The sequence below is a fragment of the Enhydra lutris genome, unplaced genomic scaffold (genome assembly GCF_002288905.1).
Source record: "Enhydra lutris kenyoni isolate GAN:26980312 unplaced genomic scaffold, ASM228890v2 scaffoldscaffold60, whole genome shotgun sequence".
Lineage (NCBI taxonomy): Eukaryota > Metazoa > Chordata > Mammalia > Carnivora > Mustelidae > Enhydra > Enhydra lutris.
In genome coordinates this window covers 10,713,090-11,001,447 of record NW_019154144.1, presented here as the reverse complement: position 1 = coordinate 11,001,447, position 288,358 = coordinate 10,713,090, and the positions used below count along the sequence as shown (strand labels likewise).

General features: G+C 40.2%; 2 protein-coding genes across 3 annotated transcripts in view; one reads left to right on the top strand and one right to left on the bottom strand.

The window, feature by feature from the left end:
- LOC111158582 (component of oligomeric golgi complex 6) overlaps window positions 1-11,778 on the bottom strand; it is a 93,138-nt gene extending 81,360 nt beyond the window's left edge. The window contains exons 1-4 of the mRNA XM_022520704.1: window positions 11,553-11,778; window positions 8,630-8,773; window positions 4,350-4,421; window positions 299-357 (exon numbers count right to left, since the gene is read on the bottom strand). Coding sequence (XP_022376412.1) covers window positions 299-357; window positions 4,350-4,421; window positions 8,630-8,773; window positions 11,553-11,705 — 428 coding nt within the window. The 5' untranslated portion in view covers window positions 11,706-11,778. The remainder of the gene's footprint in view (window positions 1-298; window positions 358-4,349; window positions 4,422-8,629; window positions 8,774-11,552) is intronic.
- Window positions 11,779-48,632: 36,854 nt separating this feature from the next.
- LOC111158556 (LHFPL tetraspan subfamily member 6) lies at window positions 48,633-285,727 on the top strand. Of its 2 annotated transcripts, none has more exons than XM_022520658.1 (4): window positions 48,633-48,733; window positions 50,250-50,818; window positions 254,201-254,299; window positions 284,597-285,727. In XM_022520658.1, the coding sequence occupies exons 2-4, from the start codon at window positions 50,434-50,436 to the stop codon at window positions 284,713-284,715; spliced, it is 603 nt and encodes a 200-aa protein (XP_022376366.1). In that variant the 5' UTR covers window positions 48,633-48,733; window positions 50,250-50,433; the 3' UTR covers window positions 284,716-285,727. The 2 variants fall into 2 exon arrangements, with proteins under 2 accessions (XP_022376366.1, XP_022376365.1); XM_022520657.1 differs by having other exon boundaries at window positions 48,633-48,737; window positions 284,597-285,717.
- The last annotated feature ends 2,631 nt before the right edge of the window (window positions 285,728-288,358 follow it).

Here is a 288,358-nt window from a genome sequence, read left to right as displayed (position 1 = left end):
ATTACTAAAACTCCAAAATCATCTACATTTTAAAAAGCAATCTTTTTTAATTCCACAGCAAACAATAAACAACACACTGTCACCTCCAAGAATGAATAATCCCTCAACCCCAACATAAGTTTGATACTCCCAAATTATTATTTTATGTTTATTTTCCTCTTGGATAATAGCTCAGAATCTTTCATGTTATATGAATTTTGAATTAAGTTTTTTATTTTAAGTCTGTTTTAGAGTTACCTATAATTTTCTTTCTATTTAATCTCCAAGTTAATGAAGAGGTAGTTAAAGTAAAACTTACCTTTCAGCTTGAAGCTTAGTGGTTTTTACTATTAAATCTTGCGTCTGTTCTTTTGCTGCCTAAAATTACAAATACATCTAAATTCAGTATTTTATAACTTCAATAAATATATCTTTAATATTTTTATACTTCAGAAAACTAATAGTACCACTTACTGAAGTTCAAGCTCACAGCGTGAGAGATCCAGAACTCAGAAGTGTAAAAAAGGCCAAAAAATAAATAAAATATAAATAAATAAATAAAAATTTAAAAGGCCAAGTAATTGACACAGATGTTTCAAGGCTCATATATTACCTTTACTAAGAGGAACCCAGGCAGAGTTCTCAATAGACACATAATGCTAAGGCTTACAAGGAAAAAGGTATCAGGGCGCTAAGGGATTTAACCGTTCATGATGTTTTTATAGCAAAGCAGGAGTACTGGAAATGCAGGCAAAGAATGAAAAACGTGACTTCTGTTATGCACATGTGACTTGAGATACCATGAGACCTCTAAATGGAGTTGTAAGGTAAGTTACTAAAATGCTAGTGTGGAACTTAACAAAAATGGCCAAGATGGAGATAAGCATTGGAGAGTCAGAACATACAAATTACCCCTTATACAGGGTTTGGGGAAGATCAGAGACAGCCCTAACTAAAGGTCAAGTTCCTGACCAAGTTTTATATTAAGTAATCTTTCCTCCTCCAAGCCAGAGCTAAAAGGATCAGGAATGAAAACCTGATGAAAAGCTATTCTATCCTAAGATTAGGCAAGTATTTTAAAATGGATTGAAACAAAAGACAAATGTAGCTACTCAGATTCTCAAAGAACTAACATAAGGCAGTTAGAAAAGAGAGGAGAAACAAATGGGTGTATGGCAGCTAGAGACATGGGGTCCATGTCCTGAAGGGACACAGAGTGAGCCAGAATTATGTATAAATAAAGCCACTAGTAAGTGGAAATTACAGTTGAAACATTTTAACTATGTGGGTCTACTTACACAAGAACTACAGTTCTATAAATCGAACTACAGTTCTATAAATCTCTTTTCTCTTCCTTAATGATTTTCTTAATAACATTTTCTTGTCTCTAGCTTACTTTATTGTTAGAATATAGTATATAATACAAATAACATATAAAATATGTATTAACTGGCTGTTCATGTTAACAGCTTCTAGTCAAGAGCAGGCTAGTAGTTAAATATTGGGGAGAAAAAGTTATATGCAGATTTTTGCCTGTGTGTGGGTCAATGCCCGTAACCTCTGGCATTGTTCAAGGGTCAATGGTATAAAGTAGACCACACATACTGTGGAGGATCAGTCGTTAAAGATAGGGTACCAGAGCAAATATGTGAAGATATAGCTCATTTTCGTGCTGGACACTACCATAAAGAACAAAGCTTCTGCTGCTAATGTTTCCAGAGCTGCATTAGATCTACACAGAAATCCCTACCCTATGGTAACTTCTGGGTTCTTAGAGGACTAATCATCCTACAGTCTTTCCAATTGTCAATGAAATTTTCTGCCTCATTGCTTCAAATGGGCATCCAGTCCCACCCTCATCTCCAGTTGAGTCTGTGTTCCTTGCAACCAAATTATGTACCTAGCAAATAGTAATTAAAGAAAAAAAATAGATTTGAACCTATGTAATTCAGCAGATCAATAACATTTAAGGAATGGAGTTGAACACAATGGCTCCCATGGTACTATTCTAAAATTATTACTCTTTAAACCCACTAATTTATTCAAATTCTTCTTTATCTTTCCTAATGTTGCTTTGCTTTCAAGATCATTGTCACCTTATTCTTGACTAATATAATTGTTTAAAATGTAGTATTCTCTCAATTCTAAAATATATTTACATTTTAGTATTTGTGAAAAAAGAATGCTTCATAAAATCAATTATTAAAAATGTTTACTAGCTTCTTTGTTTAGTCTGAGTCATCATTAAATTGAAGGTAGATCTTACAAAAAACACCATCTATTAATCACCTAACTATGATACTTGCTTACAATGGTATACAATAAGAATTACTCATATATCCTGACTTTTCATTTATAAATTGCAGTGATGATTCAAAAATTAAGTTTAATAATAGCAGTGAAGATCATTATCCTAAAGCAATTTCCAATTTATCTTAAATGTTAAGAATGATTGTTTCTCATTAAATAATAAACATATGCCTCTAAATGTTATTTATCCAAGCAAGTCCACAAAGGGATAAACCACGGCATATAAGCAATTATTGACTGCATTTCTAAAAGTATCTTGTAATAATAATTTCTAAAATGTCCTAAATCTAAAGTACTTTGGAAAATATGAGCTAATTTAATTAGTCCTGTGTATAACATCCTAAAATGAAAAATAATACTTTTCTCTATAAATGAATTAAAAACATTATTCTAGAGTTGACAGTCTGAGTGGGTACTACCAAGATCACAAAAACACTATATGCAATAAATCAGTGCCAATGGATGAACAAAACTTTCAAAATCACGGATCTAATCCCTACTAATCTTAGATTCAAAATTGAATGTAAATAACAAGTAATATAAAATATTTTTAAATATTCAGTTTAAAAAGCTATGAAAGAATCTTTTGCAAGTGATGAAAATGTGCATCTTCATTATGGTAGCTATTTCATGGGTACGGAATTGTCAAAATGCATTGTTTTGTATATAACAAGTGGATGCAGTTTATTATTGTACATCATTTTTCCCCAATAAAATTGATTAAAAAAAGAAAGAAGGGCTCATGCCATTATATGGAAAAAATAGGATTGGGGGGTGCAAAGAAAATACAAAGGACAAAACTAAAGAGGATACTTTGTGATTTAAAATACTTATAATCTGTTTTGAAAACAGCATGAAGAATAAAAATACTTTGATCTTTTTATATCTACAAATGGCTATGATAAAAGGATAAAAATACAATTAAAGATAAAAATTTGAAAACAAGAGATACTGTCCCCCAAAAGAAGAACTTGAGTAATCCCATAAACCGAATTATAAAAATAATACTACAAAATAAATGCACGGGTATATAATACAGAAAACCTTATAGAGTGTAATTTGAGAAAAGGTATAAAAATCATGGAAGCCAGAAAATGAGAAAAGGAAGTAAAGAAAAAAAGGAACAGAACAGTCAAGCAAAATTACTAAGCAACAAAAATAATATTGCAAAAAATATAAAATGACAATAATTAGCAAAGATTTTATGACTATTTAAATATTATGTAATTCATAAAGACCTAAGGTTGAACAACAGATATGCCAATAGTATCTGATACATTAGCAAGAGTACTGAAATTTAGTTAAGAGTAGGAGAGCTAAAAGTTTAGAGAAACGGGAAACTGGTTCTAGAGATAGGTCATGGAAGTAGCTAAGTAGCTTAGCTTAGGACTGATTTGTGGAGTATGCAAAGATTAAGGAATCTTCCTAGAATCACTGTAGCTCTCTCTATAGTTCCAGGAGAATCTTAAAGGTCTAAGTTTGAAATAAATGTGAAGGTCGTAAACATAATCATGACTGACTCTTAGGAGGAATCCTATTTTCTTCACTATTCCAAAATTACATAAATGAGGATAATTAGGCTAAATCTTAACTCTGCAATCAAACTAGAAGTTTCAAACTGCTTTAATAAACCGATGTAGAATTACAGATATTTTCCTGAGATTATTTCTTTTCTTTTGTGGGGAGGCTGAGCACAAAACATAATTAAGGTTGGTCTGTATTAGGCATAGCTTTAGCCTGGACTTATTCCTAAGACTTTCTACTAAGGCAATCATTTTTGCTGGATTTATGGGATATTGTGGGATTGAAAGGTTTGTCAAAATTCTATGCAGTTAGCTTTACACTGACAAGATCAAAATATAAAGGCATATGGAGTTAAATGAATAATATCAGTAAACCATCACCCCAAAATACTCATTTTTAGTTAAAAAAACAAGCATAATATTTACATTGGAACTTCCTACAGGACATGATATTTTAGATATCCATACATCTTATAGATCTAGGTCACAATTTTTGAAAGCTTACTTTGAACCAGGAACTACAGTAAAATCCAGTACCTGTAGGCGACTTGTCATGTCTTGACAACAACTGCTCATTGCTTGAACATCTTTATTTATGCTTTCAAGTTCCTGAAAAGGAAAAAAGTAACAGCAAACATTACCTATGTTGTTACAGAAATTCTCTTCTCTTAGCCAAATCCTATTTTCATCTCATGAATTTTTTTTGTCAAAGTATGACAAAAGATACTATATTTAAAATTGGAAATAATTAAAAAGAGTAACATCTAGTGTTAGAAAATATGTAAAGAAATTAGTATAAGCTTTTTAAAGGGGGTGACAATAGGAAATGACAAATGCTTAACATTAATACCTCTTCATTCAGGAGTACTAAAACAGAGATTTATCCTACGGAATTAATCAGATAAGTGTGCAACAATATATGTAAGAAGATGATCAACACAGAGTTGCCCAAAACAAAAGGAAAATGTGAAACATTTTCTATACAATGGAACTCTGTGTGTATATTAACAATGACTATATATGTGTGTATATGCGTGCGTATGTGCATGCATGTGTGTGTGTGTGTGTGTGTGTGTACATGGATAGAAAGAGGTCTATATAAGATTTTTAAAAAAGCATTATGAAACTATATATATATGTATGTATATACATACATACACACAAACACACACACAGGGAAGTACACAGGAAAAGCCAGATAATACTGACAAAAGTTATTTCTGGGTGATAGGATTATAAGCAATTGTTTTGACTTCTGATTTTATCTAACTCTTCTGTAATGAATTATTTGTTAACTTTTAATTAATAAAAATAAGCAAATATGAAAACCCAATAAACTAAAAATCGTGCCTTCTCTACCTTGTGGAAGGTCATCACATTGTACATCATGCCACAAAGCTGGCAATTTTCTCAGTAACATTCTCTCCCCATGTACTTCCTCCTCTAGCTTCCTCCAGGTACATGGGAATGTAACTGGTCCTTAAGATCTATCATTTATACCCTTACTGTATATCCATTTCTTTTTTACTACTCTAATAGCTACTACTTCAGTTCACATCAATTAGTATTTCTTATGTGAAGTGACTTAAAAAAAAAAGTTTTCCAACAGGTCTCCCAGGCTCCACACCTTTCATGAAACCATTCTCTAGTCCTTATTGAATCAATGAAAAATATTATATGAGAAAATGATATCACAAAATCACACCTAGCTTCATACTGCACTACTATCTTCTTTTTCCCAATAATTTCAATTTGGTGTCACACAACAGAAAGATACACAAAGAAGTTTCAGTGGTAGACAATGGACAATCCCTTTCAACACAAGACCCAGACCTTCAAATAGAAACATGACAGTCTTATGAAGGATGGGCCAATCAGAGGGTAAGAGATAAGAAAGCTGCCCAGTGAGGCTATTAACAAAATGTGAGGATAAACCAGTTGAAAAATCACTTATCAGAATATGAACATAAATCTAAGTTCTAGATGCAAGATTTTTATCCCTTCTTTCTATAAAGTACTTTAAATTTTAAGTATCATAGCACCCAGTATTTTCAAATGTTACTTTCTATACTTCATTACAAATAGCATATACACCAAATCATTAAAGGAAGTGCTAAATTGCTTTCAGGTGAACAGTAAAAAAAAAAAAAAAAGCACAATTTCAAAATATCAATTAATATTAGCAATAGCAGAAGCCTGAGTAAACTAATCTCACTATTCCCTTAAATCTCACTGTGTAACCTAATATGAATAGCACTACGATATTATCAGCCAGCTAGGTCAAGAATAACTACTCCTAATACTTTAGCCACCATAATATACCAAATGGACCTGATCTGTCAAATAATAAAAACTACATCTCTGAATATATGACTTCAATGCAGAGTTTTGATGACTGTAATTCAATGGCCTGTATGTTACTTTAAAAGTCTTTATTTGAACTTAGGACAAAGTATCTCTCCCCGCCCCCCAAATAAAATTATAGGCTGGGAAGTACAACTAGTGTATGATAAACTTTTTAAAATCTTTTTATTATGGAATATTTTCAAAAATATCCTAAAGTTCCAAGAATATGAATGCCCACGTACCTATCACCCGGCTTCGACCACTCTTGTTTCATCTATTTCTCTACCCACTTTCTACCTCTCCTCCATCCCCTTCTCCCTCCTCCACAAACTGAATTATTTTATATTCATAATATTTTATTATTTCATTCATAATCATCACTGTATGCTTCTAAGAAGACTCAAAAAACATGCCATTTTCACATCTAAATATTTAACAATAATTTCTTAATATCAAGTATCTAGTCAGTGTTCCAATCTCCCCAGCTGTTTCAATCTTTAAATAATTACTGCAAGTCAGGAACCAACTAAGATTCATAAATAGCAACTGGTTGCTATTTCTCCTTTTTTTTTTTTTAATCTATACAGTCTCACTTCTCCCTATTTTTCTTTTATTTTTCTTACAACTTATTTGTTGAAGAAACCAGCTCAGGGGCACCTGGGTGGCTCAGTGGGTTAAAGCCTCTGACTTCGGCTCAGGTCATGATCCCGGGGTCCTGGGATTGAGCCCCGCATCAGGCTCTCTGCTCAGCAAGCAGCCTGTTTCCTACTCTCTGCCTGCCTCTCTGCCTATGATCGCTGTCAAATAAATAAGTAAAATCTTAAAAAAAAAAGAAACCAACCCATTTGTCTCTACAGTTCCCCACATTCTATATTTGCTGACTGCATATTTGTGGTGTTAATATAGTCCTCTGACCCCAGTAATTCCTATAAACAGGCAGTTAGATCTAGAAGCTTGGTTATATTTTGGTTCAGTTTTCTGGCAAGAATTTTTCAACAGGTGGTGTTGTATACCTTTATTAGGAGTGACAGATACGAGGTTAACTGCTTCTTGTGAGGTTAGCTGCTAGTGATGACCAATGGCTACATCGATGGTGATCAGCTAGGCAATTCTGTCCCCCAATGGGGCATTCGGCAGTGTTTGTAGACATTTTGGGGAGAAACGACTAAAGGAAAAGTGGTACTACTGGCATTTAGCAGCTGGAAGCCAGGGATGCTGCTCAACAACCCAAACAGCAGAGGGCAGTCCCCACTTGTCTGATCCAAAATGTAAAATACTGCCAAGCTGAGAAGTCTTGAGCTAGATCCATAAATTTAACAGTAGTGGCAAAAATCTTCTCATCTTCTGTCACTCTTCCTTCATTTACTAGAATAAAGCTATAAAGAGAAGCCACCCCTCAACAACCGAATGTAGTTGGAACAAAAGACAGGATAAAGGCTTGACTCCTTCCTTTTATTTAGCACTTTTCAAAAGAAGCTGGTTCCCTTATATCCATCAAATATAACCAATGAGGGTTCTCTTTGGTTCTTAGATCTGTATGAATTTGTGGGTTTAAACATGTTTAATGAGTTTTGTCCACTGAGTTATTCTTATTGAGGCTCTAATCATCCTATCCCTGGCCAACAGAAGCCTCATCAAATTAGCTCTAGAGTTCTTCTGCCACTTTCCCAAAGGTCTCAGGTAGCTTCCCTGCTTTCTGATATTTGTAAGATTGTTCCTTTCAGAGGGAAACAGTATTCAGAGACCACAATTTGCATGCGCTCTTGGAGACCCTTTCTATTCTTACGAACACTACCAAACTGTCCTTCCAACCTTCCAGATTTTTAGCATCAGTCAATGAAATCTCCCTAAACATTTAAACATCCCGTTTATTAGTCACTGAAACTCTATATACACTTTCATACAACACATACAGAATATGTGATATTAATAAAAGTAACAAAATATTGCATAAGTAAAATATAACAACATAATAAATAAAATTCATTTTTACCCTATGGTGAGTAGTCTGCTCACTCAAGTATGATAAAAATATTACTTATGCTGAAAGTAACTGATCTTAATGAATCTGAAAATTTCATAATTTATGGCACACTAAAGTAACTCAATTCTAATTAATCTTCAATGGAGAAATAGTTATCCAAAGGAGGTTTATTCAGTAAGGAAAAACTTCTACTGGAAAACATTTAAAGAATTGTTTTTTTCTTATTGTTAAAAAAAACAAAAATTTCTAAGAGAATATCCTAGAAAAAATGTTTGAACGTTCTAAGAAGCAGCATTAGTGGAGGTCACAGATTCAGAAATCCCACTAACTGAAGGATCTGGACGCTTCTGGCATAAGTAGTTAAGTTTTCTATTTGAACATGATATGTGAACAGCAAACATATCAACCTAATTCATAAAAATACTTAGAACAGAGTTAGGCATACAGTCAGTCCTCAATAAATGCTAAAGGAAAAGAATTTACGTACTTCCTTCACCTCCTTGAAAATGCTGACAAATTCTTCATTGATGGCTAAACTTCTGCGTTCAATATCTCCACGTAAATTTCTTCGAGTCCGCAAACTGTTTTCAACAAAAAAGGTTGAAAGTGCCTTGAGAGCTTCCAACATCTCCTACACAATTGATGATAAAAGACAATTACTGGGACTGATTTTCACATGTTTTCCTAATCTTAAGTCAAATTTTAATGAAATCATTTTCAAATGTTTCCATTAAATAATCAAAAAATACCAGGCCACCTTCGCATTACTGAATATTAAACTTATTTCCAAAATACTATAAGCTACTTACTTGTACATTGCAGCATGTATACAAGACCACTCACTGCAGAATAGTCTGGAATTGTAAAGATTAGAAATACCCTTAATGTCCACCTAAAGCGGATTGGTTAAAGAAATTATGACATAACGATTTTAACAAAGATGAAAATTCTTTATGTACTTACATAATACAAACTTCAAGACACAGCAAGTGAAATAGCAAAATATAGAAACAGTTATAATACCAACTGTTAAAAAAGAAAGAGGACTATATACATACATACTTACTGGTGAATGTATAAACTATCTCTGGAAGGATATATATAAGAAGTACGAACCACCTGTAGCCTCTAGGCTAGGAACTGAGTAACTGGGAGGAGAAATGAGAGGAAGGCCTCTCTGAGGTGACTTCTGAAATGAGGCCTAAGTAACAGGAAAAGGATCCATGGAGATAAAGCCGTTCACAGACAGAAAAAAAAAAAAAAAAAAAAAAGCCGTGAGTACAAAGACATGAAAGCAGCAGAAACGCCGTATGACTGAAGCTGTGGGACACTACTAAAGGCTTTAGGGAAAGGAGTAATGTAATGTGTTCTGTAAGTTCAAAAGTTTATTCTAACTTTGTGAGGAAAGCAGATGGGGGGGAAGGCAAGAAAGGAAGAAAATAGGAAGAAACTAAAATAATCCAACAAAGATTTGATAGTGACTTAGAACAAGCAGCAGTGCAGATGAAAAGGAGATATTCCAAAACTATTTTTTTCAAGGTAAAGCCTATAGGATTTGTTAACGAATTCAATGCACGAAGTGAAAAAAATGACAAGAATCAAAAATTATATATATATTTTTGCTTGTCTGGGTAAGTGATGTTCTTTCCTAACAGGGGAAAGTAGAAACAGTTTGGAGAAAAACCAAGAGTCTGGCTATGTTAAGTTTTTATGATGTTGATCAGGTATTGACATTGGAAGTGTCATATAAGCAACGAACTAGACGCATCTGGAGCTCAGTAGAGATGTCAAGAACAGGGTTATAAATTTGAGAATCATCACCCTTTTTGTTGTTTAAAACCATGAAAGTGAGAGAGTTTTCCTACAGAGAAAATATGCATTAAAGGAGAGATGGGAGAAGACCAAGCCCAGGATTTCTAACTCCAAATACAAATTCCTACACCTGAACTAACATATATTCTAAAAGCCTTACCCATCTGTTTCAGTTAAAATGTTATTTTGCAATATTGGCTGGATTGACAAAAATAGTAAAGCTATTTAAATTCAATTTAATACTTAAGAAAACACTACAAAGATTTATGTACAAAAAAAAAAAAAGAAAAAAAGAAAGAAAAAGAAAAACCAAAAAATGAAGCCATTTCTTTTGACTATAACCTTGAAATGTCCTAGGCCTGGTTCAAAGAAGTAATCCCTAAAGGATGAATGAACAAAATCACATAGACAGGTGCAAATTACAGCTCCAGCAGTTATCAGTTATATGATTTAACCTTGTTACACTCTCTTGATACCTTACTTTTCTCTTGGGTAAAAAGGAGATAATGTTATCTATATCACAGCTGTATTAAATAAGATAATAAATGTCAGTATTAGTCACATTAAACAATAAGCTGTATGATAAAATTAACATTTAAAAAGAAATGGTAAGTGTAGGGCACTGTGCTGAGCACTTCAGATTCTCTTGTTGAATCCTCACAACAACCCTGAGGTAAAAGTTACTAGCAGTATTCACAACTTAGAAATGATGAAAAATAAGCTTAGAGAAATTAAGGGGCTTACTCAAATCATAATGCTTCAGTTTGATGTTATATCTGATAAGTGGTGGCCCCAGAGCCGCGTCTTTCTTACATTTCTTACAAACAAATTCTTACTGACAGCTTATTTTCAGTTACCTACAAATTTATCTGTAAAGTTCTCTCACTTCTACTTATATTTTTTCTTTAGGGCATAACCAATTTACCCAAAGACTCAATGATACAGAAGAGATAACCAGCTACAGCTACAATAGAAGCTGGAAGGATGCGTTTCGGGAGGTACTTGGGTGAGGATGTGGACGGTTTTATCTTGTGAAGAAATAACAGCATGAGCCCACATGTCACAGGCGGAGCTTAGCTAACAACAACAAAAACTAGTAGCACCCAGTATTTCATCTGAGCCCCGAGCAAGCAGTTCTTTCCCGGGGCAAATTATTTCAGTTGTTCTTACCCGTGGGTGGAAATGCTCAATTATGCCTACCCCGGTTCTCCAGCTCCTCCTAACCCCGATTCACGTTGCCCAGTCTTGTAATTTACTCTTGCATGGTTTCTAATCCTGCCCCTAATCTCTCCCCCTGTTCGGACCCACGAACACCTCCCCGGTAGAAGACTCCACCGTTGCCTCCCGGAGCCAGAGCCTTCCAGGAACAGTGTTTTCCCAATAGGGGGTGACACCCAAGACACCTCTTCGCTTTTCCAGGGTCTCCTCGGCCTCCCCCTTCTTACCCGTCCCACTTCGGATCCCGCAGGTTTGCAGTCCCCTCCACGGAGGGACGGAGAAACACTGGGATGAGGGAGTGGGTGCCGAACAGACACCGCCCCCGGCCAGGCTCAGCCCGCAGGCAACGCGGGACCCCAGGCCCTGCCAGTTCCGGTTACCTTGTCGTTGTCCAGCCGCGTCTCCAGGATCTTATTCAGCTTCCGCGACAGAGGGTTGCTGGTCTGCGCCGGGACCCCGCCTGCTCCATTGCTGAGGCCGTTGGCAGCCCCGGACGCGGGTACCGCCACTACTTCCCCGCTGCCCTCTGCCATAGTGTCGCAGGCCCCGCCCCCAGCTCCGTGGCGGCCACCTCAGCCTTAGGCTGGGACCCACGCCAGCTGCGCGAATACTGCGCATGTGCGCACCGTGCCGCACATGCGCCCCGGGTCCCGGAAGGCTCTGCCGGGACAGCCCAGCTCAGCCAGGTTGTTGGGAGGGGCAGGGAACTGAAGAAGTTAGGGGTAAGCGGGTGGATCCTTATGGTGGGAAGGGGAGACTGGTGGGAGAATTCGCGAAATGGTCTGAAATTTTAAATTATATTTAAAACTTGGGGATTAAGATTTAAGGGATTAAAAGGATTTCAGAATCCCGAATCTATGAACGTCTAACCTTAGCATGAGTAACATATACTGACACCTGTTCCTGGCAGATACATTCAGTAAAAGTTAATTCTACAGTAATTAAGTTCACTTTACCTGAATTCTTTTTTTTTTTTTCTTCAAGTATTTATTGAAGCATATTACATGCTAGGTACTTAGGTGGGTATTGGGGGATCTACAATATATGTCTGAGACAAAGGAGTTAAATGTTAAAAGACTGTGATGAGCAGTCTGAAGGTGCTGAAATGCAGTGAAAGAGAAAGGGGAGGGAGGGTCCTCCTTTACCCAGGAAAGTCTGGTAAGGAGTTGACATTTAAACTGAGATTTGAGGGAAAATCTGAAACATGGGGGTGAAATTATTCTGAGGTAGGAGAAAGTGTAAATGCAAAGGTCCAAAAAGACAAGAAGAAACTTGGTTTTTCCAAGAATTGGCCAAAGCCAGTGTAGTTGTAGAGTAATGGAGGACGAAGTGAATAGTAAGATGAAAAATGAAATCTCAGGAGAGTCTAGATAACACATATCATGATTTTTAAAATTTCTTTTCTCACTTTCAAAAATCTGGATCAGAGTAAAATTCCGAACTACTTGTTTAGTATTTTTCTGAAATACTAACCATTTAGCTTTTGTCCTTAATTCACCTTTTGCCATATTGTATGTATAGATATAGATATATATCTAACAAAATCACTTATCCCAATTCTGGCAAGTAAAGAAGAAATGGCTCAAATAGCAAAAAGAAAACGTGCTAAAGACCCTGTGAATTCAATAAATACATAGGACCTAGATGAAGGAAACTTTAAAGTGCTACTGGGAGAAAATAAAGAAGAGGGAGGGAGCTAGAGAAAGAGAAACTGGAAACAATCAGTGTCCATCAGTAAAGTACTGAACAAATAAATTATGGTCCGTTCACTAAGTACAGTGCTATGCAACTTATCTGCTGTGAAGGAGATTTAAATGCTAATGTGGAAAGAATTCCAAATTACAGTATGTGAAAAAAGCGTGGTACATTATAGTGCATATAGTGTGGTCCCATATAAATACATGTAGATTAAAGTTTTTTCATTTTTTTCAGGATGGCATTCCTGTGGAAGGGAGGCTTTCACTTTTTATTTGTACCTTTCCAAATGGATTGACAATTTCTAATCTTACCCATCTGCTGCTGAATATATTAACAGAGATTATCAAGGTAGGGCAATTATGGCCTCCTCTTCTTTGCTCACTTGTTTTTCTCTGAATTTGCAATTGTAAAAACAAGAAACAAAATTATTTGAAAATTAGAATAATATGTGGTAATATGAAGATGAAAATTGTTGTACAATTTAAACATTTAAATCCATTTGTATGGGGCGCCTGGATGGCTCAGTGGGTTAAAGCCTCTGCCTTCGGCTCGGGTCATGATCTCAGGGTCCTGGGATCGAGCCCCGCATCGGGCTTTCTGCTCAGTGGGGAGCCTGCTTCCCCCTATCTCTCTGCTCAGCAGGGAGCCTGCTTCCCCCTCTCTCTCTTACTGCCTCTTTGCCTACTTGTGATCTCTGTCTGATAAATAAATAAAATCTTTAAAAAATTTTTAAAAATCCATTTGTATGTTTTTAATGTTTCCTTAATTATCTATAAATTAACTATAAATTATAAGTTAAGTGCTTAAAATCATTCAAAAGTTAAAGTAAATATTAGGGTGAGCCTCATCAGAAGCCTATGTTATATATGTATATTTATGAGTGTGTGTATAAATATATAATTAAAGGTTTTCTTTTCATGAAGATATGAAAGATAATTTCATATACTGAGCTCCTTAATATACTACAGCACTAAAAGAATGAAAAACAGGCTCTGATTTAAATATTCTAATTTCATGGGAAAATAAATACATGCATGGGGAAGAGTGAAGCATTCTTACAGAGGAACCATGATGTAGCATAAAACATGGAGATTCTTACCTTCCAAGTAATGGTTGAAAGGAGGGCCTCCCCAAAATCCCCCTCTTCTCCTTTGGATTATTATTTAAGCTTTCTCGTTCTTTGGCTTCTGAAATAAGTGGAAATAACAGTGGTCACTGTGGCTTCATCAAAATATAATATGATTTATTAAGCCATGTCTGGTGCCAGTGCCATCTCTGGAGACCATGTTGCTTAAAACTTTACCATTCCTAAAGAATTATCCACTGTCTCTGCTTTCTGTGCAGCTTTCTGTTGTTTCAGAGTCTAGGACAGGTGCTTCTCATTGGCAGAGCTGAGGGAACAGATTTGTGCCCATTGTCAGGGGAACTGAGAAAGTTATTCACCAATAGAAAGAATATTCACAGACTGTGTCACCCCCTGTCGCACACATACACACCTACATATGTGGCAAATGTCCACCCAGTTGATCCCTTTAGGTGGATAATATTAACACACACTCTTCTTCTCATACTTATCCTTAAAAAATATTTTTGCCTAATTTAATGCAATTGATTTACCCCCTAACCAAAATCTCACTTACTTCATCCCCTAAGGAACAACCTAAAATTGAATCTTTTTTCTTTTTAGCTCAAAGTCAAATTTCTCTCTGGCTTCATTATGGTCTTTCCCCAATATCATGTAACTTATGGATTAAACTGTAAATTAACCACAAAGACCCATCTTTTAAAAAGTGTTATTCAAAGAATATGACATAATAGAAAACAGGGTTAAATGTCAGTTTTTACTTCTGCAACTGTCACAGACCTGTACCAGCATATATGATTTCTATTCTTTCCATGATCCTTTGTCTTCAGCCAACACATCCCCTGACCAAAGTCCTTTATCCATTGAGGGACCCAAAGTGCTTCTGAAAATAGCAGGACATCTGATGGATCTGGCTGTATTAAGTTACTGTACTTTCCTTGTAATTTTGCCCCAGGACATGGGGTCCTAGGAAGTACTCAGGGAATTCTTCAAGTTCTGTCCCTATTTCTTTCTAGCTGTATTATATAGCCAAACCCAACTTCCCCTGTATGGTCAGGATTGGTTACTCTGCACAAACCATATGGTTGTTTCACCCAGTGCCCCTGGGAGTCCCATCATCCAGTTCAACTAGGACAACTCTTACTACCCCTCATATGTGTAAGATCCCTTGGGCCCTGACACTTTGAATCACAAGATCTAAGCTCTGCAATAATGTGCCTCTATTCTCATACTTTCAGAAGCCAGTAGATGTTCAAGCAACACAGAATCACAGAATCCCAGAGTCAGTATCAGCAGCAGTGCCAGGCTTGGAGACAAAGAAGAACATTTTTTGCGAGTGGGTAATAAATGTAATAAGAGATGCCATTCCTACCTACCTCCTTTATCCTTCATCATCTATTCTGACTAAGGGAGAAACAGGACAAATACTGACCTCCAGGTTAGAGGAGAGCATGTACCCTAAACTTACGAGACGTTGTCTTCTGGCTGTTGTGGTTATAAATCATAAGTAGCTTCTATCACTATTTTGTAGTTGCTTCTTTATAATGGAATATATCATAAGACTAATGAATTTCATAGGCATTACATTATTTCTTTCATTATAAAGCAATTTCCTAGGTGAGAAACAATGTTGCATGTGAAATCATGGTGGTAAATAAGGCATTCAGTAAGTCAATGGATGGTAGAAAAAGGAGGCAAATTGTAGTTCAGTAGAACAAAATATTTCTCCCTACATGAGGGAAGGAATCTAATTACACAAAGATGGCTAGTTCTTCTGGGGTATGTTAATATCCCAGAGATTCAGATTTGGTTGCAGCTGGCAAATTTGGGCACTCGGCAAAAGTGATGGGCAGGTGAAAGGAAATTCACATTGTTGCAACTGCCATTGTCACCATTTTTCTTTGTTCATGGGCCCAAGTGAACAAACATGTGGGTGGTTAGGAAGGAGGATGACTGACATCCATAGAGTTGGCCATTTTGTTCACCTGATCATGAAGAACTTACTTTGCAGTGGAGGACACATGGCATATTATTCCAGAGTGACCACAGGGGATAATTTGATTAACTTAGTCATTGCATGCCATAGGCTCCCCAAATTCCATCCCTTAATATTAGCGAGTTTTTTTTTTTTTTCTAGAACCAAAAACCAGGTATAAAATACTAGATTTCCCCATCTTTTCCTTAAGGATTAGTTACTGTTGGATGAATCAAAGAATCCTCGTGAAAACTGGAGAATCAAGCTCAGAAAACAGGCAGAAACAGAGGGGAGCCATGTAGCCAGACGTATGGTTGAAATTACTCCAAGACCAATTTATTGAAATTGTCACTAGCCCCCAAGCTGAACCCTAGATTCTTTGGTTGATTCCATACATCTCACCTACCACTGGCCACATTGGCTCTGCTGCCATTAGAAACAGCTGTGCCACCTCTGGGAAGAATTTTCCACAGTGCCAGTACCTTTGTATCCTTGGATTGTGTTTCTATGTTTGTGTGTCTGCTTAGTTGAACCTAAAGCATGTGCCCATGCTCTAGTTTATGGAAAAGCTGAGAAATCAAGTATGAGAGGTTTAGTTTTCATTTTTAGTTAAATCAGTTTCTCTGTGGAAGTCCTACTCCTAACATGTTCTGTCTTTGCTGCATATTTTTCTCAGGGACTTTGAAGTAATGATCACACATTTCCTATGCATCTTTAATAAGGACTTCCTGGCCCTTTCTTCATACCTCTTAATATTTTTTTTAGATTTTATTTATTTATTTGAGACAGAGAGGGTGAGAGAGAAAGAGAGAGAGAAGATACGAATGGCGAATGATGGGGGTGGTGCAGAGGAAGAGGGAGACACAGACTCCCCGCTGAGCAGGGAGCCCAATTCACCGCTCAATCCCAGGACCCTGAGATCATGACCTGAACTGAAGGCAGACATTTAACCAACTTAGTCACCCAGGCACCCCATTCATACCTTTTATTATTTGACCTTATTGCTCAGTCCTCAATTTTTAGGCATTGAGTCTTCTCACATTGAAATATATCCTGATTTCTCTATCCTCTTTGATGCACCATGAATTTTGAAAGCTGCCTCAAGTTTCTCATTTTCTGTTTTATTCTGGCATAAGTCCTTTAGTACTTCTTATCCTTCAGTTTGTCCTTAAAATTCTCTGGACCTTAGCAGTCATGGGTGTAATAATCTCACACCTTGGTAGCAATACAGTGATTTAAAACCTTCTTCAAATGAAATTGACAGGACGCATAACAGTGTGGCTGATCTGACTGAGACATGGGTCAGGACTCCTGCCCTTTCTCCCCTAAGTACAGCCCCTTCTTCATCAGTACAGCATCCTCTAGGCTGCTTGGGTCACTTGGAGTTTGGTGTTGCAAAATAACCGACTGTGTAACTTATTGGGAGGATCTGAAGTCTCAAAGGACTCAAGGGAAGGCTGGAGACTCAACTGGGAACCAGTAGCAGTAGATCTCAGTGGCTGGAACCACTTCTTGTTTAGGGCACTCCTGCTAGTTGTGTGTGTGTGTGTGTGTGTGTGTGTGTGTGTGTGTGTGTGTGTTTTCATTTTTTTGTTGTTTTTAATTTGCCTTTGCTCAACATTAAAAGTCCTGAAGCAAGTCCACTTTGGCCACATGCCCATCCACTGGTCAGAACATCATGATTTATGATCCCAACCCAATAGCACGCAACACCAGAAAGGTAATTCTGGCCAACCGAACAGCAATAAATCTGTGATCTGGAAAACAGATAAGGAAGCAATCTATATAAGAAAGGTGCAAAATCAACTAGGTAGTAAAGATATTAGTTATAACCATAGCACAGGTGAGAGGTGGGCACTGTCCTGAAGATTTCATTAACTTTGAGCTGACAACAGAGGTTAATTGCAACTGGGTAGGGTAAGGCTTATAATTAGGTAATTATATTTAGGAAGGAATTACAGTAAGATTTGTGTCAGAGTCTGGTAAAAATAAAATGGCTTCAAATGGCCAGATGAAACCATTTGTGAGAAAATGTGAGGATTCGAAAAGCCTCTTTTCTATATGAACAGGTGGGGTATATTAACAGGCAGCTCAGGTAGTTATTCTGGAATTACCAGTAGGTTCCAGGTCCCTGTCCAGAATCTCTGATCATCACCTGAAATTTTTTGAGTAAAGAGATGATAAAAGACTTAGTAACACCAGAAAGATGTAAAAATAACCAGAGAAAAAAGAATGATAAAATCAAATCCTTGGAATCAGTGTATCTATAACAAATTTAAAACATTAAGGGGAAATCCAGGTGACCACAGCTGTGGAAAATAAATGAAAAAGAAAATGGAAAATTTGAGCAGTATATAATCATCTGAAAAATGTGTGTTGCCTTCTTTTTAAATCTATTAAATCTGGCATATTAAACTTATAATTTTAATTTAAAGGGATTTTTGTGATTTTTAAATTTAATAGGTATAATATTTGATAAATTTTTACCAGTTTTTGTCAATTTAAATAAATCTGAATCATCAAATCTTTATTATTAGATTTCTAAGAATCATTTAAGTACTTAAGAAAATGTTGTGTATTAGATTTATAATTCCACTTATCTGTTTAAAGTACTTTAGAAAACCAGATATATTAAATATTTGAAGTTGAAAAGTTTCAGATAATTAAAGCAATCACATTTACAAAGACCTTAAATTATTTAGAAGAACATACAATTTACATGACTTTAATGTGAAATGTTTAACATAATATATGACTTAAATTTGTAAGCTGTACTTAAGATCTTGGGGAAATTTAATATCTTACATTCAAAAATGAACTGAGTACTGATTAGCAACCACTAGGTTTATAAGTGGATTTACTTTATATATAAGTTGTATCTACAACTACAAAATTTTTTTATGTTGACTGTTAGTGAAAATGAATGCAGATGTGAGAATTTCTTTCTGCATACAAAAGCTATCCATACACACTTAAGCAAAAAAAAAAAAAAAGAAAGAAAGAAAGGAAAAAAAAAAAAAACCTCAATTATCAAAAGATAATTCTCCAAAACAATTGATGGAATGTTACCGCAGGAAGGGGTAATGGTGCTTGATGGCCCACAAGTTACAGAAGTCCTCCACACTGTCCCTGACGCCGAAATGCAAGACCCTTAGACCTCCATGGAGCCCATTCGAAAACCACTAGTGAGGTGGTACGTGCTTGGTCTGGGCGTCAGAAAACCCAATCTGAGTCTCACCTTGCCACAGCATGACATCGGGCAGCCCACCTTTTGCCTGCAAGTCTTAGTCTCACCTGCAAACTATGGCAGCACCACCCGACTTAACGAGGAGGGGGGATCTGAGGACATAAAATGTACGCAGGGTGTCGCATATCATCCGTGAAGTGACACATACTCGCCACGTTTATTCTGAGCGATTGCACACCACCATCGGCGGAACTAAACAATCATCTTTCCTTTTTGCCCATCTCATGCAACGGTTTCACATTTTCAGGCAGAGCACCTATAGTTTCGCACATCTACCTCAAGTTTCATCTGGCGCATATGTAAATACACGCTTTAATAGTACGCTGTAAGCATCCCCGAACTTTCTGGAGCTCTGGTTGTGGCCTCTGTCCCTATATGGATGCGTGTGTTCTCTAGAAACAAACTTCTAATTGTGTTTGTCTGTTCCCGTGGGCCTCATCTGCAGGGGTGCCTGCTAGCCTCTCTCATTTCACACTGACCACATTTAATAACTGGATGGTAATGTCTCCAATTTCAATAGCCGCAGTTAAAATTTTCATTGTTCACCTTCTATGCTGAAGCTTTAGGATAGAAACCATATCTTTTTCCTTCATTTTAGGTTTTCGTTCTGCATAGACCTGATAGCCTTCCACTTTTCATTGATCGCTATTGATTTTCTTTTCAGAATAGAGGAGCCCATGACCTCTTAGCAGAATTAAGCAGTCCACCTGTCACAAGGAATCTGATTTCTGTTGAACTCCTTCTGCTTGAGTGTCTCACATACCTGCACCGTGCCTTGGCTACTCTATCCCCTCTGCTAGCTACCAGCAGGTAGTCATTCTTTTACTCTTCTCCAGAGCCTCATCTTCCAAAAATGTTCCCAGCCAGGCCAGGTGGCCCTTCCATGTGCTTGCAAACCCCTGTACAGATGGTTCTGTAATTGCACGTCTCCCATTATATATCATTATCGATACATTTTTATTATTCCTACTAATCTGTGAGTTCCCTGAGGCTAAACAATCTCGTTTATCTTTGGATACTTGACTCTTTATGCAGTTTCTGAAATATAATGGGAGTTGATTAAGCGTTTTTGGAGCAAATTAAAAATTAATATGAATAAATGGATAGACGGATTTATTTAAATAAACTGTGACCCAAATTGGAGAAAATCTATTGTCTTCTAAACCAGACTGAAAGCATAGCATTTCTATTTTTGTCGGAAGGTCCTCATCCTGCGTTCAGTTATCTGAAGGAGAAACTCACGGCTACCTTTGGTTTTCCTCTGTGACTCTTTCTCCCTTTCTCTAGTAACAAATCACTTACTGGAATCCTGCAGATCTTACCTCCACAGTACCTGTGGCCTTTAGCTTCTCCTTCCAGTTTCCACTGCTTTCTCCTTTATTCAAGCCCTGAATTATCTCAACAAATTTATCAGTCACCTCCCTTCTTTCTCCTTTACAGTTCATTATCAAATCGTCTCTTTTTTTTAGTACATCGGTACCATGTTTTCCCCTACAGTTCTTGATATTTCTCAATGTACTAATGTATCACTTCCTGGATCAAAACCTCTAATGAATCCCTCATCCAAAATGTAGAGTGGTGGTTTCTCAAAATTTAAAAAACTATCACCCCCCTCTCAGGTAAAACATTTTGAGAATGTGCTTTGTACAGACACGCATGTATTTATAAGTGTATATTGAAGTTAAGACTGTTCAAAAATATTAGATACGTTCTTAAACAGACATAAAAATGTAAAAAGTCGAGTTAAGAGATAATAAAAAATATTTGAATAATTACTTTATTAATGTTTCAGAGAACATGCTAGCTCTCTAAATTTTTATCATTAATATTATATATGATTATTTAGATAGCATATAATGTATCATTCATGCTTAACTGTTCTATATGAGTAGATTTTATGTACATTTATTCATATTTATGACATATACATGACTCATTATTTCTGAAATTTTGGTTAATACTTCGTGGTACAGTAACAGACGTTGCTGTTCCTGTTCCAAGTTCATTTTATTTAAATACCTACTTTAAGGGCTGCCCTGGCAAAAAGAAAAAAAAATGCCTCAAGATTTCACAAAGGCATCATGTATCTCATACCATTTGTGGGAGGGTTCATTGTAAATAAAATCAGATCTATACCCATATGTCAAGTATCGTTTTTTGGAACAGTTATTTCTTGTGGGATCTGTGTTTTATAATGTGGCTGCCGAACACCTTGCCATTAGTGTAAAAGGAACACTGCTGGGCACCTGGGTGGCTCAGTGGGTTAAGCCGCTGCCTTCGGCTCAGGTCATGATCCCAGTGTCCTGGGATCGAGTCCCACATCGGGCTCCTTGCTCAGCGGGGAGCCTGCTTCTCTCTCTACCTCTCCCTGCCACTTCGCCTACTTGTGCACTCTCTCTCTTTCTCTGACAAATAAATAAAATTAAAAAAAAAAAGGAACACTGCTTTTTATTTATCTGTGATTATATCATTAGTCTTGTCTTCAATCTGTGGGTTCTTGGAAGGAATTCTTTAAAACTGTGTGCCATTTTGTGAGCACACATTTAGTTAAAATTAGATGCCATAGTCTATAAATCCACCTGGGACCCCAAATCTGCAAACTCCCTGAAGGGCAGATAGCGTATGTCGCAGTGAGCAACTCAGCAAAAACTAGCAAACTGCTCAGCATTCTGGGACACTCTTGGGACACTCTTCCCAAGAGATTAAATTTTAGTAATGCATTTTTTTTTAAGATTAAAAATGAAAACTCGCTGGAGTTTCGATGTCTCTTCACACCCTAGTGCATTCCCATGTACCTCACAGAGCTGACACCCCACCTTGGAGAACGCTGGTGTAGAGGATCAAATCCATACGGCTATCTCTGACTCCCAGGTACTCTGTGATTGGATCCCAAGCCATCTGAGAAAGAAAGCCTTTTATTTCACTCACATCTTTATTTTATGCTGCATCCCAAGTGTTCTACTCCTTCTTTCTAAACATACCCAATATTTTTGTCCTCATGATGCACACGCCCTCCCTTCTGCCTCGAATGTTCTCCCCACTTGACCTCAGTATCTCCACCTATCAGGCTTCTTCTCCATGCAACCTCTTTCCATTTGGGTATAGTTCCTTTTTAACCTCATCTGAACAAAAGTTCATAGAACTTGAAGATTCTCTTTGGCACATGAATTAGAAATAAATATGCGCATGTACTATTTCTCCTATGAGCAGATGATAAACACCTTAAGTAAAGGCACTGGGTGTTTCTGTTCCTAACAATTATTCTACAAATTTCTTGGAATGCAATATGCATGCTTTAGGATGCATTGTGATACCAGAGAACAATGTGAAACTGGAAATCACACAGACCTGACTCACAGAAGAATTAGCATTTCTGTGAAAAATTTGGAAACAAAATTACCTTCCATCATTTAGCGCTGCCCAATAAGAGAATGGTTATACATAAATTCATTCTCACTGGGAGTGGTAAAGCAGGAGCCAGCTGACAATCCCTCGGGGAGATGCAGAAGAGACTTCCCATTTGGTGGAACATCAAATTGAAGTTCCCTTCCATGGCCTGACTCTATGATTTGGAGGAGAAAGAGATACCAAATCTCTAAAGGCCATTTCCAAGGGACATGTTGTGCTGTTTTGAAGTCATCTGGCATATCTCAATTACGTTGATCATTTCCGTTCTTATTTATTGACTAACACTTATAGAAGATACTGTTTTAAAAACAAAAAGGGATGTCAGATTTTGATAGGTAGGTTTGGCCCTATGACATAATACAAGCTGATTGTAGAGGACTGGCTGTCTTGTTGATAACAAGAATTATTAAGTTGATTAATTCGGTGTGATGTCATCTAGCCATGGTCTGTTGACACAGACAATGAAGGCAATTTAGGTAATGGAAGTTACATCATTTTTTTGCAGGGCTGACTTTGTCATCTTCCACACTAAGTTTTGACTATGTAGCAATCAGAAGAACTAGTTGCAAACATGGTTTTAAGACTAAGACTGTTACTAACCTACCAGCATGAAAGTCTAAAATACACACACACACAAACACACACACACACACACACACACACCCCTATGGTGCTTGAAATACATCAGAGTCTTTTCCTAGAGATAATGTAGCAGTGCACTTTTTAATTAAAGCTGATGCTGGGGCACCTGGGTGGCTCAGTCAGTGAAGCATCTGCCTTAGGCTCAGGTCATGATCCCAGGGTCCTGGGATCGAATCCCACATCACATCAGGCTCCTTGCTCAGCAGGGAGCCTGCTTCTTCCTCTGCTTGCTGCTCCCCTGCCTGTGCTCTTTCTCTCTCTCTCTGAATCTGACAAATAAATAAATAATCTTAAAAAAAAGAAAATTGGAAAATATTTGCTAATAACTAACATACTATAAAAAGTACATTACATGTTATTACTGAGATATGATGGATTTTGAATATGCTAAGACCAAAAATCAAACACAGATGGTCAAGAGCAATTTTTTTCATGATCACAGATTTATGGCCCAGTTAATCAATATTTGAATTACATGTGTGTAGCTCCATTGTTAAACCGTTTCCCTACAAACTGCAAATTAATATTAACGAGAAATCCAATAGCATTCAGCAGCAGCATTCTGTCACTGTGCTAGAGTAATCATCGATTTTAATTTTAAATATTAATGCAATGCAATTTTAAACTAAATTGCATTAAAACACTAAATGCACAGAAACACTAAATGCACAGAAACAGCGAGACCTAAATCAGGTGAGATTCTAGTGTGGGAGATTTGATAGCAAAGCTGTCAACAGTACCTGGTTAGCAGAATTTGAATTGTGCTCTCCAGCAATTGACACATGATTATGAATGATTACATCCCTCGTATTGAATAGCTGACCCCTGGGGTTATTCAGTTGGCGTTCTACAGCCCGTCTGTTTAAAGAACTGCCTGGTGGCAGGGCTGGAGTGCTTCCTTCCCAACGAGAAATTTGATCATGAGACTAAGGAACTAAGCGACCCAAAGAGCTGGTGCTTGGTACCTGAAGAGAGAAGTGCACAGCAAAGATGGAGAGGAGTGACTACAGGTGAACAGCGACCTTTGTGAAGTCCCAGCATCATAGTGAGAGAGGCCTGATAAAATATGGACCCCATATTATTGAGCCCAGCCATATTCCTTATGTCTGAAAGAGGAAAACCAGTGTGTTTTAATAATCTCAGGGTTAGAGAAAACAGATTTCTCTTTCATCAGGATGAGATGATCCCAAAGCCTGATTAATAAATTACAGAACAAAAAGCAACCAGATCTTGTCACCTTGGGGCAGGGCCTCCTAGCCTGACCCATCTCTCTTTGGGACCTCAGCCCTAGAAAACATTATTGGATGGTTGGTGATACACAAAGAGAAATCCCCTGTTTCTCCTGTGTAACTCTAGGCTGGCTCTTCAGAGTCCTGTTTCTAAAGTCCATCTCCTTTCTATTTTTCAGGGTAAAGTATAGGCAATATCATTATTCCTGTTACTAACAATGAAAAGCTTATAAATCCCTAGCCTCTGATAGGAAATTGATGTCAAGACAAAAACTAACTCATGAAGTATATGTCTACATATTTTCCATACATGGCACAGATTTATGATGGAATTTTAAGCTGAGAATATCTCTTAAACTTACTGAATTGATGTTCATCTCCATTTAACTTTCTGAAGCAACATAAAATTTTTGTAAACTCCCATGAAGTTAATATCAGCCTTTTTAAATTTTTAAATTTTATTTATTTTTATTAACATATAATGTATTATTAGCCCCAGGGGTACAGGTCTGTGAATCGCCAGGTTTATACACTTCACAGCACTCACCATAGCACATGAATTTGTTTTAATTCCATATGTTAATTAGCCCTTATTTCTAAAGAAATACATATCAATTCACAGGGTAATTTTCTTGAAAAATATAAATTAACCTTATTTTTGAAATTATATCTTTCAAAAGGTACGAAATAATTTAAATTAAGTATTATGAAAGAACATCTTGGTAACTACCTGTAACTCCTTAGCAATAACATTAATGATTTAATAAGGAAGCTCTTTCCCACCAGAGAGAGGAGAACAGAATACAGATATTGGACAGAAAAATTAATGCATATTATTGAGCCTAATAGTTCCATTTGTTAGCTGTATGAGGCAAACAGTATACTTTGATAAAGCCTTGTGTTTAATTGAAAGAAAGTATTTTTCCCCAATTCCTCATATTATATTTGAATTGTGATGAGAAATAAACCTACCCACACTATTTCTACCTTTAAAATGCTATAATGGGGGGCACCTGGGTGGCTCAGTGGGTTAAAGCCTCTGCCTTCCGCTCAGGTCATGATTTCAGGGTCCTGGGATCGAGCCCCGAATTGGGCTCTCCGCTCAGCGGGGAGCCTGCTTCCTCCTCCTCTCTCTGCCTGCCTCTCTGCCTACTTGTGATCTCTGTCTGTCAAATAAATAAATAAATCTTTTAAAAAAGAATAAAATGCTATAATGGTTGGGTGTATTTATATATTTTGAATTTCGGTCTACTATATGGAGCTTTGATTATTCAGTGAGTGAATGGTTCATTAAATGTTTTTGGGAAAGAGATAGAGTAGAAATATTAAATATAAGTTATAAATTATGAAAATATTAATGGGAACATATTTTATATATTATATATAAATTTTTGTTTGCCATACATAAATGATTATATATATATTATGTATTTATAAATGATAATATAAGCAGGGGGGAAAATAGCAGGTTGTTTGAGAAGTGGGAGAGATTGTGTGGGGAAAGGGAGAATGCATAGAAAAAAAAAGTCTTCATTAAAAATAAACAACAGTGTATCTTCTTATTTCTGTAAAACTATGAATGTGTAGGTGGACAAATTAGAGATAAAAGTTCCAGCTATAGCTATCAACTTACAGAAAATCCCATGACAAATTACCAAATAAAAATCAGATTTTAAAGTTGATAGAGTGTGTCACATAACAGTAAACACAAATAATGAAACAAAAGAGAGAAGCCAGAGATATGTATGTATAAATGCCTGTTTAAATAGAAGAAAATAGGAAAGGGTGCCTACTGTTCTATTAAAAATGGATCACCCTGGAGACTAGGAAGATGGGAAAGTTATTAGTGTTTCCTGTAAACATCGGTGTATTATTTCACTTATATACTATATATATATATATACATACTGCGTTGTTTTCACCTGTAAATCTTCTGCTAAAATACAACCGAGGAAATGGCTCATATCTTAAGTATTCAGCCCAACGAATTATGACAAAGTGGATGCAACCATGTAACCACCACCCAGATTGGGGAAAAAAAATAAATAAAAATTGGTATCTCAGAAGCCTTCCTCGTGTTCCTACCAGTCACTACTGCCAGAAGCGCTCTCTCTTTCATCCTTCCTCTATCTCCGTCTGCTTTTCAATTTTATATAAATGAAACAGTACACTATGTATACGGTCTGTATGTGCAAGTGGTCATTTCACCTTATGTTTGTAAGATTCAGTCATGTCACTTTATGTACCAGGAGTTCATTCCTTTTCATTCAGACAGCAATACACCATAATTCACTTTGATTCTGTACTGTGATACTCACTTTGATTCACTGTCTTCTCTAGTGATGGACACTGAAGTGGCTTACAATCTTGAGATAGTAGGAATAATATGAATACTGCCACGAAAAGTCTGGTACATTTTAATAGATACACATTCTATCCCTTCTATCCCTTTATATATTCCCAGGTTCCGTTGGCAGCGAGCAAGCCTGAGGGATGAGGTAATGTTCTGGGCAAAAATCAGTCTTGTTAAGGTTTGCCATGTAACAGCAGGTACCCCAAGTTCAATGTTGCTCTCTGTATCATCATCCACTGTGCAGGTGCCGTCTAGACTCTCTGTGTTGCCCCCATGGGACTTGGGGGGAAAGGGGAGCAGACACAAATGATGTTCATGCTGCTTCCTGTGCCGTGAGTAGCAGATTACTTTGTCTCTGACCCAGAGGTCTTATGTCTTCTGCGAGCATCAGTGAAATAGCAACAAGTTAACCCGTTAGCTTGTAGTAAAGAAACATCAAATCCCAAACAGATACCCACCACACCAAATATTCCAGGGTATATTCCCCACAAACATAACCACAATAAAAACATCAGAATCAGGAAAATGACATTAAAAATTGACTGGCTGTGGATATTTGCTGACTGCGTTCTCGCCATCCAAGCACCACATCCTGGTGGAGGATATCTGCCGGTGCAGGGAGCAGATGAAGTGGCTGAAGAATTTGGAGGACTTGCCCGAGTGCTGATAGGGAATAAGGGTGGCCTGGCCGTGGGCACCACGGTACAGCGTTCTCTACATGGAGACTTAGGTATGCCAGGACAGCCCCTCTGGCTCTGGTTCTGGCTCCAGCTCCGCGACATTCTGGGATCCTCAGGACAGGTATGACCCAGTAACCCCCAGAGCTGGCATCGAGGACCACACGCCTTCTACTCACCAAGTATGAGATGGGGCAGCACAAGGTGTGCGAGCTGAGCCTGTCCGTCTGAGCAGTGGCAGTGCCTCCTCTCCTGAGGTTGTGCTGGCCCTCTGCAGTCCTGCTGGACCTTCATGTCCCACCCGACCTGGGCTGACAAAAGGGGGCCAGATGCAGGGAGGAGGCACAGATGGAGGAAGAAGGAGGGTAGGAAAGGAAGGAAATGCATTGGAGTCAGACCAGCCCAGGGACTACAGACAGAGGTGACCACAGACCCTTCAACGGATGCCTTGCTCAGGCTATTACGAATTGTCCCAGATGCCACCAGCCCTCCAAGCCAGTTACTCTTCTCTCAGCCCTCTCCTAGCCCTTCAAGCATAGGCTGAATCGCAGTACATTATCTGATAGGCTTGAAAAAAGACCCTTAGATCCCACTCAAGTTTCCCTGAAGACATAGTTCAGAACAGCATGATGTCTTCATTTCTCAAGTCTCTTTATTCTCCTCCAGTCTGGGACAGTTTCTCCACCTTTTCTAACTTTTATGACTTAGACATTTTTGAAGCGTATAGGCCAGTTATTTTATAGAATGTCCCTCAGTTTCACTGTCTCCGTTTCCCCCTTCAGTATGCATTAGTGGTAGGACCATCACTGTAGTTGATGCCACAGAATTTTAATTTGTCCAATTGACTGATGCTGTGCATGTTGATCATTTGATTAATGTGTCATCAGGCAGTATTCTTCACTGTAATAGTATGCTTTTCCCGTTTCTATTTAATAAATGTTTCATGGGAAGTAATTTGAAACTATGTAAATACCCCATTTTCCACCAACTTTAAATTTATTTGTTTAGGACTTAGAGGTTTTTTTATTTTATTCAACGAGTCATAATCCGTTGCTATTATTATTTATTTTTATGCTCAAATGGTCTCAGCCTTGGACAGTGGGGGGGCATTCAAATTGGTTTCTGTGTCTTTTGGATACAATACATCTGAGTTTTTGCTTGCTTCCTATCATAATAATATATTCCAGGCTCATCTCATACTTTCCCTGCCAACATCGATATCTACATATCCATTTACATATGTTGAAAACCGTAAGCTCACATCAGTCGTTCTATTTCCATCAACACCACAGGGATCATTCTAGCTTTCTACCTTTCTGTGATTATAACTCCCTCCTCAAACAGTAAGAAACTTGGCATCTACAATCCCTAATATTACTTATTTGTTCAATCTGTCCTATGTAATCTAACAGAAACTGGGCAAAGGGCTTAGACAGGCAATTCACAGAAGAGAATATCTACTTACCAAGAAGCATTTAAAAAAAAAAAAAGGCACTCAACATCACTATTAACTAGAAAATGCAAATTCAAATCACAGTGAAATTTCATTACACACCCAACTGGGTGAGGATGGAGAGCACAATATCACTTTACGCTAGTCAGGTATATTTTTTATTTTATTTTTTATTTTCTTTTCTTTAAGTAGGGTCCACACACCCAGTGTGGAGCCTGACATGGGCCTTGAATTTATGACCTTGAGATGAAGGCCTGAGCTGAGTTTGAGAGCCAGAAGCTTAACTGACTGAGCCACCCAGGTGTCCCTATGCTAGTCAAGTATAAATTAGCAATCAATTTTGGAAAAGATTTTGGAATTCATTATAAAGCTTGATAGAACAATTCCACTATTAAAGTACATTCAAAGAGTAATGCATCTTCGTAATGAATCAAACTGAAACTACCTGAAAGTCCATCGACATCTGAATCCATGAATAAATCGTGGTATATTCATACAAAGAAACATTATATGGTGATAAAAAGGAACAAACCCCAAGAGATGTCCAACAACACAGACTAATTTCACAAACATTGAGCAAAAGAAGGATGACCTTAAATGATAGTATCATATGAGGTTTTACAGAACCCGACAGAACCGAATGTTGACAGAGGTGGTAAAAGATAGTTTGAATAGTGCTTGCTTGCAGAGCTGAAGGTAAGAACTGTATTCAAGGAAGGGAGGAGGGCATTTCTGGAATGCCAAAATGTTCTATTTCTTGCAATTTCCTATAGACATATTACATTTTATAGTTTAAAGATGTTCAAATTGACTGGCCCTTCCTCAATGTAAATAATTGATATAAGGTCTTATTGTGTAATATACCAAATTCAAACTGTCAGTCAGGCTTTTAAGCCCTCTTAAATCAGACCTAATTTATTCACCCAGTGTCAGCCCTTAGTTCACTATGATACGTATTCTATAAACAACCAAATCACTGCCAAAGAAAAATTGGGAAAAAGTCAAGAAAAGGCAATTCACAAAGAAGAAATAAGATAAAAACCACTTTAAAAAAATCAGTCTCATTGTTAATAAAAATGCAAATGCTCAACACATATTCCTTACTTATCAGATTGGCAAAATGATGATAATATCCAGTGTGGTAAATAGGAATTCCCATTTAAATCTAGATAAGAAGAATAATTAGAGGAAAATGGAATATAATGGGATGATCAAGAAATCAGCTGAGGGGCACCTGGGTGGTTCAGTTGGTTAAGCCTCTGCCTTCAGCTCAGGTCATGATCCCAGGGTCCTGGGATTGGGCCCTGCATTAGATTCCCTGGTCAGTGGAGAGCCTGCTTCTCCCTCTGCCTGCTGTTCCCCCTGTGTGTGCTCTCTCTCTCTCTTTGCCAAATAAATGAATACATTTTTTTTTTCAATCAGCTGAAAGCAATGAAGTGATGTTGGTTGAAAAATACACCTAAAACACAAAGGGGAGAAACCAAATTCAGTCAATACTGAAAAAAAAAATAAAAATCGCTTGAGAGAAATACCCAGATCATGAAATCTGAACTATATATAAACGTCTATTTTTTTTCTCTAAAGTCATCATCCTTTTCCCAAAGTGCTTTGACAATGGTCACTTCCCTCCTTGTCTGTCTCTAAAATTCTTTACCAGGGGACAGGGATTCCATAAAAGAAATTCAGAACAGAAAAATGTTCTGATGATGAAATTAATCCTTGAATAACTTGAGATGAAATTATAGATGACCCTCCTGAAAGATGCAAATATTGCCTTGATTATTTCTTAAATTAACAAGTAGAAGCAACTAGCAATCCATTCAAGCTCTGAGATGTCCAGAGAAGCAGCTAGGTAAGAGTAGGTGGGAGAACAGAGGAGGAGACTTCCAGAGAAGGAAATAACTCTGTAGTATCTACTCACAAAACTAAATACAGGCAAAATAATGACAAAGATTGTACCTTCTAGCCTTTTCAATTTCCAATGTCTAGTCTAGAGATCCCTTCTTTTTAAAAGTTAAAAAAGTTAAATAAATAAGTTAATATAAATAAATAAGTTCCATTTGTGAACTTCATCTACAAGTAATCCTTGCCTCTTCCTCAACATCTTGACATCTGGGAACGGGAAACTAATCAAGGAGAACAACATTCCATCAAAGTGAGACAGTTTCCATGTTTTTGTCTCAAGATTTAGGAAAGGAATAATGATTGCCCACTTGAAGTATCATTAGATGTCACAGTCAAGGGCTACTCAAAATCAAGTCATGAAGTAGAAGCTTTAATTTCAGAACCCAACACAACTTTTGGTTCATTCTTATCCCAGATTAGTTCCTCTAATCTGATATGCTCTACTCAGTTTCTTCCTATCCTCGCAACTTACCTACCCAACAATTTCAAAGGATCCAGTGTTGGGGTGCCTGGGTGGCTCAGTCAGTTAAGCGGGTGGCTCAGTTGGTTAAGCATCTGCCCTCAGCTTGGGTCATGATCTTAGGGTCCTCGGATCGAGCCCCACATTGGGCTCCCTGCTCATCAGTGAGCCTGCTTCTCTCTCTGCCTGCCACTGCTCCCCTTGCTGTGTGTGTTCTCTCTGTCAAATAAATAAATAAATAAAACCTTTTTTAGAAAAAGGATCCAATGTGCTCACTTCGGCAGCACATATACTAAAATTAGAAAAAGGATCCAATGCTATCATTTACATTAAGTTTACTCACTAATGATAACCTAGTGTGTTGCTTTCTAAGAGATATTTGCATTTTGAATAGAGAGAATTTTTTAATTCAGAAGAGGAAGGTTCAGCACTGAAATTGCTGAGATCAGCTCCATATTGGAGGACAAGTGTCTCTTCTCAAAAATTCTCCAAGTAGGTTTATTTTTATATTAGTCTTGACATTATTGAAGTCAGAGGCTGTGAAGTGGCACACTGGGCCAAATTTGGGCCACATACATCTTTACATAGCCAGCATAGAATTTGAACTAAATCTAGGCCAAAACCTAAAGCCTAAAAATTTAAATGAATTTCCATCTTCTCTTGAAGAAGAGGAAGAGGAAGAAGGAGAAGGAGGAGGAGAAGAAGAAGGGGAGGGGAGGAGAAGAGAAAAAGTAAAAAGGATGTTGGTAAATACTGACATTGAATTTACACAAGACAACAGTTATTTGGAACAAAATAATTCTGCCCCTTTAAAGGGGCCTTTCCAGCTTGCTGCAATTCACATCACACCCTTCCTTGTTCCCATGAAAATACTGAGGTCAAATGTCATCAAGCACCATTCTGTTTATAGTAGAAAAACATCAGTTTCTTTGGGAAAGTAGAAAGTAGAAAAATAAGAGACAGTGAGGGCCTCTGGACTTTTCCTTTGCTCAGGCCTACTTTACCCATTTATATTCATTTGCTGGTCTCTATAGATATTTGAGATTGAGATTTTTTAACTGAAGTATTTTAACATGTCTATCCACATTGAGCCATTCAACCAAGGGAAAAAAAAATAAAGTTTGAGGATTAAACAGATTGGATAGAAAAATTTGTAAGAAAACAAGAGGTGGGAGAGTCATTTTATATATAGCAAAAATATGTATGTATAGTTCTAATATTTATTCCCCTCCCAAAAAAAAGAGAAAAGAAAAGAAAAAAACAGCATGACAAGTGCTATGAAAGAGCAGAGGTGGAGGAATGTGGTCCCTTGATGCAGAGGGGAGGCTGGAGGAAGGACTGACAGTGTAATTCTTAAGCCAAGCCTTAAAGGATGAGAAAGATTTTTCTTGGCAGAGAGAATTTTATTACTTCATGATGAAGTCTGGGCGTAAATGTTGGAACTTTGAGTTATTCTTTCCCATTTCCATTTTTTTCTTCTTGTGGTATCCATTACAATTTTCCACACTTAAGTCCTCATACAGAGGGGACAGCATCACGTGGATATGTGGAATCCAGCAATATCGGGTCAATCAGTCAGGCCCAGTAGAATCATTTCCATTAGAATTTAAAGCTGATGAACTTGTGGGTGTAGAAAGAGCCCTGTGGTTGGGCTGTGGCACTGCTTCCTCCTCCCTTTGCTGACTTTGAGTGGGATGAAACTTCTCGGAGTCTCAGCTTCCTCTTCTGTATGTTGTAGATGGAAAAAGTTCATCTCTCCTGTCTCACAGAGCTGCTAGGGGAGTTTAAAGGAAAAGTATATGAAAATCCATTTTCGTCTGTGACATGTTCTTCAAATATGAGGTGTGATCCTGAAAAGCGTCCAGCATAGAAACGGACACACAGAAGGTCCTTGAGGTGTTTTTTTAAAAATACATTTTTTGTTTGTTTCGGAATACTTGGAATTTTACAGAAAATTTGCAAAGAGATTTCAGAGTATTCCCCCTATACCCCTCATCCAATATCAGGTTTCTGCTAATGTTTTCATCTTACGTACTGTGGTACATTTGTCAAACTAAGAAATCAACATTGGCACCTCAGCATTAACTAAACCCCAGATTTATTCGGATTTCTGCTTATGTGCCTTTTCTGTTCAGGATCCCTTCCAGGAGACCATATTGACTTAGTCATGTGTCTCCTTCATCTTCTCTGGTCTTTGACAATTGCTCAGTCTTCCTCATTTTTTTTTTATAACCTTGGCAGTTTTGAGGAGCATTAATCAGCTATTTTGTAGAATTTTCCCCAATCTGAGTTGGTCTGTGGTGATTAGAGTGGGGTTATGTGTTTGGGGGAAGACTACACAGAGGTGAAGTACCCTTTCCTCACATCATATCAGGGGTATCTGGTATCCACTCGTCACTGGTGATGTTCACCTTGGTCACCTGAATAAAGTGATGTAGGCCATCCCTCTCCCACTGCAAATTACTGTTTTTTTCCCATTCCATACTCTATTCAAGTCACTGAGTCTAGCCTGCCCTCAAAGGAGTGAGAGAAGGGATAAATTCCACCTCTCGGATAGGGGTGGGAGTGTATCTACGTATATGATTTGGAGTTCTTGAGGAAACTTCCTATTTTTTGAATCAAATAATAGAAACAATGTGAGATTAATTTTTTATTCCTTTTATCCTTGTTACTGAACCTCTGGTATGAACGCTAAGATTAGACTTTTAGGCAATCGGCAGACACTGGGTGAACGAAGAGGCACTAAAAACCTACAAAATCCACAAACGAGAAAATAAGCCTCTTTATGCCTGAGCATTAACTATAATTCCAGCCACTTCAGTGCCAAGGAGCCAAGCTTCCTAGTGTGGTAAAAGCCATACTCCTGGGTCACCAGCAGATGGCACGATTGAGTAAGAGCCAGGAGGGTTCCCCTGCTACTGTGCCTTTGCCTCAACAGTAAACTCCCTGTAGACCAAAGAAACAGTGTGCTTGCTACACCCACTATTTTATTTTGCCCTGGAAGGATTTTAATTTTAATAATAAATTTTAATTTTATTAATTAAATTTTAATAACAAAAATAGCATTATTTTTGAAATAATTTTTGAAATATTTTTGAAAACTTATCCAGATAAAATGGTATCTATGGTTTCTACAGCTATTCTAAAGTCTGAAGTCTATTTTCGTGGGAACAATCTCTTCATGTGTTTGTAGTCAGATGTCAAGCCCTAGTCTCACAGTGGTCAACAATGTGAAGAATGAGAAGGTCATAAATGTTTTTGCAGACTCGTATGCTTTGTATTTTATCCATTAATTATTATTAATTAATTATTTTTATCCATTAATTATTATTTTATCCATTAATATTTTATTAATTTTAATTTATTATTTATATATTTAATTATATAAAATATATTATATAATATATATAATTTATTATTAATTGTTAATAATTAATATCCATTAATTATTATTAATGGATAAAATATTAGGTCATTAATTGTTATTAGCTAGGACTTACATAAATCAGGAAGCGCTATACCACTTAGAAGCTGATGCTATTTAATAAGGATTTGGAGATGTTATTGACATGCCTTCCCTATAGAACCCAAATATATATGTCCCCACTAAGCCAGCTTGTCATGATAGACTCAGAGGTGGGGAAGGAAAAAGGAAAGAGAGAAGGAGGGGCATGGTGTAGAATCGGACTTGATTAGAGGTAAGAAAATAGACACACAGAATCTTGCTTTGGGGGGCTTCAGCCTCAGATTTCCTGAGTTGAGAGAAAAATGTGTATTTCTACAACATCCCCAGTGTTCAATTTTCATTAATTTAATGTGTTAAAGTACCAAAGATTTTTTTCCATTGGAAAACTTTTGAGGGCTGCCATTTTGTGCTATTTTATATTGCACACTGGTTGAATTTTATAGAGTATCAAAGTCGGGATACATTTTGACAAGTTTATTTATATGAAAACTTGGTCAGAATCTGTCTTCTCTTTTGAAAGAAAGCCTGGAAAACATAACAGATTGCGTATTGAAAATCCTATTTAAAAAGAAATCTCACTGAAATTTTTATATAGCAATCCATCTTAAACAGGCAGACCTTTTTCTTGTAGATTCGAATGTGTTGGATTATTTGTTACTGAGAGAATTCTAAGAGTAGAAAAGAAGTCTCACTAAAATAATAGCTTTGATCACTTCTATTTATTGAGCAGGGACTATGTGCTTGGCACTGTGGTCAGTACTTTACATATATTATCTCATTTAGTCTTTAGAGTAACACTATGGGAAGATATTATTATTTCCATTTTACAGATGAGCAAATTGAGTTTTAGATGGACTAAATAACCTATTTATCCAAGAGAAGAGACCAGTAGTAGCTGAGCCCAGAATCTGCCTGTTCTAAACTGTAACAGGCCTTCCTCCCCATAGGAGGTATTTCTTTTCTTTTCTTTTCTTTTCTTTCCTTTTCTTTTCTTCTCTTTTCCTTTTTTAAGATTTTATTTATCTATCTGAGAGAGAGAGAGAGAGCACGAGAAAAAGGGCAGAGGGAAAGGGACAGAATCTCAAGCAGACTCCCTGCCGAGTGTAGAGCCCAATGCAGGGCTTGATCTCATGACCCTGAGATGATGATCTGAGCCAAAATCAGGAGTCTGACACTTAACTGACTGAGCCACCAGGCGCCACCCCCCGCCCCCACAGAACGTATTTCTATGGCTAAATCAAATTCAGATCAGTCCTGCCTTGGTAGCAGCAAGTCATTATGCTATACTTCATATTTCTATTTAACTTTATTATACATCAACATTTAAGCCAAGACACTCTGGAAAACATCTAGACCAAAATCAATATCAAAACAAAAACAAAAACAAAACCCTTTTCTCTTTACTATTAACAGAAGAAAGGCAGTTGGATTTAGGTCCGTTGTCCTTCGTTAGGACCTCAAAAAGGGTCTTGTCCTGATCTTTGCATGCTCCTTGGCAAACGCATGTATCCTGAAATTCATCTTAAAAGGGTAGGTCAGACTTTTATTGTAGGTTTGAACATGTTGGATTTTTTTTTTTTGTTACTTAATGAATTCTAAGATGGCAGAAGAGAAATTCTACAGAATCTGTTTAGGGAAGGAAATGATTCAAAACTGATGGCTTAGATTGACTGACCACATTGGAAGGCTTGACATCAGGATGTTCTGACATTACCCAGACCTGGTGAGTGCAACTGAATGGCTATTAAGACTTCAGGGTGTTATATTTAAGTGTATATTTAAGTGTATACAAGTAAGTGTAGGAACAAGAATGAGGAAAAAGTTAATCCCTTGGCAGAGCGGTGCAACTTTTCACCTATATAGCTGCGGGGAACTTTGAGAAGTTTACCTCGTATAGTTCCGGCTAACAAGTTACAGCAGAACATTTCCAGATGCTGGCCTGATAGACTACTGATAGTCCTGTTTCTCGGTCTCATTCCAAAACCGTAACGATGTGGCCTTTTTTTTTTTTTTTTTAACCCTGAGGAGAAAACAACAGGATGATCAGCTCTCCCATTTATACTGTAACTTCCTCAAGACCAAGGGCCAATTTAACAGCTAAACCGAACCCAGAACTGTGTGTTCCTGACTTCGACCCCTGTGTTTAGATCTCCTTCTGGAGTCTATGCCTCTCCCTTTTCTGCCTCTTCACAGACCAAAATGAAGGTGAGAAGCATCCATCAAAACCCGGATGTTTATTCTCTGTCTCTTCTGTTTAACGCAAAGTCTCCTCTGAATCCAGGAAGCCCCATCTTTCCTTTCTTCACTGCACCGTGATTGTTTCCTAAGCAACACTCAGGGTCAAACAAGGCTGTTGGATCAAAAGAAGGTGGTAAGTGAAGACTTAAAGTTTAGCAGTGAGTACATTATACATAATTTCTTTTCTTTTAAGATTTATTTATTCGTTAGAGAGAGAGAGAGAATGAGAAGGGGGAGGGAGCCCCATGCGGGACTTGATCTCAGGACTCCAGGATCATGACTTGAGCTGAAGGCAGTCACTTAACCAACTTAGCCACCCAGGTGCCCCCATTATACATAATTCCAGATTAGGCATGATGGCAAGGAGGGAAACCATGGCTATGTATGAAAAAAACCAAAGAAGAAAAAGAATTGCCTTGTCAGGGAGTTGATAGCCAAGAGAGAATTTGGGCTACTCCTGGCTTAATGCCATTTTCAATATACCTATAACCGAACCATGTCTAATCCCACGTTAATGTGTGAGGAGTGGAGACACTGGGATGCTAATCAATTTCTAGCAGAAAAGTCATACAAGCTTGGGGGACAATCTAATTCACCCATACGTATTCTAGAAGAAAAATTGCTGAAGATCCAATCTCTGGTTTGCTGTCTTTCTGCCACTAGGAGGCCTCTGGTATAAAGAAATAAAACCTAACATTCAGGAAAATCACATTCTAACACAGGCATGACCATTAATTCAAGATCTACCCCTGACTAAAATGAATAAGTTAATTGATTCATTTCACCTCAGGCAAGTGGTCAGAGGACAGAGAAGGGCCTGATGAGGCAAAGCCATGGCCTTGGTAAATGGGCCATGACAGAGCTGACATCTGAGACCCAGTCACTCAAAATTCAGACCCTGAATTTGAACCCAGGTCTTTGACTCCTTATGGAGTGCTCTTTACACAGCTGGACACTCTGGGTTTTGATTTTGATAGAAGCTGGCTCTGATTCTTCTTGGAAAAGATACATTTTTTTTTTTTAAAGGCAACAGTGTGGTGTATCCTGTATATTTTTCCTGAAACCACTCATGTGGGCTTTTAATTTTAATATTTTGGCTCAAAGTGTCTCTAAGAAGATATGGAGCTCATGGTAAATCAGTGAAAAGTTGTTTTTAAGACAATGTCTTTTGGAACATGGTCTAATAATATACTTTAAATAAGCTTGTCTTATTTTTTAAAAAGCAGACTGAGGGGCACCTCGGTGGCTCAGTGGGTTAAGCCTCTGCTTTCGGCTCAGGTCATGATCCCAGGGTTCTGGGATCGAGCCCCACATCGGGCTCACATGCTCAGTGGAGAGTCTGCTTCTCCTTCTCCCTCCACCTGCCAGCTCTGCCTACTTGTGCTCTCTCTCTGTCAAATAAATAAATAAAATATATATATATATATTTTTTTTTTTAAAAAGCAGACTGAGGTTTGAACCAGTGAACACCAGAGGAAGGTGAAAATCTAAGTCCCTGAAAAAGAAAAATTTTTTTTAATTGGGTCTCAAGGAGGGGGGATTATCACAGTGCCTCTGGCCATGCTCTCCCCCAGAGAATGAACACCAGTAGGACAATGGAGAAAGCCGAAATACTCAAACAATAAAGAGAAGAGACTTAAGTTTCCAAGGGCAAGCTGGAAAAGAGGAGCTATGGGGTTCAGAAAAAGTTTGGGGAGCAGGAAGGGGCAAATGAAGAGGGTGTCCAGGAAGAGGGACCCAACTATCTATAGCCAAGATGGCGGTAGATAGTAAGGAGGTAGTAACCCCTGGGAAGCTCCCCACTGCAGGGGGCTTTGGGATTAGGAGGCCCAATATTTCATTTGTTTGCAGGGCTAAAATGCAACCCCATCCCTGGTTGTCCTCAGAGCCTTTAAAAACACTGTCACCTAATGGAGATAAAGATGAAGAGGTCTTTCACCACTTGGGGCTACACACACTTGGGGTGAGACAGGTGTGTGACCCACCGCTTAGCAAGAAGAAACGAGAGGGTCCCCAAGCAATCTGCAGAAATAGGTAGAGCCCTCACCAGATATGGCTTTCAGCTATTACAGAAGGGTTCGAGAAAAGGTTGGTCCCAGGACACTGAAAGGGAATAGAAAAGAATCTAGTAGAACTTCAGAGCAGATCTGGACTATTTTCTACAACATTCCTGACTCATGGATATGCTCTTTGAGTGGACACCTATTATGTTGCAGTTCTCGAGGTTTTGAAATGTATGTTCCCTTCAGGGACAACTTGGACCCTTCCCTACTCTGATCTGAACTATGCTTCTCCATAAGCTTTTCTGTCCAATGGGTTGGATTTAGTCATTCTGTGTTTCAGAGACCTCATTCGATTGATAACTGCCTTTTGCTTCTATTAAGCATTTTAATTCCGGAAGTGATCTGGGTTATTTGAGGCAGATCAGGGGTGCACAGATAAGCCCAATGAAAAAAGTCCCTCAGTCATACTATTAATAATTGCTTATCTGTTACATCAGTAAAAACTTTACCTGCAATAAACAAGGAGTGGCTGATGTGGTTAATATATTTGTAGATATCGAAGGATTTCACATTCTGAAATTTCGGTTGTTGTAGAATGGAAATGTTTCCAAAGCACATCCTAAAATTTAGTACCTTTTAAAAAAACAAAAGATGGGGGCGCCTGGGTGGCTCAGTGGGTTAAGCCTCTGCCTTTGGCTCAGGTCATGATCTCAGGGTCCTGGGATTGAGCCCCGCATCGGGCTGTCTGCTCAGCGGGGAGCCTGCTTCCCTTCCTCTCTCTGCCTGCCTCTCTGTCTACTTGTGATCTCTCTCTCTATCAAATAAATAAATAAAATCTTTTTAAAAAAAAGATGTATAATGTAGTCTTTTTTTTAAAGATTTATTTATTTGAGAGAGAGAGAGCACGAGTGGGAAGGGCAAAGGGAGAGGGAGAGAGAGAATCTCAAGCAGACTCCATGCTGAGCAGGAAGACTGATGTGCCACCTGGTCCCACGACCCCTGAGGTCATGACCTGAGCCGAAACCAAGGGTCAGATGCTTAACCGACTGAGCCACCCAGGCGCCCCTATCATCTTTTTTGATGATATGATGGTATCCCATCAATCATGGTATCAGGTATTTTTTTTCAAGTGTTTATTCAGCACTTTCTGATCATCTCATTGATGAGTAGGGTCCCTCACCGTAAGTAGCATGAGATGGTGAACACCTAACACCTGGCACCGGCTGGATGAGATGACAGAAGTTTATTGGTCAATCAACACACAGGCTGGGGGAGGAGGATCCTACCAGGCGGGGTGTGGGCCACACTTGGGCTGTACCTGGGAGCAGACTGAACCAGCAGGGGCAGTGGGAGGCAAGGCTTGGAGTAAGGAGAGGGGGAAGTGCCCTGGGTTCCTGCAGGAGGATGCGATTAACTTGTTTGAATAATTCTGTGGGCTGGAAGGGGGCTGAGAGCCCTTAGGTTGAGGACCCCATGAGGTGCAGCTGGTTTAGCTAACAGAGAAGCTGGTCAGGAGAGCAACTTCTCCTTCTGGGTGTGAGGCACATCTGGCAAGAGTATGGGACTCACAGGGGCACCTGGGTGGCTCAGTGGGTTAAAACCTCTGCCTTCAGCTCAGGTCATGATCCCGGGTCCTGACATTGAACCCCGCATCAGGCTTTCTGCTCAGCGGGGAGCCTTCTTCCTCCTCTCGCTCTCTCTGCCTGCCTCTCTGCCTACTTGTGATCTGTCTGTCAAATAAATAAATACAATCTTAAAAAAAAAAAAAAGGAGTACAGGACTCACAGCCAGGCCTTTGGGGCCTACCGAGGCTCCATGATATCAATGCAGCCTATGAAATTTTAGGCCCGACACTGTAAGCACCTGCTATGTGCTTGAAAGGCTGAGTAAGGCAGGCCTTGAGGAGCTCACGATTAGGTCTGGGGTACACATTCACAACCAAATAATGATAATGCATTGTTGTAAGCTCTGTAGTAGAAGAGGTATACATTGGTCGGAAGCATGGAGGAAGGACTGGCTGATTGGGCACTTGGAAAAGGCATCATATCAAATATCAGTTACGATAGCGGGTTGTTACTATAGGAGCTGACAGAGGGCTGGGAAACACAGCCCTCCTTTCCCTGCATGGAGCGAAGGCCCTTTGACTGCTAGTGCTTCCTAGCTGACATGTCCTTTTCCTGGCACACAACTCCTCACGGAGTAATGATTGAGCCGTCGGGTCTATATTTTCCCAGCCCTCACCAGACATGGCAAGAACCCCATGCCTGTGCCTTCAAGGTAGAGGACACAGAAGTCCTATTCACGCCTCTCTCCCTGGAAACGAAGCAAAACAAATAAAACCAGAACAGAGCCATTGTCTTCATTTCTCTCTGCCTTTCCCTATCTCTGTTGCTCTCCTCCCCACTCCCTCTCCTGCCCTCTTCCTCCTTCCTCTCTCTCCTCCCTCCCCACTGCTGTTAGTACCCCCACCAACACTTCTAATGTCTGTCTGCTGAAATGGTTGATGTTGTAGACTGCTCTTAATTCTATTTTTATTCTTGTGTCTTCTGCTGCTTGTCACCTCGCCCACGTTCTTCAGCTTTTAACCCACAGGGACATTGATCTTTGGAAGGCGTAAGTAGCCAAACAGCATTCTTCCTTCATCCACACGTGTACAAGTACTCGAGCTCGCAAGTCAACCAGACACCATCTTTGACAGTTCAGCTCACGGCTGACTGCTGAAGTCAGCTCCTGTCTTTTCTCCTGACCCCGTTAGTACAGACCCGGTGTTGCTGCTGTTACTGGTCACAGAATAGTCATATTTAATTAGTATTTCAACATGGTTATGTTCAGTTTGTGATGTTCCTATTAGGATCTCTGACAGGGGCCAATAAATAGTCCATCTCTTCCCCAATGCAATCTGGACAAATGAAGGGGAAAAAGTGGTAGATGGAGACCAAAAGATCATGGCTATTACTAATGGAGGCTAAAGTGAAGGATGTAGCTTAGTGAGGGGCAAACGGGCCTGCTAAGTGGGCCCCAGAGCTCAGCAGATTTGCCAGCTCTCCCAGGCTCTGCCTTTCTCGAGTCTTGCCCTGTGTGGGACATTCACCCATGAGGTAAGGGCGGCCCTAACCGAGCACACAAAGGGGGTTCCCCCCGAGCCTCCAATTATTGCAGCTGCTTGGATGAGTGAAGAGAGACCAGGTGCATTTAAGAAAAATTTCTCCTGAGGAAAAAAACTAGAAAAATGGGGGAAAAGCATGTCTCCTCTACCAGTTCACAACGGCTGTAATGTGAAATTATGTACTTTAGGAAAACCAGAGTTTGTTAACTTCTCTGTGTTATAATACTAAGTTAACTGTTTAAGTTTTGGTTTTCTTCTCTTAGATCACTCTATTAGTATATTTAATACTTGCATCTTATTTTGATGAAGGGAGGATTTACAAATTTAAAATGCTGCAGAAACACATCTTTGTGAATTTTCTCAGAAGGTATCAGTGATTGGCAGCAAATATTATTACAAAAAAATTCTTACCTCTCTCTATAGAACTCATTATACTCCTCTTTCTACATGTTCTGGGAAAATTTTAAAAACCCATCAGACATAGTCATAACACTGAAAAAGCCCGAGATGATTTTTGATACAAAAAGAAAAAAAGAAGAATTTAAAAGTAGCAAACGCATGACACTGATTCAATATTAAACATAATCATGTACTACTTGAAAGTGCTTACTGGGTCATTTAGCAAAAAATATATATATAATGTATTATGGACATTTTCCATTTTGATGGCTTAATGTGAAATATTTGCTACGTAAAGTGCGATTTAACACTTCACATTTTTTGCTTCTTATGAATAAGTTATTGATTTAAAATTTGTATGCTGCTTTAATTCATAAAAGAATAATATAGAGAAATTATATGGCACTTCAGATTGCCAAAGTAGTTTGCAAACTTTAAATGAATAATGCAGACAGCACCCCTGGGAGCAGACCATGGACTCTATGCACCTTATTTCCGTGAGAGTTCTTGAGGAATACCGTCATACAAATCACTATGTTTAGAATTGTACATAACTAGACACAATTTCTACAGAAGACAGGCCTTGAGTCTATCAAACACATGACAGAAAGCTCATAGAAAATGAAATAGGCAACCTCTTTTAATAGGATGTCAGGGCAGCTATGGCAAATATATGCATAACCATGTACGCAGAGAGAAAAAGTATTCTAAAAGCAATCCATGATCTCACTCCGAGACTACTTGAAATGGAGACCAGGAAACCTGAGAGTTCACTTGTCTTGTGAGATGGTTTTGTTTTGTTTTTCCCCCTCTATACAAGATGGACACAATGCAGTAAAATACCATAATAATACCCATTTAAATTTGTCTTGAGAAGAGATTCATGGGGCATTGGGTGGCTTAGCCGGTAAAGTGTCTGCCTTTGGCTCAGGTCATGATCCTGGGGCCCTGGGATGGAGCCCCGCCTTGGGCTTCCTGCTCAGCGGGGAGTCTGCTTCTCCCTCTGCCCCTCCAACCCTTATGCGTGTGTGTGCACACACGCGCTCTCTCTCTAATAAAGAAACAAACTCTTAAAAAAGAGAGAGAAGAGATTCATGAGGGGCAAGGGTAGTTCAGGAATGAACAGAGGAAAGAAGTGGCCAAAAGAATGAACTTACCATGCTCTCCAATTGTTTACTTTACATCCTCTGTTCTGAGCACTGTGATGAGTTTTCAGCTAGTGGAGCCTCTCTTCAGTGCCTCTGTGGAGGAACAAATGACGTATTCTGATAAAGAACTGATCAGCTCTAGACCAGGAGCAGTTAAAGAAATCTCTCTTCCCAGGCTCTATTTAGTATTTAGAGCCTGGCTTTCGTTATGCCCTAATTCTCTTTTACATACTATACCTTCCTGCATCTCTCTCTTGCTGGCCTGTATTCAGAGGTCTTTCTCGTGGAAGGTCATTTGATAATGCTGAGAATTTCGGTCTTTCTTAAATTTCTCAAGGTTAGGACTTTAAGGGGAGCTATTTTGTAAACTGTGTTCATGGCTATTCCTATTTCTCTCGCCAGACTTTAAGAAGGGTCCACACCTTTTCCAATACATGCCGTAGACAATGCATGCCAACTGTAGCCACCATTTGCCAGAGAAAGAATGGTGCCCCAGCACTCTTTCTTTCTTCTGCTTAGTGGCCCCTCACCCTTTGTCTAATCCACCTTCCCATGGTGCTGGCTTCTGGACTGCAAGAGAACAGGTCATTTCAGTAGTCTAGTGGGTGCCTGTTTGTTGCCAGCTAAACAGGTAAGGGTGCCTGGGGATAACAGAGCGGCCTAGTGAAAAGACCAAGCATCCAGACTCTTGGCGCCATTTTACTCCATCGTTCTTAGTGTGTTGGCTTTTGTCATCATCCTTCTCACCTCATGGCTGAAGAATGGCTTCTGTGCTTCTAGGTGCCATCACATCTGTTTTCAAGGCTGGAAGAAAGAGGAAGAGGATGGGGCGGCGGGGAGGGGGCGAGGAGAGGAGTGCGGCACCACTCCACTTTCACCGATGGCCAGCACCATCACATGGCCACTCAGACATCAAGGGAGGCTGGGGAATGGAGATTTTAGCCTTCATTGCTTCTGTTGCAGAGAAAGAGAAAGAAGAAGAGGGTTGGAAATGGGCATTGTATGAGCCGAACTGTAGCTTTTATCACAAACATCAACTGAAGAGGTCCCTTTCCGACCTCTCCCATATAGTCAGAAGTGATTGATTCCATGGCGTTTCCTCTATCCTGCTATCCTACTTCTTCTTTAATTTTACATAGCACACCCTATTTGTTTAAAAATTAAATACGCGCTCTGTAGGCTGCACTGGAACAAGGATCATAATCACAATGATATTGATTTGTTCATTAATTCTCCCAGTTAATGTTCAATTATTGAGTATTTATCTTTAACTGCGAAGCACTCAGATACCATGCTGGGTTTCCTGTCATTGAGCATATGTCTTATCTGTATGGCACTTCATCGATTAGGAATGCTTTCAGCTACTACAAGCAGAAGATTCAAATAACAGTGATTTAAACCGTATTAACAATCTATAATTTACTTTTAAAAATTTCAAAAGGAGGTGTGTAGTTCCACCTGGGATTCTGTCTCTGATTCTCCTCATGGTTGTGAGAAGGCTGCCACAGATTCAAACACCTCATCCTTCAAGAATGTGTCCGAAGACAGCTGTTCTCCTTTATCAGAGAATACAATCTTCCCTGAGGCTTCCTCAGTAGACTCATTAGCTAAAAAGATCATGTGATCACCACTAGCTTTAAGGATGTTGGAAGGGAGGTATTTACCTACAAGGACAAGGAGTTGGGACTTAATCTTGGATCGCCAACCAAGAGCGTTGTCAGATGCTCTACAGCTTCCTGATCTCATCTTGTGACTCAACAAGACGACTATCCAAATGTACTAGAAACTCAAACCTGGAGTAAGAGGTACAAGCCGCCTCTGCTATGTGGGAACTTCCGGCTGGGAGATAATTTAAAGATCCTTTGAAGGTGCAAATTTAATACAAGGGTTTTAAAGATATTACAATGCATTTTGCCTATAAAGTATACACACAAGAACCCAAGGAGTAATTCAGAAGATTTTATAGTTTGGGAACATAATTACATGGTGGAATGAGAAGGGAAATCAGGATACATGGATTCTAGGCTCAGCTTTGGTTAACACACCAGAAGGATTCTGAGCCCCCGCTTCCTCATCTGTTAAATGTACTTAAGCAAAATCAGATGACTCTCAGACTCCTTCTCAAATATATGAATACTTCTATGATCATGATGCTAGAAGTCATGAGCTAGGACAATGTTAAATTATAGTCTATTATAGGCGCACCTAGGTGGCTCAGTCAGCTGAATATTGCTCAGCACAGAGTCTGCTTGAGAGTCTCGCTCTCCCTCTGCCCTTCCCCTGCCCCCTCCTTCACTAAATTAAAATTTATAAAACCATCTATTACAGTCTCTTTTTACAAATGAGAGAACTCCGGCTCAGAAAGGTCACCATTTGTCCAAATGCATTCATCTAGTTTAGAAATTTGAGTCCTGGGGCACCTGGGTGGCTCAGTGGGTTAAAGCCTCTGCCTTCAGCTCAGGTCATGATCCCAGGGTTCTGGGATAGAGCCCCGCATCGGGCTCTCTGCTCAGCAGGGAGCCTGCTTCCCTTCTTTCTCTCTCTGCCTGTCTCTCTGCCTGCTTGTTATCTCTGTCAAATAAATAAATAAAAATCTTAAAAAAAAAAGAAATTTGAGTCCTACTATATAACATACTATGCTTTCACAAATAATTGATACATGCATCCTAATAAATCTTTTAAAAATTCAACCTCTTCCTCTATCTTCTTTTTCATTTTAGGCGGAATCTCTCCAGTAGCATTTTGTTCTATTTAATAGGATGCAGATAATGAGTTGTTTTATTTTATTTTATTTTATTTTATTTTATTTTATTTTATTTTAAAGATTTTATGTATTTATTTGACAGAGAGAGAGCACACAAGCAGGGGGGAGTGGCAGGCAGAGGGAGGAGAAGCAGGCTCCCCGTAGAGCAGGGGGAGCTCGATGTGGGACTCAAACCCAGGACCCCAGGACCACAACCAGAACCGAAGGTAGTTGCTCAACCAACTGAGCCACCCAGGCGCCCATGAGTTATTTTAAAGCCCGCATTTTAGCTGTAAGTTCTCGGACAAAGTACATAACCTCTCTGTAAAATAATAATTACACCTTCTTCATAGTTTTTTTTCATCTTCTTTTTTGAGGACAAGATAAAGTAGTCTAATAAGAAAAGTTAGTATAGGGATTGACACAGCAAGGATGTGATCCCAGCCATCCACCTCAGTGCTTAAAACTCTTCCCGACGTGAGAAATGTCCTGGACCAGTTTCCCCAGCAGGTTGTGTGGAGGGTGAGGCCAAATTTCATGACTGTAATTTTGTCTTTATAAGGTTCTATCTTCTACCTTCACATTATATATCTGAAAACTCTGGGTAATAGCTATGGGCGTGGCACTAACTGGAAGTCAGACCCATCATTTGAGCCATCCCGGAGCTAAGTAACCAGTGATTTGTATGAGGCAATTTAAATCACTTGAATCAGGGATTCTGAACCTGGGATTTCAGGGATGAGCTACAGGGGAACAGGGAACCACCTGACATTTCACTGAAACAGGTTTTCTTAACCTTAGCACTATTTACCTTTTGGTCTGAGTAATTCTGAGAGGTTGTCCTGTGCATTGCAAGGTGTTTAGCAGCACCCCTGGCCTCTAACCACTAGATGCTAGTAGCATCTCCCTCCTCATGATAATCAGAACCCAACAGATTACTCAAGTCCTTTCAATATCATAATGAGAGAACATGTATCTCCAGCTGTAGTTGCGGGAAGAATGTCCACCATTATGGCTAACTAAAATGACGCAGTTTGAAAATGTACTATGAAATATTATATATACCTACCCATTTATTACTTCTAACTCCTTTGAAAAAGCACTTCACAGACTATCCCGGAAAGTATCTGCTTCACATACTGCTATTCCTACACGGCGGGGTTCTTCAAATATGGTCTTCAACAGAGACTCCCACAGTCCTCTACTGAATGTAGCTCTCAACTTCCAAAGAGGTGAGCGAGAAGGACAAGCTAAGACAGAAATCTAATGGTATTGATTCCAAGAGTGATTGGATGGAGAGATGGAAGGGAAGGGAAGGAGGGGAGGAGGGCGGAGAGGGAAAGGGAAAGAGAGGCAGAAAGAGAAAGAGAAAAAAGGAAAGAGAGAGGGAGGGAGAGATACAGAGGGAGAGAATACAATGACTTGAAAGAGGTTCCCAGAAAGGGTATCTCTGGGGAGAGGCTTGCTCGCTGGAAGTCTCCCCCTGCCTTCTCCCTGGCCTGTCTGGAAAGACGCTTGCCAGACAGAATCCCTGAGCTTAGGCTTCCCGTTCTTATCTCTCAGTCCACACTGGCTTTTCTCACTCCTTCCAAAGTGACCCATCCCAAGGACCTCCTCAAAGCTCCAAAGGGTCACTTTGCCCAGTGTTGAGACGTTCCTTTTCATCTGCATCTCCGGTAGGAAACGGGCGCTTAAGCCGAAAACCCCATCCCCAGAAAGGCAACCAGGGAACGTGTCTGGTCTTCGCAGCCCCTCGGGAGCACCGACAAGACCGGCAACTTTCTCCCCTACTTCTGGGTCTGCGTGCCTCCCCGTCCTCCCCTTGGCAGGAGCCGCCAAGAGGGGCGGGCGGCGGGGGGCTCGGGCTGGGGGAGCCGCCAGAGCTGCCCCCCCGGGACGGGCGGGGACTCCCGGGTCCCGGTCGGCCGCGCCGCGTCCCCATTCCGCCGGCCGTGGGTCCCCGGGCGCGAGGGGAGGGGACAAGAGAAAGAGGAGGGCCGGGCCGCCGAGGGGAGGAGGCGGTGCGTGCCTCGCCTGCCAAAGGGAGCTCTGTTCCTCTGCGTGAGAGCCCGGGCGCCCCGCGCGTGGCCACCGCGCTCCGCCCGAGCCACCGCCGGAGAGCGCGGGCAGCGGGGGCTGCGCGGGTGGCGACGCAGCCCGTCCTTGGGGAGACCCTCCGCCTCCGGCCGGACGCCGCTCTCCGCCCCGGGGTGGCCGCGGCTGTGAGGGACAGCGGCGAGGAGGAAGCACGCGCTGGGCGCCGTGGATGTTCCGCCCGCGGAAGACAGCAAGTTGAGCGCGCGCCCCGGCCGCCGCCCGCCAGCCGTGTGAGTGAGTAGAGCGCTGGCTGCCCGGCGCCGCGGACTCCGTTCTCTCCCCGCGCACCCTGGCCCCCCGCCGACCGAGTCGGGCTGCTCCCGGCTCCGCACTTCCTGAGCCCCGCGGCGCGGTCGGCTCTCCTGGCCGCCGCGTCCGCTGTTGGCGGCTGCCTCCGGGGGGTGCTGCCTTCCCGTGCTTTCCCCTCCCTGCGCGCGGGCCGGCCGGAAAATGCCCCTCTCCCCACTCGGGGCTCCGGGAGCACAGGGTGTCGTCCGGGGTGGGGCCACTGCGAGGGGCCCACTGTGGGCTTGCCCTCCCCTCGGGGCGCCAAACCCTAGCTGCAGACGAGGGCCTTCCAACCCCCAGACCGCCCCCCGCAACCTCCCCCAGCCTCATGGCCCAGGCAGACCAAGTTCAGCGGCTAACGCTGACGCTGACTGCAGTTGACAAGATTAAAAAAAAAAAAAAAAAAAAAAAAGTAGTTGAAGCTCCCCCGCAGTGACACACTGGGCTGGAACTGGGGCGGCGGGTGGAGAGGACACGGTAGGGGCGAGGGCTGGGTACGGGAGAGGCGAGGGAGAAGGAATTTGCTGTGGATACTGAAAAACTGGAGTTATAGGTTCTGGGAATGGAAGCGTGGGGTGCATGGGCTGCTTCTGTATTCCTTTCTTTATGGAAAGTGTGAGAAATGGTTCAAGAACTCCTTTTGAGAGAAGGGAGGGCTGGAAGTCAAGGCGCATTGAACTCTTTGAATGACTGGGGTTCCATGTGGAGTACTAGAAAGTGCGGATTACTTTTCAGATTAGACACTGACAATCGTTCTGCGGGAGAGATAGTCCTACTAATTTTTAAGTAGAACCCATGAATCAGAAGGAAGCCCTACACTGGCTTTCTTTCATTTCCACTAGGAGAAAGGGAGTTAAAACTGAAGGAATTCACAAATACTACTGAAGGAGTACAGGGAGTGCCTAATAGTTCCATCCATTCTGTGTGCCTAGACAGACTATAGTACTTGTTGAATTTATGGTGCTCTGTCGCTGTGAAAATTATCCTAATTATTTTGTTTGGGCTCGTACAGAGTTAATGCACCTAAAGGGACACGGAAAAGTTGCTACAAATTATCAGCATGAACTTGCAAGCCAAATAAACAAACCATGGTATGATTCACTTTATTTTAATATTTGGAATCATGTTTACTGCCAGTAAAAATGCTACATTACTTTTCCTTGTGAGCATGTGAAATGAATTCACTGACTTGGCAAATAGAAGCCATGCATTTCTTTAAGTAAATAGCTGTCAGAGTTAATTTGGGAGCATTTAGGAGATAAAGACATGAAAAACCTTTGAGCTAGTTTGACAAAACTTGAATGGTAGAGAAGTTTCTAGAGAGAACGAGTTCTTCGCACTTTTGAAGTGTTGGGGCAAGTTTGAATGTTTATTCATTAAGAGTTGCAGCCCAACTACACCGGTGTTATCGCTGCTCTAAAAACATTTCACTTTTAACATTTATTATTGTTTTGCCAGGGACCATCGTCCTTACTACAGAGAATGGGAAGTTGATGGTCAGGAAGACTGAAGATCCATTCTGTCGCTAGACATCCCCCATTACAGAAGTGTGGACTGCCAGCCCTTGCCTGGTGGTTTCACGCCATCCCTGGCTCCTGACGTCCTAAACAGTTACTGCGGGTCCCCGTTGCCCTGTTGAAAGATGGCATCCAGCCTGACTTGTACCGGGGTGATCTGGGCTTTGCTCTCCTTTCTTTGTGCTGCCACCTCCTGTGTTGGGTTCTTCATGCCTTACTGGCTCTGGGGATCACAGCTGGGCAAGTCTGTGTCCTTTGGTACTTTCCGGAGGTGCTCCTATCCTGTCCATGATGAGAGCCGGCAGATGATGGTGATGGTGGAAGAGTGTGGGCGCTACGCCTCCTTCCAGGGCATCCCCAGTGCGGAATGGAGGATCTGTACCATTGTCACAGGCCTGGGCTGTGGCCTCCTCCTCCTGGTGGCCCTCACCGCCCTCATGGGTTGCTGTGTGTCGGAGCTCATCTCCAGGACAGTGGGAAGAGTGGCTGGAGGAATTCAGTTTCTGGGGGGTAAGTGACTTGTTCAGTTTGACTTGTTTACTGGAATCCCAAAGCAGTATTGAAAATTATGTTCCTTTTGTCTGCCGAAATCCTTATAACTGGCACTTGGAATGCTCTGGAGAAATAGACATGGGGTGGCTTTGGTGATAGACTGCCAAAGTCAAAGTTTGTTTTTGTTTTTGTTTTTTTTAATCAGAATTGCTTTATAACTTGAAGAGATCTTAATTTCTGTACATCTTTAGGCATATATATGTCACTGGCCTGCCAAGTACAACCCGAATGAGGTGGCAACCTGGAGATTGTTTATAATGTAGTAGGGGAGATAGTTTAGATTTTATAACTTCCTGCTCTCCTTGTTCGACGGTAAGCAATTAGATTATCTGTGTCTTACTGGCATCTTTAGGTCTTTAGAGATAAAAAGTTGAAAAGCTTTTTGAATCAACATTGCTGTCATAAGCCTTTAATACTCTTTGGCAGGCATAAAATTGACCCTTGATGAATCTTAAACTATATTTCTAAATAAATGATTATGGTTTTAAATGAGAGATCAGTTTTACATGAACAACTATGGATTACATTCCGCTACAAATACAGCCATAGGCTTAATTATCTTGTTAGGATTTAACTTCCCTGGATGCTCTTGCTGTGAAGAAAAAAAAAAAAGCAAATACTGAGTACTTGTCCCAAATGGACTGGAGAGTCTCACTAACACCAGAAAAGGTTTGATTTTTACTTGGGTTTCCTCCAACAAGTATTACTTCAGTATCTCTGGTCATATGGTTTTAATTATACTTTATATATTTTCCACTGCGCTTTTCACCTCCGTTCTTCAAACTGACAGGCTGAACTAGCCTGATTTATAATCCATCCTGGTAAAATATGACAACCTGTAGATAGCACAGAATGAAGGGAAATAGGAAGCCAGGAAAACATATAAAATGTATTTGTAACTTCATTACAAAGTAAAAGTCTATTCCTCTTCCATGTGGGGTTTTCTTACAGTCTCTTTTGTTAAGAATTCAGAAGAATCCAGAAGAAGAAAAAGAAATTAAAATGGATAGTTCTCAGATAGACCCTGTTGGAGAAATCCCAACGGATGATTGCGGGTTATTTAATAGAACACTTTCAAGTAACATTTTGGATAAGAAAATCCTTGCGCTAAAACACGGGGCAAAAAAGATTTGTGTTTTAAAACAAATAACAATGTTGCTTGCAGGTCTTTATTCCTCTGCTGGATTAATATTGTTCTCATCTGTGTTTTTCCCTGAAGGTTTGCATCGCACTCTGCCCTGGGAGGCGGTCTGGGGGACTTAGCTGTCCTTTCTTTGGTGTTTCAGTGTTCAACATTGAGCTGAAGTCATGTGTATGAGATACATATATATGTGTGTGTTTGTGTATATGTGAAAAAAATATATATATTTATATTCATATAGAAATGTACTAAAACGATTAGAGAACACAAGAAAGTAGTTGAAAGCCAAGATATAAATCCAGAACTTGAAAACTTTTTGATACCACAGATTTCAGAAATAGAATTAGTGCTGGGAGTATTTAAAATTTGTTTTTCTTTAAGAGTAAACTTGATTTGCTTAGCTCAGGAAAAATGCTTAGGCAGTTTCTTTTTCTCCTCTTATGATGAATATTACTTTCCATTTTTCCTTCATTTTAGGGTGGGGACTGCCATTATTTCTGGCAGAATAGAAAAATGCTTACAAAGAGAAATCAGTTTTTATTGATTATCTTTAAATGTATCATGAAGGAAGGCAACAGGAAGTGAATCTGAGACCCATGAGATTTATGCTCCCCTCCCTAAGATACATATAGATTATTTTGAGTGATACAGAGCTAAATGTTCTATTTTACAGAAAAGGGGAAAGATCACTGGGGAAGTTAGGTGTGTTTTTAAAAGGACCTTTTCCCCCCTTTGTACATGCTTTTCATGAACTCTGCTTGGTGAGAGTCACTGACCTTAAGCTAAAGATACAGTTTATTATCAGCAGTTGATATCCTCTCCTTTCTCATATGTATTTCTCCTACCTGGAAAAAAATAATGATGAACGTTAAACCTAAAATAGTTTTTTTCTGAATCAAACCTCTTGAGGGCACAAGTAAGTAAATCCATCCTGTTAATCAAGATTTAGAGTAAATTTAGAATGAAAAAACGACCCGAGTTCTGGAAAAGGCTTTGAAAAATCTGTCTCCCGTCACTATTGCTTAATGGTAGACAAGTTGGGGGAAGAGGAAACTTCAAAAAGAATTCTTCCTGTTACTCACTCCATAATTATTTGGGGTCTTATGCATAAAAACTTCAATGGTCAGTAATTTTGTTCTATGAAATTTTTCATAAACGGGACGGGTTTCATAAAGACTGCAAAATATCAAACCAATGAGTTCTTAAGCCTTCCGTAGATGGCCCTGCTTCCGAAATACAGACTGCATACAGCGAGCTCTGCTATAAGGCGGATTCTCTTACTAAAAATGATTCACCCAGAAGGGTTATGTTTAGCTAAAGTTAGGGCTGCTCCAAAAACAACAGGAAGCAGGAGAATGGCAGAGTGCAGAGGCGTCCTGCTTACCCCTGCCCGCTGTGTCTAGAGTTTGCACATGCGGTGTAACATCAGGCAGTAAAGCCCCTGCAGTACTTTGGAACTAGTTAAAGGACAAAGTGTCAACCTTAATTTTGAGTTGTCTTGCTGGGGTCGGTTAGAGGTTAAAATGTCACCTGTCAGCTGGCAGAGCAAGGCAAGACAGGACGGTCGCGTATTACATTTTCGCCCCGTAGAGGAGTACTTCAAGGAATCAGTGACTCGTGCTCTTCTTGGGGCAACTTGTACAGAAACTTTAATTGCCACTTCACCGTCTTACGTTGGAAGTCATGTTTCTGTCGGAATTTTTACAGACTGGCCTTGGTTGAGTTTTTCAAACGCCCTCGGAGAGACAGAGTGTATGATAAAAGCGCGTCCATGCGTATCTGATAGTGATGGCGCTAGGAGAAAGCAGGTTTCCGTGTTGGGTGCGTTTGCTAAGTACACAATTATGTGCTTTCAGGTACTGCTTGTTGTCATGAAGTCCTTCCACAAAATTTTTAAGTGTCAGTATCACACTTCTAATGCATGTGTTAGGAAATGCCTTATTTGCGTGCTCTGTAAATATAACAGGGGGCGACATGGTGAAGACAGAACGGGTCTGTCTGTAAGTTCTCTGGCTGGTGCTTGTGAATGTCAGAGTCTGTGTGTCTCTCGGCCTAAGAAGCCACTGCTGCTGCTGGGATAAAGGGGCACGGAAGGGAGTCCCAGATTTCTACTGTTCCACATTTAGCTTGAACCTGCATCACGTATACGTATAAAATGGGTAGAGAGTGCTAATTAGTAGCCAACAGCGACCCTTGCAGTTTGGAAGGTGTTCTGTTAAGGAAGCCAGGGGAGACCATGTTCTCAACTAATTGATTGTTAGTTACGTGCTCCTGAAGACAGTAACGATGACGGAGCGTTTCTTTGAGCATTCCTTGCTCTGTGTGTGGAAAGCCTTTCCAGATCTCTTCACGGTAGGGTCCCACCTGGACCTGTCTGTCATCCCTCTAGGATGAGGGCTCGAAACTCTCCTTCCCTCGCTCCCCTTTAAACCTGACTTGTCATGTGATATGCCATCGTGTGCTTCCCCTCCTTTCTGGCTATCTGTCAAGTGACAGCTAAGGAATAAGATAAAGGAGGAGTGCTGGCATATTCATGGGCCTAGTGGCTTTTTAGTGACCATGATGAATGGAAAGGAGCTGCTCTGATTTTTAAGAAATCCAGAGACTTCTGAGGCCAGCTGGGAGAGCAGGCAGGGGTCTTTTTGCTCCTCTTTAAGCTACACCTTGTGCATTGCTTCCTACTGTACTCCTGCTCCGTTCAGCTCCCCTCCAACGAAGAAAGTAAAGACCAGGGAAGTTGTCTTGAGTTCTGAGCCTATGGTTCCCAAACTTTACCCTGCATCAGGACCACTCAGGGCTTTTAAGACACAGACTCCTGGGGCCCACCCAGGGACTCTGATTCCATCGGCTTGGGAGGGGCCTCATACTTTGCATTTCTAACTAGTTTCCAGATGATGCTGGTTCTGAGCCCCCAGCTCGAGAACCCTGTTCTAAGTTAACCATTTCGTGTTTTAGAAACATATGACTTCTTGGAGATTGTTTACTTTCAGAAGTTAGTTAATGTTTGTTTACTTGTGTTATAATCCAATATAAAGTTCTGTAATTGGGCTGTGGAAAGATACGTAGTGTCATGTTGGCTAAGGACATCCTTGTTCTATCTCTCCCTGTTTTTGTCACAGGAAATCATTTTCCTTAAGTTCTCTATCTTAGTACGTACTATATACAGAATTGTATTATGTAAATTATATATATATTTATATATATTTAAAATATATATATATAAAATGTATATTTATATACATATATTTATATATATGTATGTGTGTGTGTATACATATATTCTTTTATTTGCCACTGCCCTATGACCAAAACAAGATTTTATAGATGTGGAACTCAAAATAAGACCTTCATATACCCTCTGGATTTTCAGTCATGAATTGCTCACTGAAAGACATGAAAACCATATTGCAGACTGGAGAGATGGGCGAAGACAGCCCTTGACTGACTCCAGAAAGCCACGTGTGTCTTGTAAAAGTGGAATGACTAGGCCAGGAGGACACTCCGGAACCAGCCGGTCAGAGCTTCTGCTGGGCGGCGAGATGGCACTTTAGTGGGCTCTAAGGAAAGGGTCTCCTGATCTTAGACATCTCTAGGGGAAAAGATGATGCACTCTTGAAGAGTGGTGCTTTCTAGAGCCACAGACACTCCTTTCCACACAGTCATATGTCCCACATACATTGCTCATCACGAGGAATGGGCTGCGGATGGAAGCTAGGCAGTGTGGCCACGAAAGCCAGCCTTTGGCAGCCAGGGAGGGGCGAGAGGGAGCAGCAGTGGGGCCAACCCACAGCAAACGCCTCAGGTACCAGTCGCTTTGAGCTCTGGACTCCTTAAAGGCAGGGATGTCAATGAATTAGCTGATCTTTCATAAAACCTAAATACCAAATTTTATATTTGTATTTAATATGTTAAAATTATATTTTCAAACAGCCATGGTCACCAGTTTTCTTCTTCTTCTTCTTCAAGATTTTATTTATTTATTTGAGAGAGTGAGAGTGAGATTTGAGAGAGTGAGAATGAGAACACAAGCAGGGGGAGTGGCAGAGGGAGAGGGAGGCAGGGATCCAGATACAGGACTCAATCCCAGAACCCTGGGATCATGTCCTGAGCTGAAGGCAGACGCTTGACTGACTGAGCCACCCAGGAGTCCCACCAGTTTTCTTCTACCTACTTTTTTTTTTCTTTTTGCCCAGAAATACTTGTACTTCTAAGGCTTCCTTTGGAAAGTTTTTGATGGTTTTCAAACTTTTGTAGAAAGCTTTCAAGTTCTCCATATCAATCACTGACATCAAAATTCAATACCATATTCTTTTAATACTCTAGTAGACCTAAAAGTGCCCTAGGAGTTCATTTCTCAAGGAGACTCCCGCTCTGTCCCAGAGAATGATTCGTAGGCAGGTCTGGGTGGGGCCCAGGTGAAGCTGTTTCAACAGCTTCCCCTCGAGGTTCTAGAACGCAGATGGCCCTCAGGCTGCATTTTGGGAAACAGGAACGAATTTTGTTCACTTCAAATCTCGTATGATCCCGGTATTGGGGGCCTCATAACCTAAGTATGACTATCAATCTCTTTCTATCCATAGTTATTTTGGGGATCATATGACAGAAGCAGCAAGATATCACAACCATTGTCGGAGCGGACCAGTTTCTAGCTGTGTTCTCCCTGATCTTAGAGATTTGGGGCATTCCTGATGGATAGTCAGCTCTGTGTATACACTCAGAAAGCAGAAGGACCAAATCTTTTCCACACTGTGCTTAGATAAAGACTATTTTGATTTGTGATTCCACCTGCAAATTACATACCTGCTGTCATTTTCTGTGCCCTGTTTTCCTCCTTCAGCTGGAGAGTGCATTGTTGCTGGTTTATGTTCTCTGCCAGTGTACTGGGCTCTCTGGTGTCTTCACTGCCAAGTGTACTCCGTTTTTACCTATTTTGGATGATAGGTTTTTTAATTCCCAAGTTTGTATTTGTGAAAAAAAATGCTAATGATAATAATTGGTTAAAATGATGGAGGAAATGGTTATCCGCCGCACGTGGCCTATCATGTCTGCTAGGCAAGACTTTTAACCTAGAATTATGTAGATTGATGGTTTTGACAGGGTCTAAGTCTTCATTTACTTTATGCAGAGTAAAGTCTTTCCAAGCGAGTCACTTGGTTTTTAGTCTACTTCCCTTTGTCACCGCCAGCTAGCATAGAGCTATGCTATGATACCGCTGAGGCCAGGGTTAGTTAGCATGGGTTAGTTAGCCTCCCTAATGCAGAGATTGTCCACTGGTTCACTGTCAGGTGAAAATGTGTGTCGTTCACAAAGAAAGCAAACTGAGGAATGCGATTCATAACCGTTCCTATTTTTTTAATCATTTATTTTTTCTTAAAGATTTTATTAATTTGACAGAGATCACAAGTAGGCAGAGAGGCAGGCAGAGAGAGAGAGAGAGAGAGAGAGGAGGAAGCAGGCTCCCTGCTGAGCAGAGAGCCCGATGTGGGGCTCGATCCCAGGACCCTGGAATCATGACCTGAGCCGAAGGCGAGGCTTTAACCGACTGAGCCACCCAGGCGCCCCCCCGTTCCTATTTTTTAAAAAAACCTCAAAACACGCACTTAGGAGAGCTTTGCATCTTCCTCTGTGGTATTAGGAGATGATGAAATTTGCCCTTGGGACACAGTCATCATTGGTGCCTGTGAGTACTTGACCTCTCCAGCTACCTCCCGCTTGGCGAGACTGTCTTACGGTGTGTGCTGGTTGTAGTCAGAAAGAATACCAGCATCAGGTTCAAAACTTGTTCGTGGATGTTTATCTTTTCTTCTGAAGGTATCACCCTCCGTGCATTCTGAGGAACATGGATTGCCAGGTGTACCAGTATACGTTAACAGGAAAGATCAAGCAGGAACAAACTGATTTGAGAAACACTGGGTTATGGAAAGTTAATCCATTTCATGACAGCAAATCTCACAGAGCATTCAGTACGTTTTCTATGACTAGTCTCCCGGGACAAATGGGGAGGGTATGGTATTAAGTGTTTAATTTATTTGGGCTCAGCACCCCGAAGGGACCAGTCATCTGCTGAACTGATTCCGTTCTCATTTTAGTCCATTGAGGCAGGTAATTTATTCTTCTCCACAGCTGAGAGCACTGAAATTTAGAGAGTGACGCCCAGAGTTATCCCGTTAGTTATTGTTTGTGCTGTGAACGCTGTTAACCCACAGTAAAGTGTGAACTGAAGTTCTACCTTGTAGCATATGGAGAATTCAGAATATCTTGCCATTGTGGATAATATGTCTCTTAACATAGGTAATTATTTTTTATTGTTCCTTGGTCCTCTGTTTATACTTGTATTGTAGAACGATAAAACCTCTGGTAGGAACGTGATCTAGCAACTTTTGCCAAATCTCAAAAAAGGCATTCAGGGGTGCCTGGGTGGCTCAGTCGGTGAAGTGTCTGCTTTGGCTCAGGTCATTGATCCCAGGATCCTGGAATCCAGCCCCATTTTGGGGTCCCTGCTCTGCCCAGTGGGGAGTCTGCTTTTCCCTCTGCCTCTGCACTTTCCCCCTCTGGCTTGCACACACTCTCTCACTTTCTCAAATAAATAAATAAATAAATAAAATCTTTTAAAAAATGCATTGCAGGTTAATGTTAATAATGTAATATGCATATAGAGCCATTAGGGGAGGATGCCAAAACATCTGACCACAGTCTTTTAACAATTATTTAAGAGAAGAATGTTATCTTTCATTATTACCTACTGGCAAAGTTTTCTAGTGTAAGTGCCCTATTCTTAAGGGTAAAGATAATGTTAATTCCAGAGGACATACTTCTTAGATAATGAAACCAAGGACCTTGTATCTTTTATAGAAAAGAAGGACAATGTTTGACCTTGTCAATCTTCATCATTAAAACGTTTGTGATGGAAACAAATAGAGTTCACTGGGGAGGGGTCTAGGGATTTCCCAGGGACTTCTAAATGGTTATGTTGAGAAGATCATGTGGTTGGATTCAACATTGGTCTGGTTCTGGTGCATTGATATTGCTGTCTAATTATTGGAGGATCTAGTTATCTTCTCTTTATATGGTAGATGTCATAGTAGCTGATGTTTTGGTTTTACAGCTCGTAAAGCTCAAAAGTAATGTAAACTCCAGAACCAACCTGCTTATAACTCTAGTAAATAACTTCCCTTTCATGTGTCTCATGTTTTCAATAATCAGGCAATATCAGCTACTTAGATGTACTGAAACATGTTTAAAAATATTGTTGGATAAAAGGAAAGTTCCATGTTATAGTTCTCTGTTTTTCTTGTATGTCTTATGTCTTCAAATAGAGCATTTTCTTTTAGTCCCACAGTGACTAGAATAGCAAATACCATCTTATATGTTCAGTTAAATCTTGATGATGTATTATTTCATTTTCATTATTTATTAGCAACATTTTTATCTATAAGGTGTGACCGTGTTCTTTCCTACCTCACAGAACTATTTCAGAGGTGAAATAAATAATGCTGCGAATCTGAGGACATTTAAAGCAGTGTCTCCTTATGATGTCCCTGTGTGACATTAGTCCTTTGAGAAAAAAGTGTTTTGTGGACATCTGTGTGGAAATCATGCTGCATAGTACAAGTCTTTCCTCAAGCACACTTTAAAAGCTCTGAGTGAGCTTTGTTGATTTTCTGCAATAAAGAAACCAGTTGCTATGGTCTGAAAAATGTTGTCCCCCTTAACCCCAATTCATTTGTTGAGGTCCTGATTGCCATTTTGCTGGTAGTAAGAGGTGGGGCTTTGGGGACAGTGATGAAGTCATGAGGGTGGAGCCCTCATGAAGGAGATTACTGCCCCTGTAACGGAAGACAGGCAGCTTCCTTGTTCCTTCTCCCTCTGAGGGCCCCCACCCAGCCACACTGGCGCTGTCATCTTGGACTTCCAGCCGCACGACTGTGGGAAATAAATTTCTGGGGTTTATAAGCCACTCAGCCTGTGATATTCTGTTATTGCAGCCCCAGTGGACTAAGATACTATCTGCTTAACACTGTGATTCACGGAGTTATTTGGGAATGGCAGAGTTCTATGTACCTGTCATAGGCAATGAGATCTCTTTGAATTAATGGTTAACAGAATAAGCTTTGGGAAATGCTGAGTTAAAATACATTGTAAATCAAGGGGATTAGTGTTTATGGACATTTAACAGTGCTAGCTGTTGAGATACAAATGGAGATAAGGTCCCTGCTATTAAGGAACCCACAGTCTATTTTTTAATAGTTTTTTTTTAATTGAAGTATAATTAACATACAGAGTTATATTAATTTTAAATATACAACATAGTGATTTGTCAATTCTGTATATTAACCGGTGCTCACCATAAGTGTAGTTATCTGTCACCAAACAACGTTACTACAATATTATTGATTGTATTCTCTATGCCGTACTTTTCTTTCTCTTGACTTATTATTTTATAATGGAAGTTTGTACTTCTTAAACTTTTTTATCTGTTGCACCTCTCCCCACCCATCCATCTCCCCTCTGGCAACCACCAGTTTGTTCTCTGTATTTATGAGTCTGATTTTTTTTGTTTTGTTTTGGCTTGTTTATTTGTTTTTTCCTATTCCATATGTATATGAAATGTATATGAAATATGTATATTTCACTTAGCATAATGCCCCCTAGGTCTGTTCACATTGTCACACATGGCAAGATTTCATTCTTTTTTTATGGCTCAGTGATATTCCATTGTATATATTCACCACATCTTCTTTATTTGTTCATCTGTCAGTGGACACTTGGGGCGCTTCCATATGTTGGCTATTGTAAATGATGCTGCAGCAAACTTAGCAAACTTAGATCTTTTCAAATTAGTGTTCTTGTTTTCTTTGGGTAAATACTCAAATTACTGGGTCGTGTGGTATTTCTAGTTGTAATTTTTTGAGGAACCGAGGAGCTCACAGTCTTATGGAGGAAACCAACACGTAAGGTATAATTACCATCTAAAGGACTTGTGATACCTCCCCGTTCTGTTGAATATAGCAACTAGCTGGTGAGGTTCACTCAGCAGCCAAGAGAGGTGCTTGCCAGTTATTTCCCATCCTGCCCTTCTCCTGCTTGGCTCTCTGTTGCAGAAGTCCACATTTCCCAGAAGCCTCGGCACCTGGCATCTGCCTTGCTTCAGCCAATGGGAGGCCCTTAGGGAAGACGGGAAGCACAGGCAAGCCAGGGTATTCCTTCCTCTCTAGCTCTTCCTTGGGAATTATCTTTGGCAGCAGCTGTCTCTTTTCCTGGAACGCCCTAACTTCTGTGGCCCCAGCTTCCGCCAGGAAGCCACTGTGATGATCCTATCCCAGCACAGTTCTTCCAGTCCTTGGTAATGCCATCACTCCAGTCAAATGGATGGCAGCAGTGTACTATCGCCAGTTTCTGGGTCACCTCTTTATCTCCTGTTTGGCTTTTTAGCTCTTCCGTCCCCCGCATGACCAATTTCCTGTGCTATATTAAATTGTCTGTGTTTGAAATACCTGAGGATAGTTTTTGCCTCCTTAGTTGGACCCTTGCTAAAATACAATACATAATTCAAATTCCTACCTCCGGCAAGTGGACGATCATGTCATACTGTGAACTTTTGGGATTTGTGGTGAATAGACAAAAATCACACATGTTTAGTCAAGAATTGCCATAGTCCATTGACTTGTGAACAAAATGCTGGAGGGGCAATGCTGAGGGAATGACCTTCTGTCGGAAGGGATCTGCAAAGGCTTCACAGCAGAAGTGCTATTTGAGTTGGGTCTAGCGGGGGAGCAGAAGACTCCCTGGGCCTTCAGTCAGGGGGAGCACCAAGTTCTCAAAGCCAAGGAGTTGTGACAAAGATCTGATGAGAGTTTAGGGAATGGCACTGTACTATAAGGAATGGGGCAGGTATGATGTGACAGAGTATAGAAGTGGAGAGGACAGAGTCAGGTTGTGGAAGTCCTTGTTTCTCTTCCATGGTGAGGATTCCATACTTAACCAAACTGAAGCTTTTGAGTGGTTATGGGTAGGATTGACTTAGGAACTCTATCATCTGTAATCTGTAGCCATGAGGAGTAACATTGATTTGGGGAATAACCAAAACCAAGGAAGGGGAGCCAGAAGCCTGTAAGCAGTCTTAGCCAGAGGTGGTGAGAGCCTCACTGAATACAGAGAACAAAAATTTGAAGACGTTTCTGAGATAGAGGTAAACAGGTTTTGCTGTTCCCATTTTTAGAAGAATAGATGAGTTGACTGAATGGATGTCTCAGTAATTTTAAATTTCTATAATGTAAGAAACCAGGCATTTTCAAAACATTTTAAAAAGTAATAAATATTGTGGTTGCCATCAAAGGTAGATATAATTTACTATGTAACCACACAATGTAGATATTTCTGCTTTGGGATTGTTTGCACGTTCATCTGTGTGTAAATGAAGGTTGCTGACCCTGCTCGGCACATTTGGGGGTTTCAAAGAAGAGCGTTTTGATGACAGCTAAAGTAACTGTCAGCGTCATGAACTTTGCTAGCTTCTCACAAGCAGACATTTTCTTTGTCCATAAAAGTGCAGGAAATAACAAATGGGTAAATACATGAACAGTAAATAGGTGTCACATTGGTTTTATACATCTTATTTTCATAAAAGTTATTGACATTTTCAATTGTACTTTTATTTTACTTATAAAGAAATAAATGAATGTTACTGTCACCTGGCTTAGCTAGTTGTGTCACAGCTGCGTATTAAGGCAGAGCAAGAAGGGAAACTAGGCATCCCTTGGTTATTGCCTATAAGTTAATATTATCTGCGATTACTGTCTACATTCCCTGAGTCAACTGCATTGAAGGCCATGAAACACGAAATGTAGTTTTGTCATTCCAGTGTAATTAATAATTCTCACATAATTAGAATTTATAATTCAAAGAAATAGCCCTTACACTCCAAAATAGTCTAATTCTGTGATTAAATCTAATCCTCATCTGTAGAATGCTTGGTGTGAATCACTGTGTAAGACACATATCTCTACCTCTCTGCTCTAGAGTTTCATTAAGACACATGCCCCTTACGTTATCTTATGATGACATTATACAGATCATCTGTGCAGCCATCCACAAATGTGTCTTCTGTATGGGCAGCAGATAGCAGTCAATGATGAGACTGGGCATGCACAGTAAACACCGATTCCCTCTGGGACCATGGCTTTCCAGCGTATGTGTGACTGGAAAGGGCAAGTGTTCATGGTCAGACTTGGTATAACTTATCCTCATACCTGGCTACCATTGGCTCCCCATAACAGTCCAAGCTCCCCATATTATTTCTCCTTCCCTACTGTGTGAACATAGTTGTCTCGGATACGAACATAAGATTTTCCATGTTCTCTTCATGTCCAGAAGGGACCTACCATGGGGTCATTATTTTCTGCGATGTGATGTCTGGATAGCATGTCATTTTTGTTGCTGTTTGTTTTGTGTTGTTTCTCCCATTTGATGTTACATAACCTAATTTAAATGGAAAATTGTAATCCTTAGGTAAAGCCAATTCCTTTCTAGTCTCTATAGTCACTTCTATGTAAGAATTAATTCTCCTAAAAGTATTTGGAGGAAGAATATCAATTTTAGCCTCAAGGGAAGTTACCCTGGTATTTTTTTTTTTTAAGATTTTATATATCAGTTTATTTGACACAGGAAGAGAGAGCATGCACAAGCACAAAGTAGGGGGAGTGGCAGGCAGAGGAAGAAGCATGCTCCCAGCTGAACAGGGAGCCTGATGCAGGACTTGATACCACGACCCTGGGATCATGACTTGAGCTGAAGGCAGATGCTTAACCAACTGAGCCACCCAGGTGCCCCAAAAGGTTGCTCTTTATTTATTTTTTTTTGTAATTTTATTTATTTATCTTTTCAGTGTTGCAAGATTCATTGTTTATGCACCACACCCAGTGCTCCATGCAATATGTGCCCTCCTTAATACCTACCACCAGGCTCACCCATCCCCCTAACCCCCTTACCTTGGTATTGACAAAGCTTTAAAGTGTAGACATACTGGATATGACAACATGAAGATATATTTACTATATTGTGGTGCTTTTCTCATTTATTCAATAAATGATTTCTAACTGCTTACTGTGTGTCGGGCTCTGTTCTAGCTGGAGATAGAATGCGAATATGGTAACGTACGGTTCTTGTCTACTTAGAATTTTAGTAAGAGAGCTGAACATCCATCAAATACTCCCTCAAATGACTGTAAAGCTACAAACTTGATAAATGTTAGGAGGAAAAGGTATATCATAGACAATCACTATTGATATGAGGTGCCCAGGAAGGCTTTCTGAAGGAGAGCAGGTTTGAGTTGAGACTTGAAACACAGAATTGGAGGAGGGGAAAGCATGCCTGTGAGGGGACCGCAGGGATGAAGGCCACCAAGTGAGCCTGCAAGTTGCCACAAGGGAAGGTGGGAAGATGAGGCTGGAAAGGAAGGGGCTGGAAGGATTCTTTGTGCTAAGGATCCAGTACTCGAGACACTCCTGAAATCAGAAGCCAATGAAAAGGTAAGATGTTTGTGCACGGAGATGCTGTTTATCCCTGTACTTGTTTCTATGAGAACTGTGTTCATTTAAGGCAAGTTACTGGAGACTTAAGTTGAGAGGAGCTGGTTCGAAAGCTCCTGGATTCTTTCCACTCACACCCATCCTTTTGACATAGAAGTAATCATTAGTGTATTTTGAAGAAAGAAAAAGTCATTGTGGAATTTCTCTGTGTATTGTTTGAATATATAAGTGCAACCAATGTCTAGGTATTTACTTAAGAGACACAACTATTAAAATTGTGCACCCTTTAAAGGAATGGAATGGAAAGAAAAAAGAGTGGGAAAAGGTACCAATATGCAATCATTATTTTTTTTTCATGTTGCTGTATCTATTATGTTTACACTTTTCCTTCATGGCATTTGGTACACTTGTGGTTCCTGAATCTTTACGGTTATGTGTATAATGTCTTTTCTAATAGGTTGTCATACCCCAAGGGCAGGGGCCTCCTCTATTTTATTTACCACACTATCCCTAGAGCCTAGCAAAGTGCCTGAGAGAAAACAGGCAATGAGAATTTCCTGCCTGCCTGATACTTAATATAATATCTGTTTGGAAAACTACTGTATATGTATTTTTAATCTAGTTCAATTCGCAGATAATGGTCAAGTTCTTACTTTGCAGAATGGCATAGTGCTAGGCCTGGGTTGGGTACTGACTTGAATCTGACAGTATCTAAAGTCAAGAGTCACAAGCTGTAACATGAGGAATTGCACTGACAAATGTGAAAAGGGTGCTGAGAGGATGCAGAGAGATGTTATTTCGTCGATGTCCTCAGGATCTTGAAAGAAATACATGTGGGGCAGATGAGCTTCTGCGAGCCTTCGCTAACCTTGGCTACAGACCCTGAGCCTTCTCTCCTGAGTCTTCATCACTGCCTGTTGAAAAAGTCGAAAAGGGCCAAGCAAGGGTGCAATGGGTACTCTGACATATTTTGCTACTGACCCAATTCCTCTGTAAAATGCTTTCCCATTTGTGGGGGGTCAGCCTAAGTGGCCACGTGATCACTGAATTGCGAACTTCTCCTACCTTGCTTTAGGGATTGGCTCTGCCCTGATTTCTTGTTTCCCTACCCTCCACATCCTTCAGGAAGATAAAGTCTCACCAGACTACACTTCATTTGCGTGGGCCTCAGGGATCTACTCAGGGAGGCTCTGAACTCCAGGAAATATAAGATGTAAAAGATAGGATGAAATATCTTCAACATGATTTGGCAACTGACTATTGTTGGTGAGAATGACCTTCCTTGGTGGCTCTCTGTGTTCATATCTTTGTGCGACTTGGAACCAGCCTGCCGTTACAAAGAGTGGGACGTCCATAGGAGGCATGTTTTGTGAGGCAAGGTGCTGAGTTTAGTTCTGGACAGATTGTGCTTCAGGTTCTGATGGGACTTCAAGGTGGAAGGTCAAGAGGGCGGCCAGAACGATCAGGGTTCAATGTATAGATTCATGAAAATATGTCTTTGAAAACCTTCATATGAGAGAGTCCTACTTCATTTACTTTTCATAAGGCATGGCTTTAAATCCTGACACTCTTTTGCCCTGTGGCTGTCCTAGTTAGAAGGCAGGCTTCTAGCTATGTCCAATTTAGTCATCGATTCTAAACCACTGCTTGGACAGTGCCGGCTGCTTAACAGCTGCTCTGCTGGTGAGATGATAGAGAAGTGTGCCCTTGGTAAGACTAGATTTTATTTTTCTGGGAAAAAAAAAATCACAAGAAAAACGAAGGTAAGAAGAAAAAAATTATTCTACATGATGCTCATTAACACAAAGGTGACTTGGGGAAGGAGGAGTCTAGAAATGACCATGTAGTTTAAAAAAAAAAAAAAAAAGCAAAGGTGGAAAAGGGTGATACTTTTAATTTTTTTTTTTTTTTTTTTTTTTTTTTTTTTTTTTGGTCTCGTGCATAAAGATGGCATTCTATTTTGATTGCCTGGTGGAAGAAAGTCAGTTCGTTTATCTCATCCACCCACTGGTGGCTATCCTGATTATAGCCTCCTGGTAAGCACCATTTAAAATTCAATTTGGCTGCCTGTGCCCTTGGTGCTCGCTCAGTAGGTTTCATGAAATTACACAACAGCGAGGCTCTCCTTCCCTGTGTGGCACCGTTTTATGTACATTGGACTTCAGTGTAATTTCAGACAATTATGCTTTGTGTGGAGTGGTTTTTACCATAATCGTCTTACCGTCCAGTTCGGGCCGATCTGAAACTCTGAATCTGATGAGATTTTAAGACGGTAGAAAATATTGGATGAGGGAAATGTTTTTATTTCTCCAGACTTGCTCTATTTAGCTTGTTAGGCTTGTAAATTGTGGCAGATTGTTTTCGTAGCATCACTTACAGCATAAGATTAGAATAACAACAGTTTTGCCCACATGGGATGCTTCAGAATTTTACATGCCATCAGATCCTGGAAACAACTGTGTCTGTGGGAAGGAAACGTTCGTACTTCTTTCTTGTATTAGCAAATCTTCAAGTGCTGCCTTCTGTTCGTGCGTTCACATTGCTCTCCGGCCATGTGTTGTGTGAAGACAGGATCCGCAAGGACAGGGTTGAATTCCACCACTCATGAGCTCTCAGCCCCAGTTCCTTCACGTAAGACTGGTAGTAACCCCAATGAGTGGACTTTGTGGAGTTTAAATATGCATAATTCCGAGAGCTTGGGTGGCTCAGTGGGTTAAAGCCTCTGCCTGCGGCTCAGGTCATGATCCCAGGGTCTAGAATCGAGCCCTGTGTCCGGCTCTCTGCTCAGCAAGGGAGCCCGCTTCCCCCTCTCTCTGTTTCTCACTGCCTCTCTGCCTACTTGGGATCTCTGTCTGTCAAATAAATAAAATCTTTAAAAAATATGCGTGAGTCATGTAATACCATGATAAAGTAGATGCTCACTAACTGGGGGCTATTACTCACAGCTCATTTGATTTAAAATTTCAGACTTTAACTTAAAAAGCTAATATGCTTCATTCATTGCACATATATTTATTGACTCCTGCTCTGTGCTAGGAAATCATCCAGCTATTGGGGATAAAGTAATGAGTAGAAGCAGATTAAGAAAGAACTATAAAGTGTGAACATTGGTATACTTTGATCTACTTTTACTTGGCTGTTGCCCTCCTGCATTTCTCCAACCAAGTTTTGGACTAATAATCTTACCTGCAGGTGACTTAACCATTCAGGACCTTGTAAACAGACTTTGTAACTGGCTGTATTTGACAGGTCATTATGTGAAGTGAAATAGACATCTGTATAGGTATTCTCAACAACTGGACAAATGGATTCCTTCCCTCTTTCCCTCCTTCCTCCCTTCCTCCCTCCATCCCTCCCTCCTCTCTCCTTCCCTTCCTCCTCTCTCCTTCCGTTTCTTCTTTCCTTCCTTCCTTCTAAAGCATATGCCCCCATATTGTGGGTTTTCTCCATCACAGTGGTATTTTTTTAATATCATCTGTAGGTTCTGTGATGTTTCTTCCTTTAACCCTTCGTGTCTTCTCTGATAAACCTCTGTGTATTTGTAGCCTGATTACGACTGTTTATATTTTTATCTCTTTGAGTAACCACCAAGACCAACTGAAAGCAAAATTAGTTCTTTAGAGTTCAACTAATATCAGCTACTTTTAATATGGCATTTTGTAATATACAGACACTTTTGTGTGCATTTTTTCATTTAGTCTTAAAATCCTGCTGCAGCTTTGTTCTGGAAACTGTGATCTCTCTTATGGGAAACAAAGGAGTGACCTCAAGGAGTTTATAAATTCGTGGCTTTGGTCACTCGACTCTCCTTCAGAAAGATGTCATTGTTATTCTATCAACAGCAAGCTTCAGTACCGTGTTATATAGCTAGATCATTATTTTATCTTCACACAATGAGCCCTGCTACTGATATTTGCAGGTGTGTGTTGAAGTGATGTTCTCTGAGATTAGAGCTCAATACAGGGGTTTTGGAGTTTGATCCTCAGGGGAATTGAATTGAGCAAACTAAAAAGAAAATATCTTTGATGATTGTATATAATTCCTTAAAAACTACCAAGTATATTATAAGAGGAAGATGAAATGTATTTTGAAATTGAAGATAGAGATGGGGCCAAGAATATGGTGTAACACAGTAAATTATTTTGACATCAGAGGCTGAATCCTATAGAATGATGAGAAATGTTACTGTCTTGAATATACTATGAGAAAGTTAGTGGTATATGTAACTATATGTAACTGAAACATGCTCCCACCACAGTCATGATCTCTGAATGATCACTTACAAAGTCATTTGTCATTAAATACCATTCTCATTCAGTGTCATGGTACACCGTCACATTATTTCAAATGATTCGGAGGACCTATGCCAGTGATGAATGTCTGTCATTCTGGGCTCCCTTTCTGCACACCTGCCTTCCTTCTGTTCATCCTCACATGGCCTCCACAGCAGTCCTCTTGGCTGTGATCATCATGGGCCTTCATTCTCTAAATACCTCGGTTGCTCCCTGTAGGTTAAGGACCTCCTACGGTGTGTTCTCAAGCTCCATTTGTCATGTTACCACTCACTGACATCTTTCCTGTGAGTCCCAGTTTTGACCAAACTGGATTTTATTGTGTTCCCTGTGCACTTTCTAGATAATTCCACTTTTGTGCCTTTGCTGACCTTGTTTCCCTCACCTTCTTCCCTCTTTTTCCCAGACCCAGAATCTCTCTGTCTTTCAAAGCCTAATTGAAATGTTGACTTCTTCATACAGTCTTCGCTGGTTGTACAGTTTGAAAGAAACCTGCCTTTCTTGAACTTCTTTGGAACTTATCTTTTTTTTCCCTCCTAGTGGAGGCTTGTGGGGAGCATTCTCTACCATGTATGATTACCAGACCCCCCTGGCTGTCGTCTCTCAGCACACCCTGTACCTATCACCACTTTCAGATTCATTTGGTTGATGATTTGCTTAAAATCATTCTGGACAATTTTAAAACTAGGTATTCAATTTAGGGTCAATGACATGTTTGACCTGTGTTCTCTATGTGACACTGTTATGAATTACCCCCTTTCTTTTGGGTAGGTCACTTCTTGTGTCCCGTACTCGCACACCTCATTGCAAAAGACAGATGCTGTGGAGTTTTCTGTTTTGGATGCCAATAGCACTATGTTGAAAATAAAGATCTGTTTAAATGTAAATCTTCCTGATTAGATTAATTTCAAAAGATGCTCTCATGGGGCAACGGGGTGGCTCAGTCTGTTAAGTGTCTGATTATTGATCTCAGCTCAGGCCTTGATCTCAGGGTGATGAGTTCAAGCCCTGCATGGAGTCTGTTAAAAAAAAAAAAAAAAAAAAAAAAAGATGATCTTGTTTTACCTGTTCCTGTTTTAGTTAGTTTCAAACCAGCAGATAGCGCTAAAAAGCGAGCAATAGAAAATGTTACTGTGAGATAGTCCACAGCCATGACTCCATGTTGACATGTTGATGTAGGCATTTTTGCCAGAGATCTTTAGTGGATTACTTTTGTCCTGCCCCTCCATGATGACTGATTCAGCCATTTACTTTAGATAAAAACTAACTTGTTTGCTCTTCTCCTGAAAAGGAAAAAGAGAAACTGTCCGTGATATGGGTTGGGACATGCTGCTAGTGTGTATTTTAAAGGTGGTGAGTATAGTACTAAGAAATCTTCTCTTTATTTCAGTCTCTGTTGATGAAGAGCATGTCTAATCTGGCAGGCTTCCAGGGCATTCTTTCTTCTGTGTTGGTGAACATTTGTATTTTAAAATATCCTCAAATGTAACCGTCAGTATTGAGGTTTTTTTTGAAGGAAACTCATAAGCCATTAATTAATGTGGATAATGTGGTATTCATTGGGGCCGCCCTGCCAGAGAGTCTGATAGGTGATCACGATATACCTAAAGGGACAGTAGCTCTTGGGGGGACGTGGGACTTGGCTCTTTGGAAACAAGAGAACACTTGAGTGTGTTTGTGCCCATTGAGATTCTTTCCTTGAACTTGTATCTGGAAGTACTTTGTGCTCCTTTCCGAAATGCCAACTTTTCGAATGTACAAAATGATTTTCTGTAAGTGTGAGCAACAGTTGGGCCTCCAGTGTTGCCACGTTCTGCTTGGAGAGGCCACACTTCGTCATGCAGTGTGTAGCATGAAAGGGTGAAGGAGAAGGCGCTTCAGAAAACTAAAAGGAGCAGCAAAGTTGGGTATATTCAATTCAGCTTAGAACTAGGTCCTCTTGAACTGCCACGTGGAATTTTTATGCAAGTTTTAAATGTCAGTTTAGTATTTACATATTTTTTCCTATTAAAATGTTCTTCTTTTCCATAGTTCCGTTTTTTTCTTTTTCCTGTTAACTCCATGGGGAGAATGACTATAACTGTCTTATTAGAGTTTCTCACATCTTTAGCACATAGTATGTCTCCCAACAAATAGCCACGGAATGGATGAATTCTGTTCTGTTAGTAGGGAGGGAAGGACAACAGATTAATAGTGTTCACACCTCTCGTGCAGGACTGGTGATGTAATTTGCAGGGTCCAGAGCAAAAGGAGAACACAGGGCCCCTTGTTCAGAAGTTATTAGGAATTTCAAGATGGCGGTAGCAGAGCACTGAGACCAGGAGTGGCCCCATGCAGTTCCACAGGCTGTGTACCATGAAGCTGCCCCACTCTAACATAGAGAGGAGCCAGAGGTTTGAAGTTCTGCATCTTGTTTTTGCTAATGAATTAAACATATTTTATCCTCTCATTTCTGGTTAATAGTATGAAAGCTTTGCTTCTTTGATTCCTAATGAAATAGGAAGAACAAGTGCTTAATACTAGGACCTGTCACAGCACAAATATGAACTAATGCTTAATTTACCATCTTTGAAGTCAGCCCCTGCCAGTGTTCTTAGCACAAAATTTAAAGCAGCAAACTCCACCAACCTGAGCAATCTGTTCTCATCCACGGCACTAGGATTTTACTGACTTCAACTGTGTTGCACTAGTAAATCATTCTGACCCAAATCTAGTCCTTGTGAACTCTGATAAAATGATTATAAATTACAACAGTGAAAAATGAGCTTATTTCCTCTGTAGCTTTGGAGACAGAGGGACAAGTTCAAAATGGGATTGCCGAAGAGTCACTTGTCCCGCGAAGAGGCAAGGGAAACCTTTACATTTAAAAAATCTCCTGGGGTAGGTTTAGTTTACAAGCGAAATTGTATTGTAATAAAGCAGAGGAAGAGAGATCTCCTCCAAGCCTACTTGTATACTACGTAAACCTGAATGGAAAGTAAATGCTGGCCCCTGGGCAGTATCTGCAGATGGACAAGTAAATTTGTGACTTCTAATCTGACTTGTCAGCACAGATTATCCTTCAGCTGCTGAGAGCTCATCTCAAGATCAGGAACTGCCCGTAGCCTGCACCAGGCTGCCCCATGGCTAGAGGTGAGCCACCAGGAGAAACTGTGTGCAGCTGGGCAGAGAGAGCCCAACCTGCAGAGGAAGGTGCACGCGCCCTCCAGAGTGGTCCCTCTGGTCCTCCGCACCTCCGTACTTGACCTTGTGGAAGGTCAAATTGCTACTAGTCCTTTAGTTGACTGCCTTTATGGCATGTCGCTTCTTACCAAAAAGATAAACCTTTGGGGGCACCTGGGTGGCTCAGTGGGTGAAGCATCCAGCTCTTGGCTTCTGCTCAGGTCGTGATCTCAGGGTTGTAGATCAAGTGTCCCCCTCACCCCACCCCCCCCACCTGTGGGGTTCTGTGCACAGTGGGGAGTCTGCTTGTGATTCTCTCTCCTTCTCCTCTGCTCCTTCTGCTTGTCTGCTCTTTCTCTTCCTCTCTCTCAAAATAAATAAATAAATGAATCTTAAAAAAAAAAAAAAAGACAGACTTTTTGGAATTAAAGTGAGGCTAAAAATAAATCTGGCCCCCTATGCTTCTTGAATCCTGGGTGTAGAGAATTAGTCGTGAAGGAGGAAGATGTGACCACAATGAACGTCATGAGTATCTGTGGATTTTCATTATACTAGTCTTTAATTTATATATTTGATGAAGTGCTAGTAGACTGGGAAAAATATGTTTGAAAAATCATTCACCGTATGCTGAAGTGTGAAATGCAGGTAAGCATACCAGCAGCTTCTGAAATGATTGTCCTGTGGGCATTAGCTGCATCACAATCTGGGTTTATATTAGCACATTATCTTTCCGCCTTTGATTCTATGCTGTGTGCTCTGCTACTTCTGGGAGAGCTAATAGAGCTCTGGTCACCCAGCTATGTGATCATGATTGTATTTTCATTTGTGAAACAGAGTAGGGAGGAGGGAATAGAAGTAAAACTTGTTCGACCCACCTCCTTGCCTGAGAAAAGAAGGCACCATGTCCTGAGTCCTGTTCCCCCCCCCCCCCCCCCCCAATGCTTGTGAAGCAGTCTCAGTTACCAGCGACCTCAGCTGGCCATCATCCAACTAAATATTGATGCTAGAACCTTGCTGTGCAGTGGAGCTGGGAGGACAAGATTTAAGCACGAAAACATAGATCTAAATAAAATGAAATATCTATTATGTACCCACTGTAGACTGGACATTTTCATTTGTAATCTCTATCACATTTCTGTAAGGGGAGGTTGGCCCTATGTCACAGATGGGTAAGCTGAGGTTTCGAGACGTCTAGAGCATGGAGCAAGTTAGTGGCCAAAATGGAATTGAAACAAAAGTCCAGTGAGCCCCAAACTGTTCCTCTCCTCTTCCCATTATAGCATTTCCTTCCCTCTCTGTGACACAGATGAATTGTGGTAAGACTGTTTCTGTTCTGTTCAGGGGACACCTGAACAGAGACACCTCAGTTTTCCCTGGGTTGATCAGAGAAGGTGCCATGGACCACCTGCAGGTTTGAATGCGGCCCGGAAACATCAATGACTTGAATAATTAGGAAAATGAAGAAAAACATTTCAAGCGTCTTATTTAATAGTTTATATGTATTTCCTACCAAGTATCAAAAAGATTAACTATTCGCCAACTCATAAATATTAGTATTAGAAAGGATTTGCTAGATTTAAAATTATTACCGATATTTTCTTATGGGGCAAAGTCGACTAAAGGTACACTGTCCTTTAAAAACGTGTAGACTTAAAAGTATTTTATAAGAGGTTATATAAACATAGACTTAAAAGTTTTGACCCTCAAGCCTGGCAATTTTCTGTTCATGACTGCGGTTGCTTTTCCTTAGATGCAGATATTCCTTCTTAAAACAGTCTCCTTTGTATTTTATTAAGACCTCCCAAATATTTCTTAGTCTTAAAGCAAACTATGTGTGAGCCGTTCTTTTTAAAAACACATCAAAAAAGATTTATTTTTATCTTTATCTTGAAGGCTAAGATCTCTGGTATATATACTCATGTTTAAACCGTAAAAGAATCTATTCCAGGAAGTAACTTGTTTCACCTACTTGTTTTTGTTTTTTTTTTTTTCCCCTTAATAGAGACAGGAGTAATAAGAAGAAATAATGAATCTTTGGTCTTCATTTTCTGCTATTTTGACAAGGAAAAAATCTATCTATCCCAAATACTATTGCATTTAAGATTGTATACTGTACATTTTTAGAAATCTCCAAAAACAGTAGATACGGCTTTGGTTAGATGAAAACAATCTGCGTAATACACTTAGTTTCAACCCTGGTTGTTTTTTCTTTTATGAGAGTGTAAGCTAGGAATTTTGCCATTGTCAGACTTTAGATCCTGTCCTTTCCCTTTAATCTCAGTTACATCATTCATTACTCTTCCTGTGGATCCTGATCCCCTGGCCCTAGTTTTATGACCCGGTGGCTGAAAGAGCAGGTACACTTGGAGGAGTAGACACTAATGGTCACTAACTGACATCTTCCCCTAATCCTGTGATTTAGGAGAAAGATAGCTTTTTCCACCAATGTTTGATGGCTCAGGCATGAAAACTCAGAGGGTTAAGGTCTGGCAATTTGCACAGTAGCTGAAGCTTAGAGTGGAAGGTGACAGTTGCAGCCAAAAGAACGTGGATAGGACAGGAAAACAGAAAGGTGGAGACACAAGAGAGTCAATATACTATCAAATAAGCAAAAGGATGGCAAATGACCCAGACCACTCTCTGTAGAAAATCAGACGGTGGTGTGTTGGCCTTTTCAAAAGCCATAAAATCTAGGTATAGAGCTTTTGCCTCTTAGAAAGAGGTTTTTGAATAACAGATGATGCACATACTGTATCATACTGTTTACTCAGCATTGGCCTGGCTCCTCTAAATTAGGGCTCCTTATTTCTCACATTTATAGATTTTATGTCTGTGCCTTGCATATGCACATGTGCACGTGTTGCTGGAAAGAGGTCTCAGATTTTCATTGGATTCCCAGCGGGGACTGGTACATACATACAAAGTTTAAAAAAAAACTCTGTGCTACAACTGTGAGCCTTAAGAGAGTAACTCTCCACACTGCTGTGTGCCTCAAATGTTTTATTTTATGTTTGATTGTATACAACTTTCAGTGACTTTCAAGTATTTCTCTGAGAGCATACTGTCTTGCTGTCTGATTATGACTTATGTAGGACACAATACTACTTGACTCGGGATTTCTTTGTCCTGTAGTATAATATGATGCTCTAGTTCCTTTCCCCCCAATTTATTTTTTTATTTAATAATATATTATGTTTAAGCAACATATCTAAAATAGTATCATTCTACCATGTAATAAATACAAAAATTATTAAGGATATGCTTACATTCTTTACTTCATACTGAGTCTAGGCAATTCAGTGGTCATGAAAACTGCAAAATAACCCCTAAAAGTGCGGAGATACAATTTTAAGGAAAAAGCTAGACACAGATGTGAAGGTGGATTATGAACATCATCATGCCATCCTGTGTATTCATCGGGTTAAGAACTAGAGTAGAAAATGGAAAAAGGAAACAGTGATTTCTTAGGGTGCTAGAATTGTGAGGAATTGCCACTCCTCATTTTTTAATGTGTTAAAAAACACATAATGTAAAATTTAACATCTTTTTTTAAAGAAAGACTTATTTATTTGTTTTAGAGGGAGAGAGCAGGGGAGGGGCAGAGAGAGAGGGAGAGGATCTCCAGCAGACTCCCTGCTGCGTGTGGAGCCCAGCATGGGGCTTGATCTCAAGACCCTGAGATCATGACCTGAGCTGAAATCAAGAGTCAGATGTTTAACCGACTGAGCCACCCATGCGCCCATCAAATTTACCGTCTTAACAGGTCAGCTGTATTAACTACAGCACCCTATTTTGTAACTGATCTTTGGAACTTTTCTCATCTCACAAAACGAGGATTCCATACGCATCGAACAACAGTGCCCCTCTCCTCCTTCCCAGGCCCTACAACCACCGTTTCTATTTTCTCTCTCTGTGATTTCGATTACTCTAGGTGCCTCCTATAAGTAGAATCATGCAGTGTTTGTCTTTTGTTTTCACTTAGCCTGACATCCCCAAGTTTCATTCACGTTGTGGCATTTGCCAAGATTTCCTTCATTTTTAAGAATGGATATTATTCTGTTGTGTGTATATGCCAGATTTTCTTTGTTCAACTGTTGATGGGTATTTAGATTGATTCCTCCTCTTGGTTACTGTGACTGATGTGCACACGGATGTGCACATATGCCTTTGAGATCATAATCCCTTTGGAGATGTACTCAGAAATGGGACTACTGGATCATGTGGTCATTCTGTTTATAATATTTTAAGAAAACTCCATCCTGTTTTGCATAGCAGCTGCATTATATTTCATTACCACCAGTACTGCACAAAGATTCCCATTTATCCACATTGTTGGCACACACACATACACAGTTGTTACGAGACTAATATTTGCTATGATTTAAAAATGAAGCCATCTTACATCTGCCATAGTCTGTTTAAACTGTGGTTATCACAAACACTAATTGTGTGGTTATTTTCCTGCTTAGTTCTTGGATTATCATTCTATCATATAAGGTTCACCTCCTCTTTTCTTGACTTGGTTTTATGAATCCTGCTGGGTATTTAAAAATTATATAAGTCTTCTCAGGCATGAAGTAAAATTTCAGTTCTTTAGATTTTGTGAATCTGTGGTTTGGAATGTAGAAGAAATCATTGTGGTAAGTATTAGTTTTCCTTGTTTCAAGTCCCCAGAGCCTTCCAAGAGCATGACTAGGGAATGGGAGATGTAAAACGAAGACTGGTTTGCTTGCATTTACTGCTGATAGGTCCTGGTACAACTTTGGGTCCCTGTGTTCTGTTCCTGAAGAAAAGTTGGCAAACAGTGTAGCAGTGTGGAATTTTGGTTGAAGAGGGCTTTGGGTTCAAAGTGCTTTTAGGTTGTAGCTCTTACTCTTTACTATATAACCTTGTGAGCTTCACTCTGCAGTCAAGGTCCTCCATAAGGCTGCTTTGAGGAACTTGATGGAGAGATATGGAAGGGTTTGAGAAGTGTAAAGTTATTGTTACGTGTGTGTTTTAGGTAGACCACCTTCTGTAGAGTGGATTTATAAAGAGATATGATTCGGGGTAGAGGTTCATTAGGAAACTAATGGGAGAAAAGATGAAGGTCTGAATTAAAGCAGCACTAGAAGTTGAGAAGAGGACTTGGATTTGAATCTGTTGAGGACATGAAATGATCAGGACCTGGTACTGGGAATGAGTCTATGGTTGTGTCACCAACTAGAATAAAGAGTTCGGGGGATAAAGGTGTACTGAGGGATATTGGTGATTTCAGTTTTGAACACTGTTGTGTTTGCAGTGGGGAGGTCTCTCAGGCAGTTGGACATGCGATGGTCATCTGCAAAGGAGACATTATGGCAAGACAAGAATTTTGTACTTGCTAATATCTAGTGATGTTAAAGCTTGCGAGAGTGAATGAGATCGTTAAGAAAGCAGATAGAAGCCTATGGACCACTAAGCATAGTATATGCTAACTAAGATATGCCTTGTAAGACTTAAAAACATGACATTACAAGAGTCCAGGTATGGTCAAGGTAAAAAAAAAAATTTTCTTTGGGTGGATGGGAAGAAGAAAAGTTTAAAAGATAGCTTATGTATGGGCCTTTGGCCATGCGGTGAATTTTAATAATGGAAGAGAACTAAAATATTAATATAATTAATATAAAATATTAAAGATATCCTCCAGGAAAAAAGAGAAGACTCTGTGGAGGTGGGAAATTGTAGAATGTGTTTGGGAACTCAGACACAGTATCATTTTGCTGGTTGATAAATACAAAGGGAGTAAAGAAAGATTACACTTCAAAAGCTAAACTGGAGACAACCTTTATGTACGGTTTCCCATTATGTCATTGTTCCCCTTCCGTATATAGTCTATGTTCATAGACTTACGGAATTTTAAAGGGAAAGACACCCAAGAATGGATTTTTCTCTGGCCATTCTGAGTCATCACTTCTAGACAGAGCCACCTTGTACTCGAACAAGTGGGAAGACTTCTGAAAGTTCTTTCACTCAGTTTACAGTCTTTCTGGCTAGTGTTTTCGGTAGTGTTTTCATTATTTCATTATTTAAACTTGTGCTTTCCTCTCATTTCTGTTGTTTCTAGTTGGACCTCTGTACACACAAGAAGATTAAGATACTAATTAATAGCACTCTTTAGTAATCATTTTTCAATCAGTTTGAATCCACTTTATTGTCTTGCCATCCAATGTAGACTTCTCCATCTTGACCATAAAGAGTATTAAGTTGTCAAAGACCCTGCAAAAATGGAGACACATTATGTCTGTAGCATTTTCTTAACTCATCAAGACTAAAAATGAGGTGAATTTAATATTCTTAGTGATGTGGTGTTACTTTCTTAGTGATATGGTGATATGATGATATTCTTAGTGATATGGTGTTACTTTCTGATAATCTTATTTCTCTGGAGTAGACAATTTGGTTAATAGTTAAATCTGCAGTTTTCTGAGGAGTTCGCAATATAAAATCATTGATCAACATTTCCAAAAACTTAAGTTTTTCCCTTTTGAAAATGAGAGCAGTCATTTGAAGGGTTCCAAAGATCTAGCCATCTAGATTATGCTTGTTGACATCCTTGTCATCAGTTTATTGGTAATAGAGTCCTTATAATTATAAACTCCTCAATCACCATTATTCAAAAAAAAGTTCATAAAAACCCTTGTGGATAACACTGCATAGTTTGAAAAACCAGCACTATTCTAATGCTTGCAGTTTGCATCATTCATCCATTCATTTCCCACCAGCCATATTTACTTTATTTACAGTTTCTGTATGCCAGGCACGGAGCTAAAGGCTAAGGATCTTGGTGAGCAAAGCAGGCATGATCTCTGCTCTCACCTGTTCTACTTAGCCGAGGTTTTCAGTTTTCAAGCAGTAATGAAAACCAGTATGGAAAATGGTTTCAAGCACCAGTGAAAATGGTTATCTCTTCATGTTGAGGAGAATGGGTAAGGGCTCAACAGAAAACCCTTTCTGCCTGGTGAATCCTCTGTCACTAGATTATTAAAATCACTGGATTAAGTCAACTCAGATTCTGAGTTGAGCAGCAAAGCTGTTGGGCAGCAAAGCAGGAGTCCTTCCTTGGAGGTTGTGTTGGCCTCCACCTTCTCTAGACAGGGCAGACTGTGGCGGAAGGAGTGGGGGAAGAGCTAGCCAGAGCTTGGAGTTTCTGAGATGGGCCAGAAGGCGTTTGGACTTCATGCCATCATACGGACAGAAAGTGAAATACAAGATATGAAAACAATTTCATAGGGCTTTCCAAATTTAATTTCTAGGATAGAATATTCTGTTTATAGAATTGAGATAAAACTGGCTAGTTGGTATATGTAGCTTTTGGAAATGATTTGATTTGGATTCGATTTTTGTATTCATATAGGCAGTATGTATGTGTGGTGCTTTGCTTTATTGACATAGGTTTACACTTTTTTCCAAGGCTTAATTGAAATGGAAGCAACATTTTCAGAACTGACCAGGTCATTGTCCTGAGTCCGCTGAGCCAACTGCATTCTAAACACTATGCAAGTTCACCCAACATTCATGTACCACAAAAGGGTGTTTTTCTTGCCTAAGTTTATGTTGTATATCCTATTCTGGGCTTTTGGACGGGCTATTTCAGTATTGCTTTCTTTCAACATTTCATAAGAGGCAGTATTTCCTATTCTCTATTGTTACAAAAACACGAAAATACATGCCACCCGTTTAAAGCAACAAATGGATATCTGGAAATTTTCTCTACCCAATACTCGTTTCATGTATAAAATTTAGTATGTTTTGGCTTTTATGAAATTTAACGATGGGGAGAAAAATGTCTCAACAAAGTGACTAAGGCCATTTGTTCTAGTTCTTCCCATAATGGAAAGGAAGAGTGAAAAGTTCTATAAATGAAGCAATCTCATTACTCTAGAACAGAGATTAGCAAACATTTTTCTGTGAAGGGTCAGAATATAAATATATTTGGCTTGTGGGCCTCTACTATCTCTGTTAAAACTACTCAAGTCTGTCTTTGGAGTGGGAAAACATCCTATAAGCAATTTGAATGGCAGTAATCATGTTCCAATAAAACTTTATTTAGAAAAGCAGGCTGTAGGCAGGATTTGGCCTTTCTGTTGTTTTCCTGATTCCTGCTCTATAACTAGAGTTGGAAATAGCATGTCAGCCAAATCTGGCCTGAGGTCTGTTTTTTGTATTGCCTTAGAGACCAGAATGGTTTTCACATTTTTATAAAAAGTTGTTAAGCACTGAAGGAGGAGGATGGGGGAGAAGGGGAGAGAAAGAGAAGGAGAGGAGGAAGGGAGAGGAGGAGAAGTGAAAGACCTTTTGTGGCCCACAAAACCTAAAATACTCACTGTTCGGATTCTTATGAAAATCGTCTATTGATCCTTACTCTAAAAGACTGTACTTTTTCCTTGATAATTTCAAGTTACGGATTGGATTTTTTGCTCATTTTCTATTTTCCTATGGTTAAAGTCTTAGTAATATGGAGTAAAAAAGTTTGTTAGATACAAATGTGGAACTTAAGATTTTGACAATACATTGATGAAAAAATAACACTGATGAGAAAATAACTTTCTCTGGTCACTTCTTTCTTCTAAAATTTAAGATTTTACAGGGAATTTAAAAAAATGTAAAGTATTCTCTTATCCTAAAAACGTTTTTAAGTGGGCATATAGAACACCATTATTGCGCCTGAAATTTGGAGGTTTCTAACGTTTATTTGGGACCAAGCATGCTCTCTCAATGCCAAGACCTTTTCAGTAATTGAAATGTTCTCTGATGAAGACAAAAAATAACACCAGTTAACATTTATTCAGTGCTTACTGTGTGAAAGGCACCTTGCTAAGTGCTTTACATACATTTTCTCACAAAGGTTCTGGGAGATGAGTGTGATTAACCCCACTTTTGAGCCTAAAGCAATCAAGACACAGAGAAGTTAAGCACCTTTTCCAGGATAACACACCAGCTAATGTCAGATATTGGACTTGAACCTAGGTTTTGGATAACTTCCCCAAGTAGAGGTCACTTTCAGTTTTCCTTCAATGCCCTTCATTATTTATTACTTTACTACTTCATCAGTCTTTCATAAAGCCTTCACATGTGATGCCACGATAGGTAATATATATTGGGAGTTATTGAGAAAGTACTTCTGCTTTCTAAGGATTTATTATCTCAAAATGATGTTTGAGGGATAGCAAGTGGAAAACCTGGTTGCCTTAATAAAATAAAAGGAAAAGGAGGAGCTAGCCAATTAACAATCAAATGTTCCTTTGTTCCTCTCTCCAGCTAAATATAATTTCCTCCCTTTAAAAGAGACGGTGCACACTTCCATCTGAAGATTTCCTCCTCTTCCTTTCTCCTCTTTCCAATGGGATAAAATCATGCATTGACACTTTGAACCTGAGAGACATATAGTTGCTATAAAATTATTCACAGTTTCTTGAGTTTCCAGAAGCTCTTTCTTGCATTTGTCTGAATTTGTGTTTCAGATCTATTTTGGGGTGGAATAGTTTAAAAATTGAGTTAAAATATCAACAAAATGGCCTTCTGGCTTTTCTTTGATTTGGCCTTTTTTTTTCCTTCTTCTTCTCCTTTTTTACTTGGCAACAAGCTTTCTCATTGCGTTTCTTTTGCCACAGAGAACTCTGAGCTGGTTTGAGCTTGGAATCCCCCCGTACAGTGGGCTGGAACTCTCTGGCCGGGGAGCCCCAGTGTAGGTGGCAGAGAGGCCCTGAGTCAATGGGACTGGAATTTGGTCACTTCAGAGTGATAATTCTCATGCAAATAGTTCTCAGATTTTCAAAAGAAGGGCTTGTCAGCCTTATACTTTCAGATTGACTCTGCCAGGAATTTACAGTTTTACTAGATTATAGGGACTGTTCTTTTATAATAATCACATGTTCATTCAGAAATAAGCCAGTAATGCAGACTGAAAAAAAGAAACCTCACTGTTCCCACTAGAATCCCTCTGAAACTGTCCGTCACTTCCCTGCTCTATTTCATTTGTCACTTTCTCCTCCTTCGGTAGCTTGTTTTCCGCTCTCTGTCATAGTTGTGCCAGCATCTCATTTTATTTTAACAACTACACAAATATAAAACCACAACACCAAAATTACAGTTGGAGCTCCCTTTTGCACTTTTTAAGAACTGTACTGTCCTATAAACTCGAACTCAAAAACAAACAGAAAACGACCCCCCCCAAAACAAAAAGTGACTCTTTCTTTTTGACCTCAGTATTTAGAAATGACACCCGCTATGACACAAACTGGATTGTTTTCTTAAAAGAACACTTTTTACTCTATGATGGGCTCTGTTATAGTTTAATTTAATGGCTTCTCTAGCTCTTGTTTCTCAGTTTATCTTCTTCTGTGTATAGGATGAGCTGGATGGCTTACTTATTTCCGGACAGTTTGTTTTTTCTTCTAAGTAAATGGTATCTTTTTTTTTTTTTTTTAAGATTTTATTTATTTGACAGAGATCACAAGTAGGCAGAGAGAGGAGGAAACAGGCTCCCTGCTGAGCAGAGAGCCTGATGCAGGGCTCAATCCCAGGACCCTGGGATCATGACCTGAGCCGAAGGCAGAGGCTTTAACCCACTGAGCCACCCAGGCGCCCCATAAATGGCATCTTTCAAACGGCATTGGTCGTTTTGATCTTTGGAGTATTTTTAGAACCTGGGAATGTGGAAGAGAGCAGAGTATGGAAGTGGTATTATTAACCCATTGTACACAAAGGCTTTATGTTTTTTTAATTTATTTTTTTTAAGATTTTATTTATTTGACAGACAGAGATCCCAAGTAGGCAGAGAGGCAGGCAGAGAGAGAGCGAGGAGGAAGCAGGCTCCCCGCTGAGCAGAGAGCCCGATGCGGGGCTGGATCCCAGAGTCCTGGGATCACGACCTGAGCCAAAGGTAGAGTGAGCCACCCAGGCGCCCCTAGGCTTTATGTTTAAATAAGCAAATTTAATCTTTATCAGTGCTTCTCTTTCCCGAGGTCCAAATTCAATTCACTGGCCAGTGGTTAGATGCTTTAAACTTGTATATTTCCCAAATGCCGCCTAAGTAGTATACCATAACAATGTACTTTATGGGCATCTCATTTGGTGCCACAGAAATTCTTTTCAGTACGCAGTTCACTTCTAGGTGGGGTGGTTACCGGTGATGTATTACAGGTGCAATCAAGGTCATTACTCGGTGCTGTTAAGTTTGTACTGCATGGTTCTCTTACCACTGTTGAGACATTTGAAAAGGCATGGATATCTGTCGCTCTGGGCCAGTCTGGATGACACCGTCTAGATATATAGACAGATAGATATTTAATATTCATTTTTCCCTTTACTGCCTCTGTTTGGAGGGAGTCCAAACAGGTCACCTCATTTAACCCTGGCAGTAGACTTTACCATTTTTATCAAATACTCCTCATTAAGCACTCTATATTTATAATGGTGTGTTAGGTGCCCTATTCAGTGTGCTAAATAGAGTTTATCCCTGGACTTGGCAATTTATCTACTGATTTGGCTAAACCTCTACTGTATTTCTTAAAACAAAACAAAACAAAACAAAACCAAAACAAACAAACAAAAAAACCTCTCCAGAGGAAAACAGCTCAGAATTTCCTGTTTTTAATGACTCTTGATGGCAGGAAGCTTTCCAAAGCAAGAATAGCAGTCCATGTTTACTGAGGGCTCACAATGGGCCTCGCCTGGTTCTAGGAGACTCACATCTATATCACATAGTTTTGGTTGTCCGTGGGGAATATACAACGAGTGTGTGTTCTCTTACTGGATAGCCCTAGGGGATGATGCCTATTAACCTCGTTTTATAGGGAAGGAAGCAGAGGCTCAGAGAAGTAAAGGAACATGGCATTCTTTATTCTGAATTTGGTTTCCAGTCCCCTGAGTTAGCTTTTACACTTTATGACCTGAGATCGTGGCTATGATCTGTTACCCTGGTAGGAATAATAAAATACAGAGACATGACGGTGGATTAATAAGGATCTGATGAGGAACAAAAACCTCCCAATCGTCTAAAGAAATGCTGCTCCCAGGAAAGTAAAAATGATGTTCCAAGTCCCATACCTCTCCTTTTCCTCTTGTTTTATTCTGATGAGCCAAGAAGACATTAAAATATACAACGATGCTGCCCTTGAGAATGCTTCCATCCTGCTGACTTGCAGGCTTCTACCCTCCAAGAACATTTTTGGTCCCTTGTCTAATCATCTAACACCTATTTGGAACTGTGGAAGTCACTTATCAACCTGCCAGACTCATTTATTCTAGTCAGTTCAGAACGTGTTTGCTTTTTCCTCTGCACAAAGGTACCTTCCTATATTTTGTTACTGTCTTCAGCAGATTTAGTGACTTTGGGAGAGTCGAGCCTCCCAGAAGGGGTTTTCTTATATGATCCATCTTTGTACCTTTCTGGGTTTTTTTTCTTTTTTAATCTTTATAATTTAAAGTTATTGGAATTTCTGCTCCCTTTTATTTTCATTTCATCCTGATGTTTAGTTTCACTTTATTTAGCCCTGTACTTAAAAAAGCCATTTTTGGGGGGGTCATTATTGTTTTGCTGGAGAGTTTAGAGATTGTGTGTGTGTGTGTGTGTGTGTGTGTTTCTAGTATTGTTGCCCTGTGACCTTTATGACTCATTTAATGAGGAATTTAAAAAATTGTTATTACTCCTACTGCATTCATTATCAGCTAGCAGTCATCAGCCTTCTGCATAAAATAGCTTTTTTCTTTGAATACCCTCTATTTCCCCTCTGTGAGGAATTTATTCTTCCCTTGGTGCGTGGGGACAAATTACGTTCATAACAGCCATTAATGATAATGGGAAGAGTGTGTAAATCTTTGATGCATTGAAAACTGAACGGCGCCCTGGTGGGTCTTTTGCTCTACCTCACCTTACCAGGTTTGGTTTGGTAGCATGTGCTGTTGGCTGTTTAAAACGCCTTTCCCCGTGTTTTCCCTTTGCTCTATGCACATGGCGTGTACACACACACACACACACACACACACATGCACACGCACATGCACGCCCAAGTGTCATTTTGGAAAATCAAGAGATAAATGAAATAAACGAAGTTTTTTAACACAGTATTTTTTTTTTCCCCCATAGACAGCCCGACCCTACGTCTGACTTCTGGGTCTTTCCCTTCACGCTTGCCCAGCATCCTGGACTCCAGCAAGGCACTTCTCACAGCAGGCGAGGAGTGCTCTTTATTTGTGGCTATCCCCATGAGGGCACAGACTGATCTGGCTAGTCCTTTCATTCTGACTATACTGCATGGCCCACGGCGGCTGCTCAGTAAGACTTTACCGCACAGAGGAATGAATGCGTGCATGACCATTGAAAGCAAAGTGTCTGCTAATCTCACCTGGGCAATAGCCCAATACTGAAATAAGTGTCACGTGAAATATTAGATAAATCCTGGTTCTTATTTATAATGCATGGGTTATAGTAGTATAGGGAGAGGAAAGTAAATAAGAAAATTTGGATCTCATCCTGCTAATTACTGGCTGCATAAGTTTTAGGAAATTTTCTTTTTCTTTTTAAAAAATATTTATTTATTTACTAGAGAGAGAAGGAGAGAGAATGAGCGCAGGGGCAGAGGGAGGGGGCAGTGGGAGAGATGAAGAAGCAGACTCCCTGCTGAGCAAAGGGTCTGCCTGGGTCTTGATCTCAGGACCCTGAGATCATGACCTGAGCCAAAGTCAGATGCTTAACTGGCGGACCTGCCCAGGCGCCTCTACTTGTAGGAATTGTTCTTAAAACCTCTAGCCTCAGTTTTCGTACCCGTAACATAGAGTAGTTCCTATCTTAGAAGGTTGTTGTGAGAATCAAATGAGATCACATATTCACTCTGATTCAACAAACATTTACAGAGTATTCACTCAGTGCTGGGTCCTGTGCTGAGTTCTGAGTCCTATTTTACCCTGGAATCCATAGACTGTGAGTGAAGTTCTTTTCCAGGTCTAAAGTGCATCAGAGTCAAAGAGACCTTGTTGGCAATGTTGACTCTGATGCTGCGGGTTTGCAGAGCCCGGGCGATCCCTAGGAGATGTCCACCCCGCAGGTGCATGGGCCACGGCTTGATTAGTAAGGCTTTAGGGAGAGGTTGGCAGACAAATATTGAGGCAAGGCGGTTAAGTGTCGCTATGCTAGCATTCTAAAGGCATGATGGAGGGAGCAGTCAGTGCTGGGGAGTGAGGAGGAGGCTGGTGAAGCTTCTAGATGTGGATCATCTGGGTCCTGAAGAGCTGAGGCTATTGGTGAGGCAGAAAACTGGGAAAGGCCTTTGGTCAGAGGAAGCCACATGGGTGTGGACAAGGGCTGGGTCCAACATAAGACTTAAGAAAGCAGAAGGAGGGGAAGGACGGCAAGAGAGGAGGCCAGCATTTCACTGGGGGCCAGTAGGTCAAGTGTCGGTCTAGTTTGCCAAGCTCAATTCCGAAGCCAACACAGAGTCATGGGGTTTAATGTAACCGTTACATGATGTGTGTAAAACTGCTTCGAGAACAGCCAAATGCTCTATGTTAGGTAAGTTCCAAAACTTAGAGTAGATTGTGCTGGTATATTCCCAGGTAGTAAATGAAAAGAAGAAATCTGTAGATGAGAGGCAGGCTTGTAGACTTCCACAGTTTGGAGACAAGCAGCAAGAATTAAATTCTAGGTCCACTAGAAGGATTTTACCTTCTAGTTATATAACCTTGTGAAAATTTATTTACTTTCTGGATCTTAGTTTGCCCATCTATAAGGTGGAGGTAATAACTATCTCAGAACTATCTCAATGGAGATGAATCATTTATTCACCGAAGCACCCTTTAGACAAAGCGTGCGATTCGGTGCTAACAGGAGGTGTTTGCTAACTTATGATTATTAATAATGTTGATTTTGAGCTCATACTGACTCTTGCCCATGAAATAACCCAGAGGATCTGCACAGCCGCCATGTTGATAGACTTCCAAGCGCCTGTTCTCTGAGTGGCAGAGTGATGACTCTGTAGACCAGAAACTTGGTCCGTCTTTGTGGCAGAGATCAGGAGTTGAATGATTCAACAGTGCTCTGAGAAACTTTAGAGGGTGTTTTATAAAGAATGGGGAGGATTTTCTTAAATGTTTAACATAAGAAAGTCAAAGAAATATTTTCTCCCAAGGGGAGGGAAGAGAAAGGATGGAAGATAGAGGACTGCCGTAGTAATGCCCGAGGATTTAGTTCAACAAAGCATATTGAATGTATTAGGGGAGATTTTCCTGACTTAACCAGCTCCGGGTTAGCTGGCTTTTTCTGTGTCTTGCAGCATGCGGTGACCATCTGTAGCAGAGTACCTGTCACATCGTGTCTCTTCCACTGGTCTCTGAGCTTCTTAAGGCAGGGACAGTTGTCCTCCTCATTTTTAATTTCCCACGGCCTGGAGCAGGGGCACAACTTTGGTTTTCAGTAAATGGCTTTCATCTTCACAATTATTCTGCGGTGTATGTTGTGCTTGCTAGAAAGGAATGACGCTGGAGGAGGTGGGGCTTAAGGAACTCCATCCCATTTGCTTTGGGGAATCTGCAGTGTCCTCTTCAATTAGTCTACCCTGTGCCCTCTTTTAGGTGTTGTTCCTGAGATCCAAGTGCCTATCTTGAAACTATCTACATCCACATCTTGTTTCATGCTCATTAGACTAGTCATGTTGCAAAAAAACCTTGTCTCCTCCATAAATTCTGTGCCCAGAAGAAACCAGAGGCTGTCTCTGAATCCCATTCTAGGGAACGGGGTCAGTGGGTCTATGTTGTGTGTAGCTTTCCTGGGAAGGCATCTCTACCTGCCCCTAGAGGAGAGGCACTGGGTGCTCTGCTCCCTTGGCCTTGAAGCTGATATCACCCTTGCCACAACCCATCACTGAGACTTCTACCATTCCCTTGAATGCTGTGTTTGGTCAGATAGATGGGCCTCATCTAAGAACTTGAGTGACACCTCTCCAACGGAAGCTCTGGTTCCAGGCTCTGCCCCTCTTTGTTTTGTCGGATTAAACTTAGTGGACCAAGATCAAAGCATGATTACATTAAATTAACAGGAATTTCATTGAAAGGAATGCTTTCTAGAACATTCCTCCGTTTCAAATAAGGATTTTAAAAGCGCAGCTCCGCTTAATATATGCAAAGACAGTGGCATTTAGAGATCAGAAAACATCGTTAAGGAAATGGTAGATTCTTCCTTTCCTAAATTAGGATATCCTGCCTAGTACTGGGGAGAGTTAGGAAGATCAAGGGTTTCTACTCTCCATGATATTTCTACTAACCAGAGTTATCAGGTATAACTTGATTTCATGTGACAGCATATGACTGAAGCCCAAACTTTTGTCAGATTATATGAGTAAATTTATTGTGGCTCTTTTTATGGCATCATCAACCTACCATCTATTAAACAGGGGAGATTAGTGACTTTGAAGCAAGTGTTATCTGCGAAAATAAAATATTTTAGCATGTGAGCATGTTGAGTAATGAAAAACAATAAGAACATTATACAGCGGGGAGGAAACTTCTAATTGTGCACTGTTGAAGTTCTCTTGAATTTTCTTGAGGTTGGTGGAGAAAGGGAAATTAACATTTATTTGGTATATGCTATATTCTGGTCATTGCATGGACATGATCTCATCCGATCTTTACAACCTCCAACGAGGCAGGAATTATTCTCCCTATTTTTCAGATAATGAAATGGAGATTAGATAACTTGTCTAAGGTCCCACAGCTCATCTGCAAGGCTGCGGTTGCTCCATTCTGCATAAGACCAGTGTTTTAATATTTACAGTAGTACTTGGATTAACTTGACTGTGTGGTAGAAATGGATTGTTCTTATTAATTGAATTTTCTTTTCTTTCTTTTTTTTTTTTTAAAAAGACTTTATTTATTCATTTGAGACAGAAAGATACAGAGAGAGAGCATGAGCAGGGAGTGAGGCAGAAGGAGAGGGAATAACAGACTCTCCACTGAACCACGGGCTTGATCCCAGGACCTGGAGATCATGACCTGAGCCGAAGGCAGACGCTCAACCATCTGAGCCACGCAGATGCCTCCGAAATTTCTAACAAATTGAAGGCCATGAAAATACTCTATTTTTCACCTTTAAAAAGATATTTTAAAATTATAGAGGTGTGTTTTGCTATCTCTTAAAGTATATATGCATAATTTAATACTTGAAATTTTTATTATTGAAAATCTTTCATTCCTTTATATTCATTATTGTGAACATTAGTTTCAATAATCTTGTGCTTAAAAAATTCCCTGAGGGGGCGCCTCGGTGGCTGAATGGTTTAAACATCTGCCTTCAGCTCAGGTCATGATCCCAGCATCCTGGGAAGGAGCCCAGCATTGGGCTCCCTGCTCAGCAGGGAGCCTGCTTTTCCTTCTCTCTCTGCCTGATGCTCCCCACGTGTGCGTTCTCTCTTTGTCAAATAAATAAATAAAATGTTAGGAATGTTAAAAAATATAAATGTAAAAATGTTAAAAAAAAAAAAAAAAACTCAGTGAAAGGGTGCCAGGATGGTGCACTTGGGTAAGCGTCCAAGTCTTGGTTTCCGCTCTGGTGGTGCTCTCAGGGTCCTGGGATCAATCAGCCCATGGGCCCATGTAGAGCTCTGTGCTCAGCGTGGAATCTGCTTGAGATTCTTTCTCCCTCTTCTTCTGCCCCTGCCCCTGCTTGTTTTCTTTCTGTCTCTCTAAGATAGATAAGTAAATCTTAAAAAAACAAAACAAAACTCACTGAAGTTTAGTTTCAGTCATTCATTTAACAGATGAACAAACAGGGACATAGAGGAGTGAAGACTTTGCTCAGGGTCCCTGTGTTTCTTTTTAGAAGGGAAATGTGCATGTGATTATAGAATTCTCTTCTGAAGATAACATATGCCTGACAGTAGCTAGTACATGAGTCTTGATATCAACTTATTTTCCTTCTTCTCTTCACAGCAGCATTTAAAAATAAATGGTTTGCTTAACAGAGAGCTCTGTTTTTCAAGGTTTTGCTATATTCAGAAATTACCCTTCACTTATCTGATTCTGCCAAATATGCCAGACAGACAAGGGTGAGAACAGATAGAGATTATAACACTTGTGGGTCCTCATTCTGAATGGATTCAACATAGTCTATAGTTGTTAGTTTCCTGAATAGGAGCAAAGTAGCTGTTAGTGTATCGTGATATTTAAGTTTAGAATTTGGTAAGAGTCAAAAATTAACTTTCTGCTATGCATAACTTTCTATTTCTGATCGGGGAGCGAAGGAATTTGTTTGCCCCACATCTAGATTTGTCTGTTGGCCAGAAAACGGAATTTGCTCTGAACAGCTCCCCTCCCTTCTGAGACCCGAGGATCCCTAGCACATGACACTTGACATATTAAGCATTGTGCTGGGCACATGAGGGGTGCAAAAACTCACATGCCATGCTGTCAAAGAATGTATAACCTTCAAGTCTTCAACTAAGCATAGATTAAACCGTAAGGAAAAAATGACTGTAATAGGGGCATGTGCGGGATGTTCAGGAGGAGGACAAATCCACCCGAGGCCTTGGGTTGGAGGTGTGAGTGGAGGGAACCGCAGAAGAGGGTCAGAGAGCAGTCAGAGAGACTGCTACTACAGAGAGCAGTAGTGGAATTGGTTGGGAGTTGGATAGGGAAGAGGGGCTGAAAATAACATCGCAAAGGCACAGAGATGTAAACGGGTCTGGGTAATAATTCCAGCTTGATGGTACTGAAGAAGTGTAGAAGGAGGCAGTGGGGAGTGATGAAGAGGGAAGATTGGGATCAGAAGATGGAGCATCTCAAATCCCATGCTAAGCTGTTCAGAACATTCTAAAAGCAATTGCCAGCTGTTAGCGTATCTAAGATGGGGACTATGTTTTGACATGCGTCTTACTAAAGTAATGATTTCTACTTAGTAAGAAAATAACTGCCTTAGCGACTGAAAAATGTATTCAAGAAACAAAGGAATAAGAAAAGGAAAGCTTTGAGAAGACAAAGAACCTTTACCAGTGGAATGCTGAAAGGCTAGAGAAAAGCAGATAGATTTGAGACCTGCCTCTATACAGAATCTATAAGACTAAGGGACTGATCCCAGGAAATATGAGAGGCCAAGGTCAAAGTACATTGAATAATCAGGAGTCATAGGACTAGCGATGGTGGTAGTGGTAACTGAGAAATACAAGGGCAGGAGAAAAGAAAGCTACAGAATGAAATTGAAGTTTCTTACTACACTTGGAAAGGTGGGTGATTGTATCAGCGAGCTCATACTGCATAACTAACCATCCCCAAATTTCCTGACAAAACAAGAACTATGTATTAATTACCCTCACGAGTTTACGTGTTGGCGGGGTAGTGCGTCAGGTATCACCTGTTCTCACTCATGGGTCTGCCATCTGCAGACAAGTTGCCTGGTGCCAGGTTCGTATGGGATAGTCTCAGCTGAGATGGCTCTTCTTTATCTGTTTTCCATCATCCAGCAGGTCAGCTCAGGCTAATTTTCATGACAGCAAGGCAGAATTCCCAGACGTGCGTGGCCTCTTGAGATCTAGTCTCATGACTGCGTTCTTCTGGCCAAAGCAAGTCACGAGGCTAGTCCAACTTCAAGGGTCAAGCTGCAGATTTTCATTTCACGGAGGGTAGATATAGGGATGAGTGAAGAATGGGGCTCTTTTTTTTTTTTTTAAGATTTTATTTATTTATTTGACAGAGAGAGAGATCACAAGCAGGCAGAGAGGCAGGCAGAGAGAGAGAGAGAGAGAGAAGGAAGCAGGCTCCCTGCTGAGCAGAGATCACGATGTGGGGCTCAATCCCAGGACCCTGGGATCATGACCCGAGCCAAAGGCAGAGGCTTTGACCCACTGAGCCACCCAGGCGCTCCAAGAATGGGGCTTTTATTTTAACCCACTTGCCGCAGTGATTCTGACCATCATGATGATTAAGCAGTTATCACAGGAATTTAAAATTGCATTCCATTAATTATATTCATTGGTTCCCGATGAAGATTAAAATGAAAACTTTTGCCATGTAAACATTAAAATGTTGGTATTTATTGAAACTTCTCTTTTTTTATTTTTTTTGAGTTATGGAAATACTATTCTGGCTTCTTTTTGCTTGGTTCATGTGGCTTCCTTTTTCTGCATTTAACTCCATTCAAAGGCATTGGTAGAGTTTTCCCCTTTTATTTAAAATTACCCACAGAAACACAGTAGGTAAGTATACCACCAAGACTGCAAGCGTCAACTCCATCCTTGGTCACCACGTCCCCCAAAGCACCGGTGAAACAAAAAGAATGCTACTAAATGAATAAGTGTGCGCTCATTATCTCCAGAAGCCCTTCGTTTCACGTGCCTTCAAAACTGCATGGGCTGCTTTCTAAGATGTCACTGTTGGCAAAGGTGTGCTTGTCTCTGTAACTCTTCTGTATCCTTCTTATTAATGATGTTTTACTAGCCCCATGCAGAGCCTTTGAATAATTTTCCCAGAAAGGACCACCCACAGTGAAAATATTAAGCCTATCCAGTGGACTTGAATGTGTGCCTTATGAGGGGGAATCTTTATGTAAAATAGACACTTGGGAAGCAATTATTATTAATTACAGGCCCTTTCATCACAGCTTTTGATCTTTTGCAGGCACCAATACTCACCACTGCTGGTCCTGTTGGTGACAGTGGGATAGCCCAGCAATGGTGTCAACGCCATTAAGAACAAAGGGACTTTTTGAAAAATATTCAGTTTACCAATTACTGTCATTAAACATAGTCTTTGAATGTGATGGTGTGTGTTCCTCTTGGTTTGTAGATTTCTCCTTATTTGACTGCTGGCCCCTGGATCTGACAAGCTTCAGGGGTCCATGTGTAAGCTGGCTTGTTGACATTGGGGTTAAGTTACCCATGTGTATAATTTATTTTGATCAAAAAACTTTGTGAAGGAGATAATCTCATGCTGTTTCTGACCCATGAAGGGAACTGAGACCGGCACAGAGGGTACTGGTTTTTAAAATTTTATCTTCTCATGATTTTTTTCTGATGTTTGAAGAGTTGCCCTGTCTTGCAGAAAGCCCAGGTCAACTATAATTAGCCAATTCACAGATATTAAGGACGTTAACCAAGATATTCTGAGTCATTATTAGGTGGAAACTTCTAAGTACAGGAGGATCTCATTACATTAGTAGCTGAAAATTTAAAAATAAAAAAATATTACTTTTTATCCATGTCTTAAGCATATTCTTTAATGTGTCAAAACTTGACTTTGGGGAACAGAGTCAGGGATAGGCAGTGATGGAAAAGAAAATGCCAGAAATAGAAACTGAATTTCCCTTTAGAAAAAAATAAATCAAAGACCTGCATAAAGGGAGAGACAAAATATGCCCTTGGTTGTTGGAAGAGTCAGTATTGTTAAGATGTCTGTTCTCCCCCAGTTGACCTATAGATCCAGTGCATTCCTAATCAAATTCCCAGCTGGAATTCTTGTAGATTTGGGGGAGTTGATTCAAAAATCTAAATGGGAAGGTAATGGTACTAGATAGCCAAAATAACTTGAGAAGAAAGACCAAAGTTGGAAGACTCACACTGTTTGATTTCCAGCTTTAGTAGAAAGCAGCATCAATTAAGTCAGTGTGATCGGATTGGTCAGAAGATACCACATAGGTGAATGCAACAGTCCAAACAGCTCAGAACTAAACGCATATATATGAGAGAACAGACGACAACCACCAGGGTAATAGGTTAGTGTTAGGTAAATCTGGGTAAGTGGTATGTAGATGTTGTATGTACTCATCTTATTCTTGCACATTTTCCCTGGGTTTGACACTTTTCAAGATTAAAAAAAAATTCCATTTTGCTATTAGAAAAATCTAACATGCTTTAAGAAAGTTTACAAGAATAAAATGATTTGGTTTTGGAACATTTCTCTTAAATAGGCAATTAAACTTCCCTCTGCATGTGCCTTTTAAGATTATAAAGCCTGTCGTTAACATAATAAGCACATGTAAACTGAATTTATCTTATTCCTAAAATGATAATAAATAGACCCAGAGGTAGTTAACAGCTTTATAAATTGTGTCTGGAAATACATATTACTGCATTACCTCTTACATTTATTCAAAAATGTTTAAAAAGTGGAATAACACCACTTCAGTTTTGAAAAATGCTCAAGAAATGTCTGTATTCACTGTTTCACTAGTTTAGCTAATTTGAGCTTAGTAGGAATGAATTTAAGACCAGTTCCTTGGACAGACTCTCTACACAGAGAAGTACCTGGCCACAGACCGCACCACCCATCTTCGTTAACTACGGAATAAATGCTTATTGGTGGATTAAATGGTTCAGCAAGTCGATTTTGATCTCTTTTTGTGCTCAAGCACTGGGCTAGGTATTGGGGACAGAAAGATGAATGGAGCACTTGGTGGGTAAAACAGATATAAGAAGATAGGCAGACAAAGACACAGAGGCAATGTGTTGGACACCATGGTATGAAATATAACTCAGCCTTGGGAGAAGGGTAAAGAGCTCTTGGAAATGTTTCCCAGAAAACAAGGAAATTAGAAGTAGAAGAACTAGTTGGAATTAGCTAGGGCAGTGGGATGGGGAGAGCAGAACGTGGGGAAGGAGCAGCAGGAATTGAAGCTTAGAGGTGGAAAAATCACAGAATTTGTGGAGGAATCTACCACGTGGCTTCATGCTTATAGGCAGAAAGAGGCAGGAGATGGTGTTGTATACAGCTGGAATGGCGGGCAGAGTCAGAGTACAGAAGAATTCATAAGCCACGGTAAAGATGTTTAGCACCAAAGGCTATAGAAAACCACAGAAAGGTGCCTGGTAGGGAAGCGACATGGTTGGATTTGCAGTTTTAGGGACAGCTCTGGATTGGAAAGTAACAAGATTTAAAGCCCAGTAATTTGGTGGGAGGTTTTTATAGGAAGTCAAGGAGCCGGAGGACAAGACTTGGAATAGAGAAGTGGAGGGAGAGAGAGAGGACAGAATGAAATAAAGGAGAGATAGACTGGAGTCAAAAGAGGCTGTATCTGGATGAAAAGGTGTAGATTAGTGTAGCAATCTTGGGAACCACTGGATTATTGGTTCTCAAATTAGGAATCTTTTTGAGTGCTCATTAAAAATGCCAGTTCCTGGGGCATCTGGGTAGCTCAGTCACATCCCACTCTCGTTTCCGCTCAGGTCCTAATTTCAGGGTTCTAGGATTAAACCCCTCATTGGGCTCCCCACTGGGCAGGAAGTCTGCTAGAGAGTCTCTCCCTCTGCTCCTCCCCTCACTTGCTTGCAAGCATGTGCTCTCTCCCTCCCTGTCTCTTAAATAAATAAATAAATATATAAATAAACTTTTTAAAAATGCAGATTCTTATGCCCTAAGATTAACTGAGTTTCAGTTTCTAGAGGTCAGCTCAGGAATCTACATTTTTGATAAAGACTAGAAGTGATTTCTAATGCTGGTGAGACCATAGACCACGTTAAAAAAAAAAAAACAAAATAAAACCCTGGTCTGGATTAAGGGTGATCTCTAGAGGCAGCCAGACATGTATTACCAGCTCGTCATCTGGTTTCCATTTTCTTATCGGTAATCTCATCATAAGATTTCATAGTCGAATAGCTAATATTTATTGTGGGCTTACTATGGGCTAGGCTGTGTCTAATCAGGTTTTCCATACACTGTCCCTGACCTGTGTGACATTTATGTCATCAGTTATGCAGAAATGCTAATGCTAATCATATTTACAGTATATTTTTTTATTAAATATTTTCCAGACTTTAGGGGCTCCTGGGTGACTCAGTGGGTTAAAGCCTCTGCCTTCCGCTCAGATCATGATCCCAGTGTCCTGGGATCGAGCCCCACATCGGGATCTCTGCTCAGCGGGGAGCCTGCTTCCTTCTCTCTCTGCCTGCCTCTCTGCTACTTGTGATCTCTCTCTGTCAAATAAATAAATAAAATCTTAAAAAAAAAAAGATTTACCAGACTTTATAAAGTAGGTACTATTATTATTCTCGTTGTCAAAGTGATGGAACTGAGAGAGGGTAGTAACTTGCCCAAGATCCCAGAGATAATAAATAGATTCATGCCTATCTATAATTACACCGTTCATAGTCACTGAGCGTCTGCATGGTGGGCAGTTCTGGAGGGGTGTGAGGTCTGGCATCCTGACACTGGAGTGCTGGAGCCTTTTTGGAAGATGTAGGCTGGTGGCGGGTGCCGAGGAAGCACTAGGAAGTGACAGTCCAAGCAGAAATGACACGTTGCGCTGTGTGTGTGTCCATTGTTGCCCTGTGTTTAGAAGAAAGCTTTGTATATTTTTTGCTGCTAGTTCATTTATTCATTTCACCCACTATATATATATTTACAGCTCAATAAATTTTTATTGTGTAAATACCACATATCATATACCCTCCAGGTGAAGATAAAGAATATTTCCAGCACCCCTGGAGGCTCCCTGATCTCTTCTTCCATTCAATATTCCCTCCACTCCCTGCCCATGGTAACCTGTTCCCTGCATTTTAAATGGGTATCTACTATGTGTCCAGTGCTATCCTAGACATTGGAGCAGATACAAAGATGAATAAGGTGATCCGTGCTCTCTAGTAGATCCAAGCCCAGATGGAGATAAACAGATAAATGGGAGCACTACTCCAATTCATGTATGTAGCAGGGACAGTGAGAGAGACGATGATCCACACAAGCTGGCGTAGTTAGAAAAGGCTGTGCATGACACCTGGGTGGCTCAGTCGGTTAGGCATCTGCCTTCAGCTCAGGTCATGATCTCAGGGTCCTGGGATCGAGTCCCATCAGGCTACCTGCTCGGCAGGGGGTCTGTCTGCTTCTCCCTCTACCCCTCTTCTGCTCCTGATCTCTCTCTCTCTCATGCTTTCTCTCAAAATAAAAAAATAAAATATTTGTTAAAAAAAAAAAAAAAGAAATGAAAAGGCTGTGCATTAGAGGTGAGAATTTAGCTGGACTTTGAAAGATTATCAATAGGATTTGGAGAGGCAGAGTTAGATCCTGAAGCCTCCAGATAAGAACACCAGGAGGTAAGGCTCAGAGGCAGGAGCATTGTGGCAGTGGGTTGTAGAGGGTATAAAATCCTCGTGACTGTATAGCTGATGACATAAATGTCTCACCGGTCGGGGACAGCGTGTGGAGAGCCTTGAATACCAGAATGATGAAACATCAAAATTTAATTTGTTAATTTTTTTTCTGTCCAGAATTTTCTGTCAGGGCCGAACGTCAAAGAATGGCAGGATTTGGTTTGTGTTCAAGCTGTGTCTCGTGCAGCCACCAAACCAAACTCCCCCAGCATGCTTGTCCATGTGACCCCTCTCCTCTGCAATGGCCCAGCTGGAGAGGGGAGACGGAGGGTACTCTTAGGAGCGGTATCTGGTTGCCCAGAGATAGCTTGGTTTCCTGCGCTGTGAACCTTGATGGTCACCATTAACACAACCTGCTAACCTGCTAACTTACTGCAGAAATAAACCTTTACTAATTTTGGCCGATTGGCTCAATTTGTAGAGAAAGCATACATCCAGGGTAACTGGGCAACAGTGTTTGCTAAGTATTAGCCATTCTTGTTTCACTTTAATCTTTTATTCAACATTGAAATGCTAAATTGTGTATTTAATGTCCTTCCCTGTTCACTTGTGTTCTAATGTTTGGTTGAAAAAAATTGTAAATGCTTTTGTTTACTTTCTGGTAGGCTGTCCTTTATCTGAGTTAATGAAAAAGATAATCTCAGATTAGCTAAACAGAGATGGGGCAATTTAAAATACTTTGAAAGGAGTGTAACTTGATTATTTCTCCATTAAAAGATTGTTTTACAACTTTTAAGTAAATATTGACCAGTGGAAGCCAATTTTGCAGAAGGACGCAATTGCTTTACATTGATGATATTAATTGTTAACCCAAAACACTCCCTATGGGTGAAAACTTACTTTATTAAGTAGATTATATATATCCCCAATGATTTTATTTCTCATCAAAAAACCCTTTATACTGGGTTAGAGCCAAAATAAACCTCCCCTCCTCTCCATACATTTACATAAATTTTAGGGCACAGATTATTGTGAAAATACAATAGTATTTCTAATAATATATGTATTATATGTTCTGGGTAAATACCATGCTTAGAAGCAGATATTTTAAAGGCAAATAATATGTTTCTATAAACAACTTTCTCATAAGACTTAGCAGTAGTAATTTCATTCTTCTGTCTTTCCTTATGTCAGTCAATTTAAATGAAGAATGCCCAAATAATACATAGAATTAATTAGAAGACTGTAATGCATTTTTTCACAAGTCTCCTCTTTAACTGCCCAATTTGAACCATAAAGTATATTCTCATGAAAAATGTGGTCCTATATATAGCTTCGTATTTTATTTCAACTACTTTTATGACCTTGAAACTTGGCAGGGATTCTACTCCTCCACCCCTGCCCGCCCCCATTTCCAAAGAATTTATAGGCTATCTTAACTCTGTAGGTTTTTCCCCCTAAATATTGGAACCATGATTTAGGTTTCTTTTTATTAATAGAGAATCTATATAACATGAATTTTTCTCTCAGTTTTTACTCATCAGCCCTATGAAACTCCTTTAGGAACTAAATCTATTCAAACTTCATGACATGCCATATTCTATAAAAGTTTATTACATGCAGTTTTAAGGGCAGAGCACAAAGGTGGACAGACTAAAGCTTTCCATTATAGGTAAACTTTTAAGAGGCAGCAGTCTGAACCAATGGTGTAACTTAATTAATTCTCTCAATATTTTATCCTGGCTTCTGTATTTCTAATGTTGTCTCAAAAAGATATCTGAGTCTGTGGGGATCATTCTTTCTTGAAGGATTGCTCATTTATGAGCATCTTAACAGACCGGCCCATCTATTGTATTTGAACCTGTACCTACTTGGGGAGAGATACTGATCTCACCTGTGCTGTGTACAGGTAGTTTATCCACTGATGGTTTACCCAGACTCACCGGGAAACCATGTTTACTCTCCCACACCACTGGGCCCACGCAGCATATTGTACGGGGAAATTCAGATTTGCTGTGTAAGCCAGTGTACCAAGGACTTGAAAAAGTGAATTTGGTTTCACTGGTGTGATGAAGTGAAGGGTCCAGTGACCATTCCACTTGTCTTCTGAAGCTGGTCAAGGATTAATCAGTTCCACAGCCAGAGATCCCTGGTTGAGTTTGGCCCATAGATTAAGGAGAACCTTCTCAGAGTTGAATTTTCTTCTGATATGATTATTTTACTTTATAGGAACACTGATTTGTTTTGTTTTGTTTTGTTTTTAATGAGGTCTCTGAGTCACACGATAGAGAAAAGACTAGCTGTGTAGGAAACCATTTGCCAGATATATTGGATCTCAAAGGAAAAATATATATACAGCTGCTGGTCCACATGCAAAGGAAGAAAGAACTAAAAGGCCAAGGTAATGTCGTGTTGTATATTGTGGCCAAGGATTGTATTGCTTATGAGCCCAGCATCTGTTTAAAAGAATGGGGTGGATCGGGGTCAGCAAACTACAGCCTGTAGGCTCCTGTGTTTGTGAATGAGAGTGTTGAAACATAGCCACACACACTTATTTATGTGTTGTCCGTGTTTACCTTTGTGCTACCACAGTAAAGTTGAGTAACAGCAACCATGTCTGTATGGTCTGTGAAACCTAAAATATTAACTCTTTTGCTCTTTGCAGAAGTTTTCCAGTCCTTGGGGTCTATGAATAACAGTGTGGCAGATGGCTAGATCACATTTTATGTACAGATATTTTAAAGTAAATTGCAGATATCCTCACATTCTTCCTCTAATTTCTTCAGTGGATACCTCAAAAAAATTTTTCTATGTAGTCAATTTAAAATTATCATGCCTCACAAAGTTAATAGTAATTCCTTAATGTAATTTGATACCAGTTCATATAAAAAATTTCTGAATTATTTCTAAAATATTGTTTACAACTTCTTTCCCAAGCTGGGAGCCAGTTGGAACTATACCTTGCATCTGATGTTTGTGTCTCTCAAGTCCCTTTCACTCAGGATATGTCCCTTTTTTCATGACCCTGACTTTCTGAAAGGGCCATGTTAGTGTCCAGTAGGATAGATGTCTCACCTTCTGCAACATATCTGATTGCTTTTGAGGGCTATCAACTATTATGTTCCTGTCTGCCCTGGATTTACTGTCAACTGAAAGTTAGCTCTCTGCTGAATTCAAGTTAAACATGGTTGTCCAGGAATCATAAGAAGTGATCACGGGCGCCTGGGTGGCTCAGTGGGTTAAGCCTCTGCCTTCAGCTTAGCTCATGCTTAGAAGCAGATATTTTAAAGGCAAATAATATGTTTCTATTCTATGTCTCAGGGTCCTGGGATTGAGCCCCGCATTGGGCTCTCTGCTCAGTGGGGAGCCTGCTTCCCCATCTCTCTCTGCCTACTTGTGATTTCTCTCTCTGTCAAATAAATAAATAAATAATTCTTTTTTTTTTTTTTAAAGAAGAAGTGATCTCAAATCTGCATTGGATCTGAAAACTTGTGCCATTAGTCACACTGAAGTTGACCATCAGTTTAGTCAACAAGTTATTTTAAAAATAAGAAAATGGTGTCTAACAAGTCAAAAACATAGTACAAGAAGCAAAGAGTTAGAAGTGGACCTTGCAACCCACCACTGATTTCCTGCCCTCTGTATTGTTCTGGGCTGACTCTCAGTATGGTCACCTAACCTTGACTCTCCATTGCCTTTTTTTTTAAATTCAGTTTTTAATTTTACTTCCAATAGAGTTAACATATTCATTGCTTTTCAGAGTGGTTTTGTCCCTGGATCCCTTTCTGAATCAGTGAAATACTTTGGTGATGGTTTAGTAAAGTGGGCATCACCCTATTTTCTTGGTAGTTGTATTTTGTTTGGGTTCTGAGTTGTTGAGGATTTTGCTTTTGTGCCATTTCTTCCTTTGTTTTTAAGTGAAGTGATATGAGAGAAAAACAACAAAATGAATAAAGATTGTAAAGACTGGTAATGAGATATGAAGGAAGTTGAAAGGAGTTGTGATTGAGAAGATTTAAATAGATAAAGAGGGAAACCCAAGTTCTATGTTAACGATTGCTTTTAAGTAATTATAACTATTTAAAAATTTCAATGCAGTTTCAAGGCATTGAAATTTCATAATGTGGAAAATGGTAGAAGCTCCTTCTCTGGCACGAAATAAACTGGACGTGTAAGGATAAAGCTGTCTGAGGCTGATACGAGCTAGAAACTGAGAACCTTTGATGCTGGACTTGCATTGTGTCAGTCCAAGTTTTCCATTTTGCCTTATAACTCATATTTCTTGGGTTCATGGACTTTTTATAGCCCAGGTCTGGTATTTTATGCATCTTAGCTAAAATCATGTAATATTGTTTGGTGTGTATGTTTTGAAACTTGGAGCTCCAGTGACTTAATCTATCCCATTATTTTTAGGCAGGAATGCGTTTATGGGTCTTGCAAGAGGAGGGATAGAGTGTGAGGTAGAAAGACACTGCAGAGAACAGTGAATGAACTTTGAAAGTCCCCAAGGGGCTCCCATCAGCAGGAAGACAGTTAATCAAAATGAGAGATGCAGAGATATAAGCCTGTCAGAGGGAACATGCTGAATAGCCTTATAATGACCTCAAGGAAGTATCTGAGCTTCTCTTGGATATTGGATGTATTAGAATAGGTGTGAAGAGGAGATGGCTAAAGATAAGGAGTTGAAAAATAACCATGCTTCATTGTTTCAGGACAAGTGACTGCCGAAAAAGAAACCGTCTATCACCTGCCCATGAAGTCCTAAGTAGACAAAAAGTAAATCAGAACTGGTTCATTACTGATTGATTCACTACTGTACTAGTTTAAGTAGAATGTGAACTTCACTCTGTTGGTCGAGCCTGCAAGACAGCTGAGTTGGTAGGGGGAGGGAGAGAAATGCTGGTGAAGGTTGGAGAGAAATGCTGGTGAAGGTTAAAGAGAGAGATCGGGAGAAGGTGGAAACAGCTACCGGACTGGGCCTAGGTCTGATGCCTGTGAAAGAGAAGAGGAAGGAAGAAGGGTTAGATGGGGGAGAGCTTCAGACTTCAGTGTAGTTCTGAGAAGACCTCATTGAGGCCAGGGGGGAATTGTCCATTAGATGAGTACTGAACTGGACAAGAATGCGTAGACTTAGTATTATCCTCACAGTGCTCAGTCATTGGCTAGGAGAACCTTGGGGAGCCACGGCTCTGGCATTAGGTCAGAGGGCCCGAGGATGGCAGTTGGAATCCTCTGTTCACCTTGCTCTCCTGGGAGAGTTTCAACCTCGTGGCTGTCACAGACAGGATTGTCCACAAAAGCTACCTCTGTCACTCCTTCCTCTCTTCACTCGTGATTTCTGTGTTCTTGTAGGATTGCTTTAACAAAGAGAATGACACTTTGAGATGCATGTTTCTTTAGCATTTTAGAGATTCCTTCTGTTTTGATAATGCAAGTGCTTGTGAACGTAGGGCTGTGACCTGACAAACCAGTAGATCTTGGGCTAACTGGATAATCTATAAAGAGAGCAGCGAGATTACTGTGTCTCATTTTTCCTTTCCTACATAGTGTTAAGGAGGGCTGATGTAGGTCATCAATTAATGCTTTGTGAATGGCTGAGTAAATTTATTCTGACCTCTACTTACTTGAGTTATTTATTTAGAATGTTAATGGTCTCTGTCTTACCTCATGCCCCTTCTTTCTTGCATCCTGACCTTAATTGTTTATTCAGTGTAATGACTGAGAACAGGTGATTGTGACTCAAAGGAAGAGATGAAATCACAGCAGAAGAAGGTATCTATCTATCTATCTATCTATCTATCTATCTATCTATCTATCTAGCGTACCTATCTGTGTAGGTCGACTTCAACCAGGTAAAAATTGATAGCCAGTAACACAGAGTGTGTGTACTACCCCTGAATTCATACAGTGACCTGATCAAGTGCCTGATACTCCCATTTAGTGGTATTTAATGACCTTCTTTCCCTATTAACATAGCTGAAACATATCTCCTTTTCTGTTCTTCGAAGTTTTTGCTTAAATTTCTTCCACCAAAAGATGCATTTTTATTTTTACAGTGCCAGCTAAATCTTGAGAGGAGGACAGGTGATCACTGGAGTCACCCAGCCACTCTGCTGTGTTGGGCTCTGACCCAAGAGAAGGGGCCGAGAAAGGTCTATAGAATGTAGTGGGTGATGATGCAGATTATAATAGTGTTATGAGCTGATTATGTCCCTCAGAAAGATCTGTTGAGGTCACCCCAGGGCCTGTGAATGTGACCTTGTTTGGAAATGGGATCTTTACACATGTAACCATACATCTGTAAAGTTAAGATGAGGTCATCCTGGACTAAAGTGGATCCTAATCCAAATATGACTGATGTCCGTATAAGAAAAGGGAAATTTGGGTAGGTACATGCCCAGAAAATGCCATGTGACCACGGAGACAGATATTACAGTTATGCCGCCACAAGCCAAGGAGTGCCTGGGGCTACCAGAACCTGGAAGAGGAAAAGAAAGAAACCCTCCACTAGAGGTTTGGTAGAGAGCGTGGTCCTGCCAGCATCTTGATTTCAGATTTCTAGCTTCCAGAACTATGAGAGACCATATTCCTGTTGTTTAAGACACTCAGTTTGCAGTATTTGTTATGTGAAATTGACGCATGAATATGATTCACAGTTATAAGTGAGGTGGGAGATCTAGGCTTCCAGGTATGAAATGAATAAGTCACAGGGATAAAAGGTGGAACCTGGGAATACAGTCAGTGGTACTGTAGTAGTGATGTGTGGTGACAGATGCAACTACACTTGTGGGGAGCACAACAGAATGCATAGAATTGTCATATCACTACGTTGTATAACCTGAAACTAATGGAATGTGTGTCAGCTGAACTCAAATACAAAAAAAAAAAAAAAAGAAAGAAAGAAAGTTTTAAAGAAGCAATCAGAAAGGAAAGGAAAGTGAATCTGTCATTAAATGAATTTTTAAGACGGTTTAAAAAAACCATCAAGAGCTTCTCTTGCTGTATTTTCCCCCACCTACCCAGGTCTCCTCTAAAGGACATCCACTCTTACCACTTTCTTGGGCATCATTCTGAAAGTGTGTAATGCATTTATATGCATATAAGAATATCTATTTTCCTTTCCCATCTCCTTTCAAAAAAGGACAGCATGCTCTTTACACATTTTGAACCCTGTTTATTATTTATAACTTTGAGATCTTTATATCTCAACACTTACAGATCTACTTTGTTATAAGAAAATTTAAATTTGACTTACTATATGGAATTCTTTATGAAACCCAATAATTATTTCTGTTACTATTCCTTGTTAGTGCAGCACACAGTCATATGTGAAATGCTCAATACAATCTGTTTTGAAAGTTATCATGTGCTACGCACTGTACAAGGTGATTTAATATTTTTTTTAACTTGAGTGGAGGTAGGATTAACAAGAAAGCTTCTATTTCCTTGGCCTAAAGCACATCAAGTAAATGTTTACTATTAGAACAGGATCAAGTTCCATTTGAACTGTAGGCTCCTGAGAAGAATTTTTAAAAAATGGAAATTTTTATGGTTAGTCACGATTTCTGCCAAACTGCCTCAAGGTTAGTTATATGTTAGAAGTCTTATCTCCTGTCTTTTACTTGTCATTACTGAAAAAACATTACTTTGGTGCCATAAATCTGAGTTTTCTTTGTACAGAATTTATGCTCAGAGCCTGGTTTTGATTTTTCTGGAAGTTCTTAACTAGGATCAAAGCAAGGTTACATATATATTTTATACTGAGATTGTGAGTCAATTTTTTAAAAAAATATTTTATTTATTTATTTGAGAGAGAAACAGAGAGACATTGAGAGCATGATTTGTGGGGGGTCAGAGGGAGAGGGAGAAGCAAGCTTCCCACTGAGCAGGGAACCCAATGTGGGGCTCGATCCCAGGACTCTAAGATCATGACCTGAACCAAAGGTAGACACCCAGGTGCCCTGTCAGCCAGTTATACATACAACCCACTGTGCCATCCTAAAATTACTATGACGATAACTACTATCCTCAGTTCGAATATGAATTCTTCACTGGAAACTTGACAGCCAGGAATTGGAAGAATGTGGAATGTTGCCTGTGACTTCAAAGAAGTGAGGAGGTATCTGTCGCATTATTGTCCTCCTTCATACATGGAAATGAAAGACCATATGTCTTCCACTCTGTTGTAGACATCGGGTGAATAGACAAATACTTCTGAAAGCACACCCAAACATCCCCATTCTTGGTAGAAACTCCAACAATTGAGAGGAGTCCTTCTGCTTTAACCTGTGATATCTCTGCCAGAGCTATGTGGTGGCCCAGATTGATAGTTTTCCAACAGCACCATAGCAGGGAGCAAAGTTCTGGCTGGTCAATGGATGTAGGTAGAAGTGATGTGGGGTACTTCCAGGCCCTTGAAAGGAATGGGTGTATATGCCTTTCCTGTGTCATTCGCTCTGCTCAGATATGCAAGTGATGGTGGGATCTGGAGGAGTCACCCTCCCACCGTAGAATATTCCTCAAGGGAGAAATAAACCACTATCTTGTTTCAGTTATGTATTTTGGAGGTCCTCTTTGTTTCAGCACCTTAGATTGTTCCCTAATTAGTACACCCATATTCCCAGTTATTGGTAAAACAAAAACAAGAACAAAACCTAGGCTGCCTACATCTCTTACCTATCTTCTGTGTATTGAACGTTCAAATTACCCGTGTTAGAGCAGCCTAGATTCCAAGAGAACAAGTCTCATTTCCTTTTAATTTTGTGTCTTAGAAGTGTCTGCGACATGAAATGAGACTAGTTAGTATTGAGTTAATTATAGTGATATTTTCCAAGCTGCTTTTCAGGAAACCTGCATGAATGGGTTATGGATTCAGTACCAAATTCCGCTGTGCAGGACGGGTTCCCCCACACCGACAAGCAATTCTCCAACACCTGAGTGTTGGAGAGTGTTGCTGAGTGTCCTACAGTTCATTTGCATTCTGACACTATTTACCCAGAGATAGCATCGGTTTCCATAGGTAAAAGGCTCAGTCCTGCAAGCCCGCCCTCCACTGCAGATGCCAATCACAAGCTTCAGTTGTTCCCCGTGCTTCTGACTGACCTCATAGAAATCAGATGTGCCCATTACCCCTTCCTCGAATTTGATTAATTTGCCAGAGAAGCTCTCACAAAACTCAGGAAACCCAATTACTCGCTAGCTTACCAGTTTTACCACAAAGGATATTAAAAGATTTGAATCAATAGCCCAGTTAAGAGACACCTAGGGCGAGGTCTTGAATGAGGAACAACTGTCCTGCTGGAGTTTGGGGCTCAGAATGGAAGCTCATGGAAGCCTTCCGCTTCTGCAACTTGGAAGCTCTCAGAAGCCCATCCTTTAGGGTTTTATGGAGGCTTCATTATAGAGACATGATTGATTATATCACTGACCACTGTCAACCTCCAGCCCCTCTCCCTCCAGAGAAATCAGGAGGTGGGACTGGAACTTCCACCTGGCTATTCATGGTTGGGTCCCCTGGCAACTAGCCCCCATCCTTAGGTGCCTTCCCAAAGTCACCTCATTAACAGAGACTCAGTTGTGGTGGTGCAAATGGTCTGGTTAGGAATAAGGAGACACCCGCTTCACCTTTATGGCTTGGACACAATTTCAGAAGTGAGGACATGAGGCCAAATATTTTAACAAAAGATGTTCCCATTGTTCCCGTTGCTCTGGAAATCTCAAGGCTTTGGGGATCTTGTGAGCCAGGAACCTTGAGTGGAAACCAAGATTTATATTTATCATAAATCACAATATCACTTGAGTGTTCTTCAAAAGAAGGAGTAGGGGATGATTTGGAGACACTAAGTGTGAAAAGTAGTGGGTCAAATAACTCTAACCAGTTTCTATAATGAGAAAGTAATACTGTTGATCTGCCAGCAGGATGATATAGCATGCAGTGTTCTCCAGTGTGTTTAATTGTGGATCTCTTTCTTTGGAACATGTGTTAACGTTTTGTAGAACCAGTGTTCTTCGGACATATAGCTTGGAATTCTAGTGTCACACAGTTTCCAACTGTCTTTATTTTACTGGGCAATAAACCTGTCTCTTTTTTTTTAATTTTTAAAATTTTTAATTAACATATAATGTAGTATTAGCCCCAGGGGTACAGGTCTATGAATCTCCAGGTTTACACACTTCATAGCACATACCTTCCAAACCTGCTTCTTTTAAAGATGACTATGTATTTGGGTTGATTAGCACTTTAACTCACGGGGGTGTGCGGTGGAGGGATGACTTCACACTTAACTTGCCTAGGCACTTGGGAGCCACTGCAGGTGTCTGATCTGGGCAGGAGCGTAATTAGTGTTGTTGTTTAAGAATAACAATCTGACATGAGAACAAAAAATGGTTCCGGTTGTCAAATACTGTAGGGAGGCCAGATTATCAAGCAGGAAGCCGCTGCAATCGTCTGGGGCCGAGGGATGGAAGGGAATTTTCAGAATTTCCATGTTCTGCAATCCTTCCGTTGATATTACATTTTTTATAGAGCTGACGTGTGGGCTTTCAGAAACGTAAAGTAATAATAAAAGATCGAAAGTTAGAAGCACAGGACTACACCTGAGACTGTAAGAGCCACATCTGTTATGTGGTTGCCTTTGGACAGCTGCTGATAAAGTCCCTTCCGCGTGGCCCTCAACAGTCTCAGCTCCTGTCCTGTGATTTTTGTCCCTAACCTTCCTTTCTTGGGTGCACTGGTGGCAGAGGGGGTTGAGTTATGAAGTCATGTTCTGCCAAGTGCGATTTGTTCAGCACAAGTTATTTACTCTTTGGTTGAATTTCTCTTGCTCTTAATGTGATTTGAACTTCTCTTAGGAGATTTGCAAAGCCTCCAGGCCACGCATAGCCCTTGTTTGGCCGTTGATGGAGGACCGTGGTACGGACAAGGAATCTACAACAAGTCCAGCTAGCTTCTCCGCCTAAAGCTCAGGCTTTGTAAATTTCTGCTTTGAATGTGGTACTTCTGCGTGGTACATTTTTATTTCCAAATGTATGTGCTTGCTTCGGCCCCACAGCAGTGTTTTGATTTGAGTTGTCTGGAATCTTACCAGAGCTTCCAAGTACATTTTGTTAATTTAAAATAACCTTTTCCATTTTATTTAGGTGTGCCCTAATTTTTTTCTTTGTTTTTAAAAGGTGGCATGTCCAAAGAGAAACGGAATGTGAGCACAGCTCTCTACGCAGAGATGATGAGATTCATTCATTCTCATCTGCTTGAAAAACACTGCGACCAGTGTAGCCTCTTCTATGACAAACCAGATGCAATTTATCCGGAAAGAAAAGGATGTTTCCTAATAGTATGGTTCGTGTCTAGATTGTTTTTAATACTGGCTTTTAAAGTTAGGCCAATAAACTTTCCTCATAGAGATCATTGGAAAAAGCCGTAGTATGTTCATTAGCTATAACACACGACCCTGGCATGAGTTAACGTGCAGATAATTTGGGCAAAGTGGAGGCAGTTCATTGTTGTTCGCTTGCAATACCGTAGGTGTCTCATGAATGCCACCCTTATGACAATTTTTTTAATTAACCGAATGTCTTCCTATCTGTAGCAAGCAGGAGCCAGTGGTTTCAGGTGGAGTTTCTGCTTGAGTCTATCACCAGCACTATAGTTTTAACAGTGAATGTCATTTGAGGAACCTTCTTTGTCTCTGATGTTATGTAGTTAGAAATTTGGACTCTCGCTGCAACTTTCAGGCTCTTTTCCATATGCTGTTTCCTTAGGTGCGGTCGGAGGTGTGTGGTATCATTCATTCATTCCTTTCCCTTGCCAGGACTTCCATTTGCCCAATGCACTAGTCCTATAAATATGAAAAGGGTGATGTGCTTTGGATTTGTGGGATGGGATGATGCTGATCTTGATTCCCTGTACTGTGAACTTCACAGTGATGGAGTGTCTTCTCATCCCCAGTGAGTTTCTGTTCAAGTTCTTCAGCACAGGCAGATGCGTGCTCCGTGGTCTACCCTTGCCCATCCCTCCAGTCCCTTCTCTTCCCACTGTCCTCCTCACCTTCTCCCAGCTTCCGAAGAGGAGCTGGGATTTTCTGAGGTCTGCCTATCCATACCTAGCTTCGTTTTCCTGAAGCTTCTTCCACTTTGTTCCCCTAAAGAAATCCTACCTATTCATTCAATAATTCAACATTATTTACTGAGGACATACTGTGTGCCGTGCATTACGTGAAGCGCATAGACAGGGCTCAATTGTAGTCTTGAACTGGGTAAATTAATTAATCCTTGGAGAAACCTCCACATAAAATTACCTCTTCTTCTGGGCCCTTTGTTCAAAACTTCTTTTAAATTATCACCCTGTTTTCATTTATGTTGTATTGTGGTTGCTCAGTTTATCTGTATATACTTTTCTCTCTAGACCATAAGTACTCTGAGTACAAGATATTGTTTTTTATTTATTTTGCAACAAATAGCTCAGTGAATTGGAAAGAACAAAAATTAGAGTAGAACAGACCATTTGAATTCCAGCTCCATCTCTTACTAGCTGGGCAAGTTAATTAACTTCTCTAAATCCTGGATTCCCCCATTTGTGTATTGGAGATAAGAACATCAAATTAAATCAATTCAACAAAGTTTATTTGTTTTTACTGTGTCCTTAGACTTTAAATGAGAACATGTTCGTCCATGCCTGCTTCAGCCCTTACCCAGTAAATATGAACATACCAGGTGTCTCCCATTAATAATTCTCTTCTTCCGGAACCCTTGTGAGGAATATAGTAGGAACTCATGAACGCTTATTGAATAAATGGACAAAACACACGGGGTATCTATCACTAAATATGTTTACATAGAAATTAGGGAATAGGCATGAATTTTATGTATTATTTTTGGGCTGTTGCTTCTCTGCTAATTGGGTATGGGCAGATAATGACCTTGCCCTCCAACTGTCCTAAGCAGAAACTAACTGGTGCTGTCTTGAGCCATCTTTCTCTCTCTTGATAAAAGAGAGCAATTATTTGAAAGTCTAATCATATACATTTTTTCCTTTCCAAAGAATGTAAGCAACAAAATACATTTATTATTCATTCAGTGTTAATTCTTGTTGTCAAAGAAGAAAAATAAAGGGAATTCCTGGAAGAATACCTGGGGACCTAAAAATAAAAACCATGGTTTTATTTTAAGCTTGTCAACAGGGGTGACAAGTGCAAGAATTGTAGCTCAGATGTGCGGGAAGCAGCTCGTAAATTCCATTTCTCACTGTGTTTTATCTTGCCTGCCACTTTCCCTAAAATGGAACTAATTTTTAATATCAGAGAGAGAGAGATGAGAAAAATTCCACTTTTATTTGTAAAGGTGACACTACAGTGAATGAAAATGTACAGGGATACTTGTTTATTTTAGTGTCTGGCTTCTGGGACAGAGGGATGCCCTACAGTCCGGCACTCAAGCCCTTCAGGATGCTACCGGGCCTGTCATCACTGTTCTTCTTGGGCCTCTCCAAGCTGCTGTTAAGGACACTAGCAGGTGATGTGGGACCTGATTAGAAGTCATTTAGTTTCCCTTGCTAAATTGGCTTGTACAAAATTCAGAAGGCTCATTCTTTTCAACCAGAGGGGAGAGGAAGGATTTGTAAGTTGAGGAATAGCAGTAAGTATCCCCTTTGAGAAGCAGATTCAACCGGTTGGGGGGATAGGACAGGACTAGAGTGAATCAGTGAGTATAGAGATGGCTTGGACACTGAGGCACAGAATGGAGAAGGGGCCACATAGAGCTTCTGTTTGTGTTCTGGCTTGAGTCATGGGGTGGGCCACTTGGCCCTTTTCCTTACCCTCAACAAAAGCTTTTTTGTAGGGTCGTCTCAAGTGGAAAGAGGTGGGAGTCTGTATGATTTAGAAATAGAGCACAAGCTAGTGAATCTGTACAGAATAGGAGACAGATCAGATACAAATTTTCTAGCTTAAATTTATTTTCTAGCTTAAATTTTTATGACTACAAATCTTATTTCTAATAGAAGTAACTGGAAGTTCCTAAGTCTAGAATTCTGACAAGAGGGTCAAACCCTTGGCGTGTGCAGTAAAGTGTCTAGGATGTAAATAAACACAACTATGAGAGTATGTCCTGTCCTACTGATTTTATAATCAGTTTGGGAAGGCTCAAAGCAACTGTTAAAGCTAAGTATAGAGGACACGGGAAAAGAACAACTCTAAAACTAGAAGCATGCCTCAGTTTGAAATCAGTATGGGGAAGCTCTTGGGTCCAGTGCAAAACTTGAAACCTGACATAATCTATATATACTTTTTTCTTTTAATAACAGATGGAGCCATGTTTTCTGTAGTTTGAAGGTGAACAAGAGAAATTTCTTATTACTATGAAATTAGGCATAATTGAAACCATTTATTTTCTCTTCCCTAAGTACTATCCTCGTGCCATATGAAGTTGTCATTACTTACTGCATGATGTTTATTACATGTGGGTGTGGTTGAAAGCAGACCACTTTGGGCAATAGCATGAAGGTCAAAGCCTTCTTTGCTAGGAATGTCAGAGCAAATGCTAGGTGTCAGAGCATAGTGGGTTAGGGATTAGTTGAGAGAAGGACAACACCAGGGAGGATGCATATAGCCACCATTTTGGAAGAAATGATTGGACAAAGGAAAATATAAAAGCTTTTAATCCAGAATGCTAATTTCTAGATAGTTATGCTTTTTAGTATATCAAAAGTCATTGAACTGTATAAGTACTAGCACTTAGTAGAATTTATTGAGCACCATTATGTAGTAGTCCTTGTACTAAGGACTCGGGATATGATTGTAGCTAAGCTCCTGCGGCTTCCATCAATCAATGTAGGTGTGGTGTCTGTAGAACAAGATTATAGTTAGAGTTCTGTATGTTTGATGTTATGATAATGCATGTGTTTATTCCTGAGCAATACAAAGATAACATAATGAAACAATGTTAGTAGAGGAAGGGAGAGTCTTCATTTAACTGGATGAACTTGGTTTTATCCAGGATGCTGCCATTTGTTAAGGGTTGACACCTGGTTAGATCAAATTCTATTTCTGTGACTGATCAGAAGTATTTCTTTCAACTTTTCTATAGCATATGCTGAGTTTTAAGCAAAGTGAGAAAAGGTTATTACAAATTAAAAACCTTGAGACTTTTTATGAGGATGATGCTTTTACTGTGTTGGTGATCATAAAGCCTTTTGCATGAGTGGCACACTTGTTTCTCTCCTACAATTATGAGGGTTTCCTAACGGATCAGCTTAAAAAGAGATAAAGCTTCTTGAATACATAATATGACTTCGTGATACATTTTGTTAGCTTGGCCATCCTTATTTTACATCATCATTGTTCTTCAGTGTCCAAGTGTGTTAAGAAGAAGATGCAAGGTGATGTAGGCACTGAAGTGGGCATTTGCCCATCACCCTCCCTTTCCAGTGGCTCGCTGCTTTTTAAATCACCCCTTGAACAGCTCATCTGGAATTAGTGCATAACAGTAAACTTACTATGGCTGACATGAAGGCTTAAGATAATATGAAATGCAGAGAAACTCATTACCGCATTGGATAATATCCTTCCAGAAATATAATAGTATGACAAAAGACATTCTTAGGGAAATGAGTTATTTTATTACCTCCTTTAATATAAAAATGAAGTCAGAAGGAGAACTATGTCCCAGTGCTTTTCAGTTTTGAAATCCAAATTTAAAAAGACAATATCCTTTCTTAGGCAGTGACCCCAGAAATAAACTCATGAGGAGGGTATGTAATGAAAATGACTGAGAGGCAGAACTATGATTCATGTCTGGGGGGGAAAAAAAAGGAAACAGGCCACTCAAAGGTTTATATCAGGACTGAAAAGAAAGCAAATGACAGCTCCTTTGGTTTGGCCACCTTCTGCCCATGGCCCGTGGCTCTTCTCCAGCTCCTGTGCAGAACTCAAATGCCCTGAGCATTTACCAGAGGTCGTCCGCAAATGCATTTTTCTTTTGCTGCCAGTCATGTTCTCTTGCATTTCTGTCAACTGGGCTTATTTTTTAGCCACAGTTTTATCAGCAGGGTAGCAAAGTTGCCACATATGGTAGATAATAGAATTTTATTCAAGAAGTTTTCTTTCCTTTGCTGATTTTCTCCTCATTCCATGTATTGCAGACTGGACAGAACCCCTAGTTATACACTATGTTAGCATCCCTTTCTCCTTATTTGTGACATTTCCCATGAAAGTAGTTCACTTTTTCTGTACTTGTGTTAAGGTCCACCTCTCCTGATGGCCATGAGAACAAGGGACCCATGGTCTCATTTCCCACTAAACCCACTATTGTATAGCAGGTGTGGAGAAAGGCAGTCAAGACAGCTGATATTTTATTTTATGCCCTTCCTTCCAAGTGCTCTTAACTCAAGGAAGACAGGTTTTCTAAAAGTCAAGGTACCGTTCTCCCCTCATACAAAGGTAATAGTAAATACAGAATGTTCTGGAGGGTTGAATCCAGGTCTTGTTCTTGTTCCTCTCAGTGAACCTCTGAGTCAGGCAATGGTACCGTCTCCAAATAGGCTCAGTTCCTGCAAATTACATGACCTAAATTGTAATGAATTTTGAAAGGCGTCTTAGTAAATGTGGTTCCTATGGAGCCACTTAGAATCCAAGCCCCCCCCCCCCGCTTTTCCAGCCCCTGTTTGTGATTTGCATCTTTCCTAAAAAAAAAAAAAACCTGCTGATTGAACTATACTTATTTGGAGGAAAATTCAGTCTATATAAAATCAGTATAGACTGGATTTTCTTTTATATAACACTAAAGAGACATGTGCTGAATATTTAATTCTCAAGGATGAAGTGGCATTCCTTAGGCACAATCCCTTAGCTGCTTTCTTTTCTAATCTAAGCTTGTGGGACACCTGGGTGGCTCAGTCGTGTGTCTGCCTTGGGCTCAGGTCAGTCTTAGTGTCCTGGGATCAAGCCCCACCTCGGGCACCCTGCTCAGCAGAGACCCTGCTTCTCCCTCTCCCTCTGCCACTCCCCCTGCTTTCGAGCTCTCTCTCCCTCTCAAATAAATAAATAAAATCTTTTAAAAAATAATCTAAGCCTGTGTTTCATATTTCATGCCACCAGTATGTTCTTTACATCTTTAAAGTATGACCTGTTTGTATTTCGACCATCCCATCATCAGCCTTAACTTTTGATTATCTTTTATTTGGACATGTGACATCTTTGCCTATTGTTCCCTAATATGACTGTTCAAACATCCTTTCTTTTCAGTGTAATGATAATGTTGACGTTCCTTTAAAGTCTATCCAGCATATTTATAGAGTTTCTCTTTGTTCTCAAGACTCAACTCCAGAAAGCTCTTTTCCATCCTTCTCTCGTTTTTTTTCTAATACCTGCCTGAATTCTAGAATTTTTTACTTGCTTTTTCATCTTTTGTGAACTAAATGGGCTCTATATTGTTCTACCTACTTGAGAGCAGAGCTGCTGTGGTAGCAAATGATGAAAAAGTAAATTCTATACCTAGAATTTCTCTCTTAGGCCTTTTATGTTTTCTTTTTGACATTCCTGTCAAATGTTCTCCAGAGTCCAGTCCCACAGCCGTGTTGTGTTCTCTGACTGGTGAGGAGTCCAATTGGCTCATTCTTCTTGTGCTTTGGATCGTCATATCTGTTAATGCAGCTAAAGCCTGCACTAACTTTTTAGTAATCATGTCACATCATTGGCTGGTGTTGAGTTTTCCGAAACCTAAATCCCTTGTGATATAATGACAATCATAGTAAAGAGAAAAACTGCATATCTTCTTTAACTTTAACATATATCAGTTCCAAAGCACAAGATTATATAGAGGATTAAATAAAGGCTCAAAATGATTATGTAAATTGTCCAAGGTGATGCAATTAGTATGAATCAAGGCAGGTTTTTTCTTCTTTTTCTTCTTTGGAAAGACTCATGAGGTTGTATTTCTCTCAACCTACATTTTAAAGCTGCTGACTCCTGGTCTTTATACTTACTCATATGATATCCCAGTTATGTTAGTTTCAACCTATTCTTTGAGGTTGATTTTGTCATGTTATTGATTTTTTATTCCTCTCCTATTTTTGCATCATCCAGTTATCTGATAAATATTCCTTCTTTTTCTGCCTACAAGTTATCAATAGGATGGAGTCAAGACAGGACCAAAAACATAAGAAAGTTGTCCACCACCAGAATCTTCCTAACAGAGTGAGCATCCATTAATGGACACATTTGGGTTAAAAAATGACCAACTGTTTGTGATTTCACTTAACTATACTGTCATTCAGCCCATATTTCTACATTGTTTATAAGAACTTACGCAACTGAAATCAAGAAGCATGAGGAACTACATTAGATCCTGTAAAAAGGACACACAGAGAAAACCGTCTTTTTGTAGTTGGAGGGGAAGAGGTAACAGACATGTACACAGGTAATTATTAAGTAAAACATGATTGATTTCCTTTCACCTGAAGACCTAGTGAGATTTGAAATGGGAGAGAGTAGATCTTGTTTGGGGGAAGAGAGAAGACTACCTCTAGATGGGGATATGCCAGCTGAATCTTAAAGGTGATGTAGAAGGCTGTGTGGGCTGAGAAAATATCACCTGTACATGTGGAGATGGACTGGTGCAGGCCATGTGTATGGAACAGTAAGTCATCTGCTTCCACTTGGGAAGCCTGGGGTGCATGTTGGGGTGGCGTGTGTAATAATGTTGGAGAGGTGGGTCAGGGACTCTGTGGGAGTCCATGGGGAGAGAAAAAAATTTTACTCTACTTTTTGAGATTCTTTTGGCTGACGTAAGAATTAAATTGACATGAGACAAATTATAGGAGAAAATCTAACATAATTACATATGAGGGCTCCATAAGAATATGAGTCCCACAGGCATTTGAGGCAATGTGCTGTCCAGAGGTAAGGAGAAGGAAGTAGAGGTAAGGAGAAGGAAGACCTGGAGCAGGTCCCCTATCTAAATTCTTTTAGGCAATTGAGGGGAAAGTCAAAGTTTTTTCTTAATCTGTCTGTTTCTTAAAAATAACCAACCTAAAATAATCTACATTACAAAGAGACACAGTGACCATGGACTCTAAAGCCAGACTGCCTGACCTTGAATCCTAGCTGTGTAACCTTAGGTAACTTATTAACACCTGTTGTGCCTTGGTTTACCTATCTGCAAAATGAAGTTAAAATGTCAACTACCTTTTCAAGTTTTTGTAGGATTAAATGAGTTAATATTTGTTAAGCACTTACACAATGCCTGCCAAATGGTAGATGCTAAGTGCTTGTTAAAGAAAAAGATTTTGGTCTTTGTAGGAGGAAAGTGACATGACAAAAGTTGGATGGCAAAATGCTCACTCTGATCGTGGTGAGAGTGGGTTAGTGGGTTAGTGAGAGACTGTGTGTGTGTCCAGGAGGTGGGGTAAGGGAGAGGTTACAGTGAAAACAATTAGAAAATCAGTGGAATGGGCAAGAAATAATGAGGGAAGATTTCAAAGAGAATAGTGAGAGGACCACTTCATTCAGTATTCCATTCATTCCCCTTCACTAATTGTTGCTTGGTCAGATTTAAATCTCAGTGAACAAGCCCTCTTCCTTCACCTTCTGAGAAAAGAAGTTATCAGCAAAATCAGTCAACAGTCAAGAATCCTTTGACTGCTCTGCAGTAGGCACAGTAAGACATGTCAATATTTGGAGAGATGATGACTCTATCATGACTACATTTTACTTCTGTACTTCAAGGAAAGCATCCAGTTCACTGCTCTCTCTGTAAACATGATTAATAAACAACAACACACACAAAAACTCCAGCACACAGCATATCTTAGCAGCAGTCCCATTGCTGTGTAAAATCTTGTGTCTGCTACTGACCAGATGATGTGAACTGATAATCAAGCCAGAAATACCTCAAATATAGTAGAGAAATTTGTGATTCTCGTTTTTCAGCTTCTAAATACTTCTTCATTGCATGAGATGTACATGAAACAGACATCCAGCAAGTGGTAGGTTAACAGTAGAATCTGGCTGTACATAATGAGGATATTTCAGGACATTTGAAGTTCTGCTTTCTGAGATTCAATTCAAGATAAAAGGAGCACAAAAGTATTGTAACATGCAGCCCTGAGTAGTGAGATAGTTTGAAAAGAGGGAGTCTTCAAACTTGGAAGAAGTATTGATCGAAGCTCTGAGCGAGGGCTTTTGTTTCTGGTTCTGATTGTGTAATGACCTGTCTAAAAGGCTGCAGGCACCTCAGGCTACCTCAGACCTTTGAAGGTAAGACGGTTGTTAGAGGAGTGGGACCGGTGTCTGTGTAGACACAGTTTTAGGATTATGTAGAATCTGAATACGGGCCTCTGGTTTCAGATTCTGCCTGGGGTCCCAACATTTTGGGTCCAGTTGCCTTTTCTCTATGGCTTGCATGGCACATGCCCTGCCAGGGCTCCTTCCCAATACGTGCAGTCATTCTTAGCCCTGGCTGCACAGGAAAAATCACCTTGAATGCCAATAAATACCAATGTTCATGCTCCATATCCAGAGAGTCTGGTGTGATTAGATTGGGAGGGGGTCCTGCTGTTAGTGATTCTAATGGGCAGAGATGGTTGAGAATCTCTGCTTTAGAGACCATCTAAAGCTCAGGCAAGAGGAATCGAAGAACAGTGAGGTGAGCACTCTGACTCAGCACTGCCCCCTTTATTGTTATTGTCTGGCCTTGATGGGGCTACATTTTCAAAGCTGGTTTCTCTTCCAGCATTAAAGACCCAAATCCCCTTTGACCCTATTTTTAATAACTAGAGTCCTGCTTTCTCTCCCTGGGGTTTAGTTCACACATTGTTAACCTGCCCAGTTCATCACAGTTTCTGAAAGACCTAAACTTTTTACTTTTTATTTTTACACTGGAGGATTTGGAGCCTTGCTTGGTGAATTGCCACTAGAATTCCCTGGTATCAGCTACGTGTTCCATATGGTACTAAAACTGAATGCTGCCTCTCAGTATTGTGTCTCCTGAGATGCACTCCTGCTCCTATTGGGTGTCCCAGACATGGGGGCTGGTCAGAACAACCACTGGGTGCCATGTTCTCACATGGCTTCGTATTGGTTGATTTGACCTGATGCATTTGAGGCTGGGTCTTGTCATGCTTCTGCCAGTGTTTGTTCTGGGTGAAAAGCTGGGTCTGGTTCTTGATTTGGCCCCTTCACATCTACTTCCCTCTAACTGTAGGTCATTGAATCTTACATACCCCTTTACATGATGAAAGGTGAATGAATCCATTTTGAAGACCAGGCTCTGGGCATTATGCTTTTGCACAGGAAAAGAGGATCTGCACCTTTTTGGGGGATTCTGATACATCCTGCTTTCCACCAAGATGACTGACTTACGAGGCTAGAAATTCTTTATAGCACGGACCATTCCTATGACTCTGTCCATCTGGTGAGTCCAGTGGCTGTTGGATGAGCTAGGGCATCTTAGGTCTGTAGGCAATAGCTTGGATGTTAGTGATTTGTTTTGGGTAGGTTTTTTTTTTTAAGATTTATTTATTTATTTTGAGAGAGAGAGAGAGAGAGAGTGAGTGAGCAGGGGGAGGAGCAGAGGGAGAAGGAGAGAGAAAACCCCAACTAGATACCCTGCTGAGTGCAGAGTCTGACATGGGACTCAATTCCATGACCCTGAGATCATGACCTGAACCAAAACCAAGGCCGGGCATTGAAACGACTGAGCCACCCAGGCGTCCCTGCTTCAGGTAAATTTAACAACATTTCAGTTTTTTTTTTTTTGTTTTTTTTTTTTTTCTTTGTTAATCATACCCAGAGTGCTTCATATATTACCTTATCTGTCCTCCAGAAATCTATTAGGATTTGCAGATGCTCACTCTTTTTTGACATAAGAGGAAAGTACGGGGCTCATCTGCAGGTCGCAGGAAGAGTAGAAGTGAATTAAAGCTTCCATTCTCAGCCTTGATAACATATTTCTCATGTATCATGCTTAGCTTCACAATTTTAGCTGGTGGAAATGCTTAGAAAAAACTATTGGTGTTTGGTAAGTAGGTGCCATGGAATGACAAAAGTCCCTGGTCTAAATGATCTGACATAGATTGCTGATGGAATGTGGGGAAAGATGTAGTAGGAGACAAATTAGCATTTGATAATGCTTTTAATATTCAGAGTGTTAGGAACTTTGATGCTGACCTCATCAGCAATTTGAAAGAAAAGTCCTTGCTGGCTCCATTGAAAAATTCATATGTTCAAAAACCACACTTAAGACAAGTAAATTAGTGACTCTTTGGAAGTAGATTTATTGTAGAATTTCTATCATTAGCAAACTCAAACATATATTTGAATTGGACTTGAAAAATGTGTAATTCTATGTATGTAAAACATGTTTCTATGGACATGTTTATAATCTGTGGTTCTGAGGCAACACAGTAGAAACATTGTAACAATAATATTTTCACTTTGATGAAATGTTGCTGGTCTTCCAAGATTTGACTATTTTATATTATGTGGTTTTTATGAGTGTGTTTCTTTTTGTTATTGTAACTTGTTTGAATATGTGGTTTTTTATGACTGTGTTTCTTTTTGTTATTGTAACTTGTTTGAAGGGAATTAGAATCTGGTTATGTTACAGTATTCAAAAAAAATTCACTACATTGCTTTGAGTACCCTTCTGAGTGAAAGCCTCCTTTTATCGTGATCTGCATTGATTTGAGAAATCCTTTGACAGACAGGTTGAACTGTGACCCTGGGGAGAGAAACCTAGTTGAATCAGTTTGTGGAAGTTATGAGTTAGGGAGAACTGGGATTTGGGATTCACTGAAAGTTGACACAAGGGAGAGTTATCCAACTTCCTTTTTTTCTTTTTAAAATTGAATAGCTTTCAAAAGTGTTTCGTGATAACTCCTTTTACTCTTTGGCAAGAGGGAAATGCTTCTGAGAAATTTGGCTTTATGGGTAATGGTGGATAATACTCATTTACATTTTTGAGCTCTTACAGGGTTAACTATATTGACCATAATTCTTAGCCCTAAAGAAAATAGAAATGTTGTTAGTGGAATAATGCAAGTGAATGCACTTTGGCCTACCCCTCTAGCTTTCTTTCTTATGTGTATTTACCTCACAAGTTAACATTGCTAGTATGCATGAATATGTCCTTAAAATCTTTCCTGGACCAACTGTATCACTAAAATAAAATAAGTAAAACTATATGGATCATGTGAAACTCAGATGTTCAAGATAGAAATCCAGTTTGAGTTCAGCATCTAGTTTTCTCTCAACAGCTTTTTCTGTTCACAAATTGATAATCTACTTATCTCCACTGTGCTCTTAGCATGTATAGACATAGTTTTAGGACTGTGTAAAATTTGACTAGTTTGGATAATATGAAGCAAGATTATTAGAAATAAACCCCAGTTGTAAAATATTTATCCATTTTAAATAGTTTATCAGATACTTGGGTTCTGACTTTACGAATAACTACTTTACTTAACGCCTGATTTATCAATCCATTCTCACACTGAAAGCCAGTGGTTCTGTGAGTTTGCCAGTCCTCTGGGTATTCTGTTACATTTTGGATGTCACTGCAACATTGTCCAACCTCAGGGAGCATCAGCAAACTTACCTGCCTTGTCTAGGCCTCATCTCTGGAGATTTTAAATCACAGGAGGGGAGCCTGAGCATCTGTATTTTTGAAAAGCTCTCCAGGAGATTCCAATATGTCTCAAAGCTGAGACACTTACTCAAGTAAGTATCAAACAGGTGTGACCTCTAGAGACTTTTCCAACCCTGGTATTCCCTATTGGCTGGCCTAGTGTGAGGTTGTCAGACAGCTTCAGAAAGATTTGGAGAACCTATGAAAATGAGAGAACAAACAAAAATACACATTATAAAAGCTTTCTTTACCATGCAGAAGGATTTTCTGCAGAGCTATGTCAAATAGAAATCTTCTTTAGTAGATTCAAAATTTAAGGTGTTAAAAAAAATTAAGGTATTAAAAATATGAGAAGACGGATTTATGGTTTCTTGAAACATAGCTACTGAGGACAATAGCCAGATTGGCCCAGATCTCTTGTCTTTTATTTACCAGAAAAGTTCTTTGGGACCTGAAATGTTGGCTTCTCAACACTTCAGGATCTGGGAAAACCGACTCTAAGTTTTTGTTATCATTGTTACTGGGGTGGTTCTCATATGGTTAAATTCAACAACCATGTAATACATTTTTCAGCAAAAATGTAACAAACATGCAAAAAAATTATTATTGTTCTCTTTTCTCGTTATTACTATTTTTTATTTAAGCTTTTTTTTTTTTTTTTTTTTTTTCAATTTTCGCCTCTCCCTACCTTCCCTCTTCAGCATTCAAGGGTTGGCGTGGCTGGGAAGACCACATTTTGTTACTGAATAAAGTTGCTTCCCAGAGGACTTTGAACTTTAGTCCTCTAAAGCGTTTAAGCTTTATTTGGAAAGTAGGCAAAGCCAAGGAAGCAGGGAGGGACCCAATTCGATTTTCTCTTTAGAAAGATCCACCTATACTGGATGAATTGGAGGAAGGGAAGGGAGATTGTATGCCCAGTTAATAGATTATTTCAGTGGTCTGAGCTAGAGATGATGTTGCAGGCCTATCTCAAGCTGGGGTGGGTAGAGTGAGGAGGCGGGGAATGTGGATATAGTGTGATCATAGTAATTTATCCTTCCAAACTGGACCTTTCTGAGAGTGAAAGGAAGCACCATTAATAATCACCACAGGGCGCCTGTGTGGCTCAGTTGGTTAAGCCACTGCCTTCAGTTCAGGTCACAATCCCAGAGTCCCCGGGGATCGAGTCCCACATCGGACTTCCCACTCCACGGGGAGTCTGCTTCTCCCCCTGATCTTCTCTCCTCTCATGCTCTCTCTCACTCTCTCTCTCCCAAATAAATAAATCAAATCTTAAAAAAAAAAATTACCCCAGGACAGCGGTCATCAACTGGAACTATCCCAGACAAACACACAGTGGTAGTTAAGTGTGGGGAGAATAGCGACAACTTCTAGGGATTTTCAAGACATTGAGGAAAGTTGGAGAGAAATTTGGATCTGGAAAAAGTCTGGGCTGAAGACATGTATTTGGGATCTGCAGTATAGAAAGTAGTGGTACAGGTTAATGTTTGGCTTACTGAGATTATTTCAGATTTTGAATAAAGAAAAGAGAGCCAAAGACCCTGTATCTATTTGTGAAATCAGCACCAAAAAGCATTTTTTCATCTGATTGTCTTGAAATTCTCGAATGTTTAGAGCATGAGTAAATAGGATCCTTGTTGTTTCCCACTGCCCCTCACCCCCAACGGCACCGTGCATGTTCACCTGCTCAACGAGTGGCATCTTCATTTATCCTCTTTGTACTTCATTTTTTTCTTTCCTTTCCAATCAGCGAATTGCATTTTAAATAGTCTTGGGTACTCAGGAATTAATTATATAATGTGGAAGTGTGAAAGTTCTCATTACCCCCTTACAGTCTGCAGTGTTTTTCTTTGGAGCCCTCAGAACGCTTGGCAGGGCTTTCCCTTTAGCACCATGGTAGGGTTTCTTTAAAGCAATTTCTAGGAAAAGGTATTATCTTTGGATCATGTAGGGAGATCGGGATGGTTTTGTTTGTTTGCTTTTAACCTCCTTTCCTCCTTAAAATCACACGGCACACTCTATTTCCAATATGGAAGATTTAGATTGCCATCCTGCCGTGCGCTTTAAGTTACTAGAACGCTAGGCAGGCTGACTTAAGAGACTTTGTGTAATACGCTGGGCAGTTGAAGTGACACAGCTCCCTCTCCTCCGGGCACTTCTGATGTTTGCTTTGTGTTTTGACTGTTGTTTCTGAGATTGTAAATTACTCCAGGAAGCTCATCAGAGGAAATTAAAGCCAACATCTGATTTGCATCAAGGTTTTTGTCTTACTCAGTGTTACCGTTCAGCTAATTGAGGCTTAAACAGAGGTCAAGTGTCTTGGCCATCATTGTCCCGCATGTCAGCGTCTTAGCTCCAGGTGAGTTTTCTTTTAGTCCCTGTTGATTCCTACCTTATGTATTCATCAGTCTGTTAATTAACGTTCAAGTCATCCTTTTGCTCTCCTTAGGAACTGGATATGTTTAAGGGCTCTCAACCCCAGTGGGACCTTACGGGAAGTCTACGTGCTCACGCGTGATTTTTTATCTGCGAATGAGAAACATATAGAGATCAATTATGATAATCTCCTGCAGGGCGGATGCGGCTGTCTAGGGATTTGTTACCCCATGCCAGCAAAATCAAGCTGTGGGCTGCTCACGCTCACCACTAGGATGCCTGTGTGGGGTGGGATGGTAAGTCATGTGCTGTCTGGTATTTGAAGCTGGCATGGCAGAAGGCAGAACGGCTTTGCAAATAAATTACTTCATTCCAGGGGCATGGAGCCTTTGCCAGGAGAGAAGTGTTTTGCATTCATTTCCTAGAGGCCGCTGGAAGTGTGGCATAGCTGTTAGACTTTTGTTGCTGCTTCTGTGAAGTGCTCTCTCTGCCCAGATACCAAATGTGAAGCTTGCAGGAATTCAGCGAGCCGGCTCTTCCCGAAGGATTAGACAATAGGAACCCGTAATCAGCCTCCACAGACTTACGTCTTCTAGGATATGCTAGAATGCAAAAACACATTGAAAAATTCCTCCGTTGAAGTTTAATTTAAACATATTGAGTAGCATGAAAAGAATGGTATACTGTGATTATGTACAAATTTTGAAAGTGTGATTTCATCGGAAACTAGACAGTAGCTACAGTGCTCCTCTCTTGTGAAACTGTACTCCCATAGTAACTTTTTTTTTTTCCTGAAAGCAAATGTTTTCTGTTACTGGTCTCCCCTCTCAATTAATAACGCATTTTATTTAAGCAGTTCCTTCAATTTGTGTCTCTCCTGAGCTTCCCTCATCACCACTTGCGTGTTGGAGTGGCTGGGAAGACAATGCTGGTGTCAACAGAGGGGTGCTCCGTGAGCCCGTTAATCACCGACCTCCGCGTAGATAGCTGGGGAGCTGCTCCGCTGTGAGGCAGAGATAAATGAGAGAGGGAGATGATTTAAAGCAATACTTTCACATGATTATCAAACAAAGGCAAGCATTTAGGAAGCTGTTAAACCAGAGAGAAATTCCCAAGAAGGATAAGGTGACAGCCTTTATCTTGCAATAAGGGCAAATGGTAAAAATAAAGTGTCAGCCTCGGCACATTTTCTGTCAATTCAAGTGACTTAAGGCCAATTTGGCACAGCGTGGGTTTAGATCATATGCCGCAAAACGCATGACCTTGTTTCCTGACGCTGACTTATAGCTTGGTGTGCTTCAAGCTCTATTTTGCCTTCTGGAAAAATCCTGGACCCTTGACGGAAAAGTGGGCAAGACCTGGAGTGGCTGCGTTAAGTTTTAGGGCACGTGACTTCTGGAAGGTGGCCGGGCTGCGACCCGGTTTGGATTGCTTTGTAAGTGGAGCCAATGGAAGAGGACAGCATTTTGTCAGAAAAACCAGAAAGTGTAAAACGGAGTTAAGATTCTCCGCAGGTGAAGTGGACAGAGCTGTTAGAGGTGCACCCACTCCCTTTAAAGGGGTTTCGAGTCTCATCAGGATCAGATGAATGAAGTTCAACAGCAGTGGCTCGGGCAGACCTCGAGAGAATGTGTAGGATGGCTTTGGTAGTTATCTATTGATTTTTCTATTCCTGCAAATGCCTAGAAAACTCCCATGTTCATCTCACACCTTTTTGAGCTTGTTTCAAATTTGTGGCATTACGAGGGGCAAGGCGTCCTTATCCCATAGCACTCACTATTTTTTTTGTGTGTTTTGGCTGTCTGGAATTAAAAATTGTACATCCATCAGTTGTGTCCTTGGTTGGTTTCTTCAGCTTAGGGAATATTAAATTCTTTGTGCAGTGCAGAAATGCATTTGCATTTTAGTCCATGCCTTGCTGCTCCTTCCCTGCCCCTGGTTTCTGGAGCTCTGCAGAGTTGACGAAGGGGTACGCCTTTCCCTCCATCCATTCCTTGGCAGTCAGTTAGCTTCATGGAACAATGAGCTACTTAGGCGGGTTTTGTGGCTTACACTTCTTTGGTAAATTTTGTTGTCACACATAGCATGGTGTTCCTGCTTAGATTACTGTGGCATTTGTAACAGGTACAAATGGGGTGGCTGGGCACTAGTGTCGATGCGAGACCTCTTTTCCTTTGTCAGTGTCAACAGTGAGTTGATGGATCAGACTGGATGAGAGAGACCACCAGTCATTGCCCTGTGGGTCTGCAGGTGCAGCGAGGTGGGGATGAGGCTCTCCTCCTGTTCCTTCAGAAGATGCCCTGGCATTTGGAGCCCTGTCCCTTGTGGCTCCACCCCTTCTTTTACTCCATTTTTCAGTCCCTTTGAGGTCCACCGATGGGACTTGACAAGTCATCTCTCCAATCACTCAGTTCACAGGGGAAGGAAATGACCCTTCTTGCTTTAATTCAACCAATTTATTTTATTTTAAGATTTTATTGATTTATTTGACACAGAGCGAGAGATCACAAGTAGGCAGGGAGACAGGAGGAAGCACGCTCCCCACTGAGCAGAGAGCCTGATGCAGGCCTCCATCCCAGGACCCTGAGACGATGACCTGAGCTGAAGGCAGAGGCTTAACCCACTGAGGCACCCAGGCACCCTAATTCAACCAATTTAAATACTCAGTGTCTGAGGCTGGACCAGAATGTGGTCTCCAGATTATCAGTCTAGAGCATCCTTCATTAATCACTCAGCTTCTCATGGAGCGGCGTCTAACAACCAGGAGTAGGGATTATGAATATTAATTGTTGGATTTTAAGAACCAGGTTGGAGAGAGGGCTCAGGACCGGCCGATTAGTTTTGTTGACTGGTTCTCAGAGTTGGGAAAAGGGAACCACTCGGATATTGAGGCTCGAAGTAGTATTCTTTGTAACATTTTTTAATTTTGCTTGGAGAAACCTGACGTCTTGCACTCATTATTAGTCGGGAGGCACATTCTTGGACAAGCCATTGGTTTTTTTATTTGCCTCAGCTTCCTCATGTGTAATATCAGAATAATAGTACTCATTACTATGGGCAAGAGATGATATCAGCCATCTGTACTGTCCTAAGTTTCTTGTGTGGGAGGCTGTGCATTCTGGGGCTGATCTAAATCACTGGTTCTCAAGGTGTGGTCCCCACAGCCAGCAGCAGGGGTATCCCTTGGCAACTTGCTAGAAATGCAAATCCTTGGTCCTGTCCCTTACCGGCTATGTCACAAACTCTGAAGTAGAGTCTAGCAATGTGTGTTCTATTGAGTCTAATGAGTCTTCCCAGTGATTTTCATCACACTGAAGTTTGAGAACCCCTGATCTAAATAATTCTTTCTGCATAGATGATATTCATGGAACTCAAAGTTAAAAGGAAACACTTACATAAAAATAAACTAATAGATCACTAATCATGACTTAAACTTTAGGAAGGAGGAAACAAATGTTCTGTAGTCTATTCTATGAATTTATTATTAACTATATTGGGGGAGGGTGAGGATCTGTATCTACCTATAAGCTCTACAAGGCAGGGGCCACATCTGGCATCTTCCCTATCATTTCTCCAGTGTCTATCACAATATCTGGAACATGCTCAGAACTTAATATTTTTTGAAGAATGAATGAGTGGATGAATGAATGCTTGAATGTTAAGAATGCTCTGCACTAAAACATGTGGAAGAAGCATAATATTGGAGAAGGGACAAGTTCAAAGTTCAAGTTTGATCCTCTTCAGCTGGATAGATTTTATTGAGTTTCTTCCTCTAGACTTGAGGGTCCTTGTCTGTGCAATGGTAAGATGGAGCTACAGTTGCTTTTGAGAGGACACCCCTGCCTTACTCCCAACAGTGAATCATCTATTAAAGAAGGTGCAAAGGCAAGATGAGTGTAGATGAAATCTTAAACTCCATTAAGGCTTGCTTTAATTAGCCCTTTTCTGATGGGTTTCCCATGTCTCCATCAATTCATCGAGACTTTCCTTTTCTACCATATAGATTATATTTCACTCTCTACTGCCCCCTGCCCTCCCCCCAATTTTTTATGATTACATGGCTCTTAATTGAAAGAAATGGAGTATATTCAGATTAAAGCTGTTGATGGCAGGGACTAACTATATATACTATTTATCCCACAATATGCTAGTACAGTAGGGATCATATAACACATAGTAAATACTTCCTAAGTGCCATTGGAGAAAGGCCTTACTGGAACTAATGAGAGTCACATTCCTGTTATGATCATAAGAGCCAGGATCTTAAAGCCCTGGGTTTAGATCTTGATTTAGAAGATGTATAGCCTTGGGCAATGAAATTATTCTCTCTGAAGTTCAGTTTCCCACCTGTAAAGTGGAAATAATACTTTATAGAGTTATTGTAAAGAATGAATATGGTAACATGAAAGCTTCTATTACAGTGCCTGGCACATAGTAGGCTCTCAACAAAATATAGTTTACCTTCCTCATTTTCACATTTCTCCATGAACTGGCTTTCTAAGCAACCATCCAGTAGAACATGCACATTTATTTCTCTACTCTCAGAACTCTCCATCTTTAGGTACTTTCAGCCCTTAATATTTTTAAAGTCTGTTTTGAGAGATTTGAGTAAATAAGGCCACTGGAAGATGTGGAATAGAAATATGACTGAGAAATAAGAATGTGTGTAGAAGATGATGCAAAATTGGGAGGGGGCTGAGAAAACTTACCTTGATAATTAAAATAAAAGAGTTACATTTTTAAAAAAGATTTTTATTTACTTATTTATTTGTCAGAGAGAGTGAGAGGGCACAAGAGTGGGGGGAGTAGCGGTTCCCCGCTGAGCAAGAAACCAGGTGCCGAACTTGCTCCCAGGGCCCTGGGATCATGACCTGAGCTTCAGGCAGATGCTTAACCAACTGAGCCACCCAAGCACCCCTAATAGAAGAGTTACTTTAGGTCAGAATTCCATGAATGCCATAAGGAGCATCATTCCCTTCTACTTCCAGCTGGGAGTCATTTGATTTGACCTAAAATGATTAAACCTAATCTAGAATACTTTCCCAACCAATATCTCCAGCTAGTAAGTTTTTAAGCTTAGTTGCTTAAATTCAAAAAAATCTCTTTTGAGCTTCCAGAGGAGGAAAATTGGGGTCAGGGAGGAGAAAGTCAATAAATAATGAGGATGTTTTTCTCTAATAGCACCCAGCACATTTTGGCTATAGCTCTCAAAAAATGTGGTTTCTCTAGTGGCCAAAAAGAGAAATGAAAGAACGATGCAGCACATGGCTGGGCGGTCCTTTCTAACTCCTGCCTGCCCGCTAAATCCTGCAAAGGCAAGGGATAGTTCTCAAAACAAAACTGTCAGGAAGAGAGCATGCATTCTTATCTCATCTTCTTCCAGATTCCAGACATCCCAGGCGGGTCAAGCTACCCTAACTGTTTTTAGAATTGAAGAGCAGTTGGAAGATAGGAGTATTTTCCGAAATAACTTCACAGAGTAAAATAGAGAAGGAGGGCAAGATTGGCTTGATCATTTTGTAACTCATGACTAGGGGAGGAATTTTGATTTTATCTCTTCATATTTTACATACTGTGAAAGGAATGAATGGAAGCAACTACTTGATGTTCAGGCAGGGAAACAGACAGGCACAAAGACAGAGCTGTTACTGTTAGTGGGAGATGAGAGGTTACGTGAAACCAGGGCGTTAAGTGTGAAGGGGAAGGTAAAGACTGGGAAGTTGTTGGAGTCACAGATAAACATTGAAAACTTGATATGTTCTTAGTATTACATCTTCAAATGAAAGAGCATTTTAACTACTCATCTCACTTCAGATTTTATTTATTTATTTATTTGACAGAGATCACAAGTAGGCAGAGAGGCAGGCAGAGAGAGAGGAGGAAGCAGGCTCCCTGCTGAGCAGAGAGCCCAATGCAGGGCTCCATCCCAGGACCCTGGGATCATGACCTGAGCCGAAGGCATAGGCTTTAACCCACTGAGCTGCCCAGGTGCCCCCCTCATCGTGTTGGTACACGGTCTCAGGGAGAGTCTTGTGAACCCCTTGTCTGGAGAAGGAAATTTTCAGAGAACACATAGGCATTGGCTGGATTGGGTGAGAAGTCTTAACAGTTGGGTATGTGCTCTAGAAAGCTCTGGAAAATACTAAGTGAATGACAGGAAGTTACAAGGGAGGGTGAAGTAAGGGACCCTATGTCGTTGTTTTATTAAAAAGCATTTTTCAAAGACATTTCTGCACTGTTTCTGTTCCATGAGGAACGTAACAGTAGACAAAATCTTACTATGGAGCACCAGAAAAATAGATAGCAAATACCTTTTCAGTATAACCGTAGATCCAGAGAAAATCAGACTTTAAATTACAGATTGATTCCAAGACATTACCAAAATTCAGAACAAAAAAATAGTTCTTCATTGTTTTCCCAACCTTTGTCTTTTTGTTAAACACCTTGGGTTTTTCACAGAAAGAAAGCAGGCTGGCTTGATGTTACTCATTTTTCACAAAGCAAAATTTCTATAATTATTCATAAAGTCAAGCTAATTGGTCTAGAAAGTTCAGTCTTTCCCTGTCTTTAGATTGAACCCTTTGTTTATGCCTCTTATTCATTTGTCAGGAATGGTGATTACATTTTCTTTTTCTTTCTTTCTTTCTTTCTTTTTTGTTTTTTTGGACGAATTTTAATCAATTGATAGAGGTTAAGAACAAAGAGTGCCATGATTGATTACCAATGCCTGTGGAAAGTGGGAGGAAGCATATTTTTCATGTCTTGCAATTTATTTTTATCTGTAAATTTTTAATCAAGAATAATTGTTTTAATGTATTATATTAAGAAATAAATGAATTTGGTAAAATGTTAAGATTAACAAATTGGGAAGTGAATAGAGAAATGTTCATTATATGTTCATTAAAATCTTCATGCTATTTGGTATATTTGGTATATTTGGTATATTTGAAATACTTCATGCGAAGATATTTAAAAAATAATAATCAAGGATACCAGTTCCAGTAATTTAATTTCAGGCTTAAATCGAATATTTTAAATTGCTGCTTTTCTCTTGATTATTATTTTGCTTTACTTAACTTTTTCCACCCAGGAAGAAAAGTTACCAATTTCTGTAAAGAACACTTACTTTCAACTAGTTTCTATGACTCCCTCCTTTCCGCACACCCCCCTTTTTTCTGGAAAGATGCATATTCATCTCTTGATTAACATAGGTTTTTGGTGAAGAATTTAAGGTACAGATCCAGTGATTTCAGATCTATATAAAAAATACAGTTTCCCTGAAGCTCACCATTCCCCAGCTCCTAGCGCTAAAATTAGAATCCTGGAGCAGCAGGAGAAACAGTTTCTTCTAGATTTTGAGTCTCTAGTGACCTGCCCCTGGGAAGGGACAAAGCAGTGCTCTTGGCTGTTACTACAGACATTTTCACTCCATCTGCCACAGGGCAAAAGTAGCATTTCTGAACAACAGCGTCATATAAAAAAGATCTTCCAGTTGGAAGAAAAAATAAAGGATGAAAGAAACTGGAGAAATGTTATTTATCAACCAGCACTGCTCAGAGTGTATAATTTGATAGACTGAAGTCTGCCTCTAATGGATGTTTTCTTTAGTTTTTCAGTTTCCAGTGCGGTGCTCTGATTGTGTAGGACTCCAGAACGGAGCACGTAGACTGTGTTACCGTTCACTTTTACCACGTGCGGGGCCATCGGTGACCTCCAGGGCAGAGGAGTGGGCTTCCGCCTTCTCTCAGGAGGCTCCTCTCATAGAGCCTGTTCGATGTCTGGTCACTTCCTAGTTGTTACTTTAATATTGTCTGGCTTATGCTGTTGACTATCTTTGTTTTAAAATCTCTTGTTTATTTATCATCTTGGCATTCCTAAAGAAAAAGAATTGCTCATAGAATTGGAAGAGAAAGATTCTTTAAAATAATTGAAAATAAAACATTTTCAAGTAGTTGGTGCACCTGGGTGGCTCAGCAGGTTAAGCGTCTGGCTCTTGATTTTGGCTCAGCTCATGATTTCTGGGTCCCAGGATCTAGCCTTATGTTGGGCTCCGCACTCAGGAGGGAGTTTGCTCAAGGATTTTTCTCTCTCTCTCTCACTCTCCCTCTGCCCCACCCCCTGCTCTCACTCTCTCTCTCTCTCTCTCTCTCTCGCTCTTGCTCTCTGAAATAAATAAATAAATCTTAAAAGTTCTAAGTAGTCAAATATAAAATAGTAATATTAAAATAACCAAATAAAAAATACATATGCAATAAATAACTTTAGCCCACACCTCACACCGTATGCAAAATTAACCAAAAACTTATTCTATTCCTAAATGTAAAATCAAAAACTATAAATAAAACCTCTAGGAGAGAACGAAAAAATACTTATAACCTTGTGTTAGGCTAAGATTTCTTAGATATAACACTAAAAGCATCATCCATAAACACACAAAAAAAATGACTAAATCTGACTTTATCAAAATTAAGAACATCTGTTCTTTGAAAAACACTGGGAAAAATATTTGTAAATCACATATCCAATAAAGGACTTGCATCCAAAATGTCTAAAACCACTCAAAACTCAATGGTAGGAAAACAAACAATGCAACTAAAAATGGACAAAATGTTTTTTTTTTAAGATTTTATTTATTTGACAGACAGAGGTTACAAGTAGACAAGAGAGGCAGGCAGGGAGAGAGAGGAGGAAGCAAGCTCTCTAAGGAGCAGAGAGCCCCAATGTGGGGCTCGATCCCAGGACCCTGGGATCATGACCTGAGCCGAAAGCAGAGGCTTTAACCCACTGAGCCACCCAGGCGCCCCATGGACAAAATATTTGAACAAAAAAGATACACGGATAGAAAATAACCACATGAAAAGATGGCCAGCATCATTTGTTATTAGAGAAATGTAAATTAAAACCACCATGAGATGCCATTCAACACCCATTAGAATGAATACAGTTAAAAAGACTAACCAGGTCGAGTGATAGAGAGGATGTAGATGAAGTGGGACTTTCACACTCTGCTGATGGCAATGCAAAATGGTATGGCCACTTTGGAAAACAACTTGGTAGTTTCTCAAAAAGTTAAACACACACCTGCCATACTTCCCAGTCATGCCTCTCCTAATAATTTACCAAAGAGAAATGAATGCGTATATTCATACAAAGACTTGTATATGAATGTTCATAGCAGCCTTATATGTTAGAGCCTCAAAGTGGAAACTGTCCAGATGTTCATCAACAGGTGAATGGATAAACAAACTGTGGTATATCCATATACTGGAATATTATTCAGCAATAAAAAAGAATGAATTTATGATATATGTGACAACCTGGATAAGTTTCAAAATAATTATGCTAAGTGAAAGAAACTGGACAAAAAAGAGTATCGGCTTTATGATTCCATTTATATAAAATTAAATTCAAGCTCATCCACAGTGCAAGAAAGCAGATTAGGAGGTGCCTAGTCAGCTAAGCATCTGCCTTCATGATCCCAGGGGCCTGGAACCGAATCCATTTCCAGCTCCCTGCTGTTCAGGGAGTCTGTTTCTCCCTCTGAGCCTCCTCCCACTCATTCTCTCAATCTCTCTCTTGCTCTCCTTCTCAAATAAATAACTACAATCTTAAAAAAAAAAATGAAAAGTAGATTAATGGTTGCCAGGGACAGGCGAGTATGGAATGAGGACTGGGAGATGTTACAAAGGATCAGGGGGAGACTTGGTGGGCTGATGGATATGTTTTATTTTCTTAATTATGATGATGTTATTATTGTTATATACACATCACAGTTGATAAAGTTGCACACTTTAAGTTCAGCTTATTATATGTCAGTTATACCTGAATAAAGCTATTAAAAAGGAAGAAAGGGAAAGGAAAGGGATGAGAAGGACAAGGGAAAAGAAGAGAAAAGAAGGTGGCCTTGGACTGAGATCCTGAGCCTGGGGCTGGGGTCTTGGATCTGTCATTTACTTGCTGTGTACACTGTAAGTAAATTGCATTCTTTGAGCCTCAGCTCTCTTTTCTATAAAATGAGGTTAATAATATTCATCTCATGCACAGATAACGTATACAAAGTATTTTGCAATATGCCAAAATGTCCAATAGATACCGAGCATTATTATGAATATTATTGATAATACTTATCAAGCAGTCGCAGCAATTTGGGACATTTCACACCCACTTTGGGGGGAAATATCTGGAGTCCTTCAGGGTGGGAGGCATATTAAAGTGGTGTGGAGACGCGAGAAGAGGCAGGGATGTTCATCTTTTGCTGTGAGACAGAATATACACCCTGAAACTTGTTAGACCGCTCACCCCATAGGAAACATACTGCAGCTCCCCTCCTGTTTGGGGTGTACGGGTGCCAGCATGCAATTCTCCCAAGTAGTGTGGGCCACGGAGCCCTGCTTGTAGGGACTTGCAGTTTCTGTGGGCTACCCCCAGTAGAGAAACTGAAGCAGAAACGGGCAATAAATTCTTAATGCATTCATTGCACACATTATGCATCATGTTATTTTTAAACAAAAAGCATGTCGTGTGTTTTCCCTGTAAGCTAAAATACATTTATGCCTACCAAAAGGTGGCCACTTACTGCTCGGATAATGTAAAAAAAAAAAAAATGTTTATAGAAGCTTTTTACATATAGAAATTGTTTGTTTAGAAATATGCACATATGGTTCCAAAAAAAAATTGTAGTTGCTCTTTCTATTAAACACCTATTCCTTGGATAACCCAGAGTGTGGAAGTAAATGCAAAGCACTAAGCCATTTAAAATCTAAATCAGACCTTAATAAGGGAATGTCATGTTTCATTTAAAAGGTTCTCTTCACCTCCTTTTCTTGTGCTGTCAAGTGAAAGAAGGCTAGCTTTATAATTACATGGCTGCCTCAGCTCCAGATTATACGTGAGGTCTCACATTATTTTTCCACACCTTTCTCTTGCAATCCCTATCCCACCTCCTCCCTTCTCCGCTATGCACCCCTCCCCCAGCCAGGCTTTCTCCTGCACGCTTCCTTTCCTCCTAAGGGGCTGACAGAATGATGGAGTTCTGTTGATTAAGCTGCCGAACGGTGGTGGCCCTTGTTAATTTAGGGGTGACAAGCAAAAAGTAAAATCAAATAAAATATGACGATTGTGAAATGCGTCTCTCTGTGACCATCCTCCTAGCCTAGCTGGGTAGAAAATTAGGTGATTTTGGTTTCCACCACTTATCGGAGCGTGAAATCAGATGGAACTTAACTTTGACAGATGTTTACACTTTTCCATTCAGAGCTGCCTCCCCTGAGGTCGGTTCTCAAGGTTGGGCTTAGCCTTCACCGCCTAACATTTGGATCCCCACCCTCCTTAACAACTTGGCAAAGATACTCGCAGCAGGAACAAAAGACCTCCATGCAAATATATGGTACAGTAGCCTCTTTCCCCCCTGCAATCCATAAGTAACTGCCTTGTTGGTCACAGTATAGGAATATTAAGTCTGCGAAGCCAGTGCTGAGTATTGGAGACCATTTTTCCCATGAAAGTGGTATTGTAACGAAGGTACAGTGTAGAATGGAGCTATGTTATTTTAATTATATTTCCTGCACTGATACACTTGGGGTCATTTTGTCTGGATCACCTTCATGACACGGTGGTTGGTTTTGATTGTAGACTTGATCCACATTTAGTGGCAGGGGATCGAGAGAGAGATGTGTCACAGATTCTCTACAGTGACTGGTAAGGACTGAAGAAATTATGGGTAATTTTACTGTGTGGAATGCATCATTGAATAGATGACACTATTTTTATTTCTACTGTAGACAAAATATTATTTAGACAATGCATAAAAAGTAGATATCGTCGTTGACTCTATCACAGGAAGCCCGTAGAGGGAGTGAACTTAATGGGAGAATCTCAGATTTGTAAGGAACCAGGGGAGTTGTTTATTCTCTCCCTGAAACATGAATTCCTCCACAGCACCCTGAGCCTTCCTCTTGAATATGTTTGGTGAGAGGGAACTCATTACCTCAGTGTTACTAGATAGTTCTGTTAGACTGTTCATCTTTCTTATAGCCAGAAGCAGATTCTCAGAGTTTGAACCATGATCCAACTCTGCATTCTGGAGCTTCTGAGAATAAATTGAATCCTTTTTCTGCCTACAAGCCCTCAAGTTTTTTTGGACAGCTTTTATATCTCCACCAAATTCTTAATTCATCTCGTAAAAACTCTTCACTTCTTCCAATAGCGTCTTGCTAAATCCCCTCTAGGGTCTTGCATAACTCCTTGCACCTAGTAGGCCCTCAGGGAATGTTTGACTTGACAAAATTCTCACACCACTTTGTTCTGAATCCCACTGAGATGCTCCTGACAGCTGTATTCCATTCAGAGTCCACTCTGTGTAACGTGGAGACCGCTGTGATTCCTGGGATGTTTTGATGCTGAAACATCTGTGTACGGCTGATTTTAAACCTCCTGTTTTCCTCCTGGATTGACTGACTGATCCTCCCTTAGATGGATGTTCCTTTCTCTCTTTAATTTTCACCAAATGCCCAGAGAAGACTGTTAGGAGAAAAAAGATGTTTGTGAAAACCAATCTAAAATGAAAATATCTAGGAAGAAAGCCCAAGGTTTGAGTAGAAGTTCTTTGATTCTCCCTAGTTGATGAGCGAAACTAAAAATCTTAGTTGTAGTTAAATTAACTTTAATTAACTAATTTCTATTACTAGCCAGTTCATTTCTGTTTATTTGGGGGGGGCATCACATACATTGAATGTGAAGTGGTATATTTTTCTTTTGGCTTTTTGTTGTGTATATGACAACAGATGAAGATTCAAAATAATACACTTCACTTATTCCCGAGTAGGTTGGATTAGAATCAGAGAGGTAGGTGGGCTAAATTATGTTTCCCCTAGAGTCATATGTTGAAGCCCCGAGCTCCAGTACCTCAGAATGTGGCCACTGTATTTGGAGGTGGGGTCTTTGAAGTTAGTTTTAATTAAGTTAAAATGAGGACACGGGGGGGGTCCCTGATCCATTATGACTAGTGTCCTTATAAGCAGAGGAATTAGGACACAGACACAGGCAGGGAAGACCCCATGAGGACATGGGGAGGAGAGAGCTGTCTATAAGCCATGGAGAGGGGCCTCAGAAGAAACCAACCCTGCCAGCACCTTGATCTTGGACTTCCAGCCTCCAGAGCTGTGAGAAAACACGTTTACATTGCTTACCCACCCAGTCTGTGGCATTTTGTTACAGCAGCCCTTGCAAACTAATACGGTGGGGAAGTGCTGACAGTGTCAATTCTGAAACACGAAGCCAAACTGAGGTGAAAGAATACTTAAGACCCCGTAAGATACAATTACAAATAATAATTGGGATAATATCGGGTCTACTAATCTTGTTCCTCTGAATTTATTCATCTGAAATAAAAGCAGTGCCATCCTTTTAACAGTTTTGAAAGGAAAATTCACAAAACGTGGCGATTAAACTCTAGGTTTTAAAACATTATTCTTTGCTGTAATCAACTTAATATAATTTGAAACATGTTAGTGTTTCTTTCTTTTTTTTTTAACATTTTTAAAAATTATTTGTTTTTTTGACGACAGGGATCGCCAAGTAGGCAGAGAGGCAGGCAGAGAGAGAGAGAGGAGGAAATAGGCTCCCTGCTGAGCAGAGAGCCCGATGTGGGGCTCAATCCCAGCACCCTGGGATCATGACCTGAGCCAAAGGCAGAGGCTTTAACCCACTGAGCCACCCAGGTGCCCCTGTATCATGTTAGTGTTTCTCATGCTGACTCAAGGACGCCTTGCCTGTTATCCTCAGGTATTTCTCATGGCTTTTCTCTGTCCCCTCAAAGTTAGCATTGTGTCAGAGGACTCATATGCCAAAACTTCCGATTTTATCATCTTAGCATCTTTCTTATTTGCTCATGGACGGTCATCATGTGTAGTTGTTTCCCACCATTATGGTCGTTTACCTTTGAAAGAAGTTTTTGTCTTTGCTGGTCATATGGCACATGAAGAGAATCAGGGCCCTGACTGAAATAGGCACCCAGCAAGTATTGGCAAACGAGCAACAGAATTTTAATTATGTCAGTGCTTATCACTGGCCAAGTCGAGAATCCTACCCAATGCTTTAATAAAATAAATTAGAACAGAATCGGATTGGCTTCATCAGAGCGCAGTGATGTAGTAAGGTTAAGTGTTGTTGTGTGAAGTCTCATTTCCATTATAGTCCTTAATTCAGCATGTAGTTATTGAGCACCTACTACATACCGGCCACTGCTTGGGATACATCAGTAGACAAGCAAAGATTCCTCACCTCATGGTGCTTACCCTGTGGGAGAAGATGGTAAATAGATAATAAGCATAATAAGTAGATTATTCAGCATGGTAGAAGGATAATGATAATGTATGACAAAAAGGAAAAAGTGTCAGAAAGTAAAGAGTATTAGGAATCACAGGAGTGGGGTGTGGTTGGAGTTTTATGTCAGGGCGGGCCTTCCTGAGCCACAGTTTAAACAGAGACAGCGGATGAGGGAGTTGGCCATGTGCATACCTGGAGGAAGAGTATTCTAGAGAGTGGGAACAGCAAGTGCAGAGGTGCCAAGACAGGAGTTCCTAGAATGTTTATGGGATGGCAGAGGGGCCAAGTATCTAGAGAAGAATGAGTGGAGGAGTGGTATTGGCCATGAGGTAAGAGTGGACCCAAACAGGGGCACTTGGGTGGCTCAGTGGGTTAAGCCTCTGCCTTTGGCTCAGGTCACAATCTCAGGGTCCTGAGATCGAGGCCCTCATTGGGCTCTCTGCTCAGCAGGGAGCCTGCTTCTCCCTTTCTCTCTGCCTGCCTCTCTGTCTACTTGTGATCTCTCTCTCTGTCAGATGCATAAATAAAATCTTTAAAAAAATGAAAAAGAGCGGACCCAAACAGAGAGTACTTGTAGGCCATTGTAAGGATTCTGGGCGCTGTGATGAGTGAAATTGGGTACGCCTCAGGGTTCTGGGCAGAGGACTGACATGTGTGTGGACTGTCATAGGAATGAGTCTGGGTCTCTGAGAAGAAGGCCAGAAGAGACCAACACATCACAAAAGTGTAAAACGCCCATGAAATGGACTTTTCTGTTTTCAGTGTGTTGGAATGACATTACAAAGTTCTATAGATGGTGTCTTCAATGTTGCGGTTGGTTTACCAAGCCTCGTGAAAGTGAGAATCCCTTGGAGCCTTTTAAAGATCCTGCTTCCCAGCCTCCTTCCAGACCTGCTGGAGTTGCATGTGTATTCATAAGCAGCTCAGGAGATTTTTTTTAAGGATCAAGAACATTGGAAAATCACTTGACTTTTTGAAAGGTCTGAGTTCAAGTCCTACCACTTCCTAGAAATGAGGCTTGGTCAAATCGCAGGAGCTGGAGTCCCAAAGCCCAGCCGACAGGGGTGCTCTGAGGTGTTCTTGAGCAATCTGCCAAACGCAGTAAGCACTCAGGGAACGGGAACTATGTAAGTCCTGAACATTTTCTCCAGTGCAGCACTTCCGACTGGGAATAACTGGTAAAGGACTCAGAAGGGAGTGATTTGTAAGAAAATGAGTTCTGCTTGTGAACAATTAATTAGTCGCCCTGAAAGTCTATAGTGCTGTTTGCTAACTGCCCTCAGAGAGTGAGGCAGACCCACTGAACTCTGCAAGCCCAGGTCCCCTTTGATCTGGCTAATTATAGGGAAGCATGAAAACAATGTTAATTGCTTGACTCTTGGCTCCCGTTTTCCTGAGCATCGTGCTTCTGTGCCCTGGCACACTCTGGGCCGCCCCTTGTCAAGCTTCTGAATACAGGGTTGATGCCGCTTCAGAAACTCCCCGACCACACTAAGAGCAAATTTCCAGCCTCTACTCTGTGGAGTGAATGAAAGAGAGCAGGAGACAAGGAATGTTGTATTCCTCTTGTTTCTGCAAAATGCCACAAATAACCATTCTTCTCCACAGTGCTAATATGGTAGAAAATTCCGTAGATAGAGTCTATGAGAAGCCTACTGTATTTTGTGGAAAAACCATTAATAATTGTCAGGGGGTGAGAAAATGGGGCCTATTTTCGGCCCGGAACCCAATTTGTTTTAATGCACAGACTTTCTAAAAATGGAATTTTAACTGAACTAGGCTGCAGGGAAGAGTACATTTTGTGATAGAAGGAAAAAAAACTGGGCTGTTCCAAGAAGATAATTTCCAATATTGTAATAGAACAGAGGAATAGCAGGAGATGGGAGACAGATACTTTCAGAAGTTGTGCTGTAGTGAAAGGTGGATTCACCTAAAAGATATGGAAAGTTAAAAAATGTCTGAAAGAGATATTGCTGAGTGAAAAGAATCTCGGGTTTAATCAGAAGTTGGTCTGCCTACTGTTGTCAACAGTGATGACGACACCTCCAGTGGTAAGAGTGTGCATTTACTGTGCACTTACTATGTACTGAGAAGCACTTCTGTTCTAACCCTTGTGTGGAAGGTAAGGATGTGAGTTCTATAATTGCCTCATGATACAGAGAGAGAGTGAGGAGTCTGAGGGATCAGTGTCACCCAGCAACATGGAAGATCTGGGTGGTCATCTATTCTGTGTGGCTACCAAGTTCAGAGATCATAACTTCACATGCCCATAGAGAAGCAGAAGATGAGGTTCTGCATCCAGACCTCAAAGATGTGCTCTTTTCAGATACAGAATGGAGGGAGGAAGGAACATGCCTCCGGTACAATCGTTCTCAGAAGCGGGGTCCTCAATCCAGAGCCTCAGCATCACTTGGGAACGTGTTAGAAGTGCATGTTCTCATGTCGTATCACAGACCCACTGAAAAACAAACACTAGGGGCCAGGCCAAGGAGTCTGTGTTTTCCTAAGCTTTTCAGGTGGTTCTGATGTTCACTTGAGTTTTGAGAACCACTGGTCTCAGGGTACAACCCAGATTTCTTGTCCAAGTGGAATTTAAAAATGCATATTTAATATTATACCAAATATTGAGTTTGGTTTTGGTCACCATATTTAATTTGTTTTGAAATTTCAGGTGAAATTGAAAGAGCTGTGAAATTTTTAGTTATCAGAAAGAGTAGGGTAAATTTCAAAAGGTTTGAGAACACTCCTTGTACAATTCATGGGCCTTAAGAAATTTGTAATTGAAATGAGGAATCAGCATCTCCATTAATCTATTATCAGGTGCCTGATGGGTGAGCACAGGGAATGAATGTGCCAGTGGGAGGTAGAAGGAAGAAATCAGTTGAGTTCTGAAAACAGTCCTGAAAGACACAAAGGACTTTTATTTGGGAAGGGAGGCAGTACAGGGGTTTGAGGAAATCACTGAGCCAGGTCCTGGAGGGTCAAGGCAGACAGAAACAGGCTTATCCAAAGGGAGCCAACGGGAAAGAGAGAAGAGTTTTGAAAGGAAGAGTAGACCAGTTCGTACTTTGCAGGCAAGTCTGCTAGAATGTTGAACCAAACAACCAAGGAGAGGAGTTTTCATGTAAGAAGGCCTTGTTGGACTTGCGTAGGATTAGTCAGTCAGGATCCCTTCAGCTTCAATGGACGGAAACCTGATTTAAACTGGCCAAATCAAAAAGGAAGAATTTATGGACTCCTGTCACTGATATCTAAGAATAGTCCAGAGGCGCCAGCAAGGTCACTACTCATGGGTCCCCTTCTGGCCATTCTCTGTGCCAGCCCTTTTCTCAGGGAGGTGCCCGTCTTGGGGCAATAAGATAGTAGACAGAAGCTTCAGACCTACATCAAATCCCCCAGAAACACAGGCCATGCCCTAGAATTGAGCTTTGGGTTCAGATCTGCTAGAGCAGATGCATACCCCTCCTGGAAGGGGGGTGGGTAGAGCCACTGACCCCCACACCTCGTGCATGGCGCACAGCAGTGCGGGTATTGGAAAGGGGCTGCCTGAGTCCTGGGCAGCAGGTCTGTCCTTTCTGTAGGGATACTGAAGTGAGGAAAGTTCGAGGAAGGAAGGTCAGCAAGGAGGCTCCTGCTGGGATTCAGGTACAGACTGACAAAGGCCTGGCTCAGAATTGTTTCTGCAAAACCTTTTGAAGAGAACAAACTCTGACCATCACTGGAAAGAAACTATCACCCTGGCTTTAAACAGGGCAATTAAAAAAAAAAAAAAAAAAAGCACCTGCTCGTCTTGCTGGGAGCATAGGAAAGAGATTAGTTGATGCTCTTTTTTAAAAATTTATTTATTTATTTATTTTAATAAACATATAATGTATTTTTATCCCCAGGGGTACAGGTCTGTGAATCGCCAGGTCTACCCATTTCACAGCACTCATCATAGCGCATACCCTCCCCAATGTCCATTTCCCACCACCCTTAGTTGATGCTTTTAATGGCCATAGTGGAGTTCAGAAGTTTGGAGAAATGGCCGAGCCTCCTGACTTCACACCGAGAAGTTTGTGTAGTTGCTGGTGGGAGGTCCAAGAGCACTGTCCCTTTTATCCTTCCCCCTTGAATTCTTTGCCCAGAGAACTGGCAGTGCTTATGGGCCTTTTTGTTTATTTGTTAAACTAGATATTTCAGGACTCGTTTACCCCTTCTCGACATAGCGTTAAGCTTAGAGAGCCGGGCTATGTTTGGGATTCCTAACTGCACTCCAGTGACTCTCAGACTTGCCGTCTGTACTGATTTTCTTTCCCTGATTTTCACCTTTGAAATAAATAAATTGCAGAAGGAAAGGTGGCTACTAGGACCCCTAGAGTTACAAGTATCCTTGATAGTCCACGTTCTATATGTAGATGAAAAAGGTGCAAAACATGGGAAGCACTTTACCAAATGGAATGTGATGAACTCAGGTTAACCAGTTCTAGAAGCTCAACCCTCCACCTCACAGGGGCTTGGATATGCTCTTAAGCCTAATGGAGCTGTGGACTAGGGAGCAAAGTTTTTAGCTGACTCTTCAGAGGGCCTTGGATAATTCTGATTTGGGGAAAGTCACTTAACCTTGGTAGGTCTTAGGACCCAGACCACTTACTTACCTTTTGAGAAGTGGTTTGGAAGATTGGCCGCAAAGCAGGGTAAAACACCGGAAAATAAAGTGATCCTAAAATATTAAATATGCCGTAGGGTAAGAAAATTTTAGAGCAAAATGGGGATGTTCAGTGGTTTTTAGGCTTTGAATTGATAGGCATTCTAGCTGGGGTTAATTTATCGTGGTTCGCGGCAGGAGCTCCTGTTGTAGCGAAGAGGAGTAAAGCTGCACGCGTGTGTGCTGGCGCTGAAATCAGACAGTGTCTTCATTAGAGTATTAATCGCAGTAGAAGTGGGAATTAAACTTGGCAGCATGACAGAGAAGCTGACATCAGAGTTATTAAATTGAAAAGATTGCCACTCAAATCAAATCAGATAATGCTATTACCATCGTCTCCGGCGTTCTTAATGCTGTAAAGAGAGTGGAGAAAATAAACCCTAACTTAAACAGCTGTGTGCTTCTCTCTCTATCTTTGGTATTGCTGTCAAAATACCAAAAGATGAAGTGTGAAATCAAAGCAGGAAGGCTTGTGACTGATTGACTCCTATACAAATATTAAAAATTCATTAGTCAGGAACGGGTTTTTCCCATGGCTGTAAAAAGTAAAAGAAGAACATCTTATTGCATGAGGGGAGTAAATTATGCCAGTAAATTTTCTTTAAAAATGCACATTTGGCTCTTCCAAGGGGTTTGTTCCTCATGCCTGAGAGCATCTCTAGGGATGGCATGAAATTCCTCCTGGGAATTTCACTAGAATTCCTGTAAATAGGAGTGTTCTCTTTTCATGTCTCTCTCTCAGATAGGGTGCAGTCAGTAAAATTAGAGCCCATATATCACGAATAAAATCAGCTCTTTCAGTCCTCTCTCACCTTGACCTTTTCCTCTCGTGGTGTTTGCAGTCAATGCCAGTAACTAGAGCCCTTGTGGTTTAGCGATCACCCGATTTCCTACCTCATTTTTGCTTAGCATTACAATAAAACCTGACCTGGTGCCCGGTCTGCCTCTTGTGGAGACAGCAGTAAGTGGGTGTTTGGCTTAAAGCCCATTCGTAGATTTAGAAAGTAGTTTACTTGCTCAAGATCATGGGCATTCAGGAGGGTATGCTATGGGATGAGCCCTGGATGTTATATGCAACTGATAAATTATTGAACACTTAAAAAAAAAAGATCATGAGCTGAATCATCTATCCCTAAATCCACAGTGCTTCCTGGAGTTTAATTGTTCCATCTTATTTTTCTGGCTCCACGATTTACAGTCAGCTGTTGGATTTGGGGTAAGGGTCTGCTTTTGGGGTTGGGGAGTGTTAGGAGTCCAGTGAGTACATAGGTTTCCTGGGGCTGCCTGCAGCCTGCACGGCAGAGATGCTCCCAATGCTATGTCCTTTGCTCCTGGGGACTGCAGTACACCCAGAGCTCCTGGAAAGCAACGCCGGCACTTCATGCCTATCGGACATTGGAAATGCCTGTGGCACGAGGATAAGCTGGTGAGTTACAGAAAAAATTCCTTGAATTTCATCATAGGCTTTTCCTATTCTTTTTCCCTAGCTTGGAGCCACTTAGGAGGCACATTACAAATATTAATTTGTTGCCGAGCAATTCTTGGCAGGTGGTAAGCAATCCATAATGTTTGAACCATGGGATGACCATATACTTACCAACAAATCCCAATATGGTTGTTGAAAGGAAATGGCGTCCTGCTTCATATAAGACCACAACTCTCAGCTCTTCACTCCCAGCCCCTAAAAGGAACATCATCTCCTTTTATGTCCATAACTGAAATGCTACGATCACTCAACAAATGCTCTGAAAACTCTAAAGTACAAGACAAATGATATTATTCTTATAAACCATGATTTCCTAAATGCATTGAATCCTATTAAATGGAATCACAGGTCAGAGGACAAGAGGTTAATAAACTAGGAATGTAGCTTTGTAAAGAGGTTCTGGGAGATCAACACCCTGAATTCTGAAAAGATCCATCAACTTGAGATATGTTTTCATGTTAATAAAATGTGTTAACAAGGTCTGAAGGCAATACAGTGATTGTACGTGGAAAACAGACTTCTGGTTGGAGTCACAATGTCTGCTTCCAAAAGCCTCTTTTTTGGTTATGTCTGAACGTTGATTTAGTGCAACTGTTTTCCATCACTCCCTTCTACCAACAGGTATGAATGTGGAGAGTGAGGAGAACTTGGGATGGGCGAATGGAATGCAGGCGTTTCGTGTTCTAACTGAATGCCTAAGGATGGCATGGAATGTGGTGCCGTGAAGGTACGACTATTCATAGTCACGGAGATAAATGGTTTTCCTGCTTCCAGCTAAGGGAATCAGTTGTTACACACAGTGTGCTCTAAAAGTGGACCGTTCTGTCCTAATTAGCTAGGAAAGGAAATGCCCATAATCTCAATCAGAGAAACATTTATTTTGGCACTAGACAGACTTCTTCCGAGAGTGCCGCAATACAGTAAGTTTGGCCAATTTTATTCAAATTAAATCTTAAATGGCTGTGGAACCCAATTCAAATGGAGTACTCCAGTGAATGTATGGTTTTGTGAGCTCTATCAATTAAAAGGGGGTTCTGTGAATTATTACTCACTTTGATGTTATTGGGATAATTGTTCACTTTAGCTGGAAATGGCTTACAAATAGATAAGCATGTAGACTTCATTTTGATTATGTAAACAGTGTTCAGAGCAGAAGTTAAGAGCGTGGTGGAGCTGAATGGGGACAAGAGAGAAAAAGCAGAGGAGCCAGGCTCTGGAGACAGACTGCCTGGGCTAAAATCCCACCGCTGATGTTTTTTTAGTAAAGGACCTCAGCCAACTTATGTATCCTTTCTACCCTTCAAGTTTCCCGTATGTAAAATAGGGATATTAATAAACTCTTAATTAATGTTTCTTCATCTGCAAAGGGGGGGCACAAGTGATGAAGAATAAAGGGAACTTCTTAGTATGGCACGTTCTTACAGGCAGCACATAAGTACAGCACCGGTAAGAGTCCTGCAAACGGTCAACAGTAGCTTTGGAGGCCATTACGCTTCCGCCATACTTACTGCCTTTTCACAGGGGAAGCTGTTCCAGCACTAGGGTCACGACTGTAAGCAAATACCACCTGCCCAGTGTGTTTGACTGGTCTCATGGGAGACCCTTGGCCGAATCCCCTGCGGCGTGGGATGTGAGACTCTTTGACATGGTAACACCATGATTTTTCCTTCTAATGGGAGGCAGATGAAGTTAACACTCTATGATTATTGTCTAAGGTTTTCAGCAAGGTCACCAAGTCCTTGTGCCCCTCTCAGAAGAGGGATGAGAATGTACACTGTGGTGAAAGTCCCCAAGTCTCCGTTTGCTTAGAGCTACTGCTCACTTGCTTCTCTCTAGAAGAACAGGCACAAACTTGTCTCACAGTGTTCTGAACAATTTAAGTAACGTGGATGTCACTGTGGTGTCTTCTTTGAGGACATGATGACAGCATCAGAACACTCTGAGGTCATAACCACAACACTCAATGGATTCCTTAACAGACAATTATGTCTATTATAGAGCTTTAAGTGTGTGGAAATGTTGGGGATGGAAGCAAATATAATTACTGTTTGGTCTCTCAGCCAAGGATAACCATTGCTAATATTTCTGTATTGTACACTTGGAACTAATGTAATGCTGTCCTGGAATTAAGAAAAAAAAAAAACCTTGCGAAAATATGTATATATATATATATATATATATATATATATATATACACACACACACACACACACACATATACACATATAAATATATATATTTACACATATGTGTATTTTACTCTATGCATATGTCTTGGTTTTGGTTTAAAAACTGGTGCCTATACTACCTATGTAACTTAATATCATGTTTTTCACTTATTCTCATAAGTATTTTCCATCTTATTTCAAATTTTTCAAAAACAACTTTTATAACTTAATATTCATGAATATAATTTACTAATATTCTTTTGATTATTTGATGTTAAAGCCTTTTAGCAACCTTATACTATTATAAATAATTCTTTGATGCCCATGGAGGACTATTTTCTTAAGATATTTTCCCAGAAGTACTTACTAGCTGTTTTAAGTCTCTTGATACAAATTGCCAAATGGCATTCTAGAATATTGGAAACAATGTAGATGACCAGTAGTAGGGTTATGGTTTTATAAATTATGGCATTTTCACATGACAGAATATTATGCAGCTATTAAGATTGTTTTAGAAGAATGGGGACATTGCTCATGCTATGAAGATTTGCCTTATTTGGAGAAAAATGATGGATAGACAGACACGGAAAAAAGAAAGGAAATATTAGTATCTCAGTAGTGAATACCTTTGGTTATGGAATTGTGGATAACTTTGTATTTTCTCCTTTATTATTTTAATGCATTCCAAAGTTTCTATAAAAAGTATGTATTGCTTTTATAATCAGGAAATTGCTTTCTCAAAGCATTAAACTAAATATATCATGGTGTTAAGTTTCTACCATTCATACGAATCTTATGACTTTTTTAAAGCTTTTGAGCAAAAATAACACTACCAGTTTCACTAAGAAAACGAAACTTCAATTCTTCCAGCTGTTCTTCTCATACACTGTAGTATTTTGATTTTTATAGCAGTCAAGGAATGACTATAATAGAGGTAGCCCACAGTTGCTACTTTCACCTATTCAGACATTTTCCTAAATCCAGCTCTTTAAATGGTGGATTCCAAGTTGCATAGACACGGTGTTCATGCACTCACTCATTCATGAATTCATTCTGAATTGTTTACTTTGCGTACTTAACAGTGCTTAGGACTGTACTCTGGACTAGGAGATAAAACGATGCACGAATATTCCTGCCCTCTAGAAAGTCACAGCTAAATGTACTTCAACAGGCACTTGACTCATGGCAAAATTTTAGGAAAGCTACCACAAGTAATGTGAATTTCTGCCTTCTGCTGGTGAAACATTTTTAATATTATTTGTCTTGATTTCTTTGATATATTTCCTGTGCAGTATTTGTTACTTGACAACTGTCCTGTCCATACGGTAGTCACTAGATACGTGTAGCTCTTTAAATTTAAATTAATTACAATTAAATAAAATTTTAAATTCAGTTTCTTTCTCATACTAGCCACATTTCAGGTACTTATTGGGCATATGTGGCTTATGGCTGCTACATCGGACAGTACAGACAGAGAGTGTTTCCATTATAGCAGAAGTTGTATTGGATGGCCGTGTTCTAGAAGGAAGTATATCACTCTCCTTTCCCACCACCCCCACTCCACATCCTCAGCAAGTCCTTCTTAGGCTCTCATTATAGCCCCCTATGAGGACTCCAGGGATTTCCCTCACAAGCGATCCTGCCCATCCTTGTCAGACAGATAATTCTGAAAGGGCCATGATGAGCTGTGGCTTCCAATTAAAAAAAAAAAAAAAAAGTTTGTTGACTTATCTCTTGACTTCCAAATAAATTCCAGACTCCTCAGGCAAGTCTCCTGTAACCCATCCTCCATCTCCCTCCATGGCCATATCTCTGACTTCATCTAGTGGCCACCATTTCCCATCTCTCAAGCTCCCTCTGCTCTCACTTACCTTTGACTTACCCATCATGCTAACCCAGCTGTCGGAAATGTCATTTTCCCTCATTGTCCAGACTAGGAATCACTTCACATGCCACCTCTGCCATGAGTCTTTCTTTAATCCCCATTCAGAAGTCAGCCCTTCTCCCTTCTTGCCTACGGCTCAGAATCTGTCCCGCCTACATGACATTATTGCATAACAGATTTTACCGTATATCTTGCTCATTCCCTTTTTCCTCTTCTAGACTGTAAAGCCTCAGAGTGGTTTAAGTGTGCCTTGGTACAACTCACAAATTTTTGTCGACTAAATTCAGAGGCACACAGCAGTCACTATATTTTAATAGCAATGTTCAAGTGTGTTAAATACCCATGTGACCCTCATCCTAGTGAAGCTTGGGTTGATTGTCCATTTTAGAGAGCTAACATTTTCCTCACATGCCTGATGTTATTGGAAGTACTGGGATTTAGCACCAATCTTTTTGTAGGACTTCCAGGAACATCAGAGTTCATTAAACACGGAGGAGAATTACATTAAAAATAGAAAAATTTTGAGTCAAAGAAATAGGGATGAGTATGGAAAAGCTGTATCTTTAGCAGCTGTACTCTTCAGCCTTACTTTTCAAATAAATGAATAATTAAAGACTCCTTGAGGCTTTGTGGTGTTATTGTTTTAATTGTTGCTGTTCTCAGTTCACATATCATAGTTGCGATTTTGTGGCAGATACTTGGCTTTACGGCTAATGACATGGCCACAGATGTGGCTCTAATACCAGCATGAACTGGAATGTACTTCCCTAACCACTCCAGCAAAGCTGGATTCACTGCATACAGCATCATTTTTTTCCAGCATGGAGACAGAGTTCACACAGAGATAGACATACCTGAAAAATACCCTCCCAATGGCCAAACTAGGACTCTCTCTCCTTTGGGCATCCTATTAAGGCTTATCTATTCATGCACCCATTTAGAAATTCTGATTTTGTCCACCCTGCTTTGTTTCCTTTGCTGGCTTTATAAGAACCTATTCCACTCCTGCTTTGTACTTGTATTGGCTCTGTTCTCTCTATTCAGGACATAAAAAACAACGAAACAATTCCTGCGGCTTTGAGGATCAGTGAATAGGAAGGAGAGAGGAGGAGAAGGGGCTGAATCCCCCCACAGAATCCACTTTATTCCATTATTTTATCTGTTTTTTTGTTAGCCATTGCTCTTTTATTTGTTGTCTCCAGCTTTCCAACTTCTGGTACAGAAATAGCAGTTTTTATTTTTATTTAAATTAGTGCTTGCTTTTTTCATTTCTTGTCTGTTACTTTTTCTTGTTTATGTGGACTGATTTTGTTGGTTTCTTTCGTGAATCTCTAAATAGAATTTTTTTTATAATGTTCAGTTAGCCAACATATAGTACATCATTAATTTTTGATGTCGTGTTCTAGAATCATTAGTTTCATATAACACCCAATACTCATCACAACATGTATAAATAGAAGTTTATACTTTGCTCTAACTCTCCAAGGGTTGCACATTATAATCATTCTTTCAAAAAAAACCACAGCAGATTTCTCCATTCCTTTAGTATATTTTATTCTTATTAATTTTTTAAATTTTTAAAAAGTTTTTATTCATTTTTTAAATTATTTATTTATTTATTTTAGGAGGGGAAGAGGGCCAGAAGGAGAGGGAGAGTGAGAATCTCAGGCAGACTCCCCACTGACCATGAAGCTTGACTGGAGGCTTGATCTCACAACCCCGAGATCATGACCTGAGCCGAAATCAAGAGTCAGATGCTCAACCGACTGAGCCACCTAGCCGCCCCCTTTAATATATCTTTTAAATACACATAGTATGAAAAGTCATGGAATCATATTATTACATATCTATTTTAAGATTCATAGGGAGCTAATAGATCATCAGGTTCAACCCTTTTGAAGAAACACTGGTGTACGGAACTGAAGTACCTTGTCTAGTACCCACTCCTGATCAGGGGCAGCTCTGGGACTAGAACACAAGTCCCCTGACTTCCAGGTTAGTGCTCCATTGTGGAGATTCTAGAGGCTCTAGAAATAGAAGAAACTATCAGCTTTGCAAAACAATTCCTCATGGCTGGGTGGTAGTATCCTAGACCTCCCAATGGCTAGTGATCAGGCCTTAACTCCATTGTTCAATGACTTCTGCACACCGCTGATGATGTGGGTGTCAACCACAGCCACTTGATGGGATGCCACAAAGCCTTGCACAGCAAAGAACAGATCAGGACTTCACAAACTTGCTGGCAGATCTGTTTTCGTGAGAAAAAACAAAGAGGGGGTCTTTAAATGATATTGTGCAGATCACACATGACAGATGACGCAAATGGAAAGTGAACCCAACAGTCAAGGAAGCTGCAGGAGCCACATGAGCCGAAGAGGTTTCCCTTAAGGAGATGTTTGCCTACAACTTCCATGTTCATGATGAAGGACATGGGATCTGAAATGATCCACAAAGTCACATGTGCAGAGTCCAAGTATTTGTATGTATTTGTGACAATGTACTTTTGAAAACTGGTGCCATGATAAATATCTAGACTGTTTTAAAACTAATCAGCACCATTCATTGCATTGTCCTGGAACTGAGAGTATTGTACTCGGTGGATGCTCCTGTTCAGGAAGTGAGGGCCCAGGGCTTTGCACCCGTGCTGACAGTCTAACAAGCTCATGTGTCAGCATAAAGTTCATTACAGTTAAGAATGAATTATATGGGGGCACCTGGGTGGCTCAGTCAGTTAAGTGCCTGCCTTCAGCTCCAGTCGTGATCTCAGGGTCCTGGGATGGAGCCCCACATATGGCTTCCTGCTCAGCGGGGAGTCTGCTTCTCCCTCTCACTCTCCCTCTGTGCCCTCTCTGTCCATCTCTGTCAATTTTTTTTTTAAATGTATTACATGATCTAATAGGACATAATTAGGCCTGCATTTAGTAGTTAAGATTTTCTCCATATGGCTAGAGTGATAGAGGCACGGTTTATCTAGCCCAAAATATCTGCTCAGAGGTTGCATCTTTATTGGGAGACAAGAATGTGAAACGATCGAGATAGAGGAGGGCATGGTGACAGTCTGAAGGGTGGGGTTGGGACAAGGAACAAACTTCTGGGATAATAGGAAGAATCACCTCACTGGTTATACATTACCTATTCTCAAAGCTCCCATTCAAACTGTCAAGAGGCTGATCTTTTACGTGGATACTTTTATAATTCTTACCAAACTGGATAAGATGTTTTAAAATTGCTTTTTTCCCCTGTTCCTCCCTGGGGTAAATAGAAGAAGCAATTGTATTTCTTTTAATGTTACCTAATGTCTTGCCCACAAAGCACCTGCGTGCACTTACCTTGCAAAACCTCTCAGGTAATTCTTTGGATTGTATATGTTACATTAATGTGGGAATTTGCTAACTGCTGTCAAATGCCTTTAAACCATAAAAGCCCCTTGTAAGCCCAATATGGTGAATTCATAAAACACTGCAGTGAGGGACATAGGTGATAAGCCTTAATATTGTTGTTGTCATTATCTTTCTTATTTCACAGTTGGACACACTAAAATGCAAGAAGGTTAAGTGCTTTACCCAAGGTCACTTAGGAAACCAGTGGTGCAACTAGAGCAGGACAGGGGAGCTCCGGGCTGAAGCACAATACTTTGTCTACTAAAAGATGGAGAGGTTGCTCTTTTTCTACTAAAAATCAAGCCCGAAAGGCACTATAAAGTTTTTGAGAGTTGGAGAATCTATTCCATCTCCATCCGTTTCTTGAATAATGTTGGAGGTGTGCATAGTCTTGCCCAAGTGGATAGATGGTCCATTGGTCATTTTTAACACTTTTTGCAAGAAAACTTTCCAGAATGACCCTTTTCTGTCTTTGTGATAGTTTCCAAAAGCTTCCAAGATTATTCATTTCTGAGAAACAGCTCTCATTTCATTGATCAGTGAGTGAAAGTAAATACGCTTTGAGTTGGGTGTTGACCCTTGTGTTGGCGGTGGCTGCCTCTGAAGATAGCAGCCTTTGTACTAAAGTCTCTGTGGTGTGCTGAGTAAGAATCATTGAATAAATTAACAAGAATTGAGACAACTTTTCCTATCTTTTATAAGCAAAGACACAGTTTCCGTTTTTATTTGGGACAACCCACTTGTTCTAAATTATCGAGGCAGAGAAATCCAGCGAGGATCTACCCTGTTTTCTCTTTTGAAATTTGACACCCTGGTATGTCAGCATTTCTTTCTATTCTGTGCAAGGGGCTCAGAGTGACCCCTGCATTTCAAGCTGGTGAGATTGCCCTTCCACTCGTTGTGACAGATTTCGATGCCTGTCCCGCTGACAAATCCATCTTTAGAGCAGAGCAGGACACTCTGACCGTAGTCCTCACATTGGCAGCCATCCTCGGGGACCACTTGGGATAATGCTGCTTACACTCCTGTGCCTGTTCCCTAGGGTCCCCTGGGGTCGATGTGTATGTACACCATCCATTGATAAGTGATAGCACAGAGTTGTGATACGTAAAAAAAAAATCTATTCTGTTGGTCACAAAAGCACTCATACAGCAACTGCATTGTGGCAGCTTGCCTTTCTATAGAAACAAAAATGATGCTAAAATAAACAAAATCCCCAAGGAAAATGGAGACACAATCATTACTACTCATTGCGCATTGCACAGGAGACCATGAGGGATGCAAAGATGTGGAACTTCTAGGTCCTTGTCCCCCTCGGGACTCCTCTTCCATCTTCCACTGGATGCTTCATCTCATTAGGAAAGAGGAGACCTGTTGTGAATAGTTATACCTGCCATTGAGAAGGCTCTGTGGAGACGGTATGGGGATCAGCCAGCCTGGGGTCCAACCCTTCTGTTACCACTGATCCAACAGACTTTGTGGTCTTGAACATATTACTTACTCCTGAGCCTTTGTTTCCTTGTCAGTAAAATGGGAATCATAATACTGGAAGGGTTGCTGTACAGATCAGAAACATTGTAAGATACCTTACAGATCCTGGAACCCAGTGCAAGATCAAGAAATACCAACTGTTATTACTAACAGTAATAATGGCACAAACCAGTATATGCTCAGTGCCAAGAGGATGATACAAGTGTGAGTGCTGGAGGAGGTCAAAGCAAATTTAGTTAATTTCACTGCAGTTTCTAAGTTGTAAAAATTGGGCTCAGTAGCCATTTGCTTCAGTTCCACCCCAACTTCTTGTTCCCTGAGAATGTACTGATTTTCATAGCTGCCTTGATATTAGCTAGCCCTCTGATTATTCACCATGGTGGAGGCCAAGGGGCACATGCATACAGGAAGTTCCAAAGTAGAACATGGAGAAATCTTATTTTATCTGTTTTCCAGTCCAGTCTTATATTTACTGGAATTCTATCAGAAGCCTAATAAGCAACAAAGTGAGCTATTCTGATGCTCCTTTCCCTATTTCTTTCCTGTTGTCCATGGCAATGCTGACGTCTGCTGAAATGAATAAACAAGGACTTTGGGTGGAAGAACAGATTTCTTTTGAATCATTTATAAATTAGATAATTAGTTGTAAAATACTTGAAATAACCCAGCCAATTTCTCCGAATTCAATATGCACAGAAGATTTTTAGAGAGTATTAAAATGCTTCCATGACATTGTTCAGTTACAAAATAGTGGTGCTGATAATACAAACTATGAGATATGCCCCAAATATTCCTTTTTGTGTTTTGTATGCAGCACGGTTTTCCCTGCTGATTCATCTTCTTATTTATTTGGCTTAATCTGATATTAAATGTAGTTGGTATTCCCTGAGCAGTAACTGACTAATGAGGGGGAAGTGACCCTGAAGGATAGGAGGTATCAGTAGAAACCTTTCCGGAATTGAAAATCGGCTGTGGAAAATCCACAGGCTTATACGAGGATAATTCTGAATTGACTCTAGATGAAAACTGCCATGTTTGGTCGTTTGTTTTCATCACTGTAAATATCAGCAAGTTCTCTCATGCTATGCAAGGAAGGGGGAGGGGAATGCCCATCAGTCATTCTGAAGGATAGGGCGTCGGTAGGCTGTTACATATAGAAATCTCAAGAGAGCTCGCCTCCCACACACACAGGCTTTCACCCCCATGAAAGTGCGAACTTCTGCATATAACGCAAGGTAATCTTGAGAGTAGTCTGTTGCAAACACAGATGAGGTGAAGGCTGGTATTTAGAACCCTCATAACTGACTACAGCCTCCTCCTAGGATGCTTCATTTTTTTAGAGGAAATTCACATTAAGGGGAAAAGAAAAACCCAAAAGGAAGATACATCATCTCAGTACATGAAAGGAGGGTAGGGAAAAAAACTAAGGAAAGGGAGAAGAAAGGAGAAGGGCTGCTGGTTTTCTGTCAGTGGCTGCCTTTCCCCCAGAAGATCCACTCCGTTTATAATTCAGGATCTTGTGTTCATTGAAGAAATGACTTGTCTGACCAGCCAGGGGTTCTTCTCATTAAAATTTCTAACAATAACCGCAAATGAAAGTGAAATTTAGAAAACTATTTGTGGAAAATAGAACTGAAAAGTACCTGTGTAATTATGCTCCTCCAAGTGAATCTTTTTAAACTGAGAACAATAATGTGTTACTCAACTAAGAAGGTAACTAATCATGCTTGTGGCTGCGGTCAGTGATGTTCTCTTCCTTATGCTATGCCACATTTTAAAGTCTCTTACAAATGTAAAAAGACAAATTTCAGTGAGTGTCAAGACACTTTTTTCCATGGCTGGAATAGGATGACAGATACTCCCAAGCAAGTGATGGTGGACCATCCTAGCCCCTTTCTGCTTTTTAGTCAATAAGTTGTATATATTGGCAGCTCTGTCTTTTTCCTCTCTGCATTGATTTTTTGGTGCTTTTGTAAAATCCTAAATTGGGTGTACTTGGATTCTGAAGCCAATGGAGAAAACTGCATCACTATTTCATCTAAAAAAAATTAAAAGGAAATAGAATCTATACCAATAAACTGTATGTTTCATGACATCATAAAATGCCTTTGCCTGAGGCAGAATTGGATGAAAAGCAAGATGTGGTTTTGTTAAAAAATTGTGACCAGGTAGATAGGGGTGGGATAATGTGGACTTTTTTTTTTTTTTTTTTTTTTTTTTTTTGTATATGTGACATTTTTGTGTTAGACTTGAGTTAACAACAAAGAAAAATTCTGTTTTCTGGTTGAGTTCTAGAGTCAATACTGGTGTGTTTTCTTGAGCCGTTGCCTCAGACACAACCCATAGAAAGAAATAGATAAAGAAGGAAGTATGTTCGATCACTGGAGAGCCAGAACAGTGCAGAGATTATGCCATAAAAATACACCCTCTTTTTAACGTATGCTCAAATAAATCTCTTATGTAACATTACTATTTTTAAAGTCTTCAGATGTTTCTAGTGTAGTTTTAAGTTTCGTTCAACATTTGGTTTATAAATAATGTTTGTTTTTATTCTGCATGGGATATATATTCATTATAGAAGCTTTGGAAAATAGAAAAAAGAAATGTTGAAACACCGAAATAAAATTCACCAATAATCCAGCCCATCAGAGATAACTACTACTGAGATTGGCAAGATAAAAGATGGACGTGCCCCCGTGCATCCTCTGCAGTGTTCACCCTTTGACCCTCACCTCTCTTCCTGCACTGACTTCCTGCCCTTGACCTGCACTGACTTCCCTTTTGTTACAATGGATGAAAGGCGGCCCTCCACTTGAGCGAGCCCTCCTTCAGCAGCTTTCAAACCTCCCTCCTTTAATGAAGCCCTATATTCCCTTCCAACTACTACTGCTTCTCTAAGTTTCATACAGTTTGGTTTTCTGTATTTGCCCTTCTTGCCTCCTTTTCTCCCATTCTTCCTCATTCTGTGCCGGATGGATCTTACTTCTTCACCATTGTATTAAAACTGCCATTGTCCAGGTCACCCATGACCATAATGTTGCAAACCCAGTGGTTAATTCACTGTTCTATTTTATTGGACTTATGTGCAGCATTTGGCACATCGGTTATTTCTCCTTCTTGAAATAGTCCTTCAGGTCATCTTGTAAGATACCATCTCTCCCTAGTCCTCTTGATAACTTGATAACTTACCAACTATTCTTTTTATCTTCTCTGTCCTACCTATTTTATCTTCTCTGTTAATTGGGACAGGATCAATTCTTCTCAAATATTCTTTATTTTCACTTACTTTTTAAGTGGTTCCATCCAGACCGATGCCTTTAGTGTCATCCCTATACCAGTAATTCCTGTGTTTCACCAGTCTTATCCTCCTCACTGAGCTGCAGATACCCGGCTGCCCACCAGGCCCTTCCTATGGCGTGTCCAACAAAACATGGCCAGAATGAACATTTCATTCTCTAGATCCACATTCTACCACCCTGAGATGTGTCTCTCTCTTAGTGATCATCAGAGTATAGCATCACGATCTACCCATCACTCTCCATGTTGAGGTGATGCTTGTCATGTCCTCCTCCCTCCAACTTCACCTCCACTCCATCAGCAAGTACTCTGGGGTATGATGTCATACCCCAGTTTAAAATTTTACAATGAATTCTCACTAATTAAAATAAAATGCAGACTCATCACCCGAGCCATGCATGATCTCACCCTTGCCTACTCCTCTCAGGGCCTCCTATACCAGTCTCTCCACCTCCTTGCTCCTTGTGTCCCAGCTCTAAAAACCACATTTCATGTAGGGGTCCTTGCCCTCATTATTACTTATTTCTCTGTGTCCTTACATCTTCACATGCTGGCTTTCCTTACTGTATAGATTCCATCCCAGATGTCTTTCCCCCAAGCAACAGTCCCTCAATGCATAGTCTAAAGTAGCTTCACCCCTGCACCCCTTCCACTTAACTTCCATTTCTCTGCCTATTATATTTTCTTCACAGCATTTACCTGCATCTGAAAAGATCTTGCTTTACCACTGTATACTCAAAGAATAGAAGAGTGCTTGATGTGAAAAAGATGCTTAATAAATACGGGCTAGACGATTATTGAACGAATATTTCAAAGTATTTTCCTATAGCCCATTTTTACTATGGGCAAAAATACTATTTTTAATCATATCCTATACAGTTTTTCATTGCCTGTCCAATTGCCATCATAAAATTATCATTTTCCTGTGTTATTAAACATTTTTGTATTTTTTTATTATAAAACTAATACAGTTTAGTTAGGTAAACTTAAAAATATATGGGTAAAGTTAAACGAGAGGGAAAACTGACCCATAATACTCATGAGTACATATGTATTCACATATGGACTTATTTAATATATTAAATCATTCATGCTAATAAATGCAATTTTTATTTTTTTGTTATGTTCAATTAGCCAGCATATAGTAGTACATCATTAGTTTTTGATGTAGTATTCAACTGTTCATTAGTTGTGTATAACACCCAGTGCTCATCACAACGCATGCCCTCCTTAATGCAATTTTTGTTTATTTTTGATTTTTTTATTAACATATAATGTATTATTTGTTTCAGGGGTACAGGCCTGTGAACCATCAGTCTTACATAATTCACAGCACTCACCACAGCACATATGCTCCCCAATGTCCATCACCCACCCACTCCATCCCTCCCATCCCACTGCACTCCAGCAGCCCTCAGTTTTTTCCTGAGATTAAGAGTCTCTTTTTTAAAAATCTATTTTTTTTTTCGTAATCTCTACACCCAACATGGGGTTCAGACTCACAACCCTAAGATCATGCTCTTTTGACTGAACCAGCTAGGTGCCCCATTATGTACCTGTTTTTTAACCTTCAAAAATAATTTTTAATTCTGTGATTCTAAGATTTGTTCTTTTAATAATATTGGTAAGAGATAAGCTTGTAGTCTTGTTGAGTTTACCCCTTCTATTAATCATAATATAATGATACCACAGTTGCCTGATTCTGCTTTGACTTACCATGTCCAAGCCTGTCTTTCCACTGGAATTTTTCTTGAGTGAAAAAAGGTAACCTCTTAAACCAAGGAGTGTCTGTGAATGGGAAAGACTTGAGTAGCCCCCACAAAATAGTCCTATTTTGGCATTTTCTCTAAGGTCTATTTACAAGCTACCAAGACAATTTTTCTGGGTAAAAGTAAATGGCCTTCATCTAAATGGGTTTGGCTTGGTATTCCTCCTTCTTAACAATGCCAGAAAGGACCCTTTATCTTAGGACGACAGTGGACAAATGACAAGACCAATTGAGAAGAACTGTAGTAAATAAATGCTGTGCATGAATTATATATATGTATAATATATTATATATATTTTATTATATATAATAAAATTACACATATTTTATAAAATTCAGGTGCATCTATCATGTGTTTTGGGGAGTAAGCACTTTCACTTGAATATACATAAAAACCTTTATCCGAGAGGTTAACATGATGTATCTCACAGTCTAGGTCTAACTTCAGATTTTTTTCTTCTTTTATTTTTCTAATACTCTTTTCTTCTTGAGACAAGAACTTCTTTAAATTGGCACCTTTAATGGGGCACTAGAGTGGCTCAGTCCAGTTAAGTGTCTGATTCTTGGTTTAAACTCAGGGTATGATCTCAGGGTCCTGAGATTGAGCCCCGGGCATTAGCTCCCCACTGAGCAGGAAGTCTACTTCTCTCCCTCTTCCTCTCCCTTTGCTCCTCCCCACACTTAAATGTACACGCTCTCTCTCTAAAAATAAATAAGTAAAATCTTTTTAAAAAGAAAATAAATCGGCACCTTTGAAAGAATCCGTACAAATATTAATGAGGGTTTTCCATGCTTGTAGAATTATGGGAGGAGTTTCCCCTTGTTTTTATTTATCTGTATTTCCTAGTTTGTCGAATTAATTTGTTTGCAGAGTTTCCAATAACATGGGCAAATGCCAACTTTAGACCATAAGTTAAAAAAGAAATCAGCCTATTGTAAGAAAAAGGGTATACATATGCTGGGATCTGTGTTAATGGGGCTTTTGCTCTTTAGTAGTCTGCCTTGTCTGGGCCCTTGCATGTCAAAGTGAGGTCAAGTCAGTCACAAGGTACTGTCAAATGTCAATCTGCCCTTAAAACATGTTTTCTGACCCACTACACATGGTGCTGATTATAGTGGGTGGCATTTCTGTTACATATTCCTATTTTACCCTTTCTTCTTATCTGTCTCTGTTTCTCTGTTCCAAATTGTTATGAACCAGTAGTTTCACGGTGACCCCGACACAACTCTGGAAAGCTCTACACTCCCTGCCTTACATGGTGGCTGACTGAATTCCCCTGGGGAAGGATCAGAGACTTCTTCTATGAATTTAGATAAATAATGATGTTCTACTTTGTTTGCTTCTGCCTAGTTTCCCCAGGACTCAGAAGATGTTTTCAGGATTACTTCTTCTCTCTCACTCCAAAAAAGACACTTGTGTGGAATTGCTGTTCTTTGTTCCTGACCACTATAGGTGGATTTTTACTGGGTAATCGAACTAGATTTTTTTTTTTAAAGACCAAATACAAAAGGTATATTTAATGTGTTATTAGTATACAAGTTATGTGGTGATGCTTATGCATTCATAGGTCCAGTCGGTGAATTCTTTCAACTGTTATTTTATTAATCATTGTATTTCCAGCATTTAATGAAGTGCCTGGCACCCCACAGAGGCTCAAAGAATGTTTATAGTTTAGTTGGTTCCCTAAAGAAAAAATCCAATAAATGTCCAATCAACTCCACAAAGCCTCCTGTGGATATTCTGCCCACTTCTTGAGGGGAGGGACACTCACTTCTTAGAAGCCCTCTCCCCTTCCTCCTTAGAATGGTGCTGCTGTTTCCCAGGTCATTGCTGTTAAATTGGCATTGATTGGCTTGTATCTTCATAATTTCATCACTTTTTTTTTTTTTTAGATAAGTTTATCCATGACTGACTTTTAGGGAAATCAATACATACATGATTCACTCTTGGTAGGACCATCATTACTAGCTACCCAGGTGTTGGCTCCCTGACACCCTACTAAGGTGCTTCTCAGAAACCACAAGAAGAGTGAGAACTAGATCAAAAATCACTTGGTCATTTTTTTTTTTCCTCTCTCGAAAATGCCACTTTCTTTTCATTTAACCAGACAAGCAAAAGACAACATGTTTCATCTAGGGATGAACTCTCGTGTGCTGTGGAAGTGTGCTCTGGTTCATGTACAGAGTACTCTTTCCTTCTGGACGGTGTCCTAAGGTCTGGGGAATTCAGTGGTAGGGTCATGTTCTTCTTCACAGATCCTTCTTGGGACAAAGAGTTTGTAGGTCCAGTTCTACTGCTAAAAATTTTATTCCATAAGTCCCATGGTAGATTTCAAACAGAATTCTAAAAATACTTGTAAGTCCTTTCCTGTGAAATCTACTCAGAGAGGCAGAAGCATATGAAGTACTATTATAAATAAGCAATGTTGTGATGATTATATACAACAGCGGTTAAGGAAAGGGGGAGAACCCACCCAACATGGAATTGCCGGAAGAGGCTTTGGAGGCATGGGGATAGCAGGTGGGGAGGGCAGGGGTGGCGGAGTCTGGGCATAAGTGCATCATCAGCTTAGAAGCCGGGGCTGGATCAGGGGCAGCTTCTGGGGTTGAGAAGGGGGGTGGGGATTGGGGGCATGGTTGGTTTGGCTGGACAGTGAGAAGGCCAGGTTTTGAAAACATGGTATGCTTACTGGAGAGCAAAGGGAAATGAGATTGAATTTTTAAAGTGCCAAAAACTCTCTTTAACTACCCATGTTTGATGTGTTTGATATTTACAAATATTGTCAACAGCTAATCCAACATTGCCTTAATGTAACTGCAAAGACAATACAGAATTTCCTCTTTTCACTGGAGCAACGGGCCTCACTGGAGCAACAGGCCTCATATTTAATGAGACTCAAAGAGTGTATATTTCATTAAACTGAGACACTACCTTTAAGCTTAAGAGCCTTTGTTTGCTATCATCTTGAAAGGAAGAAGTTCCTCCCAGGTTCTGGAATATTGAGCACATATCTGGTTTATAAATTCTGCAGACCTGCAGTATTTTTTTTTTTTTACCAGACTTATGTTCCTAGCGATGTTATAGTTGATATAAATTATATTGGAGGCTTGAGGAAATGCATTAAGAATGCACTTTGATCTCAATTCAGTTTTTATTAAAATTTTTACTTACCTTCACCAGAATGTCCTTAGGCTCAGTTGCTTTTCCAAATTCTTGCTAGATCATTGGTACGAATTTAGAGGTCATGACAAGGACCGAACAACTGTTTGGCACATGCTATCTTATTTTAGTTGCAAGCCTTTATTCAAATTTAATATCTAATTGAATTTAAAAGAGAACTTACTTTTCATTTTGTAATTCAAATTTCTATTTCTAATTTAATTAATTCATGTTTAAAGATTTTATTTATTTATTTGACAGAGATAGATCACAAGTAGGCAGAGAGGCAGGCAGAGAGAGAGAGAGGGAAGCAGGCTCCCTGCTGAGCAGAGAGCCCGATGCGGGACTCGATCCCAGGAAACCTGAGATCACGACCTGAGCCGAAGGCAGCGGCTTAACCCACTGAGCCACCCAGGCGCCCTAATTAATTCATGTTTAAATAAAAGTAGATGTTCTACAGACTTAAAAAAAGAGAATATATGCTTCATTAGGGTAAATATAATACTGATCATGTATTTTTTATAATTCATTAATGGAAATAGTAAATAATCAGTTTATGGAAAAAATAATTCTTTTTTTTTTTTCATTTGGATGAAATTTTAAGTTGCTAGTAATACATAGTCAGGACACAGATATAAGTTCACACCATTCCCGGGCTGAATTTTCATTTCTTGCTTTGTGGAACTCTGTCCTATGAGATGGTTGCTCCTCTGTGGGAGTGATGCAGATCCAGCCTTTCATTCCTGGGTGCCACGTCTTGTGTGTGTGCTCCTTACCTGGTGTGGGAGGAAGCCTCTGGCTCTCTTACTGGGACTGGTCACTGGCAAGGTTTCTATTATGCTTTGATCATGGTAGCCTGTTCCTGCCACTCTGTGTGGGGCCTCCCTGTGATGTGGACTGACCCCTCTCGGCCGTGGTCTCACCCAGGGCACAGGGACCCATCATGGTGCCATCCAGAAGGTGGGTGCTCTTGTGTGTGGCTGTGGGTGGTGTCTGTGATGTTTCAGATGTCTCTCAGGAGATGGGCTGCCATTGCAGTCCTCTCGCAATTTTGGTGGGCATTTTAAACCACTGTATTTTGACACGAGTGTCTGCATTAAACAACACAACAGAAAAGGCATTTCTTATTTCTTCATGGCTTTATTTTTAAAAAGGGATCAACTAATCAAATTGAAAGGATTGATCTTCAACTTTGTTACTATTGGGAAAAGTTATTAAGTACCTCAGATCTTATTCCTCATTTTTTTTTTTTTAATACTGAGACGGATTCTCCATCACATTCAGGACCAAGTTCATGCTCTTATGCATGGTGAGCAAGGCCTTCACGGTCGGGCACCTACCCACGTTTCCATCTTCCCCCCAGATTTCTCCATGGCTCCATGCCCATGCGCACTGCCCTGCTTGTATCTCACAGATGGTTCCTCCTGCCTGATCTGCCACCCCCACCCCACACCACCTCTCCCCATCTGTCTGCTTTATGATTCTCCAAGGGTGGTCCTGGGACCACATGAATCGAGATCAGATACAAGGCTTATTAAAAACACAGATTTCTGGGTTACATCTGGGACAGATTTTTATAGGAGTCTCTGGCGGAGCAGAGTAGGACTCTATTTTTAACTGGTTCGACCATTGACCTACAAAATAAATTCCTTCTTTGAAGAATCAGTTGCACCATTGTCCATTTAGGAAGCCCTTCCTTCACTGTTGGGCTCTGTCCTCCCTAGGCTCCTGTGGGGAGGGTCTCTCCCGTGCACCACGTAGCACACGCTGCCTCACTGCCTGTGGCACCTGTCTGTCCTGCCACAGTCTGCAAGCTCGGCTCCCTTTCTCCAGTACGTAGCACAAGGGGTTGTGCAGAGCACAGCTGACTTAAGTGTTTATCTACTTGTTCATGCCAATGCAGATTAGTATGCCGTGGCATTATGTTAGCCTAAGTATTCTTTAAGTTCAAGTCACGCTGATTTCTTAATTAGACTCTGGAAGGGTAAGAAAGAAGGTAAAGAAGTATTTTCCTCTCTTTAAAAAAGAGATTCTGTTTAAACAAGTGAGGGGAAAATAATAATATTACATTTTAAATTACGAGATGAAAACCAAGAATGAGTGAAAATAAAAAGGAGAAGAGTAAATGAAACAAGATGGGATTGGGAGGGAGACAAACCATAAGTGACTCTTAATCTCGCAAAACAAACTGAGGGTTGCTGGGGGGAGGGAGTTTGGGAGAGGGGGGTGGGGTTATGGACATTGGGGAGGGTATGTGCTATGGTGAGTGCTGTGAAATGTGTAAACCTGGCAAATCACAGATATGTACCCCTGGGGATAAAAATATATGTTTAAAAAAAAATAAAATTTATAAAAAAAAAAAAAAGTTGTTCCCAGTTTGTCCTACGAAGTCTCTTCTTATGTGTGAGTTGGCACGTGGACTCAGATCTGGAAAAAATGGAAAAATAAGGACCAGTGAAATTGTCTTTATGAAACTGAAAAAATAATTTGCATTGTTATTTTAAACAAACCTATAAAGTAGGAGAGCTGTATTGCAACAAGCAGAGAGTTTGTTCCTTTTCTCTCTAAAGTGATATTACTAAACCTTTTTTTATTACATTTTCACAAATCACGGATACAGAAGGTTTCATACAGGGTCAAAAAAGGCATACCCATAAAATATCTGTAAGCAGAGGCTTTGTGGCAGAATTCTGGTGTTGCAGTTGCTGTTTTACTCAGGAAGATAAACTCTCCAGCATTGCCCTCGAATCAATGACTGTGTGTTCTGCAGTTACCCTTTCTTCAAACTCTGTCCTCACTTCTTTAGGACATTTTGTGTAATTGGAAAATTTATGTAAAATGGTCATCAAATTCCGGGAAGTTTTCCTCTTTATGTTTCTCTAGAGGAGCAGAGAAAGAAATGAATTGGTTTTAACATGCTCCTGAGTCATACGAAAAGAATCCGAAGGAAATTCTGAAGTAGCATTGATGGTTTTATTCAACTTTCAAGCCACTCTTTGCCTGGGCTCTAAGTTACACATCTGGTTATAAACCTGTCTTTATGAGAATTTGTATTGGTAAAGGAACTGGTCTAGGAGTGACCTGTGGATGTTTATATCCTCTTGGAAATACCATCCCCATTTGAAACTGTCTTCTTGATTCAGGTGAATGTCTGAACTTGGATATTTCAACCATTCCAAATATTCTTTTTGTAGAAATTGAGCACTTGTGAATGATTTCGAATTCTGATATAATGTCAGTGGCCTTTACTGTACAACTTATTATAGTAACTGGCTCTCATAAATTCTGAACAATTGTTCTGTACTTTACTTTCTACCCCAGTCCATTGAAAGGTTGCTTCATACTGAATATTTGTGTGACGGGTTCCCATCACTGACTCAAGAAGGACTTGAATCAATGAAATGAGGGGAATTGTGGCCAATGTGTCTGAAAGAAAGAGGACTTCAATGAACTCCACTATCTCAAATCTTGTAGATCAACCTAATAAAAAAAGTGAAATTGGACACATTCATATTGGAAGAAATTAAATTAAGCTTGAATAGCATTGTAGGGCACAGAAGCGACATGTCCTTCACCTGAACTATCACTGGCTTTCTTTCCTTCACTCTAGAGTTTCTAAGGAACTCAGTGATTGCCTGCAAATTTTATAATATATGTATCAGCATGGCATGTTGGACAAATACATTTTGTGTTTAATTTGTGTGTGTATGTGGTGTGTGTGTGTGAGAGAGAGAGAGATAGACAGACAGACAGAGAGAGAGAGATCTTGTATCTTCCTGTCCTTATTCTGGAAGGGTTGGGCATTTCCCCGAGGTCTTAAGGCACACCCGTTTGAAAGGGCAGATGAAGCAGTATCGTGGCCGGGATGGTGTGGACATGGAGAGGACCCGCCATCTTTAGAACTCAGGTTTGAGAGGAGGGCTAGATGAAACCCTCCACTTCCCACTGAGCATCCCCGCGCTTGGCCCCCATCCACATATTTGCATTCCGGATGGTGTTCCACAGCGCTCTGTTACCTGAAGATGCCCATCCCGGCTTTGCTTCAGCCGTCCCCTCTGCTCTGGAATCGCCACTCGCATAATGCACAGTTATCACTAGAGCACTAATACCGTCAAGGGATTTTAGCTACAGGTGCAGAAAGAGCTGTACCTGTGCACAGATTCCTGTTAATAAAGAAGGGGGGGACCTTTCAGTTTCATTAAAAGAGTATAAAACGTTCCGCTCTCACTGCTGAGCTTTGGCATAGTCCCCAGGAAATAAACGGATGCTGTGTTTTGTTTATCAGACTTTAAAGCGGGAATCCTGTAACAATGAAGATTACCAAGAGAATGACAGGCGGGTGGTGGTCTCTCTCCAAATGGAAGAGCCTTTTGGAAAGCCTGCGGAAGAGGAAGTGGTGAGGGCGCTAGGAACAAAAAAGGGGAAGGCATTTTAATTGGATTAAACTAATCAGTGATTTGAGTCACTCTCTAGTTATTTTCTCCTGTGCAAATGACCCAAGAGTACATATTTAGGAAAGGTATATGAACAGCAGGGAGCAGGCATGTTTATCAACTCCTAGAAGTTCAGGGTTAGCAAGATGAGGTGAAAGCAAAATGAATTGAGAGCCAGAAGGCCTGAAGTCCCAGGTTCAGTGTCAGCTCTGTCACCAAGCTGCTGCGTGATTTTCAGAATACCACCTCGCCTGTCTGGAGTGTTTATTCCTTTCCTGTGATACCTGGTCAGAGAGGATAAATGCATCCCAAGGATCCCATCCACGTCATTGTTCTGGAAAGGATAGAATCATTTCGTGGTGAGTTGCTAAGATTGTAAAAGAAGTCCCTTTCTTCTTGAAAATAACTTTGGATTTTGCAGGATGACCATGAAAGAGAATGATGACCATGTTCATATTAGTTTAAAGCTTTATGCTACAAGAATAACTTCTAATGCCTAAATGGAGAATTCTAGTCCCTTGATTAATTTCTCTGTAAGGCTGGCCACGTGGTCCCCAGTGACATACACGGTACATACAGCGTCATACCTGCATAAGTAACAATATGTAACAAAGTCAGCCAAAATCCAACTTAGTAGCAGATCAGTATGTACCCTTAATAAATGTATATATGGGGCTCAGAGCTGAGGCTGGGAGACTTGAGAGAGTCTTGGAGGCAGTGGGACCAATAGAGCCACCATTTTTATAGGACTTCCTGGATGAACTATGGAATGGATAAAAGGCCATTAAGGCTGCTGTCTGCCATAGTACAGTGACAACTTTCTCCTTTCTGCCCTCAGTAGGTCTCACCTTATCACAGTACCTGAAATCCTTTAGGGGATTCATTTATTAACGTCTTCCAGGTGAAAATGTGGAGGGCCTGAAAAAATGCAATGACAGTGAGGATGGAGAAAATACTTTTCAGTGTTTTCAAGGTAGAAGGGTAGAAATGTTAGAAGTTCCTGCTTCCTTTGTCTGAAATAGCCTTCTCTCCTCCTTCGGCCAACATGTCCTTATCCTTCAGTCTTTGGAAATTCAGTGTAGGCACCATTTCCTCTAGAAAACTTTCTTACTGTGGTTAGACACTCTCCTAGCATCCAGCTTCTGTTTCTACCAGACTTGCCCTATAGTTCTTGATTTCTTGAGTGTCCCTCTGACTGGTCTCCAGTCCTTCCAGGAAAAGGACCCTCTGATTTTACCTTATAGCTCATGGCGCCAAGAATAGAGCTTTACTAGTTGTGGTTCCACAATGAATATTTACTGAGCAAATGTCTGAAGGCTTGAATTGGAGAGGGATGTTCAGGTTTCTGTTTGGGATCACTAATAGAAATTTTACTATTTCACTATCTTTATTCTTTTATCTAATTATTTATGACCCTTACTATTATTATATAATAACATTTTATAAATTGGAAGACATTATCTAAAACCTGAGGAATTATTAAATATATTTTGAAATCAGTATTTTCCACCCAGATTCTTTTTTAAATTAATGTTTAAGTTTATATAGTTGTTGAACTAATAATCAGGCTCGTAATGTGTGACTCAATAGGTCTACCTAATTATTATTTATTATAAATTCTTGCATCCATATGTCATGGAACTTGAATTCATGGAAGTGTCCATACCTCTGCTTAATAAGTTAGAAGCATGTGTGTGTGTGGCTGAAATACAATTCATTAAATCCCAAAAGAAATTTTCATTTTTATTTATTGAGATTTTTAAAAGTCTGTATTTGTTATAAAAGAAATTTCCTTTTCAGTTTAGTTCTTAACACCCAAAGTTTAATTATCCTATAGAAAAACTGACACAAAATGGTGATTAAAAAGTTGATAGTGTGAAAAAAATAGAATATGAAGTAAAAATAAACTGCTGAATGCTAAAATGCAATTAAGCTCATCATTTTCTAAATTTGATAGGAACTTTCTTAACAAATGGACACTTGAGATGGTTTTCCTTTAGAACTTCTTCAGACATACCTGGCACAAAATATTATATCTGAAATGGGAGATATTGAAGAGGGGTTCATTTTGCTCATTTATTTTAGCAAAACTCTGCCACGGGAATTTTCCATTTTAGCCAGCCTCTTACGACTTTGCTTATATATGTCATAAAAGTGAGCAGAGACACGAGATGGTTACCTTGATTATTTAACCCCACATGCCATCTCACTTGAGGTTCTGGAGGTAGCCCTTCTATCTTGTAGGACTTTCTAAGATCCCTTGGACTCTTCCCCAAGGCATGGTGAATTGCTGGTGATCTGTGCCCCCCCCCAAATGCTGGACATGGGTTTGCACTGTAATAGTGATAGTGTCTATGTCTATGACTCACCTGGTTGGAAGAGCCTCATAGAAAAACACAGTGCTTACACATCCATCTTTGGTTTCCCTAGAGCCCAGCACAGCAGATACTCAGCAAATACTTTGTGAAATTATTCTTTGATTCTGCTTCACTTTAGTGAAAAGGTAGATGTAGTATAGTTGGTCAATCGAAAACCACAAATGTCTGCTACAAGTTTACTCCATTGGTCTATTTGGTCTTCCAAAGATAGGGCTTATTATATATTTAATGACTTATTCCTGATTTATTTTCAATCCTGAGCACTTATCCATTTATTAACTCTCAAGGCTAACAAGGAAGCATGGCCATCATCAGAAGGATTTGAAAGACATTCCCAAGTGTAGACAAGCATACTGGGAACTTTATATGCCCCACACTTAATGTGAGTCAAATGCAGTGAAGAAAGACATCAACCACCTTGGAGGAGGAAAGAGACAGGGGACCATGAACTGTGTTGATAAAGAAGGCAAAAGGTGGTGACCAGTGGTTTGCTTATGATAGAGTGGGCCAGGACAGAGTTATGAACTGAATGAATGACCATGAGAATCTGAATCTCAGGTGTATTTTGAATACTAAATGGCTTTTTGGCCACTGGTAATGTAAAGTGTGTGTGTTGTAGGAGGAGGGTAAGAGAAAAAAAAAAGAAAGAAGCCAGGTGCCTGGGTGGCTCATTCAGTTAAGCGTCTGCCATCAGTTCAGGTCATGATCCCAGGGTCCTGGGACTGAGCCCCACATCGGGCTCTCTGCTCAGCAGGAAGTCAGCTGCTCTCTCTCAACTAAATGAATAAAATCAAGAAGGAAGGAAAGAAGGAAGGGAAAAAAGAAAGAAGGAAAGAAAGAGAAAGAAGCCTGTTGGGGAAGACAGGAGATAAAAGGCAGAGTCTGACTTGAAGTACTTTCAGGACAGCTCTCCCAGCAAGAGAGTTAATGAATGTCATGCTGCAATGACTGGTACCTTACAGGTGAAATCTTTATGAATATGATTTTGCTCTTGGAATAGCTAGAACTCTTCTAGGCTTTACATAGTGATGCTAGCCTGAGGCATACAAACTTAGTTAAAAGATTTCTAGGACAACAAAGAGTGCTGTGGTGTTTCCTTGAACCTGTTATAGGTTCAAAACAAAACGTTTTCATTCTTACATTTTGGCATTTCCAACTGTACAAATGGTGAAAAGAGGATGCTAGTCATAACATTAATTCCCTTATGAAGTCAACATAAAGCTTTTGATGGGGCCCCTGGGTGGCTCAGTCCGTTGTGTCCGACTCTTAGTTTTGGCTGAGGTCATGATCTCAGGGTCATAAGATGGAGCCCTGAATCTGGCTCTCTGCTCAGAACAGAGTCGGCTTGAGGTTCTCTCTCTCCTTCTGTCCCTCCCTCTGCTCGTGCTCTCTAAATAAATAATAAATAAATAAATAAATAAAGTCTTTTTAAAAAAGAAAGATTGAGTTTTTGATGAGAGGAAAAGAAAATATAAAGCAGGTCTCTCTCCAAGAATTTTCATCATGTGTAGGGAAGTCCTAAGTAGTTAGTAATGAGATTATAAAAAGATAATGTTGGATATTTTTGATATAGAAGCTGTATTATTTCCTGGGGACTATGAATAATCCTGATAACTTCAGAATACAAATCATGACATTATATTTAAGACATGGCCAAGAATGAAGAGATACATCATGGAGGCATTACGCTAGTAGCAGAAATGTCAAGATATTCTACGAGTGTTGGCCCAGTTCAAGAAATCAGCCAGCTTTTTTTTTTTTTTTTTTTTTTCAGGAACCACTCAATACTGGATGATATGCTAGGTGATTAGAGCATGAACCAAGCATAAGTCCCTGCAGCCCTCACCAGCTCACTGTTTGGAATTAAATGATAAAGGGCAGACAGAAATGCGTGATTACTTTACAAGAGCTATAAAGGGATCTCTTTAAATGTTCATTGTCTACTATGGGAAAGTGAAAGTTTAAGAAGAATGAATTAAGGGTAAAGGACTTTCAGAGAGGCAGTAGGATAAAGGCGACAAGGGTGTATCAGAAACAGATACTTGCACAGGTCTGCTAATACTAATCAAGAAGTTTGCAGTGTGGGACATAACTGTGAAGATTCAGGCTTATGTGGAAAAGACATGAGTGAGGTGCCATTTCAAGAATTTCAAGGATGGCAGTGCTTGGGGAAGCCTTCAATGGCATGCAGTGTAAGGAATATGGAACTAAGAGGAATGAGTGCTGTATTAATATGACAGGCAAGAGGAGTTCTTAACCCTGCAGACATGGAGACACCCTTCAAAAATTTGAGAGATGAATGTTGAAAATAGTTGGGAGAAGGTTTGTTAACTCACTCATTCAACACATGTGTATGGAACGCTTTCCATATGTCAAGCCTGGTACTAAACATTAGGAATGAAAACACAAATAAGACATGATACCCAAACTCAGGAAACCTGGGATCTAGAAACATGATAGGAATCCTAAGTGATAGAGGCAGTGAAGGGGAACAGGTACTAAACAGTGGGGACACAAGGAGATGGTGAGGGTTAAACCCAGACTCTCTGTAAATAAGAATAGTAATGGCTCAAGCCCTTTTGTCTGATTTTTATCAGAACTTACCTTTTGTTCTTTTAGCATCTTAGACCTCTAAATTGTCTTCATCATTTTGTCATTAAGTAACAAGGCCAGTTTATAAGAAATATAAAAACCGGCATAAGAACAACAAAGGTAATTTATTCTGCAGTGTCACCATGTGATAAATGGTTGAGAGATTTGGTCAGAAAAAGTGTTCGCTGATGAACCATGGAGTTTTCTATAATCTTATTTATTTTTACAGCGAAGTGAATGAAGAGCAAAGGCTTTAGTTACTGATAAAAGATGCTCTGAAATAAGGAATACTATATTCAGAATATACATATATATATATATATATTATATTCAGAATATAATATATTCTGAATCATCTAGGGTCACGTTATTTGTCACAGATCCTTATTTCAGCCTAGGCCAACTGATTCTGAAGACTGAGCTCCAAACTGCTAATTGAATACTTCCCTAAAAAACACCATACAGAGGAGGCCACTCTAAGTGTTTTCTTATTTCTCTGATTCCTCCGTGAACTGTGTGAAGCAGTCTGTGTGAATCAGACTCACAGGTGCTTTGCATCTTCTGTGCAATGTGGTAAAAGTATAAATACAGAGAAATGTTCATCCCTGCTTTTCTCACATGCCCAGTGTTTAACTAATATTTGCTGACTTGCATTTATGCTGATACCCAAGTAGAAGTGACTCTGAATTGGGATATCGTCATCTTCTCCCCTTTTCCTCAGTCTTTGTAACTGAGTGTTCCATTTTTCTCCATCTGGGACTGTCTAGAATTATATGGCAATATTGAGGGAGCCCTAGGAAAATCAATTAGTCATCAGTGAAATTCAGATACAAATATTTTAGCTGAGCATCTTAAGACTTTCTAAAAAGGTTTCCAAATCTCTCGTTCTAGTGAAGGGAACAGAGCTGAAGAATGGAGGGAAGTGACCTTTCTGCATAAAGGCAGCATTCCAGGGAGGGGCTTGAATGTTCTACCCAGCAGCACCACACTTAGGACGACAGCCACAGATGTTAGAGGAAGCCACTGTCGAGCTTCTCCAGCCCAGTCTTCTTTTTTTTTTTTAAGATTTTATTCATTTTTTTAAATTCTTTTCAGCGTAACAGTATTCATTGTTTTTGCACCACACCCAGTGCTCCATGCAATCCGTGCCCTCCCTAATACCCACCACCTTGTTCCCCCAACCTCCCACCCCCCCGCCCCTTCAAGACCCTTAGGTTGTTTTTCAGAGTCCATAGTCTCTCATGGTTCACCTCCCCTTCCAATTTCCCTCAACTCCCTTCTCCTCTCCATCTCCCCTTGTCCTCCATGCTATTTGTTATGCTCCACAAATAAGTGAAACCATATGATAAGTGACTCTCTCTGCTCGACTTATTTCACTCAGCATAATCTCTTCCAGGCCCGTCCATGTTGCTACAAAAGTTGGGTATTTGTCCTTTCTGATGGAGGCATAATACTCCATAGTATATATGGACCACATCTTCCTTATCCATTCATCCGTTGAAGGGCATCTTGGTTCTTTCCACAGTTTGGCGACCATCAGCCTAGTCTTCTGAGTGTTGGGAAGCAATCTTCCAAACAGACATCTTAGTGTGTCATTACTGGCCTCTGCTAAAACAATATTCAGTGAAAGGAACACTCTCTCCATGCAGATGACTCCACCCTTCTTCATGCTGGTTCGAACTAGCATCCTTATAATGCAATGTCTCTTCTCACACAGGCCACCCTGAAATTCTACCCCTTGAAACCATGTAGAATAGCTTTGGTCTTTTTTTTCTACAGATAAATATTTCAAATATCTTCAAACAAGGATTATGAAGTGATTTTTCAGTTTGTCTTTTCTGGAGGACCATCCCATTACCGTGGTGTGCTCAGCTCCTAAACATTCTTTCTGGTTTGAATTGGATGCCAGGACATAGGGCAACAATATGGGAGGTATGATCTCAGGACGGTGGGACTCTCATTTTCTTTAACGTAAAATTGCATTCATTGGGTGAGAGCCATTGGAAACCACTGAATATGTTGAGTAGTTTCTAAGTTAAGGAAGTGAGTTCTTCAGCAGTCACAGAGGTAGGAAGACCATAGAATTTTTGAGATTTCACTCATGGTGCTATCCAGAGTGAGATTTCACTCATGGTGCTATCGCCTCACCAAGTGTCCTCTTAATGATAGATTGGGATGCCCATTGCTGTCACAGGTCACTAAAAATTAGTATTGGTAAAGCCATTTAAACTTTTCAGAATAAAAACGGTTGGAAAGTATTATTATTTTATGGTTATAGTCAGTAACCTGGTGGGCGTTTTCTTTTTGCAGTTTCTGATTTCTGTGAAATCCCATGAGAATAAGGAATCGTTCAGTTGATCAAATCTTCAACCCTTCCTTTATTGCCATAGCAACCACATCTGTCTTCACTACTCAAATTAGTTAATCAATGATGGTCCCTGATTTATGTTGTTTGACAGTAGCCATCCCTGAAGATTATTGCCTTTTTGTTCTTTAGCTAATAAGTTCCTCCTTTTAGAAGACAGTATTCCCAGATATAATAGTGAATTATCTGAAGGACTCCTTCAATATGTGAATCAGATATCTCATTCTGGTATAATTAGCTTGAATAACAATTTAAGGCCATGTTTTCCCCCACTGTATGTTAACATACTGTGTCATATTAGTTTCATGTGTACAATATAGTGATTCAGCAATACTGTACATTACTCAGTGCTCATCTTGACAAGTATGCTCTTAATCCTCTTTACCAATTTCACCCATCCCCCCACCCACCTCCCCTCTGGTAACCCTCAGTTTGTTCTCTGGAGTTAAAAGTCTATTTTTTGTTTGCCTAATTATTTAATTTGTTCATTTGTTTTGTCTCTTAAATTTCACATATAAGTGAAATCACATGGTATTTGTCTTTCTCTGACTGACTTATTTCACTTGGCACTGTACTCTCTGGATCCATCCATGTTGTTGCAAATGGCAAGATTTCATTCTTTTATGTGGCTAAGTAATATTCCATCATACACACACACACACACACACGAGAAATATATTCATTCCATTATATATATTATATTCCATTCCATATATATTGCACTATATTCCATTCCATATATACTATATTCCATTTTATATATATGTATGTGTGTATGTATGTGTATGTATACATATATATGTATATATATTAAAAAGATGTGATGTATATACCACATCTTCTTTATCCATTCATGGATGTAATGGCCAGTTGCTTCCATAATTTGGCTATTATAAGTAACATTGCGGTAAACACAGGGGTGCTATATCTTTCTGAATTCATGTTTTCATACTCTTTGGGTAAATATCTAGTAGTGGAATTACTGGATTATATGGTAGTTTTATTTTAAAGTTTTTGAGGAACTTCCATACAGCTTTCCACAGTGACTGCACCAATTTTTATTCCCACCAGCAGTGCAAGAGAATTCCTTTCTCTCTGCATGCTCATCAGCACTTGTTGGTATCGCTGAGTTCCCTAAGTCTATATTCATTTATTATCATTATTATTTTCTCTTTCCTGTTCAGCTTGATTCCCTTCCATTACCCTGTCCTCCAGGTCACTGATCTGTTCTTCGCTTTCCCTACTCTACTACTTATTCCACCTAGTGTATTTTTAATTTCATTTATTGATTTCATCTCTGACCAGTTCTTTTTTTATGTTTTCTCTTTTTAAGGGTCTCCCTGAGGTCCTCCACTCTTTTTTCATGTGCAGTGAGTGTCTTCGTGACCATCACTTTAAATTATCTAACAAGCATGTTACTTGTATCTGCTTTGCTTTGGTCTCTTGCTATGGTTTTGTCCTATTCTTTCATTTGGGGGATAACCTTCTGTCTTCTTATTTTGTCTAACTCCCTGTGTCTGTTTCTGTGTGTTAGTAAAGTCAGCTACAACTCCCACTTATGGAGAAGAGGTCCTGTGGTGCCCTGCGGTGCAATGTCCTCTCTTCCCCAGAACCTGGTGCTTCAGGGCTGTCCCCTCCGTGTGTTGCATGTGCCCTGCTGTTATGGCTGAGCCATTTTAGCCTTCAGTCTAGTCATCTCTAATGGCTGTCTTTGCCTGTTGGGGGCAAGGTTTGGTCCCTGTGTTGTTACTGGGCCAGTCTGGGGCCACACTGGACTTGAGTTGAAGCAGACCATGTTTGCCAGAGAGGCAGTACCACCAAACTGTAGGAGAACGTGGGGGCAGGGCAGATGGGGTTCGCAGTGTCTGCAGGTCCGCTGTGGGGGAGGACTTGGAGTGGAGGCTGGCTGGAGGGGGCATGTCTACAGGAGAACCCAGGGTGCAGAGCACTGTTAGCAAGTTAGGTAGCGAGTGTTGGCACTGTTCTGGTTCCGAGAGCTGTCTGCATGTCCAGGCTGAGGGACAGGGAGGGAAATGGTGAGTGCACCAGCTCCTTTGTTCCTGGAGAAGTCTTCTAGAGATCACTGCCTCTTTAGCACACACTCCAAAATAAGTAAGCAAATCTTCCTTTTGTATACCCCAGGGATTTTTCGGACTGCTGCTTCTGTGCTCTAACTCTCTGGGGCTGTATGTTGTGTTGTCTTGTTAAGAGTGGGGACTCAGTCCCCTCTTGTTCTTCTTACTCTCCGATGAGCCTGCTGATTTTTAAAGTCCTGGATTTTAAGTCCCACTGATTGTTAAGAATTTGCAAGTTTCAGCCCCTCTGATTTTCAAAGCCATCCTGTGGGCTTCTTTAGCTTCCCACTGTGTCTCCGCCCTCCCTACCCTCTTTGATGTGGCTCTTCTCTACCTTTAGCTACGGAGAGTCCTTTCTGGGTTATTTACACTGATGTGGGTGTTACCTAGCTGTATCCATGGGATGAGGTGAGCTTAGACGCCAACTTCCTCCCTGAAAGTCCCAATATTAATGGTGTTTAGCAGCTATTAGGGTTATGTGTTTGTCTTTGGTTTCATTTGACTTACATCTTTGTTAGTTATTTTCACTTTTTTAGTCTGGGTGAAATGATGACTATCTTTTGCTCTTTTATACAGAGTGTGTTTGCTAACATCAGTCCCTCATTTCACCGATTTGCATAAAAATTGCCACTGGAAAGATTTAATTGGCCCCCAGATAAAACTTTTAGTTCAAAATACCCCACCTATTTTCACTGATGTCTCTATGCTGGACTGAAGATTTTTTTTTTTAATTTAATGCATCACTCCTTTGAGTTTTAATTCATGAACTACTTCATCACTGAGCGTGTAAGAAAGAAATGTAAATCATTAACCTACTTGAAAACTCACCTTTTCTGAACATCTCCTTAGTTCATAATTCCCTTTGTGAACATATGGATTATGACGCCAAATCCTAATTCTTACCAAAGCCTTGCAGAGGAACAGATGAGGGCTGCCTCATCACAGTGAAGGCCTCCATGTTCAATCAGCTTCAGTGTATTAGGGTTGCTCAATTTGTGTATCTAGAAAGTTTAGAGCCAGATGGGTGGGAGTAGCGGATGGGGCCTGCAGGGTGCGCTTATATCTGGGATCCATGAGTCAGGGTTTGTTCACTTGTGCATGCCAATCACAGCATGGGTGTGGTATGACCGAGTCCCTCAGGAAACCCATGACTTCAGGGAATTCCTCACTACTAAGAATAAGAACTATGAGATTCCATACCCTCCTGCCCTCTTCTCCTGACTTGTCTGATGGAAAGTCTCTGGCTGAAATCTTAAGACCTTTTTCATTCAACTGTAGAGTCTTCTTATCTCATGGTGACTCATGGACTGTCCCAGGCACCCACCTAGAGATTAAGGTACTATGACCTTGAGCTCTACCCAAATTAATATTTGTATGCAAGGTATGTGTTAATAGGAAGTTTTGGAGAGATTAGATCATTTTACATTGGATACTCTTGTGTTACGTTAAATAGTTTTATAATTAGTATAAACACCGAGGTGGCCTCTGATCAGTTTCCGTCAACTACGTCAATATCGGTGGAGTAAATGTAGTTGGGTCCACAGCAGATCTTAGATCTACTGCCCCAAGTTTTGAAACTGTACAAATTACCAATGAACAAAATCCCTTTATGGCTGGGGAGAAGCTGTAGGGTTACTAGTAGGAGAGACTGAAGTCTTATGAGGTTGAAATCATTCAGTCAGACTCAGAACAGCAGCAAAAAAGGAAGGGAGGGCAGTTAGCCTTTCTTAATCGATTCTGTACTCTTGTCATGACCCAGAATCTTGTCAACCCATCACTCTTGATAGCATCTCTTAATCTGCCTTGACAGTTGTGATGGAAACCCATTTCCTGTAGCAGCTTTAGATGGCTTTATGGGGGAGGTAAAGGGCACTTGTGTATGATGAAAGTTCCCTTTTGGAACAGCCTCATGAGACCCTTCATGCAGAACCAGAGGGCATTAACCAGTAAGGACTTATATTATTGCAGCTTGGTTGGGCTTATCTTTTCCTTGAAGATCACCATGATAACACCGCCAGCCCTAACTGGAAGAATAACCGAACGCCTGTCAGTAGTGCTCACCTTGACCTCTCAAAACTCCAGTTCCCGAGGCTTTTTGAGGGTCAGAACAAGAAGAGGAATAGACACCACTGGAACTTGGAATCACACAGACTTGGGATTGATTCTGGCTTTCACCAGGAACCCCTTGTGAGACTTACCTGAATTTGTTTCCTGATCTATGAAAGAGTGACACTGATACATCCACTACCCACTTCACAGAGCGACAGTGCTGGAAAATGCATCGACTAATATGTGGCATTTACTTCTTGCTTAATACCCAGGCTTGCTCCCTTTTCCTAAAAGTCCTTGAGTGACAGACAACATTTTGGGATCATATGGAAGAATATGGTACTATTTAAGAGAAAAATCATTTTAAACATTCTGACAATTACGTGAGTGAAAACAAAGGCCAGATATTTTCTCTTCAATAAACTTTCCCAAAGACCCAGTGCATGGACACATGTAGGACACATGTCAGGGGAGAAAAAGAAAAGACAATTGACGCAAAGGAATTTTAGCTGCAGTCCAAAAGAAGCTCTATCCAGGGAGCAGTGTTTTGTAATGACATTTTGATAAATAAATCCTTGGGAGAGTGTTTTCTTCTCTTTTCTTTTTAAAAGATTTTTTAATTTACTTATATGACAGAGAGAGATCACAGGTAGGCAGAGAGACAGGCGGGGGGTGGGGGACGGGGAGGCTCCCCTCCCTGCTGAGCAGAGAGCCCGAAGTGGGGCTCGATCCCAGGGCCCTGGAATCATGACCTGAGCCAAAAGCAGACGCTTAACCAACTGAGACACCCAGGCACCTGGTTTGAGACTTTTTAAATACATATCCTTCAGCAGCGGGTTTCCAGGTCGATTTTTATGTTGGATTTTGCTACTGTCCCTCCACTTCTACATCCTCAGTACCTTCCCCTGGTGTAATTCGCTAAGGGTCTTTTTTTTTTTTTTTTTTTTTTTTTTTTTTGTCTTTCTGGGCACAGATGAGCCTAAACCTCTCTGCACACAAACCTCAGCTGTAAGGAAAACTTGCCCAGGGGACAGTGACCTGTGGATGTTCAGGTTCTCCAGATGGGCTGTTGACTGTGGAGTTATGCTCCCCCCTCCTTGCCCATGTAGCTGTAAACACATACAGATGAGGGCATTGAGTTTTAAAGCATTGGCAGGACCCCAGGCGAGTCCTTTCTCCCCATTAATATTTCCAAAGAGCAAACTAAATGTCTACTCTGAAGGTGCCAGCTCCTACGTAGAGCATCTGTTAAGAGTTTAAATCACTTAGGAGCACGACTCTTAAAATAACCAACACTGTTTGTATTTGTTTCGCCATCACATGCAGCGTATTAAGTACCCACAAATGTTGTCCTGGGTTCTGTACCAAGTAACTGAAAAGAACTAGCTCTTGCTCTCTGAGAAATTATAATTTAGAATTGCTGAAAGATGCTATGACTCTTGAGCTAAATGCTTGTCTGTTGCGTGATTTTCTCTTCTCCTGTTTTCATACCAGTATGCATGTTGTCTTACAAGCCTGCACCTTTAGTGTTTGCACCGTGGTTCTTGTGTTGAATTGTCTCCTTTGGAGCAGTCATTGGAAAACGCTAGTAAAAGCTGCAAAGGGAGAAGCTCTGAGATAAGCAGGGATGTCATCTTTGACCCAAAGGAAGGGATTGGATTTTCTTATCGATTTCATCAGAAGGTTCTTTGTGATCTTATTTTAGATAACCAACCCTGGGATTCTTAAGCCTTGACTTGTATAAAGATAGACACAAGCTTTACTCTTTCTGGAGCCCCCATGGCTTCCAGGGTTATATCAGCTAGACTGCCAAGCCTCCTGTGTGAAGGTGTGGTTGAAACACCTGCCAATTTATGGAGATGAGTTAGTCATAGCGTGGGAAGCAAAATGTCAGTAGGTGCTCAAGGGATTTATTGAATGGCACAAAGTAAGTTAAAAAGAGAAAGGATTGAGATATATAAAGGTATAATATCTTTTAAAAAAAGATCCTTACAGCACATTCTTTCCAATAATTGTGGGAACCTTAAAGAATTGAAAGGTATGTTGATATGCTAACATATATTCAAACCTACTTTAAGTGATTTCTTGCATATCAAATTCTTGACTGGAAGGAGACACATTTTTTCCTGAAAATACTTATGTTTTCAGTTGTCAGAGCCATTTGTTGTTGCCGCAAATGATTATCTTTGGGTTCACACAGTTGTGTTCGCAACCTCAACTCTGCAGGACCCTTAGGCTGTCTGGTCAGGCTGAGCTTTGAAATCCCAAGCTGAATTATGAAGTCATGACTTAAAGGAAATGGGGAGATAAATAATAGTGTATAACTAGAAAATTGCTGTATCCCAAAAGGCTTAAATTCCCATAGCTAAATAACATCCTTGCTTTTATACTTAAAAGGATTTATACTGGAGGGTAGAAGAGCCAGTGGTTACTTCTCCTTAATATTAAAACACTGAAAGTGACTGATAAATTAGCTCTCTCCAGGCCAGTCCAAGTCCTGAGTAGAGCTCAACCCATCGTGGTTTTGTGTCCCCAGCAGCTGGCACAGTGCTCAACAGAGTGTATGCTTAGTGTTTGATGGAAGAGAACAAAAGAAAGGACGGAGAGAGGGAGAAAAGAAAAAGGATAAGAAAAAGGACTGGGGGAAGGAAGGAACAAAGAAAGAAGGTAAGGGAGAAAGACGAGTAAAAATAAAAGGACAGGAAGAGAGTTTGTTTTGTTTAAACACATGAGCCTACATGAGTGTGTGCAGCATACACACACACACACACACACACACACACACACACACACAGAAATTAAGGGACTTGTTTAACTCACATGGTTGCTCACAGACCTGGAACCAGGATACAGGTATGTCTTCTCCTTCCTATCTCTCTGCATGACAGAAGGAAATTATTCCATAAGCATTTTGAATTCTTTGAGGAGAATAATAAAAAAATGCATAAATTAAAATGCTCCTGGAAGAGAAAGCATGCCTTAGATTCAGTTATTTAAGGGAGCCAAATAAGATTTCAAAAGGCCCCAGAAAGGTTCTCTTTCATAGAAGGGAAAAAAATATGTTAAGAACATCTGGAAAGAAATTTAAGTTATTTCTCTGGTATTTCCTTAAAATGTTTTAATTTTACAACAAAATAATATACTGGGAGGCTCAGATCTCACATTCCCATCCAAATTTGGGCTTCTTATCCCTCTTTCGCTTCATTTTTTAGTCTTTCCTCCTTTGTAGTTTCCCTATTTTTCTTTTCTGTCTGTCCACGTTCTGCTTGGTTTCCCACCGTGCTTGCTTCACGTGCCTTGATGCTCGTTCTCACATCCCTTATTTTCCTCTGTGCTTTTTCCTTTGCTACCATGCAGCTCTTCTCCCTAACCTCCTTCCACTTGGTACTTTTCTACTGGTTTATTCATTAGCTTCTTCCTGGCTAGTTGGCATTGATCTCCCCGCCTCTGGCTTTTTACTCTTCAGCCTCCAAGGTTTACGAAGGGCAGACTGTCACTGGAGATCGGAGCTCGGACAGGGCTCTTTCTCCATTATGTAATTTAACATACCCAGAAACAGCTGTTACTGCTGCCTTTTTCCCCCTGATGAACATTTTCCACACACACACACACACACAAACAATGCTACTGGTTAATGTTCATGGTGTTGGAAAATAGTTTGCTTGGGTTGGAATTGACATTTTAGGGTCTGCATTTCTGATCGCTTTCTTCTGAAAAATCTCAGCCTCGTTTTGTTATTCTGGGGTAGTTTTCCTTGGGACTGTGCCATTTTCTTTACTAAAAGACAGCAGATAAAGAGAAATACTTACATAATTTTAATTTTCCTTATTTAGGCATTTCATTCAATAAAATTCACCCATCTTGTAGGGATGAACTGATGAAAGTAGGTGGCATTTCCCTTTGCTTCACCACTGCCACTCTCAGGAAACAGAAGGATTCCCTCATCCCAGGAAGTTCCCTCGTGCCCCCTTCATAGCTGATCTTCGCCCTCTACCCCAGGTCTGCTTTTGGTCCCTATGGGTTGCATTTGTTCAGATGGAAGCTTTCGTTGCTTGTGGATAAATGTCTAGGAATGGATTTCCTGAGTCAAATGATAAGTATAACTTTAATTTTGTAAGATAAAGTAGAACTTTAATTTTGTAAGATACGTACCGTATTCCAAAGTATCTGGACCATTTTTCATTCTCAACAGCAGTAAATGAGTGTTCCACTTACTCTGTACCCTTTCCAGCTCTTGATATTTTAAGTCTTTTTAACCATAGCCCATCAAATGGGGGTAGTAGCCTCAAAGCTCATCATGGTTTTAATTTATATTTCCCTAATGCCTAGTGATAATTGAATGTGTTTTAATGTATTTATTGCCCATTTGTATACCTTCTTTTGTGAACTGCTTGTTCAAATATTTTCTTATTTTTAATTGGATTGTCTGCCTCCTTGAGTTGTGAGAGAACTTTGCTCTGCAAATATTTTCTCTGTCTGTTGCTGGTTATTTTTTTAATAATATCTTTCAAATAAAGTCTTTAGCCTTGACGAAGTGCATCTTAGCAGTTCTTTCTTTTATAATTTGTGCTTAAGAAATCATTGTATAAGAAATCTTTGTCTAACCCAATGTTACAATTTAAAAAAAAAAATTTTTTTATGCTGTGTAGCTGTTACATTTAGGTCCATGAACCATTTAAGCTTAATTTTTTTAAAAGATTTTATTTATTTATTTGACAGACAGAGATCACAAGTAGGCAGAGAGGCAAGCAAAGAGAGAGAGAGGAAGGGAAGCAGGCTCCCTGCCGAGCAGAGAGCCCAATGTAGGGCTCGATCCCAGGACCCTGGGATCATAACCTGAGCTGAAGGCAGAGGCTTAACCCACTGAACCACCCAGGCTCCCCTAAGCTTAATTTTTGAATGTTATATGAGCTTCAGAGTCAAGGCTCTCTTGTGTGTGTGTGTGTTGGTTTGTTTTTGTTTTTGTTTTTGTTTTTTCTGTACAGATAATCCAGTGAATTTAGCATCATTTGTTGAAAAGTCTTTTTTCTCTCATTGGATTGCTTTGGTGAATTACATTAATTTCCTTACATTTCTAGGTCATGATGTGCCCATCACTTGGTCATGATATATTGTACTAATTATGTATTTTTTATTCAATTTTAAATATTTGTTAAGGATTTTTTTTTTATTGGTCTTTGGCTCTATTGGCCTTTAGTTCTCTTGTAATGTCTTTGGTTTATCAGGCATCAGTGTATTACAAGTCTCATAAAATGAGTTGGGACACGTTCCATCTTCCTCTCTTTCTGAAGGATTGATATTATTTCTTTGTTTTCAGAAATGTAAAGATAAACCCAAAGAGAATGACATACCAAATGTAGATATCCACATACCTCCCTCAACCCTCTATGTCTTTGGGCTTGTTCTAGAATTTTAGGTCAAAAGTGTCATGTAAGGACATAAATACAATGCTCTCTTGATTTTCCCAATTTGTCAAAAGTAGAAATTTGTATTTTTGTTATCTAGGATCATCTTTTTACAGATTTTTGAAACAGTCCTCTGAAGTTGGGAAGGGTAAGTGTATCTCTAAAAGGGCTCAGTTTTCTGCCAATGACACGTTATCCCCAGGAAGACTTGGCCGTGGTTGGTTAATAAGCATCTTTAGACCTGTGAGTCCATATATGTTAGAAATGGCTTTTGCTTTCAGGAGCTTGTGTTCTCCTCTTTGCTCATGAGTAAATAGTTCTTATTTCCTTGTCTACCATGCTAAGTAATTCATTACAGCTTTCGTCACATTCAGCCTCTGGCAGTCAGAACCCTAGGAATCAACAATCTCTTTGAATTTATTTGTGTCCTTCATAGAGGGTTTAGGAGATGATGATTTTTGCCCTACTGTGGACCTCAGAGACATCCATATATAGACACACACAGTATGGCTCATGGTAAATTTGATCACATTTCTATAGTCATTTTATTTTTCCTGTGTGTTTTATTTAAACAGCAACACTGGTAGTGTGATTTTAATGTGGTCAGGAAAAAGCAACTTCTTTTTCTCTTCTCTCACATTGGAATCTTGCCATTGATGACTGGAGCAGATGAAGTAAATGCTTTGTAACATTTGACAAATACATTCACATGTACTGTGAGAAGTAAAAAGAGACTTGAAAGCCTTGCTCCCTAGTGAAATAAAATCAGATTATTGTTCTCATAAACCATTCCTCTTCCTTGGGCTTCTGAGCAGGAGTCATTGCCGCTGGGTCGAGCATGGCTACTCTCTCCCGAACTAATGAAACTACTGGTCATTATTTTTAATAAAATGGAAAATAGGGTTTATTATCCAAATAATTTAATTAGCTTTACACTGAAAATGTCGATGGTATGTGACAACAGAGGCACACCTTTTCTTCTTTGATGAGAGCAGAGTATATCTTTGTATTCGGTTATTTCGGGATGTGCTATGTAAACTGCAACTTCTCCACCTTCTGTATTCTTCGGTGACTAACCCGGGGTGGGTTGGGGGCTGCTGCTTCTCACCATTTTGTAGCAGCTATAGATGGAGAGTTCTGTGTACTCTGGCTGTTCCAGTGACTTGTATTAAATGATTAATCATTAAAAAACTGAAAACCACTTGACTTTTACTAACCTAACCTCCAAAGGTACCACAATGAGAAGAAAAAAGTGTAGGGCACTCTGTAATGATACAACGATTACACTCATTTTTCCAAATGAGTTAAAATGCCAGCAGTGGTATGCATTGTGACCTTTCAGATGAAAATATTGTATCTCCATTTTCTAAACAGTATCACTAGGAAGCCCAAGGTGATGAATATGTATAATAATAAATTCATTCTGCCTACATAAAGCAGCTGTTTAAAGTATTAATGTTGGGGTGCCTGAGTGACTCAGTGGGTTAAGCGTCTGCTTTCAGCTCAGGTCGTGATCTCAGAGTCCTGAGATCAAGCCCCGCATCGTCATCATCAGGCTCTCTGCTTGGCAGGGATCCTGCTTCCCACTCTCTCTCTGCCTGCCTCTCGGCCTACTTGTGATCTTTGTCTGTCAAATAAATAAAATCTTTAATAATAAATAAAGTATTAATCTTAATCAGGTGGTTTCAAAAATGAAATTATAGAAAGAAGAACTTCAGTCTTAAAGTGAACCCAGCTCTTAGCCAGGGATCTCTTGGTTGCAACTCTTAAGGACACATTATAGAGAGAAGATCTAAGTGTTACCAACCCACAAGACTAAATGATGTTAGGTTATGTTTTAAAGTTTACCCATAGGTCTCAATAATCTTGGTTTCATTATTCTGGACTCTTAACCTATCCTACAGAGGTATACTTTTTTACAACAGAGACAGATTAGAAGGCTATACTGGTATTTTGAGATTTAATATTCCTTAAATTCTTCATTTTACATCAGTTCTTGAATATCTATAGGGATGGAGGGAAGACAGGTTGGATTAGTCAAAGCAGTTGACAATTCCAAAATCAATTGCATTTGCCTGGGGAATGCAGTAAAAGAGCTCAGTGAAGGTGTAGCCAGGCGTGCACATGAAGACACACAAAACCTCTGGCCCTGACCTTGACTTTGACCTTTTCCCAGTTCTCTCTGGTGCTGAGTTTAGCTGGTTTAGTGTTATTGAAAAGAAGGTTGGATTCTTCCTCTCTTCAATTATGTCATACACATGACTTACTTGTTGAGTTCTTTCTCCAGTCATGGAGACGTAGGACTTCCACCTGTCTTGTCCAACCCATAGCCCAGGAACTGAATTTAAAATTGGGTGAGTGGGGATGCTTGGGTGGTTCAGCTGTTAAGCGTCTGCCTTTGGATCAGATCATGATCTCAGAGTCCTGGGATCCAGCCTGGCATCAGGATGTCTGCTCAATGGGGAGCCTGCTTCTCTCTCTCCCTCTGCCGCTCCCTCTGCTTGTGCTCTCTCTCTCTCTCAAATAAGTACATAAATAATCTTTAAAAACAAAACACAAAAAAAGAATGCGTGAGTGGATGCCACCTCAGGGAGGCTAAGTGCCAAGGCAGAAGCAGAAACGGTCCATTTCCAATTATGTGGCTTGCTTTTCATGTAGTTTCTGTGTACATCGTCTTGTACTCTTTAACAGGGGATAATAATACTTGCCTTGCTGATACCATGTTTTAATTTTCCTTTTTAATTCAGCACTATAAAAAACATGCTACATGAAAGTTTTTATTTGCCTTTCCAGTTAAAGGGTTCTGTATTTTTAGAGGAAAGGCACTATGTGAATTTAAATGCACATCATGGTATATACTTCAAGGCTTATTATAAAAATACTACATATGTAGCTTAATTAATCTAGCCTAATTAGCCTGATGCTGCCTTTTTATTACACCCGTATAGATTCAGTGACAAGTTGCATATTTTATTTGGATAAGCCTGATCTTAAGCTGCAGTTACAATGTTATCACTTATATGTGGTTTATCGAGTAGAGCTCTTCAGTGAAAACTGTATTCTCTTAGGTAGAAGAATGACCCAACTCCCAGGGTAAAGGCAAAAAAAGAACAGCCTTGTGTGTTCCTCTGCTCTATATATGTGGGGAAGCGAAGTCAGCAGGCTTCTCTTTATCCTAAGTGTCCATGAAAAGCTTTTGAAAGGTCAGGATTCCAGGCCTATTTCTTTGTTGCTGGCATCTCAGTTTTCCCCAGGCTGCCCTTGGCACATGCATGTACAGCCTCTCTGCAGAAAAGCAATGAGGTTACTCTCTCTGGGGAGAGGAAACTGGGACAGATGGGCAGAGCCAGACAGTGGGTCAGAATGCTAGAGAACAGGGCCAGGTCAGCAGGGAGTGGGCGCTAGAAAGAGTAAAGGACCGGGATGTCCTGTGTCCTCATTGAACTGCCTTTCCAGTTAACAAAATCAGTGGGCGGCTCTGTTTCCCTTCTCCCACGTGCACTGGCCGCCATTCCTGCGACTCTTCCTTGAACTTCAGTTAGTCTTCCACATGTTAACTCTGGTATCTGAAGGGGGGACTTAAGGAGGCAGCCGAAGAGAAATGTGTGCAAGACGCCAGGCATGGGGGCATCATAATGGGCCCCATCAAAGCCCCATACAGAGTCCGCCTGTGACCCCATTCCCGCTGTGCATGACAACACTGGTGTTTGCAAAGAAACAGAGGAGCGTCTCCCTCACTGCTCGACCTTCGATTTTAAGGCATTGTGGTAAAACTAGCAACTGTGCTTTTACTTTTGCATTAACTAAAAGTGTACGATGCCCTTCCTTTAAACTGAAGGCTGTGTTTCTGAATTCAGCAATTTGTATCCAAATCCAGGTGAACTGACTTACGTCAGAGTGTCTCTTTGAAGGGAAAACATTGAACATTATTAAAATATTAAATTCTGTTAGTACTCCGTAATCTAGGCCAGCTGAAGATTTGTTTTCGGCGCAATTCCCTGTGTGGATTTTCTTTTTCTGTGAAGCTTTGCCTGGATTAAATCTCAGGTATCCTGTGGAGTCCCTCTGCAGCCTGGTAGGGAGTGGAACCAGCTGGTGTAATTCGATTGACCTCTTTTACACTCTCTGTTTCATACTTTTTTTTTTTTTTTTTTTAACATTATGTAGTGGTACATAACGAATTTTCTATGGAAAGCTTTTGTTCCTTTAACATGCAGGAGTCTGCTTGGGGCTCCGTGAGGTCAATGTTCATTCAGTTCATGGCCCTGATCCAGAAATATTTCTTAAGCTATCTATTCTTAAAAGCGATCAGTACACACACACACGTCCTATCATTTCATGCTTCTGCTTTCTGTATTACTATTCTGTTCTATTACTATGCTTAGGATTTCTCTCCCCATATTTAACAGGAATGTTTGAATATACTTACATCTTAAGGAATATGAGTGAAGGGTGTAATTGAACAAAGCTGAAAACAAACAAACAGAAAAATAAAACCTATTTCGTTTAGTTCTGTGAGACTTGTTGGAAAGAGAACATTAGCAGTAGGGACACATGCTAATAGAACATGGTAAGAATTAGACTGCCATTATACTAACATGCTTGATTACAGACTGCTTTATGTGCTTTCAAAATATACTTCTTTAATCTTCTAAATACTATGCAGTGCAGCACAAAACAAACCCATTTCATTGTCTACAAATAGTATGAGCATTTGGTATAGTGAAATCTTACCAACACCTCTCTTTGGCTAAGTTGTGTGATAGGTTGGATACAAGTTAGTTGATCAATTAGTATAAGTCTTGATCTTCTTTAATCAAAAAACATATGCCAAAGTGGAAAAGAAATTTATCTGCAGTAAAATCATAATGCCATTTGATGTTTTTTTTTCCCTTTATAATCAGTGTCTCAGTGGCTACAGAATAAGCCAAAAGTATATTGTCTTACCAGAGATATGAGCAAACTTAACAATTTCTTTCATTGGCTCTGCAAACTATTTATAACTACCCTGTGCCCTCCCTAAACAAATAAACAAACGAAATGAAACCCATGACTGGGAGGAAAACCTGACAATTTCCAGTTCAGCTTTGGTGCAAATTTCCTGGGGGATCCTAAGCCAATAACCAGCCCTCTTCTGGATAATAAGAATAAAATACTACCCAAATATTAGTGTAAGTTAAAAATAAATGCTTTAGGGACACCTGGGTGGCTCAGCTGGTTAAGTCACTGCCTTCTGCTCAGGTCATGATCCCAGGGTCCTGGGATCAAGTCTCACATCGAGCTCTCTGCTCAGCAGGGAACCTGCTTCTCTCTCTGCCTCTGCCTGCTGCTTTGCCTGCTTGTGCGCTCTCTCTCACTGACAAACAAATAAATAAAATCTTAATAAACGAACGAATGAATGAATCAATGCTTCATGCTGAATTTGTAGTAATTGAATGTCCTAATATATGACCTTTCAAATATCAACTCTTTTTTTTTTTTTTAAATCACCATGGTTTCCATTAGAACATCAACCATATATTTCATTCCCGGGTCCCCACAATCCAGTTACTTTATGTTTACAATCTAATCTAATTTTATAATTGGCCTAAGTGAGATAGGATATAGAGAAGATAACAGGTCACAAAAAGGTCCATAATGCTTTGAAATGTACACTATTAGCTATAGCCTTAAAAACTTGCGGATATGGGGGCACCTGGGTGGCTCAGTGGGTTAAAGCCTCTGCCTTCAGCTCAGGTCATGTTCCCAGGGTCCTGGGATCGAGCCCCGCGTCGGGCTCTTTGCTCCACAGGGAGCCTGCTTCCTCCTCTCTCTCTCTCTCTCTGCCTGCCTCTCTGCCTACTTGTAATCTCTGTCAGTCAAATAAATGGATAAAATCTTAAAAAAAAAAAAAAAACTTGCTGATATGAAATGACTGATTTTGACCTATGAAAATGGCATTCTCTTAGATCACACCCCACTATTTCATGGTTCAAGTTAATAAACCACCTACTGAGTGCTTCCAGGACAGAGATTAGTATTGTGATAAGAACATGAATTTTGGGATAAATCAGTACATGTTTCTGTCTGACTCCTGTCCTAGAATTCTACACTTTGGCCAACTTCTTTACCTTTCCCGAACCCACATTTTCATGGAGAAAACAGAGATAGTGAAGACCTACCTTTCTCTGCTCTTTTGAGAATTAAAAATAACATGAAAAAAACCTACCATAGTATGTAGGACTTTATCAACTATAAACAAGTTTTGATTTCTTTTTATTATTACTTCTGTATTACAAACTCTGCTACATATAAGAAACATGTAACTAATTAAAAATTGAATTCAGGAAAAATCAGTTTGAATTTCTAAGAATGTAAGCATCCCTCTCAATAGCTAGATAGGTAGATAGATACGTAGATAGAGCCCCCCATCTACCCACACTTGCACACATACCCACTACACACAGATACTGTTTGAAGCCTTTTAAATGGATACCTTCAAAAATGACAGCACTTTCATGACTTGTTAAGTGGACTAACCAAACAAAATATGAACTTTTCTGAGTGAGGAAGACATCTGACCGGCCATCCATTTGTCACGTATATAATACTGTGCTGTCAGCAGGACTTAACTGGGTTGTGGTAGTTCTTATTGCTATCTCCCCAGAATAGTGTGCTTTTTATTAGCCAGTTTTAGTAGATTTTCTATTTTCTCTATTATCGTAGCCATTATTTCCCTCTGCTCTCCCAGCAAGTCCTAACCTCACTTACTTTTGGCTTCTAGTATTCTTTGGATGTAGAAAATAGGTCACTACATCTGTCATATTTTTAGGTTAAGTATAAAATCAAATAATCTTTGAAGTCAGTGGTACAAGAGGCTTTCCTTCAAAGCACAGTGGGGATCTTTGTGGCTTGTATTTTGTGGCTTAACTCACTGATTCTCAGTTATGCTCCAAACATGTGAGATTGCCGATGGATATTTGTGGATAAGTGAGGTTTCGGAGTAAGAAATCAGGGATGGTAAATCTGATGCCGAGCTGGTAGAAATTTAAAAAATTATTCCATTTTAATTTGAGATTCTTTTTTATTTTTTCACTTCGTAATCATTGAACCTTTAACTGTTAGCCTTGGGTGGATTTAGCAATCGAATCACAGATACAGTTAGTACTCTGAGGTTGGCATAGTACCTTCCAGTTTTCAGTGTAGCTTCTAATAGTGTCTACAGTAATAAAAAGCTTAGCTGCTTGAATATTTGGCTCATTATCTACATATCCCACTTATATTTTGTCCTAAAAACAAGCTCCACCATATTAAATTAAAGATAGGGCAGTGTGTTACATAAACTTTGGCTCATTTTTAACTTAATATTAACTTTAATTTAACTTAGTATTAACTTTGAAGTGAATATTAAAAATTTCATAGTCAGTATTTTCGAAATGGCAAAATTGCAAATCAGCTTTTGTAAATAATATCATAGAAAATTATAGTCCTTGTAATCTTGAAAAAACTACTTTTCCTGTCAACAGTACTTTCCCAGAAGCCCTACAACTATATTCATTTACACTCTTGACTCTGGCGCATTGGGAAGGGTTGGTTGTAACTCTAGCCCTTGCTATAAGTACAAATTTCTTTACTAGCTTACCTGATTTAGAGTTAGGTGTTAATTTCTTGGGCTTGACATTGAAGGACATTTCAAACATCTGTGTGCTTCATACATATTTAAGAGCAACTGTCATGAAATACAGTAAGGGATATCACTGCTCATTCAGCTCAGTCTTAGTTGACCTGGACTTCTGTTCCTACGAGCAGTCGATGCGTCAGATGCCTTTAAAAAGCTTTCCCCTCCAATTGTGAGGTCAGTAGCACCTTCTCTGGCTCTATTAAAATTGCAGACCAGAAATCAGGTTCCGTGTTTGCACCCACGTGGCTGAAGCAGTTTTAGGAAGGATGACCATGTTAGCATCAGTGTTTCCCAAGCTGGGTGATTCCTAATGCACCCACTCACATGGTTTTGTCAGCTGCAACTGGCTAAGTTCCCCTCGAGCTCCTTTCATTACAAATCTAATCCTATTAGTTGTTTTTTCTTTCAGAAACAGAGTATTACTCCTCCTTTTTGTCCTGAAATAAACTCATTAAGGAATTTATTAGAGCCTTCCAGTAAGTGATTTCTGTTACAAGCAGTTTTAAATATTTCCAAACGATCTTGTCAGATTAACAAAAGTAAATTAGAATTCATCACTTTTCTGGATTTAGAGTTCTCTCATGAATGATGGTTTAAACAGCCAAAAATTCCATTAAAAAGAATTATAGCCATGCGATTTCTATTAATAAGGCTTTCCCATATCTGAATGGAGAGTAACCCATCAGACATTATGATAGCAATTTTGTACACAAAGTTGTACTTTGTTTATAGAAAATGGAAGTAGAGATATTGGAGGAAATGATGAATTTCTAGTTTATGTAATGACTGGTCTTACTTCCCATCATTATAGAATTTATTCAGTGTGCTAGATTCTTCAGCTAACATTGTTCCACCCTCTTCACAGTACATTCTCCATTTTTTACTCTTCCTCATTTTTCTACATGATGAATAAATGTGTACAGTGCAGTCCATACAGGCAAGGCTCCGCACAGAAACTCTGGAACCCAGAATGTTATGTTATGCTGTTTAAGATCTAAATCCAGCACACAAAAGCCTATTTAAATCAGAATGCACCCTGAATAAACATTCTATCAAACTCAGTCATCTCCCTCTGCCTCTGGCTCAGGTCATGATCCCAGGGTCCTGGGATCAAGCCCCGCATCGGGCTCTCTGCTCAGGAGGGAACCTGCTTCCCTTCCTCTCTCTCTGCCTGCCTTTCTGCCTACTTGTGATCTCTGTCTGTCAAATAAATAAATGAAATAAAATGAAAAAAAAAAAACTCAGTCATCTCGTAGAACATTATTTCCATGAGAAGACAGGCTTCTAGATTAAATGCAACCAACAAATCAGGTCTTGTTGCAACTGTAGCTTTGAGATCTATGCCTTCTTACCCTTCCCGAGAAGTGGGAGGAGGTGCCCACAAATCTCGGTGTGTAATTGCCAGGGCCTGCTACAATGGAGGAGATAAGGCATTTGGTAAGAGGGTAGAGCCAGGAATTATAGTGAAGACGGAAAGATGTCAGGGGCGTTGGGCTGAGGGAGGAAGAATGGAAAAGCAATCCCAGAGGACTTACCTTCCCATCCTTTCTTCCTCCCTCCCCTTTGTCCTTTCTGCTTCTCACTTTCCAGCCCTTTCAAAATTATAGAGAGTTATGGAGGGTGGAGAAGAGCAGGGTCCACCTGCTATCCCAGGTCGAGGACGCTGCTCCCTTGGGTCTGGCTTCCTTCTGTTTTCCTCATCTGCCCGGCAACAACCCACCCCTGAAGTGTCTGGTAGGAATGAGAAGTGAGTGGCAAGGACTGAGCTTGTGTGAAGAACATGGTCAGCGTGCTGTTGAAGAGGCCTCAAGTCCAGGAGCACGAGGTTCGGGGAAGGGGCGCCCTTTGTCGGACTTTCTGAGCTTCCAGATCTTAGCAGTTATGGGCATGGTGCTGTGGCTATTCATGGTGGACACACTGTCTTTCAGGAATACTCTCCAACTCAAGAATTTGAGGTCTGATTTTGCCTTTGGGTGAGATCTAATGAATCCTGTGAAAAATTGGTACTTTGACTACAATTCTTTTAAAAACCCTGATTCCCAGGTTAGATATAACATCTTCAAAGAAAAAGAAAAAGTAGCAAAGCATAAGGCATTATATAGGCATTATTATTCAAGAGAATGTCAAGATAAGAGGATGGTTTTCTCTTATGATTTCATGTCTTTCAGGATCCTCAGAAGACTTGAAGTGTGCTAAATGGGAGCACACTCAGAATCAGTCCATGTTGACTCTGTGCTCCTTGAAAGGGTCAGCTCAGATTTGTGGTTCGAAAGGATTTGGATCCCAATTTGTTCATTTAATAGGCTGTGGCTAATTAACTGACTTGGTTAGAAATCAGCCCTCAAGAGCTGAAGGTCAAGGGTTGAGTTTCCCTGTGGACCAGTTTATTTTCTCTGTCTCATGGTCATTGATTACACTCCTAATCCCTTATTCAGGTGACTTACAAAGTTCTGTTATTGATTATGGAGAATCGGGTATAAATGAATCAAAGTAAAGCTATTACCGGAGCAAAATGATTGCGTGTAGTTGGCGGGTCAAAATGGCCCCCTAGTTATGATCGTGATGTTTGCTGTTGGGCAGGACCTCCATGAAAACTGTCCTTTGTCACTTTCCTATAGAGCATTTGGGAGAGATGTTTCGCTCCTCTGAGTCTTAGTTTCCCTCTCTACAAACCGAGAATGAAATCAGCCTCATAGGGAATTTAGGAAGATTATTAGTTGCTATACACAGGGTGTAAACTGATACACAGGGTGTAAACAGATCCTTATTTCCCCTGGTCTCACTCCCCTCAGGTATGTTTCCTTCCATGCACGATGTCCCAGGACCCTTTCCCAGCCCTCCATAGTTCACTGCTGCAGATGACATGTGCTCCAGCCCTGTGCCCTGCCCTGGTTCAGGCACCGGCTGTCCAAGCCATAGACCAGGAGAGCTTGCCTCCGAGGGCAATTTGTTCAATGATTTCATTTATCTAATAGCACCTTTAAACTAAATGGTTCTGCTTGGTGGGAGTTATAGAGTCCAAGGAGAGGATGGGAGTCCCACAGAAATGTACATAAAGATAAATCAGCCTATTTTATTGGACAAAATTGCATCACTGAGCTCCAAGCTGCATCCGAATCTCCTCATTTCTTTCACGTTATCAGGGCTTTTGGGTTAGTTCTTGTCCTAAAGTCATTTTCAGTTTTGTGCTCCTGAGGAACCACACCGCCAAGTTTCCTCATTTGTAAGTTAGTTCATCTTCCACGAGAGGTTGGAAGTAATAGCAACCATAAAAAAGACTCTGCATACAAATTATAAATAAGATCAATAAACTAGGATGGAATGATGCTTTTTAATTCTCCTTCTAAGATTATTAGCTCTTTTTTGTGTGTGGAGAGAAAAATGCAAATGTGATGCTAATTATGAAGATCCATCTGTTACACTTAAAGTACCACAGAAAAAAAACCTAAATTTAAAGCTGTTCTGCAGTACCTTGCCATCTTTGAGGACCCGTTTTGGAGAAACTGTTTTTCTTTCAAACGAACTTTGATGTCCCCTAGGGTAGCCAGTTTTCTTGACGGACACTGAGCTGCCCTTTGAAGAGGCCGGGTTATTCTGACTGGACCATTTTTTGTTCGTTTTATTCTGCAGCAAACATGTGGGCTGTACCAAATATGTACTTACTGGATGACTGAATAACATTTGGGGGAGGCCTGTCAAGTAAATTCTAGAAAGCGGGTACTACAGAATTGCCATCCCCAGAGTACTTCCTCAGATTACTTGTCTCTTTTAATGTCCCACCTGGCGGGGATTCCAAAGAATACTTTAACAGAAGTTTATTTACATCTGCTCAGTCTTGAGACTGGGCACTTCCCTTGTTAATTTTGGTAGGGTCCATCTTCCAACTTCTCCCATCTTGGGTTTTTAATTGGCAAAACCGGAAAAGTTATTTTCAACAGGTCTTTACAAAGGCCTGACTTAAAGAATATTTCTAAGTGCTGTTAAATCCCCGAATCTGTCGTATCACCCATTTTCGTTATGTGATGTGACATCATTAGGCCTAGAGAGACTTGGAGGTTACAGATGTAGGAGTACCAGTGGAAGACTCTAGAACAGTTAGTGACTATTCAGGAACTGAGCCTTGAGGGCCAGCCAGGGTTAAGGACAGGAATCTGTGGAATGAGACCTGAGTTGCCTTCACAATACAAGCCAAGGAAGGAGTTTTCCGAAGGAGGTTGTTGCCAGTGGTGCCAACAATGCAGAGAAGTCGGGAAGGTGACACAGCAAAAACTCACAAAGCGAAGACAAGAAATTAAGAATAGGATTCCGGAGCTCAAAGACACCTCTGATATCTTTAATTCCAACCCTTGCAATGTTACACACATACTGAAAAACTAAGGTCAAGAAGGGTGAGGCACTTGGGCAAAGCCACACACAACGGATCAGCCCCAGATCCCAGATCAGTGCTGTCTCTGGATTCCCAGCCTGGGGTTTCTGTGGCTTAACTGCCTGCTTTGCCTGTGTGGCTGGTTCGTGCCCGCACTGACCCTTCACATTTCCAAAGTTTTGGTTAGAATGATATTATAATGGGACCACAAATCCTCACAGAAAATTTCCCTCCACATGGAAACATTCGTATTTTTTGTTGTTGTTGTTAAAAATTTGCCTAAGAGGTTCTTCCATTGTAGAACTTCTTCATAGTCGCTGAATCCTTAGAGATGTGTTTCCAAATAGAAGATAAGGAGAATTGGGTATAAAAATGTTTTAGGGGCACCTGGGTGGCTCAGTGGGTTAAACCTCTGCCTTCAGCTCAGGTCATGATCTCAGGGTCCTGGGATCGAGCCCCACATCGGGCTCTCTGCTCGGTGGAGAGTCTGTTTCCCCCCACTCCCCGCCTGCCTCTCTGTCTACTTGTGACCTCTCTGTCTCTCTCTGTTAAATAAATCAATAAAATATTTTAAAAAAATGTTTTAAAGAGTTTAACAGTATACTTACAAAATTTTCAAGCTTTGTCAATTTGTTTTAGATGACTCTGTTCTCTTCCCCAACCATGGAAGACTATTTGATATTTAGCGAAAGAAGTCTCTTTTTTCCCCCAGGAAACCTTAATTTGGTAAATGACAAAATTTAAGCAATGTATTACGAAGGGGAGATGTTTTTCCTCCTATATCAAAAACTTCAAATCGGGGGAGAAAAGGCATAAAATCAACTGCCCGGAGCCTATAAATTTCTATTTCAGCCATCTTTAAGTCCCTATGGCTATGGTAGGCTCTGATTCTTTTTTTTTTTTAAGTCTTTTTTAACTTCCTGATGGAAATGACGGACTAATAACCAATCCATTTAATCAAGCAGATAGCAAATACCAAAAAAGGATGTAAAGGGAGACTGTAAATAAAATGAAAGAAAGGGTCCAGGCATCTGCCCTCTCTTTTGAAGTAAGAGTGTATAGTGTACTCCCCAAAGCTCTGATTCCAGTCAACTCGAGAGACACTGTAGGGTTGGCAGAATTTGTCCTCAAGGCTGTCCTCCCCCCGCAGCCCCTCATATTCACCTCTCCTCTGTGAGGTAGGACACACCCCTGCATAGTGTGTCCAGGTTGCCCTCTCAAATATCTCATGGTCATTCAGCCTACAGATGATGTGGTCTCTGTCCCTTCTCTTTTAAGTCATGATTAGACTTTCCCCCTTTAAGTTCTGTGTATTCACTGATCCATGTGAAAAGAGTTACTGAATGAGGTTGAACTGGAAGAGAAATTCACCACTATTACCCACTGTAATGATTAAGGAAAGCAGGACTAAATGGGGAGTTAATGTCTAGAATTACACCAATAACAGTAATACTAACAGTATGATAATAGAAGCACAGCAGCTAGCATTTTATATTGTAATAACTCTGTGAGTTCCTCACTTTTTAGATGAGGAAACTGAAGTTTAGAGAGGTTTTAAAAATATGCAGGGACACAAAACTGTGGATTCATCCCCTATTCTGTTGGATTCCAGTAGCCTAACTGTTGAGCCGTCACGTGGCTAAGTGGACCCAACATGTAGGTCATTCTTCTTGCCTCCTTCTATCATTGTTGGGGCCATAGCTATATTTTATAGCTATTTTTTTTAAAAGATTTTATTTATTTGCTTGAGAGAGAGAGAGAGAGAGACAAGAAGGAGGGGAAGAGGGAGAGAGACTCTCAAGCAGACTCCATGCTGATGTGGGGCTCAATCCCAGTACTCTGAGATCATGACCCGCGCTGAAAGCACAAGGTGGACGTTCAATTGACTGCACCACCCAGGTGCCCCAATTTTTCACAACTATTTTTCAGTGTGCAGTAGGATGCTGGAATTCAGAATGGCTCAGGAAATTTACATGATCAACACAATTTGGGTTTTTTTTTCTTTTAAGTTTTTATTTGAATTCCAATTAGTTAACATTCAGTGTTATATTAGTTTTAGGTGTAGAATTCAGTGATTCATCACTTCCGTACATCACCCAGTGCTCATCACAAGTGTCCTCCTTAATCCCCATCACCTATTTCCCTATCCCTCCACCTATCTCCTTTCTGGTAACCATCAGTGTGTTCTCTATAGTCAAGAGTCTGTTTCTTGGTTTGCCTCTCTCTTTTTTCCCCTTACGATCATTTGTTTTGCTTCTTAAATTCCACATATGAGTGAAATCATATGGTATTTATCTTTCTCAGAGTAACTTATTTTGCTCAGCATAATACTCTCTAGCTCCATCCATGTCACTACAAACAAGATTTCATTCTTTTTCATGACTGAATAATATTCTATTGTATTTATATAACACCTCTTCTTTACCCAGTCATCAGCCAGTGGGCACTTGGGCTCTTTCCATAATTGGTCTGTTGTTGATAGTGCTGCTCTAAACATCAGGGTGCATGTGCCCCTTCGAATCAGTATTTTTGTGTCCTTTGGGTAGATACCTAGTAGCACAATTGCTGAATCGTAGGGTAGCTCTATTTTTAACTTTTTGAAGAACCTCCATACTGTATTCCAGAGAAAAAAGAAAGCACCCATTTGCATTCCCACCAACAGTGTAAGAGGGCTCCCCTTTGTCCACATCCTGATATGACCAGCATAATTTGACATGCAACCTGAAGTACATATGATGGGGAAAATTTAGTGTCACTGGGCCTCATAATAAGTAAATATAGAAATCAATGACTTCAATAGTTGTTGAAAATCTTCAGGTGAGAGGAAAGGTGGTTTTCTAAGAGAAATGGTGGGGCCCGAAGGGTTAGGAAATCCCAACAGGGTAGGGGTTGTGGAGAGGAAATATATCATATCAAGAATTGATTGCTAGACAGAAAGAAAGGAGAGGATTAAATAAAAACGAAGAGGACAATGAAGAAAGAAAAGTTTCTTTCCTAACTAAAAACTATTATCATGTATGATACAATTCAGTTATTCATTTGTTAAGTTTGTTAGCTCTGAGGTAAACAAGCTGTACTCCTTTTATAAAAATTTTAACAAAACATTAAAAACAAAAAGAAATAAAATTACAATTTTACCACTTAACAGCTACTGTCAACACTGAAGTACATCTTCCTTCAGTCATTTTCTTGATGCATGTTTCATTTTGAGAATCTCTGGCCATAATCTTCTGTAATATTCAGTGGCTACTCTTAAAATTATTGAAGACTTGAAGTTATTCTGGTTTGAGTTACAGCTACTGATATTTACCTTAGTAGAAATTTAAACTGAGAAAGGATTAAAATATTTATTATTTATTTATTTAAAATGCTAATAAGCCTAATACATGCTAATATAAATATATGTTCCCAAAAAGAAAACCAACCAGTCAAGAAGTTATGATTGGCATTGTTTCCCATTTTTATAAATCTCTTTAACATCTGGTTTAATAGAAGAGAGGTAGATTCTCATGTTTGTGCCCATAGTCAGTTGCAGTATATTGTTTTGGTTGCATATGTGAAGAAAATCTCTACTCATGCAGGTATGTAGCCTTCAAAGAGAACAGTGTTTAATAGCATTGTCAGCTAATTGTAGATATTCTCCTTTGAAGCTACACCTTGACAAGTGATGGTTTCTTAAAAGTTGTTTGAAATGTGGAGAAGTCCGTGAATTCTTCCTATTCTGTTCATTAAAGTCCCTCCTCTTGTCTTGTGTTTTGAATGGAGTCTTCACCCATGTGTAGTTTCTATAACATTATAAGCTAGTCATTTGGAAAATTGATTTACTGAGTTACATACATCTTCCAAATATCAATACATTTCACTTTACAGTATATAAAAAGTTATATTTATTAATATCACTAACAACTTCATATGAAAGGTCTTTCAGTTTTGAGAAGATGTCAGGCATACTATGACAGAAACAAATTTCCCCAAACCCTTATTTTTACTTGAAAGCTCAAATTTTATCATTGACAAAAGATGCCACCGGCACTGAGTTCACTTTCCTCATTGTAGAGAAAACATCTGCCAAATCCTCAAGTCAGAACAATACTTTGTCATTTGTTTTTTTCCAGTAAAAATGAGAGTCTGTGAAAAATGAAGCTAGTTCAGCTTGAAACTCAAAATAATCAATCACATGAGTGTTTTACCTCAAGACAACTATCATACTTTTGTGGTCATCCTTCCCATTTTGTCTGACAAAATATTACAAAGACAAGTACTCAAGGGTTGATATGTGATAAAATTCATACATTTTAATTCTTTATCAAAGATATTCTTAGTGACACTGGCCTTTTTCTTTCATTGTGCGTGTGTAGTCGGGAAGACTATCTGTGCACACACAGTGTAGTGTACGTTGATGTGGCTGTGACCTTGACTCAGGCTCAGCTGTCTGCAATTTTAGCTCTGTTTTTGTACTGTCAGTGCAAATGTCAGCACAGTGAATATGGCTCATAACATTTTAGTGTATCATAAAAGAAGATCTGACCTCGTGAATCCCCCTGTCAATGGTCCACAGACCCCACTTTGAAAACCATGGCAATACATGGAAATTTCAAAATTAATTTCATCAGTCTCCTGCTTTGGGAGCACACCAGTTATTTCTAAGACTGTAAAGATTTTCTTGGGACATGTTTCTAGAAGTGGAATTGCTGCATTGAAACAAATAAACACTTTTCAAAAGTTTGGAGCTACATTCCCAGATTGCCCTTTAGAAAGTTATAGACAGGCATTAATAACATACTTGTGTACTTTATTTTTACAGAGCTTTTCTGTAATGGTATATAGTTTTCATGCTTAGAAAAAATTGCACTTGGCATGAAAATGGTTAAAATATTTCCATCAATTTGACCACCGTGGAATACACAAAGGGGAAAATGACATTGGATTCACTCAGGCTAGAAATGCTTTATAGAGAAACAGTGTGTCAGAGCAGAAAGCATGGTGCCTTCTTTGTATATTTATTAGCTATGTGACTTTTAACTTCTCAGATCTTCTGTCTCTAAAATGTCAATAATAATGAATTTTCTCACAAAGATGCAGAAAGGTCTCTTGGCTAGACCCACAGCTGCCTCCAATAGTGCAAATTAAAGATTTCCGTGGTAGGGCTGGTGGTAGAAGCGGGGACGAGCAGTGGGAAGCAAAAAGCCTGATGCGAGAGGGGTAAGAGTCACCAGAACAAAAAGAGGGTCGGGAATAGGGCCAGAGAGCCAGGGAAACGGGGTAGAAATCAATGTGTTGAAAGCAGTAGAAGAAACAAGGTTTAGACCAAAAGGAAGCCCCTGGTGACAGCTGGATTGTTTGAGGTTTCTGTGGCCATGAGAGCTGGATTGTAGAACCAGAGTGAGACAGATAGGAATTCCTATGCTTTCAAGCTGAATGAGAATTTTCTGGCCAACATGACAGCCTTTAGCAGCAATCGGCTTCAAATTTCCATAAAATCCGAGGTCACTCAGCTTTCACTTAACTTGCCAGTTCTGTTATTATCTCTAGTGTCATATTGGATTTTTGGTAATAATCGTTTATCACTGAATATCAGATTGACACTAATTCTTTCTCTAGGGTCTTCTGTACAGATCACTGACTTTTGAACAGATGTGCATGTCCAGATGTCTGTAACCTTGTCAGGAATTTCCACTGTCCTAATTGCTGCTTTTTGTTATTTATTAAGCACTCCTTGACAAGATGGATCACCAAAGGTCTGTGTGTATTACACACTCTTTATATAAGGTATCGTTAAGGACAGAATTGTGATGCACATGTATTATTATGTAGTTATGAAATTCTTAATCATAAGAAAGCAGGTTACTTCCCACGCTTAGCTTTGTCAGGGTTTCTCTTGTTTTTGTTGTTTTTTTTTTTTTTTAGTTTATTGTTAATCGTGTTAGCTAGAGTTGAGTATACTTCATAGTGTAAGTTAGTTGCCATTTGGAGGGAAGAGGATTACTCACCAAATTAATTGTTTCTGAAACTTAATTATCATAGCATTATACTAATTCCAAGGTTACTTGTAATACTAATTACAAGGTTACAGAGCTTAGATGGCCAGTTTCCTAATATTACAGATGAGAAAAACTCCAATCAGTGGGAAAATGACAGCATAAGAGTCACAATCTAGAAATTGTATCTGCTTATCTTAGCATCAGAAGGCAAAAATCTTAAAGACAAGATGACTTGGATGGGTTTTTGCAGATGTGCTCCTTTGCCTCATGGGAGGCTACATGGAACAGGGTTTCCTTTCTCTGGGGGTCCATGTCTGTGTATTAACCAGGTATATATTCTACGTTTCTGCATTTCAGCCTTGGAAATTAGGATAAAACAAAACCATATTCAGCCAGTGTCAGTTGATGAGCAGATTGATTGACTGGTTAATTGATTAATTGCTTGATTTAACAACCATATATTGATTGCTTATCATGTGCCAGACTGTGGTCAAGACCCTGCAGAAACAATAAGTAAAACTGATAAAATTCCCCAAAATCATGGGGTTTAAATTCTGGGAGTGGTGTGTTGAAGAAGGGAAAAATAATAAAACCAGAAAGGGAAAGAGGAAGTACCAGGGGTAGGGATGCATTGTCATTCTAATGGAGAGTTGAGTTTTAGCAAAGACTTGATGTGGGCAAGAGAGTAAACTCTGCAGGTGTCTGGGAGGAGAGCCTTTTAGGCAACAAGACTAGCCAGTGTGCGGGCTCTGCGGAGGAACAGCAAGGGAATGGCAAGTTTAGGATGTGAGGTTGCAGGTGCGGTTGGAGGGGTAGAGTGGAAGGCATAGATGAAGGGCAAAAACATTAGAAAGTGTGAGCAGAGTAAACGGATATGTCTTATGTTTTAATAATATTACTTTTGCTTCTGGGTTAAAATTAGACTGTAGAGGGCAAGGATAGACACAAAGAAATAAGTTAGGAGGCATTGCATTTATTTCAAGTAAGAGGTAAGGGTGGTTCAGGCCAGAGTGATAGCTTGGAAAGTGTGAGGAATGGTTAAAGATTTTGAAAATAGAGCCAGCAGGTTTGCTGACAAATTCAATGTTGGAATATGAAAAAAAAAAAAAAAGGCCACCAAAATTTTCTCCAGGGCTTTTGGCTTATGTAATAAGTAACGGGGAGGTTGGAATTTCCATCAACTTAGACAGGAAAGACAATATATGGGGTAGTTTTGGAGTTAAGTGAGCTGAATGGTTTAGACCAAGTATTTAGGTTTAGATATTAAGTTTGAGATTTCCATTAGACATCAAAGTGATGAGAAAAAAAAAAGTTGAGAAGAAAGATGGGTACTTCAGTTTTGGGATTCAGATGAAAGATACGTACTGGAAATACAAGTTTCTGGGCATCAGCATTTGGATGATGTCACATGTCAACTTTCCTAGGAAGCAGACACTGAGAAGATTTGCACCAAAAGTTTATTGACAAGTACTCCTGAGATCAGTAACTTTGAGAAGTAAAGGAAGCAAGATTGTGCAGAGGGAAAAGTTAGGTGGTAATAAGATCACAAAGAAGTGCTTCCACTGGGGCGCCTAGGTGGCTCAGTTGGTTAAGCATCTGCCTTCAGCTCAGTTCATGATCCCAGGATCCCAGGATCGAACCCCAAGTAGTGTTCTACATAGGGTTCCCTGCTCAGTGGGGAGCCTGCTTCTCCCTCTGCCCCTCCCCCTGCTTGTGCATGTGCATTTGCTCTCTCTTTCTCAAAAAAAAAAAAAAAAAGAGTAGAACTGCTTCCCCTAATCTTAAGGAAAACTCTAGAGTTGTTATAATTTATTTCCCCTACATTAACCAGTCACTAGATGCCCAAGAGTGTGATCGTGAGTGAGTCAGCTCATTCTGATAAGGGCAATCCCTTGGTGCAGGTGGGGAGTAAGCTCTGAGGTATCAACCACCAATCCCCCCAGCAGACGAGGGAGAGTGCTGCAGTCCTAAAGAGCAGGGGAGCTGGTACCAACACCCGCTGCAGATAGTATTTAACTTGATGAGAAGGAGGAAATCCCTAAAGAAATGAATGCAGCTAGAGAAGATGTCCAAGGATCAAGCCCTGGGTATTCTGAAGTTAAGAAGTTGAGGTGATAACGTAGAAGGGGCAAAGGACTCTGAGAAAGGGAAGTCAGGGTTTTCCAATGAGTGCAAGGAGGTCCTACAAGCCATATAAAGAAACATACATCAAGGAGACAGTGATCTCCGATGTCAAATGCTACTGAGAGATCAAGTATAAGGAGAACTGACAGTTGACCTTCAGATTTAGCAAGATAGTGGAAGTTGTTAACTTTGACCAGAGTTGTTTCAGTCGAATGGTAGGAATGAGATCAGACTAAAGCAGGTTCAAAAGAGAATGGAGGAAGAGGATTTGGAGACAGTGAGTCTCTTCCCTTCCTTTGAGGAGTTTTGAGGAGTAAACAGAAATAGAAAAATCAACATCAATAATCACATTGGGAGGTGCCTGGGTGGCTCAGGCAGCTAAGCGTCTGACTCTGGATTTTGACTGGTCATGATCTCATGGGCTTGAGATCAAGCCCCACATTAGGCTCCATTCTGGGCATGGAGCCTGCTTGGGATTCTCCCTCTCCCTCTGCCCCTCACCCTTGCCCCTCACTCCCACATGCGCACACTCTCTTTCATTCTCTCTCTCTCAAAGAAAAAAAAAAAAAGATCACGTTGAATATAAGTAGTTTCAACTCTCTAAATACAAGCAAAGACTGCCAGATTGGATAAAAATAAGACCCAGATATATGGTGCCTATAAGACATGCACTTTAAATATAAAGACACAAATAGGTTAAAAAGGTATGCCATGTTGACATTAATCAAAAAAAGTTAGAGTGGCTATATTCATAGCATATAAGTAGATTTCAGAGCAAAGAATGTTGTTAGGGAACAAGCAGATCATTTTCTAATGATAGAGGGGCCTGTTCATCAGGGTGACCTAACAACAGTCCCAAATATTTATGCACCTAATAAGAGACTTTCAAAATACATGAGGCAAAAAATGATAGAACTCCAAGCAGAAATAAAGAGGTCTACAATTACAGGCGAGAGATTTTAATACCTTCTTCTCAATAATTGATGGAACAATTAGAAAGAAAACCAGTAAGGATATGGAAGACTTGAACAACACTGTCAGTCAACTTGACCTCATTGACATTTTTAGAATACTCTGCCCAGCAACTACACAAAGAATACATTTTTTTTTAATGCAAAAGGAACATTTACCAAGATACACCATATTCCGGACTATAAAACAAGTTTCAATAAATTTAAACAGATTCAAGTTTTATAATATATGTTATTTAAACACAGTGGAATTAACTTAAAAATAAATAACATCAAGGTATCTGAAAATTAGCAATTATTCAGAATACAAAAAGACATTTCTTAATAATCCATGAGTTAAGAAGAATTAAAAAGGGAGATTAGAAAGTATTTTGAAGTGAATAGAAATAAGGACAAATATATCAGAATTTGTGGGGTGCTGGTAGTGCAGTATGTAGTGGGAAATTTACCCTAATAGTATATTACACTATTAGAATTGAGAAGCCCCAAATCAGTGACTTCCATTTCCAAGAGAATTAAATGAGATTAAATGAAATCCATAGTGAAGAATGGGATGACAAAAGAGACAAAACAATAGAGAAAATTGCCTTTAAAAAAAAAAAAACTTGTTCTTTAAGAATGTAGATAAAATTAATAAAACTCTAACCAGACTGATCAAAAAAAAAAAGAGAGAGAAGATGCTAATTACAAATACCAGGAATGAGAGACATGCTATCCCTAATTATTTTTATCGTTATTAAAAGAATAAAAAGCAAATATTATGAATTATTTCATACCAATAAATTTGACAACTTAAATGCAATGGAAAATTCCTTGAAAAACACAGACAACTAAAGGAGAAATAGAAAAGATGAATAGCTCTGTATCTATTTTTTTTAATGAATTTATAGTTAAATATCTTCCCTGTAAGGAAACTCTAGGCCCAGTTGGTATCAGTGATAAATTCTACCAAACGTTTAGAAAAAATGATGTAAATTTTATAAATTTCTCCCAGAAAATTGAATAAAATAGAATACTTCCCAACTCATTCTATAAGGCCAGCATTATCTGTAGGTCCTGACAAAGACATGACAGGAAAAGAATATAGTTCACTATCACTCATCAACATAAGTGCCAAAGGTCTTTAAAAATTTCAGCAAGCTATACCCAATAATATGTAAAAAGTATAGTAATATCAGGACCAAGTGGAATTTATCCGAGTAAAGCTGGGCTGGTTTAACACTCAAAAATCAACCTGTATAAATTACTTTATTTTTAAAACTTTAAAAAATTATAGCATATGATCATTTCAATAGAAGCAGTAAAAACTTTTGACAAATCCAATATTCAAGACCTGATAAACACTCTCAGCAGACTAGGAATAGGATGGAATTTCCATCGCCTACTAAAGATCATCCACAGGAAACCTATAGTTAACATCATTTTTAATGGTGAAAGACTGAATGCCTTCCCTGAAGATCAAAAACAAGGCACAGATGTTTTCTTCCACCCTTTCATTCAGCATTGAACTGGAGGTTCTAGCCAGTGCACTAAAGTAAGAAAAAGAAACATGAAGCATCCAGATTAGAAAGGAAGAAAGAAAACTTTTTATTCTCAGATATCATGTATATCCATGTAGAACAACAGAGTTGGAATCCCCCCAAAACCTTCTTGAACTAATAAATTAATTTAGCACAGTTGCAGGATACGAGATCACTATACAAAATGTAATTTTATTTTTATATATTAGCAATAAACACATACATGGACAACAGATTTTTGACAAAGGTGCAAAAGTGATTCAGAGGAAAATACAATTTTTTAAATAAATTGGGCCGGAACAATTGGATATTCATATGTAATAAAATGAACTTCAAACCATACCTCACACCATATACAAAAAATTAACTCAAAATGAGCCAAGACCTAAACATAAAATCAAAACTATAAAAATTATAAGCAAATATAGGAGAAAATCTTTATGATCTTTAGCTAGTCAAAAATTTCTTAGGTATGACAACAAATACATGATGAATAAAAGGAAAACATTGATAAATTAGACTTAAGAAAAATAAAAATTTGCTCATTAAAAGACTGTTAAGGAAAAAATATGATATTTATATATGGAATATTATTCAGTCATACAAAGAAATGAAGTTTTGTTATATGGTACATGGATCAGCCTTGAAAATATTGTGCTAAATGAAAAAAACTGGGAAAAAAGACAAATATTATATCATTATGCTCACCTGAAATGTGTAGAATAGGGAAATTATAGAGTCACAAAGTAAATTAGAGGATACCACGGGCTGAGGGAAATGAGATTTGGGGAGTTACTGCTTATGGTTACAGAGTTTCTGTTTGAGGTGATAAAAAAGTTTTGGAAATAGTAGTCATGATTGCATAACATTGTGAATCTAATCAATGCCACTGAATTGTATGCTTAAAAATGGTTAAAATAGCTAATTTTATGTTATATAAATATTTCCACAATAAACATAAAAATAAGAAAAGACTGTTAAGAAAATAAAAAGACAAACCTGGTGGGGGGAGAAAATATTTGTATATCATATATTGATAAAGGACTTGTGTCCAGTATATAAAAAACTCTCAGAACTCAATACTAAGAAAGCAGGGGTGCCTGGATGGTTCAGGTGGTTAAGCGTTTGCCCTGGGTTCAGGTCATGACCCCAGGGTCCTGGGATCAAACCCCGCCTTGGGCTACCTGTTCGTGGGGAAGCCTGCTTCTCCCTCTCCCTCTGCCCCCCGTCACCCCCACTCATGTTCTCTCTATATATATATTTCAAATAAATGAATAAAATCTTTTAAAAATTGAGAAAGCAAAAAATAGATAAATAAAAATCCATTAACAAAAATGGAAGGAAGATACGAACAGACACTTCACCAAAGACAATATATGGACAGAAAATAAGCAGATGATATCATGCTGTGCATCGCTAGGCATTAGTGGAATGCAAGTCAAAACCACAATGAGATGTCAGATGGACCCTAAAACGTGTGGGTATGGATGTGGATACACCGGAACTCTTGTATGCTGCTGGTCAAAAAGTATAATGGTAAAGCCACACTGAAAAAACGCTTTGGCATTTACTTAAAAAGTTAGCCATATAACCCATCATATGATCCAGTCATTCTACTCTTAAAAATATTTTCCCAAAGAAAAGTAAATATATGTCCATACACGGGCTTCTGTACAAATGTTTATAGCCCCTTCGTTTACCATCATAAAAAAATGGAACTAACACAAATGTTATCAACAGGTGAATGGATAAGCCAACTGTGATGGATCGTACAATGGGTTATTCCTCCACAATGAAAAGGAATGAACTGCGGACATATGCTAAGACGCAGATAAATCTCAAAATAATGATGCTGAGTGAGAGAAGCCAAAGAGTGCATACTCTATGATTCCATTTATGTAAAACTCTAGAGGACACAGACTACCCTAGTAGTGACAGCAAGCCCATCAGGGGTTGCCTGTGGAGGAGAGGGGCACAGGAAAACTTTGGGGAGTGACGGATATGCTCGTTATCTTGATTGTGACCATGGTTTCATGGGTATGTACATGCCTGAGTTTATTAGATTATGCATTTTAAATATGTGGAGTTTATTGCAAGTCTCTTATACCTAGTAAATCCATCTAAAACAATTTGAGGGTACAAAATAAAACTTTAGTCGTCAAAAAAATGCTAAGATACTTCCCCTTATTACTTTTAAGAGTTCTGGGAAATATTCTAGGAATGTCTAGTGCCCTCTCTTTAAATTTCATATTAATTTATTACAGATAAAAATGACATAAGATAGCCACATAGCTTCCAGATGTTGGAAATTATACCAGGACAGGGTCATCATTTTGAAAAATTACAGTAACATTGTTTAAACTCCAAATCTCCATAATTTTAAATGCAGTGTTATCTGGCTACTTATTTATGGGAATGTAAATTGGCACATTAAGTAAGTGATCCATTTTTCTGTAGTACTGCCTTGCTCTTTCCTTTACTCATGTGCCCTTGGACTTTACATTTGCACAATATGAATGTTTCCTTCACAGACCACGTGATTGTTATCAGGGTGATGAGGCTGAACTTGTGATACAGTTGTTGACAGCCTGTTCAGAACTACTTGGTGCTTCTCACATTCACAACTTCCATTTATTTAAAATTTCTTAAAACTTTACTCCTCCAAATTGTGGGATTGGGACTCTAAAATGAACTTCCGGTTGGTGTTTTTTTTGTTTTTTTTTTTTGTTTGTTTGTTTTTGTTTTTTTCAAATTTTCATTCAATTTCCTAATGTAAGATCAAACTATTAAAAAAAAAATCTTTTCGGGACGCCTGGGTGGCTCAGTTGGTTAAGCAGCTGCCTTCGGCTCAGGTCATGATCCCAGCGTCCTGGGATCGAGTCCCGCATCGGGCTCCTTGCTCGGCAGGGAGCCTGCTTCTCCCTCTGCCTCTGCCTGCCACTGTCTGCCTGTGCTTGCTCTCTCTCTCTCTCTCTGACAAATAAATAAACAAAATCTTTAAAAAAAAAAAATCTTTTCATTTTATTATCAAATTTCACATAATTTTGTTTATATTTTTATTTTGATGCATAAGCCACTTGAGGAAAATCATGATTTTAGGTAACTGTTTTATATGGAGCTCTTTAAAAAAAAAAATAGTGGTTTATAGAAACTATATACAAAAGAGAGGTCACTTACTTCCCTTCTACTGACTTCATTGTAGATCAGACCACTCTCCTCCCTAGACTACTGCTATAATCCCCAACTAGTTTTACCAGGTTTCATTTCTACTTCACTTTGGCTAATCTAATTTTAACCAGAGTGAGCATTCTAAAATGTGATCATGTCCCAGTACTTCCTGGAGTCCTGCAACTGTTCATTGCTTTTGGAAAAAGAATGCAGACAGCTCACTGTGACTCACATTAAGATCCCACGTGCCCTGCTGGCCTTGCTCTATCTCGTCTCTCTCTGTTCCCTGTCTCAAACTTGACTCATTCTCTGTTGAAATTCCTTCAGGTCTTTTTCACAGATACTCTGTGTTGTGTCTGGGATCACTCCTTCCCACCTCCAGTTCTTACTTATCTCTTGTGTCTCAGCTCATACATTACCTTTCCCGAGAAGCCCTCCTTTTCCCAAGCTGGCTTTGCACTTGTCATTTGTGCTTCTCGAAGCACCCTGCCTTCTTCCTATCAGAACCTTTATTGGAGCGCTCGAATGCTCCGGTAGCTGCTTCTCCCACTGTACCATGAGCTGTGTGTGAAGTTGGGGACTCTGTCTTGATCACCATTTTATCCTCCGGGACTGCTGAGAGTAATATCTCATATATGACAGTGTCCAAATAACCACTGAATTATCTTGCAGAGGAAAAAAGGGCACACATAATAAACTAAATGGTTGTGTGATCATTTTGGAGCAAAAAGTAAGGAGGACTCCTGTTTTTTATTCAGAATTAAAGGCACCCAAAGCCAACAAAAGGAAGGCTACACATAAATAAAAGCCAGCTTAATTAGCTTGATGGGTTTATTTCTTGAGATAAGTAATCATTATTCTACTTGTGCCTTTTAAAATTAAGCCAACCTAATTCCACTTATACAAGGTATCTAGAATAGTCAGATTCACAGAGATAAAAAGCAGAATAATGGTTAGCAGGGACTGGGAGGAGGGAGGAATGGGGAGCTATGCTTTAATGAGGACAGACTCCGTTTGAGAGGTTGACAAAGTTCTAGAAATGATGGGGGTGATGGCTGCCCAACAGTATAATGTGCTTAATGCCACTCAACCGTGAACTTGATGGTACATTCTTCAGTCTTGCATTATAGTCAATTCATTTTGAAGTTTGAGAGAGGAGACAAAAAGGAAAACGGAAGACACAGAGAGACAGTCATTGAGAAACGCGAGGCAAAAAAGTTCCAAGGTAAACAGCCCAGGTCTCTGAGTTTTTTTATACAAATACATATCATGCAGCTTCTGTGTTCAGAGAGCTGCAGCATTTGAATCAATTATCTCAAATTACTGTTTTCCTCTCTGATTTTTGTGGGCTTTTAATACCTAGAGAATTCACGCATATTAGTTAGGAAACCACATGTCTTCCCACAGCAATGATGGTCAAGGAAATGGATGAATTGTCCGACAAGGAGAGGATGGAAATTTTGGCCCTGATGCTCTGATAATGAATTAGACACTGAGAGTTTCCACCTTGTCCATGAGACTACAGATGATTCTGTGGTTACCTAGAAATTAGAACTTGGCATTTGTGAAATCCCATGCAGGCTGCACTCTGGGACCTACAGTCCATATAACTTTGAAGATTTTATTGCATTGTGCGTTTGAAAAGTATATGCTTCAATGTTCCTGAAGCAAGACTGAACTGAAGTCTTTTGGCATATTGAAGCGGGGTTGATATTCCAACCCAGTAAATTTGTGTTTAACATTTGATATAATCTAAGTACTGCAAAAGACATGTTGAGAATTGCACACAATGGAGCATCCGTTTATTGATTCTTAGATCCAATAAAAGACAACGCAAATGAAGCTCCTGACCCAAAATAAATTGCTGAGGGAAAGGAGCCGAAATGAAAGCTTTCCAGATAAAAGAGTATATTTTTATATGCAACCTGTGGCTGTCACCCACTGTATTTTCTTCTTGAACTGAAATACACAAGCATAATAATAATTATTTTTTTTTTTAGAATGCCTAACATTAAGCACACAAAGTTGCCTGCTGTCATTTTTATAAAAAATAATGATAGAAGGGGCATCTGGGTGGCTCATTCAGTTAAGCATCTGCCTTTGGCTCAGGTCATGATCCCAGGGTCCTGAGATCTAGCCCCGTGTCAGGCTCCCTGCTCAGCGGGGAGTCTGCCTGTCCTTCTGACCCACCTCCCCCCACCCCACCCCACCCCCGACCCCTTTCCCCTGCTCATATGCTCTCTCTTGCTGTTTCTCCTCAAATAAGTAAAATCTTAAAAAGATAATAACAATAATGGTAGTAACATAACTTCCTTTCATAATTTTCCATTTCTTGGTATTGCTCCCCGATTATTGACTCTGACAAAATCTGCTAAGAGGGACATAAGACAAGGTCATCTCCTGAAGATTCATAACAAACAAACCCAAACCAATTTTTATGTTTATTCCATCCTTCAAATCCACCAGTCTACCTGATTGCCCTCTATGAGAGGTCAGATTTCTCAAATTGGCTTTGTATGTGTGTATTTCACCAGGTGAGGGAACAGAACTCAAATATGTGACAGAAAAGGTTTTGTTCGTAAGCTAGGCTTCACATTACAGCATTCTGAAACCACTTTTCAGCTTTCCTCCATTCTTCCTCCAAGGTCCTTTTACTGGACTGCTTTGGGTTAAGTAGAAACAGATGACAGGTGTGAGTTTTCAAAATGGCCCCACTAATTTCTCCATTGTTTACCAGCAGGAATGAAGTTGGGACCTCGAATTTATCAGTCCATTAGTATGGGATCTTGCCAAGTGAAACTTCATGTGGAAAGGATGATAATATTGATCTGAAACATCTGATTTCATACCTTGCGAGACAAAAAGTTGAAGAGTGGACTATCATTCCCCCAATGAAATAATCTAAATGACACTGTAAATGGTTTTTAAATTCTTTCAATATGTAGGATCAGTCATAAAGCTGGAATCTATTTCATCACAGTATGGTTCGTATGTTATAAACCTAAAGCTTAAATGTTTGCAAATTCAGCATTTAGTAACATTTGTAAGAATAATTTTGAATTATTAGTTATATTTGGCAAAATACTTTTTAACACAAACAATTTTATCATTAGGAATTTTAAACCAATAAGCAAATACGAAGTCTAAACATCGCTTTTTGAAGTGTGTTTTGAAGTTTTACTTTAAATCTTTGGCTTTTCTCCATGATTGACAGCCTGTCTGCTGGGGATCTTATAGGAAAGTAAATGGGCACCCACATTTGTGATACGATTTTTTTCTGTATGATCTGATAGACATTTTTAGGTATTGCCACCACCAGTAAGAAGAATGCCCTTCTGGCAAAACAGAAATGATAAAACACAACTCCTTTGCAATTCTGTTACCGAATTATTTCCTAGTTTTGAGAAAAGAGTAACGGAGTCTCAGAATTTAAAGATGAGAGACCAGTGTTTGTCAGAACTGTAGGAAAGGAGGAGGGTTCTCTCCGGTACAAATAACATGAAGACTACTGGTACCACTGAGAAAGTGCTGGGCAGATACAGAGTGTAGAATTCAGGTCAGTTTTTACCTTGCTTCCAGTTGTCTGTAACAGTATACCAGGAACGTTCTCTTTCCCCGCCTCTCGCCATGTTCAGCTCCCCCAAGAATCTCTTTCAGCACAAGTGGTAATACCATTCTGTCAGGTGTTTCAAATAGCCTTTTGAAAGCTTCTTAACTTTTGACAAAGCCCACCTTCCTCTTTTTGCTGAAAGTCAGAAGGTATTATCTCCCCTACCCAATGTCACAAAGCTCACCTAACCTGGTATTCACAACCTAATTCTTGGTGGACATCTTGAGTTATAGTATGTATAAAAGAAATCCTGTAATTTGGATGATTTAAGAAAACTGATGTGGTGGGTCCCAGCTTCAGGCTGTGAGCTCTGTCCTCTTTTCTTCCTTTAGAACAATTGTTTCAAATTGCAAAGTCTTCTTTTCCTCCCATAATGCTAGCAACATTAACTGCTACTTACAGGAAAGAGAAGCAAAGGGCAATTCTTCCTAAAGAGGTTCAAGTTGAAGTATAGATTACATTTTGATAGGCATACTCTGTATGTTGAGAATTTTGTGATAATCCAGACCCATAATCTTTAGACACTCTAAAGCCTTTGGGAAATAAGTCTTATTTCTGAAGGTGTGGTTTGCATCAACCAGGAAGAACGCTGTGGGAGAACGGTGCGTACAGACTCCAGAGAGCCTAATTTGAAGAAGGCTTTCCTGATAATATAGAGGCTGGGGCAGCTGAGCAGGTGCACACACAGCTGGTAATCCAGACCTTCTAGGAACACACCAGCTATTGTGCTGTGTATTTTCCATAAAATCTCTTTGTGCCTTCGGTCACTTTGTTGAAAATCATCACTCCCTTTATTTTTAACTTCTCTAAAAGAAATGCATATCTTATTAACAGTTATAAAAAGCACTTGGATATTTTTAAATATCTCTAGAAAAATTTTTAGTTCATTCTAGCCTGTATTGGTAAAGCTTAACTTGAGAAAATACCCTCAAGAAAAAGAGAAAAATCGTTTCTGAACTCAGTAGGCAGGGGAACATGTGTGATGTTACTGAAATTTGAGACTGGTATGTACAAAACTCATAGTGATTAAAAATTTCAGTAAAAATGAAGATTTGGAAGGAATTATTAACTTAAACCACTTTGCCCAATTAGGAATGTAGCAGCTTTGGTAGAAGTTGAAACATTTAAATTAATTTCAGAAGACTCTTACTTTACACATAGTGAATGAGGAATTTATTAGTTGTAAAGCTTTCAGATGAAATAAAATAGCATCTATTTTTATTATTTTAAAATAATTCTTACTTTAGTTCTTTAAGTAAGAATTATAATACTTTATCTCACATTTTCTTTCCAGAGAAGATGGGAATACCAAAGATGTGTTGAGACTGTTTCTCCAAAGCAGCCTAAAAAGGTCCCTGTCTTTCTTTTCCCTGATATAAAAGATGTTCACCTTAGACCACTGTGGGTCCCACCAATGACATCAGTTTCAACTTCCTGTGGAAAGGATTATGGGATTGTATTTGTACTTTACAAGAAGCAAGAAGTCCCAGTGAAGAGAAACAACTAGTTATTATGTATCATTTGTTTCACATTTACGGGTTTGTGTTCTCTTCTGCAAGCAAGACTGAGGTCATTCCAAAGGGAGTGCAAAGTGGCCTTGATTTGTGGGACTGGTTTCTTTAATGAACTAACATTTAAAAGGTAGACAACACTGTTGACAAATTGAAAAGCTTAATTCACCCCCTATGTCTTTAAAAAAAAGGAAGTGTGTCATATTGTTGAAACATTTCAGAAAATAACGAATCTGTTGAATCTTTGTCCTGGTCAGTGGGCATTACCTTAAACCTTTACCCTCCAGGCAGCTGGGAATGAATGTTGAGCGTTGATAGGCTACAAAATCCCCAGGGCTATTTTGCTACTTCGATATTCTGTTAATGCCAGAGATTACAAGAGCATAAAACAGGAAAGGCAAAGCTGTTTAATTTCCCAGAGAGAAGACAGTATGGTGAGGTTTCTGGGAGCAAATAAAATATTTTATTTCGATAACTGAAGAAAATGCATTGCTGCTATTTGGAGCTTGAAGGAATTCTGCCTTAATGATGAGGGTCCCACAGATGTCTGCCATTTAAACTGTATGATAATCATCAGGGGCTGCACACGTTCAACCTAATATTAGCTTCTCCAGTTTTTAATATGTGGCCACATGCATCATAAGGAGATTCCCAGATAAAATGTAAAATACGCATAAGTCTATTAAAAATAAGGGAGCAATACAAAAATAAGACAGGGCCAGTTCTTTTTCCTTTGATACTAGTTCTACCACATTCTAAATAAATGAAAACTTTACTCCTTAAGTTTGTATTTTAGGAATCAAGAGTCTATTTTGAGCCAATCAATTATTTAGTTTTGCATCGATTATACTCCGTGTGGATAAATGAGAACACCTAAATTAATTTGTTCTTTAAGTTCACTGAATATTTATATGTCCCTGCAGCATTTTTCCCCCAAATCTCATAAAAAAAAGAATCAGCAGTTAATTCAGCCTTTGCCCCTACATTATTCATAAGGGAAAAAAAATAATTATAGATGAGACCAGCCACAGTCAAAAATGGCTTGTTTATTCCATTCATTTGTTTCTTGGGTCATTCATTCATATGCTTATCTTGCCGTGACCCAGCAGAAGCAAGAGGTGGGGTGGGAAGAGTAGTTGTGGGTTTGGTTTTGTTTTGCTTTAATTTGAGCTTATTTTAGAAGATGTTGTGTAATGCTGTTGGCCTTCTTTTGGAGCCAATCTGCGTTGTGGATTGGGGGCTGGGACACAGGAATAAATCCTCTTTCTCCCCCTTCATAATGCTCTAAATCTTCCAACAATACTGACTCAATGACTCCAAATCCCATGCCTTTTTCTTCCTTTCTTTCGCTTTCTAAACATGTTTGTGTTATGAATCATACTCAGACACAGGGCCCATTGGAGGGCCGGCCCGGTTTCCTTGTCACCACCTCACTGAATTGGAATGCAGCCCACGGCCTGGCCCCTGCCCCGAGCCGGGAGCTCCTCAGCGCTGGGCGAGAGTTCATTGATGTGCTGAATATCACAAAGACTTAATTCTGCACTGAAAGGTTAAAAAGAAAGGAGGTGGGAGGGGGAAAGAGAGAGGAATAAAGATGAGCTCTGTGGAGGATGGTGGATTCAGCTAAGGAACTTTTGCAGCAGGGCTCACGGGAAAGAATTTTGCTGAGGGAAACTTTATCATTGATAGGACTCCTTCCCTTCTCTCTGCCCTTTTGAGGGGGAGGAAAGTTGGAGGAGCTGCTAGTGAAAAGATAAGTGGGAACAGAAAGATATATTTTTTTATTTAAAAAAAAAGGTGGGGGGCAGAACAAAAACTCTGATGTTAGCTTCCAGTGCAGGCTTTGGAGAATGGAAGCCTCTGGTGGATTTGCTAGGGAAGGCCGAAGTATCATGAAGCTGCTCTGACCTAATGTAGCCTTGTTAGTCCGGGGCACCCAGGTCCAAGGATCTGGGGCTACCACCATAGCTGCCAACAGTCAGCACCTTTGGGAGAAAGGCTGGGTAGTTTATCTTCACAGTAAAGTCCAGTCTCCTTCTCTTTCCCGAGGGATGTGAAGAAGCCAGGGTGGTTGCAAAGCAGAGATAAGACACTGATAAGTCATGCAATAAAGGCAGCTTGGCATCTTCCACCTCTGTTTCTTTCTGGAATGAAGAATGTCTCCTTACCTTTGGGCTCTTAAAATTTGCAATAACCTGAAACATATAGGCAGGAGAGAAGAAATCTGCAAATGACATTTTAAAACAAAAATGTATTCACGTTTACAAAAACAACCATATGTGATTGTACAAAATGTATTCCTCCTTTAAATGCCTGTGACAAATGTTTATATGCCTCCCGGAGGCGACAAGATTAAAAATAGGTGCTGGGACCAGCAGAACTGAGGTTTAACAACTTGAGGAAAATTTGATTTGCATGCCATTTACAAATAATTTCTACCACCTCTGACACCAGAGTTATAAAAGTTTAAAAAACGGCACAGTAACTTTACGACTTGCCTGTATTTGATTTATGGTCACACAAACCGCAGAAGAGGGGAAGCTGGCATCTTCTCCTTTCTCGAAACTAAGTAATGCATCTTGCATTAAGTAGGCGAATCTGATTTTACTGTTCTCCAGCTTCGAACTTTGTACTCTGTTGCCCAAATATCAAAAGGTTGTATGGAAAAGGAGCCCAAAGTGGACAAAGAGAGAAAACCTTTTATTCTCTATCTTTTTATCCTTTGAACCGCAACAGTCGTATCATTGTGTAACACTACAGGTGGACAGAACTGTGATCTCCTGCTTTCAACTGAGAAAATGTAGGATCAATGAACTGGCCAACGAACGCACCTAATAGAGTCTAATACCGTCCTCTCTCTTCTTTTTAATTGTAACATGTTAAGGTTTATTCATTCATTCAACAAATAAGAATCGAGCATCTCTAATGTGCCAGTCATTGTTCTAGACCCTTGGGATAGTCTAATGAACAAATCAGATAAAGATACCAGCCCTGTTGAGGTTTATATTCTAGGGTAGAATCTTGGTCTCAGAACCTGATTCTAATGGCTCAGATTTTTCCCCCTAAATCTTCTCGAAATTCTTAATCCTAGCAAACCCCTCAGTTTCGATGAATTTTATTTACCATCCCCATGGCAGCGTTTATATGCTCAGTGTTCGGCTTTCTGATGTTACCCAGGAAAACTGCATCATCTCATGCCTGGGACATTTCTTCAATCTCTATCCCTTCTGTTTCTCATTCAGCACTTTCCTTGGCCAGAGAAATAGAGAGGTGATATTGGAAGGGTCTTTCTAGTCCTCATTCTGGATATACCTAAGTGTCAAATATCCTCATAGGCTAGGTAAATGTATTCTTTTTCCTGCCCTCATTTCTTGATGTATTTATCCAAAGCCAAGGAGATGACTTGACTGCAAAGAAGAAAGGCCTGAGAAGAGTCAAACTCAGCACTGAGACTATGAAGTTTGTCTGTTGTATTTATTGTCCCATGGACTTACTCGTTCATTGATTCTTCACCCAAGTAGACTTTTGGTTACTGAGAGCAAGCATGAACCAGACAGTCATTGCCCTCTGGAACTCAGTCTGGTCAGGGACCAAGATGTCTCTTTGCAAACTCAGTTCCTGAATCCATGTCATGAATGGCGTCAGTGTTTCTTCAGCTGGCTTTCCTGTTTTGTTTTGTTTTTTATCTCTTTGGGCAAAGTTATCTTTGCCATCAGAGGAATCAATATACCATGAACATACTGATTACTGATTTGAGTTGTTTGACATATATTTATGCACACGTTACATGCATACGCATACACACCTACACACACAAATTTACTTTTTCTCAATTTTGCCAAACTACCTTTTCTTCAGCTATCTGGCATGGCAGTACGGTGATACACAAGCCTTTCAGAAATCCAGCGGGATTCATGCCCAACTGAATCATTTCATTCTGCACTCTGTGTCCAGTTCCTAGAAATTAACAATAGACCACTTCACTTTGGTCTTTGATCCCACCAGCTCAGTCAGGGTGTTTTTCCAGATGTTTCCGTCTTGGGTTGCTGTTACAAAAAAACACAACGCAAGTGAAGCCAGGCCAAGCTGGCCTGCCCTTGGGGCTGAGGAATGTGCTCTTCTCCAAATAACCTGGTCATGGGCTGCATAAGGGTTAGAAAGAGGGAGAAACCCAAACTTTAAAATCTGAGAGATCCCTTGAATTTTAAGTGTTCTTTAGAAAAATACCATGCCCAGTGTCTTCACAAAGGCATTGTTTTCAGCCTGGTTTTAGTAAATTATTTACGTTTTGAAATAAGTTAACATGCTGTTATTATTTTTTTCTCTCAGTCTAATTTACTCTAAACTGACATTCTCAAGAGTTTAAAAGCCAGTGGACACGGAAAAAATCTTTAACTGCCAAGGGATTATGCCATTTAGGTGTTTGGACAGAGATAAAACAAATAACTGGCATCATTATGCCTTCTATCAGAGTTTCATAAGCAAAACTTTCATAGCATGTTTTAACACAAATGGCAGAAAACGAGCCCACAGCAACAGAAACTTGAATCCCTCCCTGTGAAATTAACTTGATTGCTCTAGAAAAAAGAACAGGAAAGTGAAAAAAATGCTAAAAGAGAGATGCCCCAGAGCAGGGCTCCGTGTTCTACCTGCACTCCCGCCAGAATGGCCCTTGAGAATGTCTTTAGATGTTCTTAAATGTTCTAATGCACGGGCCCTAAAGCTTGGTGTGAGATCTTCAGAGTAATTTCTTGGAAAATGGCAACAGGAGCCAGTCCTTGTGATAGGTTCCTCTCGAGCTGCGGCTGAGATCTGACTCTAAGAGCGCGTGGGTGGCTGAGTTGGTGAAGCATCTGCCTTCTGGTCAGGTCATGATCCCAGGGTCCTGGGATCCAGCCCTACTTTGGGCTTCCTGCTCAGCAGAGAATCTGCTTCTCTCTCCTTCTCTCTCTCTCTCTCTCTTTCTGCCCCTCCCACAGCTTGTTCTCTCTCAAATAAATAAATAAAATCTTTAAAAAATAAAATAAATTAAAAAATAAAATCTGACTCTAGAAAGAGTTATGTATGAATGTTGACCTTCTCACAGGCAGTGCTTATTTTATTAGTGCTTTCTGATTTGATGTGTGCTATTACTAACACCTAGTATTATTTACTGAGCTTGATTTCCAGGTAGGAAATACCTTTTGAGATGCCCGTGGATTCTTTGCTGTGGCAATTCCTGTCCCAAGTATATTCAAAACAGCAACATACAGATATATGAATGAAAAAACATATAGGAGAGTCTTCACACAAACATTTTTTGGTAGCGAATAAAAACTGGAAACTATTGAATGCCTATCAACAGGAGATTGGATAATACTATGATAGATTCGCACATGGACTGGTAGGCAGCAATGGCAAGAAACTAATTGTAATGACACACAGCAATAAGGATGACATAAACATTTCACAAACATAAAGCTGAGTGAAAGAAATTGTAACAGAAGAGCACATAGTTTATGATTCCATTTATATAAGCACAAAGACAGGCAAAACCAATCAGTCTGTTAGAAGTTAAGATAAAGGTAACACGTGGGGTAGGTGCTGATTCAAAGGAAGCAGAAGGAAGGCTCCCGGGATGCCAGTCACATTGCTTTGTGATCTGAGCAAAGGTTACATACAAGGGCTATTCAGTTTATGGGAACTCTTTGAGCTATGCCCAGCTTATGTTTACTTCTCAATATGCATTTTAGATTTCAGTACACTGGTACAAATGCAAACATGTGTTCATTTATTAAAGAGAGTAGCAGTAGAAAAAATTCAGTTAAGACATACCTACATTTAAGAAAAAGTAGCTCTGGGTTTGAAATTTAAATAGAAACATATTTTGTGAATATTCAGATCTTGTTTTCTAACTTTAAATGGTAGAAGATTTTCTGATTGCATGTCAGTGTGGTTACATTGTGTAGTTATTATTTGACTAGGAACTCTTCAAAGAGCTGGCATAAAATGGTGCTCCGTAGAAGTAGGTTGAATTGAATTAAAACAACAGATGCTATTTTCCTTTATAAAACATTCTGAATTTCTTTGATTAAACATTCTCTCTCCCTTCTTTGAAACTGCACAATATTTTGTATTCCCCCTTAGGGATATATAAACTACCTTGTATTATACTTGATTTTCTAAATTCCTTGGGGCAAGGTCAAGTCTGTTATTCATCTTTGAATCTTCTGTGATATTCTAGAGACAGTCAGTATGGTGGTGAGGTTAAGAGCTTATATACTGGTGCTAGACTGTATGGGTTCAAGTTCCCTCTCTGCCCCTTATGAATTATATAACTTTGGGTAAACACTTAGCCTCTCTGTACTTTAATTTCCTTCTTTATAAAATGGGGATAATTGTGGTACTTGTCTCTTAGGGTTGTTATAAAGATTAAATCAGGTGCATAACATTATGAGAATAGTTCCAGACACATAGTAAATGCTCAATAATTGTTAGTTTCTATTTTTGATAGTTGTATCATTATGATTCTTATAGTGATTTCTGAATGAGAAAAAGAAAAGAAGGACATTGCAAAGACCTAGCATAGTGGTCCATCAAGTCTTATATAAAATGTAGAATTGTTTGGTAAAGATCTGCTGATTCCCAACTACAACTTTTTTTCTGATAGTCTTCGAATACAGTGTGTTCATCTCTTGTAGCTAAATGTATTCAAACTATTCTAAATCTGTGGGGTCATACACACTTTTTAGGGTTATTTTTGGCAAATATTGGTGGTCTCCTGATTCAGTTAGAAAGACTACACTGTGGTAATAAATGGGCTCCTGATGAATAATTTTGAAAGGCAATGAAAGTTTATATCTAGCTCAGTCCAAGTAAATATTACTGTTCAGCTGCCACATGGTGGTTCAAGAATCCAGGCTCATTCCATGGAGGCACTATTCCCTGAGCCCTATCCTTGTCTATATCCAGCTGAGAGAAGAGGGAAAATAACCTGGGGGTGCTGCATCTACGTCTTAAAACCCTGATACAAAATGGCGCACGTCTTTTACCCTCACATTTTCTTGGCTAGAAGTTAGCTGCAAAGGCTTCCCATGCAATTGAGAAAAGGCTGCTAAACAGAATTTCAGTGGGTGCCCCAGAAGAAGCGAGTTTTTTTTTTTTAAATATATTTTAAAAGATTTTATTTATTTATTTGACAGAGAGATCACAAGTAGGCAGAGAGGCAGGCAGAGAGATGGGGAAGCAGGCTCCCTGCTTAGCAGAGAGCCTGATGTGGGGCTCAATCCCAGGACCCTGAGATCATGACCTGAGCTGAAGACAGAGGCTTTAACCCACTGAGCCACCCAGGTGCCCTGAAGCAAGTTAGTTTTAGGAGCAATTCACGGTCTGTCAGTATAAAATGGGGTAAGTGAAGGTTATCACTTTTCTCCCTGACAACCCCCGGACCAATAGCACACTCAAAACAATCCACACATACACTCATTAACAATCAGGCCCTAACAATGATAGTGTCTTTTCTGAAGCTCATCAAAATCCCAGCTCTCCGTCAGGTGTGTCAACCACAGCTGACAAGAGAGAGTCCCTTTGAGATAAACGCAACACTATTGTGGGGTCAGGACTTCAGCTGACCTGAGTGATGATTCCATCTGGCCACCAAGGTCTTATGAATCATGTCGGGATACAGCACTCTTGTGGAGTCCAATCTCAGAAGGCATTTCAGAGACTATACACAGCTCACTAGACTCTTCTAGCATGACCACAGAAGAGTAGAGATGTCTCAGTATTCTACCCAATTCACAAACTTGCGGCATCAGTAGCTTCATTAACCCAAACCCTCGCATTTTACGTACATATTGCCAATTACAACAACTTCTAAGGTTAGTGCGGTGATAAACATGACTAAAGTAAATCTGTAGGGGCACCCTGCGATGTGGCCTCTTGATGAAACACTAGCTAACTACAGTGGAAGTGTGTATTCCCAGTTACAGCGACCAGTTGCCCCTCGGGTAGAGAGTAAACAGATGACTCACACTTACCTGCTGCCCACGCAGAAATATGTTTATGATAGTAGACATACCATTATGAAAAGGAACTTTTAGCCTTTTAGTCAAATATCTCTCTAACAGAGATGCCCACCTGGGAAGGTTTCCCTGTAATAAACCACTTACTTATAATTCTGTGGCTTAACATGTAATGCTTACTTGAAATACGGAATGTTGAGTGGAAGCCAAGCAGCTGTGCTGTGCTATGAGGAAGTTGTGGATTCCTGCCATTATTTTTTCTCTCTTCAAAGATTAATAGGGGACAACGACTTCCTGATTCAATAATCCTCATAAAAGAAGGAAGTAATGAAATGTTAGCATTCTTCAGTGACTTTGCTTTTGGAAAACATCCCAAAGCCACTGTGCGTTGACTGATCGCCTCAGCGGGGGTATCCTCTGGGTGGTTTTGTACAAAATACTTGTGTTTAGGTTGTGCTGCCTGAGATGGGGGAAGTATCTGTCGTAAATGTTATTCGTACACGGTTTCAGATATGGGAAGAATTCTTATCTCTTCGTGATGGTCTTTTGTTAGTTTTGTATCACTGTTGCTCATGGGATGGATCTGTTTCCCCAAAATGATATTTGAAGTGATGTTAACTGGATTCTAGACAGAAGGTTTGTTTCTCAGTTGCATTATTTGTTTTCAAGTTCAGTGGTGGGGTCCCAAAGGAATGTTGGAGACCACTCCACTTGTGCTGGGGGCCACTATCTTCATAGACTATGGTTTTCACCATGGCAATGGGAATAGAATTTTCAGCTCTCTGAGCTCTTCTGCATTCTTAAGTAAGCTTGCATAATACTGTGGGGGACAAAGCACTTGCCCGCTGAAAGCCAAATGAATGAATAAATTTGGCCTCGGGATTTTTGAACTGTTGTGAAAGACTTTTTTGTGTCTTAGCTCTTTTTTTCTTTAATCACAAAAAATTTTTTTTCTTCAGATAATATCCTTGTTATCCAAAATGTGACGTATAATTCAGATAGGTACAAATTTAGCACATAAAAGTTATACATAAAGTATGTGGTGTGGCTATCTGAAAAATGATTTCTAGTCTATATAGTCTTCTAAGAAATTTATCTTACATAAAAGTGCCCCCCCCTTTAAACGTTTGACTGGCATTTGGTGCTGAGCATGACACAATGATCCTATAAACCCTATAGAATCTTTGAGAGATCTTGCCATACTATTGAATAGCACTGAACACTACTGAACTATTCTTGTTCTAGAAGATAGATGCCTGAGGCCAAAAGGAACCTGTTCAGTTACAGAACAACTTATGTTAGATTGATTTTGTTTTTGTCACATTCTCTCTTTCCTAACCAAGTAGCAGTTTTAACTACTGTTACCCAAAGACCATTCTAAGTTTTATCCAAATCACTTAATGGTTACTTTAGGAAATGTGAAGAGTTGTTGTGTATGTTGAACTGTCATGTCAGATTGTGTACAGTGGAAGGCAGGCGTTTAACTCAATAAAGACTGGTTGGCCAGAGACATATATGAGTCTCTAAAGTGGATCAGGGCTTAGAACACCATGTTGACCAAAATGCCCATCATTGCCGGTCACGCGTAGTATCTCAGCGCATCTCAATTTGAACTGTAAAGTATGTAGAGGTCTGGTCACCTGAGCCAAGGAGCTATGTCTTGAAGAGAAAACCGACTTAGAATTATGAGTCCAAAGCCATTTTGGCCTGTGGATCTAGGTGATATTGTCAAGATCAGCTCCTTAAGACCAGGACTCCTTATATTTTTACAGTATGCTAAGCCACTTTTCCATAATGGTGCACAAACACACGACTAGTTTTGTTGTTGTGATGGCTCTTGAGAAAACATTCAGGTTGCTTTGTGTGATTGGAACAAGCCAAATGAGAAGGCCTATTTTCTTAAAGACAATTTGATTTAGTTAAATCAAAAAATAATAACACACATTTCTCATCCCTTCCGTGACTATTAAAAGCATTTCTCTAAATTATATTTCTGGTCATGCTTCTGGAAGCTCCAAACTGGACCTGCTTCTTTTTTTTGAAGTTGGCAGACAGAATGTCATTTGATGGCATCAACTAATTGTCTTTCATGGCCCACTTCTATTTGAATTTGATTTTTATTTTTCAATAACTTACTCACAGCAGTTCAATCTGGTCATAGGGTTAAAGGTAATAATGTTTATTGTGCATTTGGTGCAAAACATAAGAAAACACCATAACAAAAATAGGATGGATCCAAATTATGGCAAAATACATTATTTATTAAAGCATTTTATTTGCCTATAATGAGAACTGGGAAGTCTCTGGGTATTTATAATTGGCTATATGCAAGCAGTAATACTGGAAGATCCATATAAGGATCAAATAAATTACACTTAATTAAAGTGATTATGCTAGGAACTTTGCAACATTGTTTTTAATTTGAGGATGAAGTTATTTTCATTACTGTGAATAATTCCCTGGCCTTAGTCTGAGGTAGGGGTTCTGTCTATGTTAGGGCAATTTAGGTTAGTCTGTAGGTTATCCCACCAACAAATAAATTAGCAGTTTTAGTTTATGGAACTGACTTATTGGGAAGCTTACCTAAAACTCAGCTATTTCTTAGCGTAATTGAATAGCTTATTCAATAGTTTTTGGCATTTCTGGGATTGCAGATATATTGGGTTTTTTAATTGGATAATTAATTTTTACTTATTTACTTATTTTTATTTGAGTAAAGTTGACACACAATGTTACATTAGTTCCAGGTGTACAACATAGTGATTCAAGAGTCCCGTATGTCCTGCTGTGCTCACCGCAGCACAGCTCCCATCTGTCACCATACAGCCTTATTACAGTATCCTCACTGTATTCCCTGTGCTGTGCCTTTCATCCTCGTGACTTGCTCGTTCCATAACTGGAATCCTGTACCCCTCACTTCCTTTCACCTCTTTTGCCCATCCCCCTACCCTCCCTCAACTCTGGCATCCGTTTGTTCTCCGTGTTTATGGGTCTGTTTCTGCTTTTGTTTGCTCATTAATTTGTTTTCTTTTTTAGATTCCCTGTATAAGTGAAATCATACAACATTTGTCTTTCTCTGTCTGACTCATTTCATTCAGCATAATACCCTTTAGGTCCATCTGTGTTGTCTCAAATGGCAAAATCTCATTCTTTTTATAACTGGGTAATATTCCGTTATATATATACACATACATATCACATCTTCTCTATCCGTTTGTCTATGGATGGACACTGGGGTTGCTTCCAAATCTGGACTACTGTAAATCATGCTGTAGTACACATAGGGGTGCATGTATCCCTTTGAATTCGTGTTTTCATTTTCAATTCCAGCAGTGGAATTACTGGGTCATATGGTGTTTCTATTTTTAAATTTCAGGGAACCTCCATACTGTTTTCCACAATGGCTGCACTAATTTACATTCCCCCGATAGTGCCCAAGCTTTCCTTTTTCCCCATATCCTCGCCAACACTTGTTGTTTCTTGTCTCTTTACTAGTAGCCATACTGACAGGTGTGAGGTGATAACTCATTATGGTTTTGATTTACATTTTCCTGATGATGAGTGATGTTGAGCATCTTTTCATGTGTCTATTCATGTACAGTATTGTAAATATATGTTGTGTTTACTTACTTAATTTCCACTGTCTTTTGTAAAGGATTTGAGATCGCTGAGTATAAACCTCTGGCTTCGTATTATGGCACAGACAAAGATAAGTAGTTTTGGCCTCCATTTTCACTCCTTGGTTATTACGCAGAAGGAAAGCACAGTCCTGGACACTGTGTCCCAGACAGGCATCTGGCACCTTTCATGAAATCTCAGAAGGGAAATGCTCATTTCTTTCCAAGAAAATCCAGTACGGTTCACCTTTCTCTAATGATAGCTTTGATGGCTAATTAAATAAGTCAACTTTTATAAAGTGGTTCTTGAAGAAAAAAAAATTGGTAGGTCATAAATCAGTTTAATAATCATGTGCCAAGTTATATGTCCTGTGGATTTACATATGTAAATGAATCAGTGAAAATTAAGGTAGAACACCCTTTTAAACCAATATTCATTATGTAGAAAAGCATTACCTTTGTAGCTCATGACATTTATTTCTTTTTGCCACCCAGGTCTTTTTTTCAGTTCCAAGTAGATATTTTCTAGACCTGTTTGGAGTCATTTTCCATAGCAAAGTTTTGGTGATACGACCTAATTCTTCTAGTTTTCAATTTCTGCTTGGCCCATGCTCCATTTGGCACTTACTTGCGGAGGATCAAGAGAAGTTAGTGAAGACATTTGTAGCTAAAGGTCTGGAAAATGGAAAACTTGCATGCTGGAGAGTAATGGCTTTGCCTGCACGAGGTGAACTTCATGCTGAGCTACGTCTAGTATATGAGGCACTCAGGAAGTTGGTCTGGAAGAACCAGATTCTACCCTAGAAATTCTCAGGCAGAAGATATGTAACAGTAGTGGAGAGACTGGAAAAATCACTAACTACTTGGTCAGCACTGACTTTTTTAATTTTCTTATTTTTTTCTTATTTTTTTAGAGGGGAGAAGTGCAGAAGGAGGAAAAGAGAGAATCTTAGCCAGGCTTCATGCCCAGTGCATGAGCCTAACGAGGGAGCTCGATCTTATGATCCTGAGATCATTTCCTGAGGCAAAGTCAAGAGTCAGAGCTTAAGCAGGAGCTCCCAGGACAGACTTTTTTTTTTTTTTTTTTTAAGGGAAGGGATTCATTGAATCCAATGAAGAAATTAAGTATCTATGAAACACAAATAAACACAAATACAATGGAAACAGTGAAGACTATTAGCTTTGAGCTTAATGTGGGTTGCCAAATTCTGTCAGTAAAGAAAATTAAATAAAGATATGACTTTACTGTGGAGATCTGGGCTACAAGATCGCCTGTTTGAAGGGCATGGTCTTGAGATCCATGTTGGCCTAGTGAAGGTTGAAACAGTACTTCCTTGCCATGTTGACGACGGTGAAGAGAAAAATTGCCCTGGATCTCTTGCAGTCCCAGAATTTACCTCTAGGCTAAAACCTGTGGGTTGATATTCAGTCACTCGCGTTAGAGTGTGTGGGCTCAAACCTTTTGCTTGTCAGCATGACCACAAAATTGTTTTAGGCAACTTGTTGTCTTCATAAGACTCAAAATTAAAAAAAAAAAAGTACAATGTTGACAAGAATCATCCCTCAATATTAAGTGTTTTGTGTAAAGAAATCTGAATGTGTTTGGCATCTTAAATGTTTGAGGATCTTCACTGAGGAGGTCATGATCTCCAAGTCCTGGGATCGAGCCCTGTGTGGGGCTCCCTGTTCAGAGGGCTGTCTGATTCTCCCTCTGCCTCTCCCCTCTGCTTGTGCTCTCTGTCTCTGTCTCTCTCTCTCAAATGAATAAATAAAATCTTAAAAAAGAAGAAGAAGAAGAAGTAGTAGTAGTAGTAGTAATGGTAGTAGTAGTAGTACTAGTAGTAGTTTGGGACACCTGGGTGGCTCAGTCCAGTAAGCATATGCCTTCAGCTCGGGTCACGATCCCAGGGTCCTGGATCAAGTGTCGCATCGGATTTCCTGCTGAGTGCGGAGCCTGCTTCTCTCTCTGTCGGCCGTTCCCCCTGCTTGTGTTCTCTTGCACTCTCTCTGACAAATAAATGAATAAAATTTTTTTTAAAAAGTTTGATTAATGAGAGTAGTTTTTGATCAAAGATCCAATTTACAATCAATCAAATTAACAATTTGAAAGAAATTGTCAATAGTTGCTAAATTTCTCAAAAGACAAAAAATTTTACGAATTGGATTGAGACACTTCAGGAATATGTATTTTTTAAGAATAACTTCTAGGTAATCTTAACTATGCACAAAAACCATCCTGGGGGATACTAAAAGTCACACACTCGTACTCACCTGACACAGTTCTTCTTCAAACGATGTATTTGTTTATTTGAAAGAAAAAGCCCCCAACTGGACAACATTTCCCCTAATAGTCTCAAGCCCTGATTGGGAAAGAATTTCTGCTGCCTTTTAGGATGCAGGACTGAACCGGATCTGAGTGAAACTGTGCGGATGCCTCATTGTCATTTCCCAGTCATCCTGAACTCTGGGGAGCTCAGTGACAATGCCAAAAAATAAATGAATGTCAGTCACACACACAAGGCCTCCTTAATGTTAGCCACTGCAAGAACAGTTTGGACAAATTCCATCCTTTGCTTTAATAGGATGAGTCCCACCATTAATTCAGATTTAGCTTCGAGAAACAGCTGTTGCTACCTCCAAGCAACTCGGACTAATCTTGCATGTCCTTCATTAGTACTTTTACTACAAGCCTTCTTTCATTCCAGAGCTCTCTAGAATGTATTCATCCTCTCCCTCCGATGTGGCCAATGAACATTACCTTAATTTGCAGCACCCTGCTTCTGCTACGAGGCGTAGGGGCCAGAGAACTTCTTTTGGTCTGTTTGTTTCCATGTCAGCTTGCTGAAATTAGCAAGAACATATATTGCCCCCTGCCCCCAATTTGGGTTCTGCAGTTATATCTATTCAGGACAGACGCAGGAATTGTGGTTTGTAGAGACAGCCCCCAAAAGTGTTTATATCGTCAAGGATTTGGGTGGAAGATAGGAATACAAATGGGAGGAGAATAAATATTTTAGCGAGCACAAACAGATCTGTTTCTGCTAACACAGCTCTATGATTCACCAGGCTAGTCATTTAAATATCATCCCAAAGGCTTGATCAAAATTAAATGAAGATGACAATCAGTTTACAAGATGAAGATAATTCTTTCCCATTTTATGAGTGAATCTAGTTTTCTGATTCACATAAAGAAATGGCTGGTGAGGGGTGCCTGGGTGGCTCAGTGGGTTAAAGCCTCTGCCTTCAGCTCAGGTCATGGTCTCAGGGTCCTGGGATCGAGCCCCGCATCGGGCTCTCTGATCGGCGGGGAGCCTGCTTCCCCCTCTCTCTCTGCCTGCCTCTCTGCCTACTTGTGATCTTTCTCTCTGTCAAATAAATAGATAAAATCTTTTTTTAAAAAAAATTGTATTCACCCTTCCCTTTAAAAAAAAGAAAGAAAAAGTGCTGGTGATTTCGGCAGACACTGCATAAAGTTCAGGAGGACTGGTGGGGAATGAAATTCAAACATCTGAGCAAAACGAGGCAAAATTGGGATGGACGGCTGCTGGCTGTGCTGTATGACATAAATTTGACTGTCTGGGCCCAAGTTCACTCACAGAAGTTTGGGAGAACCAGGGTCCATATATCTGTGTCACTCACTACCTTGCACTCAATGTACTTTGCGTAGGCCCTTGTTTTTTATAATTCTGCCTTCTTCACTTCTCTTAGGATTCCTTTGCATTAATCCTATTCCCAAATAAATCACAGTTCGCTCCTGTCATCCCAAAGTACCTGTTAGAAAACTGGTAACACCTATCACTTAAATGTTTGATGAGTTGCATCATTTTATTTGAAGGGAGACAGTTTCCATGAAGTGGCAAATATTGAATTCATTGATTTATTCATTATTGACAAACAGATACTGAGCATCTCCTGTGGACGAGGCATCAGGCTAGCTGCTTCAGATGCTGAGATTAGAAAACCAGTCAAGGTGTTGGCCCTCGAAGGACGTCAGTCTAGGAGGCTGACAGCACCGAAACAGAAATGGCACAGCTGATGATTACATAAGAAAATGTCGAAAGTTCTAAGACATGGGAAACTAAATTATAGAGGAACCTAAATTTAGGGGCAGGGAGTAAGAAAGTCTGTGCTAAGAAAAATGACATTGTAGCCAGTGGTTCCCAAGTGACCGCTCAATGGAATCACGTAGGGAATCCTTAAAAAATACCGATGCCTGGCCCCCACCTCCAACCGTCCTGATTGAATTTGCATGGGGTGTGATCCAGGCTATGGCGTAGTTGAGAGGCTGTATGGGTGATTCTATTGCACAGCAAAGTTGGAGAACCAGTGATTTGAGCTGAGACCCAAACAGTACAAAGGAGATGACCAGGTGAAAAATGGAGAGGAGAATTCACATGCCCTGGAAGCTGGAAGGATTGCGCTCAAGGACTGAAAAAAGGCTCTTTGCTGGATCAGTGTGAAGAAATCGGGCAGATATTCCCTGACCTAAGGCAGTCTGGCCTGGCAGGGCACTGCAGTTAACTTTGTTAGATCAGAGTAGTAACCAGGAAGTCCTTAGGAGGTAAGAAAAAAGTCACTGCCTTATCACCTGCCTACCATGTTACAAAACAAGTAGATTTCAAACAGAATTTTATCAGACATTAGTTTAACAAAGAGCCTTTGGTAAAGCAGGCACAAAACAGTTCCTACACTTTGTTCCTTAAGCTCTAAAGAGTCTCAGTTCTCTGTATTTCTAGGTGCGCTGACCTTCCCTTATAGGAAAGGTGTACTTGAGACAAATAGCAGCATTTACATGGCGGGATTCCGGGCTTTCTACCTGGCATTATAAATCAGAAATCCTTATACACCAATGGCTGGGCACAGATCCAACTAGGGATCGAACCACAGGCACTATTTCTCCCAGAGGTACAGGAATCAGGCCTAAGGGATACAGGATATAGGATACAGGCCAATCTGGATTCTTCATGCGACAGTGGGGGCAGAGCTAACTGATTTTTTTTTCACACACATATTTTGAATATCTGAAATGTCGCCTAATGAGATCATGTTATTACATCCATTAGGCTAATGAACAAAACATCACTTTCCCCAGTAGAAACACACAGTTGATATTTATTTGGTATTGGCCAAGTTTCTACTCTTGATGGATAATACGGATAATGGCAGAGCTGGTTACTATTTCTAGGCTGTGGCTCTTTCTGATTGGATGTTACCGCTCACTCTGACCTGGGCACTCTCCATAGCTTGTTAGCTAATGACTCCGGGGCATGAAAGTTTAAGGCAACTAGGATATGCACAATATCACACTGATTATAATGAAGTTACAGACCTCGAAACAAGGGAGTGATGATCATCTCTAAGCCTGGAAAGATTGGAGAGGAGGCAGGGATAAAATTTTTCTTGGATGAGAAAGCTGACACCGATTAACTTCCCTTCCTGCCTATTTATAGAACACAAGAGCTTATTGTGCATAAGGACAGAAACTTGGAAATGAAGGAAGAGGCTGAAAGCTGGTTGGATATTCCCTTTTCTAAACCGACAAATGCCTTCATTGTCTGGCTGTGTGAATGACTTGAATTGCCACTTGAGAAAAACATCGCTTCTCCCAGGTCTTACAATGTATTGATCCCTAATTTTCCTTATTTCTCAATATCTGGGGATTTAGGTAGTACTCAGAAAACTCTTGGATGTAATTATCGAATTATCATGCTATCTCCCTGGGTCATTGTATACCCCACTGGGGGAATTCATTCCAGGAGCCTTTGGCTCTTTTTCAGTAATGAGGTGCCATCTTTGATCAAGAGAAATCAAAGTGAGGATCTGAGTACCTCGGGACTCCCGGCCCCAACCGCGGGCAGATTGTGGGAGCCGCTTTCCCACAGTCAGTTCAAAAGACAAGGCAGAGATTTTGAAATCTGTGTTTGATTTCTTTTTGATACTGCTAGATTATGTAGCTTCAGCGGCTGGCTAGCCCTTTATGTTGCTCTCAGTAGTCGAGATATTTATGGTGCCTACTCCAGTTCCAGCCACTCGTCTGCTTTTGTTGCCAGAGGATTCTTTTGCCTTCAGAGCAGATAATGCTTTAGACTCGCTTTTCATGAGTCAGCATTTTCTGAGCCCTTTTGTATTACAGATAGAGCCTGTGATTGTGGTCTGTGGCGTCAATAGAAATAATATGTGGGCCATATATGTCATTTAAGATTTTCTGGGAGCTCTATTTGGAAGCACAAAAAGAAGCATGAACTAATAATACTTTTTTTGGTAGTCCAATATATCCAAGTAGTGTCATTTCAACATGTGATTGGTATAAAAATTATTAATGAGGTTTTCCTTTTTTTCCTATTAAGTCTTTGTAATGCAGGTGTATTTTACTCTGTTAGCCTATCTCAGTTGGCAGTAGCCACATTTCAAGTGGCCGCATAGCTACATGTGGCTAGCTAGTGGCTACCATCTCTGACGACAGAAGTTTATATACTGTCACCAAGAAATCTGTTCTGTAATTAATCCCATTTCCCATTCAGCTTATCATTTGTGTTGATTCTTTAAAAGCATATGTTTGGATCCTACCTATCTTCTCAGTAGTTCCCACGACCAGTGGCTTCTGTTTTTGAGATGCCAGGATGAAGGCAATCGATGGAGGCAAGCTAACTGGCCCTATGGAGTTCAACCAGTTTACGCTTGAAGCCTTTAATCCCACACCCTAACCATTTTCTTGAACCATGCACAGCAATATAAAGGTGATAGAATTTGGACTGACGGCTCATGGCAGCAGAGTATTGGCAACTCAGGAAAAGTATGAGAATGATTTGGCAGTAGAACTCTTGATATACTACTGAGAAACCTAAATTTAAAAAAAAAAATTCAGGGAAAAAAAAGGCTATGCAGGTATATCTAAAAAGCTGAGATTTTCATGCTGCTTATCTTTCTGCTTTAGCACCAGTCTAATAATAATGACCAGAAAGAACAGGCACACGTGGAGAATGCCCCCCACTGCACACCTTACTGAATTTGACCGCATGAGCCGATGAGGTCATGTTCCCCTTCTGCCTCCAGTCTCCCTGAAACTGAAAGTGATCAGAAACTGATGAATTTCCCCTCTTCAGTGAAGATGGTGAAGTCCTCACTGGTAAAGGAGAAGGAGGAGCAAACGGTACTTGTTTCCTTCTTTTCTAGTTTCTCCTTTCATTCTTTTTTTTTTTTTAAAGATTTTATTAGAGAAAGTGAGAGTGAGAGAGAGCAGCAGTGGGAGGGGCAACAGGGAGAGGGAGAAGCAGATCCCCTGCTGAGTGGGGAACCCGATGTGGGGCTCGATCCCAGGACCCTGGGATCATGGCCTAAGCTGAAGGCAGATGATTAACCAACTGAGCCACCCAGGCAACCCCTCTCCTTTCATTCTTGCCTTTATGAGAGGGTTCATGCCAATGACTTTGGCATTTGTGTGCACTTCTCTAAAAGTCCAAATAGTTGTTATAAAATCTCCCATATTTGAGAGGACTGTTGGACTTAATATGCTCAGAGTGTCTACTGTGATCTTTACAGTTACACTCCACATAGTGGGGAAGCCAGAAGTTAATGTCATATAGGGTCCATGAAGGAATAATCCAACGTAGTTTTCTACCTATTAGTTATAGGACAGCGTGCTAGTTGTTTAAATTACCTTTTTCTATAATATTTGTTCCTTGTTCATTACCTTGGTGGTTAAGCTTGAAATGGGTGAAACTGAGACATAATATGGAAAAGAAGGAAAGCAGTTTAGGATGACCCTGACAGCTGATGCTGACAGGCATTCTGGTGTTCAGAAGGCACAGAAGGGTCTTACTCATGCCAGCCATCCTTACAATAATCTGAAAGATATTCCTTCTCAGACAATGCTGTCCAGCAGAACTATCTGCAAGTGATGAAAATGTCTTATATCTGGACTGTCCAGTATAGTTGCCACCAGCCATGTGTGACTAATGAAGATGTGAAGTGTGGCTAGTATGACCGAAAAACTGAATTTTAATTTACAGTTGATTGAACTCAGGCCAATTTTTTTTTCTCTTACAAGTTAACATGAATAGAAAATACCAATTGAAGCAAAAGGTGTCATGCTGAGGTACACATCATTGCCACTCTACTTTTTAAATTTGACTCTTATTCATTCCACATCACTTCAGGACTGCTTTCCTGGGTCAGATGTTAGTTTCTGTATTTCTTTATTTTAACTCTGGAAATCAACATTCTGAGATCACCAGAGCCCCTCCAACCCCTTTGGGTACTAGTAATGATGCAATTTATCTTGCCCAAGATGCAAAAGACAGCATGAGGCGATATTACCTATAACATTTTGACTCAATGAATTTCTCTCTTTTCCGCAGCTTGATTGTTATAGAATCCAATCTTTCTAAGACCCCATGCTTCTCCCCTTCCACAAACAAGAGTTAACAATCCCTGACTTCCCTTCTCAATTTTGTTGTCGTTAGCTGCCAATCAAGATACACCTACATAAATGTTTTTGGTAAGAGTTTAGGAAGAACGTGTGCACTTCCCTTCTAATTTTGGCTCCTCCTTAATGGTCACATTTTACTTCTAATAAATGATAACTAATATACATTTCTGGATTTAGAACCTTCTGTTTTAACATCCTTCTGCTTAAAGAAGCTAAGCTCAGTTTTTCTTCTGACTCTTTCAGACCATTTTGAACGAAATGTATATACCGATACCACCTTTGACTGATTTCTCAACTGTCTCAACAAGATGGCTGCAAGCAGTATAGAAATGTCGTTAGTTACAGATTTTAATATAAGCAGCAGACTAAAGCAGATTGAGTGTTAAGCTGTTTTGGCTTGCAAACACTCGTGTTGAAACTTGGAAGCCTTTGGTTGGAATTTTTATAGCATCTGAGAAACGATAGGGTTTTAAAGAACTGGAATTCTTGCACTATTTATTGGCTCAGTGAAAGACTTCGAGTCATAGGACGGGTTGGCTGCACACAGGTCCAGTGACTAGAGAAGGTGCTCAGCGATATGAGAGGCTGGTGGCTCTTGGCTAAATGCCATCAGTCCACACCATCCGAGAGGGCAAACTAGTATCAACAAAATTTCCAGGTTGGTAATATGTAGCCCTTTGCTGGCTGGCCTCAAATATGAGCTAATAAAGATTTAAGTGTCTGACTCCACCCTGTAGGGAAAAGCTTTATCTCTTAGCAAATTGAGAAATATAGATATTATTAACATTTCTCATTATGATAAATTAAAGGTAGATCCTCCTAGGTCAAGTCCTGAGAACCCAACATCACATAGCACTTTTGTTTTTGTTTTCTTATTACTCACTTCTTTCTCTAAAGAGCTCAAAAAAATCCACTGATCTTTCTAGAATCTTTGCCTAAGATCCACAAAGGGGCTCAGGAGATAGACTTGCTTATTGAAGAAACTCCATAAGAAAACAGGCAAAGGAGAAACAGCCCTGTTTAAAATAGGGGTTGGGGCTAAAGTTCTTTCTTCAGTTTCTCTGAGTATTTTTCCTCCATGTCTCCTAGCCAGGGCATCCTGGGAGGAGCAGCAAGGGAACACAATCTGAAAACTGACCAAAAGAGTTCCAAAGATGTGTGTAGTGATGAGATGTCTGCTGAGATGCCGAGATCCCAACTCCACCCCTAAAACACTTTTTATGGCATTGTAATGCCCCTTGGCAAGACTGTTGCTCCTCTCTCTCTCTCTCTCCACACACACACACACACACACACACACACACACACACACACACTCATGCACACTGAGTCTCCTAAGCCTCAAGATAAACCAAGAGTCCAGACTTTAAATAAATGGTAATTTCAGAGAAGAGAGGGTTTTTCGGAGAACCCCCCCCCAAACCCAAAAAAAAAAAAAAAAAAAAAAAAAGAGGTGGGGGTGGGGGAACAGGGATAATTTTCTTCTACCAACCAGGAGCTGCGGGAAATAGGGTTATATGGAAACACGAACACAGCTTCAAAATAAAAGTCTGTATTTTGGAACAAGAGAAATCCGACACTGCTGAACACAAGAATTAAGAGACTACAAGTGGCCAAGCTTGAGATGAATCAGAGCAAAGGGGGATAAATGAGTGACCTTTCTTTACCTTCTTCATGGATGGCTTGTGAGGATTAATTAAGGAAAAGTCTGTAAATTTCTTTGAGCCCTTCAGAGAAAGAAGCTATTTAAATATCAATTATGATTACGCAGCTTGCCTCCCAGACCTTGAGCAGGCTTGGTTAACTGAGCTTGATGCATCAATTGTGCCTTCTCTGGGTTACAGAGATGAGGATCCCTGGCTGACCTGAGTTCTCTGACTCAAGGGTAAGGCAGAGATTTATGGTGTTACATGTGGCGTCAGAGGGCAGTCTGCCTCCTGGGACCTCAGCTTTATGCTTGGAGAAATTGGAGGCATTTTCTTAAGAACTATATACAGTGGGTAGGGGTGGGAATTAAGGGCCTGGAGTTGGTTAGTACCCTGAGAAAAATTTTTCTTCTTCTTCTTTTTTTTTAAAAATGCATTTTCCTTTATCAACATATTGCCTAAGAGGGTAAAGAAATTAAACAGTGAGACAAGAAAGGATTTCTGACTGGGCACATTAGCTTCCTAGGACTGCTGGAAGAAAGGATCACCCACTGGATGGTAGAAAGCAACAGAACTTGGTTCCCTTACAGTTCTGGAGGCTGGAAGTCTGAAATCAAGGTGTTGGCTGGTCCCTGCCCCTCCTGAAGTTTCCAGGGAGGAACCCTTCCTTGCTTCCTCCTCACGTCCAGTGGCTCCAGGTCTTCCTGGATTGTGGTAGCTTCACTCCAGTGTCTGCAGCCATCTCCATATGGCTGTCTTCCCTCTGTGACCAGGTGTCTTCTTAGAAGGACCCCAGTGAGACTGGGTTTTAGGGAACTGGTCTACTCCACTATGATCTCATCTTACTAATTTCACCTCCAGAGACCCTATTTCCAAACAAGATCACATTCTGAGGTCCTGGGGGTTAGGACGTATGTCGTTGCTGGAAGGGGGACATGATTCAGCCCATAATACAGGTTAGGGCAGTTCCAAAAATATTTAGGAACTGAACCTTTCCCTTATGAAAGATCATATGGAAGCCCTGCAGGAGAGCAGGAAGAGCAGCGCCGCCCAGTCTAAGGACAATGGAGCCCAGTGCCCTTCTGTTCACCCCTCCAGCGCTCCTGGCCCCTTCCCGCCCATCCCTCCCTCCCCAGTGTGCGCCTGCGCATTGGTAAGACACTAAGGAGCTCCGCCCCCCACCCCAGGGTTTCCAGGGACACAGCTTGAAAATCTATGGGACTAGATGTGTCAGTGGGTTCCTCTCAGGTAAAATCCCATTCCTGTAAAGCAGCAGCTTTCAGGAGCACCGCTCTAAAAATAGTCTGTTTGCAAAGCTTGTTTGAAAGAGGTTGCATTTTCTTTGTTTATTGATTTTAATATAAAGGAAATAGAATCTACTTGGAAAGCACACCTCCTCCAGGATCACCTTAGCGTTGTCACCAGCAGCCAAAAACTCAATACAGATGCGGGGTGGAATTTCTTTTCCCCTGAAGATGCCCCTAAAATCGTGGCCTGCAGTTCACCCTCCAGAACCTAACGCTCGCCTCTCATACAACTTGGGGAAGTAGAAACTCGCCCTTGGAAGGATCGAAAGGGACTGATCTGCAGCTAGTCCCATGTCTGGGGTGGCACCAGGTCCACCAACAGAACCAGTTACTCCCCAGGAGAAACTCTGACAGAGGCTCGTGCTGCATCCCATCCCAGTGAGGGAGCCCCTTGGGAATAGTTTGTTGCCCAGGCTCCTGGGAAGAATGCAGACCCACTTATCAGCCTTCGGGAGGCTGCGATCTCCTCGGCAAGGAGAAAGATTGTGTGTTTTGGATAGCAAGATGCTGCTGGAAGAGCAGGCTCTGGGAAAGAATACACAAAACAGCCCAAGGGGAAAGTCCTAACGTTAACTCCATAAAAGGAGGCTTTAAATGGTCTCAGCTGATCCATATTTTTAGAAAATTGTTTTGACTCAGCCTGCCTGACTATAATACCATTGCCAGAACCAGCAATGAAAGGGAGATAAACACGGTGTTGTGATTTTTCTTTTTATGCCTCCCTGGAAGCCCTCGGTAGTACAAATCACGCTCGACAGGCTTTGATTAGCACCTGCTCAGTTCCACTAGGGAAAGGAGGCATTTGTCTGAGGCTCTGTGCTCTCTTTGTGAATAAGCTAGAAATTTCAGTGTGGGGGATAGTTCCCCTGGAGGAAGCCTGGTTTAAGCCATCTCTCTCACACCACTGGAGATTGCCCCAAGGGAAGCAGTGGCTGCCAAGGTAGGGCCAGCGGGGGAAGTCTGCGTCTGGTTCATAGGGTAGTGCTGGATGATGTGCCCTGTGCCAGTCATATCAAATGCTTTCTTTTCTGTGTTAATAGTGTGGTATCGCAGGAGAGAGTTTTGGACAGAGGGGCAAGAAATATTATTGCATTTCTGATTCCTTCACTAACTGTGACTTTGAGCAGGTCACTTCATCTTTGTGAGTGGAAGCCTGGATTCATTCTTCCAACTGAGTTTCCCATTCCCTAAAAGGGGAAAGGGTGGTAAACTGTGCCCATGTGAAGGCACAGGGTAAACCCCAAATCTCTTTTGGACCACGGATATCTTACACTATTTGGGGGAAAGCAATTTTATACAAATAAATAAAGTTATCCGTGGAGTAGACTGGAAAATCCCTTGCCAATTTATCAAGCAGAAGTACGGAAGACCTGTTTCAGAGAAGAATTGATTTCAGGTACGACCCCTGACTCCATACGGTGTGAAGTTCTCTCCTCTTCCTCAGGAATGTTTTGATGGAAAAGTTTGAGAAGTACTAGATTAGATCATCTGGATGGGCCCTTTCGGTTCTTACATTTGGGAGCTTAATTCACAGTCATAAGGTCTCTTTGCCACCTAAGTAAAGGCCAGCTTCCTCGGCTCGGCTCGGAACTAACGACCTCTGCAAGAGTCCTTGACCCCATCCTAACTGCTTGGCCATCCCTTTCCTCTTCTCCCTAAGTCTCTCAGTCGATTTTCATCTCCCTCAGACTTGCACCTGCCCATCTTCCCTGTCCTTTTCTTCCTCTGGGATAACTATAACTACTTCCTAGAGCCCCTCTCATCCTGCCAGTAAATTCCAGCCAAACATTGACTGATTTCAATGACAAGTATTGCTTTTTCTGCTAATATGGCACAAGTACAAGCTTGAAGTGTTGTTTCTGTGTTACTTTTCTCCATCTCCAGTGCTACCGTGAACAGATCTTATCTTCTTCAGTTTTTTTAATTCCTCTAGAGCAAAGAGCGCCATGTTTTGCCCAGACCCAAAAGCTGCCAGCTCTGTTCGTGAACAGAGATTAATATTGTTCTCTCCCTGTGTGTTGTTTTCCTCTTCGGGTAACTAAATCAGCAGGCTAAGAATGAGAATTCCGGATTCTGTCTTCTATGAGTTCTACTCTACAAGATGCAGCATTTACCCATGTGGGGGTCTGTTTCTACGTTCATTTTATTAAACCTCTTGGGACAAGCTATTTGAAAAAGATATGAGTGACTTCATTGTGTCTGCTTATGATGGTATTTTAAATACGTTGAGTGTTTTTGTCCATTGTGAAATACTTCATAATCATGTTTCAATTTGTGTTTTAAAATATTTTATATTTTCTAAATATCAGAAAGACAAGACAGAACGCAGTACTTTCAAAATAGAATTAAAGAAAAAAACAGTATTAAATTGACTGGAAACAAATTTTCAAGTACTTTCAAAACTTGTTTGGAACTGATCACTAATCACAGATGGAAAAGTAAAAAGTTTCAGTTATCCTTAACATTTCAAGAGGGAAAGAAAACAGAAAAGGAAAAATCATTATAGCTGTCTCGAAAGAAATTGCTTCCAAATTGTTGTCTGTCAGCTATTCCAGATGGCTTTACTGTTTTTTAGTGGAATTGATGGTATTCTAAAAAGACCTGAGGAAAATAAATGAGGTTTTTCTTTCCTGATACCCCAGAAGGTAGATAAAGGAAAAAAAAAACCTTTAAAGAAATGTCTGTCTTAAGTCTCTTTGGCCACCTGTACCATCTCAATGGCACCCATCAATGATTTTATCATATATTCATACTCTCCATTTTTTTTTAAGTGGTAAAAAAGGTGCTTTGGGGTGCCTGGGTGGCTTAGCCATTAAGCGTCCACCTTCGGCCCAGGTTGTAATCCTAGGGTCCAGGGATCGATCCCTATATCAGGCTCCCTACTCCACAGAAAGCCTGCTTCTCCCTCTCCCCTTGCTTGTGTTCCCTCTCCCACTGTGTCTCTCTCTGACAAATACATAATAAGATCTTAAAAAAAAAAAAAAGATGCTTTAATGAGTATATAAGTAGTGAAAATACCATATATCTAAGCCAGAAAGTTAGTGGAAACCTGTTATAAATGCATTGTAGTCTAGTCCAAAAAACCCACATGCACATATATAATCTGCGTATATTATACTCAAATGACAATATAGGCTACATCTGTAATTATATATGGCTTGTGTACATGCATACATGTGCATATGTAGGCTTGTATATACAGGTGTGTATGTATATAAAATAACCCTTACAGCAGCTGTATGTATGGATTTGATTCCTGTTTCACCGATGAGGACCCAGGCTCTCCAAGCCAGAGGGGCATGTGGTCAGATATCAAAGCCATGCTCTGAATCGCCCTACAACTCTGTTAGCAGTGTTTGTGGAATGTGTCCGGTGTTTAGTTCTCACTTTGGCACTGAAACCAGTCGTAAAGACAGAGATTTTAAGTCTAGTCTCTGCTGTGGTAGTTTCTCAAGACAAAACACCTAGACATCTTCAGGCTCTCATTTTTTGTTGTTGTTAGGAAGCTAGCTAGTAATATCTAGAACTCAAAGAGAAAGGGCCCCCTCGCTGCCTGGTAGTCTAGTGTTCCTTACTACGTAAGATTTTCCCTTTATGCTCCCTCCATTACATTTTCAGAAGTATTTTAAATGCTCTTCGAAATTTCTTGAGCTTCCAGCCTTCAAGCGGCTCAGTGTGGCAGCCTGTACGCTGCAAAGGGGCCTCGTCCCTCTCAATTTGTAAAAAGTCTTTCACTAACTGTTCATTTCAGCACATGTAGATTTTACTACTTTTTAAAAATATGCCTGGCATCTGACTTTTAGTGTTGTCGTGGGGCCCGTGATTGAAGTACTTAAGGACCTTAAAAATAAATAGGAAGATAAATCATTCTTATCCTGACACGTTTTTTGTTTTTTTGTTTTTTTTTTTTTGTAAGGTCAAGTAGAAATAAATGAACAGGGTTTGGAAGCATGGAATCTGTCTGTTTGTGGGCACTTGATGTATTGGTGAAGGAGAGAGGTTTTACTCTGCCTCCTAAGTGTTGTTATGTTAGAACTGAAACAGGATTCTAAAATAGCACTTACAGGGAAGCCAGAGGAAAAGCCCCCAGGAGCTCATCACTCCTTTGGAGGTGTGTCTACCTGAGTTCTCCACTGTCTTGGGTAATTTTATGATATTTGGATGTCAGAATTGGGGAGGGTGATATTTCCCTCCAAATACATTGTCCTCCCTGTGGGCTTACCTGAGTGATCTGCAGGGCACCCAGCCCTGTCACGCGCAGCAGACCTGTCAAACCACCCTGCCCTGGAGCAGCTGCCATGCCCTGGGCAACTCACGTGCATTTCTTGGTTCACCATGCCATCCCTGAGAGGTGCAGCGGGCTTTATCCACGCCGGCCGGGAGGGAGACACTGAGGCTCAGAGTAAGTGATCTGACTGAGCCACCTCCAGCCAGGACAGGGTCTGGTTCCACCATTCCTCTTGTTTTCACGGAGCCACTATTGTGGAAATAAGCACACATGTTGGAATATTGCCTTCCCCTTCTCTTTCCTCATCATTTCATAAGAGGGAATCTACTTTTATATGCGCTGCACTCTGCCGGGACATTTCAGCTCATCCTCTGGACATCTCTCTAGAGAGGCACTGGTATAGCCATCTTATCAGTGAAACTCTTCGGGCTCGAGTGTAATAGCCTCCCTTGCTCAGTCAGGAACCAATAAGGAGCAGACCCAAGATCCGTGTACAGTAAGACTCCAGAGCCTTCTCCCTAACACTTGACCACCTGAATGTTTATCTGACTGGGGTAACCGCAGTTCGCCAACATGAAACTGACCGGAGTCTGGTTAGGAACTGACATTGCATTTTCAAAGCCGGGATGAGCTAGGTTACGTTTGCAGTGTGCGTTGACTTATAGCCAGGTTCTCTATTTGCTTGTTTGTTTGTTGTTGAGAGGATATTGTTGGAGCCTCATCTAGACCTCTCAGGACACTTTCATGTTGAAATGTGATCATTGATTGTTCTTTCCTTTGGCTTCTATAGGGGGAGGATCAGGAGTGATATAGTTTATACAAAACAGCAGTAATCCTTAAGAGAAAACATGTCCATTGAAATCTCTGAGCTGAGTGGCTGGGCTGGGCTGGAACTCTTTATGTTGTTGTCATTCTGGGCTTTGTGAAATGTCTTGTGAAGTTCTTAACAGGTATTTTGGGTCAAACAGGTGAAGCAAACCAGCCCCGTTTTAGGTTGTTGGGTGGTTGTTTGAGAACTGTGAACAACTTCGAGGTCTTCATTGCTCTAGATCTGCACATCAATCAATCCTTTCTATGCTGATGGGTTCCATTTAGAGGCATCAGGCCATAAGGATGTTGTGTTGTGTCAGCTGTGGCTTTTGAGTCCAGACTACTGGGCCAACGGAAGAAAGGGGCTGGAGTATGAATAAGGAAAGATGTGTCATATGGACTGATGCTTGAAACCTACCTCCACCCCAAGAAAAGATGGATTGATAGATCAATAGAGGAGTGCAAAAAGGAATAGATAGATAATTGAGCAGAATTTAAAACATGTTAATCATAGAATCTAGATCATGTATGGGCATTCACTGTATTAAAATTTCCAGCTTCTTTGTACGTCCGATCATTTTCCTAATATCCTGTTGGAGGAGAAAAAGAAGAATGCGCTGACTCTTAGTGGTAGATACGTGGTTAGTTTCAGAAGAGATATTTGCTGGGACAGCATGAGCAAGCAGTAAGGCAGATCCTCTGCTCTTGATCAGTGTTTTTGTTTATCTGTTTACCTGTTGGATGAACACCTATAGCATCTGAAACCAGAAGCTCCAACAGAATGAAATGTTTGCAATTCTAAGACAGCAGGTCCCGTGGTACAATATCAATATTGATACATATCTTATGCCGAGCACAGAACTGGGCACTTTTATTAAGCCATTTATTTCTAATAAAAATGCTAAAGATATGGGTACCACAAGGTCTGTTTTATCGATGAAACTCTGAGTTCAGAGAATTCAAAGGCATGCTGCTCGAGGTCACACATCTGGCTGGGGGTGTCAGGATTTGCACCTGACCAATCAGCATCAAAGCCTGCTCCGTACCCACTCGGCCCTCAGGGCCCACAGTGTGGCCCCATGTCTGTCCCATGACAAGCTGCTTGCAATCACAGGGATCCAGCCGCACCCCAGATCTGTCGACCTTTTGAACAAGCCCCGCAGCTGTTTTGTGTGCAGCTCAGTCTGCAAACACTCAATTGAACCACAGGACTCTGGAAATCTGGACCGTGTCTTTATTCCTCTCCTGCCCTAACACCACGGAACACCTTAGAGTCAGAGAAAATTAGCATTTTTGTTTGTTTCAGAGGCGTTGCTACAGCACTGAGCATTGTTCGCTCCCTTCTCACAATGTCAGAGTGAAGACAGTGAACCAAAGCAGAGAAGTAGGAGGCAGGTATGCTCAGGCCGTGACCCAGCCCTGCCTCAGGCTATCCACTTGAGGAAGCTCAAGTCTCCCCACCTGTCTGTGACTCCATTCCTTCATCTACTAAATGGGACACTGGTACTGGCTCTAACTACCTCATGGGAAGGCCGGAAGTGACTTTAAAAGTAAAATGCAACAAAGATCAAAACAATGGAACAGGCAAAAGTATTATTAGCCTTGGTAGTAATATATGAACTCCTTGCCTAAATGTGACAGTTATTGGACTATTTCATTTGTTCCTACTGAGGTTCACATGGCTGATAGGACTTTTGGGGCAAGTGATCATGGCTCACTGTTCCAGGATGTCCTTGCTCTAACCCTCCCTGCCTTCCGTCTAAGAAGAGTATGTTCTCTGAGAGTGGAGGACTCGAGGAATATTGGCTTAGAGCTCATTTAGTCTTTGCAACAACTCCAAGAGATTGATATTATTCCCATTTTACAGATAAGGAAAACTGAGCCCAAAAGAAGTGAATTGGTGGAACCGGAATTCCTTAACTACTAGGGTTAGAAAGACCATTGCTTTTAGGCTCATGTAATTTACCAGAAATCTGTCACATAGAAATGGCAATATGTCCCCCCAAATTTCATTGTCTGAAACAACTTGTTTTCTACCAGTGATTGCCTAGGCCTCTAGAAAGAGCAACCATGACAAGTCACTCATGGCTGAAATTAGCTTGTGAGGTTTTTGATCTGAGCGAAGAAGCAGGTATCCTGATGTATGTCTTTCCTGTCTTCTGACCCATGAACTGGAAAAGGAGAAAAAATAAGAACCGAGGAGCCATTTTGAAAGCATTGCAAGAAAATCTAAAGTATGTTCTCTTCTGCAGGATGTTTTCAGCAAAGAAAAATTCTCATTGTCATTTTTAAAAAGAATTTTGATGGTTGAGAAATGATCGTATTTCTATTTTATATTTTTAGGGCTGTGATACGATATGCTTTCCTTGGCTCAACTTCTGATGATAAAGAACCCACTTTTCATCTTTATGCCTTGATGTGTTCTTTGTGGACAGAACTCCTTGTGTCATGGAGCTCACATCCTGCTTCTCCCTCCCTGACGCCAGGGGAAGGGGGAAACTGTAGAGCTCAAGAGAGCCCTTTTGCCTTTGCATACAGGCAGCAGTAAAGTCAATCCTGGAGAAAACTTGTAATCCTCCTTGATCTTCTGCCCTCTTCTCCGTTTCCATTTGTATGCAGGACTCAGTACATGTGTGGACATGGGAGGTGAGCCCAGAGCTGGGACCATAAACACTTGGGGATTTGGGAGGCATTAGAAGGTCGGGTTTAGCATACTGGCTTAGAGCTCAGACAGATCTGCGTATAAGTCTCTGCATCTACCCCTGAGTAGCCCCATGAACATGAGCCTGCTTCTCTAAGCCTCAGTCTCCTCTTTGGCTAACTGAGCGCAATGATATATTTCATATGATCTGTTCTGTAAAGATGATATAATTATGCTGAAGCTTTTGTACATACTAAATAAATCATATTACTGCTATTTAACATTGAACAAATACCATGAACCAGTGAGTTAAATGCAAGTAAACATATGGTAGAGTTTTTGGCTTTCTAGGAGGTGTAATACTTGAGAATAACTACAGCAAGGTATTATGGCCCACATAAATGGCATAGAGTACACCCCAGTAGGAGCTCATGGCTTTGGGGGTGTGATAAAACCTGTAGCTCCCTGTTAGGGCGGCCAGGGCAGCCTTCATGTTGAGGCTTCTAGACCTTAACGGCTAGTATTTTCATGGTGATGCCTGAGCATAAAGTAAGGAGTGAGAGTATCCCAGAGGAAAGGGATTCAACTTTCAGAGATGAGACAATTCAAGACATATTCAAAGAATTGAATAGTCCCCAGGCAGAAACGCCTTTGGGACTGGTCAGGGCCACTGAGCCACAAAATGGGAACCACCTTGACTTGGCTCTGTGCCAGCTGCCCAGTTCAGTGCGGTCACATCTTTCGATGATTTGAGATACAAGAAGTGCAGACTTGCTGGTGAGAAGCCCCACTTAGTAAAATACGATGTTGGTGAAATCCAACACAGCTGTGGCTGAACTCAGGTAACAGGTGGCAAGTGTGTGATCTTGGAGTGGCCTGAGGTCCAAGCAAGCATTGGGATCATGATAGGTGGAAAAGAGCCCTGGCTGGAAATGAGGAGCCCTAGGATAGATCTAGGTTCTGTACCTTTGGACAAGCCTCTTTCATCCTCTATACCTCAGTTTCCAGAAAGTACTTTGAAGATAAGTGTGATTTCTAAGCCTGTATAAGCCTCCTTCTTATAGAATACTTAAGTGCAGCTGACTCTTGAGCAAGACAAGTTTGAACTTCATGGGTCCATTTATACGTGGACTTTTCCCCATAAATACAGTGCAGCACTCTACATTTTTCTTTTTTATTTTCTTTTCCTTATAATTTTCTTAGTAACTTATTTTTCTCTACCTTAGACTGTAGGATTACAGTCTATAATACCTGTAACATATAATTGTTTATGTTATCTGTAAGACTTTTGGTAAACAGTAGGCTATTAGTAGTTAAGTTTTGGGGAAGTCAGAAGTTTATACGCAGATTTTTTTACTACACGTGGGTCAGTGCCCCTGACCCCTATGTTGTTTAAGGTCAACGGTAGCTTCCTCCTGATGGTGCTTGCAAGGTCTGAAGAGTTGTAATACTGGTCCTTGCTCTTATTTTCTCCCTGCCAGTGGATTTGTTTTGTAAAGGGACCGTTATCTAGGGGGTGAGAATGGGTGAGAATTGTGTACATAAATTAGCATATGGAGACTTGGAGATGGAAATGTGCCAACGTCATCCAAAGAGAAATCCAGATAACCGGCTCCAAGACTGAGCAGCTTGCATGAGAAGAGTAAAGGAAACAATTTCCTTCTGTGCTTGCCACAGAAAAGAAGATAAAGGAACTGGAGGATGGATAAAAGTATCCACAACACATAAAAAGATAAAATGATGGGAAACACTGGTGTGACCACTGAAGGGGCAATAAGTGGGAAAAGTCACAGTATAAAAAAAAAAATTCTGTGGAAAAAGAATGGAGCGATAGTCATGGAAAAAAGTGAGATCACATTAAAACTTTCTAGAGTGCCTGGAAAAAATAAGGCTTTATGAGTCTAACATGAGGACTCTATTCTTACCACCTGTGGGGAGTAATTGGCATTGGCTGACTAGAGGTTTGTTTTGCCTTCTTGGCAGGAGACGAATTGTTATGTTAATATTCCTCTGGCTAAGTGTTAAATACCGACTTTGAATAGAAAGAGTTTTGCAGAAGGGAAAATTCCCAGCATCTGGTTCTTACTTTGACCACTGGGCTCTTTACAAACTGCAGACTTCACACTTGAATTCTAAGAAATAATTAGTATCATGGCAGATATTTCCAGCATTGTGTGAAAGCGAATAGAGTTTCCACTAGAGACTCCCCCAAGGGTGGTTCATGGGCAGGCAGAATTTTAGGTATGATTTAGGTACAAGAATCCATTTGGGGAGAAAGGTAGATGTCTTTTATAACACAACGTCAAGGCACAGCACCAAGTGCTCTGCTCGTGTCTTTCCATTTATCTGTGCTGCCTCTTCTCCATTAACAGTGACTTCTCCTTAGATGTCATTCCACCAACCTGGCTTTTTAACTATTGTAATTGTCTTGAACAAGGGTGAGACCAAAACCCTAGGGCATTCAGGTTGGAGTGGCATCATAGTCCAAAGAATGGTTTGGGTTTGTTTGTTTTTTTTTAATTTAAGAATTATTGAGTCATTTCTTGGATTATTATTTCCATTCTTTTGGGGAAGCAACATTTCTCTAAATATCTAAGACCTCCCACAAACTGACCTTCATGAGCCCTTGCCCCTGGATAGTGGATGTCAGCTAGGTGCCAGATGAAAAGTAAAGTTTGAGCTAATATACGCAAATTTGTGATTTACTCATGACTCCTTAGGATTGCAAAAATAGATTGCTTCTTAATTACAAATGAGCCTGTAGCTGCAAATGATCTCAGACTTCCTCCACCACCGCCCCCCACCTCTGTTACCAGCTTCCTGAGGTTGTTGCCTTGCTTTGCACTGTCGTTCCTCCCTTCTCCTCCTGTAGGCTCAGATTTCCCCAAAATGTGATAATGTGACTATTTTTTTCATGACCTCTTTTATGGCAGTGACAAAGAAATGTGGTTAAAATACCACATAATTAAGCCTCTGAACTCTATAAACCACCAGATTTATAAATCTAATAAAGAAAATCCATGTAGATGGTATAAAAGTTTGTGAGCCAGAGATTCTCATTGAGCCGTATGCTCTCCAGGAGTGAATTAGGCAACTAGAGCTATTAAAACCTATTAAGTCACTAAGATATCCTTTAGGCAACCCCTCAAGTTCCAGAATATTCTCTGAGCCCCATTTCTATAGGCAGTATAACAACTAAGAGATGTCTAGTTCAGAGATTTTCAAACTACACTTTCATGAAACATTGATTTCTACAACATGGTCTAAGGCTTAACACGGCTGAAACTGAAAAATGACAGTCTCTTCCATTAAAAAGATGTTCTTGGGGTCCAAGAGGGCAGCATGGTAAGACCTTGATCTCACTTCCTTCCTTACACCAAATCAACACTGACATATGGAGCAGTTCCTCCTCAAGAAGAACTGAAGGCTGATTGAACAGCTTCTGCACAACAAATGATAGAGAGACCACATATAGAGGAGTAAGAGAGACAGAGACACTGCAATGACAGAAACCCTACCCCTGATTCAGTGACCTGCAGAGTCACTGAGGGATAATATCACTGAGGGGCCCATAAGCAGACTCTCCCACCTTGGGGCACAGCAAAAAATGGTTTAAAGGGCAACCAGACTATAAGTGAAGGAAATCCATTTACTAGCCTTACATCATCCACTGAACCAGTAGGGACTGCTGGAACTCTCTCCGGGGTTGGAGGACCAGTGAGACAATTTTTCATATCTCCTCTTCAGCTTGATCATGTGGGCAGAAGTAGGGTCCAGGCATTCTAGCTGGCCTGCTAGTCTTTCATATCCTGGGCCCCTGGGGCACATCAGCTCCAACCATTCCTCCACAGTGGCCCTGGTGTGACATGCCAAGGGCCCCCACTCCCATACTCACCCCACCTTCAGCCATCCTATCAAGGTGGCCCTGGTGCTCTTTCCAGCTCTAGCTAGCCTCCTGTCACAGGAATCCTACTGTCTCTTCCCCACCTGCCTGTGCCTGTTCCCTCTCCAGCCAGCTTGCCAAAGCCACCAGGCACATGCAGTCTACACAGAGATTATTCCTACACAAGTCCACTCTTTCAAGAATGGGAAAAGTAGTTGTTCTGCCTGATTCATAGAAACAAACACAGAAGGTCAAACAAAATGAGACAAAGAAGTATGTGCCAAACAAAAGAATAAGATAAAACCACAGAATCAAACCCTCACAAAATGGAGATAAGTAATTTACCTGATAAAGAGTTCAAAGTAATGGTCATAAAGACAGGTAACAAAGTAGGGAAAAGAATGGAGGAACTCAGTGAGACCTTCAACAAGGGATTAGGAAATGTAAGAAAGAGCCAGTCAGAGCTGAAGAAGACAGTAACTGAAATGAAAAATACACGAGAGAGAATCAACAGCAGATTAGATGATACAGAAGAACGGATTCACAATCTGGGAGACAGAAGAGTGGAAATCATTCAGTCAGCCCAAAGAACAGAAAAAGAGAGAGAGGGAGAGAGTTTTAAAAAATGAGGATTGTTTGAAAGACCTCTTGGGGCAATATCAAGTATACTAACATTTACACCAATGGGATCCCCAGAGGACAAGAAAGAGAAAGGATCAGAAAACATATTTGAAGAACTAATGGCTAAGAATTCCCTTAACCAGGAAATAGACATCCAGGTCCAGGAGATACAGAAAGTCCAAAATAAGATGAATCCAGAGAGATCCACACAAAGGTGTTCAGAATTGAAGGAAAGATAACGTATTAATATTGTTAAAGTATCCATACTACACAAAACAATCTACAGTTTCACTGCAATCCCCATCAAAATACCAGTGGCATTTTTCATAGAACTAGAACAAAGAATCCTAAAATTTGCATGGAACCACAAAAGATGCCAAATAGTTGAAGCAGTTTTTGAGAAGGAAGAACAAAGCTGGAGGTATCCCACTTTCTGATTTCAAACTATACTACAAAGCTGTCGTAATCTAAATAGTATGTTACTGGCATGAACATGGACACATAGATCAATAGAATAGAATAGAGAGACCAGAAATAAGTCCATGCATATATAGTTAATCAACCTATGACAAAGGTGGCAAGAACATACAATGGGGAAAAACAGTCTCTTGGGGCACCTGGGTGGCTCAGTCGTTAAGCGTCTGCCTTCGGCTCGGGTCATGATCCCAGGATTCTGGGATCGAGCCCCGCATTGGGCTCCCGGCTTGGTGGGAAGCCTGCTTCTCCCTCTCTCACTGTGTCTCTCTGTCAAATAAATAAATACAGTATTAAAAAAAAAAAAAAAACGGTCTCTTCAATAACTGGTGTTGGAAGACTAGCCAGCTACATGCAAAAGAATGAAACCAGATCACTATCTTACACTATATACAAAAATAAACTCAAAATGGATTACAGGCTTGAATATAAGACCTGAAACCATAAAATTTCTAGAAGGATACATAGATAGTAAGCTTTTTGACATTGATGTTAACAATATTTGGGGGGACTAGTCTCCTCAAGCAAGGGCAACTAAAACTAAAATAAGCAAGTGGGATTTTATCAAACTAAAAAGCTTCTACACAGGGGCGCCTGGGTGGCTCAGTGGTTTAAGCCTCTGCCTTCGGCTCAGGTCATGATCTCAGGGTCCTGGGATCAAGTCCCGCATCGGGCTCTCTGCTCAGCAGGGAGCCTGCTTCCTCCTCTCTCTCTGCTTGCCTCTCTGCCTACTTGTGATCTCTCTCTCTCTCTCTGTCAAATAAATAAATAAAATCTTAAAAAAAAAAAAAAAGCTTCTACACAGTAAAGGAAACAATCAACAAAATGAAAAGGCAGCCTATGGCATTGGAGAAGATATTTGCAAATGATATATCCAGTATATCATTGGGGTTAATAGGGGGTTAATATCCAAACACATATAAAGAACTTACACATCTTAATATAAAATAAAACAAAAAGAAAAGCAAATAATCCAATTGAAAAACGGCCAGAAGACCTGAAGAGATATTTTTTCAAAGAACAGATATAGATGGCCAACAGGCACATGAAAAAATGTCAGCTAATCACCAGGGAAATGCAAACCTAAAACACAATGAGACATCACCTCACACCAGTCAGATTGGCTGTTATCAATAGGACAAAAAATAACAAATGTCGGCAAGGACATTTGTCCTTTTTTCTCCACAAAAACAGAGAAAACAGAACCATTGTGCGCTGTTGGTGGGAATAGCCATTATGGAAAATTGTATGAAGTTCTCAAAAAATTAAAAATAGAACTACCCTACAATCTAGCAATTCCATTTCTGGGTATTCATCTGAAGAAAATGAAAACATGAATTCAAAATGTTATATGTACCCCTGTGTTCACTGCAGCATTATTTACAATAGCTAAGTGTCCATTAATAGATGAATAAAGAAGATGTGAGGTGTGTGTGTGTGTGTGTGTGTGTGTGTGTGTGTGTATATATATATATATATATATATATATAATGGAATATTACTCAGCCATGAAAAAGAATGAAATCTTGCCATTTGCAACAAAATGGGTGGAACTAAATGTTATTGTGCTAAGTGAAATAAGTCAGAGAAAGACAAATATCATATGATTTTACTTATATGTGGAATCAAAAAAAAAGACAAATGAACAAACAAAATAACACAGAAGGAGACTCACAGATCTAGGAAACAGACTGTTGATTACTAGGGGGGAGGGGAATGGGATGGGAAAAATACGTGAAGGGGATTATGAGGTACAACCTTTCAGTTATACAATAAGTCAGTCATGAGAATGTAATGTACAGCATAGAGAATATAGTCAGTAATATTGTAACAACTATGGGGACAGATAGTAACTAGATTTTTCATGAGGAACATGTCATAACGTATAAAAATATCAAATCACTATGATGTACGCCGGAAACTAGTAGGATATTGTATGTACGTCAGTAATACTTAAATAATAATAAAAAAGATTGTCTTATTTTTATGTTTAATTATCTCTAACTTTACTTCACAATATAGTACTTCAGTATGGGCAATAAAATGCTAGTTGACTACAGTTGACAAACTAGGGACAGTTGGTGAACATTTGGACGATTCACTTCAGAAAATCATACTCCAGGAAAGGTTAATTAGCATAAATTCCCTAACTATAGACCACACCACAGAGGGTTAACATGAAACTTTCTAATATCAGTCTATACTTGCTGAGGTTTAGTAACCAGCTGTATTGTTGGATTAGGGAGAATTTTACATTGAGAAGATGGGATACTGTACCAATTATAGGGTAGGAGAGAAAGACATGTATCAGCATGGGTCAGGCATGTCCCAGCCAGATTCTGACCAGTGAACGAAACCACAACAGGTATTTCAAGTTAAAGATTCAAAGACTTATTAGGTCTGGAGAAGCGAAGGGCAGAGAAGAATTCAGGAAATCAGGAAATATAAGGATAGAAAGAAGCTACAGGTGAGATTTGCCCTGAGTGGGTGCCGCTGAGGAGGAGGCTGCCTAGAAGCCACGCCCACAATCTCATCCACGGTCTGCAAAAAGGCACGCCCCTGGTTACAGCTGCCAATGGGAAACTGATTGATTTCTGTCTTTTACCTTCTGGGTCCCTCAGGAGAGCTTCTCATGGACAGACATGAACTAGAATTTCTGCCAGGGGAGGATTTGAAATCTCTCACCTCTAGCCCCATCTAGAAAAGGAGAATCTAAAAGAGCAGGGATGATTTTTATTAACAAGCAGTATCAAGCTTAGGGTTTAAGAATCTGCCCCACGGAGAATCCTCTTGGAGTCGTGTCTTGGGTCGAGAATAGCTTTCTGCAGCAGCCCTTTCTGCAGCTGTGAAAATGGTCTATCTTTGCCCTGTCCACTGTGGTAGCCAACAGCGCCATGTGGCTATCAGGCCCTTGAAGTGTGGCCGGTGTAATTGAAGAGATGAATTTTTCGTTTAATTTCAATAAACTTAAATTTAAGTTTGCTACATGGAGCTCAGGGCCACTGTGTTGGGCAGGTCTAAACTCTGGTCTCGTGCCTCCTTTCCCATTTCTTTAAATGGAAGGCACTGTCTGGAGTGTCCTGAACCTGCTGGTTGAACATTTGTTATATTTATTGTATGTTGATGGCACTTGTTAGAATGTGTGATGAATCTGGGGAGGAGGGTTTCACTGAATTTACAGAATTGGTCATCTGGCTGCTTTCCGTGCCAGGTAAGTAATAAACATCCTTGTATATTAGGCTGAATTTAGTCTTAAGACTTGCTTTCTCCATAACATAACAGTAGAAAGATAGTGGGAGGCCACCAGTGTTTACCTGCAGAACCTAAAATTGCACCAGCCAATTAGACAGATGAGTTTGTAACATACATTTTTCTCCCAGAAATGTTTCTGGGTACTTTCACTGTTAGTGATAGTTAGCAGAGGACAAAACAAAGGCTATATAAATATTAATATAAGAATCCAGATAAGGTAGTTGCCCTCCCTTAACACTTTTTTTTTATGTGAGCTATGCGCATGGTATTTTTTTTTTAAATCATAGACATAACACAAATTTCTTATGTGTGAAATTGTTCCTTATTTATACGGTTGAATCAACATTTCATTGTGTCACAACGACACCCCAACATTCTACAAAAGAATCCTGACTGCTAAGTGTTCTACCACTTAGAAAACCACAGGTCAATGTGCTCCATATATAATCTCCCTTCTATTTAGTTTCTCAAAGTGCCTGACATCATACTGGACCAAAACAGCCATTTTTGTGAGTACATGACACATTTTCCTGCCATCTGAAAAGGACATTAGCAAACGAGACTATTTAATCATTTGTTTGTGTATCAGACAAAGAGAAAAGTGGTGGTTTAAATGTGACTATTTTTCATTTTTCTTACATTTGAAATTTTCTCTTTCCACGTTTGTCACCATTAAAAAATTGCTCGCGAGTTCTCAAAAAGTGGTGTTACTTATTAATTTAAGAGCTGAGTATCATGACAGTGAGACCACATTATTTATTAAACCTTCATGGAATTCAATTTGCATAAACCTTAGCCTCCTCATTATCTCTTTACCTGACGGAGGATAACACTAGTTTCGACTTGTCTTCAGAATACTATAAATTCTGTACTAAGGTGAAGAGCCTAAGGAAACCAGTCACTGGGGGCATTTGCTCAGTCAGCAAAAATCTCATACAGTTGTTTTCTGGGTTATTCTTCAGCCTCGACACAATTCATATTTATCTAGTTGCGTAGACAGCATCCTGGAATTCGTGATTTGCGCTTTCAACAATTCTTTGTAGGCACCCTCTCACATCACAGCCTCACTGCATTAAAAGATTGTTTTACTGTTGACCAGGGATGGTCGGATTGGAGGGAGGGGCACCAGGGTGAGAAATTTATGTCAGTTCATGGGGGATGTCTCTCCACACAGCTCAGCATAGAGCTTGGGGAGGGTTTGGAAAGCAGTCCCTCCTGTGCCCATAAAGAAAGAGACTACTTATGTGTGGGAGCTAAGATTGCAAGAGTCAGGCACCAGGGGCAAGAAGGAGAAGCAAAAGGGCAACAGAAGGGGACTCAATACAAAAATACTGAAAGTCTCTTCTAGAGGCACTTGAGGACCGGTCATTCTGCTTCGACGTTACCCCCCTTGGTGGATTTTTTTTCCTCATTTCCGGGGCTCTCTCTTTTAGCCCTGTATAACCCGCATTCTCTCAGGCTGGGCTGCTGTTCTCAACCATCGGACTCTGTGTGTGTGTGTGTGTGTGTGTGTGTGTGTGGTCCTACGGGCTCAGCACCCTTGTGGGACTTCAGGATGAGGACGGTGCTCATTCATTGACACCACAAGGTGTTACTGTCTGATTAGCCCTCGGATATTGGGGGTGAGGGCTTCAGCCTCATTCAGCTTCTTGTCAACTCACATTAGGCTTTGATGCAACACAGAAGACGCCAAGCAAAAGCTGTCTGGTCAGAGCGTGCTGCCATGATGACTTCCTATTAAAGTAAACCTGCCACCTTTTTCAGTTTGATCATCAGAACTTTTGGTCTCCACTCCAAGGAGGACTTAAATCATAGAAGTGTCCATCTTCTAGAGTATTTCTGAGATGAAGGGATGCTCCCGGATTCTCAACTTTTCAGCAGAGTGTAATAGCAGGGTAGTACAGTTCATGGTCCAGTCCTGTGCCCAGGCGGATCATGAAAATCTTTATATTTTCTCTGCCCCTGGTGAAATTGAATGATGCCAAAACATTCTATTTTGATTCTTCAGTTGGAAAAAAGATCTAATGCATGATGAAGCATGACCTGTGTAGGCACTTCTGCTTGTTCTTGATTTACTTGTTTGCGTGGACTGATGGGGGGATTGGTTGGACTTTTACAAGAGCGATTTAGAAAGCGTCTAAATTGTATTTCCTAAACAGAGTTTGCAAGGCTTTTAATGCTTCGAAAGACGAAGTTGGTACCAAACTGAGCTATCAGTGTTTTGTTGTTTTTTTCTTTCCTTTTAAGCAGACTTGAAATTGTTCATGGAATCAAACTGACCTTAGATTGCTTACAGGAGCCCTCGCTGGTGCTTCCCAAAAAGCAATCACCATGATCTTGTGTTATATTGCTAATATCAATTCCTCCCTCCCTGCTGCTGCGTTTATCTAGATGGGCAGAGGAATACTGCTAAAGCCCTCTTGGCTTATCTCTTCACAGGCTTGTTGATTGGTGCTGGCTGCGCCCTCTACCCCTTGGGCTGGGACAGCGAGGAAGTCCGGCAGACCTGTGGCTACATTTCCGGCCAGTTTGACCTGGGTAAGTTTTCTTCACAGATTGCATTTCTTTTAGAAAAGAACCTGATCTGACCTTTCATAGAAACAGAGAGCAGAAGAGCTATACAACCAGCAGTCAAGCGTAACAATACGCAGACCTTTGTTTATCTGTTTGTTTAGTGAAGTTATTGGCAATCCACCGCCTGCCTGGGCTAGGGGAAGTATTATCGAGACAAAGATAAGAAACAGCCCCTGCTCTGAGCAGTTTATATCCATTGATCAATTCATTCAGAATCATGTGATTATTACTTATTGCATGTGCTAAAAATAACTCCATGGAATTTACAGGTTGCCTGAGGGGATAAAGCCAACAAAACTGTCGAGGGGTAAGAGGTCCAAAGCAATTTCCCTCTAGAGTAATAGACAAGTTTGTGGCAGGGCTGGGTCTTGAACACAGTGATGCATACGGGCTGTCTGGGAGTAGACAGAAGCACCTGGCAAGCCAGGAATACAGCCCAGCAAAAGAACCAGGGAGGAATGAGAAAAGCCCATCAGGAGACCCCAGAGATGCGAGAAGCTGGAAGACATGTGAGTGAGTAGTCGAAGTTTGCACGCTGGTGAAGGGCACCTTGTGACTTTGGTTTTGTGTGTACTAATCATTTTCACGTGGAGTTACGGTGTGTTCTCTTTAGCCATCTATAAAGAAGGTTGCAGAGTACTACATGGTTTGTTTGCATCGTTATAATTTGTACATTGGATTATAGTTCACTTGGCTGATGCACCTGCATTTATTTAAACACTTCCTTATTTCTTGCTAGTTGGATATTTTGTCTAGTCCAGTTTCTGTGATGTTAAGGTATATTGTAATGAGAAATTTAACAAAGTAAGTGTTTCTTTATTGCATTATTTTCTGAAGACTTTTTTTCCTGGAACTGCTATCACTATATCAAAGACTATTACCCAGCAAATATACTTTCCCCTAATATAAGGATAGGCAGATTAAGTTTTAGACCGTTAGTGTATAGTGAGTTACTAACTTAACATTCGCTCTTCCCATTAAATACTTCCTCTAAGAAGAAATGTTCAAGGGAGTTGGTCTAATGTCAGTATTTATCCCAAATCATCATTTAAAAATTTGAAGTTGGAACTTCTGAGAAAAAAATTTGTCAGATCCTGAAAAAATGGGACAGATATGATATCACATCATAGTTCTCAGATTTTGAAAATAAAGCGATTTTTTTTTTTTTTTTTTTTTTTTTGAATCTGGATGACAAACACCCTGCTTCCCTCAAAATAATACTAGTTTTTTTGGTGGAGAAGTCCATACGTTAAATACTACTAATTTGCATGGATAAAAAGAAAAGAGATTTCTGACTGCCCTTCCCTCCTCGTTAAGGCTTTCCCAAGTCTGGATTTGTTTGTGATTGCTGTAATTGCAGAGAAGGGAAGAAATGCTGGCACGATGTTGAATGTCAGCTTGGTTTTTTTGTTTTGTTTTGTTTTTGCCTTTTAGTTTTGGTGGGGTTTGTTTGTTTGTTTGTTTTTTGGTTTTTTTTGGAAAGCAAACTGTGTCCAGGGGGGATATTTTAACACAGTGTCTGGCATTTTTCTTTCTGTAGTGTTTGGGGCATTCTTGGCTGTTTCACACATGCCTCAACTTGATTAGAGTACTGTTCTTGCTAATCTCTTGCTATTGTGTGCTGCTGTATTAATTAGCAGGTTATAATGAAACCCATATCCTGGTTTTGCAGTTTCATTACTGCATCCATGTAGTTTGTATCTTCTCAGCATGGTCGTGTAGTTTATATCTTCTCAGCATGGTGGATTAAAAATTTGAATGTCAAACTTTAAAAATTAAAAAAAAAAACTTGCCTCTTTCCTGGTGGTAATAATTTCTTATGTGATTAAACACACTAAACCATTTTAACAATTTTAAAACCACAGTGTTTTAATTTTTGCCTGTTTCTTTTTAAATTTCTCTTAGTTGGCTGATAAGGAAAAAAATAAAACTGGCATTATTCATAGATAAAATGAGCTCTAGGTCTTACAAAAGCATCCTACAAAACTGCTGCTGTTTTTTATCTTTAAAAAGTCGTTACTGTTCCGCTGACCACTGATGAAGGCTGAACTTCAGTGAATGAGTGAAGTCATAGATCATGATGCTAACCTGGGAGAGCCTAGGACTGGAGTCGGGAGCCACACATGTATGTGAGGGGAAGCATTCTCATGAAGGATGCCCACGGTTTTAGTGGTACGCGTGCTGGTTGCCACAGGCACACTCTACCTCTACCACTTCTGAGAACCCAAGTTCATCGCTGCCACCTCTCAAAGGAGAAAGTGTGCAGACATACCTTCCTCCCAAGAGTTGGGAAATGTTAACATTGTTAAGGTTCCCGCTCTCCTTATCGTGGGGCTTGGGTCACTTTTTTTGGCGTCCGGTTACTGAAATGTTACTTTCTCTCTCTAGAGCACATCCTGAAAGAAACCAGCTTTTGTTTTTGTACAGAAGATTATTTAAGGAGTGCCTTCATTCAGTTATCCAGCCAACAAATATTTATGGAGGCCCCGTGCTAGGTGCTGGGGATACGGCTTCAGTGAGGCATTTTAAAATACCCTGTTCAAAGAACTTAAAAACCCAGCAGGACAGGCAGGTGTTCAAGAAGACAATATCCCTCGATGTGTGTTAGGAAGGAAGGGTGCGGGGCCTGGCAGTGGGCACCGTGGTTGCCTTGCCAATATTCTTCCATGCTGGGTGGTGATTCGAAGCCAGAGGCTGAGAATGTCTCTGTAAAGAGCCAGCTCGTGACGTTTTCCCCTTTTGGAGCCATATGGTCTCTGTTGCAAGGATTTGGCCCTGCAATTGTAGCAGGAAAGACACTCCATGTATAAATGGGCGTTACCCTCTTCCCATAACATTTCATTTACAAAAACAGGTGGTGGGTCTATGGTCTGAGGACCCCTGATTTTAACCATCGCACACCCCTTCACACTCCAGAAGAGGGTTTCATTTCAGATACGCTCCTTAATTGATCCCTTCGGCCGCTGAGACAGCTGGTCAGGGCCTAAAGCAGGGGCTGCGCAGAGCAGCCCCAGCCAATTTCCCTAGTATGCGGCGTATGCTCTACACTTCTGTTGTGCTCTGTTGTGAATAGGTGGCAAGCACTCTGAATTAATCGTGATCATCTTACCTCTTACCACTGGCTTGGATGGGAAGCCTGAAGCCCCTTTGGACTAGGGATTATGGCAGGAGATGCGTCCAGAGGCTTTTGGGGAAAAGGGGATCACATGCCTAAGGGAAAGGCACCCGAAGCCATGCTCCCCCTCCCTCCAGCACCTGCCTCTGCACAGGTAGAAAGGCAGGAGGGATCAGACCCCAGACGGTGGGGTGGACAGAGGAGCCCCCTGAGGCTCAGCCACCCTTGAAGCAGGCCTTCCCTAGCAATCTTCAACCCTGCAGATGCGTAGTAATTCAGTTCCTTATTGGGTCGTGTTAAAGGCATCTTTTCTCTTACTGGCTGGAGAATGCAGCCTGATGCTATTTTATTTAGTTGCTATATCACAGGTCAAGCGGACTTGGCCTCCCCTGGGCGCGTCCTAAGGAAGTATTATTTTTAGCTGAGCCTTCAAGGCTGTAAAGGGTTTAGGTAGATAGAGGGTGAGTGTGAGTGTTTTAGGTTGCAGGGTGGGTGGGGAGAAGAGCCAAAAGAGAGCCTAAGTAGGCATGGAAGGTTAGAAATGAGGGGTGGGGAGGTAGGAAGGGCCTCGCAGGCTAAGAATATTTAAACTGAACCCAAACACCTAAGTAGTAGTTAAGCAAGGAGGAGATTTCAGAGAAACTCACGTTTGCGGTTTTAATGTACTGTGGTAGGAGGTCTAATAGAAAAGTTTTTAAAATGCCTTTTTTCCTTAGCAAGGAGATTTGCAGAGAATTCTTTTATGTGACTCGAAAACAATTTTATCAGGCTATTGATTATTTCTCAAGCGTTTTAATACGTTATGAAGTGCAAAGCTTTGCAGCAATTTCACAAACATACCCATTTTTACAAATCAAAGATTGTTACTGTTTACCTTTGGATCATTCTTATTTATGAAGAAGCCAGGAGCATGTTTGACTACACATATTTTCAAAACAGGGAAACAAAAGTACAAGCAGGCTGCATAATGAATTCTTAAATTACCCAACTCAAATCATACGTACAGCTTGCCTTGACAGTAGCTTTCAGCCGTTAGCATTAAAATCAGAGGTAGGTTTGTTTCTCTCATTGGTGTTTTAAGCAAGAATGCCAGGTGGTTCAGGTGCAGGGGATCAGCAGCCATACTTTGAAACAAAATTACCCTGATTTATATAGGAAATGACTGTTTTCTAATTTTTTTGAGTATAGCTGACACACAGCGTTCCATGAGTTTCAGGTGTATACAACAGAGTGATTCAGCGTCTCTCTGTGTCATGCAGTACTCACCAGAAAGTGTGGTTACCATCTGTCACCATCCAACACTGCCACAGTGCCATTGACAATGTTCCCCAGGCTGTGCCTTTTAGTCCCGTGTCTAACTCATTACATAACTGGAAGCTTGCATCTCCCACTCCCTTCTCCCATTTTGCCCATCCCCTTACCCCCTTCCCTCTGGCCACCATCAGTTTGTCCCCCCTAGAGAAAGAAAGTTCATTTTTTATACTTTGCTTAGAATGTAGTTTAACATTCATTTTGTTTTTATATACATCAGGGTGCTTTCTCTTTAGGTTACAAAGATCTGATTCCAACTAAGTAAAACAAAGAAGGTATTTACGACCTCTTACCATAGGAAAGCCGGAGCTAGGTGAGGTGAGCTGCAGACTTAACTGATTCAAGAGCTCCAGGATGCTGTCCAGGGCCCAGGATTTTCCTGAACTGGAGACCTGCCACTTGTAGGGTTCTTCTCCATCCTCGACCCCGCCATTTTTTTTTTTTTTTTAAATTTGAGAGAGAGAGAAAGAGTAAGAGAGATCACAAATGAGGAGGAGAAGGAGAAGCAGGCTTCTCACAAACAGGGAGCCCAACGTGGGACCTGATCCCAGAACCCTGGGATCATGACCTGAGCCAAAGGCAGACGCTTAACTGAGCCACCCAGGCGCCCCTTGGCCCCACCATCTTAAGTCTGGCTTCATCTTGAGGCTAGTTATCTTCTCCTCACAGATGATTGCCTTTGGCACCTGTAGCTTGTGTTCATGTCAAATAAGAGAGGGTGAGTTTCCCCCTCTTCCCAGTAATGGAATAAAAGTCTCTTTCCTCAATCTAATTGGGCCAACTTGAATGAATTGCTGCTGTCAGGGGAAACCATGTATAAAATTGGCTTCTTATGGCGGAGCTTGGATGTGTTCAGAGTTTTATAGAACCAGATTTTACTGAGGAATACTGTTATTTTTAAGTGGAAGATGAGGCTAAGAAAGAAGTCTGTCTTCATTGTTGTTGTTGGCCTTGGTGGCATATGTTCCTTCTCTCATGAAGTATATGGTTGTGGACCAAGGGTCAATAATGGCTTATGCTGTGTAAGTGTTAACAATGGTGAATTTATTTATTACTTTTTAAGAGAACAAACAATACAGGTGATAAGAATTACATGTAGTATACTCTGGTATCATCACATAATAAAAATCTGGTAGATGTTTGCCATTGTTATTCATGTTATTTGTACAGGACAATTTTTAATAAATATTTGCTGATTAATATTTTCCTCTTGCTTTTACATTTTGCAACAGTAAGTTTGGATTTACACAGTAAGCATAAGGTCTTTATAATCAGGTTGTCCAATTGATTTAATTCATGCCTCAGAGATATTTTCATCCACCCGACTTTTCTAATTATATCCTGATGATCAAAAGCACTGTTTCAATTAATTTGTCTTGCTAATTTGCCAAGTAAATTTGAGTAATTATTGCTTTCACTTTTGCTATTTAATTTGATTAAGAAGCCATCATGTTTCCTGTTCTCAAAATTATGTTCTTGGTTCTCAGGAACAGTACCATAAACTCTGAAAACTCAGAAACTCTCAGCATTGAAAAAGATGAGAGTCTGTTCCCTCCACATTTTCCATCCAGTGTAGAAGTCTCTTCCAATCTGAGCAACGACCATGTCACACATCTCTTTGGACACGTCTCTTTGACTCCTGACTTACGTTTTCTCTCCTTTCAAATTGAGTCACACTTGAGAAAAAATAATTTGCAGGTTATAGTGAGTGGGGAAAAAATGGGAACAAAAATAGAAAATCTGTCCAAGTTGCTAGAAGTCATTTAGAAGATCCAGGAGGAGTCTGTATTCCCTGATGTAGCGTGCTAGTGCAAGAGGATGGCAGGAAAACAGAGAGGCTGCTGTGAGCTCCACCACGCCCCAAACTGGGTAGACCCATGAGGACTTGTGGAAGCACTCTGGAATGTGACTCCAGATGGTGCTGGGAAAAGTTCCAGCAGCAGAAGAAGCTCCAGGAAGTGGCGGAACATCGTCCAGGCACCACCCAAGGAAAAACAGCCAGCTTTGCTGGTCACTCAGCCTTTTTAAGGGCCTCTTTTCAAGAGAAGAAGGGTTTTCTGCATTTATTCTAGAAAGTGAGGAGAAGAACCAATTCGGTTCAGGGCCATGAATACCAGTGGGACCGTGACAACAATAGCGGACCGGGCACATAACCGCTTTAAGTTATGGCTTAGCAAATGCTTCTGGTCTTGCTTTAGGAGAAGGTATCCCTTCTGTATCATCCTAGATCCAATTCTGTCTGCTTCCCTAAACACATCTTTGTAGGTTCCAGATGAGCCCACGGGACAGGAATTTTGCAACTTCAGTGTCTGTCTCAGTGTTTGGCCCAGAGAAGTATTCAACAGATTTATTTATGCAATGGATCTTTATTAAGCAAGTTTTTGGCATCAGTAATTGTGCCACATACTTAGGATGAAATTATGAATTAAGATAAACACGATCCTTACGCATGTCACATATCTGCCATCCACCAAGTGGTTAAAAGAAGGGAGGGAGGAAAGGAAAAGGGGAAGAAGGGATGACGTGGGGAGAGGGAATAAAGAAGAACGAGGGCAAGGAAAGAAGATAAGAGGCAAGGAAGGAAGAAATCTCACTGCTGATTTGTGACTCTAAAAAGGAAGCTGCCATTATGATTCTGTAGATTCCTGGCTGCTGATATACTGGTGAGAATTATAGCATTACTTTCTAAAGGAATATGACTTAACCATCTCCCAGAAAAAAAATAAAATCAAGCTCAGGGTCATAGTTTAAAGAACAAAGTGCCATGGTAGATGAAAAAGAAATAGCTCTAAATTCTTAACCTCCTGAATCTTTTTTGGTTTGGTTATTGAGGAACAGGACCATCACCAATCCTGTATTAAGCCTTCTTAAAGCCTCATTCAGTGGCTTACAGTGATTTGCAGCAGTGAAATTCAGTGACTGTAGGAAAAGGTAATTCTCTTTAAAAAAAAAAACCTGGGGGAAATAATATTTCTTAAGATATGGACACCACGCTATTGAGAAGAATAGACCAGTCTCCCTTTTAAAGATTCTTCTTCATTTTTTCAGTGCTTTATAAAAACAAAAAAAATATAGATACACCTGAGTGGTGCGCTATTTTAGATAGAGCAGACTTAAGGAACTTTAGGAAACTGAACTAGCTATTCTCGTTAACCCTTTTGTATTAGATGCTCTTAACTCTTTCACAGTATGTTCCACTCAGATATTAATCTGGCTGTAGAAAAGCACTAATTTTAAATTGAATTGTTTTTGATGTTTTAGGCCCTATCTCAGGAATGAACTTTGTTCAACTGACTCTATCAGTGATATCTCTAAGAAAGAAAGGGCCATTAAGATAAATCAGCCCTATGAACATCATCTTGAACAAATCTTTAGATTTTATTAAAATTTCCTGATAGTTAAGGATTTGGGGAATAATCTGCTAATTAGGAAGAAGAGCCCATCCCCTCCTACCATCCCGAAGCGTGCCCCTTTTGATTATGTGATTAATGCAACCCCCTTGAGAAGTCCCCTACCTGCTCCCTGCCCTCAACGAGATTATAGTTGAGAGATTTATCCCAGATTGTCTTAGAACATTCTGTTATCAAATAGTAACATGGAAGAAAACCTTCCAAGTACTTTTGCTGGGAGATGTGTCTATGTGAACATTAGAGTTCTTTAAAAACTTGATATTATGGGGCACCTGGGTGGCTCAGTGGGTTGAGCCTCTGCCTTCAGCTCAGGTCATGGTCCCGGGGTCCTGGGATCGAGCCCCGCATGGGGCTCTCTGCTCAGCAGGGAGCCTGTTTCCCTTCCTCTCTCTCTGCCTGCCTCTCTGCCTACTTGTGTTCTCTCTCTGTCAAATAAATAAATAAAAATCTTAAAAAAAAAAAAAAAAACCTTGATATTATGGTTCTTAATCTCAGGAGAACTATTTCTGCCCCAGAACTGAGAACTCATGTGTTTTGTGCCTTTACTGTGTCTTGTTGTCTTTGTCCACTTCCCCTCCTTAGCAGATCTTCTGTTAAGAAATAGATATTTGGGGACGCCTGGGTGGCTCAGTTGGTTGGACGACTGCCTTCGGCTCAGGTCATGATCCCGGGCTGCCGGGATCGAGTCCCACGTTGGGCTCCCAGCTCCATGGGGAGTCTGCTTCTCCCTCTGACCTTCTCCTCGCTCATGCTCTCGCTCACTGTCTCTCTCTCAAATAAATAAATAAAATTAAAAAAAAAAATAGATATTTGCAGGCATTATTGGTTATTACACATCAAATGTGTTTTAGAATAAAACCAAAAATATAACAAAGTCATCAAAAGGCTGATCTGTCTTCTAATCTGATTTTTAACCTGGTGGAATGTTGACAAAAACTAATTAATGTAGAGACTTTGTAGAGCAAAACTCATTCCTGAGATCTTTTTGGAAAATTTCATATGAATAGATTATTCCAGAGTACTGAATTTTCCCCTTCAAGGAATAAGTTAATGGGGAAAACATGGACTGGTTTCAATCCCAGTTTTATGCTCCTAGATGTTGGATTCTGGACAGGTGTTTGGCCTGTCAGAATTTCAGTTCTTCAGTCTCTAAAAGGCAGTGATACGTTACTTCACAGGCCCATTGAAAGGATTAAATGTGATGAGAGGGGAAGGTGCTTTCTACACAGACGACCTATGGTAACCAATAGCCCCTCCTTTCTGCCTTAAAGGCCAACACACTTCCTATTTTAATCATGTTGAAATAGTTTGAGGATGTGCATGTATGATAGCCAGTATCCATCATTTTAGCCAGAGTATATGAAACATACAAAAAATAAAAGCAAGCCTTTTAAAAAAACATCATTAGCAGTTATGTTCTCATATGATTCAGAAGGAGTCATTCCTAAGAGGGAAGGATGTTTGTAGAGTTATTTGCCTTTACGCTGAATAACTGAGAGTGAAAAATTTTTGAGTTCCTTCAGGTTTTTGCTGTCATTTTGCTACAGTTTTATGTGATACTGTTAGCAATTACTCATTGCAGTTATTAATTATACTTTTCTCTCCTTATTCCCTCACCTCTGATTTGTGTCCTTTCTAATCTAATCATCATAAATCATCTTAAAGTCATGCTTTCAAAGGAACACAATTCAGGGCACCTGGGTGGCACAGTTGGTTAAGCACCTGACTCTTGGTTTTGGCTCAGGTCATGATCTCAGGGCAGTGAGATGGAATCCCACGCTGGGCTCTGTGCTCAGCACAGAGTCTGCTTAAGACCCTCTCTCCCTCTGCCCCTCCCCCTGGTGCTCTCCCTCTCTCTCTCTCTCTCTCTCTCTCTCTCTAAATAATCTTAAATAAAGGAACACAGTTCAACTCTGTCTCTGGGCACTATGTATCTTGGAAGTACTGATTTTTGTATGCTCTGGATAGTTTTTTTTTTTCCCCTTATCTCCTGATTTGGAGTCATGCTTTGGATAGCTAAGAATGCCAGCTACATGGTATCTGGATAGTAAACTACTCTGGCTTGGCAACTGGATGTTTTGATGACATTGGTAAATGAGTTTGATGTTGTGGTAAGCCTTGTTCCAGGGATTGGTGTCTCTGGATCATACAAGGGTCCGAAGTCCATTAATAGGCTTCAGAGATTTGTGACCCCACTGAAATCATGTGCAAATTTTATATGCCTGTGTGTCCATGCTGATTTCTGGAGACTTTATTCGTAGCTCTTATATAGTATTCAAATACGTTCCTGACATCAGAAGAGTTAGAACCTCTGATAATCCATATTCGAAGTCTGGTATTAGGAGGCTGAGAAACTTGACCTCTAGATTATACCTGCCAATAGTCCTCAAATCCTCCCAACCCCGAAACTGGAAAGCCACTGAACCCTTTTGACTTGATTTCATTACCTGTGAAAGTGTTTGTCGGGGGGATGTTGTAGGGGAAAACATCATACTTACAATACTCATCATTGCAAATAGGTACTCCCATCCACCAATTCTTCTTTGAAATCATAGCTGTGAAAATGACCTTCCTAGTGAATTGATTATGTTTCCACTTAGACTGCTGGCCAGTTGCACTGGTGCCAGTACCAGGAGACAGTTCTTCAGCATGTCCTGAGAGCTCTTGGTCCTCAACTGTCTGGTCAAAGATGTTTGTATACCAAACAGCCTTGGAACGTATTGAATCCTGCTTGCTGGAACAGAGGACAAGTTTGCTTCATGTTTAGTATACGAAGATAATGTCTCCCTATGGGCCAAAATTTGGGCAGATTTGGGCACCTGGGTGGTTCAGCTGGTGAAGTGTCTGCCTTTGCCTCAGGTCATGGTCCTGGAGTCCAAGGATGGAGTCCCACATCAGGCCCCCTGCTCTGCAGGGAGTCTGCTTCTGCCTCTGACTGTCCCCTGCCTCATGCTCTCTCTCTCATTCTCTCTCAAATAAATAAATAAAACCTTAAAAAATATTGGGGCAGATTTGTTTGCAGTCTACTATAAAAAATTGGGGTTCCCTAAGCATGGGATTCCTCAGCTGTGACCCGAACTCACTGGCTTGCCACATCAGCCCCTCTGTGGGGTGGGAGGCGAGGGATGGATGCAAACATGAAGTTCAAGCTGCTTGCTGAGCTGTGAGTGATGCACTCCTCCACCCCCGACCTGGGAGCCTCCTGGCTTTTCCAGCATCTGTGAAATGACAGCAATTGAATTTGCTAGCATGCAAGTAGAGTAAAATCTCACTCTTCACAGTTCTTGACACCACTGTCATAATGCCTGTGATTCCTTTGAAAATACTTCAGGATAAGCGAGAGGTGTGATCAGTTAGGGGAAGTCACAACTCAGGTGTGTCTTCCAGAACAGATACTCAAGGCGGGTTAACACAGCATTCAGTTATCCGTAACTCAACCAATACCAGAAGCTTGACTATGAGGATCGCCCTGTCAGAAATGGATTTTTATTGGTAGAATTAACATCTCACCGATTACTATGATGAATGTTAAAAATGGATTCTTGCCAGTGAGATTAAAGGCATTCAAGATTGTGGATTAGCTCAGAGCGTTAACCGTACTCCCTATCCTTGCATGATGGGATTAAGCATCCATCCAAGCATCCAGCCATCATTCTAAGTCCCAGTGATATTCGAAATATCTAACAACCAGTTTTTCAGAGGCCCTGACCCATCCAAACCGAGACAAATCTTGACTACAGCCCTGGAGACCCTGCTCTGCCAGGCACTGTTTCTTGGGTTCGGGGATGGGAGGCTGGGATTCTCTAGAGTTCTGAGAGGCAGGGAAGGGACAATGGAAACTTGGGGAACTCGGAGAAGTGCATGTTTACCCACCAGTACTGAGAGGTACATATTTTCATATTTTAGCAAGTGACCCAGCTTCACTGAAGCTTTCCAACTACGTGTATGCTGCCCTTAGGAATGGCAGCCAAGCCATGATCATCCCCGAACAGCTCAATTCCCAGGCTTTGGGGGATTTCTGGTGGTTTGTTGCCAAAGGGAACAGAACCCTGCCCTAGAACATTGCTCCAGTGCTTCCTTCATGTCAAGTGGTCTCCAAACTCTTAAAGGGTAGGGAGCTCTCTTCTTGTGGGTTTGCTGGAAAATTGGCGGCAGATGCAGGCCACATGGAGTACCGGCAATTAGAGACAATCTAGGTCCCTTCACGCTGTCTTTCCTGGCCATTTATGAGTCAGGGGAGCTGAATTTCAGGTTGTTCCAGCCTTTAGAAATGGCAGCGAAAGACAGAAACCAAAGGATAATCTGTCACCATACACTGAGTAAACCCCACTGATGATCTCAGCCTCCCCCCTACGGAGATGGGATTCTGTGTCGGTTCACAGCACGAACACAAAGGCCACCAGCGTGCACTGTGTATATAGAGCCAATGTGTATGACGTATGACCGTAACAGTGGCATTATCTCTAGTGACACTTTTAGGATGGATTTGGTGTTGAGGGGCAAAGATTGATAACAACTGCACTAGCAGAGACTCAGCTGGCCAGACGGGACAAAGGGGAAACTGTTTTTCATGTGTAGATCTTGCAAATATCTTAACACAGTCATTTACTGGGCCATGAAACAGAGGTCCATTTATTTGATTGGTGGGATGGTAAGAATTCAGATGTACTCACCCTACTTTTCTGACACTTACACTGAAATTTGATTATGTTTCTGGAAGCACCAGGGTAATTTTCTTTTCTTTTTTTTTCTTTTTTATTTTATTTTGTCTGGCCATCTTTGCGTCGTGGGAATGCTACATAGGCAAAGCATCTTTGCCACCTGTTTCACGGTTATGGGGCTTTTATCGGAATTCAGGATGGGAGGATGCAGGGCCTTGAGTCAGTGCAGAGTGCAAGAGGAAGGACCCAAATGGGTCTGATGAAAAGGAAAAACAGTGAGCAGACTTGGTGTGGTAGGATCAGGAACACCCCTGACAGCCTCGATGTGAGAGGACGTGAAATGTTCTTTCCCATGCAGCCACACCCAGCAAAATCACCCAGATGTCTGTTCTTCGGGTATTCCGGAACCAGTTTTTCTGATGGACTCTGTTCTCTACCTCCGGGTAACACTGCCCCTTTTTCGTTACATTGTGCCAAATGTATATAATGTAAAATTTATCATTTCAACCATTTCTAAGTGAACAATTCAATGGCAGTAAGTACATTCACAATGCGCAATCATCATCACTGTCTGTTTTCTATTTCCAGAACTTTTCCATCATCCTAAATAGCATCTGTACCCAGTAAAGAATAACTCTCCATTATTTCCAACTGCCAGACCCTAGGAACCACTGTTCTGCTTTCTGTCTCTGTGAATTTGCCTATTCAAAGTAGCTCCTACACATGGAACCCTGCAATATTTGTCCTTTGGTGTCTGCCTTTTTTCACTTAGTGCGGTATCTTCAAACTCGTCCATGTTGTAGCACATATTGGAACTTCATTCCTTTTTATGGCTGAGTGATATTCCGTTATATGGATATACCACATTTTGTCTGTTCATCTAACCCTGCTCGTTTTTTGTCTAAAGATTGAGAGTTGTTTTCACCCTGGTGATTTATTTATACTGACAACATCTGTTCCACTGGTTCATTGGCAAAAGGGTTTATTCCCCTCACAACTTTATAATTCTTTGCTTTGGCTTTGTGAGGTTAACTTTAAAAGTATGGGTAGGTAATGATGTGGTGTACATACTTATCACCCAGTTACTCGGGCAGGACTAGATTTTTGGTTAAGAATAACCCAGCCTCAGTGCCCGGCTTTAGATTGGAACCAGGAAATTGGGTTGGATTTAGATTGGAACCAGGAGAAAGACTCTCCTGCTGGACGTTTGAGAGACCTGGGAAAGTGACCTTGGTCTTCTGAGCTACATTAACGTCACTGGCAAAATACAGGAGGTGACCAGTGTCAAGGATGTGAGCACACCATGTGACAAATCTGTCCAGAGCTTGTGTTTTCCAGAAGTTTAATTGGAATGCAGCCAAGCTCGTGTGTTTACTTGGCATCCGTGGCTGCTTTTGACCTAAAATATTTACTACCTGGCCCTTCTCAGAAAAAGGTTGCCAACCCTTGCCCTAGATGATCCTTCTCAAATGTTCGTTTGCTCTGAAATCCATGATGCTGTGATTGGCTAGGTGGGAGGAGGAGGAGCCAGGAAAAGTCCCAAGGATGCAGAAACCAAGGTGTGATGCACTGGTTCTTGACAAGGCTTACAATGGAGAAAAGCTGGGTTCCTTACTGTAGCCCTGACCCCGCGTCCTCCTGACTCGGCATCCCGCTCTCAGCTGGACTTGCCAGGGATGACTTTGATGGCACATATACCTCCTGTGGTTTTTTTCTTACAGAGCATATGCTTTGCTCCTGTAAAATCTTATCAGCTGGAAAAGCCCCTCTCCTTCAGTGGGAAGTGTTGTTTCCCACACAGAGCATGTACAACCAGTAGCCTGAAGACACTTTGTGGAGGCGAAGGGACCCTCTGTGTTTCTGCCCTGCGCCTCCGGGAGGAGATGGAACCGGGGCTCCAGTTCTTCCTCACCTGGACACCTGCATTCTGCCCCTGGATGCCCCTCCCCTAGTGTTTCACACTCTTTTATGATTAATGCTAGAATGTCTTCTTTCTTTAGGTAAATTTAATCTGCAGGCTGTTGGCTGTGTTGGCTGTGGTCCACTGGGTCAGGCTGTGCTTGGCAGGAAGGGCATGAGCTTTTGTGGTAGGTGGGGTGCAGCTAGAGGGCGGGGACTCCTCAGACCCCCAGCTGAGGGCTGTTCTCAGCAGAGTAACTTGTGCAAATGGAGTGGAAGAGGGTGGATGCCTATTTTCACAAGGAAAATTACACAACAAAAATTGCCCTTATGCAGATGTCTCATTTTGCATGCCATATGACCAACGTCTTTATTGAGTTCTGGCTCTTTATATTTGTTTACAAGCATAAAAGCTGCCCACTCATTTTATATATAGATGTGTGTATGTATATGTATGTGTATATGCATATTTATATACATGGGGGTATGTATATGTACACATGTATATATAAAATATATAGTTAAATTTTTATATTCATTTAATTTTGATTTTGAAATGAGCTCAGATTTATAGACGAGTTATAAAAATAGAACAAAGGATTCTCATATACTCTTCACCCAGATTCTCTTAATATTAAATTTTATCATATTTGCTTTATCATTCTCTCCCAACCTTCCTGCTCTATTCTGTCTTTCTCAGATACAACGCCCCTCCAACCCTAGACACTTAAGGGAATAATTCCTAAAAGTGATGTCCTTTTACATAGAGTACAGTTACCAAAATTAGAAAATTAACACTGATGCAATAGTATTATCTAATCTAGCTCTTACATTGGTACGTTTTAAGTGTAGAACTATACATGTGAGAAATGGAATTTGTTTGCTTTTCTTATAGTGAGTATTATTTGTTCTGGATTTTAGTTCTGCTATGTGGTTTTCCAGTCGCAGAAAATAACAAACACAAAGTAGTATTTAAGGTCTCCAGATGCTTAAAAAAATGCTCACTGTCCAAACCTATGTTATGATATTAGGACATATTAAGATTTCAGGAAAGAAAGAATATATTGCTAGTGATAGTAGTAATAATAACAGTAAATGGAAGTGTCTTTCGTCCCTGATGTATGTCTGGGCTCAGGCTACTGAACTTCAGGGCAAGCCCAGCTACCATTCTGAGAGTCCAGCCCTTTTGTAAATGTGCAGATATGAGACCTCGAATAGGTATTTTCTGGTAAATCCCTAAGTGGACGATGGCTAACACCATTTCCTTGGGAGACATTTCCTTGGGCAAAACTCTTCTTTTTCCTTAGCTCCTCACGCTGAAGGTCAAGCTAAAACATTTCTGTGCGGACAGCAGAGACACAACAGAGCGAGTTAAAGTTAAGGCTTTTTAGCAGAACTTTTGTGGCATTCCAGAAGAGAAATGTATACCGTTGTGATGAGCACTGGGTGTCATACGCAACCAAGGAATCATTGGACACTACATCAAAAACTAATGATGTACTGTATGTTGGCTAATTCATTTAAATTTTTTGAAAAAGAAATAATTTGTAATTCAGAACGGTTTTTTCCCCTACAGTCAGAGACCCACATGGCATGTAGTCATAATTGAGTGTAGAGCTTGCACACCAGGCACTGCCCTTTGTGGACTCTTCTGGAGAGCCCTGGCCTCACTCCTCCTGCTCCAGCTGCAGAATGAATGAAGCTGGACTGAATCAAATTTACAAGCCTGACATATATTTTCGGATCAGAATTCACCCATAACCTATCTCCTTAGACGTGGTGCTGTAGACGTGTGGCTCTTTGTAGATGCATTATCTCTATCTCTATCTCTATCTCTTATCTCTTCCAGAGAGTAAATCCCTGCTCCCTTTGACATTCATGCTTGTGAAAATACTCAGGCCACAACTTGAGTGTGTCAGTCCTTACCAGTGTCACTTCTGCATTTTATGTTCTTGGTGTGTGGAGGGAGGCAGGGTGTCTTTACACCCTGATCCAACTTGTTTATTTATTTATTTGCATTTTATATTTTTATTTTCATCCTGGTTAACTCTGTGTAGAAAGTAGGGCAAACAAAGAAGGTTGGGGGGGATCTCTGATTCTTGCCTCCTCTTTTTGTGCTCAGAGCTAGTTACTGTTCATTGAGGTGTGCTCTGTATTTGGGGGGAAAGGTCTCATTCAACTTCCAGAGACTTCAGACCCTACTGTTCAGTATCCTGAGCCTGGGAATGAGGGGCAGGACAGGCCGATAAAGTCAGCCTGCTCTTTTTGAGACAAAAACCACAGACCTGAGGAAAATCACTGTGGGGCCATTCACTGTGGTGCTGCTCTAGAAATGTAGGAGGCATGAACATGGCCGCCCCTTGCTAGGGCATTTTGGGACATGCAGTGCTTAGGATTTGAGGGATTCTACCATGACCCACACCTCCCCACTGTCTATTTTTTCAGGAGGTACTAATGGGGCACCCCTGAGATCAGCAGGTCCCTATGGGGTACCCAGAATACAGTACAGCTGGGGCCCTGATCACCCAGGTGGCTCAGTTGGTTAAGCATCCAACTCCTGGTTTCTGCTCGGGTCAAGATCTCAGGGTCCTGAGATGGAGCCCTGGGTCGGGCTCTACACTCAGCACGGAGTTGGCAGGGGATTCGCTCTCTCCCTCTGCCCTTCTCACTCACGCTCTCTCTCTTTCTCGCTCTCTCAAATAAATGAATCAGTCTTTTAATAAATAAACAAACCGACAAATAAATAAATCAATGGGGCCCTGAAGCTGTGTACAAGAGAGTTTATTCTTCCAGCAATGAACAGACAGGCACCAGCCCAGGACCTTGAGAAAGAGCCACACTTCATGTACCTTCTTCCTTCCGTCTTTTTACCTCTCCAGCCAAGTGTGGGTGTTCATTCTTCTCTTCTCTTTTCAGACATACAAGGTATCATTTTAACCACTTGTTCCATTAAACGTTGGAATGAAAGCCTTTGTAGGTTTGAGGCCGAAGGTTTAAACTTGTTTCTTTTTTACTAGTGACACCTTTGTTCTGTCACTTCACAAAAGAACAAATGGAATTTGGTCCTGCTATAGATTCTTTTCGTGCTTGGTTGTTATTTTTTTTTTTTTTAATGCTTATGCAGACAGGATGGTCTGACTATGCAGTGACATGAAAGAATTCATTCAAGAGGAGGAAGACCTATTCAACTTTTGTCCCTGGTATTGAAGAGGACAAAAGTTTCTGTCTCTCCACTGATCATTCCACCTTTGTGCCCTCATTATTTATACAGCAGAAAGGATGACGTTGAAAACTGCTGCTGCTTTTCTAAACACAGGATTTGCATTATATCTTAGCCTGGTGAACATTTTAAAATATCACAGAAGAAAGATATTCAACCTTGATAAAAGAAGTCAGTCGTCTTATGATATCTGGACTCAGGCCCTTGTGGCCACAAGCCTGGAAACTTGGAAGTGACCTAGTGAAGAGAGGAGGAAGATGGGGTGGGTGAGGGAATTTGCTCAGGTTCAAATGTAGAGCCCAGGGAGGGCAGCATGCGTGGAGTTTTGCAGACGGCAGGAGTGAGAGGGCGGGGCTGCCTGAGCGATACCGTGTTTTCTGTTGTGTTACATCAGTGCTGCAAGCAGTGGGCAGCCCTGGGTCCACATCTCTGTGCAGGGGTGAGGATGGCATGATGGCTCCTGCCGACTGCTCAGGGTTTCCTGACAGTGCCCTGAGAAGGAAGCTGGCTTGCACCTAGGACCAGGAATCCTCCGTCGGCTCCGTGGGGACAGAGTCAGGGAAGGTTCGTAACACACAGTTTGGGGCACGTTCAGAGCCAGGTTCACACGGAGAGAGAATCAGTTATCTGAATTCATCAAGCACGTTTCCTGGACCTGACCTCTCCACATTCTCTAGAAGGGATGGGATTGCTAAGAGAGTGCTGGTTGGGTTCTGCCACGTTGGGAATTGGGGGCCAAGTCAGCCAGAGGCAGGCCTTTAATAACTAGAACCATGCAAGGTGGACACGGGGATGTGGAGTATTCTAAGGAGACCCATACATTCCAAGGGGTCAAATATATTTTATTTCTCCTTGGCATGTTAAGTTCTAACAAAGACAGGTGATAGTGATATAGGAAGGACATTCGGGTTCAAAGCCAATGGCCAAGAAAGAATTCTTGAGACGTCTTTGGTACAAAAAGGTGGTTTTATTAAAGCATAGGGCGGGACCCGTGTGGGCAGAAAGAGCTGTGCTGGGGTCATGAGGGGTGGCCCATTAAATACTTTCGAGTTGGGAGAGGGTTAGGGGTAGTGTAAGCCTCCCAAGTATTCGGAAACAAGGTTTGTAGTACCTTGAGGGGGCTAGCTATTTTTGGGAAAAAGTCATTTATTACTGTCTAGCAAAACCCTAGTCATGAGACCCTCCAGATGTATATGAGTGGGCCATCTGCTTGGGGGATGATTGCCGATATGTATCTTGGGAAGCAGAGACAAAGGAAGTTTCCAAAGGAATTTTTATATGTTCAAGAAGACTTACAGGATCATGGGACTTGGACTAAGATTGCCTTTTGCCCTTAGCAGTATCAGCATTGAAGCAGCTGAGTCCCTAGAGGAATGTCACTCTGCCTGTTTCAAGGATTTGTCGATGGGCAATAAGGAAATTTAATTTTTTTTTCTTTTTCCTTTGTTTCCCACATCAACAACTACTATCTTAACACATAGAAATGGGGGAAAACATCTGATGTAGAACATCCTAATACATTATCTGAGCACAGGAGAACGTTCTGGAATCATTATGCCCAAGTTCAAGTTGAAGCTTCAACATTTATTTGAGATACTAGGCAAGTTACTTACCTTGCATGTAACTCAGTTTCTTCATCTTCACACTGGGAACCACGATGGGAAAATACAATCAGATTTGTTTCTCCAGTTTCTGGAAAGCATCAGAGGCAAAAATGATGGAGGAAGAGATGCCCTTTGCAAACTGTTCACAGTCTGTATACATGACAGGTGTTACATAATTACTAATTTCAGATTCCTCTTCTCAGCACAAGTACAGTGTCCGATACTCATTCATGCCAGGAACATACAGCCACCATCCTCTGTGGTCCAGGCATTGTCCTAAGCACCTGGATACCAAAGGAGAGCCGGCAGACTCAGTATCAGACAGTAGGCTCTGAAATGTTAATGAGACCAATTAATGAAAAAGCAGAGGTTAAACTGCCATTTCCTCAAAAGATGAAAAGATCTCTGGAATTCCATTGTTATTCCTAGACAGGCTGGATTCCTTGTACTTTGTCTTCTGTCTCCTTTACTGACACAAGCCCCACCAAAACCAAACTTGAGCTTTCTGGAAAAAACCAGCCACACCCCATCTCCCCTTTGGTCCTGCCCTGGAACACTGCCAAGCATCTTTTTCCATTGACTTGGCAGGTGGCCGTGGTTTGCTGCTTTCTGTCCCATTAACCTCTATTTTATCTGTCAGGAATAGTATTCCCCATTGTTGAAAGCAGCAATTTGCCAACCAAGCAAGCTTGGATCCTGTCTGATGGAGCATTACAGAGAGCAAAAGGGAAAGTTGAAACAGATTTGCTTCTCTAATTTCCTGAAGGGATCACAGACAGAACTTGCCCTCTAGTAAAATGCTTTTGGTTTGCATTATAATAACAAGCATTTATTGCCTTGACAAGGGGAGGGAGGGGCCTTGGAAGAATGGCCCCGCATTTCCTGGTTTCCTTTAGTCCTTTTACTACTACTCTGGGACCACCTTGCCACTGAAAACATATCAACTTTCCTGATAGCCTAAGGTACTGAAAAAGACTTTTTCCTCTTACTATTGTAAAACATGGTGCTAATTTCTTGTTATGAAGCATGTGGGTTTGAACAATGGAATTGTGCTCAAAGAGGAAAAAAAATTCTCCTTTTTCTTTTTCTTATGGAGAACTTAGAGGTACGGCATGTTCAGTGTGCAGTTGGGAAGTCACAGAACTTTCGCGAACTCTAGATATTTTGTATTTGTTTTTATGTTTCATGAAAAAAGAATCTCTCTTGTATCTGGTTAATTTTATCCAACTGAACTTCTCCAAAACATCCAAGGGATGGTTTCAAAATAATGCAAGTGATGTGAGCAATTCTTGAGAGTCGATCTTACTAGAACAACAACTTTGTTAGGCCGAGGACCCTTTTGATCTTGTTCGCTGCTGTATCTCCAGCTCGTGTAACATTGCAACACCTGTAATAGGTGCTTAAGATTTATTGATAAATGTTGAATACCTTACATTCCTGTCTACTAATACAGGTAAATTCTGGAGAAAGTTTTTAGGCTTCAAGCTCTCCAACTTTGGAGGTGGTCATCTCTTGTTTATACCCAAAGTGGCATTCCTTTCTTTCTTGAGCAATGCTTTAACAAGACCTACATATGCCCCTCTTTCTCCATTTCCCTGCCCCCAAGGGCAAGTACACTCTTGCCTGGCCTTTCACATTCCCACTTGGCTTGTTCCTGCTCTTCTTCCAGGTCTCAACATCTATTTCACATCTAACTTAAGGCTCACCTTCACTGACCACATTCTAAAGATTCCTTGTGTCTTAGCATCCTCAAATTTTTTTTCTCTTCAAAGCACATGTCTCAGTTATCATTATATAATTATCTGCATGATTATTGTTTCGTACTTCCTTGACTAGGCAAGACTGCTTGATGGCAGTCTCGGTATGTATCTTGTTTCCAATAAGATCCCCACCACCCAGTGATTCCTAGTCAGCGTAGCCACTTAATAAATATTTGTTGAATCAATGAATGAATTGAGGGAGAGAGGAAGAATGGGAGGAAAGGAATTAAGAATCAAGAATCAGGGGTTGGACGACTTAGTGTTTCTCTACATTTGCCTAAATCCTATTGACACATCTTGATCTTATCAGATTGACCTCCCTTCCCTGCTTCTCAAAAAACGTGTGTGTGTGTGTGTGTGTGTGTGTGTGTGTGTGTGTGTGTCTGTGTGTCTGTGTGTCTGTGTGCATGTATGCTTTTTTGTATATTCTTTCGAGGATAGTTTGATGGGCTGACTATATTTCTAAATAATCTAAAAATACCAGAATAAATCCATATTGATTTAATGATTCTGTATTTTATGAATTACGTAGTAAGAGAAAGTCTTTGTATCTGAAATAGAGGACTATTTTTCTTCTAAATCACACTGAACATTTGTTGCTTTTTTAGGATCTGAGCTGGTTGCTGAATTTAAATCACAAAATGTATAGATTACACACATAAATTTGCATATATGAGTAATTCGTGGCAATATCTGATGACATTTTCATTTTCTTTTCCTATGGCACACTTTTTGAATAATTTTATTTAGTTCCCTTTCTTTTTTTTTTAAGATTTTATTTATTTATTTAACAGACAGAGATTACAAGTAGGCAGAGAAGCAGGCAGAGAGAGAGAGAGAGAGAAGCAGGCTCCCCACTGAGCAGAGAGCCCGATGCAGAGCTCGATCCCAGGACCCTGGGATCATGACCTGAGCCAAAGGCAGAGGTTTTAACCCACTGAGCCACCCAGGCGCCCCTAGTTTTCTTTCTTTGTATTTGCATCTGATAAACAGCTGGTTTGATGAGTTGACTACATGTTTTACAACACAACAAGAGGGGCTCCAAAAACAATTATTAGAAATGATACAGATATATTTAACAAGACATGGAGTTGATCTGTCCTTAGGAAGACAGTAGTGTAGACACCTGGTGCTGAATGCTGTAGGAAATGTTGGGGTTCAGAGCTGATGGTGAAGAAAGAATTCTTGAGATGTCTTCAGTGAAAAAAGGTGGCTTTATTAAAACATGGGGACAGGACCCGTAGGCAAAAAGAACTGCCCTGAAGTGGTCAGGAGTGGCCAATTATCTGCCTTCAAGTTGGGAAGGGGTTAGGGATAGCGTAAGTCAGTCTCTAAGGAACTTTGGAAGCAAGGTTTCTAGGACCTTGAGGGGCCTAGCTATTGTTAGGAAAAGGTCATTTATTACTGTCTCCTAAAACCCTAATCATGAGACCCTTCAGATGTAAATCAGTGGGCCATATGCTTGGGGGATGATGGCTAACATATATCTTAGGGGGTAGTGATAAAGGAAGTTTCCAAAGGAATTTTTGTATGTTTAAGTAGACTCACAGGATCCTAGAGGGTTGGGATAATGTTAGCCTACAGTTGCCATTTGCCCTTAGCAGAGTAGTAAGGACGAAGCTGCTGAGCTCCCAGAGGGAGACCACTCTGCCTGTTTCAAGGACTTTGTCAAAGGGCTATATAAGTCATAAGGGATTTTTTTTTCTTTTTTTCTTTTTTTCTTTTTCAGAGTCACTGAAGACTCTATCCTGTGGGTCTTTCAGCGACAGCAGAGCCTGGGTAGGTTGGGTAGATGGGTGGCGTGGTTAAGCCTCTGACAGTTGAAACCTCGAAAACCTTTATTATGAGAAAGAAAAAACAAGAGAGATTGTGTTCACTTGCTCTTGTCTTAAATCAAGTTTCCCAGAGCAGATGCTGAGAAGAGGATTCATATGCAAGAAACCAGTAAGGAAATGGGAAGTAAGGTAGCGAAGGGGTAAATGCCTAGGCAAGGGTGCCATTTGCAGTGAGGTCCCAGCCTCACCCTCACTGGGGCTCTGGAACATTCATTCCACCACAGAGTTTGCCTCACCTGGAGGTGAGAAAACCGACTTTTGTACTCCTACACCAGTCAGTCATTGGCTACTGGCCACACCAGGGGGCACTTAAGCTCTCTGAGAGTATGGGGCAAGGAGGCTCCACACTCATGGGTCCTCTGAAGAGGGTTGCAAGGGTAGCTATTAGGAGCAGAGCACGATCAGAAGCTAAGGGTGAGAACTCAGGACCAATTAAAGGGTATAAAGGAATTCGGTAGAATATCTATACCATCTGCTACCAGCCTTGCCAGTTAAGAGTCCCTATATTCCTTTAACTTCCCTGGAGAAAAAAATAAGTGATTCTCTCTCTCCCAGGTCCTCAGTAGTCAATTTTTTAGTATCTTCTTTGTCTTTTTTTCTTTTTTTTTAAGATTTTATTCATTTATTTGACACAGAGAGAGAGATGGCGAAATAAGGAACACAAGCAGGAGGAGTGGGAGAAGCAGAAACAGGCTTCCCTCCAAGCAGGGAGCCTGATGCAGGGTTTGATTCCAAGACCCTGGGATCATGACCTGAGCCAAAGGCAGATGCTTAACAACTGAGCCACCCAGGCGCCCAGTATCTTCTTTTTCATCTTTATTTAATACACATGGCTACTGTTACATGGACTATTTTCAATCAACTGCCCTTAACAGGTACTTTTTCTTGAATAAGTGTCCAATAATTAATAAAGAATTATGTCCTTAGCTTTTCCTGTTAGGTCATGGAACTGGTGTAGGTCAATACCTTGTTATTAATGAATGATTGATTGTGTTCCATGTTATGAGCCCTAGGCTGAATGGATTGCCCACAAATTTTGCTGACTTCTTGAAAGGTTCTAAATTATTTGCCATCTCTCAGCTACCCATTAATTCTCCCTCCTAGATTTATTTAATCCAGATGAAGAATAATTCAAAATGGAGATTATTCCTGAGACTTACAAGTGGAGATTATTCCCTAGACACCTTTGCGGATGGTTATCAGAAAATTTGATCCCTGAGGGGGACTCTGTTACCCTTGAAAAATACCTAGTACATCCATGAGTATTGATGGAGGTCACTGTGCCCGTGAGACCCACCCCAAGGTGGAGATGTGATCTTTCAGGATCTATTAATCTGTTCAATTAACACACTCTGTATGAGGCTGTAAATGCTATAAAATTAGTTTGGCAACTTCTCTCCAAACGTTCCATGCCAAAACATGACTACGGTTATTTTTATAATAAATAATTGAGAGTTATTCTTATAATAAAATTCCAGATTTACTCTGTTTTTCAAGGACTGGCTATTTTCCTACTTTGCTCTCTTTCTTTCTGTTTTTCTTTTTCTTTCCCTTTCATTCAACATTCATTTAGTGAGTTCCTACTATGGGCCAGGCACTGTTGCAGGGGTAGAGTAGGGAACAAAATACACAAACATCTCCCCTAACTGAAGATTTCATTCTAGTGGGAGAGACTGAAATTAAACACACACACACCCATGTGCACACAGGCACACACACATACACACACAAACACACACACACACACGGTAGTCACAAACCTTGGTAAGTACTTGCTACAAAGGCAATAAAGTGAGGCAGAGGAGTATTGTGACTTTGATGAAGCAGGTGGGGGGCAGGGCATATCTTTACGTAGCCACCATTAAGAAGGAACCAGCTGCCTAATGACCTGGAGTAGAGCTTTCTGAGTAGAAGGAATAATGGGCATGAAGCACCAAGCCAGCAACAACCCTCATGAGGTCCAGAGAGGGCAGCCCAGCCTATTAAGAAAAAAGACAAGAGGGAAGTTGGCCATGAGTTTTGAAAAGTAGGCAGATAACAGCTCATTCAAGTCCTGATAGGCCATTGGAAGGAGATGGATGTTTGACAATCCATTAGGAAATTTTAAGTGAGGCAGGGTCTTAACACAATTTATTTTTACAACGATAGCTGCCTGCTTTGCTGTTGATGATACCATAGCAGAAGCAGGGAAGACAGGAGAGCAGTGATGAAAGGTAAGACCTCATGAGGGTGCAGGTGGACACTTGAGGAGTGGTAGTGCAGAGGATACATTTTGGAGAGAGGCAACGGACTTGCCACTGACTAAGTGCGAGTCTTTGGGCAGGTTATTGCATTTTTCTTGGCTTTAGTTTCCCCATCTGAATCTGCCTGTCACATCATGTTCCTATGAGGATTCAATGCATTAGTATTTACTCCATGTAAAGCTCTTCTAACAATTCAGAGCAAGTAGTCAATGCACGTTTGCTGTGTTTAAATGGTTATTAATATTCAATATGGAAAGGGAGAAATCAAGGATGACACCCAGGGTCAAGACTGCACATGGCCTATTGTCTGTGGCCCCAGGTAGTGTGTTCTCTTGAGATGTGGAGGCCCTCGATTTAATCTTCCTGCTGTTGCTTTATGGTGACCCCAAGCCAATGACTTACTTAGCTTGCCTGACCTCACCTTCTTATCTGGAAATGGAGCAAGGATACGAAGTCAAATCGCATGCTACACTTAACAGTCTTTGTATTTTTCAAGAGAAAAGTCATTAGTGAACAAGAGAAAACGACTGACTTGTTAAAAAAAAAAAAAGGTATAGCTTTCAATCTATGGTTTATGTGTTCAATGACTGAAATCTAAATATCTAGGTGTATGTGTTTGTATCTAATGTAATGTATAAATGATAAAAGAAAAGAGAGGGCAATTGTTAAAGCATTTTCTGATGAGATCGTTAAGACTGGCTAAAAGAAGGATGACAATTAGAGCAGAAAAGACAGTGTTCAATGAAAGATATAGAGGCCTTCCTTCCACGCACACAAAAAGAATAATTTGAATGCTGTAAAAAATTTGGGAAGGGGAGGACAAATGAATGCAGAAACTTATTTTATTAATTCAAATACGATATTCTGGTTTAATGACTTCTTACTCTTGAACATGGAACCCAAGTTTGAGTCCTGGCTCTGAAGGGCATCTTGGTTGCTTTAAAGTCTTGGCAATTATGGATAAGCTGCTAAAAAGATCCATGTGTACATTTTTGTGTGGATGTAACTTTTTCGCTCCTTTAGGTAAATACCAAGGAGTTTGATTGCTGGATTATATGGTAAGAGTATGTGTGCTTTTATCAGAAACCACTAAACTGTATCCTAGAGTGGTTGTTTGATTTTGCATCCTCTCCACCAATTGTGAGAGTTCCTCTGGTTCCATAGACTCACCAGCATTTGTTGGTGTCCGTGTTCCAGATTTTGGTCGTTCTAATAAGTATAAAGCGGTATCTCATTTTAATTTACCATTCCCTTTTGACATATAATACTGAGTATCTTGTCTTTCATATGCTTATCTGCAGTCTATATATCTTCCTTGGTAAAGTGTCTGTTAGGATCTTTGGCCCATTTTTAAAATCAGGTTGGTGGTTTTCTTATTGTTGAATTTCAAGTGTGCTTTGTGTATTTTGGATAAGATTCCTTTATCAGATATATCTTTTGCAAATATTTTCTCCCACTCTGTGGCTTCTCTTCTCATTCTCTTAACACTGCTTTTCACAGAGCAGAGTTGGTTTTTTGTTTTTTTTTTAATTTCAATGATGTTCTGCCTTTCAACTAGTTCTTTCATGGATTGTGCTTTTTATGGGTTGAGTTATATCTAGAGTCATTACCATACTCAAGGTTACCTAGGTTTTCTGTTATGTTATCTTTGAGGAGTTCTGTAGTTTTAAGTGTTACCTATAGGTCTTATCTAGTTTTGATTATTTTTTGTGAAGACTGTAAAGTCTATGTCCAGTTTTTTTGTTCTTTTTTTTTTTTGCATGTGGATGTCCAGATATTGTAGCACCATTTATTGAAAAGACTGTCTTTGCTTCATTTTATCATCTCTGTTCCTTTGTTAAAGATCACTTAACTGTATTTATGTGGGTCTATTTCTGGGCTCTCTGTTCTGTTCCACTGATGTATCTGCCTGTTTTTTCTCCATTACCACACTGTTTTGATTACTGGAGATTTATAGTAAGTCTTGAAGTTGAGTAGCATCAGTCCTCTAGCTGTGTTGAACTTTGTTGAATTTTGTTCAATATTATGTTGGCCATTCTGAGCCTTTTTGCCTCTTCATATAAAGTTTAGAATCAGTTTGTCAATATCCACAAAATAACTTTCTGAGATTTTGAATAGAATTGCACTAAATCTATAAACCAAATTGGGAGGGACCAACATCTTGATACTGTTAGGTCTTTCTATTTGTGAATATGGAATATTTCTCCAATTATTTAGTTCTTTGATTCTGTTCATCAGTTTTGTAGATTTTCTCATATCAATATTTTACATATTTTATTAGATTTATACCTAATTATTTCATTTTGGGGGTGCTAATGTAAATGGTATTATCTTTTAAATTCCAAATTTCACTTGTTCATTGCTGGTATATAGGAAGCAGTTGACTTTTGTATATTGCCCTTGTATATCCAGCAACCTTGTTATAATAGCTTATTTGTTCCAGGAGTGTTTTGTTTGTTTGTTTGTTTTGTTTTGTTTTGTGGATTCTTTCACATTTTCCATATCATGTCAACTACAAAGGCAGTTTTATTTCCTTCTTCCCAATCTGTATACCTTTTATTTTCTTTTCCTGCCTTATTGCATTAGCTAGAACCTTCAGTAAAATGTTGCAAAGGAGTGATGAGAGGGGATATCCTTACCTTGTGGGAAAGGCACAGCACAGTACAATGGAGCAGTCTTCCTCTGCCATTTCTTTTACCCTGAAGGTATTAATAAATTATTGGGCTTTCTTATTGAAGTTTAATGATAACCATATCTAAATAGTTTCATCAAGATCATTGAAATGGTAGCCCCTCAAAATTCTTCTGAATTTCTTACAGGCACTAATGAGAATTAATCTGAAAATAAAAAGCTTTACATTTCTTACCATTAGATATATTAGCTATAAATATTTTTAGACGTTCTTTGACAAGTTGAGAAAGTTTCCCTCTATTCCTAGTTCACTGAGAATTTTTTTTAAATTATGAGTGGATTTTGGATTTTTGTTAAATCCTTTTTTTTTGCATCTATCGATATGATTATGTGATTTTTTTTCTTTTAGTCTTTTGATATGATGCATTGTATTAATTGACTTTTTTTTAAGATTTTATTTATTTATTTGACAGAGAGAGAGAGAGAGATCACAGTGGGCAGAGAGGCAGGCAGGGAGAGAGAAGGAGAAGCAGACTCCCTACCGAGCAGAGAGCCCAATGCGGGGCTTGATCCTAGGACCCTGAGATCATGACCTGAGCCAAAGGCAGAGGCTTAACCCACTGAGCCACCCAGGTGCCCCTAATTGACTTTTTTAAAAAAGATTAATTTACCCATTTTAGAGAGACAGAGCCTCGGGGCCGGGAAGAGGGTGAGAATCTCAAGCAGACTCCCTGCCAAGTGTGGATTCCTGACATGAGGCTGGATCCCATGACCTTGAGATCATGAACTGAGTCAAAACCAAGAATCAGACACTCAGCCAACTGAGCCACCCATGCACCCCAGTATATTAATTGACTTTTGAATACTGAACTAGCCGTTTATATTTGGGATAAATTATACTTGGTTGTGTGTATAATTCTTTTTATACATTGTTGGATTCAATTTGCTAATAGTTTGTTGAGAATTTTTTTTATCTATGTTCATGAAAATAATGATTTGTAGTTTTCTTGTGTTTTGTCTGATTTTGGTGTTAAGGCAGTGATGATCTCATAGAATGTTAATGATTTCTGCTCTAACTCAATTATTTTCTTCTGCTTACTTTGAGTTTTTTTCTTCTTTTTATAGTTTCCTAAGGCAGAAACTTATATTATTGATTGTAGATCTTTCTTCTTCTCTAATATATGCTTTTGATGCCATTCATTTCTCTCTAAGCACTGTTTCCCTTGCAGTCCACAAATTTTGATAAGTTGTGTTTTCACTTTCATTTAATTCAAACTATTCATTTTCATTAGCTCAAGCTGTTTTTTCATTTCTTTGAGATTTCTTCTTTGGCCCTCTGTTATTTAGAAGTGTTGTTTAATCTCCACAGATTTTGGTATTTTCCAGTGATGATTCTGTCACTGATTTCTGGTTTAACTCCATTTTAGAAAATTTTTGTTTTCTATTTTTTTCAGTGTTTTAAGGTGAGTATTGTGGCCCAGACATCTTTCTGTATATTCCATATAACCTTGAGAAGAACATGTGTTCTGCTGTTGTTGGTTGAAGTAGTCTGTAGATGTCAGTTATATTCAGTTGATTGATAACAAGTGTGTCCTTTCAGATTTTTTTCTGGCTGCTGGATCTGTCAATTTCCAATAGAAGGGTGTTGAAGTCTCCAACTATGATAATGGATTTATCTATTTCTCCTTGAAATCTGTCAGTTTTTGTGTCATGTAATTTGATGCTCTGTTGATAGGTATACACACATTATAGACTATTATGTCTTCTTGGAAAATTCACTCCTTTATCATTGTGTAATGCCCTTCTTTATCCCTGATAACTGTTCTTGCTTTGAAGTCTGCTCTCTCTGAAATTAAAATAACTATTGCTGCTTTCTTTTACTAATTATATTTTTAGTATTGTGGGTATGTTGTTATTACCAGGAATACTAATCCAACTCTGACAGGTCAGGGCCCATTGGAACCCTTTTCATTATGTTCTCATTTATGATGTTTTAATTTAAAGGTAAGTATTGACCCCCAAAGAACCTGGGAATTTTTGTTCTTCAATTCAAAAGGTAGAATGTAAATCATTTGGCAATTTTATAAAAACAGCAGTATTCATTTTAGCATCATCCTTCAAATGGATCTCCTCCTCAGACTGACCCCTTTGCAGAAGGACTGTATCTACATTTTGATTTTTTTTTCATTGTGCATATCCGTTTGAATGATTTCAGTTAGAACTAATACTTCCATCCCCCCTATCCTGATTGCTGTCGTTCCTCCTTTTCTTTAGCCAGAAGAGTGGGCACTGGTGGAAGAGAATAGGCTTCTATCCTCTTCGCGAGCAGGAGGCGTGGGCCTGAGGTCCTTCTGAAGTGCACACAACCATTCTGGCTTTCTTCAGTCTTCAGATAGCTTTCAGCATTATCATTCCATTGGAGTGAGTACACCATACTTTTAATGTTGGTGTACACTTTTAATTTCAGTTTCGCTGCAGTATCCAGGAACATACACATGGGGAGAAATAACAGAGCATCCTGAAAAATCACCCTGATCTCTCTCTGTTTTCTCTCCCTCTCCTGTGTCCCTAGGGAAGTGTGAGATCGGCTGGGCCTACTACTGCACGGTAGCAGGGGCCGCCACCGCCATGCTGCTGTGCACATGGCTGGCTTGCTTCTCAGGCAAGAAACAGAAGCAGTACCCCTACTGACATGGAGCCACCGAGAGCAAACAGAGGAGAAGATAGGCCAAAGGTGTCTGGAGAGACTGAAACATGCAGCTACTATCAAAAGGTGGAATGGTGGTTCTCTGATCCATACCGTGCTAATGAAACGAAACCCAATGGAGTGGTCAACATTACATAGTGTCAAAGGGTTGTACAGTATTTGCAAAAGAAATGGAGAACATGGGAAAAGAGAGAAGATGGACCAAAGGCAAAAAATATTGTAGGGTGTTGGGTGTTTCTCTTCCACAGAGTATTGTTAATGTAGAACACATGCACACGCCAAACAAACCTATATATGCAAACAAGGGTTTTGGATTTTTTTTTTTTTTAAAGATGAGGACTATGAAAATTAAAAGGGCTAGAAGAAACAGTGTTACATTGGGAAGCAGGGTAACCCACAGATGTTCCCTGCAGGTCAAGTCGCTTCTGAAAGCACATACGGACATATACGCATCCACACATATGCCTACGCACAAACATAGCCATTGTCACACAGATTGTATGGGAGGGTTAGTGGTGCATTACTCCTCTGTTTTCTTTTTAATGTACACTTAAAATACAGTATTATCACTTTATAAAGCATACATTAAACCTAATAAATGGACCAATAAGCCACCCTATCAGTATTTTGTATATCCTGCATAAACTCGTTATGCCCTAGACATGTGCTCAGTGTTTATGCAGACATTTATAGTTAAGCCTTTGTATTTCAATATTATTCAAAAATATGCAAGATTTCCTTATCTGAGTAGCTTCTGCTATGATATTCTTATGAAGTAAAGAGGCAACTTCCTATCCATGGACACGAAGAGAATTCAGTTGAAGGAGTGAGAGTAATGAGAGACATTTTCCATTCATTAGATCTTGTTTTCTTTTGTTCATTATTGTACTGTGCTGTACCACATTTATTTCGATATTCATTTTGTATAAAAAAATTTTTAAGTGCTATTTTGTTTGTATTTGAAAAACTCTGTGAATAAATTCTCTTTGATCAATAGTTAAATGAGTCATGGAATGTTAATTCGGTTGCTGGGTTTGCTTCTTTAATTTTCTAAATATAGCCTTTCACCTCCAACAGTCCTATAAATTTTCCTTTGCCTCTAAGTCCTCCCATTAATTCTCTCTCTAATCACCCAACCAGGCATTGTTCTAGGCACACAAGGTATTAAAGGTAGGTAAGAGCTCCTGCTTTCAACTTAAATTCTTTGCAACTAGAATTCTAACTACATTTAAATCATGACCGAATTCTTATGAGAGAATTTCAATTCTATTTTGGATTGACTTTGAGAATCTGGACAATAGTTGGACATGGTTTAGGGTAACGAGAGCCAGGTCATGGTTGGAGAGGTGTCTGGGCCAGCGGTGTCCAGGGTGATGCCAATGTCATGACAAGCCACCTGTGACTTGTGTCCACTCCACCTTCAACACGGTTTGTGCTTCTTTAGTACTTCTGGGCTGGGGGCAGTTTCACACCACTGTGTTTTAGGGTTCCTGGCCGTTGGAGAAAGATTCTCTCACATGTCTGCTCCCAGCGTAAAGCTTTGACTAAAGAGAAGGATTTGGATCTTTCCATCACCCCATAGCAGAACCAACACTTTGAGGAGCAAAAACTGCATCCTGGGTAATCGATATATTATTTTATTAGGCAACACTGAGTTACTAAATCAAATCCTTAAAACTTAAGTTTCAATTACTTATAAATTGCGTACTTTTCGAATTGGGGAATTGAGCGTTCTGGTTATTTATACGTGTAACTACATTTTCTATTCTTTCTATACATATTTATCAACTGAGCCTGAATACCTGAATGTCACACTTGCTTCTGGTACTTTTAATCTTCCAGTGTGAGGATTCATGCTGGCCTGGAAGAACAATACAAGAGTCTGGCCAATAAAATTCTGGACTTTCGAAGGCTTTGTTGCTATGGAAAAAGTCATTCTGCTCTCAGATGCTTAATTCATAATGGGCTGAATGTCCTTTGATTGTGTCTCTTTGTCCTCAGAGCAGGGGCTTCTCCACTCTGTGATTTCCTGCCGAGAGGAGATTACACTTTGCTCCTCAATGAGCCCATCATTTTCATTACTGCTGGTGCTTTTCAAATGTTTTTAACTGCACCTTCCTGTCAGAATAGTATTATGACTTCTTAACTCCCATTATCATGTGGGAGTTCTCTATGGAATTCACTAACGTTATTTCTTGGACAGATATAATGACGACATTGTCATTTTTATGTGACCCATATGATTTTAGACATTAGTGAACCTCACTAGAATAAAAAGCTGATCAATCCAACAGGATGCAGTCAAATGGCAAACCCTTGTGTCTCGAATCCTAACTAGTCATTTGTGGTTTTGGTTCGAGATGTCCCAGGATTTCATAAGGAGCATCTAAATTATTAAGAATTACCAAAAGAAATTACATGTACTTTCTTTCAAATAAAAATCAGGATTCATAATAATAACAGCAGCGCCAATAATAAAGTCTGTGAAATGTGTCTATTCACAGGCAGCTTACTGAGGTACACTGAAGGGGCAAGAACCCCTTCATTTCCATGACCTCATAAAGAATTTTTTGCTTGGACACGCTTGTGAGGTAAGTGGGAGTTTTCCTTGTTTTCAGAAAATGACATGCGAAAAAGTTAACTGATGAAATTGAACCAACTCTTTTGATTTTCAACATATTCATTTGTGTATTTGGGTAATAAATTGTCCTTGAGCACCTGCTACTTGCTAGGTATCCCATTTGATATAAAGAACTCCATAAAACACAATTCCTGCTCTCAAGTGGGTCCCAAGCTTGTGGGGGAAAAAGAAGAAGAAAATCAGTGATTTCCATATCCTGTGATGTCAAATGATTCTCAAGATAGGGTGGGGGGTGGGTATTTCCTCCTGGGTAAGGAATCCTGCACAGACAAATTAAAATGGAATAGAAAAAGAAAGATGAGAAATTACAATTTTCTGCTCTTCAAAAGACATTAAGAAAGTGAAAAAGGAGATTGGAAGTTACGTATCTAGCAAATGAGTAATAAAAAAATGAACAACTCAGATTCGTTAAGCAGATAAAAACTTGAATGGGATATATCACCAAAGAGGATATACAGGTGCCAACAATCATATTGGAAAGGTCCCCAGCATCCTTAGTGCAGAAGAAAATGCGACATAGAGCCACAATGGAACACCACTGAACATACACTAGAATGACCAAAATAAAAATGTTAACACCCAACACTACCAAGCACAGAGATGCATGGTTGGAAGACCGTTAAGCAGTCTCTTATGAAGCTAACCAAACTAATCCTCCTCCTAGGTATTTAGGCCAAAAAGAAAAAAAATCTCTGTCCACAAAAACGTTGTATACAAACGTACATTTCAGTCTGATATATAATAATCCCAAACTGGGAACAACTGAAAGGTCTGCCAGTACATAAAGAAATTGGAGTATATTTAAATAGTGGAATGCTACTCCACAATTAAAAAGAAATGAACTTCTGGTATACATGATGACACAGATGAACCTCAGATTCTTTGTTGAACAAAAGAAGCCAAACACACAGGCAAAACTAACATATGGGGGGAAAAAAACTAATATATGGAGACAGAAATCAGAGCAGTGATTAACCAGAAGGCAG

Excerpts from the sequence above, each read along its gene's own strand:
- LOC111158556 (XM_022520658.1), top strand. The coding sequence starts at position 50,434 with ATGGCATCCAGCCTGACTTGTACCGGGGTGATCTGGGCTTTGCTCTCC. Across the intron at positions 50,819-254,200 it reads AGGAATTCAGTTTCTGGGGG|GCTTGTTGATTGGTGCTGGC; the intron begins GTAAGTGACTTG and ends ATCTCTTCACAG. Across the intron at positions 254,300-284,596 it reads TTCCGGCCAGTTTGACCTGG|GGAAGTGTGAGATCGGCTGG; the intron begins GTAAGTTTTCTT and ends CTGTGTCCCTAG.